This window comes from Phocoena sinus, chromosome 1 (assembly GCF_008692025.1).
Source record: "Phocoena sinus isolate mPhoSin1 chromosome 1, mPhoSin1.pri, whole genome shotgun sequence".
Classification (NCBI taxonomy): Eukaryota; Metazoa; Chordata; class Mammalia; order Artiodactyla; family Phocoenidae; genus Phocoena; species Phocoena sinus.
Window position 1 is genome coordinate 88,315,142 of NC_045763.1, and position 288,358 is coordinate 88,603,499.

At 38.1% G+C, this 288,358-nt stretch overlaps 1 protein-coding gene across 2 annotated transcripts; it reads right to left on the bottom strand.

The window, feature by feature from the left end:
• Positions 1 to 71,185: 71,185 nt before the first annotated feature.
• Positions 71,186 to 197,746, bottom strand: PLPPR5 (phospholipid phosphatase related 5). Of its 2 annotated transcripts, none has more exons than XM_032645784.1 (6): positions 197,413 to 197,746; positions 156,701 to 156,833; positions 150,613 to 150,863; positions 100,032 to 100,208; positions 90,657 to 90,776; positions 71,186 to 71,929 (listed from the first exon to the last, which is right to left on the bottom strand). In XM_032645784.1, exons 1-6 carry the CDS (start codon positions 197,647 to 197,649, stop codon positions 71,897 to 71,899), a joined length of 951 nt encoding a protein of 316 aa, XP_032501675.1. In that variant the 5' UTR covers positions 197,650 to 197,746; the 3' UTR covers positions 71,186 to 71,896. The 2 variants fall into 2 exon arrangements, with proteins under 2 accessions (XP_032501675.1, XP_032501685.1); XM_032645794.1 differs by having other exon boundaries at positions 71,244 to 71,929; positions 90,642 to 90,776; positions 197,413 to 197,664.
• Between the last annotated feature and the right edge of the window lie 90,612 nt (positions 197,747 to 288,358).

Consider the following 288,358-nt stretch of genomic DNA (forward strand, 5'->3'; position numbering starts at 1 on the left):
TTTCATAAAGTTTAAACGTGAATGGCAATTCTTCAGATATTTCTTAAAGTATATTGTTTCACTTTGGTAGATAAAGAAAAGAAAGTCAGGTATTAACCTGTAAATGGAACTTTCCACAAAATATTTTTAAGGTGATCTCCTTTTGGAGGAATAAGTATTAGGCAGACTATGAGGTACCAGGGTTTTCCCAGGCACAGAGAGGGAAGAGAGCTTGGCGGGCCTGGTGAATGCAGTTGGCTAGTGAATGCTCCACTATGGAGCATGGAGTGGGAGCACAGGTGATGCTAGAGATGTATCCTTCCTTACCTGATATGCAAATCTGTGGCTTTCTTCTGTCAAGTATTCTTACTGCATATCTGGGGTTTGAATTGGAAAGTTTTTGAAGATATTTAATGACCATTTACTAAGGTATGGCTATGTAAAATTCTAAGGAGGGCAGATAAGCAAAGAGGAAAGAGTTGGATCACAAAATGATAAAAGAAAAATTACAGGGATATATTTATTAGATTTAGGTACTAGTTTTTGAATCCTAAAATTTTTCATGAGATTTCAGACCATACGTGTTTAATTAACTTTTTTTCCTAGCAGATGTTCAAAGACAATTTTCACATACCAAACACTATAAGAAATGTCCAACCAAAAGGATACTGGAATGATAAATCTGACAGGTTTTTGGTGATGAATATAACAAATAAAATTTACATACTTAGATGCTTATTTTTGTTGCAAAAACCTTTGGAGAAAATATTTACACCACTATTGAAGTTCTCTAATACCATAAATGCCTATTAGTTGGCTTGTATCTACCACTGCCTGTCATCTCAGCTCAGCCTGTTCTATTCTAAAATCATTTTATGAAGTCTAAACACTGAATAGTGTTTAAATGAAAAGATGGAAAGGGAAGAAAGAAAGCTTTCATTTTGGGTTTCCCAAGGCCTTTTCCCCCCACATTCTAATATTTTCCTTACCTTTGGAGGTCTAGGAACTCAATGACATAATTATAGTTTCATTGGTCATAAAGACTAACTCACACTAACCAATAATTTAAGTAAACTGAATGGCTAATTCATTACTTAGACTAAGGGAATTTTCATTTCCAGCAACCAAAATAACCTTCTTCTACCCAAGTCAATGCCTCTGCAGTAACAGAGTCCAGAGTTATTAAACTGGCAATTGGAATGTTCCTTGGCAGGCACAGGATCAGAGAAAAGAGAAGTAGAACATTTTGAAGATGGTTTTACTGATTCATGATAAGGTCCCACGAACATTCCCTGCTTCACAACAGATTCTTCCTCTCCAATGAGTAAGAAATGTGTTTGTAAGATTTAATGCCACTTTTCTTTAGAAAGTGGTGGAGTAATACTTCCAAACTCATTTCTGATTTACATTTTTTTTGTGACCCTTGAGGATATCTCCACTTCTTTTGACACATCTTTTCTTTAGAATGATTTTTATCACCTAGACTTGGAAGTTACACAGTGTTACTTCCACAGTGTTCCATGGGTTGAGACAATCACAAAGGTCTGCCCATGTTCACTGGGAGGAGACATAGATCTCACAACTCAATGAGAGGAGCATCAAGATGACATTGTAAGAAGACCATGTGGGACAAGAGATACTGACGATGGTCATCTTTGCAAAATACAATCTGCCACAGTCTATTCTCTGGCCACAAGAATTCACATTGCTTCTGCAGGCAAAATATGTCTACCCCTGCCTCAAGATTTCCAAAGTTTCATCTCATTATAGCATTTGCTCAAAGTTCAGTATTTTGTCATTTAAATTCGGTTTGGTCTCCTCATGAGCATTTTCTCAAATACATCAACTTTAGTACAGTTCCTCTCGATCTAAAGACATGTAAACTAAAAGAGATAAATTATCTGTTCTTTAGCTCTCTGACCCCCAAACATAAAAGTCTGGCATACTAATAAGATAACTCCTTGAAAATGGTGGGATATGAAAAACGCACATTCAGGGGCTCATAGCAGTTCTGAAATCCAGTAGAACACATTTCACCAGTTCTTTGATTAGGGCTCAATCTTACTCTATGGGAGTTCTCAGTATCGCTTGGTTCTGTCCTGTGAGTTCTTCCTTTTCCCCAAGAAAAAGCCTGTGGTTTCAGTTGAGAAGTCTTCCCAGTCTGCTTCCTGCCTGTAAAATGCTGTAGGTGCAGTTTTCTTTTCATTTTGTACTGTCTCTGCCCCTTTCAGTCTATGATGGCAATGCTTGTGCCAAAACAGTTTTCTTAAAAATGTTGTGACTTTTCTATGAATCTTATTGGGGTTCACTCCCATAGACAAAAGCCACAAGTACAAGTATCTTTAAGACTGGTCCTTTTCTATCTTGGGCTTCCTGAAGGAAGCTAAATGACAAAATGCTTAATATTCATATAAACCCCAGTTTTTGGTGGAATCTGCAAGGCATTCTCTAAGATCTTTAAAGTGCTTTTATTTGTCTGGAAGTTTTTATAAGCCACTGTATTAGAACTTTATAAAGTCAAAAAAAGAGCTTCTAACCCCATCCAGGATTTGATCTTTGGTATGACACTTAATTTGAGAATCATTTGCCATCTGGAGAGACTAGAAATGAGAAATAGTTTTATTTTTGAGCTCAGCAAGTTCCGACTCCTTGATATTTAACAGTTTTCTCTTTAGCTCAACTTGTTCCTTTCATATTTTATCAAAGTCTAGTAAAAGAAGCCAGGTGGCAATTTTAATATTTTGCCTGGAAATCTCCTTAGTTATATCATTATTTTCATGAGATACATTTTCTGTTTTTTCACATTACAGCAGTCAATAGATTTGCCAAGCTTTCTGCCTTTACATAACGAGAAACCCATTTCTGTAGCTTCCAATAACATTTTTCTTATTTTTCTTTAAGCTGTCACTGATAGCCTTTGAGCTCTGCGATCTTTTACATATCTGTAACACTACCCTCAAGTCCCTTCCAGATTTCACTAACAGTCTTCTCAAGCTCCTTCCAGCTTCTACTCAGTACTGTATCCCTAAACCAATACCTCATATTTAGGTTTTTGTTATGACATCACTCATTTTCGGGTATCAAATTATGTATCAGGTGTCTATCATTATATAACAAATCACTCCAAATCATAGTGGCTTAAAACAATAACAATCATTTATTTTGTTCACAACCCTGTTATTTGGGCATGATTCTGTGGGGAGAGCTCATTTTTTCTCCATCCAGTGTCAAACAAGACAGCATGCTTGTGGCCTGGATGACCCATCTTCAGGATGGTTCACTCATTGGAATCTGTTGACTGGAGCTCAACCAAGACTTTTGGCCAGGGACCTTGATTCCTCTTCATGTGGTCTCTCCATGGGTTTCTTGGACTTCCTCACATCATGGTGGCTGAGTTCCAGGGTTGAGCATTCCAAGAAAACAAGGTGGAAATGCATGACATTCTTATGACCTAGCCTCCCAAGTCACATAGTGTCACTTCAGCTGAAGTCTACTGGTTGAGGAGTCTCAGGGTCATATTGCTTGAAGAGCATGTGAGAAGGGAAATATTGTTACAGTTAATCTCGGAAAAAACAGCCTGCTACAACTAGTATTGTTGAAAGAAGTGTTCCTATTTATGGGCCATTTGTGAGTTATTTTTTGCCTAGTTTTCAATCTTTATATTTGACTTATTGATTTATATATGTTCATTGTACATTGAGAATATTAGTGTCTATAATATCCATCGCCAGTATTTTTTCTCCAGAACATTCCTTTTTACGTTCCAATGGCTTTTTTTTTTTTTTTTTTGCAGTACATGGGCCTTTCACTGTTGTGGCCTCTCCTGTTGCGGAGCACAGGCTCCAGATGCGCAGGCTCAGCGGCCATAGCTCACGGGCCTAGCCGCTCCGTGGCATGTGCAATCTTCCCGGACCGGGGCACGAACCCGTGTCCCCCGCATCGGCAGGCGGACTCTCAACCACTGCGCCACCAGGGAAGCCCTCCAATGGCTTTTTTAAATGGACTACACATTTGTCGCCATCCCCAGCACCCATGCCAGAAGTGAGCTATGGCCGAGGTACATAGACATACCCAAGTCCTCTGGGCTCTCATTTGGTACACGTATGAAAATAAACAATAAAAGAAAGCAAAGAGGGCTTCCCTGGTGGTGCAGTGGTTGAGAATCCGCCTGTCAATGCAGGGGACACAGGTTCGTGCCCCGGTCCGGGAAGACCCCACATGCCGCGGAGCAGCTGGGCCCGTGAGCCATGGCCGCTGAGCCTGTGCGTCCGGAGCCTGTGCTCCGCAATGGGAGAGGCCACAACAGTGAGAGGCCCGCGTACCGCAAAAAGAAAAAAAAAAAAGAAAGCAAAGAATTTATGAAGTAAAAATAAGAACATTAAATTTTCCCTAGGTGTGTGCGGAACAATCTTATGCTAGTGAGATCTTTTAAGGGAAGAACTTCCAAGAGTAAGAAATTAAAATATATTTCATATATGCAAACATTGGACAGTGCCTGGCACATAGTAAGTGCTTGTTTAATGCTTGCTTAATGACTAGTTTGTTTTTATCAATGACAGACTTAGTTTGCATTCTCCCAAAAGCAATCCCTGAGAGAAGGATGTGGACATGTGTATTTTATTTGGGAAAAGATTTCAGCAACCAAAGAAAGGGTGGTGCTATGATTAGTTTACCAGTGTGGACAAATGGAACTCAATCCATCTGGGACTCTTTAACAGGCTATAAGAAACACACCTCAGAATAATCCCACCAAGAGGCAAGGATGCTGCAGCATCAGGCTATCAACTGTAGCTCCTGCGGGTTGAGTGTTAATCCTCGGAGCATTTACGTGTGACAGTTCCAGCCTTCCCTGAATGCAGGTGCTTGAGATAAGAAGCCGTTGACATGTATGGGAACTTCATGTCAAGGCACAGGTACCCTCTGTGGTAAGTGCAGGTATCCAGGTGGGGCTCTGGAAACATTTACTACAGTGATATATTGGATAAAGGGAAAAAGAAAATAAAAACTATAAAGATGGACTAACAGAAATGGAGCAAGGAAGAAAGGAAATCCATTTGTGGAGGAAAAATTAATCCTCCTACACCTCCTAAGAATGTTGTGAAACCAGTTACTTTGGGGGTCAAATAATATAATTGAGAACTTTAAATCAGTTTCATAATTTGTTATCTGAGATGAATGTGTTGAAGTGGTATATTTCTGAGTCAAAAGTAACAGACTTTGGCTGAGAGGTATTTGCTTAAAAGCTGCCTCTTTAAATGTATTAGAAAAGAGAATGCTGGTTTAATACAGAAAGAGAGGTATGAGAGTTCTAAAAAAAAAAATGAAAACCCAAAATCTAGCAGAAATTTTCTCTCTCTCTCTCTTCTCATTCCCCTTCCTTCCTTCCTTCCTTCCTTCTTTAGAATGTACAACTCAAAGAGAATATCGCTGAAAAATACGTATGACCAAACATAGACTTCTCTTCTATACCTTTGTCTTTACATTTTACATCATCCTGGAACCTCCAAAGGTAATGACATACTTGTGATTAATTGTTGCTTATCATTTAGTATCTATTTGGCCCTTAGAAACTATTCTCTCTTTACATTAACTGCAAGCTGCCACAGTCTGATTACCATTCAGTACTGATCTCCCAGTGTATGATAATAGAATTAACTTAACAAACATAAAGAGTAAAAATGAAATGTCAACTTTTATTACATACTTTTCTCCCATCTGCCAGAGTGATTTAAATGCCAGTTTTAAAAGTAAAGAGACAACCAGCCAGCCTTTCAGTGGGCCTTGCATATGGCTGCCCATGGCGTATAGCGCTTGGTGTTCTGCACGCCAGCCCAGGGCACTGCTGAGTCCGGCCTGGTGGTGGCATTGGATGGCACATGGCAGTAATCCTTTGTCCATCTGTGTCCTTTCTCTGCCTGGGATAAGACATTATGGTTGAACAGCTCTGTTTTGTCCTTCCTTTTCTGAAAGTTTCTCGAATTTTGAATCTTGGCCGTTGCATTGGCAAAAGTTCTGCTTTCCTCTTTCAAGAGAGATGCTGCATCTCTTCTTGCATTCCAGACTGCTGTCCTTTTTGATTGTGAGCCAACAATATGCATGACAATGTTTGGGGTTTTGTTGGTAACTAATGAAATATGGCAGCTTGTGAGATAGATTCTAGATGATATGAAGAGTTTAATCTTTCTAGATAAATCAAACAGCCTAATCCAGGATATTAGTAACTCACTCAGAATAAATTAGGTGCTTTATCTGTTCCACATTGCTTATCTATACTTACTTATTATAGTTTCCCTACTTACTTATTTTCTATAGTCCCATTAAAATGCAAGTTCTAAGAAAGAGAGAACTCTATATTCTGTGCAGGCATATTTTCAGCCTACCTGGTACATAATAGTTGCTCAATAAATACATTTTGAATAGTTGAGTGAATGTCATCTTGCTGCCTATTGAGTCCATCCATTTTAAAGTGTATTGAGTTACAGATGTAGAAAATAAACATATGGTTACCAGGGGGTAAGTGGGGGAGGCATAAATTGAAAGATTGGGATTGACATATATACAATACGATATATAAAATAGATAGCTAGTAAGGACCTACTGTATAGCACAGGGAACTCTACTCAATATTCTGTAATGGCCTATATGGGAAAAGAATCTAAAAAAGAGTGGATATATATATATGTATAACAGATCTACTTTGCTGGACACCTGAAACTAACACAACATTGTAAATCAACTACACCCCCAATACAAATTTTAAAAAAATCAAGTGTACTGAGTTAAGAATCAATAAAATTGGCAAGAACTGAGCCTGCCTTCTCAAGAGGATGTTACGTGGAATGGTAGCTACAAATTTACTTCAGAACAGTCCCTCCTTTGTCACTGTAGAACACAGTGAGTTAAAATAAATGTCAGAAGCACTAAATTATCTCATTTGCTGCTTCTGCCAGGTAATGCCCAAGTTAACCTGAGTTTGAGGCTGTGAAATACAAGGTCACATTGCTTAAGGTCCAAAATAAAAAAGGGAAAGTGGTCCAGCAATGGCAGAAATGTGGAAAGAGAAAAGATGCTGATTAGAAAAGCCAAAGTCAGGAGCCACAGACACTGGTGAAGGGATGATTGGAGGGGTATTTGGGACACTGAAGAAATTTACCAGTTCATCAAAGGAAGCAATGAGATGCAAGTTTAACTGCTTGGTTGTAGCAGTTTCCAAGAGAGGTGGCTGATATGTACCTCCTCACTGCCATTAGAAAGCAGTAACACAGGCCTTCCCAGGCAGCCTTGCTAGGGATCATTCCTCTTCTTAAAAATTCCTGCTTCTTCCAGAGTGATGCAGCTCTCTGTTGGAATCCTGGTCCAGTCATCTGTGAAATGCTCCAATCCCTTCTACAATGTTCCCAGTGTCCAAACACCAGCAGTGCTTATTTTTTTTAAGAGAACCAAATTCATCTTTGTATAGTTCTGATTGTTAAAAAATGTTCCTTTGTTTTAATATTTGTTTCTGTATGTTTTATCTTTGGTTTTAATTCTATTCCTTAGGAACTTGTTACTGCTTTACATGACTGGGTTCTCAAAATATTTACAAGCAGTCATTATTCCCCAGACTAGTCAGAGTAATTAACTCTAGCGGTCATTTCATATAAACCCTGAAATCTCAGTGGCTTAACACTGAGGCTTATTTCTTTCTCATGTGGGTCAAAATACCTTTCTGAACCTAGTAATTATGCTTTCTGGAACATGGGGCCTTCTGCATCACTTTGCCAAAGGAAAAGAGATTTGGAAGCAGTAAAGAAACCAAAGTGACACACGTCATTCAATCCACTGACCTGAATTAGTTGTGGCCATGACCTAACTGCAAGGGATGCTGGGAAATTTAGGAGAGCACAAGGATATTTGGTCAACTCTGTGTTATCTGCTACATGCTACTCCCAGTTTTTTAAACTTTTCAACTAGCTAAATTTCCCAGAGTCTTTAATTCTTTTCTTTTCTTTTTTTTTTTTCCTTTCAATTATTTCTTATAGGACAGAATTCGAAGTAACCTAATCACCCACAACCTCTAAGTTCAACCATATCATTCACCAGCTGTGCTACACTCTCTGTGTGGTAATTTTTTTCTGTCCACCATTGTATCCAGACACCTTTCCCACAGATATCTTCCACCTGTCCCATCTAGAACTCATCTCTACTAGGGTTTCTAACTCAGACAAAGGAATCACAACCAACCAGGTGATTTCAACCTACAAATGTTGCAAATAACTAAGCTTCCAATTTGGGTTTAAACAGGACACCTGGATAGATGTGTATTCATCTTTCTCTCAGCTAAAATGTGACCTTATTTTATACTTCATTTTATTTCTATCTGGAGTTCTAGGTATACAATAAACATTAATTTTTAAAAAGCAGGCACAGTGTAACATAGAAATAAAACAAAATTTGAAATCATCATAATTACCAAGCACATCTACTGTCTCTCAGATGATCTATCCAGTAATTCCCCAATCTTGCAACACTGCTTTGGAATATATTTACAGTTGACTGTCTTTACTTACCAGCAAGAGAAAAATAACAATAATATGGATTAAGTGAATGAAGGGGCCCCCAACAGTGATTTTGCTTGGAGGAAAATTTTCATGTGATTGTCTCTTTAAGCTCTAATCTAGCAAGAAAAAATATTCAAAATAATGAATTATTTTCATCCTTGGAAGATAGACTAAATGTGTACATATTTGAAAGTAAGTGAAGCACATTTGTTATAAGAAACACCGCAAATAGCACAGGTGTCTTTTTGACATGAATAGGGAAAGCAAACAAAGGTTTATTCTGATCCCCAGAGCTCAAGGTGGAAAGTGCCAACATCTAACGAGAAGATTGTTGACTCCACCTTTACTACAAATATGGAGCTTTTTTGCTCATAGTTGAAGTGTCAATATTGATATATTTGTAGGAGAATACCTGCTAAAATTGCAAAGCATAAATATGGCATGCAAACAAAGCAGCCTTTTTACACACATACCTGCAGATGAGGTACATTCACCATCTGCCTGAAGTGAAGCCACGTCGTGCTTGCATAGTTAGAGCTGATCACTCTGGCACAGAAATGAATATCTCAGTGGGAGCCAAGTACCACCACAGAGTTGAAATTCTTGTTAAATTAAGATTATCCAACCCCACTGAGGAGGATAATCCATTTACATATTTACACTCCAAGCTCTTAATTTTCCAGACAGGCCTTAGTAAGAAGGACAGAGTTTTGTACAAGAAAACAAGGAAATTAAACATTTATTGTATTCCTTTCTTTTTTCCACCTAAATTGTGTAATAAATAACAGAACGAAATGGTTACTAATATTCCTAACAGCCTTCAATTTCCAAAGAATTTCAATTTGAAAATTTAAGCTTCACGAGGACAAGCATCTGGACAGCTTTGGTCTTTGTTAGAGTCTTACCACATACAAAGAAAGTGTTCAGTAAATATTCACAGAGTGAATATATGAATGAATGGTTTTTGTTGATTCCACTTTACTTCTTGTCTCCTACAGACCTCTAGCACTCAATCGCTAGTTTTATGATACTTATATTCTAGTTAAGACTAGGTTTATAAGGCCAACATTATGTTTCATAATCAGTAGAATACTAGAAATTATTTTAATTTTGAAATATCTATAAGGTCACTTACAAAAGCCTACACATTTTTGTTTAGATAAATTTTTGATAATACTAAACTTTTCAAAGTGCCTCTGCATTTGATGTCTTAAGAAAACATGTTCAAGGAAAATGTTACTATTCTTTTGTTACTGATTCATGTTTTGTCTGTTGACAAAATAATAATCCAACATCATAATTCCAAACATGTATTCAAAATATTTCCGTAGATTTTTAAAGATTATAAAGAGAATTTAGCTAATAGGATCTCCTTTGATGTTCACAGGGCTCTGGCTTTCATTGCAATATTTACTTTTAGGAACTTGAGAAGACAGGAATGTGGCATCTGTAGTTATAGGTACTGACTGAAGAAAAGTTCCAATTCTGCACATACAACACAGCATTTTGAATTCTGTCTGCCTAAATGTTCATCATGCTGGCAGGTCTGCATCAGTGATTTGGTAGCTAATTGACATGAACTTTGTACCTTTCTTTGATTTAAGTATTAGAAAAGGAAATACAAATCTCTTAGCTATGAAAATAAAGAGTAGTCTTCTTTGAAAAGTTATACTTAACTGAAAATGGTAATCTAGGAGATTATTCAAGAACATGTAGAAGTGTATAGGATATAATGTTAAGGGAAACATATGTTATATAAAAATATAGATGCAAATAGATAAGGATTGGAAGCTAATGTGCAAGAATTAAAATAGCTAGTTAGGGCTCAGGGCTATAGGTAACTATTTTTCCTTTTACACAGTTATATTCAAAAGTGTTGCTGCATTATCATTTTTCTTTTTGAAAGGTAAGACAATACATTCTGGTATCATTATAGGACAAAAAGATTACTCTGGAAATGTTAACACACAGCCTGGGATTACTTTATAGGGATAGGTATGATGTCTTTGGAATTGCTACAGTATTCTGTGTTCTTAGTATAGGCCTTCAGTTCATACTACATTTATCTTCTTATTAAAAAACAAATATTCTTCATTCATGTTATGATAAACTATTAAATCCAGGAGTGTCTAATTTTTAACAGTTCTGAACAAAAATAAGCTATGGATTACAGATATTCCACTACCAGCCTGGAAAGCAATAGAGAGAAATAATTATTAACAAAAAGGAAAAAGAAATAGTCACACTCATATTTATTAGCCCAAGTAAATACTAAACGATGTTTGAAATTATGTTAAGAATTCATCCCTAAGTAATATTTTTCATTTTAAAACCTTACATTTTAAAATGTTTATACTCATGATATACTTATTAATTCGTTTCACAGACACAAATTATAATGTTTTGTGGTTATAAACCTTAAATTCATGTGATATAGTTTTCAATGCGTACCTACTGCTTATTTGCAAACAAGAAAAAAATTAATAATGGACACATGATTTATTCCATAAGTGGAATAAAACTGTTTTTCCTGAAATTGCATTCTTCTAAAATAGCATGAAATAGCTATAATGGGAAGTAAGTAAAAACTTTACATGTAAAGTGACATTGTTATTTTTTTCTGCTTTCTTATCCAGATGCAGATTTTTACCTTTAGGCAATAGTGTAGTCCTGCCATCATCCAGACTATGAGATTGCCCTGAATCTTCATTCTCAAGAAAATTTGCAAATTACCTTTATACCAAAATGATAAATTGTTCCCTCCATCCCAAATCACCAAAGAACATCATACATTAAAATTTCTATGTCAGTTATCAAATGAGGTGTATTATAACCTAATGGCTACACAAGGAATAGTGAGAAAGGACAATTGACTTTGATGTATGACTGCTTAACCTGGAGAAACTAGGTCCTACAAAGGAGAGCTCTTTTGTGAGAAACACACACATACATACACAGCCAGTAAGAAGGAAATGTTATTATTAAATACACAAGGGTGCCAAATCTGCTCATGTATACTAAGCATCAAAATAACATTCTGAGCATAAAAGATTTAGAAAGAAAAAATATTGTGGCTCTAGAATGAGCAGTCAATAATATGACAACTGTAAAAGGCTTACTTTGGAATTCAGAGATCAAAAAGGAGCTGTAGTCTTTGCAGCTCCATTAGGAATTAGACCCAAACTACTTCCTTTTTTATGACAGTATTCAACTGTGCACTTTAGATCTTCCCAACAGGAAGCCTAATGAGCCCTGTGGAGGCCACACTACCTGCCAAGAAAATAATCCATCCTCCAAAAGCCCCGGCAACAATATTCTTCAATGCTCAGAAAAAGTGCTGAAATGTCATTCAAAAGACTTTCTACAATCCTCCCTGGCAATCCTGAAGAATCTAATGAGTGAAAAGCCAAAGTACACCAAAGAATCATCATCTCCAAATTTAGAAGAAAAAAAAACCAAGTTACGTAAGTCAGAAAATTAATGACTGACTGTCAAAAAATGACCTTCTTAGAGTATCCAATGATGACTGTCACGGCTTCTCAAATTACCCAGCAGAAAGGCCCAGGAACTGAGGAGAAACCACAGAGCAGAGATTCACTGCCCTGCTAATGTGCAACCTGTCCCTAACATTTTTATTTCCATTTCATTTTGGAGATATATTTTAAGACTAATTCTTAGGCCAGTGAGCGAGCAAATCTGGTAACGAATGTTACAAAGGAAAGAATTGTCTTTCTTCTTTATTTTTCCTACCTTTCTCTTCCTTCTTTTTATATCTCTGATTGGTTGTTTCTTATTTTTCCCTCTCTCATAAAACATCAATATAACTTTTATTTTTATATTAAAAATAAATAGAATGCTCTCTGGGGCATTTATAAATCAATATTTCTGGAGCTTCCTCCTCTGTGTGGGACCTGCAAAGCATGGGATGGACCTAGAGCCACTTCCGTTTCTCCTCCAGTCTCTGCTCAACTTCCCCTCTTTAAATTAAAGTCTCCTCTTTGCTTAAAGAAAAAAAAAAAAGGAAATCAATTGTTTTTTAACCTGAGGTAGGTATTTTCCTGTAGATTGCTAGAAAAAAAATGGGCATGCCACCATGAGTAAGGCACCATATCTGCCCTCAAAGAGCTTGCATTATAGTACAGTAATGTACTATACAGACGAGTACAACTACAAATACATGCTAAGGATGCTAAATACAAATACAACAGCAAAGGCCTAAATAATACCTGAAGTGTATACCAAATTTAGTCTTGGAGAATTGAGGAATCTTTCTCGAGAAAATTAAACTGAGATCTGAAAAAGGAGCAGGAGTTGACCGCTGAATGTGCACTCTTTGATTCTACAGTAAAGAATTTAGAAGATCAAAGTTGTGATTTCAAATGACAATTCACTTAAGCTCCTTGTGTCTTGATTTTTCTCTTCTCTAAAACTAGTTTTGCCATCCTAATAGGATTATTGTGAGGATAAGGATGTCTGAGACCAACAAACTAAAAATGGGTACTCAGTGACAAAATGTTACTATATATTTTACTAATTATAAAAGCTTATATGGTGTAGTAGGCAACCATTAAGATGGCCCCAAAAGATTCCCACTTCCTGGTATTTACTCCCTCTTATCCTGAAGTATGGCCTGGATTAATTGACTCATTTGTAAAGATAGAATATGGCAGAAATGATGGGATGTCATTTCCAAAATCAAGTGATAAAAAGACTGGGACTTCTGTATTGGGGCTTGGCTCTCTTTCAGACCCCCACTTGAGTCCCTGACCTTGGGGGAAGCCAGCTGCCATGTGGTGAGGCAGCTCAATGAAGAGGTCCATGTGACAGGGAACGAAGCTCTGAAAATACCATGTAAGTGAGTTTGGAAATGGGTGTCCCCACCCATTTGAACCCACCCAGCTGAATCTTCAGAAGACACCTCAGCTCTGGCCAACAGCTATCTCCTCAGAGACCTTGAGTCAGATTCAACCTGCTAAACTGTGCCTGGTTTCCTGGCATTCTTGTAAAACACCTTGGGATTTCCAGTGAAATGCTGGAGAGGCCATGGGCTAGAAGAAAAGAACATGACCAGAATTAAGGGATTCATCATAGGATTAAAGGCAAAACTAAAATAGTTCCTCCTTAATAAAGTATAAAGTGAGCCTCCATTTGATCAAGGTAATCTGGCAATAATTTAACTGCATTCTCAGACAAATCTCAAAACTATTTGTTTAACAAATAGTTGTATAACCGAACTCACAAGCTTCACAAGTATCATCAACTACAGTGTCCAATCTAAAATTTTAGAAAATGTAAACATGGGGCTTCCCTGTGGCACAGTGGTTGAGAGTCCACCTGCTGATGCAGGGGACATGGGTTTGTGCCCCGGTCCGGGAAGATCCCACATGCCATGGAGCTGCTGGGCCCATGAGCCATGGCCGCTGAGCCTGCGCTTCCGGAGCCTGTGCTCCACAACGGGAGAGGCCACAACCGTGAGAGGCCCGCATACAGAAAAACAAAACAAAAAATGTAAACATAAAAAAAACCAGAAAAACAACACATAATTAAGACAAAGTCTGTCAATAGACATAAACCTATAGATGTTGAAATTAGCATACAGGGACTTTAAAATAACTATGATAAATGTCTTAAAGAATTTACCAAAAAAGCACAATTAGTGAAGAAATGGAAAATATCAGAAGAGACAGAGCTATGAAAAAAGAAGTAAAAGAAAATCTCAGGATTTAAAAAATCTAACATCTAAAGTTTTTAAAAATCCATTGGCTGGAATTAACAACACAATGAAAGAAAATGCAGACCAAAGTATCAGTAGACCTGTAGACAGATCAATATAAATCATTAAAGTGAAGACAGACAGAAAAAATATAGAAAAATGAAAGGAGCCTCAATGACCCGTGGACAGCATCAAGCTTCATCATGTACTTGTAGTCCAGAAAGAATGGACAGAAAGAAAAGAACAGGAAAAATAGTTGAAGTAGAAAATACTAGGTAACAAATGTACAAATTTGATTATTTAAAAAAAAATCTAAAAAATCAGGAAGCTGAGATAAATACAAAAATAAAGCTACATTTAAACACTTCAAAGTCAAATTGCTAAAAAGCAAAGAAAGAGAAAAAATTAAAAACAACCTGAAGGGGAAAAGGCTGAATTTTCATCAGAAGCAGTAGAGACTAGAAGACAATGAGATAATATCATTAAAAAGATGGGAATGAAAAAAAACCAAATCTGTCAACTTAGAATTCTATATCCAGTGAAAATGTATTTCAAAAACGAAGGCAAGGGCTTCCCTGGTGGCGCAGTGGTTGAGAGTCTGCCTGCCGATGCAGGGGACACGGGTTCATGCCCCAGTCTGGGAAGATCCCACATGCCGCAGAGCAGCTGGGCCCGTGAGTGAGCCATGGATGATGAGCCTGCGCTTCCGGAGCCTGTGCTTCGCAACAGGAGAGGCCACAGCAGTGAGAGGCCCGTGTACCGCAAAAAAAAAAAAAAAAAAAAACGAAGGCAAAATAACAAAAGCTATAAGAATTTGTCACTAGCAGACCCACAATACAACAAATGCCAAAGGAAATTCTTTAGACTGAAGCAAATGACACCAGGTGGAAATCTGGAGCCACAGGAATGAGTGGAGAGTACCAGAAGGGGTAAATTTGAAAGACTAATATTCTTTAGTTTTGTACATCTTTTAAAAGCAGTTAAATGCAAAAATAATAATACATTATGGGTTTATAACATATACAGATGTAAAATATGTGGTGAGAGTAGCACTAAAATGAGAGAGGTTAAAAGAAATTATACTCTTAAAGTTCTTACATTGTAAATGAACTGCTACAATATTAGGTTATAATATGTTAAGGATATCTACTGAAATCCTTAGAACAACCACTGAAAAAAAATGAGTATGGTTAAAAAGCCAATAGAGTGAAGAGAATAAAATGAAATTTACAAAGTCTATTTACAATAACAAAAAAGTCAGGAAAATAGGAAGAAAAAGAGAAGTGAGGGGACAAATAGAAAACAAATATCAGCAGTTTCTAAATATAAAGTCACATTGTATGGAAATGGAGCAAACACTTCACTTAATAAGCACAGATAATTAGACTGGATATAAAAGCAAGATCCAATTGTATAAAGTATTTACAGTAAAATAAGTGAATTTAACAAGGTCAGTATAAAATCAGTTAGAGTCTTGTACTTAGTACAAATGAATTATAAAATAAAATCAAGCAATGCATTTTCAACGCTACCAAAAAGTATAACTTATTAGGAATAAATTTAATTTAAAAATCTTCAAGATCTCTACAATGAAAACTACAAAACATTGCCAAGAGACATTAAAGAAAATTTAAATGAATGGAATAATACATTTATCATAACCATGGATTAGAAGACTTAATATGGTTAAGTTGTCAGTTATTCTTAAATTGATCTACAGATTCAATGCCAAACGCTTAAAATCAAAGCAGGATTTTTTAAAGAACAAACAGACTATGGGCTCCTAAAATTTGTATGAAAATGCATAGACCCTAAACCAAAACAATCTTAAAAATCAAAAATGAAGTTGGAGGACATATGCTCTTTGATTTCAAGACTTCCCATAAAAAGATAGTAATAACATCATTGTAGTATTAGTTTAATGATAAAATAAAACAAATAAGTATATAAGTAAATAAACAATTAAAATAATGAATGTGACAGCAAAGAGATTTCAGAAACAGACCCGCTCATATATGGTTATTTACAAAGGTGCCAAGGTAATTCATTGGGGAAGGATAGTCTTTACAACAAATATTGTTGGAACAACTAGATATAAATAAGGAAAAAATTGACCTTGACCCATATTTCACACCATCCACAAAAATTAATTGAGAATGTATCATATACCCAAACATAAAAGCAAAATCTATACAACTTCAAGAAGAGTATATTAGATAATTTGTTCATGACTTTGATGCAAAGATTTTTTATGCTCCAAAACTCACTAATTTGCTTTTATAAAATTAAAGACTTCTGCTCTATACAGTCACTATTTAGAAAATGAAAGATAGCCTTGAGATTGAGAGGAAATATTCTATCTGACATAGTGTCAGTATCCAGCATATATAAAGAACTTTTACAATTCAATAATAAAAAGACTAAGAAATCAACAAAGAGTGAATGAAAAACTTGAACAGAGCCTTTACAAAAATAAGTTATGGGAATGACAAATATACACGTGAAAACATGCTAAATATCATTACCCCTAAGGTAATGTAAATTAAAATGAAAATCAGATACAATACACACACATTAGAATGTCTAAAATAAAAATGATTGACAATAGCAGATGTTGGCAAATATGTGGAACAACTGAAACTCTCACACATCACTGGTGGTAGATAAAATAACACTACCACTTGAGAAAAAGTTTGGCCACTTCTTATAAAATTAAACAAACACCTACCTTATGAACTAGAAATTTCATTTCTAGATATTTTTCCAAGAGAAATCAAAACATGTCTACAAAAAATCAAGTATACAAATACTCATGGCAGTGCTATTCATAATATTAAAGAAACTAGAAACAATCCAAATAGCAATTTATAGAAAAATGGATAAACTGTGGTATATTCAAAACGTGTAATATAGCACACCAATAAAAAGGAATGAACTACTGGTACTCTCCACATTTTGGGTGAATGAATCTCAAAATATTGTGTTGATTGAATGAAGTCAGACACAAAAGGATTCTACAGGTGTGTGTCAGAAAATTCTATATGAGGTCTTACCAATCAAATGGAGGCAAGTAAGAATATAATGCTGAAATATTCAAGTGGTGTATTATAGATACATGGTCTTTAAACTGGGAGAGACCTTATCTTCAAGTCCTTTTTTCTTCTTCTCCTCCCCCTTCCCCTCTCCTTCCTCCTCCTTCTTCTTTTTATAATGAATGAAGACACTTAGAAAAGTAAAGGTTTTGATGACTTGGCCAAAGTCACTTAACCCATACTAAATAACTAAAAAAATTAGACACGTACTAAGTACTAAGCTCTGGTGATAAAAATTATGGGACTTCCCTGGTGTTCAGTGATTAAGACTCTGTGCTCCCACTGCAGCGGGCACAGGTTCAATCCCTGGTCAAGGAACTCAGACCCCACATGCCATGCAGAGTGGCCAGAATAAAAAAAGCAGTGGTTACATTTGAGGATGGGAGTGGCTTTACTGGAAAAGGGTAGGAAGGTATTATCTAGGGTGATGGAAATATTCTGCATCATGCTTGGGGGTAGTGATTACAAGCATATAATACATTTATTAAAACTCAGCAGAAAAAAAAAAACTCAACAGACTGCAGACTTAAAATTGTGTATTTCATTGTATGTAAATTATACCTCAATTTTAAAAAAAAAGAATCAAAACTGTGAACTTGTTGAAAATAAACATTTGTTTTTGTGTTAAAGAAAAGGTTGACCTATGAGGAGCTATTTACAATAAAATATTTCACTTGAAAAAAAAAGGTTGAAATTTGCAACATAATACTGTTAGTTAATCTCTGTGGAATTGTTTTATGCAATTTTTGTCCACTTTTTTCTGTATATCTTCTGTGTTCTCAATTCTTTTTTTAAAATAAAAGTGCATTTATTTTTATTATCAGCCAAAAATCATTAAATATTGTGAAAAACTTAGGAGTATTTATTAAAATTGTTTCTCTTGTGCAAAAGCTTGATTGGAATATCATAAATGCTAATGCTTATGAGTGTGAAAGAGTTAAGACTAGGAAAGACCAGAAATAAATCAAAGGATTAAAAAATACAAGTGTGCATTAATATATTTAGAAGGTACATATATGATCAGCTGGGACCTTGAATTTGCCAACGTGGAGACTAAAACCCATAGCTATAAAAAGCTATCATTAAATTATCTTCCAAGATCAAATGAGAGGATGAGTTGCAAGTAAAAATCTGGATAAAAATTCAGTGTTATTTTTTAACTGAGAATCATGAATCATGGCAGTTTATAAAAGATGTGTCCTGATTCTAGGTGAGAAGTGTATTAGCCAGACACTATCTGACATTTTCCCTCAGAGAATGAGGACATGGCAAGGGATATGTTCTGTTGACAACAACCAGTATTCAAAAATTCTGACCTTTGCTAATCAAAATTGAGTTCCACCTGAATTTGTGGACCTGGAAATCAATGAGAGCAAACGTTTCTCAGCTTCTAATTGGATCTCCTTGTAAGGAAATACCATCGGGTAAAACAAATATTTGGTGTAATTTATGTACAGGAGCAGTGTATTTTTACATGACTTGAGAAAAGCACATTATACTGAAAAGCCTCAGACATTTTAAAATACATAGGATTTTAGTAACACCATGCATACCAACTTGACAGTTTGTAACTGGGCTTTGTTCCCCTTTATAGCCACCTTTTTTCTTGTTGCTGTTGTTTGGTTTTGCTCAATGTGGTATACTCTCTGAGCCAGTATGGACTTCATAGACATGTGTCAGAAAATTCTAAATGAAATCTTGTCAACCAAACTGAGAGAAGTAAGAATAGAATGCTGAAATATTCAACTGATATATTATAGAATCATAAAGTATCCAAATCAGAAGGACGTTGTAAGTCTGTCTTCAAATCCAATCTTCTTACTTTTTCCAGTGAAGAGAAGTGAATGATTTGTCCAAAATCACATAGCCAGAGAACCAAGAGTAGAATCTTGGTCTCTGTGACACCCAGTTCAAATTCATTCAAGAAATAAAATAACAGTTAATTAAAAAACCTTGCCTTTTGGGAATGCCTTACAATTTAAAAAGCATTTTTAAAATTTATGTAACACTTTCAGGTAGAAGGGATATAATGATCTTATTTTATAGAGAAATTGAGGTTCAGATTCTTTCTAAATAAGTTCACTGGGAGATCCAGTGCATAGACTCAGGTTAATATTTAATTTGTCCACTTAATAATTAACATGGATGAGGCATCATGTTAGGTAAGTAGTTTCACCCCTTACTACATATCAGAATCACCTGAGAAGGTTTTAAATCTTACCCATACCCTGGCCACACCCCTCAAGAGTCAGATTTAGGATGGTAAACAATATTATTACAAAGGTCCTCAAATGATTCTATGTGGAACCAGATTGAGAGTCACCGTGCTATAAGAAAAAAAAGTATGTTTGTTTATTTGATAGATATTTATTGAATGCTTGTTATGTGCAAAGCATTCTTTTAATTGCTAAACATGCAATAGTGAATACCACAAAAATATCTGTCCTCATTGTATTTACATTCTGGTGATAGAGACAAATAAAAAACAAATAGAATATTGAAGATGGTGATAAATGAAATGGAAAACAAGCAAAAAAACAAAAGCAAAGGAGAGGAATAGGAAAGGAGATAGATATTGCTATTTTAAATAGAATAGAATTTAAGCAAATACCTGAAGGAGATGAGTTTGAGGAGAGAGGTGGGGAGGGAGATGCTATTTTTGAATGGAGCTTTCTGGAGAGAAAGAAAAGCAAATGCAAAAGCTTTGAGGCAAGAGTGTGCCTGCTGCACTCTAGGAACAGTAAGATGGCTGTGAAAGCTGATTTAGTGAGGGCAAAGGTGATAGGAGATGAGGTAGGAAGGGGGAACAGATCATGTAGGACTTGTAGGTCATTGTACAGAATTTGGATTTTATATAAGAAAGATGGAAATCCAATGGAGTATTTTGAGTAGGAGTGTGACAAGGTCTGATTTTCATTTTAAAAGGATTACTGTGTATAGAAAAGATGGTAAGGTGGCCAAGACAGAAACTGAAGGTCCAACAGAAGGCTTTACAGTGATCCAATTGAGAGATATTGTGATTTAGACCACAATTATAACAGTGAAGGCATTGAGAAATAATCGGATTCTGGATATATTTTGAAGTTAGAACAAACAGAATTGACACTTTGGACGTGTGGAATTAGATAACGTTATTAGCCCAGATGACTGCAAGTTTTTGGTCTGAAGGACTGGGATTTCAGAGCACCTAATAAGACTTCAAAACACATGAAACAAAATCTGATGAAACTGAAATGAGAAATAGACAAATCCACAATTACAGATGGAGACTTCTTAACAATAACTGATGAGCAAGTAGACTAAAAAATTCAGTGAGATTATAGAAGACTTGAGCAACAGGGCCCAATTAATATTTATAGAACATTATAGCAACAACTGCAGGAGACCAACTCTTTTCTAATGCACATAGACTATTCACCAAAATAGACCATAAAATAAGTATAAATAAGTTTCAATAGAACACCGTATGACCCAGCAATCCCACTACTGGGCATATACCCTGAGAAAACCATAATTCAAAAAGAGTCATGTACCACAGTGTTCATTGCAGCTCTATTTACAATAGCCAGGACATGGAAGCAACCTAGGTGTCTGACAGATGAATAGATAAAGAAGATGTGGCACATATGTACAATGGAATATTAGCCATAAAAAGAAATGAAATTGAGTTATTTGTAGTGAGGTGGATGGATCTAGAGTCTGTCATACAGAGTGAAGTAAGTCAGAAAGAGAAAACCAAATACCGTATGCTAACACATACATATGGAATCCAAAAAAAAAAAAAAAAACTGGTTCTGATGAACCTAAGGGCAGGATAGGAACAAAGACACAGACGTAGAGAATGGACTTGAGGACACGGGGAAGGGGAAGGGGAAGCTGGGACAAAGTGAGAGTAGCATTTACATACATACACTACCAAATGTAAAACAGATAGCTAGTGGGAAGCAGCCTCATAGCACAGGGAGATCAGCTCGGTGCTTTGTGACCACATAGAGGGGTGGGATAGGGAGGGTGGGAGGGAGATGCAAGAGGGAGGAGATATGGCGATATAGGTATATGTATAGCTGATTCACTTTGTTATAAAGCAGAAACTAACACACCATTGTAAAGCAATTATACTCCAATAAAGATGTTAAAAAAAAATTCAAGTGATTTAAATCTTAAACAGGCTGTGTTTTTTTTGACTTCCATAGAATTAAATTAAAATCAGTAATGGTAAGGCATCTAGAAAATCCCCTAAATATTTGGAAATTAAAGAACTAACATAAATAATTTATGGTTAACTACTATAACTTTCTCCATTAGAAATATGTACAAAATTTCTTATCAATATTAGAAATTAAATCCAACAATATTTATAAGAGGTAATACATTACAAAAAAGTGAGTTTTATTCCAGGAATGCAAGGTTAGATTACATTAAAAAACTTATTAGTGTATTTTACCATATTAACAGAACAAATGGGAAATACCTTATAATCATTTCAATAGATACAGAATAATAATTTTGAAAAATTCAACACCTATTCATGATTTTTAAAACATTCCCTGCAAGCTAGTGATAGAAAGAAATTTTCTTAATCTGGTAAAGGACATCTATGGAAACTCTACAACTAATATTATACTTAATGGAGAACTAGAAAATTATTTTCCCTCAAAATCAGGAAAATGCACTTTCATATACTGGGGGTCCTTAGCCAACAAAAAGCCTCGAAAAAGAAATACAACCATAAAGATTAAAAAGGAATCAGCAGTGCTATCTTTATTCACAGGCAGTATGATTGATTATATAGACAATCCTAAACTGTATTTTAGACACACACACATGCACACGTGCATACACATACCCAAACACACACACTGACTAGAACAAAAAGTGGAGTCAATTTACAAAAATACATTTTATTTCTATATACTAGCAGTAATTAATTAGAAAATGAAATGTAAAAACACCATCTGCAATAGTATCTAACAACAAAGAATACATAGGAATAATCTTAATGAAAGTAATGCAAATTTTATACACTGGAAACTACAAAACATTGCTGTGAGAAATTAAAGACTTAGATGGAAAGATATTGTGTTCACGGAATAAAAGACTTGATACTGTTTAGAAGGTCTCCCAGCTGATCCACTGATTCACTATAACTCCAAACAAAATCCCCAAATTATTCTTTATAGAATTTGAGATATTCTAAATTTTATATGAAAATAAATAGGACTTAGAGTAGCCAAAAGAATCTTGGAAAAGAATAAATTTGGAAGACTCAGGCTGTATGACTTTAAAAAGTTTACTGTAGATCTTAAGTAATTTTAAGTGATAAAACCTTGTCAGGTAAAACTTTTCTGGAGTGCCACACACTAATGTAATAACCAAGGTATCACCTCTACTGAGAAAACATACTATCTAGCTACAGTAAAACAGACGGTATGATTCCACTACAGAAGTTCTTGAACAGGCAAAATTAATCTATATGATAACAGAAATCAAAATAGTGTTTACCTATGGTGGGTAGGCTGTGACCAGAAGTGGGCAAAGGTAACTTCCTGGAGTGAAGTTACCATCACTCCAAGTTACCATCATCATTGGCCTCTTGTTATATGGATGTCTCATTTGTCATATCCTCATCAAATTTTATATATAAATCACTGTATATAAATTTTAACCCAGTTAAAATAAAAGATTAATATGAAGATCATAATTTAAAAGAATATATCTTTACATTTGTTGTCCAAAAAATATGCAGACAAATTAGGCAATAAATACATTTTGGTAAGTTATATATTATATATGTAATATATATTATATATTACTTTATTGATATTCGTGACAAGCAAAATCTTTTCATTCAAATTTCCAAAAGTTATATGAAGATTAAATCCAAGAAAGAAAAGCAGGGCATGATGAAAAAACTGTTAATATATCCCACCTATTGTCTTTATATCTTTGTAAATTGCCTTAAATCTTTTCAGGAAAAGATGTCTCTGGTTACAAATGCTACATAACAAACTACCCTAAAAATTTCTGTATTAAAACAACCATTTTCTTTTTGGTCATAATTTTGTGGGTCATGAATTTGAGGACGACTCATCTGGGCAGTTCTTGCTTGGGGTGTCTGATGTGGTTGCAGTTAGATCCGGGCTGGGATTGCAATCACCTGAGGGATTGCCTGGGCTTGATGTCCAATACGGCTCACTCATATGAAAGTGAATTGCTGACTATTTGCTGGGACCCCACCGGGCTGTCAGCCAGCGAGTCTACAGTGGCCTCTCCAGCATAGTGGTCTAAAGGTAATAGGACTTTTTATATGGCTGCTCAAATCTCCAAGCACGAGTGTACCAGTGAACATGACAGAAGCTGTGTTACCTTTTCTGATTCAGCCTTGGATGTCATGCAGAGTCACTTCTGCATTCTACTAGTTACAAATGAAGCACAATCTCACCCAGATTCAAGGAGAGATGACACAGAGCACAATCCTCCACAGGAGCTGTGTCAAAGAATTTCCATTCATTTTTTAAAAACAGCCACAGATGAAAAGCAAATAAATTAATAAAAAATTTTTTTGTTTTGTTTTGACACGAAGAGTTGAGATCTATTGAGATTCAGCACATTCTAACCTGAGTGGACAGTACTTTTGAGAGATTTAGATTTTATGTAGAAATTGAGATCATTGTTGTTTGTATTCATATAATCTCTCTTAATAGTTTTACCTAATCAATATCCCTATCAATTCAGTAGTAGGAGATGTGTGGTCAGGATTTGGAAGGAATTAACACAAATATGTCCTTTTTGATTCAACAACTTCTTAGGGATGGAGGTATAAATTACTTTTTAGTTCATTTATATAAGAGCAGGATTAAGTAAAAAACATAGAATTATTAAGCATTCTTAAGTTCAGAGGACTTGAGGGAGATTCTTTTCTATTCATTCATATATACACTCATGATGAATTCATTCATTAGTCACCTTTAATTCCTTTTTCTAGGGAGCAAGCAGTTGCCTAAACTGGAATGGCAAGACTCTAGTTCCATGAACTAGAAAGGGATATCAAGGCTCTTTTGCAGGAAAGAATCTAGCTCTGAGGCAGGGCTGGTGATCACTAAGGATGCCTATGATTGGACAAAGGGCCCAATCATTTAGTGCCTACCAGTCAAGCTTAAGAGAAAAAGCTGAGCAAATTTTATTTTTGGCTCTGCAAAAATCCATTTCATCTCATAACTGGACATGGGCTGAGTGCCAGTAGAGACGATGAATGCTACAGATATGTAGTTTTCATTCAATTTATTTGCTTCAGCCTCTTAAAACATGTTGAATTGGGAAAGGGGATGGGATCTATAAGCTTAGTCTTTATCTTGAAATTCACCACTGATTTAGGAATGAGGCCTGGGAAAATGCTTATTTAAGAGCTTTTGGATTCCTTCATTCATGCTGAATTTTGTAATAGAATAACAATTTAGTTGTTCAGTTCTCTTGGTTCTGACATAATGCATTCGGTAAATATAAAACCATATTACTCGAGCATGCAAAAAAAATTGATATCACCTCAGTTATTCTCAGAATAATTTTTTAAACAGGTCTCCTGATATAGTTATAAACTAATGGCTTATACACTGGAAATATGTAGGAAAATTGTTACTTTATGCTTGTGTGCAAAAATAAATGAGACGTCATATAAGCCAATCAATCAGCTCTGTAAAGCATCATCTGTTCTCAGTAATAAGTGGTTTCCTCTCAACATTAGGTTAATTTTACTTGCTCTGATCTAAAAAGTCTCTCTTGAATCCAAACCACAGAATGATATATGGGACTAGCGGCTATGTACAATAATATCATCTTGCTGCTCTGCCCACTTTTTAAGTTGTATTTCAGGTACCATATGCTTTCATTTATTTTTTTCTTTTTCTTTTTAAAATTTTTTTAAAGGAAAATAATATTTTTTAATTAACTGACCCTGAAGAAATGGATATTTATGAATTGCCTGACAAAGAATTCAAATTGTTTTTTTTAACATCTTTATTGGAGTATAATTGCTTTACAATGGTGTGTTAGTTTCTGCTTTATACCAAAGTGAATCAGTTATACATATACATACGTTCCCATATCTCTTCCCTCTTGCATCTTCCTCCCTCCCACCCTCCCTATCCCACCCCTCTAAGGTGGTCACAAAGCACCGAGCTAATCTCCTTCTGTTATGCAGCTGCTTCCCACTAGCTATCTATATTATGTTTGGTAGTGTATATATGTCCATGACACTCTCTCACATTGTCACAGCTTACCCTTCCCCCCCCACTTTCTCACAGCTTACCCTTCCCCCTCCCCATATCCTCAAGTCCATTCTCTAGTAGGTTTGTACCTTTACTCCCGTCTTGCCCCTAGGTTCTTCATGACCTTTTTTTTCCCTTAAATTCCATATATATGTCTTAGCGTATGGTATTTGTTTTTTTCTTTCTGACTTACTTCACTCTGTATGACAGATTCTAGGTCCATCCACCTCACTACAAATAACTCAATTTCGTTTCTTTTTATGGCTGAGTAATATTCCATTGTATATATGTGCCACATCTTCTTTATCCATTCATCTGTTGATGGACACTTGTTTCCATGTCTTGGCTATTGTAAATAGAACTGCAATGAACACTTTGATATATGACTCTTTTTGAGTTATGGTTTTCTCAGGGTATATACCCAGTAGTGGGATTGTTGGGTCGTATGGTAGTTCTATTTTTAGATTTTTAAGGAACCTCCATACTGTTCTCCATAGTGGCTGTATCAATTTACATTCCCACCAACAGTGCAAGAGTGTTCCCTTTTCTCCACACCCTCTCCAGCATTTATTGTTTGTAGATTATTTCAATGAATTTTTTTTTTGGGGGGTACGCAGGCCTCTCACTATTGTGGTCTCTACCGTTGCGGAGCACAGGCTCCAGACGCACAGGATCAGCAGCCATGGCTCATGGGCCCAGCCGCTCTGTGGCATGTGGGATCTTCCCAGACCGGGGCACGAACCTGTGTCTCCTGCATCAGCAGGCAGATTCCCAACCACTGCGCAACCAGGGAAGCCCATTTGTAGATTTTTTGACGATGGCCATTCTGACCAGTGTGAGATGATATCTCATTGTAGTTTTGATTTGCATTTCTCTAATGATTAATGATGTTGAACATTCTTTCATGTGTTTGTTGGCAATTTGTATATATTCTTTGGAGAAACGTCTATTTAGGTCTCCTGCCCATTTTTGGATTGGGCTGTTTTATTGATATTGAGCTGCATGAACTGCTTGTAAATTTTGGAGATTAATCCTTTGTCAGTTGCTTCATTTGCAAATATTTTCTCCCATTCTGAGGGTTGTCTTTTGGTCTTGTTTTTGGTATCCTTTGCTGTGAAAAAGCTTTTAAGTTTCATTAGGGCTCATTTGTTTATTTTTGTTTTTATTTCCATTTCTCTAGGAGGTGAATCAAAAAGGAGATTGCTGTGATTTATGTCATAGAGTGTTCTGCCTATGGTTTCCTCTAAGAGTTTAGAGTATCTGGCCTTACATTTAGGTCTTTAATTCATTTTGAGTTTATTTTTATGTATGGTGTTAGGGTGTGTTCTAATTTCATACCTTTACATGTACCTGTGCAGTTTTCCCAGCACCACTTATTGAAGAGGCTCTGTTTTCTCCATTGTATATTCCTGCCTCCTTTATCAAAGATAAGGTGACCATATATGTGTGGGTTTATCTCTGGGCTTTCTATCCTGTTCCATTGATCTATATTTCTGTTTTTGTGCCAACACCATACAGTCTTGATGACTGTAGCTTTGTAGTATAGTCTGAATTCAGGGAGCCTGATTCCTCCAGCTCCATTTTCTGTTCTCAACATTTCTTTGGCTATTCAGGGTCTTTTGTGTTTCCATACAAATTGTGAAATTTTTTGTTCTAGTTCTGTGAAAAATGCCAGTGGTAGTTTGATAGGGATTGCATTGATTCCGTAGATTGCTTTGGGTAGTAGAGTCATTTTCACAATGTTAATTCTTCCAATCCAAGAACATGGTATATCTCTCTATCTATCTGTATCATCTTTAATTTCTTTCATCAGTGTCTTATAATTTTCTGCATACAGGTCATTTGTCTCCTTAGGTAGGTTTATTCCTAGATATTTAATTCTTTTTGTTGCAATGGTAAATGGGAGTGTTTTCTTAATTTCCCTTTCAGATTTTTCATCATTAGTGTATAGGAATGCCAGAGATTTCTGTGCATTAACTTTGTATCCTGCTACTTTACCAAATTCGTTGATTAGCTCTAGTAGTTTTCTGATAACATCTTTAGGATTCTCTATGTATGGTAACATATCATCTGCAAACAGTGACAGCTTTACTTCTTCTTTTCCAATTGGATTCCTTTTATTTCTTTTTCTTCTCTGATTGCTGTGGCTATAACTTCCAAAACTATGTTGAATAAGAGTGGTGAGAGTGGGCAACCATGTCTTACTCCTGATCTTAGTGAAAATGGTTTCAGTTTTTCACCATTGAGGATGATGGCTGTGGGTTTGTCATATATGGCCTTTATTATGTTGAGGAAAGTTCCCTCTATGCCTACTTTCTCGAGGGTTTTTATCATTAATTGGTGTTGAATTCTGTCGAAAGCTTTCTCTGCATCTATTGAGATGATCATATGGTTTTTCTCCTTCAATTTGTTAATATAGTGTATCACATTGATTGATTTGAGTATATTGAAGAATTCTTGCATTCCTGGAATAAACCCCACTTGATCATGGTGTATGATCTTTTTCATGTGCTGTTGGATTCTGTTTGCTAGTATTTTGTTGAGGATTTTTACATCTATGTTCATCAGTGATATTGGCCTGTAGTTTTCTTTCTTTGTGACATCTTTGTCTGGGTTTGGTGTCAGGGTGATGGTGGCCTCATAGAATGAGTTTGGGAGTGTTCCTCCCTCTGCTATATTTTGGAAGAGTTTGAGAAGGATAGGTGTTAGCTCTTCTCTAAATGTTTGATAGAATTCACCTGTGAAGCCATCTGCTGCTGGGCTTTTGTTTGTTGGAAGATTCTTAATCACAGTTTCAATTTCAGTGCTTGTGATTGGTCTGTTCATATTTTCTATTTCTTCCTGGTTCAGTCTCGGCAGTTTGTGCATTTCTAAGAATTTGTCCATTTCTTCCATGTTGTCCAATTTATTGGCATAGAGTTTCTTGTAGTAATCTCTCATGATCCTTTGTATTTCTGCCGTGTCAGTTGTTACTTCTCCTTTTTCATTTCTAATTCTATTGTTTTGAGTCTTCTCCCTTTTTTTCTTGATGACTCTAGCTAATGGTTTATCAATTTTGCTTATCTTCTCAAAGAACCAGCTTTTAGTTTTATTGATCTTTGCTACTGTTTCCTTCATTTCTTTTTCCTTTATTTCAGATCTTATCTTTATGATTTCTTTCCTTCTGCTAACTTTAGGGTTTTTTTGTTCTCCTTTCTCTAATTGCTTTAGGTGCAAGGTTAGGTTGTTTATTTGAGATGTTTCCTATTTCTTAAGGTAGGATTGTATTGTTATAAACTTCCCTCTTAGAACTGCTTTTGCTGCATCCCATAGGTTTTGAGTCATCATGTCTCCATTTTCATTTGTTTGTCGGTGTTTTTTGATTTCCTCTTTGATTTCTTCAGTGTTCTCTTGGTTATTAAGTAGTGTATTGTTTAGCCTCCATGTGTTTGTATTTTTTACAGATCTTTTCCTGTAATTGATATCTAGTCTCATAGCTTTGTGGTTGGAAAAGATACTTGATATGATTTCAATTTTCTTAAATTTACCAAGGCTTGATTTGTGACCCAAGATAGGATCTATCCTGGTGAATGTTCTATGAGCACTTGAGAAGAATGTGTATTCTGTTGTTTTGAATGGAATGTCCTATAAATATCAACTAAGTCCAGCTTGTGTAATGTATCATTTAAAGCTTGTGTTTCCTTATTTATTTTCATTTTGGATGATCTGTCCATTGGTGAATGTGGGGTGTTAAAGTCCCCTACTATGATTGTGTTCCTGTTGATTTCCCCTTTTATGGCTGTTAGTATTTTCCTTATGTATTGAGGTGCTCCTATGTTGGGTGCATAAATATTTATAATTGTTATATCTTCTGCATGGATCAATCCCTTGATCATCAGGTAGTATCTTTCTTTGTCTCTTGTAATAGTCTTTATTTTAAAGTCTATTTTGTCTGATATGTGTATTGCTACTCCAGCTTCCTTTTGATTTCCATTTGCATGGAATATCTTTTTCCATCCCCTCACTTTCAGTCTTTATGTGTCCCTAGGTCTGAAGTGGGTCTCTTGTAGACAGCATATATATGAGTCTTGTTTTTGTATCCATTCAGCAAGTGTGTGTCTTTTGGTGGGAACATTTAATCTATTTACATTTAAGGTAATTATGGATATGTATATTCCTATTACCATTTTCTTATTTTGGGTTTGTTATTGTAGGTCTTTTCCTTCTCTTGTGTTTCCTGCCTAGAGAAGTTCCTTTAGCATTTTTTGTAAAGCTGGTTTGGTGGTGCTGAACTCTCTCAGCTTTGGTTGTCTGTAAAGGGTTTAATTTCTTCAACGTCAAATCTGAATGAGATCCTTGATGAGTAGAGTAATCTTGGTTGTACGTTTTTCTCCTTCATCACTTTAGATATGTCCTGCCAGTCCCTTCTGGCTTGCAGAGTTTCTGCTGAAAGATCAGCTGTTAACCTTATGGAGATTCCCTTGTGTGTTATTTGCTGTTTTTCCCTTGCTGTTTTTAATATGTTTTCTTTGTAATTAATTTTTGATAGTTTGATTAATATGTTTCTTGGTGTGTTTCTCCTTGGATTTATCCTGTGTAGGACTCTCTCTGCTTCCTGGATTTGATTAACTATTTCCTTTCCCATATTAGGGAAGTTTTCAATTATAATCTCTTCAAATATTTTCTCAGTCTCTTTCTTTTTCTCTTCTTCTTCTGGGATCCCTATAATTCGAATGTTGGTGCATTTAATGTTGTCCCAGAGGTCTCTGAGACTGTCCTCAGTTCTTTTCATTCTTTTTTCTTTATTCTGCTCTGCAGTAGTTATTTCCACTATTTTATCTTCCAGGTCACTTATCTGTTCTTCTACCTCAGTTATTCTGCTATTGATCCCTTCTAGAGAATTTTAAATTTCATTTATTGTGTTGTTCATCATTGTTTGTTTGCTCTTTAGTTCTTTGAGGTTCTTGTTAAACGTTTCTTTTATTTTCTCTATTCTATTTCCAAGATTTTGGATCATCTTTACGATCATTATTCTGAATTCTTTTTCAGGTAGACTGCCTATTTCCTCTTCACTTATTAGTTCTGGTGGGTTTTTACCTTGCTCCTTCACCTGCTCTGTGTTTTTCTGTGTTCTCCTTTCGCATGCTGCAGGTTCGTAGTTTCTGTTGTTTTTGGTGTCTGTCTCCAGTGGCTAAGTTTGGTTCACTGGGTTGTGTAGGCTTCCTGTTGGAGGGGACTAGTGCCTGTGTTGTGGTGGATGAGGCTGGATATTGTCTTTCTGGTGGGCAGGTCCACATCTGGTGGTGTGTTTTGGGGTTTCTGTGGACTTATTATGATTTTAGGCAGCCTCTCTGCTAATGGATGGGGCTGTATTCCTGTCTTGCTATTTGTTTGGCATAGGGTGTTCAGCACTGTAGCTTACTGGTTTTTGAGTGAAACTGGGTCTTGGCACTGAGATCAAGATCTCTGGGAGATTTTCGCTGTTTGATATTATGTGGAGCTGAGAGCTCTCTTGTGGACCAGTGTCTTGAGCTTAGCTCTCCCACCTCAGAGGCACATCCCTGATGCCTGGCTGGAGCACCAAGAGCCTTTCATCCACACAGTTTAGAATAAAAGGGAGAAAAAAATAGAAGGAAAGAAAGACAGACAGAAAGAAAGAAAGAAAGAAAGAAAGAAGATAGAATACAATAAAGTAAAATAACGTTATTAAAATAAAAAATAATTATTCAGAAAACAATTTTAAAAAGAAGAAAAACAAAAATGGACGGACAGAACCCTAGGACAAATGATGAAAGCAAAGCTATACAGACAAAATCACCCACAGAAGCATACACATACACACTCACAAAAAGAGAAAAAGGGGGGAAAATAATATATCTTGCTCCCAAAGTCCACCTCCTCAATTTGGGATGATTCATTGTCTATTCAGGTATTCCACAGATGCAGGGTACATCAAGTTGAATGTGGAGATTTAATCCACTGCTCCTGAGGCTGCTGGGAGAAATTTCCCTTTCTATTCTTTCTTCCCACAGCTCCCAGGGTTCAGCTTTGGATTTGGCCCCGCCTCTGCGTGTTGGTCGCCTGAGGGCGTCTGTTCTTCGCTCAGACACTACGAGGTTAAAGGAGCAGCTGATTCTGGGGCTCTGGCTCACTCAGGTCAGGGGGAGGGAGGGGTACGGGTGCGGGGCGAGCCTGTGGCGGCAGAGGCCAGTGTGACATTACAACAGCCTGAGGCACCGTGTGTTCTCCCGGGGAAGTTGTCCCTGGATCACTGGACCCTGGCGGTGGTAGGCTGCACAGCCTCCCAGGAGGGGAGGTGTGGATAGTGACCTGTGCTCGCACACGGGCTTTTTGGTGGCGACAGCAGCAGCCTTCGCGTCTCATGCCCGTCTTTGGGGTCCGCACTGATAGCCGCGGCTCGTGCCCGTCTCTTGAGCTCCTTTAAGCGGTGCTCTGAATCCCTTCTCCTCGCGCACCAGGAAACAAGAGGCAAGAAAAAGTCTCTTGTCTCTTCTCCAGGACTCCCTCCCGGCTAGCCGTGGTGCACTAACCCCTTCAGGCTGTGTTCACGCTGCCAGTCATCTCCCTGCGCTCTGACCAAAGCCCAAGCCTCTGCTCTCAGCCCCCGCCCGCCCCGGCGGGTGAGCGGACAAGCCTATAGGGCTGGTGAGTGCTGGTCGGCACTGGTCCTCTCTGCGGGAATCTCTCCGCTTTGCTCCCTGCACCCCTGTTGCTGCGCTCTCCTCCGTGACTCCAAAGCTTCCCCCCACCACCCCTCGTCTCTGCCAGTGAAGGGGCTTCCTAGTGTGTGGAAACATTTCCTCCTTCACAGCTCCCTCCCACTGGTGCAGGTCCCATCCCTATCATTTTGTCTCTGTTTTTAATTTTTTCTTTGGCCCTACCCAGGTACATGGAGAGTTTCTTGCCTTTTAGGAGGTCTGAGGTCTTCTGCCAGTGTTCAGTAGGTGTTCTATAGGAACAGTTCCACATGTAGATGTATTTCTGATGTATATGTGGGGAGGAAGTTGATCTCCGCATCTTACTCTTCTGCCATCTTGAAGCTCCTCACCATATGCTTTTAAAAGGCCCTGCTTTTGTGATTACTTTGCTACCAGTTGATTTTTCTTCTCTTCATTTCTGGTCCATAAATGTGGTGTCTCTGGAAAACCTCAGGTGGCTGGGACCAACCCTAGCATGAATGAGGTGCCACTTCCCTCTTTATGTCATTGAACTGGAAGGCTCAGCATTAGAATAATGAAATAAAGAGGCTCAGAATACTGGAGCGAAAAAAAGATAAGAGTAATTCAACTTAAAGCCTTTGTTTTACCTCTTAGGTCATGGAGGCCAAGAGTGCATACAGTTTTTTCTGAAGTCACACATCCTATGTCTCCAGATCATCAATCAATCCCTTTTCCATTGAACTCTTCTGTTATAAAATATTAAAGCAATTTGGAAAGTCAGTACTATGAAGTGTGATGACCATGAACTATTAGATTCATTTTTTGTATTACTTTTGGTTACTAAACCCCAGGAAGAAAATATTTTGAATATTTGGAACTCTTGGGATAAATTACCAGTTAAAGCTCTCATGATGGTGATAATAGCTTTTGTGTATTTTGTATCCCCTCAGACCTTAAGTTTTCCTCCTTGTCATTTAACCATCATGTCGATTTTCCCTGTTGATAAAAGGTCTTCTTTTCCCTGCCATGGATATGGTAGCCTTTCACTAAATGTCCAGGCCCATTTAGATAAGTTCCTGCTCTATTGCCTGAACCTGTATCTTCCTAAATACATAAGCCTTTAGTTGCATCAGAGACAAAGAGCATTAAACAAATTGGAATTATCTCTTTTGACCTAACAAATAGAAGAGCTAGCCATTTGATGCAACTTATAAAACATTGTCTCTAATAAGCAACTTTCTCATTTTAATTATTTTGATATGCTAATTCTCATGTATTACTAGCTACCTTTTTGTACTAAATTATAGGGCTCATATTTTTCTTTGATGAAATTTGATGGAATATTTAGATAGCTTTAGAACATACATATATTAAGGAGGCCTACCATTACCACACAGAAGTTTCATGTGTTCTTTGAGTATAATTTGACCCCTAGCCTTAATATTGCTCATAAAATTAGACATCCTTTTTAAAATCATTACTCAAAAAAATAAAATTTTAAAGAATACACGTGAGAAAACACTTCAGCTCTAACAAGTGTATGCCACACTGTGATTTCATCACTTGTTAAGGATATTTAAAAAGAAACAACTTTATATGTTAAATTATGTAATTTAAAAAATTTACTCATGAAATAAGAGTAAACTCTACCCTTCTGCTGTGACATAATTTTTAGTAAGATAAATGAATTATTTTCAAATTGAATCCAAATCTAAGTCCTCTAAGCAAAGCATTTTCTGTTGACTCCCTTTAATATGGAAGAGCTGGCTCACAGATAAATTAATGTCGGTTGGTGCACATTTCCCTTTGGATAACATTTTTTTTCCCATCCTGAGACCAGCCATAAGCCATTTGCTTGGGTTCATTAGTTCTTAGAAAATGCTGTAACAAACTGGAAGGTTTGTAATATATTGGCACACCATGCATTGCATCTCAATGAATGGCATTCTCAGCACTGGAATTTGGAGTCTCTTATTGTGCAACAAAGATATGTATAGTAGTACTGCTGACCTAGCTAGTTTTGGGAAAAGGTATTCTGAAAAGCTAAGTGCTGCTAACTGAATGCTACCTTTGTTTTAATGATCTTTATTCAGAAAGATAATGAAAACTCAGTCATACCTGGTAAGATCAGACCCAACACACATAGGGATTCATATGTATTATTGAAAAATGGTTGCACTGAGTAATTATATTCTGTCTCATTTATAGCCTCAAACTTCCGGGGTGAGCAGAAATAAATTATGTCAAAAATCTTCAACTATAAGCTTAAATTCTTTCTTTAGAATACCACTCTGGAATTCTATAATTTTTATCACATTCCTGAAATAGGGTTTAATAGTATCCCCCTCACTTTTATTTCTCTCTTGCCTCTACCACCAAGTAGGATTTTCTACTGTTGATTATACAAGAGACCGTGGATTTAAAAGTGGCTCAGAACTCCAGAGTTCTAATTAGAAGCCTTGAGAATAGCTGGTTTCACACCCAGACTATACTCTATATCTCTTCTCCATTCTGGGCTCACTCCATTCTGTCATTGTGTATAGCTATATGTCTGTGACAGATATAGCTAAGCTATATCTTCCATTTTCATAGCATGAGTTGTTGCTGGGAGTTTTACTGAGCCAGAGACTACATTTCCTAGATGTTTTGCAACCAGGTTAAATGATTTTCATCAGTGGAATGGGAACTGAAGTGGGAGGTCACTTTTAGACCCAGGTTTTTTTAAAAGCAGTTACGCCTTCTCCAATATCTCTCACATTCTCTCACTTTCCCCTTCTGCTGGCTGCAGGACGACAACACAGAAGTCCTAAGGGAATCCAGGACGACAGGCGAAGGAACCTGGTTCTCTGAATCACTGCATAAAGGAATGTCACATTTACCAAACAAGAACAGCCACCTTGGACTTTTGCATGAATAGGAAATGAACCTCTATTGAGGTTACTCATGGAAATTTGGTGATTTATTTTTTACAGCAGTGAACATTTCCTAACTATAATAGTTTTATATGCTTCTATGAATTTACAAAGAAGTAAAACTGGCTTGTTTATTTTTGAAACTTCTATTTCCAACTCCCACTCAGTGTCTAGCACAGAGTTTTCATATTCAATGAGTAGCAATGAAACTATCTCTTACTGAGTTCTTGCTATGTGGGCATCACTATGCCGAGAGATTTTCATTCATTATCATAATCATATTAACATCATATTACAAAACCATTACAAGGGAATATGAAAAAATGTAACCTCTCCATGGACACAGAGAAATCATAAAGCTTGCTCAAGGTCACACAGTAAAATTTTAAACCCATATATCTAATTTCAAAACATATTTTTTATACTAAACTTTATACTATACTAGACTATACTAAAGTATAGTATAAAATTTTATACTAAACTTTATACTATACTATACTAAATCTTTTCAAATTTCATTTATTGAGGGCTTTCTCTGGGCCATCTTTGTATTTTGCATGAATCATCTCATCTAACTCTCCAACAAGCATATGTGAAAGGTAATAACAGAAGAGGTAAGACTATTTTATAGCTTTTGTGCACTTAAGCATCTTTCAAGCACTTGCCCTGTGCACAGTTTTATGGTATGTGAAATCCAAAGAAAGTAAGTTTATTTACTATTTTACAGAGTGGTTAGATAGCCAAATGCTGATATAACCACAACTGAAGAATTTAAGCAAGTCACAGTGGAACTTTAAAATCAAGAAAGCCTGTAACTTGGATATGGAAGACTTAACTAGAAAGATATTTTATTAGTTTGCTAGGGCTTAAACAACTGGGTGGCTTAAATCTCAGAAACGTATTGTCTCACAGTCCTGGAGGCTATAAATCTGAGATTAAGGTGTCAGCATGGTTGGTTCCTTCTGAGGGTTGTGAGAGAGAATTGTTTCCATGCCTCTCACCCAGCTTCTATTCCTTGGCTGGCAATTTTGACATGCCTTGGCTTGTAGAAGCCTCACCTTAATCTTTGCCTTTATCTTCACATGGTGTTCTCCCTATGTGCATATCTATCTCCTAATTTCCTCTTTTTATAAGGACTTTAATCATATTGAATTAGAGCCCACCCTCATTTTAATTTGATTACTTTTCTAAAGACCCTATGTCCAAATAGGTCACATTCTGAAGCACTTGGAGTTAGGACTTCAACATACAGATCTTGGGAGGACACAATTCAAACCATAACAGATATTCATGCATTTACTTAATGAGCCCATGACCACTAAACATCTACGGGGTGCCAGGAACTGCTTTGTGGGGCTGGGGAGAGAGTAAGCAATAAACAAAACAGATAAGGTCCCTGCTCTAATGGCATGTGGTCTCACTTGTACCTGCCTAGTCCAAAGTTCCTTCTGCTGTATCCTACTGGACTCCTTATGAATTTTCTTGATAAATTATTTTAACATTTTAATCCCATATTTTAAGTAGCTAAAAGAATACATATATCTCCCATTTTTCATACCCTGTGCAATAAGTAAACACTTCAGCTGTATTTAATAAATGAATTTATTCCACCTGGGGATAAAATTTGGATGTTAGAAAAACTATTGATTGTTATTTTTATGTCCCCAGCACGACCTTCAGTGAATTATTTCTGGCTGTGTATTAAATGACATAACATACAACACTGTAAGCAAATTAATTGTTATTCAACATAACATTGCTTTGCATTAATTTTGCATTTCTAAGCTATTAAAATGCTTTATACACTCTAGGCCTATACTTCTGAAGTTAAGGAATTTGCAAAATGATATACCAACGGCCTTGTAAAACGTTTTTACCACATCTGCTCTTTCCAGTGCAGGGAAACTGGCAGGATTCAGGGAAGGAGATCCTCATGGACAAGAGCTAACAGGAATCAATGCACAGTCTGAAAAGATAAGTGTGGCTTAGGAGTTCTCCTAGAAGAAATTAGGCAACAGCCCTTTAAGATATGAAGTACACAATATAACATTTCCATATCAAGAACATCTGCCAATTTCTTGAGAAAAGAAAAATTAGAAAAAAGAAAGTCATCTTTCTACTCAGATGGCCACCTGGACCAGTGAGACTCAGAACGATTCTGTTGGCATCTGGGTAGCATCTACTGAGCGACAGGTGTGTTATCCAATGTGGGGGGTAGAGAAGTTCTGCAGAACTGGAACATTCTTGGAAACTGGTTCCCAGCTTGCATTTGTTCTTCTTTTTGGAACATCTTCCCCTACTCCCATCTTCATTTACCAGGCTAATTTTCTTAGCTGCGGCTGAAAATTTGAGTTACCACCTTTGAGAAATTCTCCTTGATGTCCCCAATTCCACATTAGTGTCTCATGCTCTCTGCCCCCCTGACACAGTACTTACCCCTATAACAGCCCCCACCAGTTTAAGGGTAAATGCCAACCCACTAATGTGTCTCTTCCACTACACAATGAACTTCCTGAGGCTAAGGATTACATCCTTTTCTCTGCTGTAGATCTGATGCCTGAAATTTAGAGATGCTCAACATGTATTTGTCAAAAGGAAAAGTTAGAATGATAAATATTATATCCAGTTCTTTTTCTAAGAACATATTGTTTAATTTAAGCTAGAAAAAACACAGCATAAAATGAAGAAGCATGTGGATACACAGTATTCATAATTAAATAAGGGATTTTCTGTTGCTGCTCTGTCATTTATAGTTGGATGATATTTGAGAAGTCAATCTTGCTGAAACTTAGCCTCTTCATGTATAAAAAAAAAATAGTCTCATCCACCTCCCAGTGGTGTTGTGAGGATCACCTGAGACATATACGTGAAGCATTTTGTAAAAGTATCAGGTTTGTTATTATTACTAAAAAAATCAGTGTCATAAGTCAGAGTGCATAAAGTCCACTTACGGAAAGAACAAGTACCCAAAGATCCTCAAATTTGCTTTATTGCCAGGAATGCTTTTGGTAAATTTTTCTCTGTATCATCGTCAACAAACGTTTATGGAACTTGTGCTGGAAACCTCATTTGCTTTCTGTGAAAGTGTGGGAGGACTGGCATCATCAAAAGCGTTTCTTAGTTAAATGATAAGTCATTTGAATTCCTTCATTTTGTGGATTGCAACCTTAGGAGTGCGTTTGTTCAGAGTAGAAGCTTGGTGTGCTTACACTAGGCTCAGAGAGGCTTTTGTAAGATAAAGTAGTGAAACCAACTATTGTTTTGACTTCTTTTTGTTTTTCATTCCCATGGCACAATATTAGTTTACTGTTTTAGTTTCCTCTTGCTGCTGTAACAAATTATCACCAATTTAGTGGCTTAAAACAACACAAATTTATACTCTTATAAATCTGGAGGGTCAGAAGAATAATATTAAAGTGTCACCAGGGCTGTGTTCCTTCTGAAGGTGTCACTGGGGAATCATTTTCCTTTTTCAGCTTCTAGAATCTGCTTGCATTCTTTGGATCATGGTCTCTTCCTTGTCACACTCCAACCTCTTGTTTCCACTGTCATTATCTCCTACATCTCATTTGACTCTCCCTCCTCTGCCTCATAAGCTCCCTTGTGATTATATTGGGCCCACTTGGATAACCCAGGATAAACCTCCTCATTTTAAGATTCTTAATTTAATCACATCTGTACTCTTTTTTTGTCATGTAAGGAAACAAATTCACAGGGTCTGGAGATTTGAACCTCTTTAGTCCAATGGACATCTTTGAGAGGCCATTCTGTTTACCATGATATCCAAAACCTTTTCTTTTTTTGAACTATTGCTTTTAGTAGCATTGGAGTCACTGTTTTCTGGGATTATAAGTGATGAATTTATAACTTGTATTAGGTATCTTGATCCGGTTGTATTAGATATCTTGATCAGGTTGTATTAGATAGCTCTAGTTGCTGTGTAACAAATAACTTCACAATTTGCTGCTTAGATTAACATAAACACACTACTATATATAAAACAGATAACCAATAAAGACATACTGTATAGTGCAGGGAACTATACACAATATTTTGAAATAACCTATAAGGGAAATGAATCTGAAAAAAATATATATATACATATGTGTAACTGAATCACTTTGCTGTACAACTGAAACTAGCACAACATTGTAAATCAACTATACTTCAACTAAAAAATTCCCCCAGACTTCCCTTGTGGTCCAGTGGTTAAGACTTCACCTTCCAATGCAGGCAGTGCGGGTTTGATCCTTGGTCAGGAAGCTAAGATCCCACATGCCTCATGGGCAAAAAAAACAAAACATAAAACAGAAGCAATATTGTAACAAATTCAATAAAGACTTTAAAAATGGTCCACATAAAACAAAAAAAGTCTTTAAAAAAAATTCCCGTTATTCCCCTCCTTTCGGGGAGAAGGTGTTTTTAGAGTACAAGCCCTTCCTTCCCCATTCCTTGATCAATGAATAAAGCTTCTGCTTGCATACAGAAAAACAATTGCTACTTAAAACAACAAGATGTGTTATCTCACACAGTTTCTATGGGTCAGGAATACAGTAGTGGCTTAGCTGCGTGGTCTGGCTCAGGTACTTTCTTAAGGTTTCAGATGTCCTCTGGTGCTGCAGCCATCTTCAGATTTCACTGGGCTGCAGCAGCTGCTTCCAAGGTCCCAAGGACACTCACAGACACAGATGGCAAGCTGGTGCTGGCTATTGGAGGCAGGCTTCAGTTCGCCACCAAATGGATTTCTAAATAGACTTGTTGAGTGTTCTGACATGGCAGTTGACTTCCCCTAGGGAGAGTAATCCAAGGAAGAGCAAGGTGAAAACCCGCAGTGTTTTATGAACTCCCTTTGGAAGCACACACTGTAAGTTCCGCACTGTCTAATTGGCCACCCAGGCCAGCCGTGAATCATTGTGGGAGGGGACTACACAAGGGCAGAAATACCAGGAGGGAAGGATCTTTGAGACCTTCTTGGAGCTTGGCTATCACGTAGGTGGTACCTATGTACTAAATAGGTGTACACAAGTGAATGTTCTCTTGCTGTGATTAAATGTTAACCACCTGTGAGACTGAAGTAGGTCTCTTTATTAAATCAGCTATATATATAGTCTCCCAAGATGAATCAAGAAAATGATGAGCTTTTTCTCAGACACCAGTAAGAGGTCGGGCATATAGCAGCATCAATGTTGGAATGCCAATATTGTGACTTGAATTTCAAGGATCTTATCTCTAATCCAAGCCACGTTAGAAAAGAAAATTTACTGTACAATCCACTACAAGTTATTTCACTTCATTTCATCAGATAAACGTTAGGAATCAATTCCTGACTGTTGTCTAATAGTCTAGCACGTTAACTCCTAAGAACAGTTTTCCTCTGCTGAAAAACCAATCTGAAAAGAAGAAATGTATGTAGAATTCTGAGAGAGATGAGCATCTGGCCATCGACAGTTTTTCTTCTTTAATATAGTCTTCTGACATTTTCCCAGCTTGAAAGTTTTACCTCTCAGAACACTCTTTGGTTGACTTCAGGATCTGCCACATCCCACTTAGTGTGCTACAGAGTATTAACAAATTACATGCTTTGCTTTTATATTTAGTGTTTTCTGACAGTATAGTTTTACTACCTTCTGCTTCTAACAGTAGCCAAATGAGCTTTAAACTATCTCATCATCTCTTCATTTATCTTCCTCCTCTAAAAGGCAGAGAGAAGGAGAAGTGAGGGGAATATGGGGAGGAAGGAGGAGAGAGAGAGAGAGAGAGAGAGAAAACGAAAGAGAGAAAAACCTCTGTCTCATCACGTGGAAACTAATTTTATCATCAATAGGCGTGAGATCTTCAACGTTGTCAGCGGTTTGGGGGTTGCTTGAGACTGCCAGAGATGCAGCAGTAACACTTTCTTGTAGCACCAAAGGAAGTGTCAAGATAGAGCAGACACTTCAGCAGCCAGAAAAGCAGATTTAGCGACAGCCACTCTCTCCTAGGCTATTTCTGGATAACAGGATAGTTCTGCCATTAAGAACAAATTTGAAACCAGAATCTCTTCTGAAGACAATTCTTTCCAGTGAGTCTCTTTTGGGGGCTGTCTTCTCTCCTGCGCCTGTAATACCTCAGGTACTAGAGGTGAGACAGGAATCCTGCTTGCTCCTACTGGTCCTTATGGACCCTTCTCTTTCCTCTCTAAACCAACAGAAAGCACCCAATGCAGCCCATCTACTAACCCCTCTGCCAAACCAACACCTCCTTATTCCTTGAAGAAGTTAGATCCGTGCTGACTGTCGCTCTCTCCAGCACTACTCCTGTCATAACAGTGGATGATTTCAATATTCACTTACACCATTTTTCCAAACCCCTAAAATCTCAGTTTAGCTGCCCTCCTCCAGTGATGACGTTTTTCTCCTAAACTATCTCATACACCATTTCCACTGCTAGTACCAATACTGAAATCCCTTCGTAACTTAAACCCAAGTATCCTGTCTCTTAGCTCTTCTGCTCACTCTTAGCTCTTCTGCTCACTCATACTATTGCTCTGATTACTGTTTCAATCCCACTCTCAGAGTTAAAATCCATTGATTCTACCACCTCTTTACTTATTCTTATGTCCTTCCTTCCTGAAATTCCATTGTCAATCAGTATAATCATTTCTTTGAAGATGCCTTTACCTTTTTTATATTTATTTGGCAAAACCCCAATCCTGGTTAAATCTAAATCTCTGCCTACCTTATCCCTGTACCTGCTCAGGTGAAAATATCTGGGGGAAAGCAAGTAACCACGATGACTGGTCTCACTTAAGCCCACAATCAATAACTTTAATTGGGCTTTTAACATTTCTCAACAGTAATACTATATTTTTTGCTCGATTAATTTTCCATTTCTCGTAAATGACTACTTTATACTTCTTCCTTCACACTTCTAATCTCTAACACCTTCCTCACCTCTCTGAAGAAGCAATCAGAAAAGGATCTGTCAAGTTCTTGCCATTTATATATGCTCTGTATTTCCTCATATTACAATAGAAGAATTGCTTGTGCTCTGAGGTAAGTCCAGCCTCTCTCATTTGTGCTAGATACCATCACCTTTTGCTCATTCAACCAATTCTCTCCTTTTATGTCCAAGTTGATAGTGATTTTCTTTTTATCAGATTTTCTTCATTGGTATACAAAAATGCTATCCTTTCTTCCTTCTTAAAAATTCATCTCTTAACCCAACTTCCCTTTCAGTCATTATTCTATTTTTTTTTTTTCTTGTCTGAGAAAAGCCCTACTGAAAATAGTTGTCTCTGCGCAGTGGTTTACTCTCTGTACTGAATTCACTTTAGTCAGGCTCACTCTAGTCAGGCTTTCACTCCCACCATTCCACTACAGCTAGTCTTCTCCAGGTCATCAGCTGACTTGCTTGTTCTAAACAAAGCGTCCATCTACAGCTCTCATCTTAACTTAACCTACACGTAGAAGTTGGTAGATTTGATCATTCTTTTCTCCTTGAAACACTTTCACTGGGTTTCCAGAGCATCAAAATCTTGCTTTGCCTGCTACCCCTCAGTTTCCTTTGATGACTCTTTCTTTCTCATCTCCCTGGCCACTTAATGTCGGAGAGCCTCAGGGATAAGTCTTACTCTGTAAGTATAGACTGTTGAATTTATTTCAGGTATAAATTATACATATAAATATATATAATCAGGTATATATAAAATGTATATCCCACCTCCAATCTCTCCCGTGAATAACAGACTCATATATCCAACAGTCTACAGCACATCTCTTGAATAGATAATAAATCTCTGTGGTCACAACTCAGTTCATACTATTTCTCCTCAAAACCTGTTTCTCTTTTAATTTTCTTCATTTTAGTTAATGGCAGCTCCATCTTTTTGCCAAAATTTTCAGATCAATCCTTCTTGACTTCTCTGTTTTTTTTTCAAACTTCATATTTACTTATCCGCAAATCCTATTGTGTGTAACTTCAATCATATTCAGAATCTGACCGATTCTGACACTCTATTACCACACTCATCTATGCCTTCATCTCTCACCTGGATAAATGTAATAACCACCAAACTGGTCTCCTTTTTTCTTTCCTTGCCCTCTCCCCCTTGTCTATTCTTCAGAGCAGAGGGACGCAAAATATTTTCTAATTTCATTACAACTTATTCTTTGATCCATAGGTTATTTAGAAGTGTGTTATTCAATTTTTATTTATTAGAAGATTTTCCACTTTTCTAAATTGATTTCTACTTTTAATTCCATTGTGTTAAAGAGACATGCTCTGTGTGAGCTCTATCTTTTAAATTTATTAAGACTCATTTTTACTGCCAAGCCTATGGTCTGTTTTAGTCAATGTCCCATGTACACTTGAAAGCAATGTAGTTTCTGCAGTTGTTCGGCATAGTGCACTACAAATGTTATTTAGGTAAAGCTGGTTAATAGTGTTCTTCTAATCTTCTATATGTTTACTGAATTTTGTGCCAGTTCCCACTATAAATTACTGAGGAAAAAGTATGAAAATATCCAAGTGTTATTTGTGGACTTACCTATTGTTTTTCTTTTCCTTTTTTCTCCATTTTTCCAAGCATTTTGAAAATGTGTTATTTGGTTAAATATATTTAAGTCATTATAACTTCCTAATGAATTGACACTTTTTGTCATTAAGAATTCTCCCTCTTTATCTCTGTTAAAAATCCGATCTTTGAACCATAAAGCACATCTGCTTTGTCTAATATCTATATAGCCACACTGCCTTTTTAAAAAATTAGTGTTTGCATGCTATATAATTTCCTGTCCTTTTTCTTTCAATGTATATGTGTCCTTATATTTAAAATAGATCCCTTGTAAATAGCATTTAGTTGGTTCTGGCAATCACTGTCTTTTAAATAGAGTGGTTTAGTCTGCTTAGGTTTATTGTAATTACTGATATGATTGTGCCTAAGCTTACTGTCTCGCTCTTTGCTTTGCATATGTTCCATATGTTCTTTGTTATTTTGAAGGGAAATTTAAAAAATAATTTTTGTTTTGTTTTGTTTTTGTTTTCTTTCTGCGGTACGCAGGCCTCTCACCGCTGTGGCCTCTCCCGTTGCGGAGCACAGGCTCCGGACGCGCAGGTCCAGCGGCCATGGCCCACAGGCCCAGCCGCTCCGCAGCATGTGGGGTCCTCCCGGACCGGGGCACAAACCCGTGTCCCCTGCATCGGCAGGCGGACTCCCAACCACTGCGCCACCAGGGAAGCCCCCAAAATAATTTTTTATATTTGCCCTCATATTTGTCACCTTCAGTGTTCTTCATTACTACAGGTCCAGACTTCTATCTGGAAACATTTCTCTTCAACCTGAGAACCTCCTTTGTACTTCTGTAGTGTGGGTTTCCCACTGTTGAACTTACTAAACACTTATTTGTCTGAAATGTCTTCGTTTTGCTTCATTTTGGATAGACATTTTGCTTCGTTTTGCTTCGTTTTGGATAGACATTTTTTATTGGACATATGATTCTGAATTAAAAGGATTTTCTTTCCTAAATGTTAAAAAAGTCATTACATGCTCTCTTGGCTTCCACTTCTTTCTAATGAGAAGAGAGCCATCATTTTTATTATTCTACTGCTAATGTGTGTTTTGCCCCTTACTGGTTTTAGGATTTTTCTCTTTGTCTTTGGTATGCTTCAATTTTCACTTTTATGTGCCTCAGTGTGGTCTTTATATTTATTCATTCTCTTGGAATTTGCTGAATTTTTTTCTTCTGTGGATTAATAATTTTAATCAAATTTGAAAAATGTTTGGTCACTATCTTTTCAAATATTTTGTAATTCGTTCCATTTTCTCTCTTCACTCTTGTATGCTAGTTGCATGTATCTTCAACTGTTTGACATTAGCTCAGGTGATAATGGAAACTTTGGCCTGCATTTTTTATTCTTTCATTTTTCTTCTCTGTATGTCAGATTAAATAACTCCTATGATCTGAATTTGAGATTACTAAAAATTTTTCTGCTTTTTTCAAGTCTGTTTAAGCATCTCAATAAATTATTTGTTTCAGACAGATTTTCTTTTCAGTCCTAAAATTTTCATTTGATCTTTTTCTAGAGTTTCAACTTTTTGCTAAAATTCTCCATCTGTTCATACCTTTTGTCCATATTTTCCACTAAATTATTTAACATGCTGATAATAGCTCTTTTAAGTCCCTCACTGCTAATTCCAGCCTTTGAATTATTTATGGGTCTTCTATCAGACAACTTTCTGTTGAGATAGGTCTCTTGTCTCATCTTCTTCCATATCTAGTAATTTTATTATATGCTGAACATTGTGAATGATAATTGGAGAGCTTCTGGATTACATCATTTTCCTCTAAAGAGGGGATTTCCTCCCGATGAATAGTTAAATTTTTGGCAGGTTACTTTGATCTCATTTGCTCTTGGTTTTAGCATGTTACAAGAGTAAGGATCTTAGGCTGCAGTTCTAACTCCTAAGGCACTGGCTTTCTAAATTCTCATCTGGATGCTCAAGTCATTCGTCGAGGTCTCTCCATGTGGCTGGGTGGGGATGCCAATATTTCCCCAGAACTGTGAGGACTTGGAAACCTCTGTCCACTTCTTAGTCCCCCAGCAGCTCTTTTTGGCCTATCCTCACATATTCATGTCCCACACATGCACAACTTAGAATTTAGCTAACAACATGAGGTGAATATTTATGCTAATTTCTCAGACTTATTTTCAGTCGTTTCCTCTCTCCAGGGTCCTGCCCTAACAATTCCAGATGTCTTAAAATCCCCAAAGTCTAACATTCATTTCTTTTACCCACTTACCTTTTCCTATATCCAGCCATATAGCTCCTTTTGCTTGTTTAATCTTCTGAGAAATAATTTGGAAATCTCTCCCAGGCAGAAAACCAGCATGAATGGAAAATTTACCTCATGAGCTTCCCTTCTGTCAAGGATCACAGCCTTGTACTGTCCATTTTTCAACATTTGAAAACAGTTACAATTTTTTTTTCTCCAGTATTAACAGTTTTTTATTACATAAGGGTAAGTCTAATACTAACTTCTCAGTCAGGAACTGAACCATAATTTTATTATTTTAAAACATTTTCAGCAGAGTATTTTCCCTATGGAAAAAAATTGAAATAGCACACACTTTTCAGTCTTAGGAAAATGTGCTGCAGATATTATGAATAATTAATACAGTGAAATCACGTTTTTAAGTGCTGATAGTGGTAGTAATGGTGGTGGTTGTGGTGGTGATGGCGTTGTGTGTTTTTAGAGGGTAAGTTCTAAAGTTGACATATAAGACAACTACTGCATTTACCCCAACTTATCACTGAAAACTACTTGGAACAGAGATTTACATACCACCTTTCAGAAAGTTCAACAGATAGATGGCCAGCTTCTTTGAGCACCAGGTGAAGAAGTTGGCTATATTAAAGCAAAACTTGTATCTTTAAGCACTAGATCACATTTAGTGCTTATACTAGGAGAAGAGACTGATGCTGACTAAAGAAACATCAGATCCACATATACTCTCTGTGGAATGTATTCTTTGAATGAAGCGGTAGACTTGGTTTTCTCCATCTTTTTTCCTATAGGATAGTAAATTGTATTCTCTCTCTCCTGTTTTCTGTCATTATCTCTGTCCCCCTCTCTCTATCTCTCAATCAAACACATGTCTAGTGGTATTTTTCACAAGTTTAATATGTGGATTGGTCTTCCCCATAATTTATGGCCAGAGGGCTGGATAGCTAAGTGGTTTATAACACAGAGCTACCTGTAGTTCCTCTATAGGGCTGATTAGTTTATTTTCATTGGTTGCCTGACCACAGACATCATTTTGACCATCATAGTTATAGTCAATTGGTTTTGCATGAGATCTGTAGAAAATCTATCATGACCAAAAGAATAATCCAATGCATGTATTATGTTAAAGGTCTTCACTTGTGGAAGATGTTGTGCCAGTCTATTAGCTATTTTGCATATTATGTCATTAATTCTTTCTGGTTGGCACAGCTAGCCATCTCTGTCTCAATTTGCCTTAAGTAATTGGAGAGGAAAATAACTAAAAAAATAAGAAGTAATTTGAGAATAATTTCTTCTGTCAATTCTTTTAAGTTTATCAGCATTAATTTTTTATATTTAGTAGCTAATGATGGTTATTCTTTTTTTTACAACTTTATTAACATAAAATTGAAGTATAAAACAAGTACATAGGTAGAATGTGTACAACTTGATACGTTTTAACATATGCATACCCTTGTGAAACCACCATCACAATAAAGTGAATGTATCCATCATATCCAAAAGTTTCCTCGTGTCCCTTTGATATCCATCCCTCATCATCTCCTATCCCCAAGAAACCACTGATTTACTTTCTGTCACTATAGATTAGTTTGCATTTTCTAGAAGTTTATATAAATGAAATAATAAAGTGTACTATTTCTACTTGGCTTCTTTCACTGAGCATAATGATTTTCTGATTTATTTATATTGCTGCATCTGTCAATAATTCTTTCCTTTTTTTAATTCCTGAGTTATTTTCCATTGTATGGCTCTACCACAATTTGTTTATTTAATTGCTGATAAACCTTTAGATTGTATCCAATTTTTGGCTATTACAAACAAAACTTCTATGAATATTCATGTACAAATACTGGAATGGACATACATTTTTATTTTTCTTGGGTAAATAGCTAGGAATGGAATTGCTGGGTGTATAGTGAATGCATTTTAACTTTTTTACAAAACTGCCAAGACCTGTACTGAAGTCATGGTGACATTTTATATTCTCAGCACTGATGAATGAGAGTTTTACTTACTCCACATACCCAGCAGCATATGATATGGTCAGACTTTTAATTATTTTATCATTTTAGCCATTTTAATGGGTGTGTAGTGGTATCTCATTGTGTTTTTAATTTGCATTTTAATAACACCTAATAAGACCTTTCTACCCATACTTATTTGCAATTCATATATATTCTTGTGTGAACTGCCTGTTCAAATCTTTTGCCCATATTTAATTGGTTTGTTTGTCTTTGTATTATATTGAACTCTAAGGCGTCCTTTTGTATTTTGCATGTAAGTCCTTTTTCTCAAATGTATGTTTCAAGTATTTTTTCTCAGTCCCTGGATTGTCCCTTCATTTTCTTAATGGCATCTTTCAAGCAGGGCAAAACAGTTGATTTGACTTACTTAAAATTACCTCGCTTATAAATGTTACATCTGGAATTTGAACTCAAGTCTTTTCATTTCCCCAATCCTAGCTCTTAGCCATTGTGCTATGTTGCTAAAGAGTATTGCAATAATTCATTTATTTAGATTGAAATATTTTAATGAATGGCCACAATTTTTTAGTGTCAGTTCTTGAGTAGTGGACCTATGTAAGTGAACAACACATGGTTCCTGTCCACCTTATGATCCCAGAAAAATGTGAGAAAAAACCCTCAAATTTAGAAATGTGTGTTGTATGCTGTATTAAAGGTATATAGCACAGACAAGGCAGGGATTTACTACCTGGGGTTGTAGAGAAAATTATCAAATAGAGCCGATGTTTGATCAGAGTCTGAAAGGTACAATGGGTCTGGAGAGCAGAATAGGATGATCAAGGATGTGCCATTTCCATACCATGTACACAGTGTGAACATGGCAAAGTCAGAGAGGGTTGAAAGCAAGTGGTCACTGCAGAATTGGGACCAAATGTTAGATTGTTTGTGAGAAAACCAAAAGATGACATTTTAAATATATATTAGGATCTGATAATATTGAATGCTCTGATGCATAGACTTATAGATAATTAGCTATGAATATTTATCTGATTATGGTAAAACCATGGTCTTAGAATATTTATTCAGGTAGCAGTGTGCATGATTGGAAACATGGGGATGAGACTGGAGTTCAGGAAACAGTTGGAAACCCATTGTAATGGAAAAAGCGAAACTAAACTGATAGGAATTGATTTGGTGAAGCGGAAGGGCTGAATTTATGAGTTAATTTTAATGTCTAATCAATAGTTCGGGTATGGAATATATAGCATGCTGTTTGAGTACAGAGAATGAACCAAATTAAACAGAATACATTAGATTACTAGCTAAGGAAAAGCCCTGAAGGAAAAAAAAAAAAACACTCCACACATTAGGCAATTGAGAATCATTATTATTTGATGATGTGACTGAGTTATATCAAATGCCAGCAACCTAGAAAGAAAGCAAGGAGATCTGTAATAAAGAATAAACATAGAAAACCCCAATTTAAAAAATTAATATATGACCCAGAAGAAAGACAAGGTTATTTTAATATTCAGTGCTGTCAATACTGCCTAAGGTGTTTACATGAGCTAGAAGAAAAGACTGTAATCTCTATTAATCAAGGGTGCCCGATGACACGTTGCTTGCTCCACACAGTCTGGTAGAATAACGTATCCGAACACAGATGGTCAAAGTCTTGGAGAGCCAAAGGCTGCCTGTGTCTAAGTGGAGTACCCAGAGAGAATCAATAGCTTAGAGTGTTGAACCAACTGCCAGCATGTTTCATTGGGTGCACAGACATACTTATGTAGCCCTAAAGTGGTTTATAAACTAAAATGAGCAATTTTCTCATAAAAATCCAGATTTCTGGCTTCTCTTGAAATATTAGAAGATCCAGAGGCTCAGGGTCAACAGCAACATTTGTCAGGAGCTGCATGTTGCAGCCACCAACCCTGTATCTGGGCATGCACCCGCATTTATACAATGTAAACATATTCACAGAAAGACCAGCGATCATTCATTTTTATTATCTCTCTGGCCTTGTGGGCATTTGAGTGTGCAGTCCCTGATTTAAGTTGCAAGTGAAGACTCAAGGGCTAGAGTATTTCATAACTGGATCCAATAAGACCCCTAAGGAAGGCTAAAGGAGTTGGGATTGTTCATTTTGAAAAAATATAATAAAATGTTTCCAGAAATATCTTCAGCATGAAGGCTGACACCTAGAAGGAGGCTCTCAATTGTATTAGATTAAATAGATTTTCTAATGAAGACCTATCTAAGGAAAAATTATCAAGTGGCCAAATTTTATTTTGAGTCAAAAAAGCCACCTTTCCCATTGTCCTTTTCTTTCTCTTCAGCATTGGAGTATATCACCAGATTCTTTGGTCTTCATTAACATCTTCTGTAAAATATGTGTGCATGTTTATATATTTATATTTATGAAACATCTTCTAAAATATTCTCAGTAGCTAAAGAGAATAGGATTTTACAACTATCTCTGGCTTTAACTACTAGGGTACTATCAAAGGTTTGGGTTTTAGATTCATTTATTCTTTCAGCAAATATTTATTTAGCTCCTGGGGATAAAGCAGGTTCAAGGTTCCTTCTTTCTTAGACCTTAAATTCTAGTGGGAAGACAGATAATAGATAAATAATAATAGTAAACAAATACATGATTTTGCATTTTGATAAGAGCTATGATGAATAAAAGCATTATTGGAATGGAAAGTGGCATGGCTGTGAAAGTCGCTATAGAAAGGCAGGTCAGGGAAGGACTCTCTGAAGAGTGACATTTGAATTAAAACCGAATTATGAGGAGTCAGCCTGGGGTTGTCATTTTCTGGACAGTAGACACAGAAAATGTAAAGGCAAGAAGGCTCTTGACGTGTTCTCGAGGCAGAGACAAGGCCAACAAGGAAGAGAGTGGCAGATGATTATGACTGAGGTGCATTTCTCCTGTCTGTAAGTTCTATGTGGTTCTAAATCACTTACTGTAAAATAGGGAAAATAACATCTCTTTCACTGGGTTGTATAAGGATTAAATATAATCATGGATAAAATATTAATCTGTTGGGGTCATTTCTGAAGGATTGTGGAACTTCCTAGGAGAAAGGAATAAGTAAACAAGCTTCATCCAGCAACCAACACCTTCTTCATAGAAGAGACAGGTTTCTGAGCACAGAGCAGGTGCACGTCAAATTCAGTCCCCTATCCAATTCATGTCTGACTACTGTGGAATATGTGGAATTAAGGTACTCTTTGGTGACAGGACAGGGTGAGCTGGAAGTAAAAAGTTATAAGTGCTATTTACTTTCATTTAAAACCCTTTAAGATATTGGAACACAAGCAAAAGTTTTTGGGGGTCCACATGAGAAAGTAAAAATCTAACACATCTTGAGAATTCTGTCTATTTCTATAGAGAACACAGCTGGCTTTAGTGCTTTAGCTTCAGTGGCAACACACCTCTCATGAGATGGCAATCCCCATGGAAAGAGTCGAAAAGTCGAGTGGATGAGATAGTTCCTGGAAGATGTGGCACTCCTTAGCAGAGGCTGCTGTAGTGCCTGGAAAATAAGTGGTGCCCAGAGGGAATGGTGGTAATAGGCTGAAGAAGCACAGGTGTCCATAGGGACATAGAGATGTCTGGTGATGCCAGAGCCACCTAAAGAGCAGTATGGTACCCAGAAGATGCTGTGGTGGCAATATCCAGCATTACTGCATGATGTTGTAGACAGACTATCCTGGCAAAAGAGGAAAGCAGAGAGACAGAGAAAAAAAAAGACAGAAGTGATATTGTGTAATAGAGTAACTGACTGGTAGCATGTGTGAAATACACTCTGAAGATTTACCGAGAAACTTGGGAGTTGGATAGCCAGGGACTGGTGATCTGAATGTAAGAACAAGAGACAGGAAAGTGTATATGTAACACTTAATACTGTGCCAGACATATAGTAAATATCCATATAGAGTTGCCAGATGAAATACAGGATGCCCAGTTAACTTAGAATCTCAGATGAACAGTGAATAATTTTTTAGTATAAGTGTGTCCCAAATATTGCATTGGGGATACTTATACTAAAAATTATCCATTGTCTGTCTCAGACTCAAAGGTAGCTGGGCATCTGTATTTTAGTTTGCCAAATCTGGCAACCTCATGCCCATAAAACTTCATTTGTTTTTATGGTGCCCTATAGCTTAATTAATTGCCCCTTACTATTTGGAAGCCATTTTCTGCAAACTTCCCAGCAGGTTTATTGTAGTTGGGTTTTAAATTATTTACTTAAAACACAGTGCCACCTAGCTGGGACTTGCTATTTAACTATTTCATACCCATTACATGTAAGTTTCATCCAAGCAGCCACAGTATGCGCTATGTCACAAGATTCAGTATATTTTATTACCTATTGGGAAGAACTCCTTTCATCTAATGGGCACTTTTTCTTGACATTTTTCCCTCTCTAATCAGGCTGCCAGCATCTCTTAAATACTTAAGATATACTCAAGCTGAGAGCTTAGTTTTGAAGGAACGAGGCAGTGAATTACCATTTGAGGTGGAAGAAGTCATTAGAGGGAAAAAGAATTTTGGCAGGGAGGGGGAACCGTGGTAAGGGACTCCAGGCAGGCTGGATTGTGAAGAAATTAAAAGAGGGACATGTGGTAGGAAGCTTAAAACTCAATTTAGTCTATCACTTATATACGGAATCTAAAAAAATGATACAAATAATTTGTTTACAAAACAGAAATAGACTCACAGATGTAGAAAAGAAACTTATGGTTACCAAAGGGAAAAGGGTCAGAAGGGGTAAATTAGGAGTTTGGGATTAACAGATACACACTACTATATATAAAATATATATAAACTAAAGAACAAGGACCTACTGTATAGCACATGGAACTATATTCAATATTTTGTAGTAATGTATAATGGAAAAGAATCTGAAAAAATATATGTATATATATATATATATATATCTGCATCACTTGGTTGTACACCTGAAACACTGTAAATCAACTATACTTCACTAAAAGAAAACCTTAATTTAGTCTCCTTCAGAATTTTGTCTATATTCAGCCCTGGCTATATTCAGGATATACTGAATATATATACAAATATATATATAAGTATATATAAATATATTAAAATATATAAATAAATATATATATATTTGTCTATATTCAGGATATACTGGCTTTGATACTCTGGCTCTAGAAACAAATTTTCCCCTTCCAGAGCAGACACAACATCATTAGAGTAAATCACAGTTCTCAGAGATCTTTTTTTTTTTTTTTTTTTGCGGTACGTGGGCCTCTCACTGTTGTGGCCTCTCCCGTTGCGGAGCACAGGCTCCAGACGCGCAGGCTCAGCGGCCATGGCTCACGGGCCCAGCCACTCCGCGGCATGTGGGATCTTCCCGGACCAGGGCACGAACCCGTGTCCCCTGCATCGGCAGGCGGACTCTCAACCACTGCGCCACCAGGGAAGCCCTCTCACAGATTCTTGTTCCTTTGGTTGGGGGGGAGACAGATCCCCCTGATTCCTAGCCCTGAGTGGATTGCTCCTTCCATGTTCACTCTAGGTTGCAGAGTTAAGCTGCTTCTGAAGCTGCATACAGTCTCAGGGAGAGCAAATTCAGCGACGGATTAGCAATACTTGCCATGAAAAATGGGAGTTTGGGAGATACGGAATGGCAAAATGGACCAGGAGTGATTTAGCATAATGCTACCTTTAGGAATGTTTTGGTTTGTTTGTTTAGGGCAGGAATAGCAAGAGCCAGGCAAGTTCCCAGGCCAATGTCCGGGACACTCTTGGTAGATCTTGGAGTGGGCTTATCACATGGAGAGGAGCAAATGGGAGTGAGAGCTGGCAGCCCAGGGCTGCGAGGAGCTGTGTTGAAATTTGGTTCCTTCTACAGCCTTGAGACGATCCCCCATTCCATGCCTAAGTCTCTAGGCTGGAGGGTTGGTTAACCCATCCACTGTTATCCGTGTAGGTGGATGGAAATCACACGAATATAGTCCTATTAAGGCGTGCTAGAAATAGAAGCCTCAAGGGGCCACAGGTGCCAAATAAGGCACATTTCCCTGCAATTCGCCCCTCAGCAATCGTGCCAGACATTGCTGATCGATCACTGGACTCTTTCCCACTGGAAGCCCGGAAGCAGCTTCACTATCAGTCTTAACTGAGCAACCCAGGCAGCAATTTTTAATATTGATTGGAAACTAATTTGACATTTCCGGTCAGAGACCAGATTCTGAGACAGCACAATTCCACTCTGCTATGGGACTAAAACAAAGATTGGGAAAGGGTGAAGGTCAAAGATAAGGATACAAGAAGTCAGGACACAGGTCATCTCCTGAGCTTCATGACTCTGCTCTCAGTGTGTCTCTAAGACCCTTGAAAATGGAGCACTTTGAACAAAGTGCCTAAAAGTGAAGACACTTTTGGTTCTTGGTTTTTGGTTTTGGTTCGTGTTATATTATGTGGTATTTTGATTTTGTCAGTTTGGGATTAGTTAATATTTAACTAGTAAAAAGGTCTTCCCCCTTCCAGGTGATGGCATTAGTTGAAAACCAAAAAAAAAAAGAGAAAATTTGAATAATTTCTGTACAACTATGCATGGTGTTTGAATGGTTTTCAAAATTCCTGCCATATAAATTGACTTTTTGTTTAGACTATTTTACTTCCGGGCTGTGGCATATATCTGACTTACATCACAGTTTATTTAATATCCTCTGCCTTTCACAGTCATCAGCAAGATTTTAAAGCAGATATTGATTTATGCGATGTAAATGCCAAGGCTTTTTATATTACCCTCTCCACCCTCCAAAGCTCCCCTCCTCTTGTCCCTGTACACCAGTTTCTGACTTGTTTTCACAAATGCTGACTATATTGACTCTGTAGAATGTGCTTCTTACACTGATAGGCAGACCTGATTGCTTAAAATGAGCACCGCATTGATCTCTTAAAAAAGGGGTACACGGGCTTCCCTGGTGGCGCAGTGGTTGAGAGACCCCCTGCCGATGCAGAGGACACGGGTTCGTGCCCCAGTCCGGGAGGATCCCACATGCTGTGGAGTGGCTGAGCCCGTGAGCCATGGCCGCTGAGCCTGCACGTCCGGAGCCTGTGTTCCGCAATGGGAGAGGCCACAACAGTGAGAGGCCCGCGTACCACACACACAAAAAAGGGGGACCACTTTTTGATCTACTTTTGTCAGGCTCTGTCTGCTTTTAGCCTAGTGGCTAAGAGCAGAGAATCTAACTTGGGTTTGAGTTTCAGTTTTATACCTTGTTATCTGTGTCACCTCGAGTAAGTTATTAACTATAAGTGTTATACTTTCCTTATATGTAAAATGAGGGATAATAATATTAATGATAAAGGTGATTTGTAGGGATCACATGGGCTTGTACATGCACAGTCCTGGCACATAGTGAGAGATCAATAAATGTTAGCATTTTTATGGTTATTATCTTCTCCATCCCCTCCTCAAAGATAGTTTAACCTTCTTATTCTCCCTCCAACCCCACCACCTATATTCTCTGCTCCTTTCCGTTCCCTAAAACCAATCTAGATCTAGACAAGAGATATTTAAGTGGATTCAACATAGACTTTTAGGAGTAGCGATCCACTCCTTCCTCCTTCCCCTCTTTCCCGCCTTTTCTCCCTTCCTCTCCCTTGCTTCTTTCTTTTCTTCCTTTCAAAAAACATTTCGTAAGGGTCTTTTAGGAACTATGTACTGTCATAGGTATAGAGGATAAATGATAACAAAAAGTTGTCTTCTCTTATGAGGAACCAATGAATTAACACTTCTGAAGCGCTTTAGGATAGCCTGACATATAGATGCTCTCTAAGCGTTTGTTAAATAAACCTAGGTTTCTGCTTCATCCCAATGTCTGATCTTAATCTTCTATTTCCACTGGTAATCAGACCCTTATTTGATCCTCATGTTTTCATGCCTGTTGTGATGACAAGTCTATTTTATACTCTGATCACATCAGGACTGAGGTTTGCCTTTATATTTTTCTTTGGAGGCAGGGCAGTGGGGAGGAGAAGAACGTCAGAGGCTCAGCCCCACTACCGCACCCAGCTCAGTGGTTTCTGAACCAATGCCCTGCTGGTAGATATATTCAATGGCAACTGCCTGTTGGATCTGCACTAGCAACTTGGACACTATTCTGTGCTCTTCAATATGTGTTGCTCCACTCTGGGCTCTTCTGAGACAGACTAACATACTGCATTACCTCTTGTTTTCTATTCCCCTGCTATTTTCAGGTATTGTATTATTACCTACCAGATTGGCCTTCCATTTAGGACCAGCACTGGCCACCATGCCTGCTACCTCCCAGCCCCATCCTTCAGTCAGATCTATCCCATTACAGCCCACCCAGTAGTTCTGATCTTTTAAAGAAGCATGAGGCTTATTTCTCTTCTGTATTCCTCTTTGTCATCAAATATCTCTAGCTCTTAATTAATATATAAACAATATTTATAAAGAGGCTGCCAAGTAGATGTTAGGCATATTTATGAAAAACTAGTAACAGCCAATAGATGAAGTTGAAGTCTTGATAGTAAAGAATGTGGACTTTCTCTGTGTCTGTCTCTGACTGTGACTTTCAGGTAGTTCGGCAAAAAGAAGATGCACTGACTAATCTTGACAACAGTTGTTTTTTTTTCAATAAGCATTATTTTAAAGTAAACTTTATTTCAAAATATTTAGGTTTATGGAAACTTTGTGAAGATGGTACAAGAGAATTCCTATATACCCACAGCCCGTTTTGCCTATTATTAGCATCTTACATTTCTATGGCACAATTTTCACAGTTAATGAACCAATAGTCTTTCATTATTAACTAAAGTCCATACTTTATTCTAATTTTCTCAGTTTTTACCTAATGTCCTTGTTCTGTTCTGGATCCCATCCAGGATATCATATTGCATTTACTTGTCGTATCTCCTTAGACTCCACTTGTCTGTGATTATTTTTCAGACTTGCCTCGTTCTGGATGATCTTGATAGCTTTGAGAGTACTGATCAGGTATTTTGTAGAATGTCTCTCAGTGGAGATTTGTTTGATATTTTTCTCATAGTTAGACTGGGTTTATGGGTTTTGGGAAGTTCATAGAGGTAAAGTGCCATTCTCATCACATTATATCAAGGATACATACTATAAACATGATTTATGACTATTGATATTAATTTTGATCACCTGGCTGAAGTAGTAATTGACAGGTTTCTTCACTGTGAAATCATTCCTTTTCCTCTCTTTACATACTGACTCTTTGGATGGAAGTCACCAAGCTCAGTCCCCACTTAAAGAGTAGGGAGTTATGTTCCATCTGCCTGAGAGCTAAGTATCTACCTAAATTATTAACACTTATGCTGCACAGATTTGTCTATTCTCTCCCATGTACTTATTCAATCATTTATTTATATAAACATGGGATCATTGGTGTTTATTTTGTACTTTGGGTTATAATCCTATGCTACTTTATTTATTTGATTGCACAAATTGTTCCAGCTTTGGTCACTGGGAGCTCTTTTAGTAGACCCCTGTTTTTCTTCAACACACCCCCATCATTCTGTGTGTGTGTGATCATTTCCTTTCTTTCCGGCACTACAAGATGATGTCCCAGGCTCATCTTTCCTGCCCCAGTCCTAGAATCAGCCATTTTTCTGAGATGCCCTGCTTCCTCTCACTGAAGAATGATATTGAAACCAAGATGTAGGCACTGAGTGTGCTTGTTGCTATTGGGGTGTCATTGCTTCTAGGCCAGTCTCTTTAGCTGCTGTGAAGTCAGAGGGAAGTTTAGATTAATTTGAGCCGTTGCAATGAAGACATGCATGGGTTATATGCCAGTTGGCAGTGGAGTGAATGGGAGATAAGAAATTTTCGGTAACAAGTAAAAAAATGGTAGAGGGAAAGTGGTAGCTTGAGGTGGAGCCTGGATGGTGACCATCCAAAGGATCCTGGGAATGTTTGTATCTAAAGGCAAGGATCCAATGACAATGAATGAAGAAATTCAAGACACAGGACAGGGCAGACAATTGATTAAGGAAGCTAGATTATTCTATCTGGAAAATATCAGTAAGGTAGCAATATTTTATCATGGTTTTCATCAATATTTTCCAGGGAAACACAACAGATTAAAAATGTCAAAAGCGGGACTTCCCTGGTGGCACAGTTGTTAAGAATTCGCCTGCCAATGCAGGGGGCACGGGTTCGAGCCCTGGTCCAGCAAGATCCCACATGCCATGGAGCAACTGAGCCCATGCGCCACAACTACCGAAGCCCGCACGCCTAGAGCCTGTGCTCCGCAACAAGAGAAGCCACCACAGTGAGAAGCCTGCGCACCACAACAAAGAGTAGCCCCTGCTCACCACAGCTACAGAAAGCCCACGTGCAACAATGAAGACCCAACACAACCAAAAGTAAATAAATAAATAAATTTATATAAAAAATGTTAGAAGCAATTACTCATAAACTATTGAATAATTGTTTCTACCTTCATTTTTTCTTCTTCTTTTTGGTAATCAACTTTAAGAGATATTTCAAATACATGAGATGGTAACATTTATATGGTACATTTTAGCTCCTCAGAGCACAGTCACATTATGTCTCCCATTTTACTCTCAGAACCATCCCATGAGATAGGATAAATATTATTCATCTCCTTTTGAGAGGCATGGACATATATACACTACCAAATGTAAGGTAGATAGCTAGTGGGAAGCAGCCACATAGCACAGGAATATCAGCTCTGGTGCTTTGTGACCACCTGGAGGGGTGGGATAGGGAGGGTGGGAGGGAGGGAGATGCAAGAGGGAAAAGGTATGGGAACATATGTATATGTATAACTGATTCACTTTGTTATAAAGCAGAAACTAACACCCCATTGTAAAGCAATTATACCCCAATAAAGATGTTAAAAAAATTATTCATCTCCTTTTTACAAATAAGTAAATTGAGGGATTGAGTTTAAGTAGCTAGCTCAAGGTCATTCTTTTAGCAGTGGAAATAAAACTAAAAGTTGGGTTTTTGTACTGTTCAGCTTGTATTCTTCCCACTGCTTACCCCAGAGTTTCTCAACCTGGGCACTAATGACATTTTGGGCCAGATAATTCTTTGTTGTGGGAGCTGTCCTGTACATAGTAGAATGTTAATCCATATCCCTGGTCTCTAGTCCCTGGATGCCAGTAGCACACTCCCCTCCCCCAAGTTGTGACCATTTCTCTAAACATTGTCAAACATTCTCTGGGGACAAAATTGACCTCCTGTTAGAGAACTACTGGCCTTAGTTAATAATCTGCTTTTAAGCAATAGACATTTCTTTCCCCCCCAAACTTCAACAATTAAGATCTCAAATATCTTAAAATTTAAAATCCACATTTTATTGTAATGTATTAAAAATAAGCTCTGGGTGATTGCATCATTCACCAAATTTAAGAATTATATTTGTTTAATATATAGGACATCATTTACAATAGTAATGTAATATAGAAATAATAAAAATGCTAATTTGAGGATTACAAATTAGGAAAGGATAACATTTGGTCAGATTAGAGCACATACGTGTTAGGATTTCATTCAAGATTAGATCCATGGAGTGCGGAGGCATTGTTCTCCATGGCCCTTTTAATTATAATTTTGAATTCATTATATAAGAGGGAAGAACAAATTACTTTACCCTTTGTATTCTATTGCTTTTGCTACAAGTTAATTGCTAAAGGGATGTGGCCTATAAGCTTAAATTATACATAATGGCCCATCTCTGGGAACACGGTCTCCAATGCAATGAATATTAAGCTAAAATACCTTTGTTTAGCTCACAGGAAGCCTCCTGACCAGGCTCACCTGTGAATGACAGCAGTAAGGAAGAAATTAACACATCCCTTCCAGAGTCTGACTGGAAGCAGAACTTTACCCCCTCCCCTTTTAGTATAATAGAAGCCTGAATTCTAACTCAGGGAAGATGGTTCTTTGGGACACTAGTCCACCATCTTCTTGGCCTGCTGGCTTTCCAAACGAAGTCTCTATTCCTTGTCCCAGCAACTCCTCTCTCGATTTATTGGCCTGTGGCACAGCAAGCAGTACAAGCCTGGACTCAGTAACAATTACATAAACAATACTACTGTGAAAGTGCTTGTTAAACATTTGATAAAGCTAACAAAGTGACTGAAATATATTTTTTAACTGCTAAGAATTTGCTCATTCTAGACTTCACTTTTCTCTGTTCTCTTTAATCTTATGCATTTACATATATGATTTTTACATCACAGTAATTACAGGGTATAATTTGCATCCTTTTTAACTTAAAATTATATCATAAACATTTTTCCTGTTGCTTACACAATGTGCATAATTATCATTTTAATGACTACATAATATTCTATATAGTTGCTAAGCCATAATCCATCTAAGCATTCCCCTATTGCTATATATTCAGGTTGTTTTTGATATCACAAATAATACTGCAAAAATCATCTTTGTGATTATTAAATTATATTACTTTTGGAGACAGATTCACAGGAATGAAATTATTGAGTCAGGGTTATGAGCATTTTAGTGGATCATGAAACATATTGCCAAATTGCTCTCCAAAGGGATTTACACTGCCAGCAGAAATATATGCTTGTATCAGTTATATTACATCCTTGCCAGAATTAGGCATTTTAATCTTTTTTTCTATGTTGTATAATTTAATAGGCACAAAATTCACTTTGTCCTCTGTTGTTGATGCTAATGATCTAGGGTGTTGGGGAAAGAAAAGAAACATTTTCTGGGTGCCTACAATTGCTATGCACCATGCTAGGAAATTTATACTCATTGCCTAAAATATTGACCCTAGCACTGTCTCCCCACTCCAGTGTTTCTCAATAGCCCTCATCTGCTTCACTTTCTTTTGTAACACTTATAAATATCTGAAATTATATTACACATTTACATTCTTCTTTATTTTACCAATTCCTCCAATAAAATGAAAACTCGCTGGACAGAGGGGTTTTGTCTTGTGTGTTATTATCTGGGATAGTACTTGACACACAGTAGAGTCTGTATAAACATTGTTGAATGAAAATATGAAAGGTTTAATTAATTAGTCTCAGTTCATAATCATGTCACTTCTATTGGCTTGCCATTAAGACTGTTTAGAGATATATGGTGCTGGCTTGTCCTTTCTAGATACACTCTGTTGCATTAAAATATGGTCAAGCATGGTCTGTCTGCTTTGGTCAATGAAAGGTGAGCAGAAGTAATGTATGTCTTAGTGGGGTAGACTGTTTAAGAGCCAGGCACACTCATCACTGTTTTTTTCTTCCCCTCTGCCAGAGTTAATGCCTAAGTTCCAAATAGTGTCTTCTCTGCCAGCCTAGGTCTCAAATTTAGGAGGGCTATGAAATAGATTAAAGCCTCCAAGTAATCCTTGGTAGATATACTGTGTAAACAGGAAATAAACAATAATTACTTTGGGCTGATATTTGAGGGCTGACTGTTACTGTAGTAAAATCTAGTGTAACCTAACTAATGCAGAGTTTAGTATGTATAAATAGTGTGGTCTGAATCACAGGGCTGGCAGTGGAGAGGCCAAGATTCAAACCTGGTTCTGCCTGTGTCTTTTCCACTATCCCAGAGTACTATAGATATTAAATAGGTGTATTATTTTGTTACGGCTGTGTACTACAAACTGGGTGGCATAAACAAGAACAATTTATTGTTTTACAGTTCTGGGGGCTAGAAATCTGAAATCAAGATGTCTGCAAAGTTGGTTCCTTCTGAAGGCTGTGAGGAAGAATTTGTTCCATTCCTCTCGCCAGCTTCTGTCTGTTTGCTGGCAGTTTTTGGAGTTCCCTGGCAAGCAGAAGCATCACCTCAGTCTCTGCTTTTATCTTGTTTTTCTTTTTATTGAAGTATAGTTGGTTTAGCTCTCTGCTTTCATCTTAACATAGCATTCTCCCTATGTGTGTTTGGCCGTTTCCAAATTTCCCCTTCCTATAAGGACACCAGTCTTATTGGATTGGGGATCCATTCTACTCCAGTTTGACCTCATCTTAACTAATGATATCTACAACTACTCTATTTCCAAATAAAGTCACATTCTGATATGCTTGGGGCTAGGACTTCAACATATTAATTTTAGGGGGACACAATTCAAAAATAAATACCGTGAGCTTATGTAAGGGTATAAATAGTGTATAACAATTCTATGACTACATCTAGATTAACCTGGATTGAAGATAATTTTCCTTGCTATTGCTTCTGATATCCTTACAATGTTCCTGGAAATCTGTTGAATTAGAAAGAGCCAGCAATAATGAAAAACAATGGGAGATGAGAAATTGCAATATTATCTTTGTAAAATATATATTGTCAAAGTGAACAGTGTTAGTCTCAATTGATGGTGGTCCAGCTGTTATGTCCATATGTCTTTAGCATTTCAAAATTAGGACCAAGTATTCAGAATAAATATAAAGGCATCTAAAATGGTAGGGATGTGATCCCAGATATTGTCACCATATGTATAATGAATTTCCCATTTAAAAAATACCAAGTCTATATCATTTGGCTTATCTGGTATAACATACAAGTTGATTTCCTAGCACAAAGCACCATATCACAGGTAAAGCAAGTTAGCCAAGAAAGCTTGAAATTTTCGTAGCATTGAAGTTTTACTTTCAGTCATTGCAATTTATGTTCTCAAAAGTTGAAATTTCATTTATAATAAAAATGTATTAATATTGAACCATATGCTAAAAGAATTTTCTAAGAGAGCAAACATAATGATCTGACATCTGAGTTCTTACAGATTATGACTTAGGATAACATCCAGAAATCTCATGTTATACTTCTTCACTTTTAGCAGTGAGAAAAAAAATACCCTAATTTAAGATGTACTTATCTACATCACATATATAATCATGGCCTCACTTTTGATGATTGGTGGCACAGCAAATAAGTCAGAGTAACAATAGTGAAAAAAGCCCTCACATTTTATTTCATAAGAGAGTTGAGTCCACTTTAGCCTAATGGACTTAATTTTACATATAATAGCACTATGATTATCTGTGTTCTGTTGGCATTCTTCAGTTCTTCTGTAGGACACAGCTGCAGGAGATGAAATTTTAAGGCAGTGGATAGCTGTTAGGACCTAAATTGTGTTCTGCCCAAAATTCATATGTTGAAACCCTAATCTCCAATGTGACTGTATTTGGAGATAGGATCTTTGGGGAGATAATTAAGGTTAAATGAGGTCATAAGAGTGGGGCCTAACCTGATAGAACTGATGTCTTTGTGAGAAGAGGAAGAGATATCAGATCTCCCTCTTTCCCTATGTGTGCACGAAGGGAAGGCCATATGAAGACACAGTGAGAAGGCAGCTGTCTACAACCCAGGAAGAGAGGCCTCACCAGACACCAGTCTTGCTGGCACCTTGATCTTGAACTTCCAGGCTCCAGAACTGTGAGAATATAAATTTCTGTGGTTTAAGCCACCCAGCCTGTGGTATTCTGTTATGGCAGCCTGAGATGACAATACAATAGCAGAATGAAAATGGGTGAGAAGGTTGCTAAGAGAGATAAATTCAAGAAATAATGAGAATTAACAGCAGAGTGCAGAGAAAGCCATAAGAAGGTGAATAGGAAAAAAATATCAAGAATCATAACTTCTTAACTTCTTTAGATCAAGGGAACAAAGTCCTCTACATAGCTCTTTATAACTCCCAAGAGCTTTACTTTATTAGAGCAACAAAAATGATTCATGTTCAAAAGGCTGGGTGGGAAAATGCTGGGTGGGTTAAATTACGTATGTGAGCTAGAATGTGCACAATATAATCTAGAAAAATTACCTAAATTATCAAGCTTGAGTTATTTGGAAAAAAAATCACTTTTCTTGGTCTCTCTTCTACACCTTCTACTGAGGAGTCTGAATAGCTGAGATAGCACTCTAATACAAATGCGTTTCTATCCACTGATGTGACCAGTATTTCTTAATTTGATCATATAAAAATAAGTGACTCCCTTTCCCATTGGATCTCTATAATCACAATAAAAAGAAATCTAAGGGGAAAGGGGGTGGGGGAGGGATAAATTAGGAGATTGCTATTAATTTATACACACTACCATATATAAAACATATAACCAACAAAGACCTACTTATAGCACAGGGAACTATACTCAATATTGTGTAATAACCTATAAGGGAAAAGATTCTGAAAAAGAATATATATGTATTTATATACACATATGTATATGCATAACTGAATCACTGTGCTGTACCCCTGAAACTAACACTATGTTGTAAATCAACTATACTTCAATAAGAAAAGTAAAAAAGTTAAAAAAAGAGACCTAATAATGAACAATTATGAGATTACAAAGTTCTTATGTATTAATAAAGTATAAATAACATTTCTTTTAAAAAGAAAACTTTGTGTTATATATATATTAGGGATTTTAGATATATCTCTTTCTCTGTGTTTATATACAGGTCTCTCTATATAGACAGTTGTAGCTATATGTGTGTGTGTATATATACACATAGACAGACAGATAGATAGATAGGCAGTCTTTGCACAGTAGTGTGGGACCATAAAACATAAAATGACCATGCAAACTGAACCAATGCAAAAAGATCTTAATAAACGATGGGGAATATTACAGTTAATCTGCTCCCTTTATTTCTTGGTCAAAACATTAAAAGCTCCCTTACTGTCAATTTTAAATATGTAGGGAAGTGAAAAAATTAGCAAAACTAATATTTATTTAGTACACTGTAATTTAAAATGATGGAAACATTTTGAATTAAATCTTTTATTTCTTTGTAAAAAATTTATCCATAGCAGCCTGAACAGTGCTTGCTGCTTTCTTCCTGTCATATAACTTACTGCATAGAGTGGTTATTTTCTCTCTACCTTGGCTAATTGTCATACTCCTTTCTAAGTTTACCAATAATTTATCCTTTGAACTTTCAATGTTGTGAAAATATCTCCAAGAGTTCCTTTAATGCGATGTTTTTGGTCAGAATCACTTCTCTGGGATACCTTCATTTTCATCACAATCTCATTCTTTATTTTTGTCAATAAACTCACTTTTACTCAATTTCTCTGGCTGCACTCAACATTCCCATGGTCAGCTATATCTTCTTTTATGCCATTTATGTTTGATTTGAATTTCCTTTTCAGCGTTATCACCTTTTCTTCTTTACTGCCCTTCTGTCTTTATTGGCCAGTTTCCCCTTTTAATTATGCATTTTTGAAAATGTCCCATGGATTTGTCACTGGGAGATAAGGGGTCAACACAACTGCATGCTTTGCTGTCTGTGTGTGAACAGAATAACACACGTGCAGTGAACACTGACAGACTTCAAAAAAGTGATATGATTGGTCACCGATCATTATGTGCAGGTGTTATTTACCTAGTAATTTATGAACTGAAGAGTTAGCAGAAACATGGTACTTTGTGCAAATACTCAGTTACACCACAGTAAATATAATTTGAACACTGTTGTTGGCGATGTGGTGTTATTTACTTGAACCATGTGTCTTATATAGTTTGGGCTGCTATAACAGAATACCGTAGACTGGGTAACAGCAGACCTGGTATCTGAGGTCTAGTTATTTCTCACTAGCCTAGAGGCTGTGAAGTCCAAGATCAAGGTGCCTGCAGACCTGGTATCTGAGGAGAGCCATCTTCCTGGTTTGTGGACAGTTGTCTTCTCATATCCGCACATGGTGGAGAGCAGCAAGAAACGGAGCAAGCTCTCTTATAAGGCCACTAACATCAAGAGGGCTCCACCCTTGTGATCTAATTACTTCCCGAAGTCTCCATCTCCAAATACCATCACGTTGGGGATTCAGGTTTTAATGTATGAATTTGGGGGGGGCATGAATATTAAGTCCATAGCACCATGGTAACAAGTTTTAAACATCAGAGTTGTACAAAGCAAGCGTGCGCACGCACACACACGCACACATGCAAGCACACAATTAATGTATCAGAACATGGTCTTATATTTCAATTAGTCTCTTTCTTTTTTTCGGGTTTTATTCTTTTGCTTCAATCTCTTCCCTACTCTTTTTGCTCAGATATTTTTTCTCCTTCTCTCTCTTTCTTATGTGCCTACAGGAGAAGAGCTAGGAAGGCTTTCTGGGAGAATCTAGGAGGGTTTCAGCAAGCTCCCCATGGCTCTCAGTTAAGTACCGGGTGGACAGTTCTCTAGTCAGTTTATTTCAAAGGCATTTTGGGGGTTTGGCTGGAGATTGGGGAGGTGCATTCTGGGTCAGATACAATGAGCTTGCTCTCTATTGTCATTTGTGAGTTTCTCATGCTTATCAGAATAAATCCGTGCTCAGCACATTGAGGAACTCAGTTCAGTTAGGCCCTGCTTGAACATTTTTAAGGTCTAGCTGCAGGAAGTCTATGGTAGATTGAATGCACAAATGGCCCTTGTTCTCCACCCATCTTTGTGTCCATCCCTCTGCAGTGTGCCTTTGCAGCTCCTCCCTCACTCCTTGGAAAATGGCTGGCCTTGGGACTTGCCTTGGCCCATCTCAACTGAATAAGATGAAATTGATAATGTGCCAGAGCCTTGCATGTTTCTGCTCTAACTTGGCCCCTATGTGAAGCAGCTTAGCTAGTCTGAAGGAGAGACCACGCAGAGAAAATTTCAGTTGTCCCAAGTGAAGCCATCCTAGATTAGCCTGCATCCAGATGATCCCCATACATTGGAGAACGTCCAGCCAAGATCAACAGAGCTGTCAACTTGGTCACGGATGCATGAATGAACCCAGCTCAGACTAGAAAAATGGCTCGGCTAAACCATAGATTTGTGAGAATAGTATTTGCTTATTATTATGGCATTTGACTTTTTTTAAAGCTCAGCAATAAATAGTACAGAGTCATTTATAGAGGCAAAGGTTTTTAAAATTAACTTTAGCTGTTGCTGTAATCTATAAAAATGTCTTTTGCTTAGTCCCAAGAGTAGGTAGCTGGTAAACTCCAAGCCAATTCTACCACCTTAACTTTAAACAGACCTCTTAGGGCACCATCAGTGTCAGAGCTGCTGATCTATCCAACCTGGAGGAGTAGGGACCATGTCTCTCTTTCTAACCACTGTTTAGTCGACACACTGCAAATTATCTGGTGTACAGAATATCTCTATAATATTTGCTGAATGAGTGAAGGCCTAAAGGCCTTTTTGAGTAAGAACAATATCTCTAGGGAAATCTGATTAATACTCAAAATGTATCAATATTTTGGAAAGGTTTTTCTTTTTCTTTTTTAAATATCAAATTTAAAATACACCTCTTTTCCTCAATTTTAAAATACACCTTTTTTAAATATCAATTTTAAAATGCACCTCTTGTTTTCCTCCTGGGAAGAAAAAAACTTTTTCCCCTTTTCTACAAGTGATAGTATTTCAGTGCAAAATGAAAATGGAAATGAATTTATAAATGCAGTAATATGAAGGTCAACAGGCCAAAGGATGGCGTAAGAATCACCCTCGTTAATATTGGCATCTTTGAGACGTAAACTTTCAGTTTTTGTCTGATTGTTGGAAGTGGTTTCATGCCCACTCATCTGTATTTCTTTTTGTCTGGAGGTCCTTGTGAGCAAGTCCACAGATTTGAAAATGGCAGTGTGAGTTTAGAATTTAGATCCTATAATCCATTCATGGCTCACAATCTTGGGGTGGTGAGAGCAAATTTAATTTTTACTACACCTTGATCATGTCCTGAGGCTCTATCAGACCAAGAACCAACTATGATCTAAAGTGAAGGAGACAGGAAAGAAGAATTTGAATACTTTTATTTTTACTTCTTGGGAGAGAATCATTCATTTAAAATCTGGAATAAATTTCCTTAATTGATATTTTTAAAGAATCATAACTCACAAAACTCATTAGAAAGACCATGCCTGCCAAATGTGAGATCAATGTTTGTAAGGTGTAAATAGAACCATTTGGTATATGTCCAGGGAAACTTTTTAGAGTATAAAATAAAAAGTTAATAAATGGTACCCTAGAGGCAGGAACAAGTGATACTGAGCATGGTCCCGTGGGGCTCCTAGGCACAAAACGTTTCTGTGTCCCCCGTTTCTTTGATGACAGGAAACAGCCTTCATTCAGCCTCCATGACCTTCCCTGAGTTCCAATGGGTAGATCCAAGCAGTTGTTAATTAGCGAAGGGAGGGGATGTGAGACCAGGGAGAAACAAACAGTCGAGCAGCCTTGGGGCAAGGTCCTGTTTCCCCATTAACGGATACACACAACAATATCTTTGAACTATTTTGCAGATACTGAAACCCCCTCCAGGTGGGAGAAGTTAAGGATTAACGATGGCATGCTGCACACAAGCATGTAGACCCCAGACCAGTTGGACCTGAAGGTTGATGATGCTGACTCCTACTTACCTACCCACGAACCCATTAGAAGAATATCCATGAGCTGATCACACCCGTTTTGAATAATTACTATAAAACTTCTCATTGGGCTTCCCTGGTAGTGCAGTGGTTGCGAGTCTGCCTGCCGATGCAGGGGACACGGGTTCGTGCCCTGGTCCAGGAAGATCCCACATGCTGCGGAGCAGCTGGGCTCGTGAGCCATGGCCGCTGAGCCTGCGCGGCCGGAGCCTGTGCTCCACAACGGGAGAGGCAACAACAGTGAGGGGCCCACGTACCGCAAAATAAAACAAAACAAACAAAACTTCTATCTTCTCCAAGGGGGGGCACATAATTTTTCGAGGCAGGAGCCCACTGTGTCCCCTTTGCCTGGCAAAGTAATAAAGCTACTCTTTTCTACTTCACCCAAAACTCTGTCTCCAAGATTTGATTCAGCAACTGTGTACAGAGAAGCCGAGCTTTCGGCATCACAAGGTCATTTACAACTAGTCTTTAGCATCTTGCTCATACATAGGCGGCAGATTATGTAGTAGATTGTGTACCTGCTCAGTATCCCATATTGTCTCCAGGGAGTTGTGATTTGTAAATAAGGAAGTTGGTGAGATCCCAGGATGGCCCATGGGATGCAGAGGGTCTTTTAGCTGCCCAAAGAACTGGTCCAATCTGAACCACTATGATTCCCTTCCAAACATTCTCCAGTCGCTCTGGCAATCTGACTTCCATCAGGATAGCCAGCATTCTTTATTCCTCTACCCCCAAGAAAGAATTAATACCTGGGGAAAAAAAATCAAACTTATTTTTTTTAATTTAGTTTTTAAATTTTATTTGAAAAATACAATACACAGCAGAGAATTATTTCCTCCCCTACTGCTCTTTCACAAAGGAAACTGTATGGTAAGTGGAACTGAGATATTTGGCTAGGATAGATCCTGAGAAAAGAGAGGCCCAGTTAGAAGTGGAATAGACAAAGTCTGTCAAAGAAGTTTCACCTCTCTTTTAACATAAAAGATCCTTTTAGATAATCTTAGGAATCAGATAAAACATGTGCAGAATTTCTGCCATGCAAACAGAGACTACTGAAATTTTCAGGCTGACCAATTTATACTGACCTGGGCCCCAAGTAACTAGAATAAAAAGATGTTTTTATCAGAAAGACATGTGTTTGCCTGCTTTCACTAGACTACCTATGTACATATTTACAAATGAATATTTTCTTAAATGAGTTTTATCATTATTCTCAGTAACAGCATCATGGTTAAGGGCTCTTTGCTGACTTTTTGCCTTATGCATGTGTATCCTTTTTATCTTTCTGAATTTCCCTCATGGCAGGATCATTCACTGCACAATCTTGGGTCCATGACATTTAAATATGACAGATGACCTTACTCTGATCCTGGTTTAAATGTGGATTTCTGAGGAATTTATAACTCCTGCATTCAGACCAGGTTTAACCAGGTACAAAGATACATTTATATATAATATATAGCTAAGGCTTCCAACAAGAAAAATGTGACTAATTGATTCCTTGAAGACTGATGCTAGAACCAAGAGAACAGATCTCTTTAAGTCTTACTTGTAATCCTGCCTCCTAAGATATTATGATCATTCCCTCCACTTTCATTGCCAGTAAGTGAATTCCCCATCACTGTTATTGCCTAAAAAGTCTTTAATGAGGGTCAAAGGCATTCCAAGCTTTTTTAGTGTTCTAAATTTCTACCGGAACTGAATTTTCTAGAGAAGTCTGAAAGGCAGAAACGTGAATTTTCTGTTTGTTTGTTTTTTTTTCTGGCCCTACTAAAAGTGCTTTAACTCCCATGGTGATGAAAAAGAGTAAGTAACATCTAATTTGGGAGTAATGGACAAGTCTTTGGTTATATTTGTTTTCTGATTTCTGTTAAAATCACAGAGAAAATTAAAAGTTTATTTCCTTTAGCTCTATCAAGGTTGGGAAGAATCTTCTCAGTCAATTAACCACTTCTCATATAAGACAAAGCTACTCTGCGTAGCTTTGAAAATCACAAAGTTATTGTTGAGCAGTACATTGCATGGTTTTCTCAGAGTCCAATTTATTTTCCTTATATTATGATTTTCATCCTAATTCCACATGCTCAGTGTAAGGGAAGTCCCTCAGGGCCTCTCCTGAGGGGTGGGGTTAGGGCATGGGGGTGAGGGTTGCAGGAGAGACATCTGATTTAGGTTTTGACTTTACAAAAGACCTCACATCTAGACTCTTGACGTTATTTTAAAATAGGATTATAAATTGGCTAGTATATTGTTGTGCTTTGAAAAGTGTTCGTTCTTAAAACACAAATGTTTAAAATACAGCATAACTTTTATAACTTTATTTTGGCATGTCTTCATTTTTTGAAGTGCAGATAGTTGCCCAGACTCCGTTGACCTCTGAAAGGCCTCGATGTGTCCAAAATGATATGGCAGCTGTGGCATATTTAAAAAGAATACTAGGGTCAGAAAATCTAAATTTAAACTTTAACTGCCTCTTACTAGTTGTATGGAATTGGGCACATTATTTAACCTGCGTTGTCTTTATTTTTCTCATCTGTAACACTAAAGCCAAACTCTTAATGTTTACCCAGGGTTACTGTGAAGATTAAATGAACTAATAAATGAAAATGTACTTTGTAAACTATAACGTACTACACATACGCAAAGTAAAATACATTAACTACATTTCTTACTTTTATATAATTTAAACTGCGCTGTCAGGGTGTGGTTCTTTGCTATTTAAATTATCTGGAAACTTGACTAGTAAGAGAATGGAGCCTTAGACCACTCTTGAGACAATTATCAGTGGAAAAATGCTCAATAAATAGGTATCATTGTTAAGGATTTAGTCACTTTGACTCTCCTAAACACTGCCTGAATTCAAAAACTACAAGTCAACAATTAAACCACAACTGTCGGGAACAAAAATCCAAATAAATAATTTTTAATTATGATACATTACTTATTACAGTAAAAATTGGCATTTTCCCCTTCAAAAGCAGAAGCACCAGTCTTAGAATTTATAGTATGAATGGTATTTTAAGTGAAATATAGCATAATATTATGTGCAAACATTATTTTAGTACAGAACATACTTTCTAAAAGTAAAGTAATTTCACACACTGAAATCTGTTAGAATGGAAATAAGTCATGCTGAATAATGAAATAAAAGCCCCCATGACTTTCAAAGTCCACTTCAAATGAAACATGGTGTGCTGCCGAATAGAAGATACATGAAAAATTAAAAAGCTTGACTAGCTCAAAATAGAGGGACTTCTTACACAAATACGACTCGCGTAGAGGTTTCTTTTCACATGGTCTCAGTGATTCTGTGAGAAACTGAAGTGAATGTTTTATTTCAGAATTAATTTTTGTTCATTGGTCATCATTTTTTATTGAACCTACTCTGTGTGAGGCTTTGTTATAGGTGCTGGGGAGACAGAGAAGAAAGACACAGTCCTGCCCTTGAGGAGCTCACAGTCTAGTGGGGGAAACAGATAAGTTGACACTGATTTTTAAATTATAAAAATGATTAGACAACTTGATAAACGTTTTCGTCATCAAACACACTCTGGGTGTTATGAATGGATGGTGAAAAGGGACGATGTCCAATGCAGTGAAAGACCATCTGCTTCAATATCATGTGACTTCTGCGAAGGCAGTGATGTGGTTCTGCAAAAAGAAAAGAATTACAAAGTCAGAGCCCTGGAAAAACTGGCTTTGTAAAAGATTCAGTGCTTTTACAAATAATCATTAGCCTCATATAAAACTGTAGCCCAGGTGTGTTTAAACTGCAAAAGCATACAGCATTATTCAAATGAGTTGTACATATTATTACATAAATTTGGCTGCTAATTATATATTTTATTCAATATTATTAATTAATCAAATAGAGTAAAATGTTATACCTGCCTTATTCAAAATTAACACTGAAATTTGGAGAGATAAAAATGGCAATGCCAGGCATGTTAATATTCTGTTCAGTGTTAATGGAATTTTAATGCTGCATGTTGAAGTTTCAGACTAATTGCTCCCTGTGAGACAGATGGCGTAGAAGGAGTGGTGAAATGTTCAGACTGAAATGGCATTTGCTAGTTGACAAAGATCTCCTTTAAACACTTCATTTTTGATGCATGAATCCAGACTACAGACTGCAATCTCTGTTGTTTACCTCAACCAGAAAATTCTTTAAGGAGGTTTAAAATTTTTTGTTGTTGTTGTTTGTTTAAGCAACTGAATTGTGTACAAAGGAACCCTGCGGAATGGCTAATATTTAAATGGTTTCAGACATGCAACAGGCCATACCATGGCTGCTGAAATACTGCAGTGGAAAATCGACATGACATAATTAATCATGCCACATATAGGTCATGTCAAGAGCTAACTTAAGTGACAGCCCCAACCAATAACAGCAGCATTATGGAAGGGTTTTACCATCGAATTACCTGTTTGGAATGTTTTTCATAGTAGCTTGGACTCTTTATAAGTCAAAGACATCCTAAATAGAATTTCACGTAATGAATACACGCCATGAGATTTCTTCCGTGTATGTGTAGCTCTTTTCAGGTTAAGGTGTTTTAAATAGCTGAAACATTTTCTGAATGTATGTGAATAAATTAAAATTCATTTTCACTGAATTGAGGCATATTAACTGCAACTAGAAGGAGATTACTAACCACAGCTTAAGGCATTATTTTCTAGGTGCGACCCACTTAAGCCTAGAGAAAAACAGTATCAGTAAGAATCAGTAGTGAGCAGAGCATGCAGACCCTTTTACTAACTGCTTGCCAAGACCTTAGATACTTTAATTGCCCATTTAAAAAAATGCATGATGAAAATGTTGGCAAATTCAACAGTTCATCTCTAAGTTTTCTTGAGTTTTCCTTCCAAAAGCACAAGCATGACTTTAGGACAAAAAATATTTGTCAGAGTTATATAATGCACTATGACTGAGTAAAAGCCGTAAGAACTGTGGAAACAGTACATCATAGTTTTATTTCCAGTGGCCCCATGGGGACTTGAAATCTGTGAACAATTTGATATACAGTGTTTCAGTACAAAACTGACAGGAGTGCACTCCTCTGGACAGGACCTAGCACATAGTAATTTCTGGAAAGATGTTAAGATATAAATTGAAGATTGATCAGTCAGCGGCAAATGGAGGGTAGGGAAAGGGTGAAGACGTGACAGTGAAAAGAAAGGAAAGGCGATTAAAACAAAGGAGAGGGCTTCCCTGGTGGCGCAGTGGTTGAGAGTCCACCTGCCGATGCAGGGGACACGGGTTCGTGCCCCGGTCTGGGAAGATCCCACATGCCGCGGAGCTGCTGGGCCCGTGAGCCATGGCCGCTGAGCCTGCGCGTCCGGAGCCTGTGCTCCGCAACGGGAGAGGCCACAACAGTGAGAGGCCCGCGTACCGCAAAAAAATAAAAAAATAAAAAAAAAATAAAATAAAAGCACGTTTTGGTGACCACTAGATCTTCCTTTCACTGCCCATAAATTCTGAATGATATTACCCCTTTCTTTATGCTAAGTCATTACCAGGTTAAACTTCAAGGGTAAACAGTTTGTTTCCAGACTGACTCCACTTTTAGAGCCCAGGGCTCTGGGGAAATGCCTGCTTTTTCCAATTAGTACCCTTTCACTTTCACATCACAATTAAGTTCTAATCTCTGAGTTGATTTTTCCTATTTGACTGGAATTAGAAGGGTTCTACTTGGGGCTAATCATTTAAAGATGGTCATTAGGTAAACAGAGGAAAATAAATAACAAAGTGACTATGCAAAAGGAAGAGAAAATAAAGGGGAAATTTAATAACAGTTTCCAAGTACATTAAAGGAGTATACAGAGAGCACAGGGGCCATCTGTTTATTAATTTCACTAAGAGCAAATAAACCCACACCACAGACTGAAAGGGATGGACCTTATATCTCAGTATGCTTTAAGAAATAAGATGAATTCTCGTCTAGCACAGGAGCAGTTTTTCCCTGAAAGAATCTTGAGAAAGGGCAAACTAATTACTTAAAGTCCTTACCATCTAGAAGACTCTATGATTCTATATTATAACAATTACATCCATGTAAATGCATGATTTGAAATATTCAAATGGTATAATTCCTATGCAGGAAGTTATGACATTGCTCACTTCATCAGCATTTTTCTCAGTAATATTTAAAAAAACAGAATTGCACTTAATATTTTCAGATCACCTGTCTTGAGGAATGGACTCCCTATGAGGAAAACTAGGTGACAAGGATTTTCCCCTTTTAACCCAGCTGAATTCTTAATATGCACTACTAAATCTTATTAGTAGATGATAGTGCAAACACTCAGCAGGCAAACCAAAAACTCATGCATAGAAGCTTAATTCAGAGTCACAAGAAGAAAGTGGTCATATAAGTCATCAGTGCAATTATACATACAGAGGATTAGAGTGGAGATAACAAAGCTTGTGTCCAAAGAGTTGAAGATTAGAATATGCTACATCCATTAGAAAGTGTTCATTCAAGTCCACAGCAAATCAGTGAGCAAAATACTGAATCCAGTCCTTGAGTGCAGAGGTCCCATGGAAAAACAAGCGCTTGTTTCTGAAAAGTAGTTTTGGATTCTTAAATTTGATATACTCTAAGTCTCTAGCATATCAATTTTTGAAGCCTTAAGTTCTATGTGAAAATTTCTGTTTTCCTATTTATTCTATACCCCCAGTTGTATAAATTATGCTTTGGAATTTTAAAAAGTTACTTAAAACAAAATTGTCATTTACTCATGACATGAAAATTTGGTGATGACTTGCCACCTGACAAGATCTGCCACCCGCCATTTCTCTTTGAGAAAACAGAGGGAGATGCAAAATGAGTACCTCAGGTAAGAAAACAAAAAATAGTCACTACTATTAAGGGCTATTTCATTGAAGAACGCTAATTTCCCATTAATGAGTGAAAAAAATCAGTGAAAAAACAAAATATATTTGAATAAATATATACAAAATTTTATATTGAATAAAAATAACAATAACAACCCAAACAACCTGGTATCTAAATCCCTTTTCGTTGTAATGGAAACCTGCACAAGAGGACACGGTTTCTGTATTTGCCTTAGCTTTGCAACCAACTCCAACACCAGTGCGCTCTAGCGCACATACGTTTATTGCCTTAATTGAAGGTGTTCACAGTGGCTGATTCCCGTTATCCAGCTGAAAAGCCTTGCAAGACAGCCTTTAAAGGACCTTCCCTGTGAAGTTTCTTCTTGACCATTCTCAATAGGTTGGATTTGGGACACCTACAAAATGTGTTTTATATATTATTTCAGTGTTTATTTAAATATTGACTGACTTACTTGGATAAAGTGCTAGTCTATTTAAAGTTCTATGCTGTTATATTGCTGCACCAAATGCTGAGGTTAAATGTTGTTCCAGTTCTGTTCTTTCTGGATGATTATAAACAGCTTTTGTTTTTTAACAGGAGGTTATCAGCAATCAGCTTTGATGCTAAACTTAAGGATAAAATGGGATCTGTGCATATGATGGCTAACTCAATGATTTGTGTACTCAGCTCTATTGGTAAGGAAGCTGGGTGGCACAGTGGACTCTGGAGTCAGGTAGTGTGAATGTCAAGTGTTTGAAGGTGGGCTCCGTACCAACTGAAATTTTCACAAGCAATTTAACCTTTCAGAGACTTAGCTTTCTCATTTGTGAAATGGAAATAATAATACCTATTTGAATAGATTTTTATTAAGATTAAATGAGATGATATGAACAAAGGTCCTTGTCTCTACTCAAACATATCATTATATCGATAGTTGTCTGTAAAAGCCAGAGAAACAAGATAAAAAAGTAAAACCCAAATGTTTCTGGTAAAATTGGTACAAATTCATTTGGTGGTAAAAAACAAACCTGAATAGCTGTGAGGCAATTTGTACTCTGTTATGCTGTGGAAATATCCATCTTTGATTACAAAGTGATGCCCAAGATTCTGCTTGTGTAACAGAATACACAGTACTTTCCCCTAAAATATAAAATATTTTAATCCTGAAAAACACCTAGCACTAATGATTTAGGATAAGGAATCATGGTCCTATAATAATCAACAATTATTACAGACACAGCCTACATTTTATCAGGGGAAGGTGGATGGATGTCATACTCCCAAATATTGGCTATCTTTATTTTGCATTTGCTTCCTCCTTCCTTCACTGTGTCTCTTGATGAAGGCAAAATGGGTAGGAGAAGAGAGAAGGAAGAAAAGCAGTAGCATATGAAGTGTGTGCTCTTAGACTCTGCTTTGTCACATTGTTTTCCTCCTGGTAGGTTGTGAACTTGGTGAGTATTTTAGAAAAGAGAAATGATGTTAGGTCCATATTAGAAGAAATTATTAGAGAACTTCAAACTTGAGACTACAAAACATTGTAAAGTTCATCTAAGCAATTTCTTGTTTTAAAAAGTTGGGGATGTGAAGACATAAAAAACGTGATAGAACCAGAGTTCTCTCAGGAAAGATGACTTTTGGGGAACTATTTCTTTTTTTTATAGTGGTTCTGTTTCAATTCAGAGTTTTATATTAGTTCAGAGTTTTGTTTCTTCGCAGGAATTTCCTTTTACACCAGTCTGAGAACCACTGCCAAAAGGTACAGAAAAGTGATTAGTTAGCAATGTGAGCACTGCCAGGTATATACAATCAATTCTTAAAATATTATTTATCTGGTAAAAAGAGCATTGCCTAAAAAAGCAGTAATCCTGAATGGTTCTCTAAAAAAAAAAAAAAAAATCTCTGTGTTTAAATACTTCTGGGAACAGCTGCACATTATTTCCCTTGCTTAGAACTTCACGGGGCATAAGGTACTGAGAAGATGTGTAATAAACTCTTGGGTTTCACTGTAACTCAATGTTTCCCAATGCACCGACATGAAACTCCAAGTAAGTCTATTAATACTAATGTGTTTATGGTCCTTAGTGGATGTGGGTATCCCTGGACTCTATCTAAAGTTTCTTAACTTCCCTAACTCTAATGACCTGTCTAACATACTTTTAGCCCATATTCACAACTATGTTCTCAACCATCAACCCAATGTACCTCCTGGCCTACCTCCCTCATACTACAAAGTTTCTTTGGCCATTTTAGAAATTTCCCAACCAATAATTGTGCATCTGCTCCAGCTCATCTTGCTTCTTTTCAATTCTATTTCTATTACATTCATTCTGGACCCCATTTGAACTCTCTTTAATGGCATCCTCAAGTCTCTTGACCCAGTGCTCTTACCTCACTTGCCAAATAAAACCTTGGTGCAAGCTCGTTCCTCTATTTGGAATATTTTTCTCTCCTTCTCCCATGGCCACCAGTCCTTCAGATCTCTACTTAGAGGATGTTGTAAGCATCGCTAAGTTTGGATGGGTCCCCGTTTATGTGCTCCTCTAGTATAGCTATCATCACCCTGTTCTGAATTTGCTTATAAAATTATTTATAAAATCTATAAAAGTACAGACTCATGAGACTGTAAACTCATGGGTCCTGGGAAAGGTACCATAGTGCTGCTTATTTGATATTTGTTACATGTTTCATATATTACAAACCTAGTAACAAATAAAATTTTACTATACATAACAAATGATGGTAAAAAAGGTAACTCACCCATAAATTGTACTCATGCCTTCTTTTACACTAGTATTTTAATCTAACTAATGGCTTCTTATTTAATTTCTCTTTAACTTTTTAAAAAAGCATTATATTTGCTAAATAAGCAGCCCAATGCTACTTGACAGAGAAGAATCAGAGGCTGTGGGTAATGAATCAAGTGCATGATAAGTTCTTGTATAACCAGGAGCTGATTAGAACTCTTTATTTAAAAACTTGCCTATTTTCAGAAAGAGGTACCAGTCAATAAAAATCTGGATGAGCTACATCAAGAGTAATTTCAGAACCATTCAAACCCATAAGGGCCATTAGGCATGACACAGATACTTCAGAAACATTTTGTAAAGGTAAAATATTGAATATATTTACCATACAAACCAACAATCCCATTCCTAGGTATTTATCCAAGAGACTGAAAAATATACATTTTCACAAAAACCTGTGCATGAATTTTTATATCAGCTTTATTCATAATTGGGAAAAACTGGAAACAGCCCAAATATCCTTCAATTGGTAAATGGATTTTAAAAAATGATGGTACATCCTATACAACAGAATACCACTCAGCAATAAAAAAGGAAAAAAAGAAAACAGGTAACAACATGAATGAATTTCAAATGCATTATGCAAGGTGAAAGAAGACTCAAAAGGCTACATACTATATGAATCCATTTATATGACATCCTGGAAAAGGTAAAACTATAGGAACAGAAAAAAGATAGTGGTTGCCAGGGGTTGGGGGCTAAAGGAGGGGTTGGCTACCATTTTAGGGTGATAGAAATGTTCTATAACTTGATTGTGGTTATGATTACATGATGGTAGGCATTTGTCAAAACTCATAAAACTATATGCTAAAAAGGGAATTTTATAGGATGTAAATTATGCCTTTAATAAACCCCAATTAATAAAAGGAGTATTAAGCCACTTTATGAATTAAGTCTAAGGGCCAAGTGATGACTAGAATCTGTCAGTTATTGAACTATTGTTTCAATATTTGTTTCAGTCACAAAAACGGAAATACAAAATAAGTGTACAGGAAGGTATTCAAAAGATGCAAATTAAAATGAGGTAATTCATTTATTTTTGACCTATAAGATTGGTGAAGATTGTTAAGAACAATATTCTCCGTTCTTGGTTTGATGTGAATCAAACCGAAAACCTTAAGAGTACTCATCCTCTTTTTTTCCAGCATTTCCACTTCTATAAATACATCTTAAATAAGTTATTAATTGAACTTACAAATATATCTATTTTAGAGATGTTTACCCTAGTATTTATAATTGTGGGAAATTGGAAGTGGAAGCAATCCTCTGCCTAACAAAGGTAATGATTAATTTATATGGATTAAAGCTTTTCAATGTAATTCTATATTGTAATTCTATGTGTACAGCACAGTGATTATGATCTGGAGCTCTGCAGTGATAAACATGGAATATAAATAAAAAATGGAAAAAACAGTTCTGTATTCCAATTTCAGAATGCAGGTTATGTGACCTTGGGCAAATTACTTAACCTCTTTAAGTCTCCTTCTCTGTAAAATCGGAATAACAAGCTACACTCAAATGATTTCTGTAAAAACTAAAATGGCATTTTATGTGTGATGTTCTTTGCGTAATTCTGGACACATATTAGGTTCTCACTGAAGATTAGCTTTTACAGTTATGCTTGATATGATGATATATTCATTGATCTGGAGCATACTCATGATATACTGTTACATGGGCAAAAGCTGGCTACAGAAGGGAGCATCCAGGGAGGTCCCGTACCACACACAAACTCAGACACATACTCATGGGGTCTCGAAGGCTATTTTAAGAAAATATGTCCAGTCATTACTGTGGTAGGATATGGATATTTCCTATTCATTACTATTTTGCTTACCCAGATTTTCAAATTTTAAATAATGTACATAAGTTACTTGTTGCTCCTTTAACAGAAACGACAAACAACAAAAACTAAATGTGGTTGTTTCATAAGACTGGGAATGGGGTCATTGTTTATTTTCCTAGTTTTAGTCAAATAAAACTGTATTTTCTCTACCAAAAATGTTCATAGTGTCATGGTGCTCTGGACTGATTTTGAAGGCTGCCATAGCTTCAAAAGCATCTCTAGGACAGTCTACCAAAAGGGAACCAATCTGAGAGAAGAGGGGGATGAATGGGTGGAAGAAGTTTTCCATGTGTAACTAACGATGTGTGCACTGAGAATGATTTTTTAAATCCATCATTGTCTTATTCTGTCCTTAACTAATGACTGCACGAATCATATAATTTAAAAATGCAGTCATCAACTCTATATTTATTCATAAAATGAGATGAGAGAGCTTGTTTATATTCAAAAGTAATGTACTGAAAAGACGCTTTTATAAAAGGCCTGCTAGATATGACTGAACAAAAAAATCTGGCTTTTATTCTTTGTATAGTATATTATGATTTATAAATAGTGTGGAAAAATAAATAATGAATATATGTAAGTACAAATAGGAAAAATGACATATGGCAAAGTAATATCAGTATATGCTAATTTTTCTAACCTAAAACGTTGATGCCTGGTTGGAATTTTTAAGCTTCCATTTTCAATTGCCTTTTTTAAGCAATATTGAATTTAACAAATGAGAACAGAGTACGGCATGTAAACATTGATTCACTTCAAATATTTTTCATAAGTGCTCAAAGCTTAGATTGAGAAAAAAGGCCTAAAATATAAAGATATTTTGTTCCACTAACTCTTCCAGTATCTGATCACTAATACAGTTGTTTTGACAGGTCCTATGTAACATTTACATTACAGCTCAGCAGCTCTGTTAAACAAAGATTTGCATTATAGAAAAGGAACTGAATCTTAAACAGATTGCCATTGTTATTCAAGCACAACATTTTGAAACCTCAAAAGAATTTATCACAGAGAGCACCACGTATAATCATATTCGTCTTGGCAAGAAACCACAGGATTGTTTTGCTGTTGCTATGACACTAATGTATGCAACATTTTATACTATAAGATTTTCTGCCACATGTGCTATGTATGACATAGACGATCTGTATACATTTTTAAATCCGTGAAACATACCTATAAGGGTATCCTATCCTGCAATAAAATGAAAATCCTATTAAGGGAATCATTATTGTTACAGGAGGGAATTAACTTGTGTTAAGCACCTACCATGTGCCAAGAAGTTCATTTGGGATCTGTTAAGCCCAACAATTACTCCATAAGAAAAACATTATTATATCAACCTTTTTGGAAAAGGAGAAGAGGAATAATTTGTCTAACCCCGCCCAGTTCTAATGTAGACAAACCAAGCTTCAGACTCAGGACTGCCAGCTGCAGAAGCTTGTCTCTCCAACCTCCACCCCCACCCCCACTCTGCCTAAATTTCAGCTCAGGCTTCACCTTGATTTCTGTGATTTTATAATCTGCAAAACAGTCAATGTAAATGTCAATGCATGGGCTTTCCTGGGTCACCGTGAATTCTCTTAGAATTTTCCTATCTATATAGTTTTCCTTCGCAGTTGCCATGGGAATTAAACAAAACATGGTAATTTCTATCTGTATTAGTACACATTCCTTATGCCATTTCTAGATTTTTCAAACTGTTATCACTGGTTACCACTTTCACTCAGGTGATGCTTCTGTTAATCAGGAAGTGCTTTCATACAACGAAGCTTCTTGGGTAGTACAGGTTAGTGGAAAGTCCCTGACCCGATGTACAAAGCTGTAATCTTGTAAATTATTCCTAGCATTACCTTCCCTTTCTTGTTGTTGGCAAGAGGGAATTACCTTTGGTTTAAATGATTAGGTCACATAAACCTAAGAAAAAATGATGCTTAGGCTTAGATGGAAAAAAAATATTTTTTCGCAAAAAGCATTGCCTATACCTGGCCCTATCCACTAAGTGAGTTCTCAAAGTGATCTCCAATGAGCCAGCCATAAGTGGCTACAGTGGCCTGTTCTATTTGCCTTAATAAAACTATGCAGATTATCAACTCCTCTCAGATTTATTGGAAATATTCCATTTTCTATCAAATCCCATCTATCCTTACATTTATTTTTAAATATTTTTGCTCCCTTGCTAGATAGTGAGTGTCCCTTTCTTTAGATCTGCTGTTTGGCACCAGTTAAAATTGATAATGCATAAGCACACATCACGTGTATGTGATTACCTATGCAAATCTGAACAGCAGCTTTCTGCCTTAGAGAGAGAACAAGCAGAGGGCAAGAGGGAAAAAACAAAAGCATTTAGTGTTTTATTTCTGGGATGAATGAAGCTTGACCCAGGAGGACCCCTGGAAGGAAGGAAGTCAAGGTGCTCCTTTTCTGTTAGTTAATGGCCAAGAGAAATGTCTGAAGAGAGGACAGGAAAACTCCAAAGATGGAAGGTCAGCAGGTTTCTTGAGGTGGGTAGGGTGGAGGGATAGTTTTCTTAGTGACACCCTGGTCAGCAGTTAGCCCTTTTTCACTGTAAAGTACTGGTATGGTTAGATAACCCCTGCATATAGACCGAATGCTTGTGTGCCCCCAAATTCATATGTTGAAACCTAATCCCCAACATGATATCAGGAAATGGGGCTTTTGGGAAGTGATTAGCTCATAAGGGCGGAGTCTTTTATGAATGGGATAAGTATTCTTATAAAGACCCTAGAGAACTCCCTCACCCCTGCTGCCATGTGAAGACACAGGGAGAAGATGGCCATCTATGAACCAGGAAGTGAGCCCTCACCAGAGACTGAATCTGCCAGTGCCTTGATCTTAGACATCCTAGCCTCCAGGATGGTGAGAAATAAGTTTCTGTTATTTATAAGCCACCAGTCTATAGTATTTTGTTATAGCAGCCTGAATAGAGTAATACAACTCCTCTGATCAGAATCAGCACCCCACCAAGAGAGACTTTGCCAAATGATGCCTGGTCAGTCAATATGGCACAACATGGCTGTATTGAGGTCTAGTCCATGTCATCTTTATCATTTATCTGGATTTTTACAACAGCCTCTCAGATTGGTTTTTGTTTGATTTTGTTTTGCTGCACTGTTGCTCTCCTTCAATTTATTCTCCATTCTGAACACGCCATTTCCTTCCTTACACTCCTTCATGGCTCCCCTTTGCTTACAGGGTAAGAAACAACTTCACAGTGTTGCGTAAAAGACCCTTCACAAATTTTCATCAAACATGACAGAGAGTACTTTTCCATATACTTCTTTTTCATTTGCATTTGATCTCTAATGATGTGCTTATTCATGAACTTTGCCCAGTTTTCAATTCGGATGTTTTATACATTACAGACATTAACCCATTGGCAAGTGTGTAGTTTACATCTTACACTTCGTCATTGGACTTTTAAAACTGTTTAAACTACTCTTGATAAATTTTATTTTAAAAAATGCTTGAACCTAAATTTTTCTAGTCAGTAACGCAAGAATGAAGCAGTAATATTGAGTCCCTCCTTTATAAAATCTACAAATTATCATACTTTGACAATTTTATTAGCATTATCTAAGATTTGTCTCATTTTGTCATTGCTGTATTAATTTATTTTGTTATAGATCTTCTCTCTAAATGAATTTTATAATTTTGCCCTGTTTCTGTCACTGCATTTACCACAGTCAATTCTAATTAAGTCTATATTTAAATGGTTTCCATTTTTCCTGCCAACTCATTCATAATATGACTCTTCTCAATTTGAGAGCTCTAGATATTGGTGTTTTGCTCAGTTAACTGGTAAATATCTTCTGGTACGAGCAAATATCTTCTTTCATGAGTAATATAGTTCCTGAATTCTTACGCATGTGGTGCTTTATGATTATCTTAACACTTAAATGACCTTTTGGGTGGGAATAGAATCCGTATGTCACCACCTTTTTCATGGAAACTCGGAAGACATTACTCCATTTTATTCTGGCATCTAATCCTATAGAGGGAGAAGTCTGAGACTAACATGCTGTTAGTCTTGGGTGGTATATTAGTTTTGTTGTATTAGTTTTCAGTAGGCACACTGTATTTTAACCTCAAAAGCTCAGTTGGCTTCCAACAACAAATGTGTGTATATACCTCCTCATACTACATGTTGGTGGTCAGGTTCTACGGATCTGCCCCAAGCTACAGGTTGGGTGTTGGTCTGCTTCCCATGACTTCCCATTCTGGGACTCAGGCTGTCAGAACAGCCCGTATCTGGAACACAGCCTTCTCCTGGAAGAAGGCTCAAGAGCAACAGGGTGGGCAGAAGCTCATGATGGCTCTACAAGTTTCTGGTTGATGGGTTATCTATCAGGTTCACTCACATGTTATTGATCAAGTCCAAAATAACTGGAGCAGGAAGGATACTCTGCATATGGAAGAGGGTAGTTAATAATTGGGAACAAAAATACCATCTACCACAATATTTATAGAATTCTTTCTTCAGTATTGAAATTTGAAAATTTCACTGAGAAATATCTAAATTCTGGTATATATTTTAATTTTCCCTTGTATCCTGTTAACCCTTGGAGCCTAAAGATTCAGATATTTATTTGGAAGGAAAGTTTACTTATAGTATTTCTCTGAATATTGCTATAGCTTCATTTGTCCTCTTTAGCATCTACAGTGATTCACATGTTACATTTCTGTGGTATATCCTTCATATCTATTATTTTTACTCAGATCAATTCTATTCTCTTGTTCTTGTACTATGAATTCTGAAACCTGTCCTTAACATAACTGATTTCACTCTCTCCATTGTGGATTTTGTTCTTTATGGTTTCTAGTATTGGTTTTAATCTTGCCATGACATTCTCTTCTTACATTAGTTTCCTAATTGTTCCAGCTATCTTTCATCTCTCATTTCACATATTTTCTTTAATTTCTTGACAGTAGAAAGCAGATATTATCTACAATGAATTTAATTATCTTGTAATCTTTTTTCCCTCAAAAACGTATTCTATCTCTTAAAATATGTCTCTCTTCTGTGTCATGAAATCATTTTAAAGGATTTAAGTAATTGTCCTGATTATTTATACTTGAATCAGAATAGATTTAGCTCAGTTTATCTTCCTAAACTGAGTGGGAGAAGATTCAAAGACCCCTGAACTGTTTTCTTGAATAGTCAGGGAATCCTTCACCTAGATCTTAAGCTGAAGAGCTGGAGAATGTAGTTTTATAATGTCATTTTGATGATTTACCAGCCTGACAGGAGTGGGAGAAGAAGCTGAGGCCATGGACATTTCCAGGAAGGTCACTTTATTTCTATATGAAACTATATAGAAGCTATAATGAAACTATTGCTATGGCTGCTGAAATATCAGGACTGCTATTCTGTTCAGCTTAAACTCTACTACAGGAAGATGACATAGTCCTTGGAGGCAGCTTATTTATTTTTATTTTTTTACCCATTTTATGGTACCCATTCAGTTCAGGAAAGGGTTCTTTCATCTGGCACGCGCCCATATTAATGAGAAGCCTGATCAGAGGAAAGCTTCTTGCCTGAAGGCTTTCTTTTGGTGTGTACTTGACTATCTGCTAACCCTGCTTCAACATGGTGTTGGTCCAAGGTGCTGAATTGTGCTCTAAATAAGTCTTCTGGTTCTCTTAAAGGTCATTCTTATCTCTTGTCCTCACTCTTTGAAATTTTGGAGGTATTACTGGGATCGTATAGGATTTTAGCCACTTCTGCAACATTGAACTTTACTGGCAAAGAAAAATTTCAATTGTCCTTTGGTGACATCCATCAAATTGGATCTATTTACACTATATCTAGTAGAAATGCCTATAATTTTACTCTATCTTGTTTTCTCTCTGTGACACAGCTATTAAGATATTAACTCCTACTTTGCTCTTGCTAATATAGGAGAGTAAAGCTAATGAATATGTAAATGTTTCCATCTTCATTTCCTAGAAGGAGAGGCAGACTTTTGGTTTTTGGACTCCCGAGAGTAATTAATGGTGTCTTTGTGTTTTTGGAGACCTCCTGAAGCCAGCACCCCCTGAAGATTCTGTTTGGGATGCATGGGCCCTTGAGGGCAGGAGCCAGAAAAGGATAAGTTTGAAAGGGAGGAGTGGTGCGACTTGGCTCCCTGGGGCCTTCGGTCAGTGGGATTTTGTGGCTCCTGCAAATGAGAGGCACCTACGCACAGCTTGTGTCAGGGCCCCAGGACAGATAGGACCTGAAATGGAGATGACTGCAGGTGTGCCAAGGACAGCTGGACCCTGGGCGTGATGCATAAAGGCATGTGAGCTACAACCAAGGTCTCCGTGCCCAATTTGGCAGAGAAAAATAAACCAAACACTCTCAAAAGTTTTGTGGGAGTCATAAGGAAGGGGCACAGGAATTTAAATTATTCCAGGGAAATTTTTCCAAGGGACTTTGCTCAGTCAGAACATATCAACAGTCAATACGAGGAAGCATGACCAAGACCTCCTCAGAGAGCAGCTGAAGAAAACTGAATAATTTTAAAACACTATATTTATTTTAGTTACACAATTTTTCATGAATATAGCCTCATTACAGGAAGATAAAGAGAAAATGAGAGAGAAAAGGAAGAAAGGAAGGAAGGAAGGGAGGGAGGGAGGGGAGGAAAGGGAGGAAGACAGAGACAGGAGAGAGAGAATCAGGTCCACTATGGCAGTTGCTCTCAGACTGGTGTCTGTAGGTACCCTGCCCCCTTCTCTCTCTCATCTATATGCTCTTTTCTTTCCTACTAGAGAGAAATATCTTGTGTGGTGTTTTGCACACCTGGCTTCATCATACACAGACACATTTTATACATATCAACTTACAAAAATTTTACAACATACTAGAAAACTTTCCACATCTTGATTTACCTCATCCATTTTAACTGTGGAATAATAATAATAATTATAATTCGTAATGATTAAGGGCTTCAAAGGTGCCAGACACTGCTCTAAAATGCTTGACTATTATCTTATTGAACTCTTACGACTATCATTCTATGAATCATTCTATGAAGGAGAAAACTGAGTCACAGAGCATTTAGGTAAGCTGCCCAAGATCAAAATTGTTCATAACTGCCAGCTAGTCTACCTCTAGAAACTGTAAGCAGAAGTACCACACTATAATGTACTGGATCCCATTGTAGGAATGTATCACAACTGATTTAATAATTCACTACAGATATACACTTAGATCTTTCATGATTTGATATTACAGACGGCTGTAATAAAGTTACTGATAACTTAAATAAGTGGGCATTGAGATATGATGGGCTACTTTCCACAGATGATTAATTCTTTTCATAAAACCAAATGTAATGAATGTTCAGATTTATTTAGCCTTCAGAAAAATCATGACTTTTCCTCAAACTGTGGTAATTAACTATATGACAAACTCCCTATAATTAAGGGGAAAATTGCTGGCATTTTATAAGCAAGAACGTTTGCATGCTGTAATTACTCTGTAGTGTACCATCTATCAAACATGTACTTTGAACATGAGGTTATATAAGTACATAACTTCCAAAAGAAACCCTTTGCCTTCTCCATGTAAAACTGACAACCAGAAAATGATAGTTTGGCATAATAATGCTAAAACACTAGGCCATGCCTGTGGACCACACTTTAACACTGGGCCTTCTTTCTCTCCTCAGAGGGCCAGCTTTAAGGATTTAATGTCATTCTCCAACTATCGGTTATTAAGATCAACTTACTGGGGAGCGATTTGCATTCACTTGTTTCCCACTGTGAACTATGATGAAAAGCAATATATTTACTCCAAACATTCCTTATCACAGAAAGAAGAGAAAGCTACTGTGGGCTTCCCTGAAGTGATGGTCTTCTTCCCTTTCTGGCTGATGAGCTCAAATACATGTCCTCTCACCCGCAGAGCTCCTGGCGGAAACTCCTGAGACCCACCCTCTTCCTGTGGTCTATGTGAGTGAGGGCAGCAGACCACAAACTGCGCAGACAGCGTTCTGCCTTGCAGACAGGGATGGAGAGAGCGGAGAGGGAAGTTGGAGCTCAGCGGGGTGAGCGTAAATGTGCTAGGTGTGTGAAGGGTAGAATCAAATTAGATTCCAATCATCTTTATTGCCTAACTACTGGAGTGAAGACAAGGCACATGAATTTGTCATAAACAAAAATATTAATGAAAGAAAGAAGTTAATAAACACGGATCTCTTGCAATCTATGGATTCTAATAGAATATTTTTGCTTTCACCATCTAACATCTTAAAAGTCACTATAAATAAAAATGAATTTGCATAAAATCAAGAACAGAAATATTTTAATAACTTAATATACATAATGATGTAATGGTATATAAGAATATCTGGCAATGCTAGTAGACCACTAAAGAACCGTTATGCAAATAAATATGTTAAAAAGCAGAAGACTGTGATTTTTGTTCAAGTTAATATATTGAGAGCTATATAAAATAAAGACTCTATTTTTTACCCTGACCATTTTCTTCAAAGTATGTTTAAGATCTCTTCCTAAATTCTACTGTTTTCTATATTTAATTTAAAATTAAACAAGATTGAATTTTATATGTATTATTCACTTATATATTTTATCACATAGGCATGTGTCTTGGATTACTATGTTGTATAATTTTTCTTTGCTGTTTATTAGTGATATGGACATTTGCAAACTGCTTAACTACTTGGAAGTTCAGTTTTCTTAACTGTATAATGAGGAAATTTATTATAAGAGGGCATCAACTAAACCACTGTAGAAAAAAGATGAAAACAATCCAATGACTCAAAGAGAAAAGAAATTTATTTGTTTTTCAGAACCATCTAGGGTACGTATGTGGACTGCTCCATGAGCTCATCCAGAACCTACGCTGTCAAGGAGAGGAGGTCGTCTTTAAAACTTAAAGACTATTCCAGTCATTTACCTTTTCCATTTGGCGAGAAGGAGTACAGAATGTCCAGGACAAGAGTTTTCAAAGAGATGACCCAGAGGTTGTTGCACCTACCCTTCTGCTCACATTGTATTGGTCTAAACTTGGTTGCATGGTCACACCTAACTGCAAGGGAAGCTGGGAAAAAGACTACAGCTGGGCAGCTGTGAGTGTAGCTAAAATTGGAGTGGGAAATTTCAGTAACTAAAAGGAAGAAGGGGAGAAGGAATACTGGTCAACTATTAGCAGTCTTTGCCACTAATAATACTCAGCTTTAAAAATTGTTGTAAAGAACAAAATTCTACTTGTAGAGCACAGAAGTGTTTTTGTGGAAGCAATCAGCATAGTATTTGACACATTCTGAATGATCACTAAATGCCCATTGCTATTTTATTACCATCATCATCATCATCATCATCTAGTGTCTCTATCCTCATCTAAATGCTTGAATTCCTTCTGCAGTATCATGGATAAGTGATTATTTAGCTATTCTTGAATCCCTATAGTAAAAAGAAATTTCATTGCTTTTAAGGTGGGAATTCTACTTTCAGAAAGTTGTTACTATTTACCAGACATTATTTATCTTTCTACACTTTCATTTCTTTCATCCTAATTGTGATCTCTGAGGCCCCACAGAACAAATCGCATCCCTCTGCCATACAGCAGCACTTCAGATATTTATGGGAAGATATTGCTTCTTTCTTGAGTTTTCTCTTCCTATAAACTAACCATTTTTGTTCCTTCCAGTCTCTTATAATCCACGATTTTGAGTCCACTCACCATCTTAGACACATCTATTTGCTCACTTAACAAATATTTATTGTCAACTTTTCTATTTTATCAATATTCACCTTTAAACCATGTTGCCAAGGGCAGTACACAGTACACCAAGTTGGTCTGAACAAAGCAAACCGTCAAACCCCTCATTCAGCATATCATTTTCCCTAAGTGGGACTTAAAACCATATTAACTTCTGGAAGACATATCATGCTGTTCACCCAAGTTGAATGGTAGACTTCTATACTCTCTGAGCCTTTTTCATTTGTGCACTTAACCTAGACATACCCTACCCTACAGGAACTTTTTTAAAAAGTCCAAATACAAAACACTTCCTTTATTTCTAGTTAATTGTTAGTTGTACCTTTGTTGTACTCTTCCAAGAATTTTTATTCTTTCATCCAATGTATTAATTATCCCTCACAGACTCAGACCATCTAAACCGCCAATTAGCATGTAACTGAACTCTTCATTTAAGATATTGATCAAAATCTGGACGTGGACAGGGCTGAGGAGAAGCCATTAGTAACCCTCTGAGCAGTCATTTAAAGTCTCAAGAAAAGTTATTGTTATCTACCTGCTTCTCTGTTCATTGCTATGCCCAATGAGGCCCTGACCTGCCATTCAAAGTGCTACCTAGTCAGGCTCCCTTCAGCCCAAGCTGACCCCCAGTTCCCCCCCTGAGCAGAAGAGCATGACTGGTGATTCCCTGCTGCCAGAACTTTATACACTGAGGTTCAACAAATATTTACCGAGTCCTGATTATGTGCCAGTTGTCACACTAAGCAGTTTCTCATATAAGTGAGGCATGGAAGAAATGGAATATATGCTATGAAAAAATGCTTATATTCTCAAGTAAAACTATTATTTTGCCCATGTATGGGACCACTGTACAACATTCCTATCTTGAAGCTATGGCAACTTACAGAACGCATCCCATGTACAGACTCAGCATTTAGCGTGAGGGATTTGAAGAAATATTTTCCACGTGATATGCATTTTTCTAAGATGTTGTATTCAGTGACTAAATTCTTGCTAAATACCACATTAGACTCTGAGCTTGTTTTAGTAAATCAAAAATGACTGTGTAGGAACTCTCAAGAGTAATTATTCATTTGCTCTAACAATCACATTTAGAATTTAAATTATGAATCACCTGTACAGATGTTACCTTTTCCAAAGGACTTTCTACTCGAGGAATGCTGATCATTGGCATCTGTGCCAGATTATCTGTGTGTATATGCTCATTTTCTGGTTGTCTTCCTTTGAAATTATTTACCACACACACGACCTAAAATTTTGGGAAAAAATACAGTTAAAGCAAAGCCATGCTCCTTATAACTATGACCCTTGTGGATAGCCTGATAAATCTAATCACAGTAATAAAGTATTGGAATTACTTAAATATTACATGTCTATAACTTTACATCCAGATTTATTTTGTGTAAATTTTAGTGGTTAATCCAGTGCAAGCATGTTCAAGAACATTCATCAATTAATATGTAGCTCAGTTAATAATGACAATTTTAGTATTCCAAAATTTTCATTAAATTAGCTTATAGTCAATGCTCAAATCAATCCAAAAATAAGATCATAACCCTATAAAAATTCATAGCAACCCAACCTTTCCTTATTGTGGCTAAAAATTCATAGCAAGCTAACCTTTCCTATCGTGGCTAATAAATGCTAATTATTTCCCATTGCTTTAAGATCATTACATTCATAATAAACCTTCTACAATTGGCACTTTCTAATTTAGTAGCATCCTTTAATTAATCTAATTTATTGTCTATTATTGTATCCCACATATATTTGGCATTTCGACAATAGCTTACTACTGCTACCACTGAAATAGAAGAACTTCTACATAAAGGAAACTGGCCCTTGTTTCAATTATGCCACTTATATCTCACTTATATCCCATAAGTGACAGAATTTGAATTAAACCAGAAGTTCTCATATTCTAGTGTGCATAAAATAAAGTTCTGGCACTTTTAAAAATGCACATTCCGAAGCCCTCTCCTAAAAATTCTGATTTCACAGATGAAGGATAAGGCCTAGGAGTTGCCACTTTTAAAAGGCATTCCTGGTCTTCCCTGGTGGCGCAGTGGTTGAGAGTCTGCCTGCCGATGCAGGGGACACGGGTTCGTTCCCCGGTCCGGGAAGATCCTACATGCCGCGGAGCGGCTGGGCCCCTGAGCCATGGCCGCTGAGCCTGCGCGTCCGGAGCCTGTGCTCCGCAACAGGAGAGGCCACAACAGTGAGAGGCCCGTGTACAGCCAAAAAAAAAAAAAAAAAAAAAAAAGGCATTCCTGAAGCTTCTGATGTAGGTGAGTCAAACTTTAAGAAATAGTGATTTATTCCTGTCTTACCCCTAGGTTCTTCATGACATTTTTTTTTCTTAAATTCCATATATATGTGCTAGCATATGGTATTTGTCTTTCTCTTTCTGACTAAGACAGGAATAAAGACACAGACCTACTAGAGAATGGACTTGAGGATGTGGGGAGGGGGAAGGGTAAGCTGTGACAAAGTGAGAGAGAGGCATGGACATATATACACTACCAAACGTAAGGTAGATGGCTAGTGGGAAGTGGCCAAATAGCACAGGGAGATCAGCTCGTGCTTTGTGACCACCTGGAGGGGTGGGATAGGGAGGGTGGGAGGGAGGGAGACGAAAGAGGGAAGAGATATGGGAACATATGTATATGTATAACTGATTCACTTTGTTATAAAGCAGAAACTAACACACCATTGTAAAGCAATTATACTCCAATAAAGATGTAAAAAAAAGAAGTAATAGTGATTTAAACAATTCAGGAAAATTATTTGTTATTATTTGCTTATATTGAACTAATGGGTAAGCTATTCTTGAGTCTTCTTTTTCTGGGTTTTATATTCTATAATCAAACCAAAATATAGAACTTACTTGCAGTTTATAACCTAACATTCATTTAAAAAAATAAATACTTAATATACAAGTATAAATTTACACTGTATATTTTTCACAAATCCTCCATTGGAAAGCCTTTCCTTTAGTAGGGCTCATTACTGAATATTTTCAAAGGCCAATTAGATCTTGGTTACTCTCCAGTTTTTAAATAAAATTTTCAAATCTACAAAATAACACATACTCTGAGACTTTATCTCAGAAAAAAAATTTCCTTGCGAATTGCTATATACTTATTATCCTTCCACTTCCTTGAATAATTACAGATCAGAAGCATAGATCAAAGCCTGATTATTTGATACCTCATCTTCATCACTGCCATCAAGATGTTTAAAGTAAGGGATGGCAAAGGCTTAGAGATGGGTACTTGATAATCCTATCAAATGTTGACCCTGCAAAGGACTAATAGATAGTGTTGTGCCTGTAATGGGCAGATAGTATATATTTTTGATTTTGCAGGCATACAATCTCTGCAGCAAGTACTCAGCTCTGCCATTTTGGCGTGAAAGCAGCCAGAGGCAATTCATATAGGAATAGGCATATCAGTGTCCCAATACAGCTTATCACACGGCTATATTTAAAATGGATAACCAACAAGGACTTACTGTATAGAACAGGGAACTCTGCTCAATAATCTGTAACAACCTAATTGGGAAAAGAATTTGAAAAAGAATAGATACATGCATATGTATAACTGAATCACTTTGCTGTACACCTGAAACTATCACAACATTGTTAATCAACTATACTCCAATATAAAATAAAAAGTTTAAAAAATATAAGCAGCAGGCCAAATTTTGCCTATGGGCTGTAGTTTGCCAACTGACTACTGCCAAGAGCACAAAGAATATAATCAAGAATTTTAGCCAACAACAACATAACAAACAGCAGTTTCATACCCATTTCATGACATATATACACACACATGCACACTTCCCTTTTCAGTAATATTATAAATTAATGGAAAATCGGCAGATGAAAAACTGCTACAAATTCTTCTGAATTAAAATTTGCTAAAATAACTATGTACATAGACAAAAGGAAGTCACTAGATGAAGAAACATTCATCTAGAGTTAATATGGGCTACTGAAATTAGTTTAATTGCTTTTAACGCTATTTAGGTTTGGAAAACTCTTTGAAAGGTATTATCAGTTATCTCTTTACCTTAATTGAGGGTCAGGACAACACCCCATTGAAGCAGCTAAGAATTCACATGTGAAATATTTAAATGCCTAACACAGAGTAGATATTCATTAAAGCATCTATTAACATAATGATTACTCTTCATTACTGTTATTATTTAAATCATAAGGAAGGAAATTACCAAATCTTCCCTAGAATCATATTCAAATATTTAGTAAGTCTTGTAACGTTCACAAGCATGAAACTGATATCCTATTAGAAAAATACTCAAAGAAAAGCAATTGATCTGTTTTTTTGATCCTGAGTCTGTAAGTTCTTGAACAGTCCTCTAGGTCTCAGTCTTCTCAATTTGAAAGTGAAGAGTTTGCAATAGATTAGCAAGTTAGCTCCATTTCTTTGTTTGGCAAAGGTATGAAAAATCCAACAAATGTTCAAAATAAAACCCAAGATGCGCCCATCTCCTGGCCCTACTCCAAAACTTGATCTTTTTCTGGACTCTCAGGGAAAGGCAATACCCCTCACATTCCCGTTCACCTAATGCAGTTGCACGAGGCTGAAAACTTGGACACCTCTTATACTCAACCATTCGCTCAATTTGCTCAATTTTCCTTCCTAAAGATTTTGATTTCTTATATCTACTTTGTTCTATCTCCGACACCGACTCCATCAACTAAGCAATCACCACGGCTTGCCTGAATTCCTACATGGCTTTCTAAAGTCTCCCTAAATCCAATCTTGCCTCCCTCTGATCCCTTCCTACAAAGAAATGAGAATGGTCTTTCCAAAATGCAAATTGTATCATGTCAACCTTCTTAAAACCACTTTGTGGGGCTTCCCTGGTGGCGCAGTGGTTGGGAGTCTGCCTGCCGATGCAGGGGACACGGGTTCGCATCCCGGTCTGGGAGGATCCCACGTGCTGCGGAGTGGCTGGGCCCGTGAGCCATGGCTGCTGGGCCTGCGCATCCGGAGCCTGTGCTCCACAACAGTGAGAGGCCCGTGTACCGCAAAAAAAAAAAAAAAAAAAAAAAAAAAAACCACTTTGTGGCTTGGCTTCTCATTTCTCTTCAAGTGTAAACTCTGGCCCACCTTTCAACCTTCCTTCTTGGTTATCTAAACACCTTCTGCTCCCTTTCACTGCCTTTTGCTCGGAATACTCATCTCCACTGTCTTTGGGCACCATATCTTACTCATCTGTGGTATCACCATCTCCCCTCCACTTCCTTACTAGTCTTCCTTGACCCCAGGCTGTTTTTGTTTGTTTGTTTGCTGGCAAGGACCTGTGACTCTTTTCATCCAAGCACCTATCTCTATATGAAATTATACATCTGTTAGCATAGTGTTTTGGTTGATGTGATTCTCTTTCAAGGTTGTCAGCTCCATGGTAGCAGACATGTTTTTTTTTCTGATCACTATTGTATTCTCAGTGCCACCGTGAATAAACAGATTAATGAATGAGCATGTATGTATCCAGCCTAGAAATTCTCAAATTTTCTAACGTTCCTGTACAATTTAAAGTGATTTTCTTTTGAAATATTCTATTTTTACATTAGTGGTTTCCATGAGTGTAATTCTACCCTCTCTTCCAAAAAATGACACTCCTAAGTCACCGTTACACATAGATTTTTGTTTCCTTTATCTGGTAGTGATAATAAATTAATCTGATCCATCTGTGATCATTTTCTCTCTTGCTTGTGGCAAATAAAACATCTCTGTTGTATGGGGCTACGTGCATGGGCTTTGGGGTCAAACAGGCCTGGGGCTTAATTCCGGGCTCTTTCATTTACTAACTTTGTGAGTCCAGGCAAGTTACTTAATATAACGAGACCTGTTTCTCTTATCTGAAAACTGAGGACAATAATAATTACACCTCAACATGTTGTTATGAGGATTAATTGAGTTAATATAGTAAAGAGTATTCAAATAGTTCCTATTTTTATTATTATGATATCACATATGTCAACCTGACAAGCTTTTGCTTTGGCTCAGTAAACTTGAACTTTTCTGCTGGACACTAATATGCATCTTTGTTGTAGGTGCTTTGAGGCACACATTTTTATAAAACAATATTAGTCAATCTACACCTATTGTTCAACTAGTATTTGCTTTGTATTTTCCTAAGCTTGGGGATTGTGTTCTCTAACTTTGAAGAAAAGGCACGTGAGATAAGAATAATAAATTTACTACAGAAGGTAATTACTTGTTAGACTGTAACAGGACTGACTTCAAGTGCAGTGGAAATTCAGGGAAAATGGGAGAACCATGTAATCAGGGACACTTCCTGGGGAAGCTGAGATTTGTCTAAGAAAAATCTCAAGTGCATAAAGGATTTGAATACAGTCATCAAAGGTGAAGACCATGATACCTAGAGCCTTCTCTGTACCACACACTCGACTGCCTTTATTATATATGTGATTTCCCTTAACCCTCAAAAGAGCTCTGGAAAGTAAATAAAACAGTTCATTCATTCATTCATCAAATATTTCCTGAGAACCTCCTATGTACCAGACCCAATACTGAGAATACACAGTGATGAAAACAAATAAACACCTTCTCTGTGAGTGGCTTACATTCCAGTGGGTTTGATAGCAAGAAACAAAACCAAAAATATTATATGTGGTATATTAAAAGTTGAATTACACAGTGGAGAAAAGTGAATAGGAAATGAGAAAAGGAGTCCTTGGGGAGGGGTAATCACTTTAAATACAGTTCAGGGGAGGCCTCACTATTTTAGGGATGATGAGGGGCTAAGTGACTTGTATGATGTCACACATCCAGCAAAAGTGGCAGAAAGAAAAAGTGGCAACAGAAGGATTCAACCTAGGTTTGTCTGACTCCCACTCCTGTTTTGCTCTCTAAACTATACAGAGGAGTGGGTGTTCCAGCTGAGGCAACGCACAGGCCGGACAGAGCCTGTCTGTGTAAGACAGGAAGAAAACTGACTGGATTCCAAGTGCAGGAGTTCCACTGCAACGAGGGAAACGTAAACTTGGCCGGGAAGAGTGAAGCCAGACTATGGAGGATCCCAGAAGTTCAATGGAAGTGTCTGATTTAATGCAGCAGGAAAGAGAGTTTGTTTGTTTTGCTTTGTTATTGGCAATGAATTACGGTATCATGTGTATGAAGCAGAATGTGAGGTATTTGGAGGAGAGTCTGAAGTGAGCAGGCAGCTAGGAACCCGTTGATATAATAGAGGTAAGAAGTTTTGATCTCTAAAATCGAGAGGCTATGGTCAGAACAGTGCAGAAATACAACATGGGAGAAAGACTCTGTGGTGGAAATGAACTGGAACTAGATCAATCACTGGGTGTGGGGGTGAAGGAGAAGAGTGGGTCAAAGGCAAACGCTAGACACCAGGTGTGGGTGATGGGGGATGTGAATGCCTTCAACCGACGTGCAGAGTCTTGGAGTAGGTTACTGTTAATTTTATTTTGGAATCATTTTAGTGATCTGCACACACTGAAGGATCACTGGAAACACCCCAGCATATTGTAAGCCAGAGCTGTAGTCGCTGCTTGAAATAAATATTCTACTTAGTTGCCCAAATGAGAAATCCGAGAATCATCATAGATTGCTGCCTGCTTCACCCTCGTCATCTCCAATGTTCCATCAAGCTCCAAAACATTCCACCTCCCAAATACCTCCCGATAGCCTCCCCTCTCTCTGTGCCCTCAGAGGCCCAATTTGTGCCATCTTATTTCCCTGGTTCTGCATAACTTGTCTCCTCTATCTTCACCTGGAATTTTATTTTCCAGAAAACATATTTACCCCAAAGCACAAATCTTATCAGAAAGTAAAAGGACTGACAGGAAACAAACTCTCACTTACAGAAATTACTTCAGTCATCCATGTGGCTATGCACTAAATATACACATCATTTTGTTTAACCTTTATAAATCCTTATAATGATCCTTTAAGGAGGCTGTTTATAGCCTCCTTTAAAGAGGAAGAAACTGAAGGTTGCTTAATGGCACAAACGGAGTAGATAAAGAAGCTGGGATTCAGATTCAACCAGGCTGTTTTTCTCTGTTTCAACTCACTTGGACCCTGACAGAGGCTCCCAAATCACCTACGTTTTTAAACAAGTCTATGTTATTGTCATAACATACAAGATCTTTCAGGGTATTCCCTTGTGTGCTCTTCCACTCCCCTTTCTCGTCACTCACGCTGGATGTCTGGTACCATTTCCGGGTGCCATGTTCTCTCAGATGCACATGGCTCCTTGGGCCTAGACTATAGGAGAGGCTTCATACATACTTATTTTATGAAGCATTTCATACTGCCTCTGTGCTCTGTGCTCTTTGCCCCTCATTCCTTATGCCCCAGGCTAGACCTACCTGCTTTACAAACCTTTCAAGTTTATAAATTATCTCCTCTTTTTGATTTGTCCCTAATCCCAACAGGGTAGATGTCTTGAGTATCTGTACCTCTACCATTACATTTACCCTCTATAGAACTCTTTGTGTCCATCTTGTTCCACCTGACCGCGATCTACTTGAGTACCTGGATTGTATCTTTTTCGTGTATTTATTCCCAGCACCAAGCACAGTGCCTGGACTAGAATAGGGTCTCGGTAAATGTTTGTTTCACGAAGGAAGAGAGGGAGGGAACGTTTGAGGGAATAGCCCGACTATTCCTCCCTGACCCCGGAAACAGATTCCCACAGCAGACAGGTCATGTTTATCTGAGCCTCCTTGCAGCCCCAGTTCTTGACACCTTGCCTGGCACCTGTAGGCACTCACATTCATAAACAGTTGGGAATGAACGTATAAAAGCTTATTTAGCCGTTACGTGGTTAAAGCGTTTTCACATGACCTTTTTATAAGGTCATTTTCCTGGGTGCATGGGAATGTCTGAAGGGGCCTGTGGAATGTTCTAAATATGTGCAGTAGGAGGGTCTTGAACCCAAGGGGTATCTAGAGCCCAACTCATCATTCACCACATGGTTCTCAGAAAAGGACGCGATAGGGAAGACACGAGGGCTCTAGATTTCACAACGCAGGGGGTCACGACATTCACTGGCAGTAAAGGGAAGATCGTAACAGCCACAGGAGGATAAGACGAAGCCTGATGAGATGCTAGCAAAGATGTTCTGGACTCGCAGAGCTGAAACGCAGTTACATCTGACAGCAGTGTTTTAAAACTTTGACTTTTGGTATGCTCTTTGCCCTGCCTATGATTATTTTCTTAGGATTTATGTAAGATGCTTTTTGTTTTGTTCTGTTTTATAAAAAGTTAACCTGTTTCAATTGTGATAAGTGACAGCAAGGGAAAGGTTTTGGCCCAAGCGTGGGTGGGCCCCAGTTTTCCTGAGGCTACAGGATATCTCTGGGAAACAGAGGGGGGTGAGACTAAGTCTCTCAGGACTTTGGACATCAGAGGGAGTGACATCAGCAAGAAAAGCAGCACAGGGTCTAGAGAGGGATCAGGGGATAGTCACCACTTTACCGCTGGAAGTTCTAGAAGAAATAACCTCCTAAAATGCCCGACACATAGATAGTGCCCAAAGCTTTGGTAGAAGAAAGGTTCACATAAGTTTTTGCTTACTGCTTATGAACTAGTGAAAATAAACTGAAGAAGGGAAGTTACTCTGGAGAAACAATTTAAATATAACTAAAATTAAAATAAAGTGTTTCTTATAATGTGTCAATGCAAAAATATGTTTTGATTTATACAGTAGTCTACACATTTTTTCCATTTGGGTAAAATATCCATACTTATAATGGATTGATTAATTCTCCAGCCAGACTGAATTTTCTATTTTCCAACAACTAAAACCTATAGACATATTCCAAGGGGATTTTATCATAAGAGTAGAGATGACTTCATCAGAAGTCACTACGTATGCTCTTCACTCCTTGCCAAAATCTGATTTGCGCGACGTTGTCTTGGAAACTATCCCTGGGTTTTTAGTCACTGCAGGGAACCAGTTCATCTCACAAGTGAGGTTCACCTGTTATCAGGTGCTGAGACTTGGCGGCTCACTAAGAGTACTGCGCAGAGGCACCAGGGCACTTTGGGATGGTCTACATACTCCAGGATGCAAAGTGCCATGAGGAAACTCTTAAAATATTCAAACAACCCAGTTTAAAAACCATCTGGGGAGGCATGAGTGTTTTTAGCCCCGTTCCATTTTACATGAAAATATTTTGTTCACCTTTAAATGTAGAATATATTGGGTTGGCCAAAAAGTTCGTTCAGGTTTCCCGTAAGATGTTACGAAAAACCCGAACGAACATTTTGGTCAACCCAATGTGTTTTCTTCACCCCCAAACCTGACTTTGGGCAGAATAAACGAGAGAGCAGGAAGAAACGAATGACTTAAAGCATAAATATTTCTATTTGCTATACCACCTTTTGACAACTAAACCCAGTGATTCACACCTGTATTTTCTAATAGGTGGTTATACACGTTGATTAAGAAACAAATTATATTTAAAGAAATTTGTACTTACCAGAAATACTGCTATAGATATTCCAACCAGAAAGCCTGCTATCACATCGGACCAATGATTTCGATATTCTGCTACTCTGTTGAGCCCAGTAAGAAAGGCCAAACACATTAAGCCCAGGCATAGAACGGGCTTAGCAAGTCTTGTTCCTTTGGCTTTGATTGTGTTGGTAATGTACATCTGAAATAGTAAATGAAAAACATGACTTTCCATGAATGTATTTCCTTGATATACACCTCACATATGTGTCTGTACATATATATATTTATTGACATAGATATGCCTATATAGTTCAAATAATTAACTGAAGTTTATGAATTTTTTGAAAGAATTTCTTAAAAGTAGAGTTTAAAAGTAGTGATTAGTTCATTTTACTTACCTTATATTGACTAATGGCCAATTCTTATGTACTAGTAATTATCTAAGATACTGAGTGCAGACATTCCAAGTGACTTTTTTATAACTTTTAATGTACTTATTCTTGTTTTATCTGAATTTACATTTTAGATCAATACTATTAGAAGGGGAAAACTGATGAATGAATGTTTTTAATGTTTACATTTTTGTATACCATATGGAGAGGATGCATACTTTATAAAAATTAGAAGTTGTGAGTATAGTTATAAAAAACAAAATGGAGTGGATTTCCACTAAACAGATACTACTTTGAAAAAAGAATTTAAAGTTCAATACAGTGCCAAGGTTTGCTTTTATGCTGTTACCTGAAATTGTGAAATTACTTTGTTTTAACCAAATTTTATCAACCAGCATTAGGACAACAAAAATAAATTAACGATGATGGGGGAAATGTATCAGCTAAAGCCAAAACAAAACAATTAGTAAACGCCTACATTTTTGGCATCTTCACATATCCTAATGAAGAACAATTAAGTGTCAGCTGATTGCACAGAATGAAATGCCTTCAAGTTGTGAGCCATCATGCTCAAAAAACCCAGTCTTTCCCCCAATCTGATTTATTCTATAGCTCAATTGCTCATAACTTAAACCATGTGTTCCTATATAAGTGAATCTGTTGACTGTGAAGGAAATGTGTCAGTTATTATTTCAAGTCACTAGTAAAGTAACTATTAAAGAGATGGCTTTGACAGTGCAATCAGTTTTTATGATATTAATGTCAGAATCTGATACTGATAATATAATCAGAAAAATACTTAGAAATGCATATAACCACTTGCCTATTGTCCTCAGTTGAATAAAAAATACATTTGCCTAAGAGATTAAACCAAAATCAGCACTTATGCTTTTAGTTCATGGCAGCCATTTTAGAATGCTATGAAATTCAGTAATTATCTTTTCTCTTTTTTTTTTTTTTTTCTGGGCAAGTTTGCAGCCCTGTTAGCTGCCAGTACACACTGTATGAATATTTAAACAGTTCATGTGATACAAGGCTTCTACCTAGCCAAGTTCTAGCTCTTTGCAATCTATCCCTGGTCCTGATACTCTACGGAAAAAAAAAGCTGGATTATCTCCATTTTGGGCCTATGACCTTCAGAGCTATGTCTGTGTATTCTAAGCCTGTGCTTGAAAGAGCTAAATAATCTCAGTTAAGAAGAATAAGTACACATGAGAGGGAAATAGGAGGAGATGAGAAAGAGAAAATGGTGCTTTTGCCATTCTGAGAGAATATATTAAAGAGTTTTGCCCACATGAGTAACAAGGCAAGAATATCACACCACTTCAGGTGTCCAGTGACGCACCTAATAGAGTAATTCCTTATTTGACTCGTGCATATAAACAGGGAGTGAAATTTGAGCTGCTTGTGGGATTTTCTGTAACACAGCTATGCGGCTGATTACTAACTTCTTACCTTTGCATTTCTTCACATCTGTCAGAACGCTAAAGACATCCTATCCTTATTAAAACAAAATGAACGTGAAATGATAACTGAATAGTATTAATACCGCTAATACTTATTATAGCTATGATTTAATGAGCGATGGCTGTTCAAGGCAATGTTCTAAGCATTTTACTTTACTTATTAAATCCTCAAAATAACCATATTAGTAAGAAATCATCATTACCTTCATTTTATAGATGAAAAAATTGACTCAAGACAAAGCTTACTATGAAGAATATACAACTTAACTATTGGGGGTGGCACTTTTGAGAAGGAGAGATGTCAATGGGAAGTAGGGGTAAAGCATTTGGTGCCTTTAACCTTCGTTTCTTTCTTGACTGATTTCTTGCCTAGAGAAAATGGCATAAGCTAAGTATCAGTGAATGCAAGAGAAATGAAATTAAAAATAAGGGAAAAAAGGCCACCATAGTACACAGCAGTGAGGCTATATCTATACTCTACTATTAGGAAAAAGTAGGAAGTAGTATATATGTGGTTTGTGTGGAAAATCTCCTACAGAATCTGTATGGCTTTGGAAAACATTTGCCTTCTCCTTCAACCCCAGAGGCCATAACAGATAGAGCTCAGCCCTAACTTATCCAAATTGTGTAGGCCTATAGTAATCTGTGACCTTGGGCTACAATCCTCTGAAGTGTCTCTTGAATTTGAGTTTATTCCTAAGATGCTCTATGACTTAAGCATTGTTTATAAAGGGTCCCAAGACACAGTCTGGCCACTATGCAAACTCATGAAAAGGCTTTTATATTAGGAATAGCCTGGGATTTGGCTCTTCCCCCACCAGATCCCCACTTAATGTCCAGAACCAGAATAGAAGATAATTGAATTTTAAGCGTTATGGGAGAAGGACGACATTTATTCAAATAATTTCAACTTTAAAGTGGGTCACTGTAGTGCTTTATAATGCACAGATTTTTCTGTACCATAATCAGTTGACATAGATGTCACAAAAGAAAAATTTGAGTTTGCACTTATATGTACTCAGAAACTTTTTGGTACTTATGAATGTAAGTGCCTTTTAACCAGTCTAATTGTGTTATCCTTACAGGAGGTCTATTATACCTAATTTGCAGAAGAGGAAATTATAGCATGAGAATCTATTAAGCAAGTTTGACACAGGACAGGAATTGATTATTTATGCTCTCTTGGTTTTTAATTCACTTATGAAACCATCTAGGTTAACCAGATGTCAAAATGTAGCTAAAATAAAACACAAACAGAAGGGTGTATAATCTGAGCAGGATGGTATCTGCTCAGTCCTCAAGGGTCAGTGAATGCTCACTACCTCATAGGCCAAGCCATTTAGCCATTATTAGGCAGTTCTTATTCGTCAATCCCATGAATATCTATTAGCCCCAAGATGCAGAAAGTTAAAACCAGTCATTTGCTACCTACTAACAGCGAGGTGTATATTCTTCTACACATTTTTTTCCTTGCTTATACAATATATACAATAATTGACACACATATAAAGGGGTTTTGCTTACTTGTTTGCTTTTAATAAAATATAATCTCAATGCCCATGTAGTAAAGTGAATGGACTCACTTGTGAGAATATTAATCTATCTCTTGGGTAAATGAGAAAGCACTGTACAATTTTAAAACAATACTATTATAAAATAAAAACACAAATGTTTGTGTTTGTTAATTACTTACTATACACCTGAAACTATTATTCAAAGAGGAGGCATCTAGGTTAGATCCAGAAGGATGAGTACGAGTTCCCGGCAAAGGGGAAATGGGGGTAAAAGGTGTCCTAGACCCAGGGAGAGCATCCGTAACCCTGCTATGCGCTCCCCAAGCACCTGCGTCGTCCTCTCCCAGAACACTTACCACAGTGTGTGGTTTATACTCATTTGGGTTGTTCCCTTCACTACAGTGAGGACACAGAAGGCAAATCTGGAGTCTGTACTGTAAGCCCTGAGGTTAGCACTTTGCCTGAAACACAGTAAGCATTCAAAAGACTTACTAGACTTACTAAATAAAAGAACGAATAAATGAAAAATGCAAAGGCACAAGAGAAAGAGTATGGAGTATTTTCTTCATAGCATTTGTCACTATTTAAAATCATGTTCCCCATTTCTGTGTAGGTATATCTGTTGCCTCCACGAGAATATTCCATTAGAATAAAACCTCTGTCCATTCACCATTCTACCTGAAATGCATAGAACTCCTTTTATGTAGTAGGTATTCAAAAATGTTGAATTAATGAATGCATGAATGGCATGCTTGGGGAAAAGTGAATTTTTGAACTCTTTTATTGTCAGAAAATACACATCGCTATCAGAAATTGTCTTGCATATGCATGTGTTTAGTTGCTATTGTCTTTCTCCTCCTTGTCTATCTCATATTGCCTGGATCAAAACCTGGTACAGGGTAGGCACCTGTGATAGAAAGAATATTAGCCCCCTAACAATGCCGAGGCTCTAATCCTAGGAACTTGTGAATATGTCACCAAATCACATGAGTCTTTAAAAGTGGATAACCTTCCCTAACTGTAGTCAGAGAGATCTGAAGATGCTTTGCTGCCGTCTTTGACGATGGAGAAAGGGAGCAACCAACCAAGGAATTCAGATAGCCTCTGGGAGCTGGAAAAGGCAGGGAATGAATTCTCCCTAGAGCCTCTTGAAGGGATGCAGCCAGGCTGAAACCTTGATTTTAGCCCAGTGAGACCATGCTGGACTTCAGATCTATGGAACTCTAGGATAATAACCTTGGGTTGTTTTAAGTCCCTAAGTTTGTGGTATTTTGTCATGGTGTCAAAAGAAAACTATGATAATCAATCAATATCTGCTTCATGCGTGAATGAATGAATGGACTGGAATTTGTAAAAATGATCCATCAGGGATAACTGTGGCATAGTGATTAGATTACCTGCTCTGGAACCAATGAGATTTGGGTTTGAGTCCTGGCTCTGTCACTTACTTAAGCAAGTTATTCAACCTATCTAAGCCTTGAACTCCTTATGTATAAAATGATTGGGTTGTTTTTTTTTTTTTTGATATTAAGCTGTATGAGCTGCTTGCGTATTTTGGAAGTTAGTCCCTTGTCTGTAGCATCGTTTGTAAATATTTTCTCCCATTCCTTAGGCTGTCTTTTCATTTTGTTTATGGTTTCCTTTGCTGTGCAAAAGCTTTTAAGTTTAATTAGGTCCCATTTGTTTATTTTGGTATTTATTTCCATCACTCTAGGAGACTGCTCCAAAAAAATATTGCTGTGATTTATGTCAAAGAGTGTTCTGCCTATGTTTTCCTCTAGGAGTTTTATAGTATCCAGTCTTACATTTAGGTCTTTAATCCATTTTGAGTTTGGTGTTAGAGAATGGTAGCCGTCCAGTTTTCCCAGCACTACGTATTGAAGAGACTGTCTTTCCTCCATTGTATATTCTTGCCTTCTTTGTCACAGATTAATTGACCATAATGTGTGGGTTTATTCGGATTGCACCCTATAGTCTTACTCATGAATCTACAATTCATAATCAGGTTAGGATGGATTCTTTAAACTGATTTCCAGGTTTTGACTACTTTGATTCATATATCCTAAGAAGCAATAGGTTTTTTTGGTTTTGTTTTTTAATAACCACATAGCATTACTACTGGTCATATTGTTTGTAGTCCTCACATGGACTGATGTCCCACCAAGTTCTTCTTATCTTGGATTCCTGGGATTATTTTTTAAAAATCAAATTTCTTAATTGTTTTCAAAATAGCATTCCACCTTGTTAAAACCCTTTTGACCTTTGAGGTTGACATCTATCAAATTAGTCCCCTTTCTCTCAGCTTCTTCTTAGCACCATACAGATCACCAATAACAAGGCAGTGTCAAGGGTAGAATTCCATGGCACTCCAATGGAGATTTATTTGCAAATTGGTACAGAGACATTGAACAAAATTTGGAGTGTACATTTATTAAGCCAGGTGTGCAGTGTCCTGAAAGTCTTATTATTATATCCATACTTATCCATGATCATAAATTTGCCAAACTGCAATGTAAATGTATTTGATAGGGTATGTAAGAGAATTGTGATGAGAGGTAATGCAGTGGTAGAAAGACCATGGACTTTGTACCAGATTTGTGTCCACATAATTCAGACCTTTCAGGGCTGTGTTGGGGAAGCACAATAAACAGTGGTATATTGAAGCCATAGATTTTATGTACTAAACCTAGATTGTATAGAGCATGCAGCTACTTTTTTTTCCCCTAACTGACCTAAACTTCATCATGGGCATCCATCCTGCACTGAAGAGGAACAGAATGAGGGAGAAAGAAAGTCTGCCACCTTCCCCTCCTATATGTTGGTGGTACCACCCTGTTTATACTATATCCTGTGTACTCTTTATTATTACCTTGTAATAAAATACACAGATCTTCAAATGTAAAGGTAGCTTTGGAATTTAGAAATTCCTGTTCTCTTTTGACAAAGAGAGATTTGACTACTGAAGCCAAACATTGTCTTCCTTTTCTAATTGGTACTGGCCCATCTCTCTTTTTCTTTTTCCAGTTTTACTGAGGTATAATTGACAAATTTAAAAAATCAATATACTTAAGGTATGCAACTTGCTGTTTTTATATATGTGTACATTGTGATCACCATAATCAAGCTAATTTAATGTAACCATTACCTCACATAGTTACCATTTTGTGTGTATGTGTACATTTAAGATCTACCTACTCTCTTAGCAAATTTCAAGTACACAATACAGTGTAGTTACATTGCTATACATTATATCTGTGTGGTATGTATAGATATAATACTATTCAGGATTAAAAAAGAAGGAAGTCCTGCCATTTGAGACAACACGGATCAACCTGCAGGACATTATGCTAAGTGAAATATGCCAGGCGAGGAAAGACAAATACTGCAAGATCTTGCTTATATGTGCAGTCTAAAATAGTCAACCCCATACAAGCAGAGAGTAGAGTGGGGGCTGCCAGAAGCTAGCGGACAGGGAAACGAGGAGATAGATGTTGGCCCTTCTCTTATGGCATGTCCTTCTCTGAGACACTGAATAACAGATGAGAAATCCTAGAGCTACGTTGCCCAATATGGTAGCTACTAGCTAGAGCTACTGAGCACTGGAAACATAGACAGTGGGAGCAAGGGACTGCATTTTTAATATTAGTTAATTTCAGTTTTTAAAACTGGTACTTGCTTTGATTATTAGAAAACTTTTAAATATGTTTGGAACAAACTGGGTATGTGTTTCTACTTTTACACTGTAAATTTTATGAAACCTAAATAGAGATCAAATACTTGAGATGGAAATGTAGTATCAGAACTGAGATGAATTGCAAAAGACAAATAGACACTGGATTTTGAAAACTTTGCAAAAAAGGGAATGCAAAATATCTCATTAATAATTTTTATATTGACACATATTGAAATGTTAAAATTTAGACATACTTGGTTAAATAAAATATATTTTAAAACTTGAACCTTTGTTTTAGCTTTTGAAATATATGACTTCGAAAATTAATAATCATATATGTGGTTCATTTTATATTTCTACTAGATATTGTAGACATAGACAAGAGCATATGATTCAAGGGAAATGAAAAATATATCAGTTAATATTCACAAATATTGTTCCTATTTCAGCATTTATTGCTATTTTATTATTTTTATTTATTGTATTGGTTGGAGTTGTGTACTGAACCTAAAACCATTTTTTAGGGCACTCGTGTTCTGTAAGACAATAGTTAGCTATATCTTTTAACTATATCTAACTTTTACATCTATTAATATATTACTATTTTAAGCAGCACATAAAGTAATAAAATGATTTTATGGAATTATCTTTAATTTTCAGAGTTAAACTATCACAGTCTATTTTTTCAGGTTCTGATTATTAACACAGCTTTTTTTTTTTTTTTTTTTTTTCGGTACGCGGGTCTCTCCCATTGTGGAGCATAGGCTCCGGACGCGCAGGCTCAGCGGCCATGGCTCACGGGCCCAGCTGCTCCACGGCATGTGGGATCTTCCCAGACCGGGGCACGAACCCGCGTCCGCTGCATCGGCAGGCGGACTCTCAACCACTGCGCCACCAGGGAAGCCCTAAAACAGCTTTTTAAAAAACATTTTGCTTCTAAAAGTTAATCAATTGTTTTGTATTTTATTGATATTTTATTTTTTTAACATCTTATTGGAGTATGATTGCTTTACAATGTTGTGTTAGTTTCTGCTGTATAACAAAGTGAATCAGCTAAACATATACATATATCCCCATATCCCCTCCATCTTGCATCTCCCTCCCACCCTCCCTATCCCACCCCTCTAGGTGGTCACAAAGCACTGAGCTGATCTCCCTGTGCTATGTAGCTGCTTCCCACTAGCTATCTATTTTACATTTGGTAGTGTATATAGGTCAATGCTACTTTCTCACTTTGTCACAGCTTACCCTTCCCCCTCCCTATGTCCTCAAGCCCATTCTCTATGTCTATGCCTTTATTCCTGTCCTGCCCCTAGGTTCATCAGAACCACTTTTTTTTTTGGTTCCATATATATGTGTTAGCATACAGTATTTGTTTTTCTTTTTCTGACTTATTCCACTCTGTATGACAGACTCTAGGTCCATCCAACTCACTACAAATAACTCAATTTCATTTCTTTTTATGGCTGAGTAATATTCCATTGTATATATGTGCCACATCTTTATCCATTCATCTGTCGGACATAAAGGTTGCTTCCATTTCCTGGCTATTGTAAATAGTGCTGCAATGAACATTGTGGTACATGACTCTTTTTGAATTATGGTTTTCTCAGGGTATATGCCCAGAAGTGGGATTGCTGGGTCTTATGGTAGTTCTATTTTTAGTTTTTTAAGGAACCTCCATACTGTTCTCCATAGTGGTTGTATAAATTTACCTTCCCAACAAACAGTGCAAGAGGGTTCCCTTTTCTCCACATCCTCTCCAGCATTTATTGTTTATAGATTTGTTGAAGATGGCCATTCTGACCAGTGTGAGGTGATACCTTATAGTAGTTTTGATTTGCATTTCTCTAATGATTAGTGATGTGGACCATCCTTTCATGTGTTTATTGGGAATCTGTATATCTTCTTTAGAGAAATGTCTATTTAGCTCTTCTGCCCATTTTTGGATTGGGTTGAATGTGTTTTTTGATATTGAGCTGAATGAGCTGCTTGTATATTGTCGAGATTAATCCTTTGTCACTTGCTTCATTTGCAAATATTTTCACCAATTCTGAGGGTTATCTTTTCACTTTGTTTATGGTTTCCTTTGCTGTGCAAAAGCTTTTAAGTTTCATTAGGTCCCATTTGTTTATTTTTGTTTTTATTTCCATTTCTCTAGGAGGTAGGTCAAAAAGGTTCTTGCTGTGATTTATGTCAAAGAGTATTCTTCCTATGTTTTCCTCTAAGAGTTTGATAGTGTCTGGCCTTACATTTAGGTCTTTAATCCATTTTGAGTTTATTTTGTGTATGGTGTTAGGGAATGTTCTAATTTCATTCTTTCACATGTAGCTGTGCAGTTTTCCCAGCACCACTTATTGAAGAGGCTGTCTTTTCTCCATTGTATATTCTTGCCTCCTTTATCAAAGATAAGGTGACCATACGTGCATGGGTTTATCTCTAGGCTTTCTATCCTGTTCTACTGATCTATATTTCTGTTTTTGTGCCAGTACCATAGTGTCTTGATTACTGTAGCTTTGTAGTATAGTCTGAAGTCTGGGAGCCGGACTCCTCCAGCTCTGTTTTTTTCTTTCTCAAGATTGCTTTGGTTATTCAGGGTCTTTTTTGTTTCCATACAAACTGTGAAATTTTTTGTTCTAGTTCTGTGAAAAATGCCAGTGGTAGTTTGATAGGGATTGCATTGAATCTGTAGGTTGCTTTGGGTAGTATAGTCATGTTCACAATCTTGATTCTTCCAATCCAAGAACATGGTATATCTCTCCATCTGTTTGTATCATCTTTAGTTTCTTTCATCAGTGTCTTATAGTTTTCTGCATACAGGACTTTGTCCCCTTAGGTAGGTTTATTCCTAGGCATTTTATTATTTTTGTTGCAATGGTAAATGGAAGTGTTTCCTTAATTTCTCTTTCAGATTTTTCAACATTAGTGTATAGGAATGCAAGAGATTTCTGTGCATTAATTTTGTATCCTGCTACTTTACCACATTCATTGATTAGCTCTAGTAGTTTTCTGGTAGTATCTTTAGGATTCTCTCTGTACAGTACATGTACATCTGCAAACAGTGACAGCCTTACTTCTTCTTTTCCAATTTGGATTCCTTTTATTTCTTTTTCTTCTCTGATTGCTGTGACTAAAACTTCCAAAACTATGTTGAATAACAGTGGTGAGAGTGGGCAACCTTGTCTTGTTCCTATCTCAGAGGAAATGGTTTCAGTTTTTCACCAGTAAGAACAATGTTGGCTGTGGGTTTGTCATATATGGCCTTTATTATGCTAATTCCCCTATGCCTACTTTCTGGAGAGTTTTTATCATAAATGGGTGTTGAAATTTGTCAAAAGATTTTTCTGCATCTATTGAGATGATCAGATGGTTTTTATGCTTCAATTTGTTAATATGGTGTATCACATTGATTGATTTGCGTATATTAAAGAATCCTTGCATTCCTGGGATAAACCCCACTTGATCATGGTGTATAAACCTTTAAGTGTGCTGTTGGATTCTGTTTGCTAGTATTTTGTTGAGGATTTTTGCATCTATGTTCATCAGTGATATTGGCCTGCAGTTTTCTCTTTTTGAGACATCTTTGGTTTTGGTATCAGGGTGATGATGGCCTCGTAGAATGAGTTTGGGAGTGTTCCTCCTTCTGCTATATTTTGGAAGAGATTGAGAAGGAGAGGTGCTAGCTCTTTTCTAAATGTTTGATAGAAATAGCCTGTGAAGCCGCCTTATCCTGGGCTTTTGTTTGTTGGAAGATTTTTAATCACAGTTTCAATTTCACTGCTTGTGATTGGTCTCTATATTTTCTATTTCTTCCTGGTTCAGTTGCAGAAGGTTGTGCTTTTCTAAGAACTTGTCCATTTCTTCCAGGCTGTCCATTTTATGGGCATATAGTTGCTTGTAGTCATCCTTCATGATTCTTTGTATTTCTGTAGGGTCAGTTGTTACTTCTCCTTTTTCATTTCTAATTCTGTTGATTTGAGTCTTCTCCCTTTTTTTCTTGATGAGTCTGGCTAGTGGTTTCTCAATTTTGTTTATCTTCTCAAAGAACCAGCTTTTAGTTTTATTGCTCTTTACTATTGTTTCCTTCATTTCTTTTTCATTTATTTCAGATCTGATCTTCATGATTTCTTTCCTTCTGCTAACTTTGGGGTTTCTGTGTTCTTCTTTCTCTAATTGCTTGAGGTGTAAGGTAAGGTTGTTTATTTGAGATTTTTCTTTTTTCTTGAGGTAGGATTGTATTGCTATAAACTTCCGTCTTAGAACTGCTTTTGCTGCATCCCATCGATTTTGGGTCATCTTGTGTTCATTGTCATTTGTGTCTAGGTATTTGATTCCCTCTTTGGTATCTTCAGTGATCTCTTGGTTATTCAGTAGCATACTGTTTAGCCTCCACGGGTTTATATTTTTTACAGTTTTTTGTTCCTCTAATTGATATCTAGTCTCATAGCGTTGTGGTCAGAAAAGATACTTGATATGATTTCAATTTTCTTAAATATACCAAGGCTTGATTTGTGGCCCAAGTTATGATCTATCCTGGAGAATGTTCCATGAGCACTTGAGAAGAAAGTGTATTCTGTTGTTTTTAGATGGGATGTCCTAAAAATATCAATTAAATCTATCTGGTCTATTGTGTCATTTAAAGCTTGTATTTCCTTATTTATGTTCATTTTGGATGATCTGTACATTGGTGAAAGTGGAGTGTTAAAGTACCCTACTATGATTGTGTTACTGTCAATTTTCCCTTTCATGGCTGTTAGCATTTGCCTTATGTATTGAGGTGCTCCTATGTTGGGTGCATAAATATTTACAATTATTGTATCTACTTCTTGGATTGATCCATTGATCATTATGTAGTGCCCTTCTTTGTCTCCTGTAATAGTCTTTACTTTAAAGTCTATTTTGTCTGATATGTGAATTGCTATTCCAGCTTTCTTTTGATTTCCATTTGCATGGAATATCTTTTTCCATCGCCTCACTTTCAGCTGTATTTGTCCCTAGGTCTGAAGTGGGTCTCTTGTAGACAACATATATACAGGTCTTGTTTTGTATCCATTCAGCCAGTCTATGTCTTTTGGTTGGAGCATTTAATCTATTCACATTTAAGGTAATTATCGATACATATGTTCCTACTACCATTTTCTTCACTGTTTTGGGTTTGTTATTGTAGGTCTTTTCCTTTTCTTGGGTTTCCTGCCTAGAAGTTCCTTTAGCATTTGTTGTAAAGCTGGTTTGGTGGTGCTGAATTCTCTTAGCTTTTGCTTATCTGTAAAGGTTTTAATTTCTCTGTCGAATATGAATGAGATCCTTGCTGGGTAGAGTAATCTTGGTTGTAGGTTTTTCCCTTTCATCACTTTAAATATGTCCTGCCACTCCCTTCTGGCTTGTAGAGTTTCTGCTGAAAGATCAGCTGTTAACCTTATGGGGATTCCCTTTTATGTTTTTTGTTGCTTTTCCCTTGCTGCTTTTAATATTTGTTCTTTGTATTTAATTTTTGATAGTTTGATTAATATGTGTCTTGGTGTGTTTCTCCTTGGATTTAACTGTATGGGACTCTCTGTGCTTCCTGGACTTGATTGACTATTTCTGTCCCATGTTAGGGAAATTTGCAACTATAATCTCTTGAAATATTTTCTCAGACCCTTTCTTTATCTCTCTTTCTTCTGGGACCCCTATAATTCGAATGTTGGTATGTTTAATGTTGTCCCAGAGGTCTCTAGACTGTCCTCAATTCTTTTCATTCTTTTTTCTTTATTCTGCTCTGCAGTAGTTATTTCCACTATTATATCTTCCAGGTCACTTATCTGTTCTTCTGCCTCAGTTATTCTGCTATTGATTCCTTCTAGAGAATTTTTAATTTCATTTATTGTGTTGTTCATCATTGTTTGTTTGCTCTTTAGTTCTTCTAGGTCCCTGTTAAATGTTTCTTGTATTTTCTCCATTCTGTTTCCATGATTTCGGGTCATCCTTACTATCATTACTCTGAATTCTTTTTCAGGTAGACTGTCTATTTCCTCTGCATTCGTTTGGTCTGGTGGGATTTTATCTTGCTCCTTCATCTACTGCATATTTTTCTGTCTTCTCATTTTGCTTAACTTACTGTGTTCGGGGTCTCCTTTTCTCAGGCTACAGGTCTGTAGTTCCCATGGTTTTTGTTGTCTGCCCCCAGTGGGTAAGGTTGGTTCAGTGGCTTGTGGAGGCTTCCTGGTGGAGGGCACTGGTGCCTGTGTTCTTGTGGGTGGGGTTGTATCTTGTCCTTCTGGTGGTGTGTTTTGGTGTGTCTGTGATCTTATTATGATTTTAGGCAGCCTCTCTGCTAATGGGTGGGGTTGTGTTCCTGTCTTGCTAGTTGTTTGGCACGGACCATCGAGCACTGGAGTTGCTGGCCTTTAGGTGGAGGTGGTCCTTAGCATTAAGATGGAGATCTCTGGGAGAGCTCTCGCCGATTGATATTACGTGGGGCCGGGAGGTCTCTGGCAGTCCAATGTCCTGAACTTGGCCTCTCCCACCTCAGAGGCTCAGGCCTGACACTAGGGTGGAGCACCAAGACCCTGTTGGCCACATGGGTCAGAAGAAAAGGGAGAAAAAAAAGAAAGAAAAATAAATAAATTAAATAAAATAATTAAAATTAAAAAAAAATTAAATTAGTAAAATAAAAAAGTAATTGTGGGGCTTCCCTGGTGGCGCAGTGGTTGAGAGTCTGCCTGACGATGCAGCGGACACGGGTTCGTGACCCGGTCCGGGAAGATCCCACATGCCGCAGAGCAGCTAGGCCCGTGAGCCATGGCCGCTGAGCCTGTGCGTCCGGAGCCTGTGCTCCGCAATGGGAGAGGTCACAACAGTGAGAGGCCCGCATACCACCAAAAAAAAAAAAAAAAGGAATTGTGGGGATTTAATCCGCTGCTCCTGAGTCTACATGGAGAGATTTCTCTTTCCCTTCTTTGTTCGCACAGCTCCTGGGGTTCAGCTTTGGTTTTGGCCCCACCTCTGTGTGTAGGCTGCCCTTAGGCTTCTGTTCCCACCCAGACAGGACGGCGTTAAAACAGTGGCTTATTAGGGGGCTCTGGCTCACTCATGCCAGGGGGAGGAAGGGGTACAGTAGTTATAACTGGTATGCGGGGCGAGCCTGCGGCAGCAGAGGCCAGCGTGAGTTTGCACCAGCCTGAGACGCGACGTGTGCTCTCCCAGGGAAGTTATCTCTGGATCACGGGACCCTGTAAGTGGCAGGCTGCACAGGCTCCTGGGAGGGGAGATGTGGATAGTGACCTGTGCTTGCACATAGGCTTCTTGGTGGCTGTAGCAGCAGCCTTAGCATCTCATGCCCGTTTCTTGTATCTGAGCTGATAGCCATGGCTCGCGCCTGTCTCTGGAGCTCACTTAGGTGATGCTCTGAATCCCCTCTCCTAGAGAACCCAGAAACAATGGTCTCTTGCTTCTTTGGCAGCTCCAGACTTTTTCCCGGACTCCCTCCCGGCTAGCTGTGGCGCAGTAGCTCCCTTCAGGCTGTGTTCACGCAGCCAACCCCAGTCCTCTCCCTGGGGTCTGACCTGCGAAGCCCAAGCCTCAGATCCCAGCCCCCATCTGTCCCAGCGGGTGAGCAGACAAGCCTCTGAGGCTAGTAAGTGCTGGTTGGCACCGAACCTCTGTGTGGGAATCTCTCCGCTTTGCCCTCTGCACCCCTGTCGCTGCACTCTCCTCTGTGGCTCCAAAGCATCCCCCCTGCCCACGCCCCGTTTCCACCAGTGGAGGGGCTTCCTAGTGGGCAGAAACTTTTCCTCCTTCACAGCTCCCTGCCAGAGGTGCATGTCCTGTCCCTATTCTTTTGTCTCCGTTTTTTCTTCTTCTTTTGTCCTACCCAGGTATGTGGGGATTTTCTTGCCTTTTGGGAAGTCTGAGGTCTTCTGCCAGCATTCAGTAGGTGTTCTGTAGGAGTTGTTCCACAAGTAGATGTATTTCTGATGTATTTGTGGGGAGGAAGGTGATCTCCACGTCTTACTCCTCCGTCAACTTGAAGGTCCCCCCGATACCTTTTAAATACTTGGTGGATTCCTTATTTAGTCAGTGTAAACCAGGAGGAAAAGCTGAACTTTAGGAGTTTAGTAACGTGGGCTAAAATGTCAGTCTACCACTGATTATTTCTGTGACCTTAGACAGATTACTTAACTTCTCTGAATCTTAGTTAGATCAGTTTTTAAATGAAAATGACAATAACAGTCTGTAGGATTTAGCACAGTTATCTTACAAGGAGTGTAAGTTTTATTACTGTCACAAGGCACCATGAAGATTTTTGTTTGCTCTGTGCCAGGAAAAAACCTAAAGGATTAAAATGATATATTTGGATTAAAACTACATTTGCTGGGAGAAATAATAAATTGAATCGCCTAACTTATGTGCATGGGAATAAAGGTCCTTAAACATGTTGCATTTGAAAAACCAAGGGTGGCCATCCATTTTCTTTACAATATACTTAATGGGTCCCTAACAAAAGATCACATAATCACAGACACAGAATTTAGCATGTAGTTGATGTCCCTGAATGGGTAACGCTAGGGAGTCACAAATGTGATGTAAATTAACAACAAGCTCAGTGTTCAGGACCAGCTGGTACACACAGTTAGGATCAGAATATGCTCAGTGACTCAGCTGCCCCCAGCACAATGGCCGACTGATGGTTTGGCTGTGAATAGCAACCCCTTCATCACTGACACATTTACTTTATCCTTGTAATGCAGCCGTGGCTGGTTTTACATGGAGACCATTTCTCTCCAGTATGACCCCCATGATAAATATATTGTACACACGGCACTTCGTCCATCAGCCAGAAGAACAAAAATTCCTTTACTTGACATTTTCTCTGTCATCTATAAAAACATTTCCATCATCTAACAGCTGTTTCCATTCACCAGATAAAATAGTAAGGTATATTTAGATAAAGATAGGCTTCTGTCTTATTTCTGATTGGGATACAAGAAAGCTATGTGACATGTGAGGAGTTACATGCAAGCAAAAGGAATTTGATTCCTGTGATTGTGAGAACTCCATCATCTCTAAGATTTAAAATTCTCTAACTGGTAAGTAAGAAAGTGAAATTAATATGTCAAAGACCAACCTAGAGACCTTTAAATACAACAAAACGTGCACTAGACTGTTAGATGAATTGAGGAATTAGTTTTGGTTTAACTTAAAGGCAAATGAAGAAAGTAGAACCTACTAAACTATTAAAATATGCAAATAAGAAATTTAAGTTTAATATCAGGGATAAGGGGCTTCCCTGGTGGCGCAGTGGTTGAGAGTCTGCCTGACGATGCAGGGGACACGGGTTTGTGCCCTGGTCCGGGAAGGTCCCACATGCCGCGGAGCGGCTAGGCCCATGAGCCATGGCCACTGAGCCTGCGTGTCTGGAGCCTGTGCTCCACAACGGGAGAGGCCACAACAGTGAGAGGCCCGCGTACCACAAAAAAGAAAAAGAAAAATAAAAAAATCAGGGATAAGAAGTTAGTGGTAAAAATGGTAAAAGCACATCTCAAATATCTCTGACAAATCCTCAAAACTGTTTAAATTTGTGGTTAAATCTTAGGACTCACAATGTTTCTCAGATTTTCTTTAGCTAAGGAAAGAAGCTATAATTAATGGATAAGTGATTATCCAAATACACAATCGCTGTATGATATGCACTATGTATAATAATCTATATATCATATGAATTATAAAAAATTAAAGACTAAGAACTGGAGTACAGATCTTGAGATACTCTCTTAAATTATACAATAATAGGAAAAGACTCATAAGACTTAAAAAGAAAATGTAATAATGCAATAAGGAAAAGAAATGTGTGAAGAGAAGGCATGCTCCCCTGGCCTCCCCCAACCCCACACAGAGTCTCATAGTTACTGGGAGTATATAATAAAAGACAGTATATATATGTTTGCAATTAGCAACAAAGTACTTTACCCATTTCACACAAATAATAAATATTAAATATAACAGTGTGAGATTTCAAGGGATATCTTAAAATCTGAGAGTGTGCTTTTAGGATATTGCTGACCTCATTGCTAACCCTCATCTGTGGCTAAATCACAGGGGGATAAGTTTTCCTCTATGGTCCCAAGGGTCTTAGGAGGTGCCTTTTTTTCCCCCATCTCATGTCTTGACACTTCTCTCCTCCCACCCCTCAATTTTCATTCAACTAAAAGCCGCCTAGGTTCATTTCCATTGTGCCCCCATCCGATCTCCAACTCTCACCTCACTCCTCCTCAAGAAGAAGGATTAAATGGACAGGATGAACCCTATGAGTGGCCTCTCTTCTCCCATGATCCCCACCAGCTTTCATCCCGTACCTCAAGAAGCTCTAGGCTTGGGGCACATGAGTGGCTAGATGTTAAAAGATCCCTCTCTCCTTGATGCCTGCTCTGCACCTCAAATCACATTCCCAGTCTCTGGTCCAGCTGTTGTGGTGAACTCATTCTCGTTTTGCTACTAGGCATTTTGTTCATAACAATTATGAAAAGACATCATTTTTGTATTGAAACAATGTATTTTTTTCTTCTTTGCTAGCTTATGAGGGATAGAAATATCCTTTCCTCTTTGTCACCTCAGTGGCTAACACGGTGTGTGGCTCACTCTCAATAACTAATTAATCACAATAAAAGTTAAGATCACCTGAATGCTTACTATTGTCAAGGACTGTACTACATGCAGTACTTGTGTCAATCATGTAATCCAAATAATTCCATGACTTTGGTACTTAAGAGCAGAGGTAACTAAGATACAGAAAGGTTAAGACTTAGGTTAAGGTTAAGTAGCCCGTGGACTTATGGTTAATAGTGATGAAGCAGGGCTCCAAATTCAAGCAGTTAGGTGCCAAGTCCATGCTCTGACCGCCACCATGCCATATGCAGTAGCCTCTACCTCTGTCTTGGAGGAGGGCATGGCTTGAGGGGTTCTTCAAGCAGAGGTGAGAGCATGCAAAAAGGAGAAACTGGAAGAACTGAAAATCAGTGTGTCAGACTGAAGGTTTGGTTGGTGGGGTGTGGGCGAGTGCTGGGAGGTGACCGCAGAGAGGGGAGTGGCGGGAAATCAGTCTGGAGCGACAGGGATCATGTTTCCAAAGGCTCTGTATGTTGATGGACCTAGAGGATATCATGCTTAGTGAAATAAGCCAGAGAAAGACAAATACTGTATGATATCTCTTATACGTGGAATCTAAAACATAAAACAAACAAATGTATATAGTGAGACAGAAACAGACTCACAGATACAGAAAACTAACTAGTGGTTACCAGTGGGGAGAGGGAAATGGGGAGGGGCAAGATAGGTATATGGGATTAAGAGATACAAATGACTATGTAATAAGCAACAAGGATATACTGTATAGCACAGGGAATTACAGCCATCATCTTATAATGACTTTTAATGGAGTATATAACCTGTAAAAATATTGAATCACTATGCTGTACCCCTGAAACTAAATATTATAAATCTACTACACTTCATTAAAAAAATTAGCATATGTTCGTTCACAACAACAAAGAAATAAAAATGGCTTTAAAAAGAAAAATAAACCACAAAAAAACACAAAGGCTTTGTGTGTCAGGTGAAGGAGTTTGGATTTTTATTAAAAGGAAAATGGAAAGCCATTAAAGGGACATCAGGAGATGATAGGACAAGATCTGAGTTTTAAAATATCACTTTGGCTGAAGGGGTTCTAGGTGTTGGACCGTCATAACCTGAACTGGAGTAATGGCTGTAATTAAGAACAGATTAATTAAATATTTAGGGAGTTGAACTGGTAAGATGTGGTGGTTAACTGGATGTGTGTGTGTGTGTGTGTGTGTGTGTGTGTACGTGCATTCATGTGGATGAGTGTGAACTGAGTGCAGGTCAGTGGGGGTAGAAAGTAAGGTGAATGAGGAGTAAAGCATAATTAGTCCCAGGCCTCAACAGAAGGTTCCAGTGAGGAAATCTATATTCCTACCTAAACACACAATTATGTTCACACATTCACCAAGAATCAAAACATTCTACCTGTTTCATCATGGAAACATTGTACTTCATGGTAGTCCTATAGCGTTATTAGTAATATCCATTAAGTATATAACATTAATGAGTTAAACAGGTTTTGAAGGCTGAGCTAGGTACCAAAACTCCATGTAAGACATGCTTGCCATCAGGTAAAGTTTCAACAAATAAGTTAAAATACCAGACTGGAACTCAAGGAGAGAGACAGCACCAGACATCAACCCTGACAGCACCTTAATCTTGGACTTATAGCCTGCAAACTGTGATAAAATCAGTTCCTGTTGTTTAAGCCACCCAGTCTGTGCAATTTTATTATGGCAGCCCTAGCAAATTAATAGAACCCTCCCCCTCCCAGCTACATCTAAGTATTAAGCACCATGAGATTAAGGGCTGAATGCCTTTGTCTTTGAATCCTTAGAACATCATAGGTGAGCAATATTTTTTTGATAAATTAATGAATACATAACAATCAACTGTTATTGTCAGTGTTTTGGAAATAAACCAACTAATAATTGTTTCATTGTTTAAATCTAAATTTCTTCTTTAAAATGTGGTACAAGTGCTGCAAATTCATATAAAAATATAGTGAATCAAGATTATTTTACTTTGAGCCCTTTTAGACATTTCTTGTCAGACACTAAGATAACTGATGGCATTGCATATTACTGAAAAACTGAATCTAGACCTGTGAGTTTAAAGGAAAAGACAAAGGTCACTGCTAAAGAAGAATCTTGGGAATTGTGTGACCATGAAGTCTATACAAGTCAACAGTGTGATAAAGCAAGCAAGCAGAGAAACCAACACAAATGAACAAAAACTACTGCCGTCTTAGTTTTATGCGCACTGGATCAGTTTGGAAGGTGCTTGTGTAAATATGAGATCTTTGACGTCCCTTAGTATTTATATTTGTAAAGCATTTTACAGTCATAGAATTATAGAATTGCAAAATAAGGAAGTTTACAGAAAATCCAGATGTTTCTAAATCATATTTCATGAATTCTTAGGAAATTCAAAGAGGGGCTTCTAGATCATTCATGAGGAAGTGTGATGAGAGGATTACATGGTTATATGTTACCAGGACTGGTTATTTAAATTGCAGGGTCCAGTGCAAAGTGAAAACGCGAGACCTCTTGTGGAAAAATCATTAGGAATGTCAAGAGCAGAGCATCAAAACCAACCACGGGGCCCTCCTGAGCATGGGCCCCCGTGTGACAGCACAGGTTACACACCCAATGAAACTGGCCCTGCATGTTATGATTTCCATTTTAGAGAGTCACTTGGAAAACTACGTGAAGAATAAATGGATTACAATGGGCAGGAGGAGAGGCTATTAGGAAAATTTTATTGGTAATCCAGGCATGCTACGATGAGGGCCTAAGCCATGTTTGTAGGTGGGATGAAGAGAAGTTTTTCATGCTGAAGTAATACCTCCAATGCCTGTTCAACTCTACTATTTAATTTTCCCTATTTTAATTATATTTGTAAATAACCCCAAAGCTATCATCTTAATACCATAGACCTTCATGAAATGAAAATACCCACTAAGAAAACTTTATGGAATAAAGAAAATGAATTACAGAATGAGTTTAAAAGACCCTGTGATTCTATGTTAAAAATGGCCCAAGTGAATTAGTGGGTGTCACCGTAAGTTAGTTAAACCTAATAGCTGTGAATATATGAGCACACTGGGGCCATTAAGAACACTTAAGTGTAAGAAGTATGCCTGATTTACGTGTAGTGGCTATCTTTAGCATTCTGGTAAGTGCACTGTGATTTCTGGCTCACCCTAAGAAACCAACCAGGCTGAAACACCGTATTATACCATTGGCACATGGGAGTCAAAACTACGCTCCTGGGAAACTACAGAGACATTAGCCACCCAGAACAAAGGGCCCCAGGTAAGGGACCTGGATGGAATTCTACACTGTCAGCACTCCAGGTGTGCACCTTAGTTTACTGGCTGTACCGGGGAGGAAGTGCAAGGGAGTGGCTCAGAAAATACACTTGGGGAGCATTCTGGATTCAGACTCTGGCTCCAGCATACACCGGCTGTGTGACTCTGGGCAAGTTATTAAATTTCTCTGAGTCTCAGTTTTTTCATCTTTAATTTGGGAATTATAATATATCCATGGCTTACAAGTGTGAGGACTGAACAAGCTAATCTATGGAAAGCACTTAGCATAGTACTGGCACACACAGTAAAAGCATGTCACTTATTATTCAGCTATTCACACAAATATGTTGGACCCCTTTTTAGGGAAAGTAAGAGTCAAAAGGGCCTTAAGTTTTAGGGCTTTTTTGAGTGTATAAGAAGAATTGTAAAGCTGACTGCTGAAGGGTCCAAGGGAGTGCTGTACCGGGTGCTGAGGCTGTGGTCATCACCAGTCACAGCTCAGCTGCGGACAGGGACCCTACCAGCCAGCATCCCTGTGAATCCAACTCAGCTGCTTTCACATCCCCAGGCAGTGACAAGTAACTAGGATCACTGAAGGGTGTAAAAAGGACCTCCCCACCCTCAGGATGTGCATGGACCCACTGCAGGCACCATGTCCAATTACGAGATTGATTAAAGGCTTACTCAGTTGAGATGAGAGTGACAAAGAGACTCCACGGGAGGGCCTTTGGGGGAAATATATAAACGCCAAGGTGTATGCCCTCTCTTGGCTCTAATAAAAGTGCCATAGAAAGTGTAAATAATTTATTTAAGAAATTAGGAGGAGCTTCAAGATGGCGGAAGAGTAAGACATGGAGATCACCTTCCTCCCCACAAATACATCAGAAATACATCTACATGTAGAACAACTCCTACAGAACACCTACTGAACGCTGGCAGAAGACCTCAGACCTCCCAAAAGGCAAGAAACTCCCCACGTACCTGGGTAGGGCAAAAGAAAAAAGAATAAACAGAGACAAAAGAATAGGGATGGGACCTGCACCTCTGGCAGGGAGCTGTGAAAGAGGAAAGGTCTCCACACACTAGGAAGCCACTTCGCGGGTGGAGACTGCAGGTGGTGGCAGGGGGAAGCTTCGGAGCCATGGAGGAGAGTGTAGAAACTGGGGTGCAGAGGGCAAAGCAGAGAGATTCCCGCACAGAGGATAGGTGCCGACCAGCACTCACCAGCCCGAGACGCTTGTCTGCTCACCCGCCGGGACGGGTTGGGGCTCGGAGCTGAGGCTCGGGCTTCGGAGGTCAGATTCCAGGGAGAGGACTGGGGTTGGCTGCGTGAACACACTCTGAAGGGGGCTAGTGCGCCATAGCTGGCCGGGAGAGAGCCCGGGAAAAGGTCTGTAACTGCCAAAGAAGCAAGAGGCTTTTTCTTGCCTCTTTGTTTCAGGGTGCATGAGGTGAGGGGATTAAGAGCTCTGCCTAAATGAGCTCCAGAGATGGGCACGAGCCATGGCTATCAGTGCAGACCCCAGAGATGGGCATGAGATGCTAGGGCTGCTGCTGTAGCCACCAAGAAGTCTGTGTGCAAGCACAGGTCACTACCCACACCTCCACTCCCAGGAGCCTGTGCAGGCCGCCACTGCCAGGGTCCAGTGGTCCAGGGACAACTTCCCCGGGGGAACACACAGAGCACCTCAGGCCGGTGCAACATCGTCCTGGCGTCTGCGGCCGCAGGCTTGCCCCTCATTCCGTACCCCTCCTCCCTCCGGCCTGAGTGAGCCAGAGACCCCAAATCAGCTGCTACTTTAACCCCATCCTGTCTGAGCCAAGAACAGATGTCCTCAGGGGACCTACAAGCAGAAGCGGAGCCAAATCCAAAGCTGAACCCCAGGAGTTGTGAGAACAAAGAAGAGAAAGGGAAATCTCTCCCAGCAGCCTCAGAAGCAGTGGATTAAATCTCCACAATCAACTTGATGTACCCTGCGTCTGTGGAATACATGAATAGACAACAAATCAACCCAAATTGAGGAGGTGAACTTTGGGAGCAACGATATATAATTTTTTTTTCCTTTTTCTCTTTTTGTGAGTTTGTATGCGTATGCTTCTGTGTGTGATTTTTGTCAGTATAGCTTTGCTTTTACCATTTGTCCTAGGTTTCTGTCTCTCTGTTTTTTGTTTTGTTTCCTTTTTGTTTTTTCTAAACTGTAGATTTTAGTGCTTATCATTGGTGGATTTGTTTTTTGATTTGGTTGCACTTCTTTCGTTTTTTTTAATACTTTTTAAATTTTTGTTTATTTTTAATAATTATTTTTTAATTTTAATAACTTATTCTATATTACTTTATTTTATTTTCCTTTTTGCTTTCTTTCTTTCTATCTTTCTCCCTTTTATTCTGAGCTGTGTGGATGACAGGGTCTTGGTGCTCCGGCCAGGCGTCAGGCCTGTGCCTGTGAGGTGGGAGAGCTGAGTTCAGGACATTGGTCCAACAGAGACGTCCCAGCCCCATGTAATATCAAACGGCAAAAATCTCCCAGAAATCTCCATCTCAACACCAAGACCCACTCCACTCAATGACCAACAAGCTACAGTGCTGGACACCCTATGCCAAACAACTAGCAAGACAGGAACACAACCCCAGCCATTAGCAGAGAGGCTGCCTAAAATCATAATAAATCCGAAAACACCCCAAAACACACCATCAGACGTGGACCTGCCCACCAGAAAGACAAGATCCAGCCTCATCCACCAGAACACAGGCACTAGTCCCCTCCACCAGGAATCCTACACAACCCACTGAACCAATCTTAGCCACTGGGGGACAGACACCAAAAAAAACAGAAACTACGAACCTGCAGCCTGAGAAAATGAGACCCCCAAACAGAGTAAGTTTAGCAAAATGAGAAGACAGAGAAACACATAGCAGATGAAGGAGCAAGGAAAAACCCACCAGACCTAACAAATGAAGAGGAAATAGGCAGGCTACCTGAAAAAGAATTCAGAATAATGATAGTAAAGATGATCCAACAACTTGGAAATAGAATGGAGAAAATATAAGAACTCTTTAACAAGGACCTAGAAGAAATAAAGAGCAAACAATGATGAACAGCACAATAAATGATATTGAAAATTCTCTAGAAGAGATCAATAGCAGAATAACTGAGGCAGAAGAACAGATAAGTGACCTGGAAGATAAAACAGTGGAAATAATAACTGCAGAGTAGAATGAAGAAAAAAGAATGAAAAGAATTGAGGAAAGTCTCAGAGACCTCTGGGACAACATTAAACATACCAACATTCGAATTATAGGGGTCCCAGAAGAAGAAGAGAAAAAGAAAGAGACTGAGAAAATATCTGAAGAGATTACAGTTGAAAACTTCCCATATATGGGAAAGGAAATAGTAATAAAGGCCAGGAAGCACAGAGAGTCGCATACAGGATAAATCCAAGGAGAAACATGCCAAGACATGTATTAATCAAACTATCAAAAATTAAATACAAAGAAAAAGTATTAAAAGCATCAAGGGTAAAGCAACAAATAACAAACAAGGGAATCCCCATAAGGTTAACAGCTGATCTCTCAGCAGAAACTCTGCAAGCCAGAAGGGAGTGACAGGACATATTTAAAGTGATGAAAGGGATAAACCTACAACCAAGATTACCCTACCCAGCAAGGATCTCATTCTTATTCGACAGAGAAATTAAAACATTTACAGACAAGCAAAAGCTAGGAGAATTCAGCACCACCAAACCAGCTTTACAACAAATGCTAAAGGAACTTCTCTAGGCAGGAAACCCAAGAGAAGGAAAAGACCTACAATAGAAAACCCAAAACAATTAAGAAAATGCTAAAAGGAACGTACATATCGATAACTACCTTAAATGTAAATGGATTAAATGCTCCAACCAAAAGATATAGACTGGCTGAACGGATACAAAAATAAGACCTGTATATATGCTGTATACAAGAGACCCACTTCAGACCTAGGGACACATACAGACTGAAAGTGAGGGGATGGAGAAAGACATTCCATGCAAATGGAAATCAAAAGAGAGTTGGAGTAGCAATTCTGATATCAGACAAAATAGACTTTAAGACAAAGACTATTACAAGAGACAAAGAAGGGCACTATATAATGATCAAGGGATCAATCTAAGAAGAAGATAAAACAACTGTAAATATTTATGCACCCAACATAGGAGCACCTCAATACATAAGGCAAATACTAACAGCCATAAAAGGGGAAATCAACAGTAACACAGTCATAGCAGGGGACTTTAACACCTCACTTTCACCAATGGACAGATCATCCAAAATGAAAATAAATAAGGAAACACAAGGTTTAAACAACACAATAGACCAGATAGACTTAGTTGATATTTATAGGACATCCCATCTAAAAATGACAGAATACACTTCCTTTCAAGTGCTCATGGAACATTCCGCAGGATAGATTATGACTTGGGCCACATATCAAGCCTTGGTAAATTTAAGAAAATTGAAATCATATAAAGTATATTTTCTGACCAAAACACTATGAGACTAGATATCAATTACAGGAAAAAAAGTACACAAACACATGGAGGTTAAACAACACAGTACTTAATAACGAAGAGATCACTGAAAAAATCAAAGAGGAAATCAAAAAATACCTACAAACAAATGACAATGAAAACATGACAACCCAAAACTTACGTGATGCAGCAAAAGAAGCTCTAAAACGGAAGTTTATAGCAATACAATCCTACCTTAACAAACAAGAAACAGCTCAAATAAACAACCTAACCTTACACCTAAAGCAATTAGAGAAAGAAGAACAAAAACCCCAAAGTTAGCAGAAGGAAAGAAATCATAAAGATCAGATCAGAAATAAATGAAAAAGAAATGAAGGGCACAATAGCAAAGATCAAGAAAACTAAAAGCTGGTTCTTTGAAAAGATAAACAAAATTGATAAATCATTAGCCAGACTCATCAAGAAAAAAAGGGAGAAGACTCAAATCAATAGAATTAGAAATGAAAAGGAGGATTAACAACTGACACTGCAGAAATACAAAGGATCATGAGAGATTACTACAAGCAACTATATGCCAATAAAGTGGACAACCTGGAAGAAATGGACAAATTCTTAGAAAAGCACAACCTTCTAAGACAGAACCAGGAAGAAACAGAAAATATAAACAGACCAATCACAAGCACTGAAGTTGAAACTGTGATTAAAAATCTTCCAACAAACAAAAGCTCAGGACCAGATGGCTTCACAGGCGAATTCTATCAAACATTTAGAGAAGAGCTCACACCTCTCCATCTCAAACACTTCCAAAATACAGCAGAGGGAGGAACACTCCCAAACTCATTCTACGAGGCCACCATCACCCTGATACCAAAACCAGACAAAGATGTCACAAGGAAAGAAAACTACAGGCTAATATCACTGATGAACACAGATGCAAAAATCCTCAACAAAATAGTAGCAAACAGAATCCAACAGCACATTAAATGGACCATACACGATGATCAAGTGGGGTTTATCCCAGGAATGCAAGGATCCTTCAATGTATGCAAATCAATCAATGTGACACACCATATTAACAAAGTGAAGAATATAAACCACATGACCATCTCAATAGATGCACAGAAAGCTTCCGACAAAATTCAACACCCATTTATGGTAAAAACCCTCCAGAAAGTAGGCATAGAGGGAACTTACCTCAACATAATAAAGGTCATATATGACATACCCACAGCCAACATCGTCCTCAATGGTGAAAAACTGAAACCATTTCCACGAAGATCAGGAACAAGACAAGGTTTCCCACTCTCACCACCATTATTCAATATAGTCTTGGAAATTTTAGCCATAGCAATCAGAGAAGAGAAAACAGTAAAAGGAATACAAATCAGAAAAGAAGAAATAAAGCTCTCACTGTTTGCAGATGACGTGATACTATACATAGAGAATCCTAAAGATGCTACCAGAAAACTACTAGAGCTAATCAATAAATGTGGTAAAGTAGCAGGATACAAAATTAATGCACAGAAATCTCTTTCATTCCTATACACTAATGATGAAAAATCTGAAAGAGAAATTAAAGAAACACTCCCATTTTCCATTGCAACAATAAGAATAAAATACCTAGGAATAAACTTACCTAAGGAGACAAAACACCTGTATGCAGAAAAGTATAAAACAGTGATGAAAGAAATTAAAGATGATATAAACAGATGGAGCGATATACCATGTTCTTGGATTGGAAGAATCAACATTGTGAAAACGACTATACTACACAAAGCAATCTCCAAATTGAATGCAATCTCTATCAAGCTACCACTGACATTTTTCACAGAACTAGAACAAGAAATTTCACAATTTGTATGGAAACACAAAAGACCCCGAATAGCCAAAGCAATCTTGGGAAAGAAAAACGGAGCTCGAGGAATCAGGCTCCCTGAATTCAGACTACACTACAAAGCTACAGTAATCAAGACAGTATGGTACTGGCACAAAAAAAGAACTGTAGGGCTTCCCTGGTGGTGCAGTGGTTGAGTCCGCCTGCCGATGCAGGGGACACGGGTTCGTGCCTCCGTCCGGGAAGATCCCACATGCCGCGGAGCAGCTGGGCCTGTGAGCCATGGCCGCTGAGCCTGCGTGTCCAGAGCCTGTGCTCCGCAATGGGAGAGGACACAACAGTTAGAGGCCCGCATACAGCAAAAAAAAAAAAAAAAAAAAAAACAGAACTGTAGACCATAGGAACTGGATAGAAAGCCCAGAGATAAACCCACGCACATATGGTCACCACTTTTTTCATAATGGAGGCAAGAATATACAATGGAGAAAAGACAGCCTCTTCAATAAGTGGTGCTGGGAAAACTGGACAGGTACATGTGAAAGAAGGAAATTAGAACACTCCCTAACACCATACACAAAAATAAACTCAAAATGGATTAAAGACCTAATGTAAGGTCAGACTCTTAGAGGAAAACATAGGCAGAACACTCTATGACATAAATCACAGCAAGATTCTTTTTGACCCACCTCCTAGAGAAATGGAAATTAAAGAAAAATTTAAAAATGGGACCTAATGAAACTTAAAAGCTTTTGCACAGCAAAGGAAACCATAAACAAGACGAAAAGACAACCCTCAGAATGGGCGAAAATATTTGCAAATGAAGCAACTGACAAAGGATTAATCTCCAAAATTAACAAGCTGTTCATGCAGCTCAATATCAAAAAAACAAACAACCCAATCCAAAAATGGGCAGAAGACCTAAATAGACATTTCTCCAAAGAAGATATACAGACTGCCAACAAACACATGAAGGAACGCTCAACATCGTTAATCATCAGGGAAATGCAAATCAAAACCACAATGAGGGGCTTCCCTGGTGGCGCAGTGGTTGAGAGTCCACCTGCTGATGCAGGGGTCATGGGTTCGTGCCCCGGTCCAGGAAGATCCTACATGCTGCAGAGCAGCTAGGCCCGTGAGCCATGGCCGCTGAGCCTGCACATCCGGAGCCTGTGCTCCGCAACGGGAGAGGCCACAGCAGTGAGAGGCCCTTGCACCGCAAAAAAAAAGAAAAACTACAATGAGATATCTCACACCAGTCAGAATGGCCATCATCAAAAAATCTACAAACAATAAATGCTGGAGAGGGTGTGGAGAAAAGGGAATCCTCTGGCACTGTTGGTGGGAATGTAAATTGATACAGCCACTATGGAGAACAGTATGGAGGCTCCTTAAATAACTAACAGTAGAACTACCATACGACCCAGCAATCCCACTACTGGGCATATACTGTGAGAAAACCATAATTCAAAGAGTCATGTACCACAATGTTCACTGCAGCTCTATTTACAATAGGTAGGACATGAAAGCATCCTAAGTGTCCATTGACAGATGAATGGATAAAGAAGATGTGGCACATATATACAATGGAATATTACTCAGCCATATAAAGAAACAAAATTGAGTTATTTGTGAGGTGAGGTGGATGGACCTAGAGTCTGTCTTACAAGACCTAGAGTCTTGTCTGAAGTAAGTCAGAAAGAGAAAAACAAATACAGTATGCTAACACATATATATGGAATCTAAAAAAAAAAAAAAAAGGTCATGAAGACCCTAGGGGCAGGATGGGAATAAAGACGCAGACCTAATAGAGAATGGACTTGAGGACATGGGGAGGGGGAAGGGTAAGCTGGGACTAAGTGAGAGAGTGGCATGGACATATATACACTACCAAATGTAAAATAGATAGCTACTGGGAAGCAGCAGCCTAGCACAGGGAGATCAGCCCAGTGCTTTGTGTCCATCTACAGGGGTGGGATAGGGAGGGTGGGAGGGAGGAAGACGCAAGAGGGAAGAGATATGGGGACATATGTATATGTATAGCTGATTCACTTTGTTATAAAGCAGAAACTAACACACCATTGTAAAGCAATTATACTCCAATAAAGATGTTAGAAAAAAGAGTCTGTACCAACAAATGAAATAAAAATTAAACTTAAAAAAAAAAAAGGAATTTGACCTGTCTATTCAGAAGAATCAATCCAGTGCTTTGTATAGGAACAACCTCTGAGTATCATTTTCTAGATCACTATAATTAGAGATTATAGATTTATTAGGGGGCAAGGGGAAAACATCTATTTAAACTTCGTAGTTAAAAATAATGAGCATTTAAGATAGGGTGTAGTTGTTTGAACCAATCAACATACGTTTCTAGTCTGTATTATACTCATGCTACTGCTGGCATTGTGGTGGCTATAAAGAAATGGTCTCTAACCTCAGTGAATTTATAATCTACTGGAGGCAGAAATACATAAATAATAAAACAACTGGGAGAACCTTTACCCTTTTTAAGTGTTGATTTACCAAGGCCTTCCCAGATCAGAACATGAGCAGTGGCATACTAAGGGCAGAGTGGGAACAGCAGTCTGCCCCAGGTGTAGGCAATAAAGGGAATACAATAATAAAACCAACTGTCTAACTGCTTTCTATAATTGCCAGGCAATTCTAAACAATGTCAGTGAATAGGGACTTCTGCCCCCCAGGATCTTTTGTTGGTTGTGGCAGATTGTATTCTTCAAAGATGGCTGCAACAGTCCCGCCATCCCCTTGCTCCCTTGCCATTCCCTCATTAAGTGGTGAAGTCAAATTCTCCTCCCTTTGAATCTGGGCAGTCTTATGACTCGCTTGTAAACAACAAAATGCAGCAGGTGTGACACTATGAACTCATAAAAGCCAATGAACTTCTGCTTTGTTCACTGGAACACTCGTGCTTGGAGTCTTGTAGGAAACCTGACCATCTGGGGCAGCCATGCTCTGAGGAAGCCAAGACCTATGGAAAAGTCATATATAAGTAGCCCTAGTCTTCAAGTCCTCCCAGCCCTGATGCAGCATCTGAATGAACAATCCTTCAGATGATTCCATGCCCTAGATATCAAGGCGCCCTTGGAGCCAGCCTTTGAGTCTTGTCAACTGAGGCCAAAAACATCATGTAGAAGAGACAAGACAGCCATGCTGCGTCTTTTTTAAATATCTGATCTACAGAATCTGTGAGCACAGTAAATTGTTTTATTCCAAGTCTGGGATGGTTTGTTAAGGAGCAATAGTAAGTGGAACATTGGTTTAAGCTGAAATAATTGATGCTGTTACTGATGAGTGTTTATATATATATATATATATATATATATATATATATATATATATGATCTTCAAATCAGCACATTTTGACTACATAATTTCTAATAAATATTGTATTGTACATGGAAGTTAATTTGAACTCCCAGCTATACTTTCGACTTCTGGCATGTGGACTCAGCCACACATACTCATCTGGAGAGTAAGTCTGTAAAGGTTGGGAACCATTCAAGCACACTTTGGTCATGGAGTGTCTCAAACCCCTACGGTGCCACATTTAAACAGTAGATTTGAGAGGGGAAAAAAATGAAGCTTAGTAACTGTAAAGATGAAGAAAAAGACCTTGAATTATTTTGATTCTGCCAATCTACGTGACTACTTGGAGTTTTTATGTTTAACTTAATGAAATGATGTAATGAAATAATAAGATACTTCAGCATAATAAAATCATAAAATAATGGAAAAGCAGAGAATGGTGTTTTTATTGGGTAAGTGCAAACTTTAGTTCATACATGAAACACTTTACCAAATTTTAATGCCTTTAAAATTAAAACATTCTTATTTGTTTATCTTAAACCTGAAAAAATGAATCAATAAAATAATGATTATTACTGTTATCATATAACTATTACTGAAAGTAATTTTTCCATTTAAAGGAAGGGATGCTAAAGAATGATGTGCTTTGGTGTCAAATAGGCTAGGTGTGCCACTGAAGACGGGTAGAGTAATTTCAATTAAAAAGACGTGACTAAACTTCAAAAAGGAGATCAACCTTGCTCTAGGTTATAAAGGTAAAGAGCGTGTTTCTTTTTACTACAAAATGTTTGAACCCCCTTCCTTACAGTACACCTCCCATATGGGAAGCACAGACTCTATCCCACCACTAAAGCCAACAAGAGCTGGACAGTGCCTTCCTCAAAGCCCCTGGCAAGCCAGCTGCTGGCACGTGACCCACACTCAGTCAATCAGATGTACCTGCAAGCCTGCAAGTGACACAGAGAAGCGGATAAAGTGAAATATTCATTCCACCAGGAGCAGCAGTGGAAGCCGTGCTCGTAGAGGCATGGCAAGAGGGTGGCAATGTGGTGAACGGGTCCTGTGGTCACAGCAGTGTATCCTCACCAAGCCCTTCTTGTGGTCAGATTCTGGCTGAGTTCTGGCTGCTCAGGTTCCATAGGTTCCTGCTCATTCCCTGAACCTAGTTTTTCAGCCGGTCCTTTCACCTCATTTGGGCTAAATCAGCCAGATTCACTTTCTATTATGTGTAGTAGAGAACTTTGGCTGATACATGAAAAGGTGACTAGAATTTTGATTAGGTGAACATGGAGGTAGGAGGTACTGCAGATACTGTAGGTTGAGAGAGAACAGCAAAAGTAAAAGTATTAAAGTGGAAAAAAATACTGTGGTCAGTAACTGCGGTGATGATCTAGTGTGAACTGAGTTCACGTGACCTGGGAACCGAGCTCATGAAAGAGGGTGTTATGAACTTAGGGAGGTGTCTTAGCTCAAGCTGCCATAATAAAATACCACAGACTGGATGACTTAAACAACATATTTATTTTCTCACAGCTCTGAAGGCTGGAAGTGTGAGATCAGGGACCAGTATGGTTGGGTTCTGCTGAGAGTATTCTTCCTGGTTTACAGAGAGCTGCCTTATTTTGGTGTCCTCACATGGCTGAGAGAGAGAGCAAGCTCTCTGATGTTTTTTCTTATAAAGGCACTAATCCCATCATAAGGACCTCATCTAAACCTAATTAACCCCCAAAGGTCCCACTTCCAAATGCCATCAATTGGAAGTCAGGGCTTCAATATATTAATATGAAGTTTGCAGGGGACACAATTCAGTCTATAGCAGAAGGGAAGACAGGACAAAGAGGCTCTCGTATATCACGTGTAGGAGTGTGACCCTTGAGGGGTTGGTGAGGGGAGACTATGAAAAGCTTTTGTGCAAAGACAGACTTGCTTACACTCATGCTTTAGGAGTGTTACTCTAGTGGCACAGGGTAAAATGGGATGGGGTAAGTGCAGAACTTTCTTAGGAAACTTTTTTGGGAGGCTCCTGCAATAGTCAAGGCAAGTGATTTAAAGGACCCATGTTCAAGCAGAAGTGTGGGGGGCAGGGTGGAGAAGAAGAGTCTGGATTTGAGAGATTTCACATGTGGAACCAACATAATTAATCAGACATCTGACGTGGGGGTATGGAAGTAGGAGGAGTTGAGGAAGACACAGGTTTCACTTGGGAGGGTAGGAATGCCAATAATCAAATCAGAAGATACAAAAGCAGTAGCTAGTTTGGAGCAATGGCAAGGTCATGATTTTCATTTTTGAAATGCTGAGTTTAAGGAGCCGATGAAACACAACATATTTATGTTCAAGTTAGGAATAAACTCTGGAGTTCAGGAGAGAGGATAGGGCCAGGGAAGGAGTTTGAGGGTTCACTTCAAAAGACTTGGAAATGGCGATGAATGAGATCACCCTTAGGAGGGATAACAGAGGGAAGAAAAGGAGGTCAAGAACAGAAACCTGGTAAATGCTGGTAGGTGGTTTTCTGACATTGCAGTAAAGCACTTAATGAGACAGAAAGCCAATTTGGAAAATATAATGTTCTCAAAGGTTAAAAAAAGAGAAAAGTTCAGATAGGAGGGGGTGATCAGGAGTCTCAGTGATGTTGAAATGGTCAGAAAGACAAGGATCTGAAGAGGCTTCTGATTAAGACCTCTGGTGGATGAAATCTGAAGAGTAGTTTAGGTAGAGTGTATGGAGGGGTGGAGAAGGACAAAACCCATATTGTAACTAGTTTAGAAGGTGAGGAAGTATAAACTAGTCTTTCTAGAAGCTTCTTTCAGAAATGGGATGGTAGTTCAAATTAATGGATGGTCTCTGTGTGATTGCTGGTTTTATTTTTTGGTGGTGGAAATTTTAGCATGTCTAAGGAAATCATATTTCCCTCCATTGTACATAGCTAATGGCACACATCCCTATATATAGAAAGAGGCCTGATTAATATGTTTGAGGAAGGAAAGGAAGCAGTAAATAAACTGTATGTAAAACGCTCGCACAGTGAGCGCTCACTAATAATTATTTTTATACTCTAAATTTCTATATTATTATAAAAGAATTTCTATTTGTTATTTGAAGTCCTTTGTTCTTCCAAGAGTTTCTTTAAATGGCGTAAACAAACGAAAGGCTCAAAGCAGACTGTGTTCATAGGAAAAGGTGATGTCTTTTGTAATACAGTGGAGGATGTGACAGGAAATCTGGATTTAAACTATATCGTCAGTTTAGGGGGAGCTTGATGACTGAAATTACGGTGTTATCATTTTTTTCCTATACATTAAGGCAATTCAAGTGCAAATATATTTGACACAGGGAGGATCACAGAAGATAATACGTCACACTACTAAGCCCTTATCTTATTAGATCCTCTCTGAGTTAGAACTAGATGAAAGCTGTGTGGCAGCCACAGAGGTAAGTTGCTCTGATTTCCCCTCAGAAAAGATCAAGCTCTTCTGCTGTTAGAGCAGTGAGCTGAGAATCTCCACCTGTAAAGCAATTGGATTCTCCACAGTGTCTGAAAAGAGGCCACAATCTTCCTGGCCAGACCCCCACCAGCGACTGAGGATGGCAGGGGACCTAAGGCTTGGCCATTTATGCCCAATGTGGGGCTCTTCTAATGGACCACCTCTGCTCAAGACTGGCTGAGACTCTCCCTATTCAACCTTGCTACTTTCCTCTAACTTTTGAAAGGACTGCCTCCCCTCCAAGCTGCCAATAAATCTTGTCCACTTCTTGGAGGATCCTAACTAATGGAGTTGGTACCAGGGCTGGTCTAAGAAAGCACGTGGTAAGACAGGGTTTGGGAACAAATCCTGGCCGGAAATAGGGACCCAATTCTATGTGGTGTGTGAGGCACAGACAGTCTGCCAGATAGCAATGCAATTGCTAAAAGCCATCAGTAGTGGCTTGGGAGAATGCTCCGGTAGGAGTAGGGTAAACAATTCATCCTGGTTTACACAAACTGTCCTGATTTTACCACTGAAAGTCTGAAGTCTGATAGTTGGTCACACTAGGTGGGAGGAAGATGCTAACCAGGCTGATGATCCAGGCAGTTGAGAAATCGGGGAAACGCTGCCTTCAGGGATAATAAAACTGGCCGACTCTTATTAAGTCGTGTTGGTGCCCTACAGAGAGAAAATGAAAAGCTGAGGGTAATTAACAAACAAATGAAAACTGAGTGTGTTGGCCAGAGAGCCTCTTTGGTAACTTAGAAAGAGGCTGTTTATTCTGCAGTGTGAGGGTAGAAAAAGCTGAAGGCCTAATTTATGACTTACTAGCTAAGAGTCAGGGGATCTTCAAAGATGACTGAGTGCTCAGCTAAGGCAGGTTTATTGTGCCAAGGTCAGGACCCTGGTTTGGAAAATCTAAGACCTTAACACAAAGGAAGGGGACATCTGGCTGGATGTGCCTGAAGACTTTGGTTCACGAAGACTCCTCTAAACCCTCGGAGCCTTCAGACGCGGCCCACCTCTACCTACAAAGTGCTGGTACTCCCCCAGTCCACCCATGCCAGGACGCATGATTGTGGCGGAATGAGAAGTCTCTGGCCCCCAGTGCACCAGGGGAGCCCTCATGATCTGCCCCCACCTCCGCTCCTGGATGCCAGGCAAATAACTAGGACTCAGTTGCCCAGGATGCGATGAACCTGATGAGAAGCAGATAGATTTCACCCCCAAAGAGCTGCAAGAATTAGCCAGTACACACTGGCTGGAGCCAGGACAGACCTACGGGGCTGGATTTTGAGGGGGCTTTATCAAGGAAGATGAAACCGAAACACGGTAAGGGAGTGTTTGTTGACACCAGGACACTTTCCCTGGGGATGTAGGATTTAACACTCTTGCAAGGCCCCAGGGGACAGTACAAGCACCTTGCTGGGCTGGCTCCTGAAAGCCTAGAGCAAATGGTTGCTTTCTCTTAATGAAGCTGACATGCCTGAACTGCCTTGGCAGTTGGTGGGGGAACAAATGAAAAGTCTCAGAGAAGTGGGTGTTGCTGGAATGGACATACAGCATGATCTCAAAGGCGCACCAGAGTATTGTGTACCATGGGAGGACCTAGGAGACAGCAATTCCTTGAGGCATCAGGAGTGTGCTAAGTGAGAGGGGCACCAGCGTGAGACAGAAGTTCAGTGGCGCTTCTCCGGTGCAGGCCAGGGTTGATGGTAGGAGAGCCTATCACAGAGCTGGGTTCCTTGATATCTACGCAGATGATGAGGAGCCTGACGAAAGAGAAGCCAATTAATCCTTACGGGTGCTTAACCATCAGAAGAGGGGTGGGGTGGGAGGGAGTGTCTAATTATCATAATAATGCAGAAGGCCTGAGTGACAGCCAAGCAGACTTGACCAGCAGCAAGTTTCAAAGATGATTTATAGCTCATAGCCTTCCCTAGGGGCAAAACAGATGGGGAGCCAATGAGACTACTTAATATATAATCACAAGAAAGCAAGAATGCAGAGCTGAGAGTGGATGCTGCAATAAAAACTTTTACTCCTTTGTGCAGTTACCAGACCTGAATCAAACTCACTGACTGAAGAGGCAGCTGGTCTCCAGAGGGAAGGACCTGCAAAACTATAGAAAGTATACATTGTAATGATTTTCCCAGCCCTGCCCCAAAAGGACCTGTGACCATTCATTCAGGTGACTACACTAGGGAAAAGAGAATATCCAGATATTTTGAGGACTATTGGACATAGGATCCCAATGGACATTGTTACCTGGACACCTGAATTAACATCATCATGGCCTCATGGTAGAGTAGGGTCACATAGGGACTAAATAAATGAGTCCAGGCCAAAGTCTGGCTCACAGTGGATTTACTAGGTCTGAGAGCACACCTAGTGGTCATTTTCCCCTGGGCTGTTGGAGTATTGGGTAATTCAATTGGAAGCTTATGAAACTATATTCTCCCAGTCCTGCCAAGATAATAAATAAAAAATAATATTGCATTAGGAAAGGGAAGATGGTAAAGATTTAATGCCACCGATTAGGATCTTAAGAATGCAGGGGTGGTAGGTCTCCTCATCTCCATTTAATTCACCAGTCTGGACAGATCCTGGAGAATGAATGTAGACTACTGAATCTTCAGCCAAGTAGTGGTGACCATTGATTTGTTAAATGTGTTCTTTTCTATCTCATTCAAGAAAGAGGATGAGAAACGGTTCACATTCACATGGAACGAGCAACTCCTTACATCACAGTTTATGTCAGTGTTATGTTAACTCTCCTACTCTTTGCCACATCATAGTCTGAAGTGAGGTGGACATTCTGAACATCTCACAGACCACCATACTGATCCTTACATCCAAGACATCATTCTGATCAGGCAAGATAAACAAGAGGTGGTTAGCACACTGGAGCCTTGGGAAGACACATTCCACGCTTATGAATACAGTTCTGGCCCATAACATCAAAGTAATATTGCCTACCACAGAGATCTAATCAGCATTAAGCATGGCCAGTGGTAGGTAGGTTATTACGTCGCCAATTATTGTACATTGTAAAGAAGTTAAAGATAACTTAGAAATTGTCATTTTAAAAGCAACTGAAGTTCTTTTAACATCTCAAACAATGTGCAGAACACAGATATTCAAAATTAAGGTTCATAAGAATAAAATACGTATTCGCTTAAAATCAAAGTACAATTAAAGTCCAGTAATAATGACCATTTGGGTAACTTTTAGTGTTTGAGCTACCCGGCTGCCTGGAAAATAGGACACAAGACAGGAAATTATGGAATGCATACTTTTTTGACAACCTTCCTAATTCATATTGTGGAACATTTCAATTAAAATCAACTAAGTAGTTTTCTTCACCTACTATATGTAAGGTACTGGACTCTGAAGATAACTCAGAATGTAGCTGCCTTCTGTTCACTGGGGCACATCTCAGGAGGTAGTGTGATATAAGAGACCAAATACTGGCTTTGGAGTCACACCGACCTGGGTCACAGTCCCAGCTCTAACAAAAACTAGCTGAATACCTTTAATCACGTTAATTAGCCTCTTGTATCCTCAGCTTTGTTACCTTTAAAATGAAGATAGCCAAACTCATTCCAGCCATTGTGAAGATTAAGGCATAGAGAGTGCTTAGTATGATGCTAGGCAGTTACTTTTTAACAAACGGAAGCTGGGGAACAGGAGGATGGAATACAGAAACAGTACGAAATACAAAAACTGGGCCCAGGGATTTGGCTCCATTGAGCCATAGCATCTAAGTAAGCTGGTGGTGGTGTATAAACCCTGAGGTGCACATCAGAGCATTGGCTGTAGGTCTAGGTCTGACTCCTATTCCTGTGCTTTAAGAGAAAACGCTTAGGGATCCCTCAGCTGCTTGAATCTATACATTTCATATCATCTGACTCTGGTGTCATCAGCACTAGGGCTTTCAATCTTAAGGAAACCAGCTGAATTTAAATCCCTATCGTTTCATGTCTGAGATTGACAACCTTAAAATATTCCCTAAGCTTTTAGCTTCTTTCCTTTTTAATTCCCTCTTTACTCTCTATCAGGCCATTTTAAACTTCAGGAGGAGTTGATATCAGTATGTACAGGCTGGATGCATTCTAAGTACTCAAAATATATTTAATGAAATTGAAGTAAATAAAATCATTCTAAAGAACTGCTTCTGTAACGTTATTTTACTCTGTATTGCTTATTAATTCAAGCATATGGCCTCAGATTGGTTTACAAGGTCTTTCTGATTTATTTATTCCTGCTAATCCTTAAACCTCACAATTCCCCCCCACAACACACACACACACCATATACTCCTAACGTGAGCTTCCCCACCTTAGTCCATCCTAATTGTGTCTGCTGTTTCTTGCTCCTGGCCTTTGCTCTCCCTGTCCCCTTACCTGGAATGCCTCTTCTTTACCTATTCAAATCATATTCATCTCCAAGACCCATTCCAAGTACCACTTACTTCTGAAGCTCTCCCCAAGGTGCTTGTCAGAAGTGATCTCTTCCCTCCTGGACACTCAGTGGCTCCCACTGTCATTACCTGCTACACTAACAATCATATTTCACTTAGAGCTTTATTATGTACCATCCTCAGGACAAACTTCTCCCGTAGGCACAGTGATACTTCTAGGGCCCATGATACTTCTAGGGACCCATGAAACTGTCTTAATATCTTTTAAAATCAGAAGGAAAAAGTGAATATTAAAGAAAATGTTGAATGTATATTATTTACAAATTTGTTTTTATAGTAACGAGGTCATTTTTTTTTAATGGCAGAAGGGGCCTATGAAGGCACATGTAAGTGCCTAGGGCCTACAAAAGTCATAATGCAGCCCAGGCTATCTTATATTATATTGCCCAATGATAGTTAAGTCCCCTTTTCCTAATTAGAATGTGCAAGTGCTGCCAGCAATCCCCAAGCTGGAGTTTGCTGACACCTAAGAAACCCCAGATGTATTAATGGAATGCCACGACATATTTTTCAATATTTCAACGAACCTAACAGAACAGTATATTTACCCATAACAAGCCCACACGCACTAACTAAAATGTCAGTAACTCTTTGCTTTTGGCTGGAACTATATTAAGTCAGGTGGCGACACTGGTGATCTCATGCTGCTGAGTGGTTCTGATATGTCGTGGAATGCACAGGAATTTTTGTGATGTGACCAGAAAACCAGATGCCACTACAAAGCCACAGGTCAATCACCGAATACCCAGATATAAGTGTCACTTACAGAAGCCAGGTAAAATTAAGGTGAAGAGGTAGAGTATCCATGTGTCTTTAACCATTTACTGCTTGTTATTTAATAATTGTATGTGTGCAGTTTTAATAACTATTGTGCAGTTTCAAAGCAGCATATTATAGTTTTATTATTATGGACCATTATTTAATATCTGGGCCTAAGCTGAGATGGGAAAGTGTTAATAGAAAACTTAAAGACATGGAGTTCATGGAGGAGTGGGGGGGAGGGGAAAGGTAAACTATAAAAGGGATCTATGGTAGTGAAAATACTGGAACCCCATGGGTACTTTGCCGATACCTTTCGTACCTTCCCCACCTGTTACCAATAACACATAGCTGAAGGCTGACAGCAGAACCGTCAGTCAGTCGGCTAATATCAGTGGTTGTGGCACAGGTAGTCAAGTAATAGCACAGCAGCCACATTATGAGTGGGTGCTCAGTAAATACTTTTTGATATATTATCTAGTAGAATAAAATTTGCTCATTTGAAATCTAGAGCACAGGGACCTTATACATTTCAGTGTTAAATTACTCCTGAGCAGAGAAGATTTAGAGGAATGGCTTTCTGAGGGCAGCCAGTGAAGACCAATTTGTGAAGGCAGCCCAGAGCTTTTCTTTTAACCCACCCCAATCCTTCTTCTCCAAACACAGTCCCCGACCAGTCAGTCTCATGGAGCCAACTGCTGCAAGTAATAGGCATGCTCCGCCAAATTCCTGTACCCGGGAATGAAGCCCTGCTCGTGCCCTGTGCAGAAGTAGGTAAAACATCACAAAAGGAGGGGTAGACACACCGGTGGGCTGTGTTTATTTAACTCTGGTCTTGGCAGCCTGCAAGCAGCCATTGCTGCACCTGGGACCTTGTGAGCTTATTATAAAAGATGGCCATGTGGGAAGTGACAGTAGGATGATACGAATGATCTGCCAACAACGAGGAGGAGGAAGAGAAGAAAATGATACTTTAGAGCTTTCCACTAATATTCTGGGAAAAGACTGTAGTAAATTGTTTAATGTCCACAAATTCCTCCTTTCCCAGCATATTCAGCTCTTTATAATCTGACTTTACTGTGCCTCCCATCCCTAGGTGGAGACTGTTTCTCCATCCCCATCAATCTGGGCTGGCCTTGTGATGTGCTTGGATCAAGAGAATACAGAGATGGGGATGTTGAACAAGTTTTGGAGCCTATGCCTCAAGATGCCTTACAGCTTGGACCTCTGCCCTTTTGGTAGGCTGCTCTAAGATTCTGTCAGGGAAAACAACCTGTGAGAAAGGCCTCTTGAGAATGACAGAGCCCAGCTATTGGGTCTGTCCCAGCTCAGTCCACCCCCAGCTGACTGGTCAGCTGAATGCGACCCACGAGAGAAGCAAAGAGGATTGACTACCAAGAAAACCACAGGTCGGCCTACAGAGTCCTGAGGATAATAAGTTCTTGTTTTGAGGTTAAGGGTGGTTTTTTTTTTTTTTTTTTTTTTTTGGTGGTACGCGGGCCTCTCACCGCTGTGGCCTCTCCCGTTGTGGAGCACAGGCTCTGGATGCACAGGCTCAGCGGCCATGGCTCACGGGCCCAGCCACTCCGCAGCATGTGGGATCTTCCCGGCCCGGGGCACAAACCCGTGTCCCCTGCATCGGCAGGCAGACTCCCAACCGCTGCGCCACCAGGGAAGCCCCCTAGGGGGTGGTTTTTTACGTGGCAACAGACAGTGGGAAAAGACTAATATTCAATAAATGTAGCTGACCCTTCCCTTTTTTAAAAAAGATTTTCAGAAAATCTAAGGCCAGAATTGGAAGTGACCTAAAGAGACCATTCTACGACTTTTTGTTTCAATGGTTTATGAGGTTAACTGGAAAGTCACCAAATATTATGTCTCATTCTCAACTCTGGAGTTCATTTGACTTTAATCAAACAAAGCTTTATCCATTTTATATGAAAAGAAATACCACACAGCTAAATTTAAATATTATTCTAATGCAACTTAACACTGAATTATAAATTTAATGGTTGAGGGTTAAATAACCTTTAGAATTTTTTCCTGGGAAACCGACAGCATTTGCAAAACTAGGCATAGGATTTTCTTTTTTCCTGAAAGTTCTCAGTAAAGCAAAAGAGAACAACTCTGTGATCAAATTATCTCCAAAGCCTTAATTAAAGTCAGATGCTAAGGGAGAGTTCAAGTTCCTTAATTTTATTTACTAATCCACAAAGAGAAGCAGCAGGAAAATATTCTTCAGTTCTTATTCACATAGTTCCTCCTAGGGCTCATTTATTTTTATTTATGTGTTTACATACATTTATAACACCTTCACCACATTAAACAAATCTCTCTCCCTAAATATAGCACTAAGCCTATTTCCACAGAGAATATTGAGTATATGGCTGTCTTCCCCTATTTACCTACACGTCAAAATTCTGGCAAGTGTTTCATGAGACTGTATTAATTTGAAACACCCCAACATTTCTCTTATATAGTTTCCCCAAGGTGTCTCCAGTGAAGCTGGGAAGAAATATATGTACAGGTTCAAACAGAACAGCAAATCCTGACTACTCCCTCCATCTGCAGTAGGAGTTATATTCAGAGTTGCCATGGCAGCCGCCCACACTTACACACACAAAGGGGTGGTGGAGAAGAGAGAAAAGCAGTTAGCAAAGAACAGAATCTATTGTTAAAAAGACAGCAGTACCCTTCAATGTAATTACAAGCAGGAATGCTGACTTTTAGTCTGAATCACTGTTTAACGATAGAAGAATTCCGAATGCTGGAGTGTTATTAATTTTTTTTTTCTCTAAACATATCTACCATCTGAACCTTTGGTTTTAACTTTATGTATGCTGAAATTATGTAGGACCAGGAGGGAACTCAGCTAACCACACACATATTAGGGCTAATAGGATTTAATGATTCCCTCTCTGGAACATTTAGAATCATTGTAGCCAGGAAAAAGTGTGGTTCTATGGATCCGGGCAAGTTACTTCACTTTCTGAGTGTCCTCATCTGTAAAATGTGCATAATAAGAGTATATACTTCATGAAGTTGTTATGAGGATTCAATAAATTAATACAAATAATCAGTTATTACAATAATAATAATGATAAATAAAGAACAAATTTTAAAACATATAAATAAGAACTAGTAATGTATTAAATAAATTAGTAAATGTAAAGCACTCATGCCTGGCATATAGCAAATGCTCAATAAATGTTTGCTAATAATAGTAATAATTATTATTAAAACATCTCCAAAGGTTTATTACAGATTAGAACAGTATGGCTTATAATTCAGAAGCAATTTAAATAAATGCCTTTAGGTAAGTTGCTAAAAAAAAAAAAAACAAGAAGTTGCTAAAACAAATGCCAGCAGACACACCATTTTGGCAGAATAAAAAGACCAAGTATCTCACTATACTAACACATTCACCACCATTGGCACACTCTGATTACACAGTAAAATCTAACATCTATATCAGTGCTAAGATAACCATGTCACAGTATTTGGGGTCAGAGAGTATTCTAAACTTTGTCTAAAGTCATTGGCTTGATCACATGTGTATATGCAGATACATTTACAACTCATACCCAGATACAAATACAAACATCAGATTTAGGTGTGATGACAATGATTGAAAAGTATTTTATGGCTCCTGATTCACTCAAGTTTTAAATCTTCATATTAAGGCTGAACGTTCCATATTCTAGGAGAGGTGGAACATGCAGTCAACCAATTTAGTGAATAGGAAAGAATACGCATGGCTTAGAAGATTTCATATGAAGTCTAGAAGCACCTTCAAGTGTGTAGCGGAAATCTGGAGACATTAGAGGAACACAGTTGGGAGCAGAGTGAGCGTAAGAAGGAAACTGTAACTGGAAAATTGTGCAGAAGTCAGAAGAGAAAATGGATAGGATGGGATTTGATCCTTAACTATAAAAATTTTCTTGATGGGATTTTTTTTAAAAGTCCAGGTAGTGAAAAGTAACAAAGAGGAGATTGGTTCAAGATGGCAGAGTAGAAGGACGTGCTCTCACTCCCTCTTGCTAGAGCACCGTAATCACAACTAACTGCTGAACAGTCATCGACAGGAAGACACTGGAACTCACCAAAAAAGATACCCCACATCCAAAGACAAAGGAGAAGCCACAGTGAGATGGCAGGAGAGGTGTAATCACAATAAAATCAAATCCCATAACCACTGGGTGGGCGACTCACAAACTGGAGAACACTTTTACCACAGAAGTCCACACACTGGAGTGAAGGTTCTGAGCCCACGTCAGGCTTCACAACCTGGGGGTCCGGCAACGGGAGGAGGAATTCCTAGAGAATCAGACCTTGAAGGCTACCGGGATTTGATTGCAGGACTTTGACAGGACTGGGGGAAACAGAGACTCCACTCTTGGAGGGCACACACAAAGTAGTGTGTGCATTGGGACCCAGGAGAAGAAGCAGTGACCCCATAGGAGACTGAACCAGACCTACCTTCCAGTGTTGGAAGGTCTCCTGCACAGGCCGGGGGGTGGCTGTGTAGCACCATGAGGACAAGGACACTGGCAGCAGAAGTTCTGGGAAGTACTCCTTGGCGTGAGCCCTCCCAGAGTCGGCCATTAGCCCCACCAAAGAGCAGGATAGGCTCCAGTGCTGGGCTGCCTCAGGCCAAACAACCAAAAGGGAGGGAACCCAGCCCCACCCATCAGCAGACAAGCAGATTAAAGTTTTACTTAGTTCTGCCCACCAGAGCAACACCCAGCTCTACCCACCACCAGTCCTTCCCATCAGGAAACTTGCACAAGCCTCTTAGATAGCCTCAATCCTGCAGCCTGTGGAACAAAAACCACATTCACAGAAAGATAGACAAGATGAAAAGGCAGAGGGCGATGTATCAGATGGAGGAACAAGATAAGATCTCAGAAAAACAACCAAATGAAGTGGAGATAGGCAACCTTCCAGAAAAACAATTCAGAATAATGATAGTGAAGATGATCCAGGACCTCAGAAAAAGAATGGAGACAAATATTGAGAAGATACAAAAAGTGTTTAACAAAGACCTAGAAGAATTAAAGAACAAACACCTAGAAGAATTAAAGAACAAAGAAACAGAGATGAACAATACAATAATTGAAATGAAAAACACACTAGAAGGAATCAATAGCAGAATAACTGACGCAGAAGAACAGATAAGTGACCTGGAAGACAGAATGGTGGAATTCACTGCTGTGGAACAGAATAAAGAAAAAATAATAAAAATAAATGAAGACAGCCTAAGAGACCGCTGAGACAACATTAAACGCAACAACATTTGCATTATAGGGGTCCCAGAAGGAGAAGACAGAGAGAAAGGACCCGAGAAAATATTTGACGAGATTATAGATGAAAACTTCCTTGACACGGGAAAGGAAATAGTTAGCCAAGTCCAGGAAGCACAGAGAGTCCCAGGCAGGATAAACCCAAGGAGAAATAGGCCAAGACACATAGTAATCTAACTGACAAAAATTAAAAAGAAAGAAAAATTATTGAAAGCAACAAGGGAAAAATGACAAATAACATACAAGGGAACTCCCATAAGGTTAACAGCTGATTTCTCAGCAGAAACTCTACAAGCCAGAAGGGAGTGGCAGGACATATTTAAAGTGATCGAAGGGAAAAACCTACAACCAAGATTACTCTACCCAGCAAGGATCTCATTCAGATTTGACGGAGAAATCAAAAGCTTTACCGACAAGCAAAAGCTAAGAGAATTCAGCACCACCAAATGAGCTCTCCAACAAATGCTAAAGGAACTTCTCTAAGTGGGAAACACAAGAGCAGAATAGGACCTACAAAAAAACCCAGAACAATTAAGAAAATGGTCATAGGAACATACATAGTGATAATTACCTTAAACGTGAATGGATTAAATGCTCCAACCAAAAGACACAGGCTGGCTGAATGAATACAGAAACTAAACCCATATATATGCTGTTTACAAGAGACCCACTTCAGACCTAGGGACACATACAGACTGAAAGTGAGGGGATGGAAAAAGATATTCCATGCAAATGGAAATCAAAAGACAGCTGGAGTAGCAATACTCATATCAGATAAAATAGACTTTAAAATAGAGAATGTTACAAGACACAAGGAAGGCCACTACATAATGATCAAGGGATCAATCCAAGAAGATATAACAATTATAAATATATATGCACCCAACATAGGAGAACCTCAATACATAAAGCAACTGCTAACAGCTCTAAAAGAGGAAATCAACAGTAACACAGTAATAGTGGGGGACTTTAACACCTCACTTACACCAATGGACAGATCATCGAAACAGAAAATTAATAAGGAAACACAAGCTATAAATGACACAATAGACCAGCTAGATTTAATTGATATTTATAGGACATTCCACCCAAAAAGAGCAGATTACACTTTCTTCATGGAACATTCTCCAGGATAGATCACATCTTGGGTCACAAATCAAACCGCACTAAATTTAAGAAAATTGAAATCATATCAATCATGTTTTCTGACCACAACACAATGAGATTAGAAATCAATTACAGGGAAAAAAAGTTAAAAAACACAAACACATGGAGACTAAACAATACGTTACTAAATAACCAAGAGATCACTGAAGAAATCAGAGGAAATCAAAAAATACCTAGAGACAAATTACAATGAAAACACGATGATCCAAAACCTATGGGATGCAGCAAAAGCAGTTCTAAGAGGGAAGTTTATAGTAATGCAAGCCTACCTCAAGAAACAAGAAAAATCTCAAATAAACAATCTAACCTTACACCTAAAGGAACTAGAGAATGAAGAACAAACAAAACCCAAAGTTAGCAGAAGGAAAGAAATCATAAATATCAGAGCAGAAATAAATGAAACGGAAACAAAGAAAACAATAGCAAAGATCAATAAACCTAAAAGCTGGTTCTTTGAGAAGATAAACAAAATTGAGAAACCATTAGCCAGATGCATCAAGAAAAAGAGGGAGAAGACTCAAACCAATAAAATTAGAAATGAAAAAGGAGAAGTTACAACACACACTGCAGAAATACAAACCACCCTGAGACTACTACAAGCGACTCTATGCCAATAAAATGGACAACCTGGAAGAAACAGACAAATTCTTAGAAAGGTATAACCTTCCAAGACTGAACCAGGAAGAAATAGAAAATATGAACAGACCAATCATAAGTAATGAAACTGAAACAGTGATTAAAAATCTTCCAACAAACAAAAGTCCAGGACCAGATGGCTTCACGGGTGAATTCTATTAAACATTTAGAGAAGAGCTAACACCCATCCTTCTCAAACTCTTCCATAAAACTGCAGAGGAAAGAACACTCCCAAACTCATTCTATGATGCCACCATCACCCTGATACCAAAACCAGACAAAGCTACTACAAAAGAAGAAAATTACAGACTAATATCACTGATGAATATAGATGCAAAAATCCTCAACAAAATACTAGCAAACAGAATCCAACAACACATAAAAGAATCATACACAATGATCAAGTGGGATTTATCCCAGGGATGCAAGGATTCTTCAATATACGCAAATCAATCAATGTGATACACCATATTACCAAATTGAAGAATGAAAACCATCTGATCATCTCAATAGATGCAGAAAAAGATTTTGACAAAATTCAACACCCATTTATGATAATAACTCTCCAGAAAGTGGGCAGAGAGGGAACCTACCTCAACATAATAAAGGCCATATATAACAAACCCACAGCAAACATCATTCTCAATGGTGAAAAACTGAAAGCATTTCCTCTAAGATCAGGAACAAGACAAGGATGTCTCACCACGATTATTCAACATAGCTTTGGAAGTCCTGGCCACGGCAATCAGAGAAGAAAAAACAATAAAAGGAATACAAATTAGAAAAGAAGAAGTAAAACTGTCACTGTTTGCAGATGACATGATACTATACATAGAGAACCCTAAAAATGCCACCAGAAAACTACTAGAGCTAATCAATGAATTTGGTAAAGCTGCAGGATACAAAATTAACGCACAGAAATATCTTGCTTTTCTATACACTAATAATGAAAAATCTGAAAGAGAAATTAAGGAAACACTCCCATTTACCACTGCAACAAAAATAATAAAATACCTAGGAATAAACCTACCTAGGGAGACAAAAGACCTGTATGCAGAAAACTATAAGACACTGATGAAAGAAATTAAAGATGATACCAACAGATGGAGAGATATACTATGTTCTTGGATTGGAAGAATCAATACTGTGAAAATGATTATACTACCCAAAGCAATCTACAGATTCAATGCAATCCCTATGAACTTACCAGTGGCATTTTTTACAGAAGTAGAATAGAAAGTCTTAAAATTTGTATGGAGACACAAAAGACCCCAAATAGCCAAAGCAGCCCTGAGGGAAAAAACAGAGGTGGAGGAATCAGACTTCCTGACTTGAGACTATACTACAAAGCTACAGTAATCAAGACAATATGGTACTGGCACAAAAATAGAAATATAGATCAGTGGAACCGGATAGAAAGTGCGGAGATGAACCCATGCACCTATGTCAACTAATCTATGACAAAGGAGGCAAGGATATACAATGGAGAAAAGACGGTCTCTTCAACAAGTGGTGCTGGGAAAACTAGACAGGTACATGTAAAAGAATGAACTTACAACACTCCCTCACACTATACACAAAAATAAACTCAAAATGGATTAGAGACCTAAATGTAAGACCAGACACTATAAAACTCTTGGAGGGAAACACAGGAAGAACACTCTTTGACATAAATCACAGCAATATCTTTTTTGATCCACCTCCTAAAGTAATAGAAATAAAAACAAAAATAAACAAATGGAACCTAATGATACTTAAAAGCTTTTTCACAGCAAAGGAAACCATAAACAAGACAAAAGACAATGCTCAGAATGTGAGAAAATATTTGCAAATGAATCAACAAAGGATTAATCTCCAAAATATATAAACAGCACATGCAGCTCAATATTAAGAAAACAAACAATCCAATCAAAAAATGGGCAGAAGACATAAATAGACATTTCTCCAAAGAGGACATACAGATGGCCAAGGAGCACATGAAAAGCTGTTCAACATCAATAATTATTAGAGAAGTGCCAATCAAAACTACAATGAGGTATCACCTCACACCAGTTAGAATGGGCATCATCAGAAAATCTACAAGCAACAAATGCTGGAGAGGGTGTGGAGAAAAGGGAACCCTCTTGCACTGTTGGAGGGAATGTAAGTTGATACAGCCACTATGGGGAACAGTATGGAAGTTCCTTAAAAAACTAAAAATACAATTACCATATGACCCAGCAATCCCACTACTGGGCATATACCCAGAGAAAACCATAATTCAAAAAGACACATGCACCCCAATGTTCCCTGCAGCACTATTTACAATAGCCCGGTCATGGAAGCAACCTAAATGCCCATCAACAGACGAATGGATAAAGACAATGTGGTACATATGTACAATGGAATATTAGCCATAAAACGGAATGAAAGTGGGTCATTTGTAGACACGTGGATGGATCTAGAGACTGTCATACGGAGTGAAGCAAGTCAGAAAGAGAAAAACAAATATCATATACTAATGCAGGACCTAGGAAAATGGTACAGATGAACCGGTTTGCAGGGCAGAAACAGAGACACAGATGTAGAGAACAAACGTATGGACACCAAGGGGGGAAAGCGGCGGGGGGTGGGCGTGGTGGTGGGATGAATTGGGAGATTGGGATTGACATGTATACACTGATGTGTATAAAATGGATGACTAATAAGAACCTGCTGTACATTAAAAAAAAAATTAAATTAAATTAAAAAAAAAAAAGTCCAGGTAGTGAGTGGTAGATTAGCTTGGATTAAAAACTTTTAAAATGTTAAAATGCACACACCCTGGGCTTCCCTGGTGGCACAGTGGCTGGGAGTCTGCCTGCCGATGCGGGGGACACGGGTTCGTGCCCCGGTCCAGGAGGATGCCACGTGCCGCGGAGCGGCTGGGCCCGTGAGCCATGGCTGCTGAGCCTGTGTGTCCGGAGCCTGTGCTCCGCAGTGGGAGAGGCCGCGGCAGTGGGAGGCCCGCGTACCGCAAAAACAAACAAACAACAAAAAAAAAAATGCACACACCCTTATGACCTCCAAAATTACCGTGCCATCGTGAATGTTATGTATGATGCCATAGTTCCTCTCTTAAATTGTCCTTTCTTTAGTAACCTTTATTTCCAATCTCAAGTAGAAGTATCACAGCAGATATTCTCTCTTTTAGAGATAAACTGACAAGATTGCATCAGGAGCGTTAGAAACATTTCCATAATCAAATAGCTCGTTGAAGGTAAAAATAATTCTGCGTTTTGTCAAGTAATCAGAAATTATCAAATTTGTTTTCAAATTGGTCCTGAGGTCTCATCAATGAGCTGAAATCAGAAGTAGTTATTGGCATTGTTGGACAGGAGAACTCCGAAAGGAAAAATTTTCTGCACTTTTTATTGTACCTATGGAAAAGCCTTCAAAGCACACTTTTGGGAGTTCAACCTTATAGCTGGCAAGGCACATTCTGGTGATAGAGGGAAAGACTGATGGATATAAATACTGGGGTCAAGAGCTGCCTGCCAAGGCTGCCCTTCTTTGTACTCCTGCCTGTCATTAATGCATTCAGCTTTGACCACTTACTTCCACCTAAATGTCCTAAGATAGCAGCACTTAGGGCCTGGCTCCTACCACTAAAATGATGACAAATACTCAAGAATAAAGAAAATATATATGATTTTTAAGGGCATTTTGGTTAGTTCTATGAGAAAATATTAAAACACTCATTGAGATATTAAGATGATATAGTTACCAATAACAAAAGAACTTTCTGGAAAAAGAGTGCCTCTTTCCCCACCTTCACCAGAGAACATTAGAACTTGAGTAGGTGGCTAAGAGGCCTGGGTAGTTCTCTTACTTGCACTATTACAAGTTTATGGCAACTGCTATAGGACAAATTTGTTTCCATTAAGCCCTATTTAATAATAAAGACAAACATATTCTCAAATGGAAATGCTAATGGCTATATTTTTTAATACAACCAAATACCCACACATAATCTCACGAGAGTCAACTGACTTAATTTTATTCACAGTACAAACAGCTATCATTAAAAATAAATTAAATGTCCTGCAGAAAGCTGTTACTGTGACTTCCATTATGGCAGGGAGAAATAATTTCTGCTTTGGGAGAATTACCAGAAAGACAAACTAAGAATGGTTTCTAATTCTTACTTACTGTCAGATACATAGCTGCATAGACACTGAGAGCCGCTTCTTTGGATGGAAATGTTTTCCTTGCTCTCATGATGAGATCCGGGTTGCCCGTGCAGGCCTCTTCCCCACTGATGAACTGCGTATACTGCTGACACCCAAGTGCCGTGTAGTTGGGTTTACACAGGGCGAGAAAATGTGGAGCCAGATTTCCTGTAACTACTTGTCCGGCATTTACAAAGATGTCTGTAGCAAACAGTCCAAACGTATAAATTCCTGAGGAAGAAAACACACCATTTTAACTTTTTGGTTTATTGTGGTTCAATTTACAATACACCAAGATGGAAATATTTTAGAAACTATAATATAGTTCCTACATACATACATATATATATATATATATATATATATATATATATATATATATACACAGTTCCTTCCATTTCACTCCCTCCAGCTCCTCCCTTTGCTTTCTGAAGTAGTGGGAGTGTTAAATTATTTAACATATTGAGCTGTCTACCACTGGCTACATTTTTATGCACGGCAGGTTTATAAGACATATGATAAAAGAAGAAAATATATTCTAAGGCTGTGTTTGGATAATGAGATTTTTTAAATGGAGATGTGTTTCCCTTGAGAGGGTTCAGTCTATCACCTTCTGCTAATGTTAGTAATCTTTATTTTTTCCCTATTTTTGAATTTTTTTTTTAATCTTACTAACATTAAGCAGAGCACTCATCTCCCTTTGATTATGCCTCTTAAGCTCATTCAAACTGATATTAACTCAGCTGGAGGTGCCAATTAGCAGCAAAATCCAATGCCATCAGTCTTCATTTAAATACCATGGAAAATCTTAAGTAAAGCAGAATGTTTTCAGATTAATCTCTATATCGCCATCAGAAACACATTTTTTAAAGTCATATAACAGCTAAGTCCCGCCTTATCTTTTATGGCTTGAGTTTCAATTTATCAAATTTGGGACAATTTAGTAAATAATAAAGCAATTAGATTATAATGTTTAAATTATCTTCACAGTAGTAAAATTTATTTACTTTGTTTACCTGAAGGTATAAAATTAAGTACATAAATTTTTCCCCTTTTGTAAGGAACACGCCAATTTACTCAAATACCAAAAATAGTTTCTAAATTCAATGTCATTGGTCATTATTGCCAAAACTTATCTTTCTACTTAGATAGGATAGGCAAAATAAATTCTTTGGCAGCATTGTCAACAAACTTACAGATACAATCTGCAAGGATGTGGTATTGATGTAAAGAAATCCGTTCTTTTATAATTTTGGGTAATAAAATCCATCAGGACATTTTAAAACTATGCCAAAATAATACTTCCCAAACAGTCGGCTCATTAAAAAGTCATAAAATTCTATTATGATAATTAGATGCTTTTTTTTCTTTGTCATATATTTCTGGAGTGTTTGTTTCCTAAGCCTTTATATAATTATTGGCAGTTGTGTTGCAACTCACCAGGATCAAATAATTTTCCAGGATTAGATACATGACTATCCTTTTCATTTTCCAAATATTATGTAACATTATGCAAGGTTCTTGCAACCAAACCTGCACATAGCAAAACTCTATGTGCATACAAACCACCATGAACCAAAGACCTTAGTTCTCTATTGAAAAAACTTACAAGGAAGCAATGAAAAGCTTTCTTTACATCTTACCAGTATTCCATGAGCCATACAAGTAAATGATACTTAAATCAGAAATCTGGCATAAGCAGAGAAATGGAAAAGAACAAAGCTCAATAAAATGTTACTGCATATACTATCTCTTTCCAAATCTCATGGTCTAGCATGGCAATATAAATGGCAAGTCTTCACCTCTTTTCTCTTGAAACCTAGGCTAAGAAGTACTCATTTTATTTAACCAAACCATTCTTTTTATCTGGTACAATAAGTTTTCCTGTTTAAAATACAGAGGAATGTGTGATAAGGATGTGGAAATGTCTCTTGATACTTGTAAAGTTCCCAAATGTGCTTTAGAATTAAAATAGTGCATCAGGCCCAAGGCCAATATTGAAGTTAACTACAAAGATACTTATTAAAGTGAGATCTCACGAGTGTATCCACTGTGCTGACCTCCAGAATAAAGTCGCTATGAAGAGTGATGTCTTATTATGCAGTAATGCTTTGCGCACAAGCTTCCATTTTATTATAACAAACTAGAAACATCCAAATCATGATAAACAAGGAAACAAGAAACAAACCAAGCACTCCTAAATATTTTATAAAATCATATAAGAAGTAAGAAACATGCAGAGACTTAAAAGCACACTTTACTGTGTGTCATTCAGGCGGACTTCGTTTTACTGAGGTTCGCTTTATTGGGCTTCGCAGAGAGTGCATTTTTTTTACAAATGGAAGGTTTGTGGCAACCCTGTGTTGAGCAACACTATTGGCACCATTTTTCCAATAACATTTGCTCACTCTGTGTGTCTATGTCACATTTCAGAAATTCTCCCAATATTTCAAAGTTTTTCATTATGATTATATTTGTTATTGGTGATCTGTGAACAGCGATCTTTGATGTTACTATGGTAATTGTTTTGGGGCAGCACAACTGCACCCATACAAGGCAGTGAATTTAACTGATAAATGTGTGTACACTGACTGCTCCACCAACCAGCCATTCCCCTATATTTCTCTCCCTCTCCTCAGGACCCCCTATTCCCTAAGACACAACATTATTGAAATTAGCCATTAAAAATCCTACAATAGCCTCTAAGTGTACGAGTGAAAGGAAGAGTCACACATCTCTTAATCAAAAGCTAGAAATGATGAAGCTTAGTTGAAAGCTGAGATAGGCTGAAAGCTAAGTCTCTTGTGCTAAACAGTCAGCCAAGTTGCAAACGCAAAGGAAAAGTTCTTAAAGGATGATAAGAAAGCGGAACAGCCTTACTGCTGATATGGAGCAAGTTTTAGTGGTCTGGATAGAAGATCAAACCAGCCATAATATTCCCTTAAACCAAAGCCTAATCCAGAGCAAGGCCCTAACTCTCTTCAATTCTATAAAAGTTGAGAGAGGTCTTCCCTGGTGGCACAGTGATTAAGAGTCCGCCTGCCGATGCATGGGACACGGGTTCGTGCCCTGGTCCGGGAGGATCCCACATGCCGCGGAGCGGCTGGGCCTGTGAGCCATGGCCGCTGAGCCTGTGCGTCCAGAGCCTGTGCTCCGCAACGGGAGAGGCCACAACAGTGAGAGGCCCACGTACCGCAAAAAAAAAAAAAAAAAAAAAAGTTAAGAGAGGTGAGGAAGCTACAGAAGAAAAGTTTGAAGCTAGCAGGGGATGATTCATGAGGTTTAAGGAAATAAGTCATCTCCATATCAGGAAAGTAGAAAGTGAAGCAGCAACTGTTGATATAGAAGTTGCAGCAAGCTATCCAGAAGATCTAGCTAAGATCATTACTGAAGGTATCTACACTAAACAACAAATTTTCAATGTAGACAAAACAACCTGCTATTGGAAGAGGATGCCATCAAGGACTTTCAGATCTAAGGAGAAGAAAATGCCTGGCTCTAAAGCTTCAAAAGACAGGCTGACTCTCTTCCTTGGGGCTTATGCAGCTGGTGATTTTAAGGTGAAGCCAGTGCTCACCTACTATTCTGTAAAGCCTAGGGCCCTTAAGAGTTATGCTAAATATACTCTGCCTTTTCTCAATAAATGGAACAGCAAAGCCTGGATGACAGCATTATCTGTTTACAACATGATTTACTAAATATTTTAAGACCACTGTTGAGACCTACTGCTCAGAAAAAAAAAATTCGTTTCAAAATATTACTGCTCATTGACAACGCACCTGGCCACCCAAGAGCTCTGATGGAGATGTACAATGAGATTAATGTTGTTTTCATGCCTGCTGACACAACATTCATTCTGCAGGTCATGAGGAGTAATTCAGATTTTCAAGTCTCACTATTTAAGAAATACATTTCATAAGTCTGTAGCTGCCATAGATAGGGGTTCCTCTGATGGATCTGGGCAAAGTTAACTGAAAACCTTCTGGAGAGGATTCACCATTCTAGATGCCATTAAGAACATTCATGATTCATGGGAAGAGGTCAAAATATTAACATTAAACAGGAGCTTGAAAAAAGGTGATTCAATCCTCATGGATGACTTGGAGGGGTTCAAGACTTCAGTGGAGGAGGTCACTGAAGATGTGGTAGAAATAGGAAAAGAATTAGAAATAGAAGTGAAGCTTGAAGATGTGACTGAATCACTGCAATCTCATGATAAAACTTGAATGGATGAGGATTTGCTTCTGTGGATGAGGAAAGAAAGTGGTTTCTTGAGATGGAATCTAATCCTGGTGAAGGTGCTGTGAAGACTGTTGAAATGACAACAAAGGATTTAGAATCTTTCATAAACTTAGTTGATAAAGCAGCAGCAAGGTTTGAGAGGATTGACTACCATTTCTAAAGAAGCTCTACCATGGGTAAAAAGCTATCAAACAGCATTGCATGCTACAAAGAAATCGTTCGTAAAAGGAAGACTCAATCACTGTGGCTAACTTCATTGTTGTCCTATTTTAAGAAGTTTCCACAGCCACCCCAACCTTCAGATGCTACCACCCTGATCAGTCAGCAGCCGTCAACGTTGAGGCAAGACCCTCCACCAGCAAAAAGATTACAACTCATTAAAGGCTCAGGTGATGATTAGCATTTTTTAGTGATTTTAATTTTTAAAAGTATTTTTAATTAAGGTATGTATTTTTTTAAGACATAATGCTATTGCACACTTAACAGACTACAATAGAGTGTACACGTAACTTCTATATGCACTGGGAAACCAAAAACTTCATGTGACTTGCTTTATTGCCATATTCGCTTTATCGTAGTGGTCTAGAACTGAGCTCAAATATCTTGGAGGTATGCCTGTATATTCTTTAGAAATATGTGCGTAAATGAATAAAAATATTTTACTTAAGTAGGCATAATATAATTTAACAATATTTAGGAAGGTTCAACTTCATCAAAATACTTTAGCTCTGAGTATATTATTGTTTATTTTGTTATTAAATGTTTCTCATGCAAAGATTAAATGGGTCAAGAACACAGTATTGATGCATGTGAAAAATATAACTTTAAAAGTTTCATATAAAAGCTATCCCTTCAACTGTATAAATGAGGGCTGTGGGGATGTATAAGTTGACGGCAATAAAATGAACAGTCTTAGATATGAAGACCTTTCGGCTCCAGAGAGATTTAAAGGCATGATGACATTTGATTAGTCTTTAGTGGGTTTATATATAGATTAGGTGAGCTATGCATATCTCCAAAGTCTTCATCTTGTTCCCATCAATATGAGAAATATATCGAAGGGTTACAGTATCCGTAATCTTAATACTGATCAGAATTTATCTTAAATGTTATTTAGTATATATAGATGCACTTTTTCTTATTTGATAAAGCCAGGAAATAATAATCTATATTAAGTTTTATTGTTTCAGTTAAAGAAAACCTGTCTTGGCCACGTGTCTTTTGAATTGAGATGATTTTCAGTAATTCGTCAATGTTCATATCATTAGTGCTAGAATTTGAGATTTAAAGGATCAGTAAATCTTGTCCCCTAATAAAATCACCAATTTTTGTAAAAAATGGTTTTTGTACCATTTTTTTGTAAAAAAAAAAAAAAACACCCCAGAAGTAGTTCATGGAGTGCTACTTATGATAATTAACAAATACAGCATTTCTTTTATTTGTCCAGCTATTTTGCTTGTCCTTCATGATGTTCGATAACCAACCTAGATTATCATTTCTAGCTAAGCGTTGTTTCTGAAATTTAATAAACATAGTAAATCATTTCTTTAAATTACGTAATTTTTAGTTTCTTTTAGAATTTAAATATCCAAGTTTGGTGGGATTTGTTTTTCTTAAAATAATATGGAAATGACACCACGAAATGGAGTTTTGCAAAACAGGAGAGAAAATAGTATGCAGTATTTATTTTTAAAAACCAAATTGAAACATTTCAAAGAAAATATAATCTAATATTCGAATACAGTTAATATGCTGGTCATTTTAAAGGTTGGCTTATACATAAACATTGTTTCAGCAACAATAAAAACAATTCAATGAACACATACCAAGAAATCGCACAGTTCTCCTCACCAGTGGGTTTATATAGCAACAGTCTCCAGTTAAAATAGTTTTCTCCTGGTTTTCAAAATCCCTTGTGGCCAGTTGTAGGCAAAACACAGCAGTTTCTCCAACTATTATCTTCCAAGGAAATAAAAGATTAAAGAACATTAGAATTTAACCAGTATAAATGTAGAATATCTTAATTTTTAAAAAATGCAAAAAGAGGACTTCCTTTGAGTGGTAATAATCTCAATATAAACCTGAACCATATTTGGGTAACCAGACCCTTTTTTTTTTTTTTTTTTTTTTTGTGGTACGTGGGTCTCTCCCGTTGCGGAGCACAGGCTCTGGACGCGCAGGCTCAGTGGCCATGGCTCACGGGCCCAGCCGCTCCGCGGCATGTGGGATCTTCCTGGACCGGGGCACGAACCCGTGTCCCCTGCATAGGCAGGCGGACTCCCAACCACTGCGCCACCAGGGAAGCCCCAGACCCTTTTATTATAACCTTATCCCTATATATATAAAACCCGTATTTCCCTCAATTCAAAAAGTATTAAACTGATAAATTATGAATAAAAACAGACTATAACAGTTTTGCTTTCTAAAAGACTTCATTAGAAGTGAAATATATGAAAGATCTTTGCTTTAAGGATGCACTCATTTTTTATCTGTAATTGAATTTCAAGTTTCATTTTTAAGTGATTATGTCTCATTTAAATTTGACTCTGCATATCAGAACAAATCTCAATGAAAATAATCTTGGGACTTCCCTGGTCGTCCAGCGGTTAAGACTCCACACTCCCAATGCAGCGGGCCCAGGTTCGATCCCTGGTCAAGGAACTAGATCCCACATGCTTCAACTAAGAGCCCGCAGGCTGCAACTAAAAGATCCCGCATGCCGCAACTAAAGATCCCGTACGCCGCAACGAAGACCCGGTGCAAACAAATAAAAAATAACTAACTAACTAAATAAATATTTTTTTAAAAAAAGAATGCTTTTATTTAAAAAAAAAAGAATCTTGAAAGGATCTAATATAAATATACTAATATAAAATTATATTAATACTTTTATAACAAGAAAATATAATCAAAATAGTATCATTATTCTATTCTGGGACATTATTAAGAATTGTAATCACTAATATATTCTTTATACTTTAGTATACATATGTCATTTTAATCGTCATAAAAACTACATGAAACAGAGAATATTATCATACCTCTTTGACAAGGGAAAAAAAAACAAGACTTGGAACTCAAATGAATTGTCAAAGGCCACAGAGCTAGTGAGGAGAAAAATTAGGTTCTGATACAGATTCTTTACTCAACTATGTGATTTATGAAAGGACCTGGCTACCTTCCACTGGTGTTTGTACCATTTCATTAGTTTTTATACATGGTCTTTAAAATCACCCATCAGGGTATTAGAACAAGTGTCATATGTCATAATACCATTTTACAGATGAGGAAATGAAAGCTTGAGGAGGTTAAATAATTTGCTCCCCATAAGGCCAGTCAGAAGCCAAGCAGAAATTTCTGACTCAGCCCTAGATCTTCTGACTCTATTTAACACCACAACCACACTAGAAATAAGATTATGAGAAAAGAAACTGGAGCCAATAGCATGTCTCCTAATTTGTCATTGTTTAGGTTAGTTTTTAGGTCATCTTATCAAGGTTAAATAACGCACTATATAGGGAGTCCCTGACATCCACTGGAGAAGTGATTTTGGGGTCTTTGTGAAAAGATATACCTACGATTACCAGATATTCAAAATTATGAGTGGGAGGTAGAGAAGGAGATCACAGGAGACTAATTTTATCCCAATATGTGCAACAGATTATGAGGCATCTCTTAATTTTTATCCTTCCTTCTACCTCCTTTTCCTCTACTATATTTCTTCTTCCCAGTATGTGAGGGTTCAAAGTTTAACCAAAGATGTTGAGCTGAATTACTTTAAAGGAATCTAGCCTTGCCTATCTGGTAAGGTGGAATTGAATTAGGAAAGGCTAGAGTCTATAGCTTTCCAAATCCTCCTGAACTTTTTAACTTTGGCAAAGTCGAGCAGGTCAGCATGAACAGGCACAACAGGTATTTTTTTATGGGTTCATCAGCTGCCACCAGGGTCCTAGGAGAAACTGACAAATAGACAAGCTGTGTGCCTGACACCTTCTTATCTCCCATTCTGAATCACTCTTTCCTTCCTCACCCTACCTTCCTCTCTGCTGCTCCTTGAAAGAAGTTACTTTCTGAGTTCTCAGTTCCAACTTTGTCCAGGTCTGTTTTACCCCAGAACGTTCCAAATTCTAACATTCTATCATCCACTTCACATCATGAGCTGACTGATGCCCCCCGATTCTGCCCTCTGAGCCTTCTCTTCCCCACAGCAGGTATCATGGGGTCTCCACTCCCGGGTTGGCTCCACCCCACAGTACACTGAACCCACAACTCAGTCTGTTAACACACTAAACCCCCTAGACTGTAGTAGATACCCAAGAATTCTTACTGAATGCATGAATGAGTCCCATCCTCAATAGATCAGAAGATCTTAGTCTGCCTCTGACCTTTTACCTGACACCTAATAACCACCTTTTTCTGCCTTGTTCTTGTGAGGAAGGCTCTACCCTCTACCCTAGTTCCTCTAAGCAGATCCTGTATGTTTAGTCTCTGACTTGGTTACCCTTTTACTTACCAGACTAAAAGCTGCTTTGTCCGGGATACTCTTCCCAGTTTTCCTAATGCTAACCTCTCGCTTGTCTGTATCCCTGCAAATTGCATGTTTTTGAGCTCCCTGTTTGTGTCTTGAGCATATCTGTCAAAACACTGTCTCAGTCAATATTATTTGGCTGCTACTAAAAGAATCCCACTCAAACTGGATTAAGAAGAATAGGGAATTTATTCTAAGGTTGGTGGGTTATCTCAGAACCTACTGTGAAAGGGCACAGGATTAGGTTGAGGGATGGAAATTTCTCAGGAGTCCAGGCAACGACTCTCTCAGTCTCATTCTTCTTCTCTGGAGTCGTGCTGTCTCTCATCTCAGCTTGTCTCTAAATGCCTGACTCATTCTTGTCTTTCTGCAGCCGCTTCTCCTGCCTCCTAGTGTACACAAGGGCTCCAGCAGTCTCCAAAAGCCCTGCTTCAACATGTCAGCTCAGTTCAAGGAAAATTCGACTAATTAGATTTACTGAACCCCGAATCAAAATTCCCAGAAGGTTCAGCTTGAGACAGGTGTCTCTTCGGTCCAATTAACCAAGGTTAAGAAGGTGTGATATGGTGTATGAAAACTGCCTGGTGGGTAGAAAGGTTAGTTCTCAAAAAAAGCGAGTTGCCGTGATGTCTACTTCAAACTCCCATCCATTATATCTTGCTGGACCTCCTCCGTGCTAGTTCTTGCCCTTCGATTAGCACTTTCTACCATGTTCTCTGGATACTGGCTTCTGTCTGCCTACCTGGACTTCATCTCATCAAATTCATGTGCCTAGGCCCTAGTGTCTGCTTTCCTTCAGTGGGTACGTCTGCTTCCCATGCTCTAGTTCTCCCTCCCTCACTGTAACATCTGTGGAACGCCTCATCCAAATCATATTCTTTCTTAACTTCCCTCATCCCAACTTCCTAAGTCAAAACTCCCATTGCTACACCTCTCAGATAAATTCAAGTAATGAAAATAACACAATTCTTATTACGACGAATACCTAGATGCCTCTGAGTTAAGGACACTGCACTGATGTTTAAGGAAGGGTTTATAATCTAGTTGGGCAGACACAAGGTGAGATAATTAATAATGGTGCAAGGCTGTAAATGCTGAGTTTTGACGGTTTGGGCAATAAGTGCCAGTAGAACATTTAGGAAGTGTCACTGAGTCACTGAGGCCATCTATGGTGGCCATGAAATGTGCCACTAGGATCTCCTGCTCTGGGCAGGCTTTTGGTCTGATGTTCCCAGTTGTCACTCCTCTGGATCAAATACTGAGTCCCTGCTGAGGCCACACTTCCTGTAGGCTCCTCCTGGCAATGGCTAGGCATGGTGGGGGGATTCAGGTGAGTCTATTCCTCTAAGATGAGGGATAAAGACTCCCCATGATTCTGGCCTTTCTTGGAGCTGTGCTGTACTCTGAGGTGCTTCCTACCCAATCCTCCTTCCTTCCCCGTCTCCTTCACAGGGGTCAGCCCTCCATCATAGTCTGAAGGTTCTCCTTGCCTTCTCTAGTTTACCACCCTGCAACTTTTAGCTTTTACAAGTGTTTCCCTTGATAAATATATGGTATATATCTAATCACATTTGGTACCTGCTTCTAGAAGAACACAAATTAACATGGCATCAAAGAAAGACAGGCGGTGATTCTTACTATGCTTCAAGGAAGGATAGTTCTTAGACAGATGTAGAGGATTTGGATGGAAGCCCTATGGGGAAGACAGTATTAGGAGAGGAAAGGAGATAGCCTTTCTCCTTGTAGCTCTCAACTTGACCTGAACATAAGGCTAAAGTGGACTGAGTTTGCCTTGGAGGTAGAGGCTCTGGTCAGTGAACTGCAGACCTAAATTCTATGTTCCCTGATTTTATCAGGTTCTTTTTCTCTTGACCTGTCAGAAGCCCTCCCTAGAGGATTTCATTCCTCCTAAGGCTTTATCAACCCCTGCTACTGTAACAAGTCCTAAATATTTCTCTCTCCCCTGAGCTCCAGATGCAGGTCTCCAACCACCTATCAAATAGCAACATCTCAACATGCTCAGACCTACATACTGAAGCCTCAAAGCCTTCCCATCCAAAGTGAATTCCAGTCTCCCACCCTAAACCTCCTGTCCAACTTGGACACACAGGCTAAAACTCTCACACCCTTACACACCGTGCTGAAACCTTCATTTCCCTCCTCTGCCTCTCTCTATCAACTGCTAACTTCTATTGCTCTTATATTTTAATATTCTTGTATTGCTCTTATATTCTCAGAACTCACCTCTGTGCTTGCATTTTCCCTGCTCAAATTGTGTGCAATCCAAACTTCCTGTTTACAATTTCCAGTGTGTCTTCATAGCCAATGGAGTAACAGGAATTGTTGTAAGAGACTGTTTACAGGTGAACCTAAACCCATCTTTTTCAGCTTCCCTTACAAGCCTCCAGACATGCTATGTTCTAGTCACAGCTAAACATTTTCATTCCCCAACATACCAGGCATTCCCATACATTCTGGCTTGTATACTTGGTCCACACTTATGATAGGCAATGGTAGGCAGTTCTGTTCTTAAGACATGATTTACATACTGCGTACTCTACTGCAACTCTACTCCTGGTACAACCCATCCCTCCCTCCCTCTCTGTGTTCCAAAAGCACTTTGTATATTTATTATGGTACTTTACGCATGCTTTTACAAGTATCAGTAACATCTGTCTCCTCCACTTAATTGAGAGCTTCTCTGAGACAGGGATTGTATAATGTTATCTTTATATTTCCATATTAAAACACAGTGATCGGCAATAAATATGAATGGCTGCATGAATGAATGAAATTAGCTCAATCTGCCCTGAATAGATAAGGACACCAACCCAGAGAGAAATAAAGAAGCCAAACATGGTTGTTACTGGCACAACCAGAATCTGAATCCAAATTTAGAGCTATTTTGACCACAGCCTTTACCTAGGAATGTGTAAGCTTTTCCTCTAATTTTTCCCAGGTTAAGCCAGGTCAGCCCCCTGATCCCCACTGTCGGTCCTCAATGCTCAGGTTACATCCTGGAGTTCCACCATACTCCTAGCATTTCTACGGTTTTAAGGGAAAGGTGCTGGGGCACAAAGCACTTTTATAACTCCTGGAATCTCCAGATATAAGAGAACTGAGTATAGAAAAAGACTTTCCTGATCCTTTTGACACACACACCAGTCTTCCCACAAAGACCAAGAAAGTTTCACACCACCCTTTTTAACTCTGCCGTTATTATTTTGAGGTTCTCTTTCCAGTAAAATTTCTTCATATTTCTACTGCAGGCATTAGGTTCTGACGTGTAACTGAGGACCTGGTGCTTTGGTCATTTCTCACCATTGTCAAGAAGGAGTTCTTAATCTGGAGTCATTGGCTGCCATTTTCAGTAGATTCCCAAAGCAGCCCTCGGGGAAAGATCATAATTGCTTGCTTTCTGTCCTGGGAGTGGGAGACAGGGAAACATGACAGGACAAGGGCATGGAAGCCATAGATGGAGATGCTAAAAGCTTTGTAGTTTTCCTTGATAAAATTCCCTTTCTCTGTGAACTTATAAAAATGGAAGCCGTTTCCAGAGAGAGTTGAGATGATGAACAGTGTTAACTGTGACCCACCAAGAGGAAGCACGGCCCCTCCTCCTGCCTGCCACAGGCTGCAGCAGGCTACAGAGAATGAGAAAGGAGTAGAACATCGGGAAGGACACCTGTGGCTCTGGCAGGGAGAATCAACCCGCTTCCCATGGGCCAGCAGTTCATTGGGGGTATTCCTCCCCCACCTCAGCAAAAGCTCCCCATTCACTGGGAAATAAAAGAAAAAAAAAAAAGAGACTCTACTGGTAGAGGGGGTGTAGGCTGGCACAGTAAGAACACAGCAGTCAACCCTTACTTCATTCCTTGCATCTGCCTTCCAGCTCCCCTCACCTGGGCTCACTAACCTCATCCCACCATCACGCCTCCCCTGCTAAGAGAGGGGAAGGGCCCTGTTCCCCCAGTTCCATTGGAAGCCCTCAAGCAACCTCCCTGGAAGGTTGCTATCATTCGTGGTCCATGACAATATTGGAATGTGATAAGATGCCCACCAAGGGCTCAGGAGCTGATAGTGAAGGGCTGTCACTGCTCCACAGAGCTGTGTCTGAGCAACTGTGCTGTTCCTTGAGTCACAGTCCCCTCCCCACTGCACCCTGACAGTCTACCTCCTTGGAGCAAACAGTTGTGCTCCTGAACCTCACCCAGCCTGTAAATGGAAGCCCTACAGTCCACTGACCAACCAAAATGAAGTACTATATGCTCCCTATGATACACCACCCTCTGAGTCACTCCATCATGCTTTACTGAACTCAGTGTTGACATTATGAAGCTGCTTGAACCCTACCTTGCTTATCGAGCTGGGCCTATACAGTCCCCCTTCCTAAATGACCCACCAATGCCTCCATCTCATCTTTGAACCCAGATCTGGTATCCAGTTCTGTTTCTTATCTTTTACTATGTTCGCCAGTGAGTAAAAAGCTCCACGTGGCTAATGAAAGCAACCTACAAAAATACAGGTATGAATCATAAATCACTAAGTATAAATTTCTCTGTTATGAGCACATAATGTTGCTCTCATACCTCAGCTTCCAGGAGCTGACCCTCTATTATCCCTACTTCTTCATGACAAAATACAGAAGTAAGTTTTTTCCAGGATGATAACATCATAGTAGACTTTCATCAAATGTCAAATTCCAAATAGCTTTAGTTTTCACCTATAAAAACCCTATTAGAAATTCCTCTCCCCTTCAACTGGTGGTCACTCAAACATATCCATGCTTCATTGGTTTGAAATTAGCACAGGAAAAATATTTCAGATTGTACTACAGCAGCAGAAGTCATGTAATCAGTGTGGTGGTACTGGGCATGTGTCTCACACATTTCAAATATATGTCAAATGATAATAACAACTTTAAATCATAAAATTTTAGTGATGGCACACAGTTAAGTTTTAAAATGTAGGAGGGTACTGGGTTTATATGTAAGTTCTTATCAACCACATTTTTCATTCTTGGTTATTATACAGACATATATAGAGACAGAGCTCATTTCCCATCTAGCCAAGGAAAGTTCTAAGCTATACTAAGAGGTAAAAAGCTACACTGGCTACTATCTCATTAATTTTGTGTCATGATACAGAGAAACAGGTTTCTTCTGTGTATATATGGATTTCACTCTCTCTAAGTAAGGCAGTTGTTAACTTCTTGGAACAGTTTCTGAGTGAAATTGAGGTTAGGAGAGAGGTGAATTAATTGAACTAAAATAGTAATATAGTTAGTGAAGAAGTAGTTGCACAATCCCTGCCAGCAATTCAGAAACTATGGCTGTGTCTTGCTATATAACCTGTTTATGTTTCATAATTTGACCACCAAAAACTTGTATCCTCACTTTCATACGATAAAGTAGCTGTGGGAAGTGGCTACCTAGCTTGGACCAACATTCCCTGCACACCCACCTCTAGGTGATTTACACCAAAGGACGAATTACCTATGGTAGTTTCAGACCAAAAAGGCAAAAAATCAGGTGACTTCTCCATGTTCTCTCCCTGCATCTGTTAACTGGACGCAGAGAGATTTCTGGGTCCCTCAGTTGTTGGTGCCACAAGACGGAAGGAGGTCCCTGAATCAGCAGCCCTGCGCTAGACTGTTACGTAAGTGAAAAACTCTAGTGTATGAAGCCAGTGAAATGTGGCAGTTTATTTGTTACAGCAGCTAGAACTTGCTAATTTACCTGTTTTTCATAAAAAGGGAGTAAGTCTCAGGCTCCGAGTACTCAGCAGAAAATAACTGGCTATAATAAAAGAACACTGGTTTTCACTGTATTTAATTTATGGTTACCCTCTATTTATCAAGTGATACTGGTGTTCCATTTACAGTAATAATACAAGTTTTCTTTTATAATAACTTGTTAGCAAAGTAGATTGATTTAAAGAAAAAATAAATGATAGTTGAGGGGATATGCAGCCATGATAGAAATCATGAAGGTAATTTACCCTGAGAGGTAAATTTGGGAAACATTTAACATATAATAAAAGCTAACTTAAAGCTTCTGCACAGCAAAAGAAACATTCAACAAAATGAAAATGCAACCTATGGAATGGGAGAAAATATATGCAAATCACGCATCTGATAAGGGGTTAATATTCAAAACATATAAAGAACTCATACATCTCAACAGCAAAAAAGTCAACCCAATTAAAAAGTAGGCAAAGGAACTGAATAGACAGTTTTCCAAAGAAGATTTACAAATGCCAACAGGTACATGAAAAGATGCTCCATATCACTAATTATCAGGGAATGTAAAGCAAAACCACAATGAGATATCATCTCACACTTGTGAGAATGGCTATCATCAAAAATATGAGATAGCAAGTGTATGAGAGGGTGTGGAGAAAAGGGAACCCTTGTGCACTGTTGGTGGAAATGCAAAGTGGCACAACTACTATGGAAAACAGTATGGAGGTTTCTCAAAAAATTAAAAATAGAACTACCATATAATCAGCAATCCCACTTCTGAGGGGTATTTATCCAAAGGAACTGAAATCAGGATATAGAAGTTAACCTGCACTCCTCTGTTCAGTGTGGCATTATTCACAATATCTAAGACATGGAAACAACCTTAGTGTCCAGTTATAGATGAACTGATAGAGAAGATGTGTTGTGTGTGTGTGTGTGTGTGTGTGTGTGTGTGTGTGTGTGTGTATACAGAATGGAGTTCAACCATGAGAAAGAAGGAAATCCTAGTTTGTGACACCTTTATGAACCCCGAGTGCATTATGCTAAGTGAAATAAATCAGAAAGAGGAAGACAAATACTGCATGGTATCACTTATATATGAAATCTAAAGAAAAGAAAAAAAGAAAGTCAAACTCATAGAAACAGAGAGTAGAATGGTGGTTTGGTTACCAGGGACTGGGAGGTTGGGGAAATGGAGAGATACTGGTCAAAGGGCACAAACTTCCAGTTATAAGATTAACATCTTCTGGGGGTCTAACGTACAGCATGGTGATTATTGCTAAAAAATACTGTATTATATACTTGAAGCGTGCTGAAAGAGTAGATCTTAAATATTCTCACCACACACACAAAAATGTGTAATCATGTGATGGGTTGGAGGTGTCAGCTAGGGCTATAGTGGTGATCATTTTGCAATACAAAATGTATCAAACCAACACGCTGTACACCTTAAACTTACACAATGTTCTATTTCAATTATATCTCAATAAAGGTGGGGGAAAAAAGATTTCAAAAACACATAGCATGTGTGACGTTTTAGGGACTATTCTCAGTGCTTTGCAAATATTTACCAATTTAATATTTAAAACAACCCTATGAGGTAGGCACTGTTATTGAAATCCAGTTACAGATGAAGAGGATGAAGCACAGAGAAAGTGTCCAGGATTGGATATAGAGTGAGGAACCAACCTCTCAACCCAAGACAGCCCACCTCCTGAGCCTATGCTCTTAATCTTTACATGTTAAGAGCAGTGGTTAAGATGTGGGTGTGTGACAACAAGGAGGCCCTAATACCTTAGGGAGAGGACAGATTTAGTGCAACAGTGGGACAAAGGTAGCTTAGATAGAAGGCTAGGAGGCCAAGAACTAGATTTGTTCCTGTGAAATAAGGTTTGTAGTCTTTAAAAAGAGACTCCTGTTAAAATGCAGATAGCAGGGGATAAGAGACACATGAAAGCTGTCAAACCACCCAATGGATGAGACAATCTTATTAAATCATTTTTAATTGCGAAACCAGAGGAAAGGGATATTTTTTTTTTTTTTTTTTGAGAGTGCTCGATGGGCGGTGATTCCCAGATACGGTCCCCACACAAGCAGCATCAGCAGCATCTGGGAACTTGATGGAAATGCAACTCAGGCCTCACCCCAGTCCTACTGACTCGGCAACTCTGGGCACGGGTTCCAGCCGTCAGTGTTTTAATAAGCCCTCAAGCTCTCTACATGCTATTTCAAGGAGTCTAAAACTCCTGATTACCACGTTTTAAATTTGTCAGGGACATTTTATAAAAGGGGTTTCTAGATATTTATTTGAACAAATATTAGGTACTTGTACTTTGCAAAGAGCTATTCTAGGCATTGTAGTGAAGGGTGGGATTGTAGAAGAGGTTAAATGAAGCCTAAAATAAAAAGAAATCCAATGCTCTCACTTTCCAGATGTTTTACATGAGACTTGGAGAGATGAAGCACCCTGACAGGTCACCTAATGCTCAGCACCCCAGCAGGTCATACTCATTCTCTGGCTCAGAGTCTACTCACCGCACTTCCCACTACGGCTGAAATGCAGGAGGACGTCGGAGAAACATCCAATTTCCCTGCCACTACGGTCACATACACAAGTAATACTAGCGAATGAACAAAGAAGGGGTGAGATAAGGAGTTAGTGCTGACCGAGGACTTGAGTATGCGAGTGAGCAAACACCCTTGCAGAAAGGGATCCAGTCTAAGCAGTGTGGTCAGTATTAACTCTCTAGGGCCTGAGGACCAGAGAGCAGAGGATGGAGAAATACTACCTGGAATATTTGCTCCAAGCCCGGGAAAGGCATGCCTGTGTCTCCAAGGCAGTACAGTGAATATGGGCTCGAGAACCTGACTGCCCGGAATTGAGTCCTGCCTTTACCTCTTCTTAGCTGAATGACCTTAGATAAGTCACGTAACTTCTCCTTGCCTCAGTGACTTCATCTATTAAAAAACAGATAATAGAAATAATGCATCATGGGCTGTGGTAAAGATTAAATGAGTTAACTGTTACAAAATTCTCAGAACAGGAGCTAGCACAGAGTAAGCACTCTGCACATTTTAGCTATCATTAGATGACCTTGAAGAATCTGTCCAGCTCAGATCTGTGATGGGTTAGTGTTTGTGGTAAGGGAATCTGGGATGCCTGGAATAGCATAATAAAGTGGTTTGATAAGTTGGAATAGTATGAAATTCCTGCCACTAACCTTGGGGTGCATAGGTGTGTTGTGTTGGGGGGTTGGGAGAGCAGCATGAGGACGCAGTAAAGGGAAACACAGTCTGCCTAACAAGGCACAGATTTACATGCTATGCTCATTCTTGTTTGTTTTTTTTTAATGACTAGACGCTTGTGAAAACCATTAAAAAAAACTTCCTTCCTATTTAAAATAATAGCTGCTAATTAAACTTTACATGATATCCATACTTTGCCCAACCATTCATATAAATGTAGCGAACATAAGCTATGAGAAAAATGAATTATAAGAGCACTGTAATATAAATTCATTCTGCATACTTGTAGTGTTTTTTAAAAATTTTAACATATAGGGTCAAATTCTGCATGTTCACAAATCTGTAGGCCATTACGGTTATAGTGTACCTGCCATTCCTCAAAAGAGCTAGCTTATAATAAAAACTAGTATACAAGTTATTAGCTTGCTTTCAAGCTCTTCTAAAATACATGTTTGAATTAATTTCCCCTGTTCTTATCAACAATAAAAAAGCAACATGAGAAAATTTATTCCTTGGGACCTGGAGATAGCAGAGTTTTTAGAAATGAGCCTTTGAAGCACAAGCAGTAATTAAATGTCCCTATGTCAGTGCTTCTAAAACTAAGTTCAACAGGTTGTAAAGTAATCTTTTTTTTCTTGTTTGTTTGGGTTTTTTTTTTAGGGAGGTTGGGAGGAGACTCCTAGATCAAAAAAAAATCAACTGAAAGCTGCAAACTCTAACCCCTCCTGGAGACTCACAGTGAACATTAGCACATCAAGATTCATAATTTCCAGCTACCCTATGATGGTATTATTCTACTGTCTCCATTTTATGGATGAGGACACTAAGGTGCAGAGAGGTTATCTGACTTATCCAAGGTCATTCAGGTAATAAGTCAGGAAGTCAGGACCCACTCAGCTCCATGCAGTCCAGTTCTGGAGTTCAACTTGACATTGTAAAGTTGTATTATCTTGCTTTATTTTAGGAAGAAAAGTCTGGTAGCTAAAGCTTTCTTGCCTGAACTTTCTGCATTTAAAAGTGCAATTTCCTCCCAATTAGCTTTCCTACATAACCCAAAGCATGACAATCTGTTAAAGAAAACTGTTAACTTTCCGAAATTGATTTGATCTTAGCAATTTATCTTCTAGGGACAATCCTGGTAGAGTTGTATCCCAGAAACACTAGGCAGAGTAAGTAAAAGCAAAGTCTTTTTTTTTTTTAAGAAGAGAAAAATTCACATTTAGGAAGGATTAGCTAGTATAGCTATTTATGATAATCGGATAAAAGAATTAGGGCTCTTTAGAAAAAGTAAAGCTGAGAAATGCTAACTTTATAAAGCAATGATGAACTCATTCACCACTTCCCTAGTTATTAGGAAGAGGAGAGAAGAATGTCTAAAACAAAAGAGACCAAGTAATAAGTCACACGAGAGAGAAAAATATTACTCTGAAAAATGACACAGGTGGGAAATAAAGAGGTTTTTAAGTAGTGTTTTGAGATGTATCTGTGTAGCAGAAAAGCACCCAGGGAAGGATAGTGGGATTTACCTGACCTTTTCAATCGATGGCTAAGAAAGAATGACATTTCTTCTCTATAGTACAGATGAATTATATGTTCCTTTACTGGACTTCCTTGGAATGCCTGCTGGCAACTGAATCTGGGGAGAAAAATCTCAGGACCTGAGCCAATGTAGTAACTCTTCATTACTGTCTTTAGTGGACAGTAATTTTTTTTTTTGCTAGTTCGAAGAATCTACACTGCTCTTTGGTTAAGATTTCTCCTGGACCAAAATACAAGTTTCTGTTGTACAACAGGACTGAATGATTAGTGGTCACCTTCAAGTGCCTTACCCGCATTAAGGGAATATGCATTCAACAGACTAAACTCTGATACTCTGAGTAACACTCTCCTTTCATGAAAATAGGCTTTTGAGGTGACAGCTCTGCCTGGGAAAGCAGAAATAGTATTCTCTGCAATTTCAAATTCATCATACAGATCTTTCCCTTGAGGGCATCTTCTTCTGGTTTTCTTGGCTTTCATTTCTCTCATCTTTAAATAGACTGCCAGGACAAATGTCTTTTAAGGCCATTCATTTTTACTGAAAAAAAAAAAAAAGACTAGACGTTTGAAGGACTTTATTTTTAAAATACTTTCTCAGGAAAAATAAATGTTGATTACGCAGGAAATGCTTCTACTTTACCAAGTCATTAAAAATTCTGATGAGAATGTACAAAGACTAGCATGATTGAAACCCAAAAATAAATGAATGAGATGAATCTTGGAACATAAGCTCATTTTGCAGTCTGGGCTCACTTGTACTTGGTATACGTGTAACTTTCCAGCTTATTGCTCCCAGCTTATTAGGAAAAGGTACAATTAGAACTTAAATGTGAAACCCTAACAGTTCTGATTCAACTGAATTTATTAAGCAAGCCAATGTAAGGTTTTCCAATATATAAGAGGAAATGCATTTTAGAAAACTGATTATTTATCCCAAATGCCCTTAATTTAAGCTTATGACACATACATATTTATTATATAAATTCATAAATACACCCTCTTTGTTGTCATCTTAAAAAGCGATATATAGCACTTACCATGGACCAGGTGCTGTTCTAAACACTTTACGTATATCAATTTGACATGGTCCTCACAACTACCCTACCCTACCCTAGGTATTATTATCCCTTTTTACAGATAAGGAAACTGTGGCACAAAAAGGTTTAGTAATTTTCCTAAGGTCTCATAGCTAATGGCAGACCTGAGATTCAAATCTAGGCAGTGTAACTCCAATTTTAGTATTATATTCATCATTAAAGATTTTTGCAGGAATGTAGTCAAAGTGCTTTATAAAATCCATATTAACCTACTTTATCACTCAATGTCAAACTTGACATTGTAATATTTTTTATTATTTAGCTTGATTTTAGGAAGAAAAGTCTAGCAAAGTTTTTCACCTGAACTTCAGCACTTATGAATACAATTTCCCTCAATTAGCTTTTCTGAATAAAGTACAAATACTGGAATCTGTTTTTTAAAAAAAAAAGCTAGATGAGGCTTACAGATAAGATGTTCTAATGAACAGTTAAGTGCATTCAAACGAAGAGTACAGTCTGTATGGGTAGGCAGAGTGCAGTGGGGCTGGGAATATTAATTTCTGCAATGTCTTCCCAGCCTCCTGCACCTTATTTTTAGAATCAGCCTGTTACCCCGAAATGTCATTTGAAGTACTGGTGATGGTGCAGTTTGGTGGGTTGTTCAGATAATATTAGCAGGAAGTTATTTTAAAAACTTTGAATAAAAATTATATATTCATATTATTTCTCAAAAGAATAATGACTATATATCTATTTGCAGGAGTTTAATAGAACAGTAGAAGCTTACAGGACTGATGTAAAAATGTTTCTATTCATTCAAGTTATTAAGGGAAAAAAAGTCTGACTTTGAAGTCCACTATCTCTTCCATACACAGCTTACTCAGTTTCTATGCTATTTTCCTACCACCATTCCCCGCTGAGATTCAGATTAACTTTGACATATATTTGAACATACATGCAAATAGGCTGCCCTTAGATAAGAATCCCTGACTTTTACACTTGGGAGGAATTCGATCTTATCCAGACCCTTTACCCTTCAGAAAACTTGTTCAAATATCCAAGCCAGGCATAATCTTAGATTCTGCCTCTCTCCTGAGTCCTACTGCAGGCTGTCAAAATATTTAGAGTCATTACATCTCAACACTTAACAAGAGGGTTTCTGAAAACATAAAATGCCAGCCCGAAGCCCTCTGGCACCAAGGTCCAGAATTCTGAGCAGCAATATCCAATGAAAGGTTTAGAAGCAGTTTTCCTCTGTTCTGTCCTTTGTTTCATTCAGAAATAAAACGAGTCTTTCTGATCCCTTTTATTGCATGGAATATTTTCAGGTTAATAGTGCTGGCTCCATCTCCTGTTGACCCAGAGGGTACTGGCTCCCTAGGGTCTCCTCACTGGGACCATCTGTGTGGCAGACTGGTGACAACACTTCAGAAGGTTGAACGAGCCCCCATTTACAGAGTACAGTACTAACTACTGTGCAAGGAACACAAGAACTGCTCCAAATTCTCTGGCTTCCACCACTGATTTACCCACAGAGGATCTTGGGAGGTGTTGGGCTTGAACAGACCCTGGGTGGAAAGAACAAGAGTCCTCTCGTGAGTATGAGAAGAGGATTCTCGTTCAGCAGCCTCTCTTTCCAACTCCTCTTGATGCTGCAGGACATTTCAAAATCATAATGTTTTGACCTATTGTTGATTACATTTCATAGTTGGCAGGCATTTTGAGAATTCTGCAATTCAGTGCCAAAAGGTAAATCTGTTAACAGAGAGTTGATATCCTATGAGTATTTGAATCCTATGAATATAGCGCTCAAATACTCAGAAAAACATTCCCTCAAAAAGCAACAGGAAATAATTCTACTTAATGAGCAGTTCTGAGCACAGTGTTCTGGCCAGCAGTTTTAGATAGCTATTAAAATCTCAATCAAGTTTTCTTTCAAAGTCTTAATTCTAATCTCTCCATATGAACTTAAGCAAAACAGTGTTGAAATGAACCTGCTATGTGCAGTACTGATCATTTTAAAGGTTTATTTAAGATCAGTATTTATAATTCATTACAGCATTAGAATATTCAAGTGAATTAAAATTCTTCATATCTTGAAATAAAACTAAAACCTTATTTAATAAACATTGATTGAACCCAAACTTATATGAAGCAGATACTGTTGCTTGCCTAACTAGTGGTAACTATCCCTCTTCCTCACAGAGCCTTGATTTTGCTCTGCTCAACCTTCCCTAATGGCCACGACCTTCAAGGGAATCAGGGCCACCTCAACCTCAGGGGATGAATGATTTGTCAAGTCCTGACAGCCTCATCTGTGACTAGTTTAGGCTGGGCATGTAATGAAATTCTGCCCAAGGAGGGATGAGGTGACTTCTGCTGGGAATGGGTGCTTCTGTAACAGGGATTCTTGCTTAGAGACTCACAGAAGAAATCTTCTTCTAGACATCATCACATTTGCATGTGATTTCTAGAACAAGGCTGGCCACTGGGCAATTGTGAGCGGAGGTAGCAAGATTAGAGTAGACGCATAGTATATCAGAATGGAAAGAGAAGAGAAACCTGGATCATTTTTTTAAAAAAATAATTCAATGATTTTTTAAAACCACTTATCTACAAATATTAATGTACGCCTCATAAATAAGCATTACCAAAATTATTTCATCCATGCAGTATGAACAATATACAATGAGAAACAGATTGATTACATTCAGGAATGCAGTGATAATAGTCTCGTAACACAATTTACTAAATTTAAATATTAAAACATACAATCATTTCCAAGGATGTTGAAAAAGCATTTAATAAAAGGAGTAACCTGGATTTTTTAATCCACTGTTCAGATACTAAATTAGTCATTTTTGAGCCATCCTAACTTGGCACCCTCTGTTATGTGATACAATAAATTTTCCTTATTGTTAAATGGTTAAGTCAGAGTTTTCTGTTATTTACAAATGAAAGTAATCTAATCAATACAAAGAATAAGGTCTTGAACTTGTAAGTTACTATGAAGGATTTAAAATATACAAATAACTACATTTAAAAACAAATAACTACAATACCATGTTGGCAAATGTAGGGGCTGAAAATAGGAAGGGAATACATTAAATTGGTGATGGTAGGGTGGAGAGTGAGAAAGTAAATCTCATGAAAGTTAGGTTTTTTTTTTTAATATGGCACATGGCTTAAAAGGATAGGGCTATGTTTACCACAAGCAAAGTTAAATAGAGTGCAGACTGAGGAATAAGACAGAGAGAAGGAACAGGAAAAAGAGCTTTATCGGTAGGGTGACCATATAATCTATCATTCAAATTACTACACTTGAGGGTGAAATGGGAGCTGAGTAATACTATTATCGAGACAATAGGAATAAAACGGGACTGATCCAGACAAACCAAGACATGTGGTTACCACAGTTACAGGGCAAAAGGAGAATATAAATAAAGTCTCAGAGGAGGGAAAGTATAGGATACCCTTGAGAAACAGTAAGTGGGCCAATCTGGCTGGAATGCAGACTAGATATGGGGGCCTAATGGGAGATTATCTTAGGACCATGATGTAAATGCCTTGAGATCTAAGTGAGAAGCTGGTACTTAATTTTGTTCACAGTCGGAGGCTATAACATTTCTGGGCAGGGGAGTAGTGCGATCAGACCTGTGCTTCAGGAAAATCAATCTGGAAGCAGAAGAGACTACAGAGAGGGGTGAAAAGCCAGGTTAAGTTAGCTGTTGCAGTAATCCTTCCAGGTAATGAGCCAGGCTTAGAGCAGTGGGGAAGCGAAGGGGCACATGCAAATCATGAGGAGAGGAGAGCAGAGGAAAGAAAACCTTAAGGGTACCATTTGAGATCACCTACGACTGGGGAGTGGGAAACAAAGAGAGGAGCAACAAAGGACACAGAGCAGGAGTGTCAGTGAGATGGAAGAAAATGATCACATCAAGGGAACCAGGAGAGGAGATAATGTCAGGGGGGTGGGGGTCCTTGATCAGCTGTGTCCGGTGTTGCAAAGAAGTGGAGGAATTTAACGTCCAAACAAGAAGGCTGGTGGCGGTGACCTCCAAGAAAGGGTTTGGTGGTGATGAAAGCAGAAAACTTTTTCACGTTGCCTTTGCCTTTCACAAAACCTTGTTAGCTGAATCAACAGAGCAATTCCCCAAACAGTCTAATCGTAAATGACCTGACAGTGGGTTCAATTTAAATAATGAAATCAATTTGGTGAGGAGTTGAAGGTGGGACTCTGAAATGGATGACAGTGTTTCATCCTAGCTCATTCTTAGCTCTGTACCTCCCCTCCCCCACCCTCTTCACAAAACCAGGGTCACTTGAGTATATTTCTTTCCCCTTTGTCCCCAAAGTTTAAGCTGAGCTCTCCCTGATCTCTGAAAACTCAGACTTCAGGCAGGAGAGAACTACACATCTATAGCACAGGCTCTGTGATTCAATATCAAGCCTCTACTGCTAACTGAGGTTGAACACTTCCGCCTATATTTGATAATGAGATTTATGCCTTGTTCCTGAAATGCAATTTCTACTTTGTGCCTGATTTTTGCTGGATGAGCCCAGTTCCTGAGTCTCTGCCTTGGTCACCTATTTAGCACCCCAGTGCCGCTGTGGATGAGACTTTCTGTCCTCCTCCGTCTTCCAAGCAGTGGAGTTCTTCTGCTTAACCCTACATGGTGGCTAAAGCCCTATTCTCTAACTTAGCAACAGGTTGTCCCCACACCCACCAGCTCCTAGATTCCTGGGAGATGTGTTCTGCCCAATACCAGAACACGCCACTACTCCCTATAGGTCTCCCTGATGCAGACTTTCCTACAATTCCTATCTTCTCTAAGTCCTCTTTCCATAGCTCATGTCCTGCTGCAAGACCAGATGCCCCGAGCACCCTTGGGGTAGTCTACCCTTCTGTGTCCATTCTTCAATTGTTCCCATGCCCCAGCTCTTCCACTGGGTCACAGAAGGGCTCTCTGCCTCACCTGTCCTGATACACGGCATTAGGTGTTTGTATCCAATCTCATCTTTGCAAAGAGCATCCTGGCAAGTGGGAACACTTGTAAATTGGCACTCTGCAATGTGCCCCTCCATTAACAAAAATCATGGCATGTGATTCATGTACTTGGAGATGTACAGGAACCAGTGAGAAGCTCCGATCCACACACACAGATGAACTGAACGCTGCAACAGTATATTTTTTGCCAGTATTTGCAGTATGAATAAAGTTGTCAACAATGAGATTTTGGTGGCAATACTTGTAAAAGTACCAATATAACCCAGTGTAATTTCAAATAGTATTCACTTCTTTTGATATCTATGCAGACTGATTCGATGGCTCTAATAATTGAGCACAAACATGAACATAAGCTTCTCTGGATAGGGGTATTTGCTTGGAGAAAGGATGGGCTGGAACCCAGGAACATTAACATAATTAGCACCTTCAAAAAAAGTAAAGGAAAACAGAAACACTTCCCCATTTCCAAGACATCTGGGCCCAAACTCTATCACACCAACAAAGATTAAGTAATATGTCCTCTTGAGGGTAGTGAAGGACATCATATGTTAATATTTGTAGTTTTTTTTACACAATTTTCCCACTACATTGTGAGAGCCTTTTCATTGTTTAACCTCCATGCCCAGCAGGTGGTCTGGCACTAAGTGTTGTATGAACGAATGAATGAAACAAAGAAAGAAAAGATACATATGACAGAACTGCAGTCTTTAGGGCACTTGCTGCCACCATGTGTGCTGATGATAAGAAAAAATCCTATTATTTAAAAAAAAGCAAGAATGTCTTAATGATGCCTTGAATAACCTTTCTCCACATACTTCACCATATACAAAGAACTGGCAAAAGGAAGAGGTGACTGGGGGAGAATCCACACACAGCAATGAATTTTTTCCTCCTACAGCAAGATTCATGGAAGGGAAATCTGTAATATGTCCAGATCCAAGTTTAAGATTCAGAAGTGTTTTAATATTTTCACATCTTTCTCTATTTCTTAACCTTGATGAAAAAGAGTATTTTATTTTAAAAAGTGTTTTAAAAATCATATTTGAAACAGTTACAGTAAACCAAGTCTTTGTTAATTTGAGAACACGTCTTTAAAAATCTACTCAGGTGTGTCTTCTGAAGCACAACTCAAAATGGTATGTATCGGGCTTCCCTGGTGGCGCAGTGGTTGAGAGTCCGCCTGCTGATACAGAGGACACGGGTTCGTGCTCAGGTCCGGGAAGATCCCACATGCCGCGGAGCGGTGGGCCCGTGAGCCATGGCCACTGAGCCTGCGCGTCCGGAGCCTGTGCTCCGTAACGGGAGAGACCACAACCGTGAGAGGCCCGCGTACCACAAAAAAAAAAAAAAAAAAAAAAGGTATATATCAATTCAAAAGTATCCCCTAAAAGCAGAGGAAGAATAGGCTAGGAAACCACTAAGTTTCTTTAAGATAACAAGAAAAAAATGTCCTGTCCAATACAGTTGTCAACAGCCCTGGGCACTTACTTGGCTATTAAGCACTCATAAGGTGGCTGGTCCAAACTGAGACGTGCTGTAAGTGTAAAACACACACTGAATTTCAAAGACTTAGTACAAAAAGCAATGGAAAATAACTTTTTAATAAATTTTTATATTGATTACCTGGTGAAATAATATTTTAGATATACAGGGTTAAGTAATACATATATTATTAAAATTAATTTCACCTGTTTTCTTTTTAATTTTTTTAATTAAAAAAGTGACTACTAGAAAATTGTAAAATATGGTTTGTATTGTATTTCTATTAGACATCACAGGGCTACATTCTATTTTTACATCCCCTGGTCCATCATAATTGCAGATGGCTCGGGAGGCCCTGGGTTTTCAGAGGAGCCAGAGCAGAGGGAAGAGCTGCCAGTGTATCGAGGATATAGATTTTTAGGCATTTACTTAGTGTGCACATCTGATTGATTAAGGCAGAAATATAAAACTAAATATGAGGAGAGCTTTTAGGAAACTTTTCATCATGTCTCTTTATTACAGTGTTTTGGTCTTCAAAAGATAAAGTGCTCTATGATAGACACTCTACCAAACAACTGAGCATACATTTGAGGATGGATTAAATAAATACACATGAAATTCTACTGTATTGGATGGTTATTTTAATCAACTGTCCTGACATTTCTCATGTTCCTGAATTAGATGCAGCTCTGACGTGTCAATCACATCTGAGGTCTAACCTGCAACAATCAATTCACCATCCATTATTCCTACATGGTCTAACTAAAACAACAAACAGATCAGAGAGGAATCAACTCACAAAATTTGTACCTTGTTGTTGTTTATTTTTTCCTATCTTCCTTCCTGAAAGCAATGTTATTATTGTTTCTATAGACATGTGCTAATGTATCTAGAATTTCTAACTTGGCTTTACTTGACTATGAATTTTTGCCAATCAACTAGGATTCTTAAGTAACCTTTTTATAGATACCATCTATTTAAATGCAGCAAACTCAATAAACGCTTCTAAGTGAACCAGCTCCTCCCCTTATCTAGTTCCTCATCTTGGCATTATTTAAGTATACCTTTTTCCTGGTATGTTTTTAATCCAGTTCCCCTATGAGTGGCTAATACATGTGGATATTTGCTAGGGAGCGATGGCTTATACTCTGGTCAGAAACTGGCCTCTTCCATAGAGGAGGCTCTTACAGAACATTCACATCATATATATTACATACTTAAACTACAGTAGACAGAGCTTTTGGAAAGTACCTATTAAATAAGCCAGTAACCAAAGATAACAAAGATGAAAAGGAGACAGTGGAATAGTAAGAATGTAACTCTCTCAAAATGCTCATGCAAAACTACCTCTGGTGTTATAGCTATGCTATAGATCATGAATGTAACTTTAGACAAAAGTTGTAAAATCTTTTGACAGTTCCAAACTTTTGTCTGCCAAAAGCCAAAGGAGAAAAGCAGGAATGAGTTTTAATTCCTCTAAGGTCTACAATGGTTGAGTCTCAACTACGATTCCTGACTCCTTTATTTATCTACTATCAGAACTTTGCCCAGTTCCTGGCACAGAGAAGGCAAAATATGAATGTTTGCTGAAAAAAGGAAGGAAGAAAGAGAGGAAAGGAGGAAGAGAGGGAGGAAGGAAGAGAGATATAGGAAGAATGAAAAGAAGCTTGGCTCAGTTGAATCACAAACTGAATACCTGCTACCTGAATGAATGATCTTAGCTATAACAATGGTAGGACCTCACTGAGACACTTGTGGACCTGACACCATAGCCATGCCCCGGTGTCAATGTTTCATCACCCATCCATCCACATATTCACATACAGACAATCTGTGTGGCTCAGAATTTATGCCTTTGCCAATACTTCAACATACTAAAAAATCTTTGTTCATATCACATACCCAGTAGCAAGACAGCTTCCTTCTTTATGTTACTATGAGAATCCACAAGCCCTCACATTTACATTTTTATCGTATCTACTTATCTGGGATCCTGCATCAATCAAGAATAATTTGGGAAAAGCAGAATTGACAAAAGGAGATATAAAAAGACAGTTAAACACAAAGAGATGATCCCAGATCATACTCTGGGAAGAGACTAATAACCCCCTTTTTTTTTCACCTCCATCCTATTTAATATTCTTCAGTTAAGCTGTTTTCTCCTAATTCAAAATACCCATGAGACATAAGTTCTGCTGGTTGTTTAGTTCAACTCAATATTGTCTTGATTCACTCACTGAATATGTTTACACCTTTAAACCCACCTCATCTTACTTTATAAGGGCTCCAATTTCAATAGGCATTTTAGCTGTCTGATTTTCATATGGAATTTTTACCCTATCCTCTAAACCTCTTTTCTCCATCAGTGATAGTTATCGTTGCATTTGGAATTGTTTCAATTGCACATAAATTACTGCTCTCTTCTCTTGGTTCTAACTCTCTCCTTCTACAAACTCCCTAATACAATCAAATGGACTAAATGAAAGAAGCTCACTCCCTCTTTTCAAAGCTCCCCCTGGAGCCCCTCAATACATCCCTTGCATGTCACTGGAGGGTGCTGGAAAAAGAATGGGTTTTGAGGGCTTCCCTGGTGGCGCAGTGGTTGAGAGTCCACCTGCCGATGCAGGGAACACGGGTTCGTGCCCCGGTCCGGGAAGATCCCACATGCCGCGGAGCGGCTGGGCCCGTGAGTCATGGCCGCTGAGCCTGCGCGGCGTCCGGAGCCTGTGCTCCACAACGGAAGAGGCCACAGCAGTGAGAGGCCCGCGTACCGCAAAAAAAAAAAAAAAAAAAAAAAAAGAATGGGTTTTGGAGCCAGGAAGATCTTCTAGTTTCAAATTGCTTAACTTCATGCAAGTTACTTAACATTTTTTGAGTCTCAGTTTCTTCTTTTGCAAAAGGGTGATAATACAAAATGATAGAACCTTTGAGAAAATTAACTTACACCCCCCACCACCAAATTAACATGTTCCAAGGCACTAGCTTCTGTACAATGAGCATGTGCTATAAGAAAACTGAGAGTCAATGAGGTTGGGTTACCGGCCCCACATTACACTGATTTAGTAGTAGATCCGGGATCCAAGCCCAGGTATGTCTAATCTAAATCTACCTCAATAAATACTAGTTCTCTTTCCCTTCCATCCAAATCCAAACAAGCATGTCCCTCACGGAGGCATCCTGTCCTTAATAGCTAAAATGCCCTGTTCTCAGAGAAGCCTTCTTTATAGCCTGAGTTCAAACTGATTATTCTCTTCACTGGGCTACCACAGTTCACTCGATATTCATTCAGACATCACACAGTGGCTGAATGCTTCCCAAGCCCCAGTTGCTCTTCTAGTAAAGGGATGAGTTTTTGAAACGTTAAGGTTATTTCTGCATGAGCCTGGATCCTTGACTAGATTGTGAACTTCCCGAGGTCAGGAAAGCCCTTCTCATTTATCCTCATACCAGCTGCCCTTTTCTTTACTTTCTGCAAAGCATCAGCTTGGTGCTTTGTGACCACATGGAGGGGTGGGATAGGGAGGGTGGGAGGGAGGGAGATGCAAGAGGGAAGAGATATGGGAACATATGTATATGTATAACTGATTCACTTTGTTATAAAGCAGAAACTAACACACAATTGTAAAGCAATTATACCCCAATAAAGATGTTTAAAAAAACCAAAAAACAAAGGTTTTTTAAACACACCAGGGACAGGTTCTAATCTAAACTCTGCCACTGTTTTGACTGCATGACTGTGAGAAAATATTAATTTTCTGAGCCTGGGTTTTATCACCTCTAAGTGATTAGACTATCCATGTCACATGATTGTTGTGAACCATTCTGTGAAGGATAGCGTTTTATGCAAATGTAAGGGGTGATGAGGTTGCTATTGTTGATGTCTCATTGTTACTATTTAATACGTGAATGCCAGAATCAATGTTCTGCAGATCACTTGTTCACTAGCAGCTGGAAGGTCTGAAGTTTGGTTCCATATCAAGGCTTTCTGAATTCTATTACCTCACATCTGCTGTTGAGCCTCGGCTCAGAATCAACTTCTGAGCCTCTGATCGCTGCCTGCTGGGAAGGGTTCCTGGTCTCCACTGCTGGAGATCCTAATTTGGGCTGCCAAGCCCCAGTGCCCCGGGCTGTGTGCCTGAGACCTTGTCTCAGCAGCCTGTTCTGTCCTTTGTCTCCTCTGGACTTGCCTATCCTGACCAGCCTGCCTTGTCTCGCACATGTGCCTTGCTCCACTTCACCACCTCTTTGCTTCCCTGGTGCTGCCCTGCTCTGTCCTACTTCTCAGCGTCCCAGTTCCAGAATGCCATCTTTTCGGTAAGCCTGGATCAGCACGGGTCTCTAATGACCAAGCGACCCTCTGTTAGAACTGCCTGCAAGAAGCCTGCCTGCCTACAATCCAAGCTGCCATCCTTGCCTTGACTATCTCAGTCCTAAATGTACCACCAGCTCCCCCAGCCTCTGTAGTCAAACCCATATCAGGCATCAGGGCTGCTTTAGATCCCTTTTCTTTTGGGGAAACAAAAACAAAAACAAACACACACACACACCAAAATCTTGTGGTCTTTCTGAACCTCCCATCTCTTTTGTCCTATGCCCAGCTTTTCCAGACTTGGCCAGCTTATACATTGCCAAAGCGCTGCTTTGTTCTCGCCATGCCATTAACCTGACTGCTTCTGCGTGCTTCCTTTGCAACCTTTAATGTGTTTCCTCTTTACAAATCCCTTTAAGTTCTCCCTTCCAAGCAGATGAAGCTGAGACACTAGCACACTCACCTCATAAAATTTATGCAAATCCAATTAATCCAATCAAAGCCTGTTTGTGTAAAAGCCTGTCTTATGTGCTCTTTAAAGTCATTCCCCATGAATGGAAATCTTAATTAGATGACTAAATTTAGAAGGATAGAGCATCTTGCAAGAAAACCAAGCACATTTAATCCTTAATGCCATAAACTGGAAAATCTGAGTTTCACCTACCAAGAATGAGACAGTTCCATTACACATAAATTTTAACCCGTGCTTTCTAAAAGAACTGCACGCTTATGTCCTCACATTTCTAGAGCAACATGTAGATGCATATTTTTCACTTTAGTAACCAATTTAAAATGAGAAGACTGAAGACATTTACTACACAGGTGAGCACACCTGTTATGTAATTTATAAAATGCAAGTCAAAATGACCTAATTATAGAAGCAAAACACAGCAATAGTAACAAAAATATCCTAACCAATTTAAATTTTAAATGTGCATACTAACATAAGCTTTCATAATTATACAAATATGGATGTTTTAGCATTGTCCATGTTGCAAATACTGATTTAAAATCATGTAATATATGTGTCAGGGGGGTTAACTTCTCAGTAGCTATCTAACAGTTTATTTCACAATGGTATGTTTATTTAAAACAAGGAAAATATAAGTACTCTGGAACACACTTGCCAGCCAAGACCCATGTGATGAATATTGCCGTAAAACTCTGAAAAGTATTCTAATGTTTCTCCTTTAGTTTACTAAATAAAAATCAGTCACAGAAATAAACTTACTTTGTAAGACAGGTGGATTTAGATGTCCCATTTTGCAGACAGATCAAGTGAGCCTAAGAGGTTAGACTGTGTATCACAGGTTTACCTCTTCAAGCAGATAAGGGAATCTGGACTTCAAACTCTGAATATTACTGTAATGTACTTTTTATTAAACATCCTTACGTTCTGAACCTAATTGCCTCTGTGTTAGACACCTTTCCATTCCAGACATTCTTGGAGTTTCTTCAAACAAGAAGGTTTCTCCAGCCTAAATGACTTTGTGTTTGTTCTTTGCTTGGAACACCCTTGCGTCACGTCCCTGACTAGCTAACATCACCTGCTCTCAGAACTCTCTTTCATTCCCTTCTTCGCTTTCCCTCACCCTAGCCCACTCACTGTCAGTTATCACGATTGGTATATTTTTAACTCTGCACACACATGGGACTGAGTTCCTTGAGGACAGGAATCCTTTCTTCCATTTGAATGTGTAGAATCGCTTACACACACCAAGCCTTGTCCGGGGAGGACTGGTAAATGTTTTCTCAAGAATACATGAAGAAATGAATTACTGAATACCAGGTCATTGTGCTTTAATGTGATTGTTGCGAGACCATTTCATGTGCACCCGTTTGATTCAGGGAGGAACTAATTTGCACTTGTTTGATATTTTGCTCTAATTGGGAAATCCTGAATTTCAATGAAAAGTATCCATAAACAGTAAAATCCTAATTTCATTTTCCTGGTTCCTCCTGAAGTTAATTGAAGTTGTAAGTGATTTGCCTGCCCCAGCAGCACTGAATCTTTCTTTACTTATTAATGTCATTCTCTAAAGCACCACTAATTTTTATCACTCTCCAAGGAAAGAAACTCTCCTCAAAAATAGTTCCATGTATTGAGTCAAATGTTTCAACTGTTAATCTATGGTTACTAATGAAAATGTATACAGTATGATTCAGAGACCCTGCGTGACAATAAAATAATGACTCATCTCATTTAGAAACCCTGCCAGCCATCTGAATTCTCCTTCAGAACACCAAAAAAGTTTTCCAATTTACCATACGTGCAAATTTCACACGTAAAATGTACTGGTGGTTTAATTTACAAAACAGAATGGAAGATGATATGCTCTTTAAATCAACCAAGTTGTTTTGAGAAAAGTAAAATAAAGTATTGAAATAAAGAAAATGTCACAGTTGATGAAGAAAGAACATGTGCTACATAAAAGCTTAAGTAGTGACAATTTAAGTTACAAAAGTATGTGCAACGGACAATTAAAGACATGGGGAAATGAAGTAGTGGTTACAGAAGCAAAACTTGATGATGTTAAAGATTCTTAAAACAAAATGATAGGTGTTTGAAATATTCTTCATATCAAGTAAATAAGATTTATTTTGAACTACATTCTACATAACTTTAAGTAAATGAAAAAAATGAAGTGAGTGTACATGGGGAAAATATTTGAAATCAGGGATCACTGGCAAATAAAGTAAAATATTAAAGATGGGTTTTGGAAAAATAATTTGGACTTTACGATTTAAGTATCTGTGAACGGGTAAAATTATAAATAATTTTAATTTATGCTTCTCTAATTCTCTTCTAAAATACACAAATAATTACTTATATCTGCTATTTGAAAGGCACTCTATTAGGTATTATGTGATGAGCAAGAGTCAAAGATATACGAGACATATTTGCTGTTCTATAAGCATTTATAATCTTCTGACGGCATAGTATTTAAATGTAATTAACTATAATGCGTAGCCATGCAGTATACTACATTGTACATGCTACACACAATTGAAGCATTTTAATAGTCATTTGATTCCAAGAGGGCAAATACAGTTACAAGAGGTTGCCTGGAGTTCTGTCTTAAGGACTGAAAGCCCAGATCAGTCTCAGCTGGTGAGAAAATGCCACCGTCTCTTAGCAACGTCTGTTGTGGCCATGGGAGCAGAACAGTGTACATCATCATACAGTACTTCTGCCTACTTGACGAAAAGTTTAAGCTACTCCCTTTACAGATGAGATAACTAACCACGGTGACTGGATATTGATCCCAAGGCTAATGTATCAAGAAAAAATTTTGTATGCAAAATTCCTGCTCTATTTGCGAGGGGTGAAAGTACACCTGAGACACATCATTCAGTGCTGGTGCCACACCTTAAAAACACAGGACATCCGAAGCAAAGTCAGATGTGAGTGGCCAAAAGGGTAAAATGGACTCAAATCCATGCTATGTCAAGATGAAGACTTTAAGTCTCAAGAAAGGAAGATTCAGAGAGAAACCATCTAGGTGGTTCCAGATGGCTTCAAAAGGTGAGAGAGACCACTGAGCAGAAGACAGGGAGACAGACTTTCATTGTAATATAGAGCATCCTAATAGTCAGACTTGTTTCATGCACAGAAAGAGCTGCTCCGGGGGCCAGTTTTCTGCCCTGGGTGAGGTTCAAACACTTTCAAACCAATTATCTAATGATACAGTGGCGGGAGAGCTACTTGACTTTCTCAAGGTCTCAAAGGTTGAAAGCAGCAGAGCAAGGAGGTCAGCTCAGGTCACCTGCCTGTGAGTCCAGTGAGTCACTGCTCCTTTTACTTATTTATTTTAATTTCAGATAATCATGAAACCTGCGAATACAAAATTTATTACCAATTCTCTGCATTCACTATTTCCATAAAAGAGTACATTATTGCTACTGATCCTTTTTTTTTTTTTTTTTTTTTTTGCGGTACGTGGGCCTCCCACTGCCGCGGCCTCTCCCACTGCGGAGCACAGGCTCCGGACGCGCAGGCTCAGCGGCCATGGCTCACGGGCCCAGCCGCTCCACGGCACGTGGGATCTTCCCGGACCGGGGCACGAACCTGTGTCCCCTGCATCAGCAGGTGAACTCTCAATCACTGCGCCACCAGGGAAGCCCTGATCCTTTTCTTTTGTCTTGCTTTCTCTCCAGCTCCCCATCTCACACCTGCAACAACTCCTGTTTTATGGAAAGTATATAAGGGGAAAGACTTATATTAAAAAAAAAAAAGGAGTTTATAGGAAAGATAGATTAATATTGACTAGACACATCAAGGAAAGAATTATGAAAGAGGTATGATTGAAGTTGCCCAGATTAAAGAATAGAGATCATTTAATAGATGGAAACAAACAGCAGAGAGAATTACAGAAAGCAGAGAGCTGCACTTTCTCAGGTCACTGCTGTCTCGCAGGAAATGGCACCACAAGATTGAACCAAGTTTTGAGAATGTCTCTAAGTTCCTTCAAAAAAAAGAGAAGACTTCAAAACATATAAATATATAATTGTCTATCCTTTTCTCTGAAATATATTTATACCAATAGTTTTTCCATGCCTCTAACTAGTTGCCAAACTTATGCCAAATTAGTATGCCAAATGTAATAACTATGTCTTGAATGCAGTAGATAGGCTATATATCAATTATATGTAGTGTGATAATTTTACTGTGTTACGTAAAAATCACATTAAAAGAACTTAAAGTCTGGGAGGTATGGATGGGAGATTGAAAGGCAGAGGAAGGCAAAATCGGTATTTCTTCACCACTTCCTTCCTCCCTCCTCAGGCAACACCTCTAACAAGAGCTCTCCTCCATACTTTTAGCTCCTGTGAAACACATCATCTTAGGTTCCAACTTCTGCCCCAAGCTCTGCTGACCCTATCTCCTTCCTTTGTCTCTCCAGCCCTGGCAGTTGTAGTAGTGGCTTTCTGCTATTGCATAAACTCTGGGTGGCCTCACCATTTCCTGTTCAGCTTCTCAACTTTCCCATCACCTGTGTAATCCACTCCCTAATTATATTCCCTCAGTTTTAAATTAAAAAAAAAAGAACTTAAAGGTCTGCGTATTAAAAATGGTTAGGTTTTCGTTATATCCACTTGTGGCAAGTTTCAAATGTAGTTTTACTTTTTGTCTGAAAGGATTTGATGTCAGCAACATAAAAGAAGGCATCATAGAACCAAGTGATTTGGGAATTAAATGCTCTTTTTCCTTATCTGTTACTAGGTCTTCACTATCACAGATTAACTGCTAATTGTAAATACAATATTCAGGAAAATGTTTTCAATCAGCACTATAGTGTCATAAGGAAAAAGCTATCATAATAATCACATCCTCTTCATCTCTATCTCCCAACTAATATTGCTATGCAGAACAATTTGCTGCAGGCGGCCTTAACCTCTCCAGGAGACGACAAAAAAATTGGTACTGGAGAAAAGAACCATCTCTGTGTTATTAAAAGCTCATATGGAGACATTCTGCCCAGGCATGTCACTTCCTTGCTGTGGGGTCATGGGCTAGTTGCTTAATCTTCCTGTGCCTCAGTGTTCTCATCTGTAAATTGAGATAACAATAGTGCCTACCTCCAATGCTGTGAGGATGAAATTAGTTAATATGTGTAATGTACAACAAGGACTGATGTATATATACCAAGTGCCCATATATGTCAGCAATTGGTGTAATTTCTCATTAGCCGCATGGCCTTGGGCAAGTCATTTAATCTCTCTGGCCATTCATTTGGAAATTAAGAGATGAAACTAAATGATCTCTAAGGCCTCTTTCATGACTAAAAAGTCCCAGCTACAAAGCAGCATAATCTCTCTCACAGTGGATTCACAAATCTTTTCCAAAAATGGAGTGGAAGAAAAAGCCTGACAGTGTGGCTTGAATAAAGTGTCTACTGGATTCCTCTATCTGTATTCTAGACTGAGCCCCAGGAAAAAGGAAAAGGAGACCCCCCAAGGAACCATGTGATGAAGCCAGCAAGAAGAAGAAACAAAGGTCTCTTTGTGAAAGACCAAAAGGGTTGTCACGTAGTTTTGACTAAGTCTCTTCATTCATTTTAGTAACTGAGTAAACCCCACACTGGAAAGGCACGTGTGAAGGAAGAGGTCATTGCCACCAACCAAAGATAGTGTTTTGTTTTTGACTGGAAATGTCAGGAGCTCATTTTAAATTACAAGATGAGGCCCCAGGTGCACTGCCTTTATCCAAGACTGCTCAATTTTTCTGTTTGGGAGAACATGGCATTCTGCTTTGATGAGATCTCTGGAAATACAAGATGCTTCTCAGTGTCAAGAGTGCTTCTGTGCACCCCAGTGTGAGAAAAAGCTAAATCTGAAATCTTGATTAAAAAATCTCGATAGAAAAGTACAGTTTCTGCTGGCACTACTGACAGCACCCTTTCAAAAAAGGGATCATTATGCTAGAAACACAATACACAATTTCCTCAACATAGCAGGGCTGGTTATATCAACACAAATCCTTAGAGAAGAAATGCCGTAAGTTATTTTGGTAATATGCAGATACGTCAGGACTACATTTGTATTTAATCGCCCCATGATTTCATGAGTGTTTTACTTCCTGACACTGCTTTGAAAGATTTGGAAAAGGGGAAGATCGGCTCTAATTCTGGTTTTGGGATTTGGAGCAAGTCAGGTAACTTCTGTAAGCCTTATTTTCAGGGTATGCTACACATGGAAGGTACTCAACAAATATTTGCTCAGGAAAAGAAAGAATGAGGAAGCGAGGGAGAGAGGAAGTCCGACAGTCACAAGCATTTTATCAGAAAGGTCACACTCCAAAGAGGTTGCTGTAAGTCTTTTTGCTATCATATGTTAATTAACAACTAAATTAGCATTGTAGGTATAAAATGATTTTTTACTGATGAAAGTTGTGACTTTTAGTTAGCATGGTAAGTGCTAAAATGGACTCTTAATTGGTGAAATTCAAGCTATTGGACTGGACTGACTAAAGTAGTTTGGAGATACTTCCTACCCTTGAATGATCAGGGTATAAGACTCCAGGGAGGCCTGTAACCCATATCCCAGTGACTTGTTCTCAATGGATAGGAAGGTTTCTGCTTGAAGCATGTCAGTCTGAGGACACAGAATCACACCTTGGCTATGCTGAACCTTTTATACAGGGTTTATACACTTAAAACGCATCAAAGGACAGAGAGCTGCCAGTTCATTAAACTTACAGAATAGGCTGTATGGAATATTTTGCCTATTTTAATGAATGGTTATTAAGTAACTGTGTGCTCAGCAGAATTTGGTCATTATAACTTCATCATCACAAACTTCGATTAGTCCCTGGATAATTTATTCACCAAAAATAACCAAAGAGTTGGGCATGATGAGTCAGATTACAAAACCCCGATTTTGAGATGCTCAAGTCTAGTGATAGAAACATGAATAAAATTAAATACAACATAAAGCACAATATAAGATTATTTTAATGCCATAATGTGCTAAAGCCACAAAGGAATCATAGTGGAGAATGCAGCTACCTCATATGGGAAAAGGGATCTACTTAGAGGCGTTGGTGCTAGGTCTGAAAGGATATAGCAGAATGTTTCAGAAATATTCTTTTTCCTGAGGGGAAGGGTGGGAGAGCACTATAAAGGTTAGAAGCAAGGGAGATAAAAGTGAGTTCATACAAAAAATTACAAATGTATTAAACACCAAAAACCCATACACACACACACGCTTCCACTCACACATGTTCTCTCAGTGAGAAACGTCCACCAAGACTGTCTGTAAAGTTTTAAATGCACCTGAACTGGAAAAAGAATCTCTAGGATTCTGTTTTTACCCAAAAAAATGGTGATTTTACTGACAGTGGTTCTCAAACTACATCTGTCATAATAAGACTAAAAAAGTAAGCAGCCAGCTGAGTGAAAACTGGCATTCTCAGAAATAGTTTAAATAGTACTGAATATAGAACTCCATTTCACATATTTTACAGTATTTCCCATCAAAACGATAGTCTTATGATTTTCCAAAGTCTGTTTAAAAGCTCTTCTTCTTCCTAGGTTAAGATCTCTGACATCAGAACTTGCCTCCTCGAACTGTATGGATGGGAATGCTGAGCTGGGAGAAGCAAGTTCTACTGGCTATTCCACTGGTTTTAGGAACCAATGAAGTTTTGTCTTTGAACACAGATTTTATATTATTTTTTAAATTTTTATTGGAGTATAGTTAATTTACAATGTTGTGTTAGTTTCAGGTGTGCAGCAAAGTTAATCAGCTATACATACACATATTAAACACAGATTTTAAATTCCCCTTTTCATGTCTGGTTGTAACTGAGCCTATACATTTACAAGCATAAAGACGCTGTAAAGAGCACAACGATACATAATCAATATGCTTAAACTCTGCTCTACCTTCTAGGAATGCCACCATTCAGGCTATGAATCAAATTAGTGGGCAATGGCAGTTAGCCAAGGGAGCATTGGATTTGAAGTAATAGATTCAGATCCTAGATGTGGCATTTACCCAGTGGAGGAATTGTGTAAGCTCCCTAGATGTGTTAGTTACCACACATAGTACCTGGAATAGTTAATATGAAGAGTAAATGGTTTACCACATCCATTCAACAGAAATGATTAAGGACACCTGATGTCCTTTTGCTGCGTAGCACCAATAAATGTTACTGGCATTTATGTTAAAAGAGCAGCTATCACTTAATGCATGCTTATGTTTAATTCTTAAAAGATAATGTTAAGTATCATCTCAATTTACAGACAAGAAAGCTGAGGCTTGGAGATATAATTTCATGCATAGTGTTTGAACTCTGGAAGGGCAGTGAATATGCCTCCCTCATTATACAAGTCAAGTAATAGCACTGTGCCTAGCACATAGTAGGTGCATTATCATCATTCCAAACTTTTACAAATAATGACTTTTGGGTACAGTACAAATTTAAAAATGAATATGATACAATGCACACTTAACAGATGGCATCAACACTCCTCCCTGGAAACATTATTTCTTTCAAATTACACAAATAAATGGGATGATTCTTTATAATAATCTTGACAGTAAGAGCTTATTGAAACATTCTGAAAAACAGCATTGAGTATTGGAGTAATAGTCTGTAATAATTAGTAAGGCCATTTCATACTGTTGTCTTTTTATTTTTGCTCTCCTTTCTACAAGAAAATAAGAAAAGAAGTATAAAACCTTTTTCCGTTTTCCTGCTCCACAGAGTAAGTGTATTCGGCTGGCAAAGCCATGCTATAAGCAGTCTAACCATCTCCAATGACCAAGCAGCTACACCCATGTAATCTGCTCACATTATGTTTTCCTCATATGCATGAAGTGACTTATTGTCTCCAAGGTGCATTTACATCCATTTGATTCTCAAGAACAGTTCCAAAAGGTAGGAAAGGCAGGAAGAAATAAGCCAACATTTTTCAGATAAGGTAACTGGTGCAGAGAAGCAACAGGGATGATGAGTGACAGGGGATAGAGGGGGAGAAGGGGAGAGGAAAAGGAAGAAGGGGCGTGGGAGGAGAAGAGGCAGAAGGGAGGGGGAGAGGCAGGGAAAAGGAAGGGAAAGGAAACACAAGCTGGTTTTCAGGTTCCTGGGCCTTTGCTTCCCCTTACCCCCATCACAATCTCCTAATCAGTATGCAGAGGGAAGGGGATAAATGAAAAAAGAGAGACCATCAAAGGAATGCAGGGAGGAGAAGGGAAAGAGGGAGGGTGAACATGAATGAATGAATATGAATGAGAATATCTAAGTAAAGCAAGGGCCTAAGAGACCTAAGGAGGAGTTTAAACAGATCCATAAATCCTCAAAAAGTACGTCTTAACTTTTAGGAATCTTAGGCATTTCTGACAATCCGATAAAGCCATGGAGGCTCTTACTAGAAAAATGCGTACATATACACACACATACATACATATGTACATACGGTATTTTGTAATACAATTTCAGTGTGTTCACTGCCCCCCCCCCACAAATCTAGTGCTAGGTCCCATTTTAAGAAACATGTCTTAGAAACAGAGGTCCTCTCAGCTCTCCGTGCACTGCAGTTTGCAGATCTAGAACCAGAGGGTGGCTCCACAGAAAAGCAGGTGCCTGAAGCATTGTGCTAATGTGTGCCACAGAGATAAGAAACGTGGCTGCAGATCAGAACAACAGAAATATCTCTGAATCCCTCCCACTGCCACCAACCTCTCCATAACATTTCAAGCTTAATAGGAAACAAAACAATTTCCTACACTACACATTGAAACCACTGTCTACACTAGAACACAAAGTTTCCCATCAAACCAGAAAAAAATGAAATTGAAGATAAAAGTTTTGAGAAAAATTTGACCCTTCTAGTATTGAATCCCTATGACTAAATATCTTTAAAGATTTGTTTAATGTGTAAGGATAAAGGTACATAACAAAAGAACTAAATGCACAGGCTCTAACGATTCTAGCACCGTCATTGTGGGACTCTGGACTGGTCATCTCACCTTTTTACATCCAAGTCTCCTTCATAAGTTTATTGTGAAGATTAATTATACTAATGGACTGAAAAAAATTAATACAAGTCTGACATCTAATCTCACTAAACATCCTATTTCTCATTTGTAAAGTGGGCTTAATGATAGTGCCTATGTTTAAAGACAGTACTATCGTGGTGAGCATTAAATGAAGTAACACATTAAATGTACATTACACAGCATCTGGTACATAGGAAATATTAGCTAGTGTTAGCCCGCTGAAGAAATGGAGGAGTCGTCAAAGGCAGAAATCACTGACTTGACTGGAAGAACAGAGTTCTAATTGAGTTTTAGTGTTCTTGCTATTCAGACTCCCCAATTTTTGTGGGTGATGGATTGAACTAGGTGGCTTCTATTCACCTCAAATATTTTATCAGCCCTGGAACCCACTAACAAAGGTATTTTGCTAGGTGCCTTAAATAGGTTGTCTTTTTTTTTTTTTTAATTTCATTTATTTATTTTTGGCTGTGTTGGGTCTTCGTTTCTGTGCGAGGGCTTTCTCTAGTTGTGGCGAGCGGGGGCCACTCTTCATCGCGGTGCGTGGGCCTCTCTCGTTGCGGAGCACAGGCTCCAGACACGCAGGCTCAGTAACTGTGGCTCACGGGCTTAGCTGCTCTGCGGCATGTGGGATCTTCCCAGACCAGGGCTCGAACCCGTGTCCCCTGCATTGGCGGGCAGATTCTTAACCACTGCGCCACTGGGGAAGCCCAAATAGGTTGTCTTGATGAATTATCCCAAACTTGGGAGGACTAACAGTAGCTAACACATATTCAGCTGGGCACTACTCTGATACTTAAATGTCAACTCATTTTATACTCATAGGATTCCAGGAGTGGACATGGGTGGAGATAGTAGTGGGCACCCAAGGCAAGGTTCAAGGAAGGAGAGGTCTATGGGAGAGCTTTAGGCTTTGATTTAACAAGATGGACCTCTGGATATAAGATGCCTTTCTGTCACCATCTACTTCCACCACATTTAGTGATGCAACATCCTTGGTATAGCAGCAGTAGCTCCATGCCTCAGTCTCGGAACCCAGAGGGAGCTTCCTGGGGATGCAGGCATAAACAATCAGAGATGCTCCCTAACCCTCAGTCCTGGTCTTCTCTGTCTTGATTCTGACTCTATGAAGAGGGATGGTCTAGCTTTGTCTCCTTCAAATCATCTGTGTTGCTCAGAGATCTAAGGTACAATAGGGGCTAGTGGCCACTGTATCCAAATCTGGGGGGCAGAAACCATTGTCATCACCAGGTCTTTTAATCAATGAAAAACAAAGATCACTAATTAAATTTATATCTGTAAATTCTGTAGGTAGTGCTTTGGTGAGTGCATACAGATCAAACTGAACAGTACCTGTTTTCAAAGAGCCCAAATTACAGGTGTTTTCTGAAAACACAATTAAAATAATAATATTTCACAACACAAAAAAGACTCGGGGATGAAGAGTGTAAAATTATCTTACACAGATATTTTAATAATAGAAGAGCCCTACACTACTGTCCCCAAAATGTCCTAAAACACCACCTATCAGACAAGTCCCTACTCAATTCCCAATAAATGGAGAAAAACTCAGCCTGACATTCCAGGACTCAGCAATGAGACCCTAGTCTTCCTCTTCTGCCATATACCCCTGCATTCCCCACACACCACTCTTAGAAACAAGACAGACCAATCACTGTTTCAAGAGTACAGACTGCATTTTCTGCTACCAAGCAGTCACTCATGTTCACACTGCTGCCTTCTGTGATGTCCTGACTCAAACTCCATTACAACCTCTCCTTCAAGTCACATCTCAAAAGCCACCCTTTTCTTCATGAAGCCTTTCTTCTCCTCTCCAAATAAAAATGATCTTGTCCTCTTTGAACCACCAGAGGTCTTTGCAGTATATATATACGTAAATATGTACATAAACACTTTTATTATGGTGATTTACATTATGACTTTTGGCATGATTACCTAATTTCCCAAATTACTGTAAACTCTTAAGGATTAGTGACCATGGTTTACTTCTGAAATTACCTTTATAACCACTACTCTGGCTGATATGGTGCTTGCAACACAGGAATTCAATAAGCATTTACTGAATTACTATTTTACTAATAGTGTTAATGAAATAGTGATCTCTTATGGAGTATCAACTATGGGCAAAGGATGATATTTATATATTATATCTCATTTAATATTCAAAATCCTGTGACTTAGAAAATTAAGGATTAAGGAGCTATAAATTAGTTGTTCAAGGTTACACAGCAAGCAGAATCCCCAACTCTTACCATAACAGCAGGATGCACTTTGAATCTGAATCCAAACTTGTCAGACTCCAAACATGTGCCCCAAGTCAACACTATATAAAAGTGATAAAATTTAAAGAATATTTTCCTTTTAATTTTTAGATAAATAAATTTGGCAAATTTGAAACAAAACCACAGATTGTGGCAGTGAGGAGAGCTACTTTTCAAAATTAACTTTAAGGATTAGAATGAGTTTTGAAGATTAAAAATATATATAATGAAGAATCTGTACCACTACAGTCCAAGAAATGTAAAAGATGGGGAAAGAGACCATTTGAGGCATTTATTTAGAAGAATGATTTATGAGTAAGCTGAATTTGCATATTGTAATAGAAAGGCACAGGTTTGGGAGCGTGACACAGTAGGGTTAAAATTCTGGGTGTAATGTTTTTAGGCTTGGTCCTCGGGCAAGTTACTTAACCTTCCTAAACCTCAGTTTTGCCAAGGGTAGGTGACAGTAATAATAACTGCTTTCATAGATAATGCAAGTATTAGATAGGTATAGGGTATATAACCCAACAAATGATGGGTGCTACTAACATTATTATTAATAATATTGTTTTCATGCAAAGTGACTGTGCTAAGCCAGTGTTCTTGAGAAGAATGCAAAAGCAGGGCTGCCATTACTGTTCCCAAACTTTCACATTATGAGAGTGTAATATTGGGAAGAGCAGAAGCAGAAGCAAAGGCCAGCAGCACAGCTAGCCTGAATATCCAACATTTCCTTCTCTTCAGACTGACTCCCAAATTCTCTCTCTTGTAACTAATGAACTGAAAATCGAAACATGGAAATCAAGTTGGATCCTCCCTTTTAAAATCTCTCAAGAATATTCTAGATCCCCACCCAAGCAGCCTTTCTCATCTTCTTTCAGAGAACATGTTTTTTGGAAGTAGGACAAGCAGTATGGCATTTGGCATCAGTCTCACAGACATCAAACACCACACCCACCATTTTTGTTTTCAGGTGCTTCTAGTTTATTATCTGATCCTCAGGGTCCTCAAATGTCAACTGGAGAGACTATCTCCTGGAAGGGATGCTCTGAGAAGTATATGTGGCCATGACTATTCAGTGCCCAGCACAAAGCAGGTGCTCAATAATGACTAATTAATTCCCTTTCCCCTCTGTGGTTCCCCCTAAGTGGAGAACAATCAAATTCTTTGGGAAACTATGTTATGTCTCTAAATGGCACCTGCCACCATGGATGGATGGTTAGGATCTGAAAAGTGCTATCTCATTTAAATAAGCCACAGAATTGTAATCACCAAGGGATGAGTTACAGACATTACTGATTATGGCTGTACCCAAACCAGTGTCCTGAAAGTGACAGGCTTTTTTCTTAAAAGAAAAAAAAAAAAAATCCTTGAAAAATCCCTGAGCTATTCAGTCTCCTATAAAACATGTGTCTGGAAACTCAACATCTGCAGAAAGCAAAAGGGCCCAAGAATGACCAATTTATTTTTTTCTCTTACAGCTTTCCAAATAGAGGAGAGAGAACACAAACATGAAGCTGGATTTGGGGTTTCTGATACATTTTAGCAAATTACAACTGAAAAAAAACAAAACATTTTCTGGTGCAAGGTCTAACACTTTTCAAAACAGTATTCTTGGAGCCGTATTTGACATCAACTATCACAGTACCTGTGATAAAGTTACTTTGAAGTTATCAACAAGTTCTTTGGTTTGTGGAATTCCATTATGTGTGTTAGGAACTTTTCATTATTTTGTAAATTATTAACTCATTTCCTCTAAAATCAAAGAAAACATGAATATCCAAACCTAACAGATAAAACATATTCTCAACATTCATTGTTGCAATTTACACATTCAACCGCTGGGAAAAAAAGTCCCTTTCCTTTCCCTCTTCATTTTTAATTTCTTATTAGTTATCTGCTGAGAGAGAGAGAGAGAGACAAGATGAGCTGTACCACAAGAAGGGAACCTCCAATACTTTGACAGTATTAAAGGAACCATAATAACTATTTTCTGAAAAACACCACCAATTCTCCTACCTATAACTTTGCACCACATTCACATACGTAAATTATTATACGATTATCATTCTAATAATTACATATGTATATCTGTGTATATATGTACGTGCATGTGCCCGTATAGATACACACACAATCCAAAAGGCATTCTCAGAAAAGCTCTATGAGAGAAGGACTTAAGCCGCCCAGGGAATGGAAGAGCGTTTAAATAAATCCTGTAATTTAGGCACAGCTCCTGCTTTTCAGCAAGCACTGCTACTGGAGCCTCTTCATTTAGGAGGGGTCTCATGTTCTTTTTTAGATATTTGTTCCCTGGTCAGCTTAGTCTAATTGGCACTTCCTTTCGAAAGGGAAGGAGGCGGTAAAAAGGGAATTTGCGCCCCGACTCTGGAAGCAGAAGTCCCTTCCACACCCCAGCAGTTGATCGCCGTCTCCCTCCCGCTGGCCCCGCTGCTGCTCGTCTTCCAGTCGCAATGTGAGAGGTGGCAGCCAGCGGAGCAAGGCCACAGCGTAGATGAAGTCAAGATTCATCCGGATAACTCACCTCCTCCCCAGCCCCGACTCCCACCCATTACCGTCTACAGCCCCCTTCCCTCCCATCCCCCTCCGTGTCACGCTAAGTTGCAGCCACCGCGGGGGGTAGCGGGGGTTTGGGGGCGGCAGGTGGGGAGAGTTGGGGGCTTCCTTCGGACCCATACCGACGCGCCCTAGAAGAATGTCCTCTGGGGAAGGGGCTGCCGTCAACTTGGAGGAACTTAGAAGGCAAAGGCTGCCGCGCCCCGACCTCAGCGGGGCCTCAACCCTGAAGGCGAGGGGCGGAAAAGGGCAGTCGGGGCGAGGGCGGGCACCCCCGGGCTTACCACGAGCACGGGGACCCCGGCGGCCAGCGAGTAGAGGAGCACGGGGGGCACGGCGCTGCTGTCCTCCGGGCCCGGGTAGGGCTTGCGGTAGGCGCTGTCGTGGCAGAAGAAGCCCTGCACGTTCACAGTGAACGTGTCCGTGTATTCGAAGTAGTACGCCAGCATCACCGTCCCTGCCATGATCACCATCTGGAAATAGAGCATGCTGCTGGTGAGCGCCGCGGGCAGCCGGGGCATGCACGCCTCCCGGGCCGGGCCGAGCCGAGCGGGCGGCGGACGGGCCCCCTCCCGGGTCCGCCGAGGCAGCTACCGGGGGCGCGGCGGCGGGGGCGGCGGGAAGACGAGGCGCGGGAGGCAGGATGGAGCCGCCAGAGGAAGAGGCGGAGGCAGGTCCGGGTTTCGAGGCACCGGCTGGCTGCGGAGGAGGTGGCTACCCCCGGACGAACCCCCGCTCCCCTCCCCGCCCCCTGCCCGCCGCAAGCACCGCCCGCCCGGGCGCGGGGTCGCGCGGGAGGGCGGGGAGTCCCGGGCGGCGGGTCGCGGCCAGGAGAGACACCGTTCGCTATGCAGCTGCGCGGGGCCGAGCCCCCAGGCCCGCCCGGAGGAGGGGCGGACCGGGCGGCGGCGGCTGGGACAGCGGCACCTGCACCCCTCGGAGGGCGGACGCAGTGGAGCAGGCGAAGCTCCTCACAGGGGTAAAAACCAAAAGGGGGGGAGGGGAGGCAGTAGAGAAGGAGCTTCTAGAAACTCCCTTCTGAGGCAGCAGCTGGGTGTTTTAGGAAACCCGCGCAACGCCTGGGAAAATGGTGCGCGGACGCGTCTTCGGAGCGCAACCCCGTAAAGCGCCAAGTGTCGATTCCGCGCAGCGACTTTCAGCCGGCGCCTCTTTGGATTCCTTAACCCCGTGCAGGACACACGCCCAGCGCGAGTTTCTAGGCGCAATGAGAAACATCATCCCAGAGGATTTTAGATTATGAGTTTTTTTGCTTCCCCCTCCAGCTTCCTAGGGCTTTGTATGTAAAAACAGAAATCGTAGCTCGGGAGTTCCCGAAGCATCATGTCTTGTACAACGGCCCCTTCCTCGTTCACGTAGTCTCCTCTGGCTCATCTTCTCAATTTCCCTTTATTAGCTGCTTGTGAGACGAGGCACTGCAGATTCCTGGGACCCAGCAGTGGCAGCCCCTAGGGAAGGGAAAAGGGCCTTTTGCCTCACCTCGCTATTCCCTGAGTTCCCAGGTACTGCCGGGATTCCCCAGGGGTCAAGTGAAAGGAGAGGGAGACAGAGGGCTCACACCACAGGCATACAAAACACACCCATACGTTGGGCAGGCACGCGTGTGCGTGGGTATGTAAGTAGCTGTGCAACTGCATGTATGTAAGGAGCCTGTTTCGTGATGCCATATGGGTCCCTGCCTGCAAGATTAGGCAGCCGACTGAGGGGGCTTAGGGAGGGGTGGAGCTTAGTGGAACCTGACACTGCTTACCTTTCACTCCGGAGAGCAGGTAGGAAGCCTGTATGCAAGGCGAGGGGATGAAAATACTCCTAGAGCCCTGCCCTTCTCATTACAACGTGGAATTACCTTAGGAGATTTGTAGGATATTCATGTTAATGGGTTGTAGCCTGATGATTTTTAGAGGTGGGCCTTTATCATCAGGAAAAAACACTTTTAAGCTAAAAAAGGCCTTTTAAATTTGGCAAGTGATTGGTGGTTTAGGGATGAGATAATAATGGCAGTGTGACTTTCTTTAATGTAGAATTATTTTACCCTCCATGTTATTACAGACATCATTTAATAACTAATTACTTAGTGCTTACCAGGAAAACAACACCGAAAAACCTAAGTAATAAGCAATTTGGGGCAGTGGGAGCAAACTGTTCCTAAATGGACAAGCAAGACTTATCATACGATGAAAATATAACTACTACAAAGATACATGGTCTAGTGCTACAGTCAGAAAATCATTCTAAGACTGTAAGGGTGTTTAAACTACAAATCTGGTTCTAAATCCTGTTTAATAGAATCTTTGGAAGAATGGTGTTAATTTAAAAGGATAGTTTTAAAATGTAACTTTGGATTAAGGAGAGTCTAATGAAGGTAATGTATTCAAACTGATGAAAACGTGCATTACTTTTGAAATTAAAATGCACTGTAATGCACTGTTCCGGTGTTATGTGTGCCCAGTACTGTTCGTGTAACAAAGCCGGGTCCTCGTCTGTTCTGTTCACTGCTCTGTCCCCAGCATGAGCAGTGTATGGTATACTGTAGATATTTAATCTTTGAATGAATTAAGGAACTTACTCCTCTAAGAACAACAGGGAAGTGTTTTCACGTATAAAATTTACATCAAGGTTAGGGAATCCCAATCTTTATGTCCCCAGATAAACCTAGCCTGTATACTTATTTGGCACACAGGGCAATGTTAGAGCAACGACTCTGGTACTGCCTCAGTTCAAATCTCAGCCCCGCCATTTACCAGTTCTGGGAACCTGGGCAAAATGCTTAACCTCTTCCTGCCTTGGTTTCATCACCGGTAAAATAGGGATGATACTCGTAACTACTTTACAAGTTGTTATGAGGATTATTGATGCTCATTTCATTATGTCTGGCACATTGTGTTTAAATTCTATAAAGTTTAACCTTTAGTCATACATGTATCTAGCCTGCCTTAACCCAGGTCATTCTAACACCCATCACCAGTCACTTCCTTCTCTTTTTATTGCTTACAAAATGATTCTGGGGCTTCCCTGGTGGCGCAGTGGTTGAGAGTCCGCCTGCCGATGCAGGGGACACGGGTTCATACCCCGGTCCGGGAAGATCCCACGTGCCGCGGAGCGGCTGGGCCTGTGAGCCATGGCCGCTGAGCCTGCGCGTCCGGAGCCTGTGCTCCGCAACGGGAGAGGCCACAACAGTGAGAGGCCCGCGTACCGCAAAGAAAAACAAAAACAAAAAATGATTCTGGGTGTATCCATATTTCTGTATATATTTTTCTGTAGATTTGTGCACATTCTGTCTTCTCTTTCAGATGGTATCCACCTCAAGACTAAGATATTATTTTCCTTCAGAATTCTCAATATCCCCATGATTTGTTCATTTCAGATGGTCAAAATGTGTTGTTGACCGACTCATGGTTGACTAACCATCCAATGCTGAAATTCAAGGTTAATAATCTTAACTCACATTATAAAGATACCAACATTAAATTAAACTTCCCTGAATATTTGAACAGCTTGGCTATACATAGAAATGGTGTGAGGTGGATGAAAGAGCATGAGCAGTATGCCTTTGGGCTGGTTACTTTACTTTCCTGAGCCTGAGCTTCTTTGGGGACAGAATGAACTAATTTTCTTACCTCTGGGCTTTGTACCAAGTAAGTACCAAAGAAGGTACTTATTTAGGGCGTTTCTTCATTTTATTTTCCTGTGAATCATGTAAGCTAATTCTTTTCCAAAATACGTTTTTCAACTTCAAAGAATCCTTTGGAACCCTGCCTCAATTCTTTTTTTTTTTTTTTTTTTTTTTTTTTGTGGTACGCGGGCCTCTCACTGTTGTGGCCTCTTCTGTTGCGGAGCACAGGCTCCGGACGCGCAGGCTCAGCGGCCATGGCTCACGGGCCCAGCCGCTCCGCGGCGTGTGGGATCCTCCCGGACCAGGGCATGAACCCGTGTCCCCTGCATCGGCAGGCAGACTCCCAACCACTGCGCCACCAGGGAAGCCCCTGCCTCAATTCTTAATGTAACTATCTGTTTCTAGATTTAAAAAAGCACTACTCATATTTAATCTTGCCCAAATTCTTAATTTAATTTAATTCTTAGGCATATCATTGTGCTTTCAAATGTATTGTAGCCATCAGTCTTTCTTAACAAAACACTGTCCTGTCCAAATTCTCCCCATGTCAGCTCCTACCAAAGTGAGTAATGTAGGTCAAAAGTGCAGTATTTATAACTCTTTTATTTTCCAACTTCCAGTGATTCATATTGCGTTTATCTGTGCATGACTTAACACCCACTCCATCCCACCATGTTTCTCCACCTATAAAACATGAATACTGGGACAGATCTTGGGGGAATCATTTATCAGTTCCAATACCTCCCATCTACCCACCCCAATACTCATGCTCCAGTAAGAACTAGTTAAGGTGCTAGACTGGCATAGAAAGATGTAGTCCTTGTCTGTATGGTTTATAACTTTTCTTCTATAGATAGAAGACAAATGTACAAAAAGGCAAGGTGGAGGGGACCTTTAGGTTGGTAGCAAGTGCAAAGACCATTTGAATAATCCTTGGGAAGCCAAGCATTGAATATTTGTGGATAGCTAGATGACTGAATGTATTCTTCTTCTTTAAATTTGAGAACCTAATGTGCCTGCTAAAACGGAACAGGAGACGGACCTGGCTCCTCAGGATTATGACCAGTTGGGTTCCGTACAACAAATCTATGAATACCGAGAGCCAGATTGAGATTCTCTGCTCAGGTTCAGGGCTTTGGACCTCATTAGTTTATAGACAGAATGTTTTTGGCAGAGATACCTGAGCATTTCCAAGGACCAAAGGAGATATGGAATTATAAACAATGGTTTCCATGTGTTTCAGGTAACTGAGAGGTAAACCCAGGCATTTTCCTGAAATTTTCTCATTCCATGTGCAAAAACAGAGATAAATAACATTACTTTCTATGCATAGCTGAGATGGTGAGATAAATAACGTTACTTTCAGTTCATAGATGAGATGGTAAGGTATGAATTTAGAAGGCTTTACATAAATGGACTAGGGAAGCTCTCCAAAAGAAGAATAGAGTCCTTCTTTTAAAAACAACAACAAAAATCCGTGTTCATAATGCTGAACCTGCACTAGAGATGTTTAAGGAGATTCACATGTGTGACAAGTTACAGGACTTTGTACTAATGAGGAACGTTAAATATTAACATATATTGGTAGAAGATCTCATGGGAATAGGTTTGGACAAAAAGGCTTTATATAGGCCAGATAGCTGTGTTCAGAATAAGTAATTCATTCTAATACATATTGAGCTGCAAAAGACAATATCTCAACAGATCTTTATTGACCTGGATCTAGAAAATGAACAATTGCACTAGTTTACTAACTTCCAAACAATTTGATATAGAGAACACCCCTGAAGCTTGAATAAGAAATAAGATGTAGGGCTGGTTAACTAAAGAAATGTTGTACTTAAACACATTCATACAAACTCAAAGAGACAATATCCTCCTACGAAAACTAAAGAGAGATAGGAGCATTTGGGATTACACCTTTGACCTCTTTATTTTGGGTGTCATAGCATACTGCATCCTCACAGGTTGATTTTCAGTGCTTGATTTAGGAGGTAACTGCTTTCTCAAGAAAACAGGAAAGAAAAACAGCTAGAATAGTAATTTGTATGTCTGCCTTTGAGGTTCCAGCTGTAATGGGATGTTTATCTCAAAGGCCAGATGCTTCTGACCTAAATAAGTGGTACTTATCTTCCTCTAGAACCACTAAGATATCTTTAAAGTGCCTTACTCTGTGACTGTATTACAGCTATTCTGTTCTTCTATATTTCCAGTATTTTAAATTTTCACTTTCAAAACAGTTATCACAAACGAAGCACATATTTTATTAGAAAACCTAGTTATATTTCACTGAAGGTATAGGTGTGAAATTGATTGACCAGGTAAAAGAACCCAAATTTATTAAATATTAAAGCAGGGAAAGAACAGAAAAATTTAACTAACATGCTATCTTTTAAAATTATTGTTATTATCCTATATTAAAATTAAAAATTTAAATTATTAAGTTAGCAAAAGTTAATTGGGACATGCTGCTACTACTTAAGCTGTGTGGCCGTGACAATCACTTAGCCTCTCTGAATCTAGTCTGCTCATCTGTAAAACTGGGTTAGTGAATCTTTACAAAGACATCGAATGACATATTTATAAAATGTTTCATAAATATTAAAGCACTGGACAAATCTACATTAGAACGCATTCTAATTAGGAGGAGAGAATACCTCATCTGAGTGGGTCCTGGATTTTCTCCCCAGCACTGAGTTTCAGTTCCCCAAAGCTCAGATTAATTGCTTCCTGCTCTGTTGCCATGTCTGTGAATATGGAATTGTTTACCATATGTTTCAGTGATAAAAAAAAATTATTTTGTTAAGTATAAATCTATGGATCCATAACATCAGGGGAAGTTTCAAAATATTCGATTTCCCTAAGAATACCTTTAAACAATTGTTAAGGATAAGAACATAAGAGTGTGTCAGCTAAGTATGATGGGTAAGCCTGAGGACTGGGGATTACAGAACTGACTTCATATCTTTACTCTGTAGATTCATAACTGAGGGACCTTGGCCCAAGTCATTTTAATTTCTGTAGTGTCCTAAAATGAGGATAATGTTGCCTACTTCACTAAGACATGATACAGAACCTTGGCCATTCACCACAATAAGTGATCATTACGGTTATTGTTACTCTTCTGGTATAATTAATCCTGCCACTGCTGGATCAGCAAAACTTTTATTGATCCATTTGGAACAGTGCCTGCATAAAATTCTGCTGAACTGTCTTTGTAACTTCATGTTACTTGAAGACACCTGAAAGTCGTCATGTGAGCTATGATAAATGAGAACCATCCTACTAAACAAAATCACAAATCCTGCTAACACTTTGAGAAACAGTTTCTTTAGCAGCGATATGGAGCATGTGGCGCCAACTATGCTGTTGACAGCTGCAGGTCCTTTGTCAAAGATACAGCTTGTGAATGCCAATCAGCGTTTGTTTGGTTGTTCTCCAATGTACTAGGTAATGATCGAAGCAGATACAACAGAAATTAGACACTCAGAATGGTTCCTTATGTTCACACACGGACCATGATCAACTATTAGCACTATTAGCTTAAAATCAGATGATTTTGGGGCTTCCCTGGTGGCGCAGTGGTTGAGCGTCCGCCTGCCGATGCAGGGGACATGGGTTCGTGCCCCGGTCCGCGAAGATCCCACATGCCGCGGAGCGGCTGGGCCCGTGAGCCGTGGCCGTTGAGTCTGCGCGTCCGGAGCCTGTGCTCTCCAACAGGAGAGGCCACAACAGTGAGAGGCCCGCGTACCGGAAAAAAAAAAAAAAAATCAGATGATTTTTGGAATGCTATTTTAGTGAGAGCACAAAGGCTTCTGGCATGATGAATTTCTGCCCTAAATTTCATCATTCTTGAGTGTGTTCATAAATTACTGAGCTTTTTCCACCTACAAGTTTACACCTATAAGCATGGAAAGTAATTTTTTGGTCAAGTAAAGAAATAATGTCTTACTTGCTGAATTGGAAGCTAGTAAGTAGCAGAAAAATTGCCATTAAAGTGTAAGTATTTATAGATTGCATCACTTTGAAGGAAAGTGGGGGAAGTATTTGGAAGAGAAACATCACTGTGCATATTGTTTTGTTACTCTTGTGATTATCACCCTTTGTTATTAAATCAGGTGTGATTAATCATATTTCATTATTTATCAATTAAGTTATTATAATCAATGCTTCAATGTGTAATGGGGCCTTTAATGTACTTGATAAGGATAAAATATTTTACCTTGTTTTCCACTTACTGATGACTTGCTTTAATACTTCTTTTGTCTCATACAGATCGCCAATAAAAATAGAAGAACATGAATAGTAAAATCTTAATTAACTTTAGAAAGGCTCATGAAATAGGGTATCCTGGGGAACTACTGCTTTTATTAATAGAAACCCTCTAACGTTCTTTGTCAGAACTCTTAAATTAGTAATCAAATTGTGCTGAATGTACTACATTTTTCTTTGATGATCTGACATAGGTGTCATTATTTTGAAGCTCAGCTCTTACTGTTTATTATTGTAGTGATTCTAGATGTAGGAGATTGATTTTTGTAAGTGCTGATGGTAGGATAAACTCTGGACATTTTGCAAAAAAAATGCCTGAAATATATTTTTATTTATTTGAAACCACAATACTATTTATTGAGTGACTACTGTATGCTAAAATAGTTCTAAGAATCTCTGATTCTTAAAACTACACTCCCCCCACTCCATTTACTGAAGAGAGATGACAACATCAGTCTTCCAAAAAGTAGTATGCAGAATACTACCACTTAATTGAGGGTCCCAGTCTATGTGGAGTCCAGTTTGAGTAAATCAGGTTTTTACTAATCAAGATACCTATTTGTAATTCTACAGGAGCATAAACATAAGCTGCTCTGACAGAACACAGAGTTTTCATTTTAGTGTTTAGTGGACCTGTAAATTAGACCATAGGCTTGAGGAGTAGATGCCCTATGTCCTTTTAATATTGGATAACAGCTTAGCTACTGAACCAGAGGTGAAAATTTTGGGAGGATTGGGAATTGATACCTATATCAGTCTGCCTGGGTGGCCATAACAAAATACCACAGACTGGGTGGCTTTAAAAAACAGAAATTTTTGTTTTTACATTTCTGGAGGCCGGAAGTTCAAGATCAAGGTGCCATCAGGGTTGGTTTTTTGTGAAACCTCTCTATCTGGTTTGTAGACAGTGCCTTCTCACTGTATCTTCATGTGGCCTTTCCTCTGCCCTCGCATGAAGAGGTAGCTCTAACTCTTCTCACAAAGACACCAATCCTAGCAGATTAGGGTCCCAGCCTTATGACCTCATTTAACCTTAGTTATCTCCCTTTTAGAGGCCCTAACTCCAAATACAGTCACATTGGAGGTTAGAGCTTCAACATATTAGTGGTGAGAGCGCATAATGCAGTCCGTAAGAGCATCCCACTGCTCTCCCAATTCAATATATTAGAATGCTTCATTAGGTTGAACCATATGAAATTGGCAACTGCAAGTGGATCAACCTATACAAGATCAACACAAATAAGCTTGATTGCTGAAATATCCAGGTGATTATTTCATAAATTGTAACGTTAGGAAAAAATAAGTCATATTTACTCACTGTTTAATGATGTCTGTGCCTCCCAGTCTGATGGATTTCCAGTTGAACTCTTTAAAGTTAAGTTTGAGACCAAGTAAATTTTTATTACCTCATTGTAAAAGTCAGAAAACATGAGTTAAAATTGATTCAATGGTACATAACTTTAACGATTTACTTGGCAATACAACTGCTCTGAAACCCTCCTCAACGTGATTTTCAGACGATAAATGTTGGTGTCTGAAGGACAGTCTTACTCAGTTGTACAGCCGGAAGTATAAAATGAATATAATGTGGGGAGTCTGGGCTAAGCACACACATATTTTTTACCTTTGGGTCAGAAATTTAATTGCTGCTTCTTGCTCATATTGATAAGGAAGCCAAATGCTACGCTCCAGGAATTGCAACAAATCAATTACTGACAGGTAATGGAGTCCAGTATCAAGTGAGATAAGAGTGCTTAGAAATCAGCTTCATCAGAGGGCTTTACCAATGCTCTCTGAATCACCCAAGCCTCCTTTGTATTTAAATATTGCCCCCTTCTCTCCACCTGGCTATGTATGACTGCATGATGAGGAGCAGATAAAATATGCATCTTGGGCTTCCCTGGTGGCACAGTGGTTGAGAGTCCGCCTGCCGATGCAGGGGACACGGGTTCGTGCCCCGGTCTGGGAAGATCCCACATGCCGCGGAGCGGCTGGGCCCATGAGCCATGGCCGCTGAGCCTGCACGTCCGGAGCCTGTGCTCCGCAACGGGAGAGGCCACAGCAGTGAGAGGCCCGCATACCGCAAAAAAAAAAAAAAAAAAAAAAAAATATATATATATATATATATATATATATATATATATATTCTGTTATATATCTCATCAGACTACATGGGCCCCCAGTTCTGCTGGTGCTGCTCAAAACAAGTTTACCAGATTCCAGTCCTCTAGAAAATTATTCCATAAGATAACCTTGTACTAGAAAAGCATGCAAACTAGTGGTATGCATTTGTTTAGAGACATGTTTATTAAGAATTTATGCTCTGCAAAGGTCTGTACAGGCATAGTAAGAATAGATTACCTCCCATCTGCTCACAAAACATTACAATAAGGTCAATATTATGACCTTATTGGATCCATTACAATAAGGTCAATATTATGAGTTTCCACACCTGAAAATCAGGAAGACAAAAATTTCTAAAAATATATACTATGCTACCTTAACTTAGTGGCAGATGGGAGGTAATACAGACACGTTTGACTATTTATTATGTGCCAGACACTTCACATGTTTCAATTGTATGTAGTTAATTCTAGAACCCTGCAATATTAAGTACCATTACCTCCCACTTTGCCAAATCTGAATCTCAGAGATACTTTCCTACTGGCCCATGATTAATAAGTAGCAGAACTGGTGTTTGAACCTAGATCTGGCCGGTTCCCAGGAAATTTCTATTGCATCATATTGACAGTTTTTAATATGTTGTACCAATTCTACAAATACCATTTATATTTAATATAAATATATTAAAAGATACACTTGAATAGATTAACAAGCTGTGGTATATCCATATTAAGGAATACTACACAACAATAGAAAGGAATAAAACTCCATAACTTGGGTGAACCTCAGAGGCTTTATGCTGAGTGAAGGAAGCCAGTTTCAAAAGGTTATATACTGTACAATTTGATTTTTATGTCATTCTGGAAAAGACACATCTACAGTGATAGAGTACCGATCAGTGGTTGCCACAGGCTAGGAGTGGATGTGTGGGTGACTGTAAAGAAATAACACAAGGGAGTTCTTTGGGTGATGGAGCTGTTCTGCATCCCAATTGTTGTGACAATGATCTGAAATATACATAGGTTATAATTCATTGAACTGTACACAAAACATCAATAAAAAATTAAAAAGGAAATATTTAAAGTGTGGAAAATTATAAGAAAGACATCATCATACTAATAAAACTTTTGATATCTTTATAGTTTTGTTCTTACACATAAAGGTGACATGTTTTGTGAGAGTTTTTAATCCCATACAGAAAGGTATAAATTATGACTTAGCTGTATTTGAAAGATGATAAAATATGATGTTTAGAAATAATGAAGACTGATATGTACCTGCAACAGTCTTTTGGAATATATATTCTTGTATATATATATATATACACATATATATGTCCTAAGGAATATTGTGAACATTTCAGACAAGAATTCAGCGTATTAATGTAAACATCCCATCCAATATCTGAGAAGAATATAGATAGGGTTCTTCTGCCAGAGTTCCTTCTTATGGTAGCAGCTGGCAGAAATAGGCACCCTGTCCCAATGATTAAGGAAAAGCATACGAATTCCCATGAAGAGCTAGAGAACTAGGAAAGAGACATTGGAAAAAAACACATTTGTGCCAACTGAGCCTAGAAAATGGAGTTGAAAGGAGGCTGGGGCTGGTGGAAGGAGAGAGCGCCAGAATTTAATCTGGTCATGTCAGAATTTCTCTGGCCACATCCACTGACCATGTCCATGTGCCACAACTAAATGTAACAGCTTAGTCAGGATTGACTTAGGAACTTGCATCACTGAAGGTTAGTGACAGAGGCTGGAGGAGAACTGGCCCTTTAAATGGTCCCTCTGTAGCTTCAAGAGGTTATTGAGCTTCCCCAAGATATCAGACATGTTATTAAATGAGTTAATGTATGAGAAAAGGGTGTACTATAAATTGTAGGGTACCACAGAAGTGTTACTTATTATTAACCTTAAAACTGGGAGACTGACTCAATGGAGTATATTAAGCTAGAGGAGGAACATCTGTAAGGTAACCAAGATACCAAATGCTCAGCCTTTGAAATTTTTAAATGTGCATTTCTGGTGGACACAATCCATATGTGCCTGTGCATTGTGCAAATATTCATACTGCACATTAATAAATACATATAAATGAGCTGAAAATTGTGAATTACTCAGTAAAACCACAGCAGCCCATCTTGATGAGATTACCCTTTCAGAAAAATGCATTAAAATGCAAATATGTTAAATAAATCAAATTTGGGAGGTCAAATTTTCTGGGAAAGTGCAGTCTGTTAGCAATATTGCATCTCTTCAGCATTTCCATCTGAATTGTACTAATGATGTGCAGACTGGGAGTGCAATGAAAGAAAAATTTCAAAGACTGTGGGCTTCAGCTTTAGCAGATGTTGTATGTTCTGATAACTGAATCAAAAGGAGACGGATAAAAACCTTTGTGTGCTCTTCTCAGCCCCGTGAGGGCTGAATCCATGGTTTACCCTTCTGTTATATCTCCACTGCCTAAAACATTTCCTAGCACCTGGTATGTACTTAATAAATAGTTGTTGAATGCATGGATGATAAATAAGGAGTAGAAGAGAGTGGTAGATGTACAAATTGAAGAGAAAGGATGAGTACAAGAGACATTTTGAAAGAAAAGCAACAGGAAGAAAGGAGACTCATGAATTAAAGATGATGCCAAAGTTTTTTGTCTGGATGACTGGGAGTGGTATTGCCATTGGCTATAATGGAGAAGAACATGGGGTAGAGGCGGGTGAGTAAGTTTCACATTGTAAAGTTAGGCATACATCAAACTCAGAGACAGAATTATCTACATAAAGATGATGATTAACATAAGAATGAAGAATACCTCACACTGTGTGTATATATAGTTCCGTATTTCCTTATGGAGAAACCTGCAGTAGAGTAACACTCATCATGTGTCTTAATCACTTCTCCCCAAGAGGGAGCAGTGATTTATCTGACTGGGAGTGCAGTGACATTCACTGGTTCACATTTTTCCACTGGGTAAATCTTATCTATTTAAAGCCTGAAAGATCTGGAGATTCATTTCCCCCTTTTTGTGGGAAGCAACAATTCTGCGTAAGTATGTCTGCCCTGCAGAGCCAATTTGTTTCCTTGAATAGATTCCTTCAAGCTCTGAGCTTAGGATAAGTGGAGAGACAAAGAATATTAGCATCCCTTTTTGGCCGTGGATCTATAGAAACAGTTAATATCCAATTGCTGATCTCCCATGTTCAGTTTTTCACTTGGTTCAAAATTATGCAGTAGAATCAAGTGATACTGTATATTATCCTCCTACAGGCCCAATATTCTGGAAAGTTTTAGAAAGAAAAGTATATGAGTAAAGAAAAATAGAGCAGCCAGTGCAACAGAGAATTAATGGTTGAAAATGTTTGAAGATATCAAGGATTTCCCAGTGTCAAGTAGATCTTGGAGGGAGAGTTCACAAAGGATGTGTGAGGAACACAGATCAAATCTGTCATGCAGATGTGGGGCATGAGGACCGAGTCTGAGCCACTAAATGCGGTGATTAGGTACCTGGTCACATGTACAATTTTATTCGACATGAAATGGTCAAGAGGAAGCCAGGATTCAGAAGGCAGTAAGGAAACAGAGGCATTGGGTCCAGATTATTTGTTCTTGTAGTTTAAGAATCAGTAATGTGAGGGGAATAGAATAGTGGCTGGAGGAGGTCACAAGGTAAAAACTTTTTTGTTCTGTTCTGTTTTCCCAAGAAAGGAACAATCAGTGCACACATTTGATGGCTGCGAACCAATAGAAGTATGAGTGAATAAGGAAGCCGGAGGGGAAGAGCTTGTTTTTGATTTTGAAAGAGACAGAAAAGAGTGAGAAGGTGAGATTGGCAATAGGGTCAGCCTTCATGGAGCCATCTTCCTTCACTGAGATGGATGGAAAACAAAACAGAATAGGGAAGTTGATGAGGTCCTCTACCAAGGGGAAGTTGAGAGAAAAGAGCCAGTGAGAAAATCTATCAATCAAAACATGATGTTCTCAAGAAGGTTGATGGCTCTCACTTTATGTAAAAACAAGCAAGATCTCTTCTTTAATTTAGCTCCGGTATCAAAGTCTCTTTTTTAGATTATAGAGTAAGTGAGAAGTGTACTAAAATAGAACACAGTAACCCAATTGAAAAAAGCAGAGGTTTAGAAGAATATATTTATATGAAGGGACCTGGACATCCCAATCTGGAAACCCATACTACCATGGGAACAAAGCTTAATCTTGAAGTCAAAAGGCAGACCTTAAGATTCCTGCATCCAAGAAACATGGCCCCCACTCCCTTGACTCTTTTTTATCCCACCAACACCCCTTTCTTCCCTTTCCCCTTGGGAAAAAATAGCAAGGACACAAACACTTTTATTTTTCTCTTTTATCAGCTAAAATATCTCATGAATATGACTCCTTTTTAATGAATCCTATATCAGAGCAGCTGAAGTTGTGTCAAACCTACTGATTGATCCAGTGCCATGTTTTGAGGTTGAACTAAGTCATGGGACACATTCAATCAGCCTAGCATGGGAAAAACAAAAAACAGAAAATTAACCCCATGAGGTTTTTCACATGGTCTAGCACTTGTTAGTGAAAATCAGTAATATGTTATGTGCCTCCCTCTTTTTATGAGAAAGATGAAAACATTTCAAAATGTGGAGTAAAGCAGTTTTGTATTAAACACAAAAGACAAAAGCAATGTGGTCCATGGCAAGATTGGTTACATATAAAATTATTATGTTGCAGTGATTTTCTTCAGGTAACTTGAAGCTGAGAAAAACAAGTTTACTAATTATCGATTTTCATTTGTTCCCTTTTAAAAAATGAGAACCAAGAGGAATAAGATAATTCAACAGTTTCCCTTGAATCAGCAAGTTTTTATCAATGGAAAATAAACTTTTTAACATGAAAGCATGAATAAAATGAGTTATAGAAAGGTGCTAGCTACTTTCAGGCTGTGATAATAAAAAGAAGTCCAACTTATGTCTTTTATTGTGCAAGGCATTGTACTAGCTGCCTAATTTTTTTGCATTATTATTAAGAAACATTTCAAACATTCAGAAAAGTTTATATATATAAAATTACAAAAGTTTGTGGATTTAAGTGTTTGATGTGTTTCAAACCATTAGGTTGTTAATCTTATTTATACTCCGGTTATCCTATTTTTGGCCAGACAGTGTCTTCAAAATGATTTCCTGGGTCTTTTGGATAGGTAGTTTCCTTGCTTTTGGTATGATAAGGTGTTCCAGAATCAACTTGTACATGTTTTCCCCCAGACCTAGAACCAGCTATTTTTCCAAAATAGTTTGGTGCCTGTTAGGGGAAAATGGTATTTACAGACCAAAATCTGATCACTAAGTGTTTGTCTATTGCTACCAGGTTGGTCTTCATTTCTAGGTCTTTTCAATGGATAGAGCTAACTTTTTCTTTTAGAGAAGACGCACCATGAGCTCATACTGACATTTCAATTCAAAGTCAGGAATACAAGATTTGTACTTAATCTCTTTGGTTTCATATCTGTACTTCTTTTTCCAGTTCTGAAATTCCTTCACTTACATAACCTCATGTACCTCACACTCAACAAATTCAGAATTAAAGCCATGACTGCCTCCCATCTTATCCACACCTGATTTCCCTTCTCATTCCCTATTCCAGTGAAAAGCAATGCTTTGCACCCATCAGGTATCACACTGGAACCTTGGAAGTTATTTCATTGTTTACTGTCTCTTGCACACATTAAGTCAGGTCCAAGTGCAATAGATTAGACCTGCTCTCTGAAATCCTCTCTCTCTTCCATTCCTTCAGCCACCATCTTAGCCTCATGGTTTCTTATCTGTTTCATGAAATAGACATGCCCTACCTCTCAATGTGTGCCTGTCAGATCTCTTCTCCACATTCCTTTCAGAATGAATCTCCCAACATGTGAACAAATCATGTCACTTCCTTGCTTAAATAAGAATCTTTAATGCCATCTCCTCTTGGTATGCTCTCCATCCCTCTACCATCTTTTAAGACTGCAGACCTCTGTATGCTATACAAGCCCTTCCTGGTCCCTCTTCTTTTACCTGTTTCTGCCCATGACACATGCTTCCATGTATGCCTACTGAATTATAACCCTTCAGCAGCCTTCCCTGATAACTGCCATGGGGATTAAGACCCTTGATGGGTGTCCACACAGTTTTTTATGTTTATCTCTTATTCCATTCATTTTACTTTCTATAGTTACTGATTTTGTGGTCTCATTTTTCTACTATATTCTGTGCTCCTTTAGGGCAGAGACTGTATAGTTAAGAACCAATCTTTTGTGTTAAACACATTTCGGCTTACATTCTAGCTTTGTCTTTTCCTAGCTGTGCAATTTGGGGCAAGTTAACCTCCTCTCTGAACCTTGGATTCCTCATCTGTAACCTTTATGTGGCTGTTGTGGGGATTAAATGAGGCAATGCCTGTCGAGTGTTTGATATAACTCCTAGCTCATTAGAGCTTTCAATAAATATGAGCAGTTACTACTATCATCTATGTCAATAGAGGATGAATGAAGGTAAAATAAGGACAAGGTTGGCCTCCAAGGGAGGCAGTCTCACCACCAAAGGCAGTACTGATGCGAGAAGAACAGGACTCAGGGGCCACTGGGGACAGAGGTTGCAGGTTCAGCAAGAGACTCCCCTAATTAGACCAGGAGTGACATCTAAACCAGACCCAAGAGGCAACTCTCAATTGAGGCTGTCAGGAGATAGCTGAGAAGCTAGGTACAGAAAAGTAGGACGCACAAGAGAACGTTCTCAGAAAAGTGCTTTCTATACAGCTCTTCTTGGTTGGGAGAGTTGAAGTTACATGGCTCCTTTAAGGAGCTGTGTTAAAAGTAGATGCCTGATATTAAAGGTGGAGTTTTGTCTCCCCAAAATGATATGTTGACATCCTAATCCCAAGTACCTAATTTAGAAATAGCATCTTTACAGAGGTAATCAAGTTAAGATGAAGTCATTAGAGTGGGCTTTAATCCAGTATGACTGGTATCCTTATAAAAAGGGGAAATTTGGACACAGAGAGACACGTGCAGGGGGAAGATGATGTAAAGACACCTGAGGAGAAGACAGCCATGTAACTGGAGTAATACATCCTCAAGCTAAACAATGAGTAATACATTCCTCAAGGCTTGCCATCAAACACCAGGTGCTAGAAGAGGCAAGGAAGGATTCTCCCCTGGATCCATCAGAGAGAGCACGGCCTTGCCAACACCTTGACTTCAGAGCTGTAGGCTCCAAAACTGTGAGACAATAAATTTCTATTGTTTCAAGTTACCTAGTTTTGGGTGCTTTGCTGCAGCAGTCCTACTAAGCAAATACATCTGATGATACAAAATAACAGCCAGGTCTTTTGAACTGTGCATTAGACACTGCTAAGCACTTTTCACGAGTTTTCACATTCAATCCTCACAGTTCTATGGATCGGGCACAACATGTCCATTTTATAAATGATCACACTGAGGTTTAGTGAGGTTAAGCAACTTACCTGAGATAAAGGGCAGAGCCTAAATCTGAACCTGCTCATACCTGCCTGAGAGCTCATGCTCTGATCACTACATAACCCTCCACCCCATGCATACAATAACACACTGGAGCTTTACAGTAAATACAGAGCGACACCTGAGTTCAAGGGTATTGTCATCTTAATAAAGGACAAGTGTCATCTGTGTCTGTATGCTATCTTCCTGCAGCTGTGGTACCATGGAAAAGAATAGAGTTAGATGGTCTGGGCTCAAGCCTAATTTTGATTAGAATAGATGTTTTGTTTGGGGCAGATATTTAACCTCTCAATTTCCTCTTATGCAAAAAAAAAGTCTCCTGACGCTCCAATTTCTCCTTTTATCTCTTTATAGTTATTTATTCATTTGTTCATTCAACAAATGTATCCTAAGCAACTACTATACACCAATGAACAAGGTGAGGCATTGGGATTCCAAAAGGGAAAAGACAGACTCTGCCTTTTAGAACTTCCAGTCCCCATTTCAGCACTTCTGTTACAGTATTGTGGTTTCTGTATATGTCAGTTATCCTGGGTGGACATTAGGATGAGTCAGATTTTTTTTTCACTATTTCCTCAATCTGTATAGAAATTAAGAGTATGATTTGGAAAAGACAGATCTGGGTTTGAATCTTGGATCCCCACATATTGTTTATGTGACATTTGGCAGATTACTCTCTACACTTAAATTTTCACATTTGTAAAATGAGAATAACAATACTTATATCATCATTTTGAGGATTAAATTAATAAGGTGTGCAAAGCAAATAGTTGAATGCTTGATAAATCAATAGGCTTAATGAATCTGGTATTATTAATCATTTGGTACATTTTCTGGAACATAACAAATACTCTAATGATTAATAAATTTATGAAATAAAATAATATAATGAAAGCATTTTATCAGGTTATAAAATGTAATGTATTTCCTGTAAAATCTGCATATGTACTTAATCATTCCATTACCACCTTTTTCCCAAAGGATAAAATTGGAAAATGGTTTGAAAGGCTGATAAATTTTAATTTTCTGGAAATATTGGTGACAAAAACAAACCGTCAATATTTGTTCCACAAGTCAGGAAAGGTAACTAAATATGAGTAGCTGGTGCATTGAGAGCTAACTTGTATGCAAGATAAATTCAGGGGTATCTCACTGACTTGAATCAGCTGCATAGTTAAAAATTAGTCTGACTCATAATTTCGACGGATTAACATAAATAACAACAATAAAAACAAAAGGATCAGATTGTTCGAAATAGGCATTGCTGTTTATTTACTTCTAACTTGACTATCTCTAAAAGTCTAAAATAAATCTGTCAAAGGCCAGCCTGAATGATAACCTCTTCCAGAAAGCATTTACAACCACTGGCCTAGAGTAAGCACCAATCTGTTTTTCTTTTATTCCTTTCACCATATACCACATTGAAGCAATTATTTGAGCATGGGTCTTATTCTTTTTGCTGTTGGACTCTATAGTCCTTGCAGGAAAAAATAAATCTATATGTCAGTACCTTCGCTTCTCATAGCACTTAATGTAGTGCTTTGCATAGAAGCAAAATCTGTTACAGGAATGAATTTAGAAAATCTGGAAATGAATACTTGAATGAATAAATTAATAGTTGCATTTCTGAGTCTTTATTCAGAAATACTTGTCATAAACATTACCAACATTTTGAAGGTATGATATTTCCAAAAATTTCCAAAAATTGGTTAATGTATTGCAGTGAGGCCTACATGCCACCATTCACTCACTCATTCTGTCAGCATTGTTTGTTGACTGCCGATTATACACTAGGTATTATACAAGGTAATGAAGATCTGTTCTTCACCTACCAAGAGAATGTTCTTTCTAAGGCAAAGTCTACTGTTTCACCACTATCTTTCAGAAACGTTGAAAAATTTTTAGCATGACACAAATGTATCTGCCTACATCTCTCAACTTATACTTTGCTTTGTGGACCCCTTGCCCTCATAAATCTATTCTCCAGCCTCGGAAGTCCTTGCAGTTTCTCACCATTATATAAACTCTCATGTCTGTGCTTGTCCAGACCTTTCTTATCCATTCTATAATAATCTCTATTCAGTATTTAAGACTCATCTCAAAGTCACCTACTCTTGGCAATCTACCTGGGCAAGCAGAGTCATCCTGACATCACTTTATGAAATTTCTCTTTACATCACTTATTTGTTTCTGTCATCACATTTAATGTAATCTGTCATTATTGTTGATTTACTAGTGACTCTTTTCTACTGGATTGTAATTTCCTTGATAGGAGGCTATATGTCTCACTTATTGCTATGTGCTCAGTACCAGGAAAATCAGAGGTACTCAATAAATACTCTATGAATGGGGGGGAAAAAAGCAAAGGACACTTTAAAACTAGTCATTTATTATAATTACCAAATTCTCCATTCTAATGATCATATGTTGCCTAAAATATGTTAATAATAATAGTACGTATACTTATGTAGTGGTTTATTCTTTCCAAAATGCTTTTGAACTGGTTTAAACTGAAAATTTATATTTAAAAAAAAAGTATATACACACATTGCTTATTCAGTTCAGGGTGAGCTAGTTTTAAGAGCACTTGTGATTTGTAATTTTCCTCCTTCCAGGCACCTGATGGGACAGCGCTCTCCATCCCCTTGAGGTTGGGCATAGACATGTGACATACTTTGGTCAAAGCATTGTGAAGGTAAGTTGAGCGGGCCGCTTCCAGCTGGAAGTCTTTGGAAGACACAGTTGTTTGCCATCGACATGAAACCATATTGGCTTGTACGCCCCACCCCACAAAGACAAAAAGGAACAGAGCTCACCACTGACCTGAGATGAATATGTTGCAGGAATAAGGAAGACAAAACAAACAAAAAAATCCAAACCTTTTGTCGCTGAAAGCCACTGAGATTTTAAAGGATTTTTTTTGGGGGGGAGGGGTGTAACCGCAACATATTTTAGTCTATCTTCAATAATACTCAGAGTATGTTCACATATGAGAATTACACAATTGTATTTTCCTATATAATTTACTCTCATTCCCAGTCATTATTTAATCTTCGGAAAGATTAAGAACAGTATTATAGTGTGATGATCATGCTGGTTCTGCCTGTATCTTTAGCAGGAATGCCTAGGGAAGGAAATTCAGACCATCAGCATCAAAATCATACATTTTGGTGAGAAAAGGAGAATAGCTGAGAGTGGTGAGGAAGAAGATAAGTGTGTTTGTTTTGGAAGAGGTTTACATCAGAAAAGAGTCGGTGCCTAAGGCCTCACTGGCTTGTTACTCATACTGTTGTATCTTTATCAGAAGATAGGGAGAAGGGGTAACTATATTAATACGTAATGCAATAAATCTGACTATCTTCAGATCAGAGGACACGTTATTTTCAACTATGGACTGCACAGCTTTCATTAGTGCCGTGGGGTCCAAAAGGGACAATTGGACGAGGACCCCTGCTCTCTGGGTTCCTTGGGAGATCTTTGGATCATGGATTTCAGAACTCTTTGAGTCAGGTTCAAAATTTATTCAAATTTGTTTCCCCAACATTTGCATGTAATTGGTGTACAAAATATTTTCTTGAAGATGTTAATTGGTTCAAGTGGACTCAAATTATTCACAAACAGATGTTCCAAGGAGAAGGGGAAAAAAGTAAGTTGACTAATTATTTATGTGTATGTACAGATTATATACTGGAGGCACACTTATCCACACAGACACACATAATTAAAATATCCCCAAAGTAAAAATATTAAGCTTGTCTTAAGACAAAAGAGAATGAAATAGAAGCAAATCAATGGCATTTTCGAGTTTTCATATCAAGTACCCAGTCTTGGAAAATTTGAATTCAGAGACCTTAATAGCTGGTCAAATTCTCGCACTGATTGAAAGCATTATATATATTCCCTTAAAGGGGACAAACAACAAACTAACTTCAACAAACTAACTTGTATCAACATTTGTTGTGTTTTAAACAACTATTATTTCATTCCATGCTTTGTGTGTACTTATGATACTAAAACTTTTCTGAGGTGTCATGGTACATGTTCCTTACTCTCTATAAAACTCAATATATCCCAATATGATTTTCTCATACAACTAAAGCATTCACTACAGGCATCCTTTAAATAGTAAAGCTCCTGAAGAATTTAAATGCTGACAGTTCATCAACTAATTGACAGAATCTTGAAGGGCAAAGAGAGGATGAAGGTGTTATGAAGGACTGCCAATTGCAAATCAATCAGAAATGCATATAAAATAGCTCTTCTAATGTGAGTCAATGTTATTAGATTTGCCCTTATTTGATTTGCATATAACTTTTCAGAAATTTACCTAATGAATAAAAGACACCTATGCGTAAAATTAATTCCAAAGTTTAGTGCTTGTATGCTCTGCCTCCAGGTTGCAAATTTCTCAAATTAATTTCTAAATTTGCTAAAACAAGTTTTTAACCAAATGAGAGTAACCTTTCTTTCACAAAATTAGTTGCATGAACACATGAAAACACTTATGCATTTCCAACCTCTGAAAATTCCTTTGCCACACCAGATCGTCCAGCTTCTATGCTGAAACTTTTCATATCTACCTTTCCTATTTTTCCCTGCTCTTCAGACCTACCTTTCCAACTCCAAACAGAGCACATTCACTAATCCTTAAACTCAATATAGAATGTATTCTTTCAAAATGAATTTATAGAACACCAACTTTGTAGGTACTGTGTTAAGTGTGGGAAGACAATACTAACCAAATAAAACTTTACTAATGTTAGATTCCAACCTAAAACTAATTCCAAACTACCCCCATTGAATAAAAACTCTTCAGTTGTTCCCATCACTTAAAAAATATTCTACGTTGTATTCTCTGGAATCATTATTTTTGTTTTATCTTATTCCTCATTATTTTATTTATTATTTATTTATTTATTCATTTATAATTGAAGTATAGTTGATTTACAATGTTGTTAGTTTCAAGTGTACAGCAAAGTGATTCAGTTATATATATTTTTTCAGATTATTTTCCCTTGCAGGTTATTGCAAAATATTACATATAGCTCCCTGTACTATACATTAGGTCCTTGTTGGTTATCTATTTTATATATAGTAGTGAATATAGGTCAATCCAAACTAATTTATCCCTCTCCCCTTTTCCGCTTTTGTGACCATAAATTTGTTTTCTATATTTGTAGGTCTATTTCTGTTTTGTAAATAAGTTCATTTGTATCATTGTTTTAGATTCCACATATAAGCCATATCATATGATATTTGTCTTTCTCTGTCTGCCTTACACACACACACACACACACACACATATATATATATATATATATATACACACACACACACCGTATCTTCTTTATACATTCATCTGTTGAGGGACACTTGGGTCTTGGCTATTGTAAATAGTGCTGCAGTGAACATTGCAGTGCATGTACCTTTTCAAATTATAGTTTTCTCCAGATATATGCCCAGGAGTAGGCATTCTTTATATTCAGTCTGCTCCTAAGGATCACTTTCTTCAGGATTTTTGCAATATTTACTCATTGATTTATCAAAAAAAATTTATTGAGCACATATCATGTGTCCAGCCCTGTTCTAGGCTGTGGAAATACAACACTGAAAAAACAAAACAAAACAAAAAAGATTACCTATTGTAGAGATGAGAGAGACAATAAATAAAAATAAAATGGTTAGGAAAGCTAAGAAAAAGCAGTGCGTGAAGAGGATTAGGGAGTATCACTGTGGATGGGTTAATTTTAATAATCAAGGAAGATCATCTGTTGCTCTTTATATAACATAGAGTATTCCTGGCCCCTTATCATCTCATGCTTTAATTAGTACAATCTGTGGTCTCCCTGACATCACATCTCAACTTTCTGTTCATCTTTTTTAATCTTTCCAGGCTATTCTTCAGAAGACACTGAGCGTAATTATCACATCACACTTTTTAAAAAATGACTTTCAATGAATTCTCTGCTGAACATATCAATTCCATGATTTTTATCATTGTCTGATCCTCCTTAAGTTATCTCAAGCAACTTCCAACTCTGCCCTGATGTCAACTTCCAAGTTTTATCACCTTTCTATATCCTAGGTTCATACAGTTCCCTGTCATGGAATTCTCTACCCTCTTCTTTTCAATATCTTTTCTTCCCTTCACTTAAGCTTCAACTCAAGGCTCACTTTTCTCTGGATGTTTTTCTGTCTAACCTAGCATTTGCAGATAGCCCTTTTCTCCAAAACTCTATAATAAGATGAGTGAAAACCAACAATTTAGTTCTTCATTCTATCCCAACTTATATCACTCTCTGATTATTGCATATTAGTCTCCAGTCCTCCTCTTCTCGTAGGGTTCTTAAAATTGACAAACAACAGTGCTCATCATGGGATATTTTGTCCTCTCAAAGCAGGCATAAAGTTTTCTCATTCTCTTTTATATATCCCTCATCGTTTACATCAAAGGCTCCATAAGAACAGTCTATTGATTGTATGTTTGTTGATTTTTTTTAAGACAGAAATACTGGAATCTCTTTCTTAGGTTTATGGGTCACTAACCTGCCTTTTCTAATTAAACCTTGAAGCTCTACTTGAAATATTCTACCCTGTGTCGATTGCATATATCATTATCTATCTCCAGTGAATAATATGGTTTCCCACATCAGAAGTTTCCACAAAATAATAAAGCTGCAAAAATGTAACCCCAGAGAACATTTACATTATTTATTTTTATTTGCTGTGGGAACTTCCTTTAATCCTAGAGTGCCTTCTATAATGTATAGTTGGTTTTAAATTATAGCACACTATAGTTTGTATCAAAATCTATCTATTACCTTCTTGTGCCCAAAATCCTGAAATAATTATTTTTAATTTTGTATGGAACATTTTGATGATATTTTGTCATCCTTGATACTCAATCTATTCTTTCCTGACACCCCAGCACGTGGTAAGGCTGTGGGACGCTATCTGCCTGTCACCCCTTCACTTTATGAGAAAGATGAGGCAAGTCCATCTTCATCTGGCCCAGCCTTCTGTAACCACAGAGACCAAAGAATCTAAACAAGGAGGTGCCCTCTAACTGGGTACATGTGTCATGTTTTATGTAACTAATCTGTTCTTGAGTGAATCCTCTTTGCCTAATTTTCAAGACGAACACAAATGAAAAGCTGTATTATTTTTATTGTTTTCTACTACTTCAGCCTAATAATATCACGTATAGCATATTTCACAGAAGCACACAGTTTAAATCTTTTTAGGGCTTTGCCTAGGGAGATGTTGTATGCTTCTTTTCCAAGTCCACTGCCAAAGCTTCAGAATCTCCCCTTTGTTCTGGGTAATATACACAGAAAGAGAAAAAACTGATCCTCTGCTTTACTTAGGTTAAATCCTGACAGGCATGATTTAAAAAATTCTTCCATTTTGTATGTCAGTATTTGTGCCCAACTTAATTTAATTATTGCATTTGAGTTTCAAAAAGGGAAAAAAATACAAATACTTACAAAGCATATCTTTGTTATTGCAAATCCTGTTTATTCTAATTCTATGTGAAGTGCACTGGTCTATACTATTTAAAAGAATGTGAGTGACCTATCTCAATCATGTCTAACCTGCATCAAGTATTTTGCCTAGAACATAAATCCTTGAAAGGTAAATGCCAAATGAATAAATAAATGAATGAATGAGTGCTAGTTTTGTTTAAATTTAATGTTTCTATATTAATGGCTTTTTAGATTGTTTTTTTCAAGTATATACCAGTCATTAATGACCATACTTGAAATCGGGGGAATATTTTGAAGCATTTTACCACTAGCAAACTTTAAATAAATTATGAGTTTTCAGGTAACGTATGTACATTTTGGAACCCAAGGCTATGTCTGGGTTAACAATAAAAGGAGCAAAGGTGATCAAACCATGAAATAATAAGTTGTCTTAATGTCCATATCAACTAAGCACTTAGATTTTTGTATCAATCAGACCAAGGTGAAATTTTTCACTTAGCAGGATAATTTTATGCCCATTAAAATAATTATCCTGATTTGGTCAAATTGAGTTAGTTCCTATATATACTTTCTACTACTTTACTTCTATTCTGCTTATGTAGCTTTACCTAGGATTCCCTTATCCCATCTCTCTGTACACAAATCCTATCTACCTTTAATAACAGTTTCAATGGTATTTCTTCTATGAAGGCTTTCAATAACTCTCAACTGAAATAACTATTTTCTTCATAAGATTTAACTCTTTGGTTATGATACTTAGCATAATGACTACTAATTTAAAATGCAGAAAGGCTGTTTCATTTCAATGTGTACTGACTGAATGGTCAAGGGTAGGTCACTATACCTTCATGTACCTCACTATACTGCTCTGACAAAGAGGAATACTAGTACTAGTAGCAGTACTAGTCTTTTTGTTTATTACATGATTTTCTTTTTACAGGCCCATAGAAAAACAACATTTCCCAACTTCTTTTGGATTTGCATTCAGGTCGTATAACTGCTTCTGATTAGGAAAATGTAAGCAGCAGAAATGACTTGTGTTGAAAAAATAAAACAAACTATTGAATAACCTAAAAGAAACAGACTCACAGATATAGAGAACAAACTAGTGGTTACCAGTGGGGAGAGGGAAGGAGTAGAGGCAAGTTAGAGGTAGGGGATTAATAGGTACAAACTACTATGTATAAAATAAATAAGCTGTCAATACAAGGATATATTGTACAGCACAGGGAATATAACCAATGTCTTATAATAACTATAAATGGAGTGCAGCCTTTGAAAATTGTGAATCACTATGTAGTACATCTGAAACTTGCTTAATATTGTATGGCAACTATACCACAATAAAAAAGAAAAGAAATGACTTGTGTTGAGATGGAGGGAGCTATCAACATTTGACCTCATTCTGTGCCTTCCCAAGTAGCCATGTGTTGAGGTGGAGGGAGTTGGATTGAGGTTTAGGACTGGTAACCGTGGTCAAAGATTTTACTGCCTCTGATCCATGCTTGAAGCAGAGCCCTTGCTGACCAACATGGCACTTTGCTTGAGTGAGAAATAAACTCTGGCGGAATATGTCACCAGAATTTCATGGTTAATTCATAATCATGAATAGCTTTCCTCACGTTGACATCTACTCTCTGCTACCTCACAGAGTAGCGGTGAGGATCCAGTGAAGAAGAACATTTTTCAAGCATATACTATATGCCAAGTATTACGCTAATTGTTTACCTATACGAATTAATGTAATAATATTGTAAAAATATTCTGGAAATTATAAATATTAATTATGTAAAAGGACTAATCCTTTGTTTAGGCACATGTCTTTCCCTTTTACTGATCTGTAGGTTCTTTAAGAATGTAATGGAATGTAACTTATTTATCAGAGGCAGTATTGAACAGTATTTAAGAATGTGGGCTTTAGGGCTTCCCTGGTGGCACAGTGGTTGAGAGTCCACCTGCCGATGCAGGGGACACGGGTTCGTGCCCCGGTCTGGGAAGATCCCACATGCCGCGGAGCAGCTAGGCCCGTGAGCCATGGCCACTGAGCCTGCGCGTCTGGAGCCTGTGCTCTGCAACGGGAGAGGCCACAACAGTGAGAGGCCCGCGTACCGCAAAAAAAACAAACAAACAATAAAAGAATGTGGGCTTTAGACTCAAATCTTATCCATACCACTTACTAGCTGCATGACTTTGTATAAGTTACCTAATATTTACGTGTCATGTTTACTTATCTGTCAAACACAATGAATAATACTACCTACCTCACTGAACTTTTGTGGGGCATGAACTACTTGATGTACATAAAGTGCTTAGAAAAATTAAGGCTTCAGAATATTTAACTGTTATTATTTTCCACTTGTTCTTCCCAGAATTCAGCAGTATTCTGGGAAAGTGAATAGATGATAAGGCAATGTTTTCTCATCTCTGCTGTAATGAATTTTCTTGGATTATAATATAACTTTACATATCACGCCTGTAGTCAAATTTACTACACTTTCTCTCCCACATCATTTTATATTCTGTGATTTTAGCTTAAATTTTTATACTAAGAATTTTCCTTTAAGAAATATATTTTTCATGCCATGTGGACGCATATATGGCATGCATTGACCTAAACAAAGATCCACATATGCCTGCTGAGTTGGTGGAGACTGAGAGAAGACTGCTCTCAGGCATCTATTTGCATAAGCTGATTTGAATAAGCCAGAGTTTGAGGCAACAGAAGTGGGCAGTGCGGTGTCCTTTTCCCAAAGCAATGCTACAACATAAATAAATCGTAGCCCTGTGGAGAGGAACGAGGCACAGACACAAGGAGATGCTTTCATGAGCGACATTGTGAGAATAAAGCACTCGCAGTGTTGAGTCAGATACGCCTTCACTTTTAATTCAGGAGCCCAACATTTATAGTTTGATTGCCAATTAATGCTTTGTTGATAAAATTGATGTTTCCACAAAGGCAAATTTACTCCTATACTATTAAAAATGTAAAGCACTACTGTATAATATTTATGGAATAATGATTTTATTTATGCTTTTTTAAGGAGCCAGTATTTAGTCTATAATTATAAATATCAGCTTGAACAAAGAGTATATATTTTTGTTGAATGATTCTTTCAATTCTATTGTGCTTTACAATTTTCAAAAGTTATATATATACATATGTTTTAATTTTATCTATAATTAAGCTTATTTGGCTTGAACATCTTGTGATAGAATCTGAACCCAATAATTTTGGTTTACCAAGTTAATCAAACAATTTATTCAGTTTTTCATCGATTCATTCAGTCAGTCAGTCAGTCATCAGTTATCTATTGAGCAACTACCACATGCTGGGCACTGTGCAAGGCCCTGGGTGTATACTGGAGAGCAATATAGATGTTGTTTCTGTTCCATGAAGTCTACAGTGTAATGAGAGACACATACAATCAACAAGTAAATATGTCATTGTGAATGCAAAAAGTATTACAGAGAAAATGAATAAAATTGTTTGACAGAGAATACAATGAGAACAATTACTTTACTTTGGGTGGTCAGGGAGAGCCTCTCTGAAGAAGAGTCATTTAAACTGAGACCTGAAAGTCAGAAGAATCCAGCCTTGCATGGTCTGGAAAAGAGCATTCTAGGTGGTTGGATGACCACCAGAAAAAGTTCCAGTGAAGTTAGTTATAAACACTGGATGGTAGGTAGGGAGAGAGAGAGTGGTATTAGCTGGGCTAAAGCATAAAGAACATTATAATTTATGGGAAGGAGATGAATTTTTTCCTAAATGCAATGGGAAGACATTGAAAGGTTTTACACAGATATGAATTGATTTGTGTTTAAAATAAATCACAGTGGCTGTTTATCAAAAAAGGTTTGAAAGCTGGAAGACCGTATGAAACCAGTTGCCATAAGCCAGAGAATTAGACCAGGGTTGTGACAATAAGTAGGGAGAGAAGTTCGTGGATTAGAGAGTTATTCAGAAGTAAAGTCAATAAGATTCAGTGATGGATTTAATATGGGGACAGAAAGCATAGAGAGGGAAAAGAGACGCCCAGGGTGATTTCCATGCATTGTGGAAATAGACATTGTGCCCCTGGGTGGATGGCATAACCCCACGCAGAGATGAACAAGGCAGGGAGAGGGACGCCAGTGAGGAAAGATTCTCTATGTAAAGTCCAGCTTCTTTCATGTCTGGATCTTCATACATTCACGTTGGAGTTTTAGCAGCATCATTTCCTGAACCGTAGCTAATTTGAAAGCAAGGGATGCACATCTAGAAAATTATAGAAAAGATCTTGTAAGGCAGAATTCTACTTTTTTTCTCATCAGTTTGTTCCAACCTTTATTATATGTGTAAGAATTAGAAATATAAAGGCCTCGGGGAGGGAATATGGGTGCATGAGTAGAAAGTCATAGAAAATTAGTGGCATAAAAATGATTAAATATGAAAAAAAAGTTAAAGCTTGGATTGTTTAAAAAATTTACGTCAATAAATAAAACATTTCAGTTCAAGTTTTCATGTACTTCATCAAGCTTTACTCTCTCCAGAAATATTTCTAAAAATAAAAATTTCAATATCTCACTGAGCGGAAACAGTGTGTTTTTCCAGCTTTTCATGCCCAATCATTTAGGCAACTCCATTATTTCATGGTATTTAAGTGTGCTTTCATTAATGAACGTAGAGGAAAGTAAAGGCAAATGGGAAAATAGTTCTTGTCAAGTAGTTAATTCAACTGCCATTTCTATAGATCCAGGTTTCAAAGGTGTATAAATGATGCTTACGTTTGAGCTGTTAACTTAATTAAATTTCCAACAAATAGCATAGTTTGGACTAAATGTTAGAAAAGCAAGTTCAAATGTAAAGTAACAGGGAGAGCCTTTATTTGGGGGTGTCAGGAATGAGGTTTGTGAATGGTAACTATGTTCAACAGTTTTAATCTCTTTAGATTCATTTCCAAATCTGTAAAATAAGGATAATATAACCCTAATCTCAGAATTGTTATAAGAGTTAAAACAAATAATGTCCGCAAAACACAGATGTATTGTTGACATCATTGGTTGCTCTGAAGAAGATATATTATGTATATGGACCAGAAGATACATATGTATTACATACAGTGCAAACAAGTTATAATAAATAACATAAAGGAAGATAAAACATGTGATATTACTATTTAGCCAACAAATATTTATTGAGAGCAGTTACTTGAAAGATACAGTCTGGATGCTGGAAATAGAGAAGTGGAAAAAAAAATCTCTCATGTAGATTATATTCTAGCAGGAAAAGCTGTTGCTCAACAAATACCTATGTAATATTTAGGTACTGATAAATGCTATGCAGAAAAATAATGCAGAGGGAGAAATGTAGAGACATAATACAGAGTGTTTAAGTGAGGCCTCTCTGTTAAGAAGTGGCATTGGAGCAGAGACTAAAGGAAGTGAGAGGCAAATGTGTGGGTATGTGGGGGGAGGAAAGCTTCTCAGGCGAGGGAACAGCAAGTACCAATGTCTGAGGCAGGAGTGTGCCCGGTGTGCTCAAGGATTTCCAAGTAGGACACTGTGGCTGGAGCAGAATGATTGAGATGAGGTGAGGTCAGAATGAGAAATTAGCAGCAAATGACATCATAGAGTTAGTGGAGGGCAAGATCATGGGAGCTTTGCCGACCATGCTGCAGATTTGAATTTAATTCTGAGTTTGATGCAAAATCCTTAGTGGGTTTTGGGCAGAAGAGTATCGTGATCTAACTAACTTATGTTTTAAGAGTATTACTCAGAGTGCAGGGGTGGGGACACTTATGGGAGCAGGAAGACTAGTTGGGAGGCTGAAGCGCTAGTTCAGGTGAGAAATGATGGTTCTTTAGAAGAGGGTGAAGGTGGTGAAAAGTTGTTGGAATTTGGATGTCTTTGGAAGGTAAAGCCAACTGATTTTCTGATGAATCTCTTGGATTCAAGAGAGAATAAAAGGACAAATGGAGAGTGTGAGGGTGGACAACTCATTTGAGGACTTTTGCTGTAAAGAGGGACAGAAAATTAGAGTAGTAGCTGGAAGGGGAAGTGGGGTGAAGAAAGGTTTTTTTTTCTTAACATGGAAGATATTGTAACTGTTTTTATGCTGATAAAAATTATCCAATAAAAGAGGATTAAAAATGGCAATGCAGGAGAGAAAGGATCAACTGCAGGAATAATGCCCTAGGGTGAGTGAGAGGAATGGAATTTTGTGCACAAAGGAAGAGTTTGTTCAGATATAGAGGTACCATTAGTTTACCATTGTCATGGAAATAAAGACTGATGGTATGAGTACAGATGCAAGTAAATTGGTAAATTTGGTAGGAAGAGCATGTGTTGCCCATATTTTCTCAATGACAAAAAAATCAAGGAAATCAAATGGGAGAAGGATGGGGTATTGGAGTTTTAAGAGAGAGAGAAAATGTGAAACCTTTACCTAAGAGACTAAGAAAGTTAATGAAGTGAGGAAATGTGATAGAATTGCTTGTAACTTGAGGTCAGTGTAGATGAATTTAAAATTATATCGATCAGCATTGCTGTCTTTCTTCTGACCAAGTTCAGATGCTTGGAGCAAGAGCAAAAGTCCGTTAATTGAATTTAATAAGGGTTGGGGGGTTCACAAGTAATTACACTGGAGAGATACTAATTCCAGATACTAGAGAAATCAAAGATGGTTTCTTGGCAGGAAACGGGTTTGAGGTGGATCCTGAGTTTATATAGGCTTTGAGTAGCCAAAATGTTTGAACGGTCTCTCCAAATAGAAGAAAATTATGGAAAAATAAGTCTTAAGTGGGTAAAGAATAACACAGATTATCAAATAATGGGGTCTTATTAGTCTGTATATTATGTAGAGCTATTTTAATGGAGTGGGGAGGGATAAGTGGTAGTGAAAAGGAGGGAAAGGGGAGAAAACTATACCTTCAGAAGGGACCAGGTTTTGGTGACCTTTGCCTGCTGTCTTATGTAACACACGAAAAAATCATGAACTTTGATGACAGAAACTCTTTTGGTTGTACCTCTTATACACCTATAACTCAAACGTTTTTCTGGGTTTGAAAAACCTGTGCCAAATTTAAGAACAAAACTAAAATTGACAAAGGCAAAAAAAAAATCTTTATCTGTTTGGGCAAGATTTTAATATATAGATTTCTCTGAAGGAAACAAAATAAATCAATGGAAAATAAGATTGATTTAGCAACCATATAATCAAAAATAAATTTCAGTGTGTTTGTTTTTCTTCTACTTCATTTTTGAAAATAAGTGCTTTCTTTACTTTCTCTATCTGATACTGTGGAGGACAGAAATAATATTAGCTTATGCCTTATAATAAATCAAAATTATATCATTATTCATCTCTCCTTGCCCCACCCCTCTACCCTCACCCTATTCCATTAAAGGAATTAAAGGGATATAGAAAGCAAAAGGTTCCCTCCTAAATTTTCAAAACTTGTCAAATTTATATCCCTAAGAGATTTAACAAAGGAAGAATACATTTGGTTTTGATTTATTAGGATCTATATTTCCTTTAAAAAGATGAATAATGCTCCCAAGTACAGAAGATGAGATGACCAGGATTGCACTGGGTGTCCTCAATTTTTTTTTTTTTGTTCTAAAATTTTATAACCATGGGTAATTAAATCAGCATAACCAATAGCTCATGAATAAGCCACCATCAATAGCTTCATTTTAATGTTCTTTGCATGACTTTTTTTTCTATTAGGTGCTTATAGTTCATAATTTTTTGCCATTAAGTTGTGAGAAAAAATGTAAATTGTATTTCTTTATAAATGATTTTCTCTAAAAATTTCTTCTAAATGGTGTGGAAAGAATGTCATGACTAAAACACACAAGAATTATTGCCCAAATATCATAGTGTCACCACTGTAACAGCATAGTAATATACAACTCATAAGGAATATACTTTGGTGCTTAAATGTTTGTCCTTTTGTATTTGTCCAGAGAAATCTAAGTTATACAATGTATATTTCATAAGTCAGGCACTATGTTGAACGTTTACATTGTTATTTAATTTGTACAACATCAATATATGGTGTTACTATTCAGTATATAGAATTTCTTCATATCTATGAAGAAATTCAGCCTCAGAGAAATAAAGTATTTTCCCAATATCGCATAAATTCTTAAGCAAATAGTTACATAGATAGGTAAAATAATGCCTATATGAGCTATTGCCAATTATGCAGCTCATAATGCTTACATGAGCTATTGCAAATTTAGGGAGAACAATTTAGGGAAAAAGAAATGATTACAAATATTGAAAAGATATAAACTGTGGCTAGATATTTACTGTTTACTTACAGAGTGTGTTATAAAATGACTTTCAACATCAGAAACTTAACCAGCTCAATGCCAGCATCCCTTTTAAATGGAAGAGTCTATAATCTCTGATGTTTGTATAATGATTTTGATTTTAGAATCTATTTTGACTGAGTAGAAGAAATTATCATATGAAAAGCTTGTCTTCCAGACATTTGTGCCCTCTATAGAAGTAGTAAAGGTAGGCACCGGGTGACAGCAATCTGTAGGAGGAAGACAATATAGTCAACTATAGATGGCATGACTAGAAATCTCCTTCTTAAGGAATTTGATGTGTTGATAGTGATTTGGGACTCTTTAAGGGTTTATCACTTGGAATATTGGCAAGAGTTCAAGTCAAAGGAGAGTCAACAGTCCTAAGATTATACATATGAAGTCCCAGAAACAGACCAGTATTCTAATGCTGTTTTAAAAGAAATCATTTCCATCACTTTTATTGATTCTGTGACACCAGGACTCATAAGTCTACATATTCTACATCTGTTAGATGAAGACAAGGGAGGCTATTCTGATGGAATTCCATTAGAAGGACTTTTTGTTATTAAGCTAGATTTTAAGACTGCTTGATTTAAATGCCCTCACACAGGAAATTAGGAATCAATTGATGTACTGAAGAATATTTATGACATAGAAGACATTATGCTTCTGAAATTTTTAATATGTTTTAATTTTTTAATTTACTTTATATTCCTTGAGTTTGCTTTGTCATTCTTTTTAAAGTTCTTGAGCTGAATTGCTAGTTTATATCTTCTTTAATAATGAAGAGATCCAAGACTAAAATTATATTTTCTCTGAGAAATGCTTTTTTCCATAATTTTTTAATTTATTAATTTTAGAAAATTTTAAACGTATACAGAAGTAAGACAGTGTAATAAACTCCCATGTGGGTCTATTACCCAGCTGCAAATATATCAACTGATGACCAGTCTTCCTTTATTTATAGGTCTTCAGCTAGATCTTTCACCATTGGATTATTTTGAAGAAAATCTTAGACATCATATCATTTCATCTATAAGTACCTCTAAAATATTAGCATTCTTATATAACTTGATATGTCTTTTAAGTATCTTATGCTCTACAAATCTCTCTCTCTCTCTCTCTCTCTCCATCTTTTTATTAAAGAAACCTGACTTTTTCTTCTATTATTCTATAGTTTCCCAAGACTGGATTTTGATGGTTATTTTCCTTAGGTATCATATTTTTTGTCCCTTATTTCCCTGTAAACTGGTCATTATCAGAGCAGATTTGATTTCAATCAAAGGTGGAATTATGTATAATACTTCCATCAAGAAACACATAATGTTGATTGTCTTTTTGTCATATTAGCAGCCATTGTTGATCATTGCCTGGATTGTTTACATTAGATTTGCATTAGGGTTGCAGAATAGTGATTTTCACTTTTATCATTCCTTTTACATTTATTAGCTTCAAAATTTCCATAAGGAGGGCTTCCCTGGTGGCGCAGTGGTTGAGAGTCCGCCTGCCGATGTAGGGGACACGGGTTCGTGCCCTGGTCCGGGAAAATCCCACATGTCGCAGAGCGGCTAGGCCCGTGAGCCATGGCCACTGAACCTATGCGTCCGGAGCCTCTGCTCCGCAACGGGAGAGGCCACAAAAGTGAGAGGCCGGCGTACCGCAAAAAAAAAAAAAATTTCCATAAGGAGAAATATTCACTCATCAATTATTTGTTTTTTTCTGAGCTGTAGATCTTATGTGAAGGACAAGATAAATAATTGATTACTTTCTTTTTTACATTTTTTTTTTTTTTTGCGGTACGCGGGCCTCTCACTGTTGTGGCCTCTCCCGCTGCGGAGCACAGGCTCCGGACGCGCAGGCTCAGCAGCCATGGCTCAAGGGCCCAGCCGCTCCGCGGCATGTGGGATCTTCCCGGACCGGGGCACGAACCCGTGTCCCCTACATCGGCAGGCGGACTCTCAACCACTGCGCCACCAGGGAAGCCCCTCTTTTTTACATTTTTCAAAACAGTGAGTTTGTTTCCTAGTACCTTCATAGTTATCCAAGGATTTGTTTTTTTTTTAATTTGCTTGGGTGGAGTGGGGAAAGCACTTACCCTTATGAACTCATAGATTTAAACATATTTGATGTATTTCAACCCAGAGCACATATTATTGTTTTTCAAGATACTCACCTTTGTCCAGTGGAAGTCTTTTCATGTTTGTTCTGGAGTCATTTTGACATGAACCCGGTATACCATGAAAACTTTCTTACTTTCTGTTATGAAAAATGTTCTGGACTCATATTGTACATGTGTACATTTCCTGACCCAGAACTGGAATCAGCCGTCTTCAGTGAGTTCTGGTTCCTTTTGGCAGAAAATAACATCCAGAGACCACAATCACAGCTCTGAGGTCATAGCTCATAAGCTTTAATAGAAGCTTCTTGTCATTATTTTCTAAATAGCTATAATTGCAACTTTAATTTCTTCTTTGACCTAAGGGATACATTTTAAAATTTTCTAAGTAGTCAAATGTTTTTGATAATTATCTCCTTACCCTTTGTGTTATTATTTTCTTGATCAAAGAAAATCATCTGTACAACTTTTGCTTTTTATAGTTTAATGAGTTTTTGCTGACCTAACATAATATTTGAAAATATTTCATCAGCTCCAGAAGAGAAAGTATTGTATCTTTTGTATGATGCTTAAGTTTATTATATGTCACTTAAACACACTTATATCTGTATTACTTAGATCCTGATACTTTGCAATTTGTCCACCTGGAAGGCTGTGTATTACGTAAGGACCTAAAATAAAAGGAACTCAGATAAGTTAGAAGTAAGTTTATTTCTCTCCTTTGTAATAGTCCAAGCATAAGCAATCAAGGCAAACATGCAGGTCCTTTCATCCTGCCGTTCTGCCATTTCTAGGAAGTTGTTCTCATCCACATGGAAGATGGCTCACCACCATGTTCACATCTCAGCCAGCTGGAAAGGGAATGGGGGCATAGGGGCAGATATACCTCTTCCTACTAAGGACATGACTTAGAAGCTACATACACAAATTCTGCTCACATCCTTTGGAACAGAATGTGGTACATAGCCACACTAAGATACAAGGGAGTCTGGGAAAAGGAATGCTTATTTTAGGTAGCTCTGTTAAAATACCCTTATTACAAAAGAAGATGAGAAATGATATTGGGTCAGGGGTGTCAATTAGCAGTTCTAGTATAGCCCGAAAGATGCTTTATCCTTGAAATCACAATTTCTCCAATATATGTATAGGTTTGGTCTCTTTCATTAATCCTGGCTTTTGAAGTATAATGTTTCCCTTTGATCTAGATATAGGCTTTATTTCTAATTAGGTAAAGTTTCTTCATTATATCTGGACTCTTCTGTCCTACATGTATGGTCATTTTCTTCAAGCCCACTCATTTCCTTAGGATCTAAATCTGTTTAGTTTGGATTACAAGCACATAAGTATATAATTACAAAGCACATGTTTCCTATTAGTGGAAGGATTTGAGCTGGATGATTACTATGGCTGAGAAGAGAATCTCTAATTTTTGGTGGAAACTTAGACGGATGACCTCTAAGATTCTTCTTAACTAGGAATCTCTGATACTATAAAATGTTCATAAGATGTTGAACTTATTTTCTCTTTTGTGCACCTCATACGAATCTTATGGACTCTATGAAACCAAAGTAAGATACGGGTATGTTATTTGTAGGGAAATATTTGCCTACATGGATCTTACCATCTTGAATGAGTTTCTTCCTTACTGAAGTTTTTATGAATCTCCTGAATCTTTATAAGCAGAGTCCCCTAGAGTCACCATTCTATCTCTTTCCCAAGGTGGTATCTCATGAACATATGACTGGGTGTCTCTTATTGCCAGGAGGTTTCAATAGGTACTTATTTATTCATATTTGGTTGCGTCCTTACTGTGTGCCAGACTCTATTGTAAAACAAAGGTGAAAAAGACTTGGATGTGCCCTCATGAATCTTATAGTCTAAATACCATGATATGGGCATATGATTAGAAAGTTTCTCTTGAAAATATTTTAGCTCTGTGTACATACATATATAATACATACAGCTGTGGACAGTAGAAAAAGGTTGATTCTCATAAAGTCTTTAAAGTTAGCTACCAGTGAAGTAAAAAGTCATATTTACATAGACCAGTGTTCATATCAGTTTAGCCTATTGAAAACGTGGAAACTCCTAAGATATCTTGAGCTACTGATTAAATAACTGAACAACTAATAAATCAGTCTAGAAATTTTGGGTGGAAATAAGACAGAGAAGTTTTTAAAGATTCCTTTATATTGACATAGAATTATAGAATCCTACAGGAGTCCAGTAGCCTAACACATATCTAATGCACACATGTATCACCAGATTTTTCCCTTTACTGTTTTGGGAAAAAAGTTATGTAACAGTACTAAAGTACTTTCATAAAATCAGAGGCCAGCTTTCAAACTGAGTGAAAGTATTAGTTCTATAAATCATGTGTTTGTATTTTTATAATATTTAAGTGATGATTTGCAAACCACTTTGTGAGGTTTAGTGCAAAAGAAATTTATTGAGACAAAATGTGCTAAATCTTAACGAAAAACTTAGTCAAGCACTCACAGTCCATGCCCAACGGGCATGCAACCTAATTAGACTGATTGGCCTAATGCAGTCCTAAGAATTCATCCTACATTAACCACTCAGTTAACCACATTTTAAAACTGGGCCAACAATGTTAAAATCTCATGGGGTTCATTATGCCTTAGTGCAAACTGGGCATCTCTAAAATCTCAAATGACTTGAGAAGATAAAGAGTACTGGCAACAAATTTACATTATAATGCTGACCCAGACAACTGCCAAAGGATATGTCTTTATAATGCTTGTTTGTATCAACCTCCCCAAGAGCCTCAATCAAATGTTTTTATAGCTACTTGTTGGTGGTAGATCTGCTTTATGAGCTGTGGCTTAAGATCATCTATCCTACATACCTCACTAAGCTAGGTCGATTTTTAAATGGAAAGTTACCAATGACTATGAAAAATATTTTTGACACAAGCTGGGAATATAAGGTTTGTATTATACCTGACATGTATACATACGTGTCTGCCACACTAAACAGGAAACATTAAAAGTAAGATGGAGAGATGTATCAGCTGGCACTGAGCCCTGGATCAAGAACTGTCTAAATAAGTCTACCTTGAAGAGAACACAGCTACAGAGAGCATCCCTCCTGCTCTCCTGGAGTCTTTAGGCAGAATGAAAGTCTTAGGTAAAACTCCTAAGGCACTTAACTCTTATGTGCCATGAAAAAGACCTGGAAGGTACCACATGTCCTCAGAGCGAAGTTGATGTGGAGATGTAGAAGTAGTTGGGCATCCAGCTACGGTACCTCCCAGAGGTTCCATAGAGGTCTGGCAGAGATTAAATGTACCATAGCCGAGCACAACCAAGTACAGAACCCTGCAGCCACACATAGGACATTTTAGCGCTTGTAAGTGAATGAGAGATTGAGTCAAGAGCGGAGGATCTCTGGGTCCTGATCAAACCAAAGAAGATGCAACAAATTCCCCAATCACAGACATTAGCACAGTATGCCAGCAGGGCATACAGGGACCTGTGTGCAGACCTGTCCCTCCCATCCTCTCAATCACCATGGGTTATGTAGCCCTTTACATCTTACAACTTGAGACCATCTTGGACATATCAGGGCAAGGACAGAGAATCTGGAAGATGGAGAATTTGCTTGAGTAAGACTATTATCTAAAAAAAAAGTTTAAGTTATTGGATCGATGTAAGTTACTGGATTAAACTAAATTATATTTTTCCTGCTCCCCAGCATTGTTGGAGAGGGTGGCAGGAAGGTGTTTTCAAAGAAAGATTACATCAGTTATCGGATGTAAGGCATATGTGGGTGTAAACTTGGGACTCATTTGCAACTATCTACACTGAGTGCACAATTAAGTAGTCATACCTTTGTTACCAATTGCCATGGTGGACTTTAGCCGTGTTAGGACAGTCAGGAGTCCTTGTTTGGGAGCACCCCTATGCAGTCTGCCTGTGCCCCGTGGCTTTGGTGGGAGAGCTGAATCTGAAGTGAGCAAGGGCTGTGTCTTCTCCTGGGATGCACTGGTAGCTGCTGCCTTGGTGAGAGGTAAGCCTGGCAAGTTGGAGGGACTAGAACCAAAGCCCTGTGAATTCTGGGGCTTTTCCCAGGATCAATGGCTGTTGCCTTGCTCTCAGAGGGTAAGGCTGGAGCCCAAGGGGCTGGAACAGGAGCCCTGAAGGAGTTGGGCTTCTCCTGGTAGCCATGGCAGTCTCTCTTTGGTTGGGGGCACATGTGGGGCCCAAGGTGCTGGAGCAGCTCTCCTGAGCTGGCTTCACTTTTCCTTGGTGCAAACGATGGTGGTCTCCACCTTAGCAGGGAGCAGTGTCGGAGCAAGATGGACGAGCAGGAAGCTGATGTGCCTTTGGAGGGTGTACTGGGGAGGTTTTGGAAGGCCAGCTGGAACATCAGGCAGCTTTCAATCTGCTGCCTCTGCACCGGGACTGGGAACAAGCTAGTCCATGCATGTGCTCTTCAAGAGTGGAGGTTCTGTTTCTTATAGCCCTCAGGTAAGCCCACTAGTTTTCAAACTAGTCATGGGGGCTCATCTTCCCAGTGTCAGACCCATGGCTGGGATGCCTAATATGGGGCTCGTATCTCTCTCACTTCTTAGGGAGGATCCCCAAGCCTGTGAAATCCCCCTTCTCTTCTGGGTCCCCGCTTACGGGTGTGGGTCCCAACTAGATTAATCCTCCTTCCACCCTACCAGACTCTGTGTGGTTCTTTCCTCATAAACTTGGTTGTAGAAGAGCTGTTCTACTAGTCTTCAGGTAATTCTCAGTGAGAGTTGCCATATATGTAATTGTAGCTTTGATGTGTTTGTGGGTTCCCTGAGTTGAGCTCAGGGTCTTCCTACTCTGCGATCTTGATCCCCCTCCACCAATGATATATTATTAAGGGAAAAAAATACATTCTAACACATTAGTGGGCACTAGTATATTGGATGCCCCACTTTATAATTTTAAGGTATGTGTGTTCACATGAACAGAAAAATCCCTGAGAGGTTCCCATGACAATGTTAACAGTCATGCCTCTTGGAAGTGGAGTAACCAGTGATTTTCATTTTCTTTTCCCTGTATAAGTATTATATAAAATATTTGCAATGACATGCTTTATATTTATACTTTTAAAAAACCAACCAAGCTATTTTTTAGGAAAAATATCCTTAAAGTTTATATATAACACTGTGAGTAAATGATCAAACACCATTATTATAAACCATACAAGGGGCATAATCACCACAAGTTACGTATTAATAGGCATGCTCTTCTTCCATTCTGTAAGACAGGGAGAAATACGATGTGAATGAATCAACAAGTTCTCCTTCCACTGTGATTGTGAGGAATCATATCCTTGGCTGAGGGTCCTGAATTGGACATTACTGGAGAACACAATTATTCCCTTTTTCCTTAACTCTGTAGAAGGAAGAAGATTTTGTAACATTCTTGAGAAAGGAGCAGCACTTACTGATTTTATTAATGAGAGTAACTTATATGAAATCACTTAGTCTCTACAGCAACTCAGTTAGGGACTTTGGACCCGTGACCACAAGAAAGCATTGCCTTTCTCCAGCACAGCAGTACGTATTTTCTGATACTATCTCTGACCCTTCATTTGCTCTTCTCTATTGGAGGAGAAGTGATTTAACTGGCTGGTGAGGTGAGGAACTTTTTTACGGATAGATGTATCCTATTTAAATGTGGATAGTAGGTAATTCACCTCTCTTCTCTCTCTCGTTTTCTCTCTCTCTTTTAGTTTAACCCTAATTTTGTAAACTTCAGGAGATATCTTCACCTCATGAATCCTTAAAATAGTCATTGGTAACTAGGAAATAAACATGCCTACCTTTAAACTCTTGGCTTAGGATCTGGCCCCCCATAAGTACTCAATGAAGGTTAGGTTGCTATAATTAATATTATGGTTGTTGCTTTAGAGAAGGAAAGACAGTCATTTAAGAAGTGAGTAAAATTTTAAAAGCTCAGCTGGTTCTCACTGAAAAAGCAGGGGAACAACAGAGAGAAATAGAACCCTGAAGGCAAATGGAAACCTGTGGGAAAAAGAGACAGCAGGAAGCAGTGTTTGGGATGCTTGGAAGAAACATAAGGGATTCAACTTCTACCAACTCTAACACTCCAGGAATGCAGAATTGGACAAAGTGCACACAGGAAAGATATGTTTATCCTCTGTTAATCCACAAAGGGCACAAACATTGGAAAAATCAATGGCAACTTTCAGTCAATAATATACTGAAGGAAAATCTCCAGCTGAGGCAAACATGAAGGTGAGGGAAAGATCCCACTAAGACACAGGATTCTTAGGCCCAAGGAATTCCAAAAGAAGAGGCTGCAACAGAAAATGACACGCTGCTAAAAATGCCTTTCGATATTTCTGAGGTTGAAGAAATCCAAACACAGAGCAGAAGATTGACATTGTGGAGAATGTGATGCAATGAACTCTGGAGTGTTGGCTCTTTTAAAATGTAGGGTACCCAGCTCTCAAGGAGGAGGGGAGGTGGTATCCCCAGGCGGCATACTCACTCCTCAGCATCCACATGCCAGAATCATGCTGGAAGAGTACGACTCAAGGGAGATATGGAAGTGAAAAGTTGTGAAATGAACATAAAGTGAAAGATGAAAGCTTCAAATAAGGCCTGGAGGCTGAAGAGGCTATCACAGCAAATTTGTAATTTTTGGAAAAGGTAGGAATATATGAAATGTGAGAAACAGTGTCATCATGAACCTCTTAATGGAAGCATTCTCATAACTGAATTTAAGTTCATGGTGTAAGGACTCAAAATAAACTGGCCTAGACTCTCAGGCATTCTGGCAAGACAAATCGAATCTACTCTATTTTTTTTTTTTTCCTGCTACGGTTCAGTGCTGACGGTTGCACTGTGACATGATATTATGTATGGGGATAACTGCTGTGGGAGGATTGAAATTATTTTGTCTCTTTCAAATTGTATGAGCGAAGGCTGCAGCTGAAATCATCTTACATGTCCTATAGACCCTGGATTCTTTGTCTGATAACACATCACACGTGAGTGTGAATTAAAATTGGAGTCATTAAATTTTGAAGTTGTTGGAGAGGCTACACCTATTCCCATAGGAAAAGGCCAGCCTGCTCCTAAAAGGACCCTGATTGCATGTGATTGAAATCCTTCTTGCTGAAAATAGAAAGAAAAACATTGAAGAGGCAAGATTTTGGACTTTTGATTTCCTGGAAGTTTCATTAACTTGAATCAGATTTTGCTTCTGGTCTTTCATTTCTCTCTAGGAATACAATACTGAGAAGAATTTCATGTTGTGCAAGTGTGTGATATAGTTTGAAGTTAAACTGTATTATTGGCGCTACTTTTGCTTTTATATGGACTTTTTGTATAGTTTCTAATAAGAAGCATTTGACAATGTAGTGGGGCATAATTTGAGGTTAGAACTTGAACAGGGAATGAGTTTTTGGCCATGAGTACATTGTACCCTGTGAGTTACATCAATCAATGGCTTATTCTAAGCTTTGTCAGAACTTTCTGAGTTCAAAAGCTGAACTGTTCACTATTGACCCAGAAGGAGGCCCAGAGGGGCAGTGGTGGGCCATGGGGCACCTCTAATACTCTGCTAATTCCTCCTCTGAAGAGGTATAGTCACAACCCTGGACGACCATAGGCTTGGTTATTAAACACACACAATTAAATAAGCACAAAGTTTGGGAGTATTGGGGAAGAGAACTCATTCCCTGACTTCCTTCTCCTTTTCTCCTTGGAGAGAGCATGGTACGTCACATATTCCACACATAGGAGCAGAGGTAAAATATCTGATTGGTGAGATCTAGGGGAGCTTAACATCTGTGAGCCACACTTACTGTGAGGCAGTGTCACTTTGTTGAAATACTGCTGCATTGTTAAGTAATCACCACCCCGCAATCCCAATCATCCACCAATTCACAAGTGCTGAGGGCCTGACCACCTTGCACTCCCACCCGTGTGGTCACCAAACTGAAAAGTGTCCTGGTGAGCCCAGCTTGCCCTCTGTTCTCTCTAACCTAGCGACTCTGCCTGTGAATGAGTGAATACTTCCGTGGGACCGAGGAGACTCGATTCAGGAGGGGCCACAGGAAGTGCCATTCTGGCCTCAGATCCAGACTGGGTTCTCAATCCCACTCTATCAATAAAATTGGTATCAATACTTAATTGTGTTCCTTATTTATCCCCTCAATTCTGTTTCTCAGTTAGCTAGAACCAGGAGGAAAGGACGGTGAGCAATTAATAACCAACAATTTTTACAACAAAAATATGTCCATTTTTATTGATATAATTTTATTGATATAGCTACTTCATGGATCTAAGAATAATTTTCAAAACTTAATCAAAGAGAGATAGGGAACTAAGAAAGAATAAAGAAACTAAGATTAAGACAAGATAAAGAACTGAAAAATGACAGAAATTTTATAATAAGCCCAACCAAACTGACAAATGATTTTTTCCATTTCTGGTTTCAGAGGGGGAGAAATAAACGCAGTCACTGAATATGTTTAAAATGTATAAATGGGTGCCTATATGGATGGGTGTTTAGAGTTTTGCAGGGGAAAATCTCAATTTTAGAGAAAAAATTTAAACTGTTATCCTATTGTAAATTATTAAATTATCCTCGCTCTGGCCTTGACCTACTCAATATAGGAAAATCCAACCTTTGCAAAATTTCTTCTCCTAGCATTGCATCACGTCCTTCCGTACTTCCAAGTCAACACACCTGGCCACAAATAAGTCGGAGATTCTCCAGGAAGTGTCTTACAAATTGTTAGGAAGAAAACCTAACATACAGCATCCGTGCTGCTCTGTTGACGCTGTATGCTCTATGTAATGCTCCACTGACGCAAAAGTCGCCATTCTCAAGAATGCAGAGGCGGATGATCACCACACAGCTACAGTGGTGGTGAGAGTCTTTCCTGCTGTTTTCCTGGGTTCCCAAGACCTCTGAGTGTCCACTCTGAGCCCTTAGTTACAACAAAGGTCTGTGTGGTCCATGAAAGGATGTGGGAGCAGTCTTACTTCCCTCTGAATATTTTTAAACCAATTTTTACTACAATGGTGGAAATTAATGTTGCCTGTGTCACGAAGTCTTACAGCATTTAGCCAAAGAAGTCTTTCTATTTTAATTTATAGGTCCTTGAAGCTAAGCCTAGAATGAAATCATGCATCAACCAAGACTTGTACTGAGTCCCTCCTCCTCTGATGACTAAAATCTTTGTTACTGGATCTAAGCCATTTGCCTGCTTTCTTCTTCTTTGGAATCAACTCTCTCTATATAGTTTCTAATCTCTTACTCACAGTTAGGCTTCTTTGAAGCCAACTCATCAATTCATCAGGCATGATCAGATATGCTTGAAGTTCAGCAATGAACACAGTTTATATTCTTTTCCAGAAAGCTTCTCAGTCACTAAGAAACTCTGGCAGATCTATTCTACAACTTATCTAACTATGCCTGAATCCCAGCATCGGGCAGCACAAAGGTAGTAGCTTAATGTGAGCTTCCTGCTACATGGTTTATAATTCTATAGAAACAGAACATAGAATCACGTAGCTTAAGGGGACTCAGGAGACAGCACCTCAATACCTCATTAACGGCTAGCAATATCACATGAAACATGTTTTTATATAGACACATATACATGGGAGTTAAATTGGTTTACTAGGAAATTCTTATTGCTCTTTATTTGCTGAGTCAATGGCTATTCCCACAAGTACAGCTGCAGGTCCAATAGCATAACCGTCAGCTGAACTAATTGGCCTTTTGACATAGTGCCGTGATTAGCAGTCTCAGAAACATTAATCACTTTGATTGGCCACTGTGTATAAGGACTGGTTTAATTCTTAAGCTGCTTTAGGAGAATGTTGGTCATAATTCTACCATATGTATGAAAATAGTCTTGAGTTTCTTTGGGTATTGAAGACTTCTCTTTTTCAAGCCATTTAAAAATAACTGTCATGGACTTAGAGGATATTATGCTTACTGAAATAAGCCAGACAGAAAGGCAAATACTGTATGTTATCACTTATATATGGAATCTAAAAAATAAAACAAGCTAGTGAATATAACAAAGCAAGAAACCAGCACAGATATAGAGAAAAAGCTAGTGGTTACCAGTGAGGAGAGGGCAAGGGGTAGGGGCAAGATAAGGGATAGGATATTAAGAGGTACAAACTGCTATGTATAAAATAAATAAGCTACAAGAATATATTGTACAGCATAAGGAATATAGCCAATGTTTTATAATAACTATAAATAGAGTATAATCTTTAAAAATTGTGAATTATTATGTTGTACACCTGAAACATATATTATTGTAAATCAACCATACCTCAATAAAAACATAATAAATTTTTTAAAAAAGTAGCTTCTAGGAAAAAAATAATGTCTTTCCATAACCTTTTTCTAAGTAAAATAACTTTTAAAATTTCTGGGAAATTAAGTTCATATATAAAATATAACTTCTTATCAAAGTGGAATAAGTACCTAAGTGTTGCTTTGGGATCCTAAGCTAGGTGAAAATGGATGGCAAAAGGGGAAACAAACACCACTGAGGGAGAAACAAGTAAAGTTTGGTCGAAGGGAAAAAGAGGATCACAAAGAGAATGGAGGATGAAAATTATTTAAATAAAATAACAATTGAAGATACAAGGGACTTTGAAACCATCTATTGATGAAATTCCTCTCATCAATCTGCAAAATAATGATTAGGGTCTATGGTTACTGTCAGACAATGTGAGATTGCTGAAAATTAAATATTTTTGTATTTCAATGATAAGAAGGCATATGAAGGTGTAAGTGTGAAAGCAAGTGCTCTCTTTCACTTGGCAGCATTATCAACTAAAGGAAAGGTATTTGACTTTGGAATGTGGTATCTGAACATAAAAGAAATGAAAAGAGAGTACAAGTCAAAGATTTAAGAAGAGATTTGGAAAATGAGCATGCAAAATAAATATATCAAATAAAATAGAAATTGATGCCTCTTACACCCACCAAAGTGGTTCAAAGGAAAATACATAAAATGCCAAGTAAAGGAATTGTCAGTAAGTGCTAATGGGAGTGTAAATCTGTGTAATTACTTTGGAAAACTGGTACTATCCTCTAAAGCCAAACATATGCATGTCTCCTAACTTAGCAATTCTACTCCATGTCTCCAAATATCACACACTAGAATGCTCATAGTCGCACTGCTAGTAATATTCCCAAATGTAGGAAAGTACTCACATGTTCACTGACAGGAAAATACTAAATTAACTTTGTTAGGTTCACATAATGGAATAATATGCAGCAGTGAAAATTAAACTACAACTGTATGCAACAATAGGAAAAACGAGAGTGAAAAGACACAAAAGAGTGTGTAGATTACAAAACAAAACAAAAAACACTTAACTATTTATGCTGTTAAAAGTCAGCATAGTGGTGCCCTTATAGGAGAGAGGGCGGTAATGACAGGAGGAGGAATGAGGGGGTCTAGGAACACCAGCGTGACCTCCAAACTATAATAAACCTCTTCTGTTCTTTCCTCTTTACCACGTTGCCATCACCTTTTGCCTAGACTATGAAGACAGCGTTATAACTGGTTTCCTTCTGTTCCTGCTTCCCTTTAAACTATTCTCCACGTCATGGCCAGAGTGATCTTTTAAAATAAAAATCTAATTACGTCACTCTCTTGTTTTAACCCCCTCCTGTGGCTTCTCCTCATCCTCAGAATAAATTCCCAATGTCCAGCAAGTACTGAATGGTCTTGAATGATCTGGTCTCTGCCTGCTTCCTCAACTTCATTGTTTATCATCAAAATGCCCTTCCATCTGCTCCCCAAACATACGTACTTTTTTCCTATCTTTTCACTAGTTATTTGCTCTGACTGAAATGCCCTTTCTTCCTGGACCTTCATATGCTGGGTTCCTTTATGGATTCATACCTCAATTCAAATCTTACCTCCTTGGAAAGACCATCTCTAATCCATTGGTTAAATGCAGCTCCATCCTGCCCCAGTCCACCAGCATATTTTTACTTTGTCTTATTTTTTTCACAGTATTTATCACTATCTGAAATCTTGTTAATTTCTGTTTTTCATATTTATTGTCTGTCTTCATTAATAAAATATGGAGTGCATAAAAGCTAAGACTCTGTCTTTTCATCTTGTCTACTGCTTTTCCTCAAGCTCTAAACACAGTGCCTGGCACAAAGGAGGTGCTCAGTAAATAACTGAAAGCCTTGAGGGGCTTCAGGGAGATGGGGCTGAAGGGGTAGAGCTCTCAGAGGTTGTCAGCTGCAGTTAGAGCAGAGAGACCCAGAGGAGACATGGTGCAACAGTGCTCACCAGGCCCAAGGAATGGTGGAACTGGGCGACTGGATTGCTCCCTTCCAATCTTTGATATATTTGCAAGATACAACCTTATGTGGTAGAAAAGGGGGATCATAAACTACTCAGAATACCTAGTTTTTTGTGTATAACTATCCTCAGTTGGACATAAATTGAAGACAAGATTCTGCCTCTTATTTATTCAAAAATATGTGTTAAGTACGTACTGTGTGCCAAGCAATGTAATACTGCTAAGTGTACCTTTAGGTATAAATAATGGAGTAATAACCTCTGTCCTCATGGTCCTTATGTCCTTGTTGGAGAAATGGGTACTAAACAAACATGAACCAAACTTACAATTCCAAAAACTATACCCTAGATGTCCTTCAATGGGTGACCGGATAAACAAACTGTAGTATGCCCATATCATGGAATGCTAGCCAGTGACATAAAGGAATGAACTATTGATATATAAAACAACCTGGATGACTCTTCAGGGAATTAGGCTGGGTGAAAAAACCCAATACTAATAAGTCACATACTGTATGATCTCATTTCTATGACATTCTTGAAATGACAAAATTATAGAAATGAAGAACAGATTAGTGGTTGCCACCTGTCAAAGATAGTGTTGGGGAAATGGAGGTGCTTGTAATATAAAGGGCAACTCGGGGAATCCTTGTGGTGATGAAACTGTTCTGTATCTTGACTATACTGATAGTAAAATCCTGGTTGTGATGTTGTACTGGAGCTTTCAAAGACGTTACATTTGGAGGAAACTAGGTGAAGGGTATTAGGCGTCTCTCGGTACTGTTTCTGACAATTGCATATAAACCTCCAATTCTATAAAACAAAAAGTTTAATGTTTTAAAGTAGGACTGGTGTAAAAAAAATACCGAACTCTCCTACAGAATATTCCAGAGTCCCAGAGTCCAAGAGAGATCATCTACTTAAGGTGTAGCACTGGTTCCTGAGTGCATAGCAGGGAAAGAATAGGTGGGAACAAGTGACATTTAGGGGAGAAGAGGATTGCACATGTTATGGATAAAGAAACTTATACGTGGATTTGGTACACATAAAATGGACAGAATGGGAAGCAAAAAAATATTTGGGGTACATTCTGAGAAAGCAAATATGCTATCATGTATGAATATTTGAAAAAGACAAAGTGACAAAGTGTCTTTTTGAAATGGGAGGCAATAGAAAGGAAAAGGATGAAAAAAATTTACTTACTGTGATTATATGAAATGTATTAGCTGAGGCTTAAAAGGTGAGGAGAAGTTAGCTAGGCTCTAAGGGGACAGAAATCAAGAGAGGACATGTTCAAGTTAGAAGTGTAGCATATGCAAAAGTTGGGGGCTGTGATTGTAGCGTGTATTTGAGGAAATGCTACTAACTGGGCTTGACTGAAGCTGAACATGAACTGTGTTTATAGAGGTTACAGTGGCTGCCAGGGCCAAGCCAGAACTGTCTTGTAAACCAAGCTAAGGAGTTGCATGTCTTTCTATCCTGAAAGTGATAGGGAATTACTGGAGAAATATAAGCCTGTTTGATGATTCCTATTCCCTACCCTCTCCCTTCCTGTTTATTTTCCTTCCTTCCTTCCTTCCTTCCTTCCTCCCCACCCTTCTTCCTTCATTTCCTACTCTTCAGCAATGCACAGAACTAGACAGGGAGAGTACAGAAATAGGATGGTGTCTGCTCTAAGGGCTTATAGTGTATTAGAAAAAAAATGCATTTGCAGTTAGCTTACTGTTAGCTTAAAAGCTTTTATTGAAGTAAAGTTGATTTACAATGTTATGTTAGTTTCAGGTGTATGGAATTTATATTTTGTTTATATTTGGTGACAGAAAAGGAAATGAAAATAAATTGTATTAAACCCTATAATATTCCAGCCTCTGTGTTTAACATTTTGCATGTATTATCTCATTTCATCCTCACTATTGCTATGTAAAGTAGGAAAATCATGTGCAAGCATATTAATATATTATATAAATGATTTTCATAATTAAAACTGGAATTTTGTCCTTGGAGTATTCAAAAACAGTCTAGACAGCCATCTGTTATGAGTACTCAAGTGAAACCCTGAGGGATGCTATAGCCCTTGGCTCAATGAATTTGTCAGCTTCTGTATATTTCCAAAAAAAAAATCTACACTTCTATAATCAGATGGAAGTAATGGTGAACTCTTGCACTCTTCTCAAAGGAGTTAAATGTGATAATTTTTTTGAAGGAAGAAACTAATGTTTTATCGTGTCTTCTCACTAAAGATGGCATGCAATTCTCCCTGGGGTGTTGGTGGCTATTCTCATACCAGGGCCAGCTTCCAACGGAATAATTTTATCTGACTTGCCTGAGATTCCTGGGGATTTCACCTGCTTAAGACATTCTTCCCTTCTGATTTCAGTAGTTGCAGAGTTGTGTTGGTCAGATTTATACTTAAGCTTAAATGATGAGGAAAATAATAGCTTAAAGAAATCCAAGGCCCTGTAAATGGCTGCTGGTGCCCCATGCATGGAATTCAGGAAGGAAAGAGTAGTGTCATCAAAAAAAAAAAAAAACCTTGAGCATTTCTGAGACACGGAAATATTCCCAGGTACACAAATATCATGTCTGCTTTCAGAGAACTGCTTCCTCAATGGGAAAATTTTGATTCATCTCACTACAAAATGTTTTACTAAATCAGGAATATCATCTTTATGCAATTCTATTAAATCTTGGTTTATGATTAGTTGGTTTTGACTGATGAAAGTCAGTACATCAGAAAATACATCACTAATATAGAGCAGTAGAAATAATTTTGGAATAAGTGTTCCACATCCCTCTGTTCTAGCATAACCTTTGCCTCTACTCAGCTATTTGATCTGAAGCAAGTAGGTAACTTCACCCCTGTGAGTCTCTGTTTCATTCTCTGAAAATGAGGGAATTAGAAATATGACTTTCAAATTGTGTTTGATGCCTCAGGAACCACTTGGTGCTCAGCTGATCCTGTTTTCTGACGTCTGAGACTCTCTAAGCGCTGAGTCTAGAGCCCACCTGTGAGCGGTCAAGTGCAAAGGCAAGTCTGAGTGGCAGTCCCGTTCGGCCTAATGGCTGGGTCATGACTGGAGAGGAGTCCATGCCAGACAATTCCTAATTTATAAAGAAGTCCCTCTAGATTGTGTGGGTTTCTGAAAATGAGATCAACCAACTGAAGCTCCTGAAGCCAACTGAAGAAAAAAAAAAGTTAAACAAAAGACTATCAAAGTGATGTCCATGCCTAGTGATGATAAAGGCAGAGACTTTTTTCTGTCATTCCATATACTGCCTCATTTGGAAAACTTCTCTAGAAACTACTTTGCTATGAGAGGATGAGAAGCCAGATCCTTTACATGTTTGTGAGATCACCTGATCTGAACACATGTTTCAGCCGGAATGGGCTGGTTCCTCAGAAAATCAAATATCATCTAAGCCAGAACTTTTGATCAAAAAATCTGAAGTACGATGCTACTCAATCTAATTTCTGTAAATCCTAAAATAGAATTTTAAAAGTCTAGCCAGATTCTGAGAGCAGTGAAATTATGCTGTAAGATACGAAAATGGCAGATACATGTCATTAGGCATTTGTCCACACCCATAGAATATACAACATTAGGAGTGAACCCTGATGTAGGCTGTGGACTTGGGGTGGTAATTATGTGGCAATGCAGACTCATCAATTGTTAACACCTGTACCACTCTAGCGCCAGATGTTGCTAGTGGGTGAAGCTGTGGGGTTGGAGGAGCAAGGAGTACATGGGAACTCTCCTACTTTCTTCTCGATTTGGCTGTGAACCTAAACCTGCTCTAAAAACTTGTTTGTTTCTTTGTTTGTTTATTGTCCAATCATGACTGCTTCTTTATTTGCCGGAAGGAAACTGTTTTCATTAACTGAAAAATTATTTATAGATTACCAACCATACATAGGATGGCAAGATCCAGGAAGGCAGGAGCAAATTCTCTCAGCATTGTTTCTATGTGTTAAGGACAGTGTCAGATGTAGAGAAAGCATGCAAGTGTTTAACTAAGTGGTGAATAAATAAATGCAGGTATATATGATTACAGGCACTGTGATAGGTGTTTGGGATACAATGGTGAACAAGATCTGCAAGTTCTCTGCCAACACTGTCCTTGTAGAACAGATAGGAGCAAGTCAGCTTTGGGTTGTGACCACCAACTTGAATGGGATCAGATTGTGTGTGTGCGTGTGCGTGTGTGTGTTCATGCACACACACACAATGTGGGGACAGAAAATCATATCTGGGACAAGAGTTAGGTTCCTAATTTTTCAGGAAGCAGCACAGATAAAGGGATGAGACACCATGAATTAAGGAAGGCTGGTGATAAGTTCAAAATATCGAGAGGAAATTGCTGAGATGAAGAATCAAGCTCTTATATCTAAGGCGGCTCGATTCCCTCCTCTTATCTCTTTGTGTTGGGACAGCTTATATTGCTGTCCTGGAAATAGGTAATCTCTGTCTAATGGTGCCAAAGGGAAGACTGTATCTGAATTAGTGCAGGTGACCATAAAACTGTCAGACTGGGCTTCCCTCGTGGTGCAGTGGTTGAGAATCTACCTGCCAATGCAGGGGACATGGGTTCGAGCCCTGGTCTGGGAAGGTCCCACATGCCGCGGAGCAGCTAAGCCCGTGCGCCACAGCTACTGAGCCTGCGTGTCTGGAGCCTGTGCTCCGCAACAAGAGAAGGCCGCGACAGTGAGAGGCCCACGCACCGCGATGAAGAGTGGCCCCTGCTCTCCGCAACTAGAGAAAGCCCTCGCACAGAAACGAAGACCCAACACAACCAAAAATAAATAAATAAATAATTAAATTTTAAAAAAAAAACACCAATGTCATTCCATTAAAAAAAAAAAACAAAAAACCTGTCAGACTGTTGTATCTGTGTGACAGCTTCCCAGGAGGTTGGTCTCAGAGACGTCAAATTCTAATTAAGCAGTGCACACCTATATAGTTCCACTTTTAACAACTTTAAGCACTTATGGCTCAGCTTAAGATTTCATTGCAAAATAATTCCAATTTTTTAAAGTTTGAAAACATTAGATTTGTTGTTTTGTTAGAATTGTTAGAATTCCAGCTCTAATAGGTCATCTAGCGCTAATAGATATTAGAAGAGAATCTCATTTCTTTTTTTGTTGTTTCACACAACTAAAACATTCTAGAATGTATTGACCTAACTTGTACCTTACTGGTAAGTTCAAACTCTAAACTTTACCTCGCTGTTCTCCACTATTTTTTCCTGTCAGTGATATTATTAGCTTTATTTTTGAGTTGGGGAAACTAAGACGAAGACTGACTCAGCTGGAAACAGACCAAGTGTCATACCCAGAAAGATTCCCAATTTGTACTAGTTTTAGAACTGCCAGACTCTTTGGAGACAGGAAATATGTCATTTTATTTAGAGAATCTCCACATTTCCTAGCACTGTGCTCTGAATTTAATTGACTTGAAGCAAGCACCAGATAACTCCATATTCTCAGAATGGAGTAAATAACATTTACCTGGACACTCATGATAAATGATGACAAAAGAATTGCTTAGCTGAATTTCTGTAAAAGCCACAAATACCAACCAAATAATAACTATAACTTAACAGATAATTTAAATTGTGCATGCTGCTCCAATTTAACATAAAGCCTCAAGAAAATTTATTAAGCAAGTGATACAAATATGAAATTAAAACTTCTGGAAAAAAATATAGAATTTAGGAATGAGGCCACCCAAGATATTTCCTAATGTTTGCAAGGATTCCAAGTTGACTGTCCAGTTATATTTGATCACTTACTTATTTAATCATTTGATCATTATTTAAATATATTATGTTTATTAAGTGGTTTTGTCACCAATTAATTTATGTAGTCAAACTCATACACAGACATTTTAGAGTTGGTTAGGTGCTAGGCTTACACTTCTCTCAGAGATTTTATGTTTGGGTCCAGCTCCAATGAAACAAATTGCTGCAATAGTAGGAAGGAAGTCAGAGTCTATACAACACTTTTCTACACTTACCCAACACCCAGCTCTGAACTGTTCCAGTTCATCCCTCTATTTAATACTGTGTGTCAGGCACTCTACCAGGCACTTGCCATATAGCCGTGAAAAAAAGTATGTTAGAATCTCTGCCTCCCATGAAGCTCACTTTAATGGGGGTGGGGAGTAGAACAAAAAAACAAACAACAAGATTGTATAATGTCAGATAGTAATAAGAATTATGAGGAGAAAATAAAGTAGAATAGGGGTCAAAGAGTGACAAGTGTGGTCGTTTAGAAAGAATAGCAAGTAAAGTCCTTTCTGTGGAGATGGTGTTGTAACAGAGATCCGAACTAAGTAAGTGGATGAGTTATGTGAGTGTCTGAGAAAGGAATCCTCAAGTCAGAGAGAACGGCAAGTGCAAAGGCCCTGAAATAGGAGCACTGCTGGCTTGGTAAAGGAACAGCAAAAAGGCCAGTGTGGCAAGATGGAAAGCAATAGGAAATGAAGTCAGAGATGTAGCCAAAAGCAAAAGAATGTAGATCTTTGTAAACCATGGTGAAGATTCTGGATTGTTTTCCCTAAGTCATGCTGAGATGCCATTAAAAGTTTTATCTAGAAGATAACCTGTGCATGTGGGAGATGGGTAGGATGGGCAGGAGACAAACCGGGGACCAGTTATTCAGCTCTGGAGTCATCTGTGGAGAAATAATGGTGACAATGTTGGAGTAGAGATGTGAGAATTGGTTGAATTTGGAATATATTGTTGTCATCATTAGAAACGATGACAAAACAGTTATGGTATCCATGTTTCTGAAGATGAATTTTCTACTTTTGGCTCCGACTTAAGTGAAGTTATGCCTTTTGTCAAAAGGTACAAAATTTATCAGCCCCATTGCTTCAGTGCAGCAGAAACCACAGCATATAACCTATATAGAGAGCTTATATAAAGGAGCAAATTTCAACAGGGAGACAGAAAAACCCTTTTTGAGGTTTATCAAGTAACAAAGCTAGCTAGCATCTACAGAGCAAAGTGGGGAGAAGCAAAACTTACCTAGTTTTATCACTCATAAAGGCTCTCACAAATCTGTTAGTCAGTGATCTTAGCTGCAACCAAGAGAAACCTATTCTGATTCATTTACACAGAAAAAGCACTTATTGAAAATATATTGGATTTTCCACAGAACTTTTGGTAAAGCTGGAGAAATAGACTTGTGCAGAAGCAAAGGAAGCTAGGCAGTAGCAAGAACCCTAGCCTGAATCCTATCACAGGGCAGGTCTAGTAAAGACACCACTGCTGCTGCCCCTGGTCGCTAGGTGCTACAGCATGCATTACAGCCACCACTGCCCTGAAGACCTGCACTGGACACTGGATGCTGCCACTGGAACTACTGACACAGCTGCTTTTGGAAACATACTATTTATACTGCTGCCACTATCACAATCTCCATATCTGCTTCTATCACAATCTTTATATCCACTTCTATCAGTCACTAGCTCCCGTCTGAATGCCTATAGTACTTGACTGTCTGAGCCTAGGTCAATTATATATACCCATGCTACAAGAGTCTGGCGTAATGAGCATCTAGTCACTTAGCCTTCTAAAATGGGAAACAGGCTCCATCTCCCATAAAGACCAAGACTTGTACACACAGCCTAGGGAGTTCACACAGCATAGGAAGTGGGAAATTCATACTGCACAGGAAAGGAGATCAGATACTAGGAAGACAAAAATATGGAAAAAAAATTCTATTATAAGAAGCAGCAAATACAGAAGCTGAGAACAAAAATTGTCTGCCAGAAGTAGTAAGGTATCTTATGCCAGAATATTTTATTCCAGTGCAAGTCTACATAGGAAAATGGTGACAGGGGTTACACACAAAAAAGCATAAAGAGAACCTAAAAGAAAAGAAATTCAGACTAAAAATAACTCCTTTAATTGAGGATTTTGATCAGTTCCTTAAGGAGGGATCAGATATTTGTATATGAATCCCTTTATCTTTTAAAATCCAGTCCAGGGCTGGCATGTGCATGGTACTTGAGACTTCAATTCACCTGCGAACCAGTGCAGACACTGGTAATCAAGAATCTTGTTCTTTCATGTTGAATCCAATTTTTACTTCAGCTTTCTTCTCACCGCAATGCTTCAGGCAGCCACTACCAATAGACTGGTGGTGAGGTGGTTGAAATTCATTTTCCATTCTATGTTAAAGTACCTATTTAGTAAAATGCTTATTTTTCCCCAAGAAAGTGGGTTTGATGTCATAGATATACATTGGGGTGACCCCAGCCGATAGCTACCATCGAGATTCTTATTGCTTTCAACAGTGTGCAGAAGTAGCTACGTAGCACTCTTTAGACAATTTTATTTATCTCTCCTTGTTGAAGAGATTGAGCTATCTTTTACACTAGCAAATGCTTCATTGTATTTTTATTAATTATTTGAAATCATAGTACTGTCCCAAATATAAGAACAGGAAGTCTTAGATTTCTTAATGTCTGTAGGGAATACCTCCATCCTCTATACAGTGTCCCACATTTATCTGTATGATACAGCTATAGATATAGACACATATTATATGTGTATGTGTATTTACATCATATTTCACATTTTGTTATTTATCGACTATGAGTTTTCCTTTTACTCCATCTTTTTGATAACCACTTCATTGTAAGAGATTAGCATTAGGAGAAAAATCTTTCCCCACAGATAACCTTTTACAAGTTGCTACCACCTCAAGATAACATGGAATGAATCTCTTTGAGTAAGAGCTCCGAAAGCCAAATACATTGACAGGTTGATAGAGTGCAACGTTTGTATTATCCACAAAAGGCAAACTCTGAACATGTTGATAAAATATCACAGTAGATTTAATGATCACTATGAAAAGTTGCAGAGAAATTCAAGGGGGAACTTTTTTATAACAGATCACTAGAATTTTCATGCTACCAATATGAAGGCAAGGTTGTTTGTTAACTAAGTACAGTTTATTAACTTGAAAAATGATTATCTTAAATCATAAATTGAGCAATAAAAAGTCAGCATTTTTTCAAACTCATTGATTGATAACAGTAGAACTTTATTTATCTTCTTCTTCTTTTTTTTTTTATAGTGTATAACCCTTGGTCACAGATGGCTGCCACACCTTCATTCATGTCATCTGCATTGAAGGCAAGAGTAATGGGGAAAAGTGATGGGCAAAAAGGTGCACACAAGATTAGTCTAGTTAATATTTTATTATGTGAGAATAGTTTTCTATGCCTCCCACCTGGTACCATATTTCTACATCATTAACCATAACTATGTTACATGGCTATCCATAGCTTCAAGGACACCAAGGCTAAGAAGTTGAGATTTTAGTTGGCACACTGCCACCCAAAAATAAATTAAAGGAGAACATGAGAACTTTAAAAGAAAGGTTTCTGAAAACACAAATAAGATACAGAACAATTCCAACATCCCAAAGATTTCCCACCTGCTGACCCTTTGTAGTCAGACCCTCCCTCATCCTACCTCCTTCAATGTCTGGTACCCAGCCTTTTTTTGAATGCCATATAAATGGAATCATACTGTATGGTATCTACTGAGACTGACTTACTCACTTAACACAATGTCTTTGAGACTTATCCATGTTATTGTATATGTCAATAGTTTTTATGGCTGAGTAGTATTCCACTGTATGGATTCAGGACACTTTATCAATTAAAGATCTGAAACAGAACTATCCCCCATGGTGATGGCCCTGTTCACAGTATCAAGCTGAGTGCTATGTAGTTCCTACAAAAGTTTTTTAATGGGAAATGATAAGGAGATGGACCATGTTTTGTTTCTCCATTCATCAATATTTATAAAGTTAAGTAACTTATTTAAATTTGTCTGATTAAAAAAAGACAAAGGAAGATTTTGCCTATAATAGCTAATATCTAAGTGGATAATCTCATCAATAGGTGGCATATTAATAAAATATATTTTTGCCTTTATCTAATCAGCTATTTGGATCAGTTTTCAGTTAAAAATAATGTATTTTATAGAAAAATGAATAAAGAAGCAAGGAACACAGATTTAAGTGATGAACATTATGATAATTTAGGCCTAGAATAATTATTGTCCTGAAACAATACTGATATATAATTAATGACATAATTCATTTTCATTCCATCTAAGGACATTCAAGACTGTGTATAGGTGTTTTCATGTAAATTGGCCTAGATTGATTTTCTTTACTCGAAAATTTTAAAATGCTAAAATACTCATATTTTAAAAGGCTTTTTGTGCTTTTTGAAATCATTTTTCAGTTTTATTAGGTAAAATTGATAAATTTGACTGCACATATACAATGTATTGCATATACATAAATACCTACCATATACTGCACATATTTTAAATATATAATTTGGTGAGTTTATTACCCACGAAACCATCACCATAATCAAGATAATGAAAAAATCCACGAGCTCAAAGTTTTCTCATGCCCTTTATGCATCACTTCTTCCCCTTGTCACTTCTCTCTCCCATGCTTAGGCAAGGGCTGATGTCCTATATATTATTTCACTATATATTATTTTTCATATTCTAGAAATATATATATAAATAAAATCATAAAGAATATAGCCTTTTTGGGGAGGTATGACTTCTTCCGCTTCTCATAACTGAGATTCACCTGTGTTGCTGCATTTATAGTTTATTATTGCTGAGGAACCTTAGGTTATATGGATATGCAACTACTTGTTTATCATTCACTTTCTCTCTCCCTCTCTCTCTCTCTCTCCCGCTCTTTTCTTACCAATACTCTGCTCCTAGACTCCCAACTTTATAACCTCAACTCAGGGAAAATCCTGGGCTCTGCTCCTCCTCCCTGATCTGTGGCCTGGAAACTCTCTCCGGCAATCACAGGACTACATTAATTGTTCCCCTGTCTCATGATCATTTCCCTGCACTGCCTAATATCTAATATCTGCAAACTGTTGTTTGATATATTATGTCTACTTCTTAAGTTTTTTCTGGTGGGAGTGTAAATACAGTTCTTGTCCTTCCATCTTAATCTGATGCTTGCTCAGGGCAAGCATTTTAAAAGAAATAGAATATGTATTTTTAAGGTAGTAAATACATCCCCAAATACTTCTAAAAGGACAAAATCCTTTTTTGGAAAAGAAATTGTTACATGGTAAAGCCTTTGACATATTTTCCTAATTTTTAAGGTTCCAGGTACAAATTTGGGGGTTCTCATTCAACTCATGTCTAGAGAACTAAATTGGGATTTCTGCTCCTTTGGAGCCAGTGATTACCAGAAATTAAGTTGCAGTATGAGGAGTGAGTACTTCTGACACTCAAACAACACATGAGTCAGAATAAAAGATATGTTTATATAAAATTGGCTTTATTACTGAAGAAATTTCCTTGCTAAATCTCAAAATAACCTATAGTTTATTTAGGTTTATTATTTTTTAATTAACAAAACTTAGTCTCAAATCCATGACGTGAACTGACAACTACAGAATACCAGAAGATAATTTACATATTTTAATTTGGTTAATTAGTGTATATCATTATTATTAACTACTGCCGTATATTGAATCAAACATTTCATTGAAACGGTATATTAATTATGCAAAGTACGTATTTTATTAAGTAATTAATATGTATTCACGACTGTATTTCATGCAAAAAATACATTAGAACACTATTCTAGGCATTGCTAGGACACACAATATTGGGGCAGGTGTTTCTATCATTAGCAAAGTAATACTAAATATTATTTGCAAATTATAGTATCCATGGGTTTTAACAATTACTATTGTTAGAAGTCCTACAGTGACTTTCTTAAAGGTACCCTGGGCTCAGATTTTCATAGAGGAATGGTTGAGAATAAAAGTCTGCTGAGGAAGCAGTAACACATTCAACACAATTAGGTTTGGACCCTGGGTATGCACCACTCCTGCTCAGTTTTCAGTCGGCTTTCAGTCTTTTCTTTTTATTGCTCCTCTTGTTGCTATAACTGACAATAAATCCTTCATCAGATGTGACTTTGTTTCCAGATCTTTAAATATCAGTTCACTTGCTCCTATCAAATCCTAGGTCTTAGTTAAAGCACTTTGGTTTTAAGCAATAGAACTCAAATCATACAAACTTAAGCCAAAAGGAAAATTAATTATTAAGATATAGATTTTTAAATGTAACCGATAAGCAGAAAGTGCAGCTTGCTTTCACAAAGAAATGGAATCAGAAACTGGAAAGCTACCAGAAAGCAAGGCCACTATATTCTCAGTCTTTCTTTCCTGGCATATCAAATTTCTCTGATTTGCTTTGGACATACTTGACCACGACTTCCATAATTCTTGGATATGCTTGTCCTCGATTCAGGCAATTTTCAGAGACTAATTTGTATCTCTTAAAAATCAATTCCAAATCTCCAATGTCATGAACTGACAGAATCACCTTGAATCAAATATCAACTGGTCAAAAGAGGAAATTACAGAAAGAAAGTATGGCTTCCTAGGCTCGTCACTATAGGTTCTGCTAGTTTAAATGACTTGACTGTGAGGTTATCACTTATATTAAATTGTACAGTCCTTGAGTGCAGGAATACTCAGTTTGGGATACTCAAAAAGGACTAGGATGTATAAACAGCACAATAGACCCTTGTAGAATAGATACACATTAACAACTTGTATTATTGAGAACAAATATGTACTAGGTGTAGTGCTAAATACATTATGTAAATGATTTATTTATTCCTAGCAACGATCCTGTGAACAATCCACTTGAATTATTTCCGTTTTACAGATGTGGCAACTGAGTCTCAGAGTAAAGTTAAAGTCACTTCCAAAACTTTCATTTTTATTAAGAGATAAATTTGAATCTAAGGATCTGACTCCAAAATATGATTATTCGCTAAACAAAACATTCTGCACCAAGTACTCCTAGGCTTCTCAGGAATCATAAGCATCTCAGCTGAGTGGACTTTCTCTCTATCACACTGCCAGTTCATCATCATTTTTATCAGTATTTAGTAGCCTCAGTTAAAGTACAGTTATTTTTTTTTCCTGCTTAAAAATGAGCCAAGGGGCTTCCCTGGTGGCGCAGTGGTTGAGAGTCCGCCTGCCGATGCAGGGGACAGGGGTTCGTGCCCCGGTCCGGGAAGATCCCACATGCCGCGGAGCGGCTGGGCCCGTGAGCCATGGCCGCTGGGCCTGCGCGTCCGGACCCTGTGCTCTGCAATGGAAGAGGCCACAACAGTGAGAGGCCCGCGTACCCCAAAAAAAAAAAAAAAAAAAAAAAAATGAGCCAAGTGAGAAAAAAGCAGCATCCATGAGAATGTATACCTACAGCTGCTTATACAGGGTTTGACAGATTACCTTTTTTTGGTGAAGCAGATTTTATAAGGTACACCATAATGCCTTTCACAGTATGAAGAAAAGCTTTTGTTTGGAAGGTGTTTTTTATAGTTGCTTTTAATTGACCAATTCTTATAGAGAGTTAAAAGGCCAACTCCTCTAAACCTTTCTTATTATTTCTGTAGAAAGTTGGCAGTCTCAACCATCAAACCATCTTGCAATGGATGTAAGAATCACAGCAGAGTGTTACTGAGTGAGGAGCTGTGACTGGATGGAAGGCCTGTGTCTGAAGTTGTCTCAGCACAAGACTCCATAGGAATGAAAAAGCAATAAGCCTGCTGGGGAAGATGTTTTGTGGGGTCCGAATGCTACCTGAAGGGAGTGAATGTAAATTACCAGGTTACCAAAGCAATCGAAATAGTCTGATGAGAAGAGTAGTGTGTACTGCAACAACACTGCTCTTTGTTCCTTTAGAAGTAACTTTTTAAAAAGGTGCTTCTCAAAAGATAAAAGGAAACATGAAAGGGAGAGGTGAAGAATCAGCAGGAGTCACAAAAATTTTTGAGAGCCAACTGAGTTTAAATGCGTCAGATGGAATATGAATGAGATAAATATCCCGTTATTCTATGGTAAATTAGAATAGAAAACATTATCTACTTTTCATGATGAATTTTTGAGATAGTATTCATTCTTGTTACCTAGTAAGTTGTGTAAATATAAGACAAATTCAAATACATAAAAGTAGTCTATTGGCAATGTTGCCCATTTCCTTATTTATTTTGCTTTCACATTCCTCTGTCCTGACAGTTTTGAAGGATTAAAGATATAAAAGGTTTCCCTGGCAGACTTATGGAGACAATTTTAGTTAAAGCTTAATTTTAAAGAGAAGATGGGGATTTAATATAAGCCATGAAATGAAATATTGACCTAAGTAGTTATTTGCCATTTTGGCATATATTTTTCCTTCCAAATAATTGTAATCTTTGACTTGCCATGGAAAGGTCTTATATCTGCCTGTACCCCTAGAACCAAACACAGTACCAGGCGTTAGTAGGTGTCCTGGTCATCTTCATTGTTGCTGTTGGGTGATTGTGGAGGTGATGATCATCCATTAATCTACAGTCTCCATGACATTTAGCTACAGTCATTTGCTCATTCCACAGATATAAATTATGTGGGGCTGATGAAACTTGGGCATAAGACTTGTTAAAGAAAAAAATTATTCACGATACTTGTTGAAGAGGGTAAGGAGGACGTTTTATTCAAGGGGGTTGTATCACAATAGGTATAGGAATCACTGCAATGGGAGGTTCTGGCTGAACCCATCCAACAGGATTCTTGCTGAAAGCAAGCCAGGGTGATCAGAGACCACTTGGGAGACAGTAGAGGATGAGGAACCTGCTTGTATATCGAGGGTGATCAGATATGGAGGATGGGGGAAACTGGTTAAAACTGAACAGTGCGGAGAAGAACACCAAGTAAAAAGTCAAGCCTAGCTGAAAAAGAGCTCAAGGGAACCTGAGTAGAGTTTGGTCAAGGAGAGAAACTTTGTCAGGTTCAAAAAATTAATATTATTTATCAACTTTATCCATGTTGAAACAGAAAGAAAGATGGATGTTTATCAAGTAAAAACTTATAAAAAATACATTTCTCAGTTCTCATTAGTCTGTGCTGTAATATTCAGATCACTACCACATGATAAATTCTAAATTCCAGAAAAGAAAAAAAAGCACATGGCATTTCATTCATAAGGACGTACAAAGTGTTAAGTAATTAATTAAAAAGTTGTTTTTGAAAGATGATGCTTTTCCAGAAAGAGCCAGAGGCTTGGTTATAAAATTGAAGAAAATAGGGCTTCCCTGGTGGTGCAATGGTTGAGAGTCCGCCTGCTGATGCAGGGGACACGGGTTCTTGCCCCAGTCCAGGAGGATCCCACATGCCGCGGAGCGGCTGGGCCCATGAGCCATGGCCGCTGAGCCTGCACGTCTGGAGCCTGTGCTCTGCAATGGGAGAGGCCACAACCGTGAGAGGCCTGCGTGCCGCCAAAAAAAAAAAAAAAAAAAAAATACTGAAGAAAATAAAGAGATAGTTCTCAAAATAGAGAATGAGTAAAATTTTAAGCAGAAAACACTCAGGGCTTATACAGAAAATATTTCTCACCACACAAATTACTTAAAACTTGTCCCCTAGGCCTGAACTTTTTGAGTTATGTTTAACTTCTCTCTTCCCTTTTCATATTTAATCATTGAGTGAATATTGATGCTTCTCTTAGAAACAACATCTTAGGTTGTCACTTCCTCTTCATACTCAATGCCACTTAATAGTTCAGAATTTTATCACCACAAAAGCCTGATTAATAAAATATCTTCCAGTGTGGTCTCCTTTCCTTCTCCAAGCCTTCGTTTTTAAAAAGAAAGCCATTTGGAAAACCACCACCAGTTTAATTTTTTAAAACTCACTTACTCATAAAGTTTCTTTCATTAAAAAAATCCATATTCATTCCTGTTGTCTTTCAGACTGGAAATGAAAATCCATTAAAGCTGGAGTTGCATAGTCTATCAAATTTTAAGATCCACTCTTCCCCAACAGGATTTTTTTTTGAAGTGTAGTTGATTTACAGTTATAGTTAGTTTCAGGTATATAGCAAAGTGATACATATATGCATATATATATATATATCACTATACATACAGTTCTCTGTGCTATATAGTAGGTCCTTGATGGTTATCTATTTTATATATAGTAGTGTGTATATGTTAATCCCCAATTCCTAATTTATCCCCTCCCTCCTTTCCCCTTTAATAACCATAAATTTGTTTTCTATGTCTATGGGTCTATTTCTGTTTTGTATGTAAGTTCATTTGTATCATATTTTTTTAGATTCCACATATAAGAGAAATATGATATTTGTCTTTCTCTGTCTGGCTTACTTCACTTAGTATGATAATCTCTAGGTCCATCCGTGTTGCTGCAAATGGCATTAATTCATTCTTTTTTATGGCTGAGTAATATTCCATTGTGTGTGTGTGTGTGCGTGTGTGTGTGTGTGTGTGTGTGTGTGTGTATACCACATCTTCTTTATCCATCCATTCGTTTGTTGATGGACACTTACGTTACTTCCATGTCTTGGCTATTGTAAATAGTGCTGTTATGAACATTAGGGTGCATGTATCTTTTTGAATTATGGTTTTCTCTGAGTATATGCCCAGGAGTGGGATTGCAAGATCATATGGTAGTTCTATTTTTAGTTTTTTAAGGAACCTCCATACTGTTCTCCATAGTGGCTGTAATAAACCACTTGGATTGTTGTTTGTTAAGCTAGAATGATCTTTCTTCTTCTCTTTCCAGAATAGTTACTATGCACCTTTAAGGAAGACCTTTTCATAAAGGCCTCACAGTCCACTTTCACACAATTTTCACATGTATCTGATCATATTTAAAGTATCATATTATAATTATAAACAACCTGCCCACTAGAGACTTTTATGTGTAAGAAATACAGTGACTTCTATATCTTGGGCATCTCAAAATTTTTCACCACGTTGGGTTGGGTAGAGTTTGAGTAGTACTTGTGCCCTAACACAGTTATCAATAAATATGACCTCTACATGAAAAATTTCCAATCAACTTTTTATGTCTTATTCTGATAAGAAATGGAAATTTGATTATTACTAACTATTGAGAAGAATATGGAAGAGAGAGGCCAGAAAAAAACACCAAGAATGAAAAGGAATTAAGAGCAAGCAAAGGCAATGCAGGAAGCAGAAGACAACTTCAAAGAAATCATTCTTTACAAAGAAAAAATGTATGAAGAAAATGAGACAAAAAAGGATGACTAAGACAGAGTTCAGTTCTTATAAATTAAATATTTTATAGCTTTTTTTTTTTACAAATTCTGTGAGAATGTTCAAAGATAATATCAAGGAAATCTCTCAGAAAATAAGATAAAGAGGTGAATAAAAAATCACAGAAATTTTATATATATATATATATAGATAGATAGATATATACAGTATGTATATATACTGCAGATTTGAACTGCATGGGCCCACTTATATGCAAATATTTTTCAAGAGTATTTCAGTACTACATGGTCCTGGTTGGTTGAATCCTCTCTCTCTCTCTCTCTCTCTCTCTCTCTCTCTCTATATATATATATATATATATATATTTATATTTATTTATATATTTTATTTAATTTTTACATAATTTAATATAAACATAACTCCTCTTTTTCTTCTTTTATCTACATGTGTGTATGATACCTCTTCTATCTCAAATATGTATGTTATTCAAGTCCAATAACCAAACCACAGGAACTCCTGATACAGAAAATAGAAAAAATGATGAGGAGGAAATCAATAAATGCAAGTAATTAGAAAAAAATATATGAACTGAAGGATATTTGTCTTTATAGTGGAAGGACCCTGCCCAAATGCCCAAACAGTAAATAAAAAATATACAAACTAAGGTACATGATTATATAATTTTGTAATACCAGTCAAAACAAGTTCCTTAAGGCTTCTTGAGATTCAGAATGTCATCTGAATTGAAGAGAAATTTGCAAGCTACAAGAGAGTGAAATAATACTTTATAAATTATGAATAGAATCATTTTAAACATAGAATCCTGTATCCAACCGATCTTTAAATCAGATGTCGATGTACAACAAAGACTAATATGTGTTTCCTATCTATCCTGAGGTAGGCAGAACAATAGATCCCCCAAAGATGTTCATGTCCTAATCCCTGGAACCTGTTAATGTGTTACCTTACATAGCAAAGGGAAACTAAGGTTGCAGATGAAGTAAAGTTGACTAATCAGCTAACCTTAAAATAGGGAGATTATCCAGATGGGCCCAGTGTAATCACAAAGGTCCTTAAAAGTAGAAGAAGGAGGCAGAAGAGGAGGTCAGAGTGATGCAGTGTGAGAACCCGCCATTGCTGGCTTTAAAATGGGGAGCCAAGGAGTGCAGGCAGCCGCTAGAAACTAGAACAAAGATTCACCCTCAGACCTCTAGAAAGGAATGCAACCCTGTCCATACCTGGTTTTAGCCCAGTGCCATCTGTAATATACAGACTGCAAGATAATACATTTGTATTGTTTTAAGCCACTACATTTGTAGTGATTTGTTACAGAAGCAATAGAAAACTAACTTTTTTGAGAATCTATTGGAAGATTTTCTCCACTAAAACAGGAGAAAAAACTAAGAACAGGAGACCTAGGATGCAGTGAACAGGCAATACAACACAGGAGATGGAAAGAAAGATAATCCCCAAGATGGTGGCAAAGGAAACCTCAAGACAACTGTTGTGGACGAGGCCTAGAGAGCAGATAGACCAGTTTCAAACAAGAGAATGAAAGGTACCTAGAGGGATTAAGAGGGAACAGTAACTAGTAGATTATCTGATAGCTTCGATCATGTAGAAAATTGTAGTAAGACATTTGTAATAGAGAGATTAAATTGTGTGTCAAGAGTTAATCAGAGATTTAAGGAAAACTAAGCAAATAAGATAACGAAGCCATTATTAACTCCAAGGAAAGTGAAGTTATAAAAGAAAGGAAATGAACCAATAGTCCATTACTTTAATAGAATCTAGAAAGCCACAATCATAATGAAAATGTTGTGTACAGATTTGTGCCAGAAACTCTGATACATCAGTTATAGTAGAATGGAATGGAGAGAAAGGAGTAGGGAATGTAAAAGATATAAAGTCTTCATTCCTTTAAAGGCAAGTCAATAGATGATGTTTAAAATTTATGAATCAAGACAGCAGTTTACACATATTATTTGGTGAAACAGATTAAAAAGTTACTTTGCGGGAGGGGGAGACACAGAATTAGTATACTGCGATTTTTTGTTATAACCATTTAATGCTTTTTAACCTTTTAAACTATGTGAATACGTTTATAGATAAAAAAATAAAATGAATTTTAAAAAGAAACTTTATGGTAAGTTATATGCTAAAATATTAACAGAATTATTTATGAGTGGCAACATTATAAGGAAAATTGAGGCTGCCTGGCATCAGCTGACCCCATCCTCATTCCCTGCTTTCTTTTTCCCCAGAGCACTTATCCACAACTGATTCTCTAAATATTCTACTCACTTATGTGTTACTTGTTTTCCCAGCTCATTGGAATGTGACACCCATGAGGAAAGAGATATTATCTATTTTTATCACCTCTGTATCCCCAGAGCTGAAAACAATGCTTGCTTCATATAAGGCATTCAGTAAACAGAAATGAATAAATGGAATTTAAAAAACTTTACTGTAATATCCATTTTTTAAAACTTCATATTTCTTAATTTAAAATCAGAAAGAAAATGAAAGTAATTTCTACTTTAAAGAAAAACTTTAAATGCTGTCTGGGAAGAAAATAGCGGGGTGAAGTGGTTGGTCAAGCAGGTAGAGGTGGTTTGGTCTCACTACTTTGAGAGACATCAAGGTAGCAGAAACAAAGCACATGGAGCATGAAAACTGCGTCCATGTCTGTGAAAGCACGGGAGTGGAGCTATCCAAAGGAGGGTCAAGGAAACCAGATCAGAGTATCTTTTTATATTCTGACTGTCCAATTAAATATTGGGTGATGAAATAGTGGAGAAGGAGGACCATGCCTGACTTTTTCTTCCTTAGCTATGAATAGTTAAGTAGACTAATGGATGCTATTCCAAACGTTTTTTAATCTAATCTCTAGTTTACTCAACTGAGGCACAAGTTAACATCACTTAAAGTAAATTGATAGACTAACAATCTCTGTTCATATATTAACATCAGTTAAAATAGTATTTAAAATTAACTTAAAAAAACTAGTCACCATTCCTGCCTTACTCCTTCCATCTCAACTATTAGCTGTCTATTTTCCTGGACTGACTCCACAGGTAATTTAGCAACTGTCCCCAACTCACCCTAAAGCATTTTTTCAGTTCTTAGAATCCTTCTAAAGAACATCCATTGCTCCCCAAACACCAGTACTGTTTCAGTTTCAAGAGCAACGTGATTAGGCATTAGAAGTTGTCATTTATCCTTCTGTGCTCCAGTTCTCATGCTCCACCTAATTTGGAAAACTTTAAATAGCGAAAAACTACGGTCTGTGCCTGCCATTGCCAGCCTTATTTAGCTACCCAGGAACTTCTACTTGTTTAACTTGTAGTCTGACTGAGTTAAATTCTTCCTATTGCCATCCATGCTATTTCTTTTCCAGATCATGAAAGAAAAATTGGTAGAAATAGCATGTTGTATATCTTTTACCCAACTGTAAAGAAAGCATTTGCTCTCATCCATTATTCATCAGTTTATTTATCTTTATGTAAATATTGCTGACACTAAGGCTAAAGTTCTCTGTCATAAATTCTAAACATAGTTACTTTCAGCTTACTTTGTGTATTTACTGGATATTTTTTTACAAAACCTAGTTTCTTAAAGGAGCTTTACCTCTTGTAGTTCTAGAGTTTTAAAGCACATTTTTAAATAATTGGAAAGTTTGAAACACTGAAAACCTGTTTGCCAGTTTATTTCATCATTTTCCTTCCTCTAATATCTTTATACCTTTGCCTCCCAAGACATATGATTGGCATGAATCATTTTTAGAAGGATAAGAGAAAACTGCATTGCAGTCATAAAAATAGGATGTTGACTCCAAGAAAGCAATTGTCATGTCTGAGCACTAAGCTATAATCTTATTAAAGCCGTCATTGCAAGAAGCACTTATCATTTAGTGTTTCTGGCTTAATTAATATTCATTATAACATGGAAGTAATATACATATAATAAAGATGAGGTCACTGTAAAATGTATTTGTGATATATCTAATGTTGTACATGTACTTAATAAAAAAGTAAATATATAGCAGTAATTTGGGCTGGCCAAACGGGTTTCAGTTGGGTGTCTCTTTTCCATCGTAGTTAATGCATTATGAGTATGTTTCTTATACACGCACAATCTAAAAAGGCCAATGTGAGTAATAGTTCATCCATATGGACATTAAATCTCCCATGAACTCTTTCATTGGCTGTGTGATGCAAAAATCTTGGAGATGTACCCTAACTTCCCATCAACCCAACTTCCTTATAATCCTTGATAAATATAATGAAAGAAGAGCATGAGATGGAAAAGAAGGTGAGTAAAGAAAAATGAGGTGGAGGAAGCCAAAATAAGTAAGTGGTGATGATGCGGACAGTGAGCAGAAGATCCTGAACTGCATGACATTAGCCTCAAGGCTTGCTGGCTAATTTAGGGTCAGCTAGAGCTATATTAATCAACTAAGTGAAGTCAACACATGGAGTTCCAGAACAAAGCTGACACGTCCTGGGATAAGGAATAGCTTGTGGAGGGAGGGATAGATATCAGAAAGTGGAGGTAGACAGAAGGAAATGCATTGATGGGGTAATGAAACTGTAACTCTAGATCTAGAAAGGCATTTGCACGTGACACAAATGTGGAACACATGTTCATAATCACCATGACCATGAAACATTTCAGATGAAAATACACCTGTGACATTACAGATTTCTATAGTTAAAGCTTCAGTGTCTACAGAGGAGGATACATAGAGTAACTTTTAAGGGGTAACATATTTCTTTTGATTAATACATATTCTAAGGTCGAATTTTCAGAATAATCTTACCTCTACAAAGATGAAGCAGGGGAAAATTGTGTAGCTCCTGAACTCTTGACTTTGATGATTTGGACACATGTTTGTCTGTTGGGATAAGGAGAAAGAAAAAATGATTTTGAAATCAGCTTGTTCATGGCTATATGCTCTGTTGGAAGCTCCATAAATTCTCATTACAAAGCTAACTTTGTCTTTAACAGGAACTGACATCTTGCATCCTGAGTTATTGTTTGGAATGTCAGAAACATCAATATTTTTTCACTTGTATTGCACATAGCATCGACAGGGATCCTTCTTTTTTAAATGCTACCTCTGGCTTGAGAGAGATCATCAAACATTTCCACTTCCACCCTGATGCAGGCATAACCAGGTATCTAACGTTAGAGTATATCTGTCCCAGAGATAGGCATTATGGCTATGGAAATAGTGCATTGAAGTTCACTGGGCACCATGGCCACACCTCCTACTGCAGCTCTGTGCCTGAAAGACACCCCCCTACCCAATTCTACCATAATATTAGACATTTATTTAGATGACCTCATGTCAGTAAACACTTGTCAATAACATGACAAGGTACCCCTGACCCAAGGAACATGATGAAGGAGGAAGATGTCCTGAACTTTGATCAGGAGCTCAAATTCCAAGAACATTCCCGATTATCCTCACCACTTGGCTTGGAAAATTTACAAAATAAAATATTCTCAATGTGAAAACCACCTGATTAGGTAAACATGAGTCAAACAGTGAAAATGTGTATACAGAATTATTAACTAGTGTATTTTGTTTATTATCCTTATGAGAAGGTATAAGTAAATAGTTTCAGTTCCTTCAGATAGTCAAGGAGGCAAAATCTTACAGAGTCAAAACCTTAGAGTCTAAATTAAATATTTATTTAGAATTACCACCAGAGAATGACATACAAAAATATGTGTGTGTAAACAACTCATTAAAGACAGAAGAAATATCTGAATTTCTATGTTCATCTGTAGATGAAGCTGAAATGGTGATAAAGTGTGACTTTTTTCCCTGTGTTGTGCTATCATGACCAGGCCCAAAAGGTGACGTCCCATATTCTAAGTTCAGATGCTGTTAGCAGTTGGGGTCTACCTCCTATTGAAGGAGCCAAACCATTCCAACCTCTTCCCCTCTCTCCCCATAGTTCAGTAGTTTTCAGTAGAATGCCTTACTTCAGGAGATATTTGGAAATTGTAAATGGGAATTAAGTCATTATAATGAGTTGGACCCTCTCTTGACCTTTAAAGGCAAGGACCAGGGATGCTACATGTTCTTCTGTACCCAGGACAGTTCTATACATAATGAAGAATTGTTCCTGCATTCTGCCCCACTTTCTAATGTCCCACTGGCTTACACTCATATAAAATATGTCAGTAGTAGCTTAGCTGTGATGGTAACAAATACAAGAAGTTATGCGACGATTTAAGAGAAGATTATTATGGATAGGGAAGTTTACATGGAATAAAGGCATTGTTTCACAATTACAAAAATTTTATTTACATGCAGCATCCTGTTCACCAAAGATTGCTTCCTGCTACACTTAGTTTATAAGGTTTTCATTGTATGGATTAAATTATTGGAGATTCATGACATGCAGTGATCTTACTGAATTTCATTAATATAATTTATTTTAAAATATTTTATTTTACTTCCATCTATCTATCATCCATCTCTCTCTATAGATAGATAAAATACATAGCTTAATTTTGAAGATAATGGTAAGGAATCTATGTGATAACAATTATATATTCTAATTATTTTTTTATGTGCACATGTTTTTCTTTTTTTATTTTTTTTTTTTTTTTTTTTTGTGGTACGCGGGCCTCTCACTGTTGTGGCCTCTCCCGTTGCGGGGCACAGGCTCTGGACGCGCAGGCTCAGCGGCCATGGCTCACGGGCCCAGCCGCTCCACAGCATGTGGGATCTTCGCGGACCGGGGCACGAACCCACGTCCCCTGTATTGGCAGGCGGACTCTCAACCACTACGCCACCAGGGAAGCCCTGTGCATATGTTTTTCAATTTTACTCTACACCTTCAGCACAGACTAGCCAAGAAATGGTAAGGCTGGGGACAAGGGGTCACTGAAAAGTAGCCTGCACACCCACTGTTTGACAGGGAAAGGATGTTTCATTTTCCCATGGGTGGAGCTGACACGAGAGAAGGGACCTGGGCTTTGGGCTTCCTTGCCAGCACCACACTCAAGAAAAGCACCTTGTCAGGCTAGGAAATCCAAGCAGCAAGACAGTGCAGGGAGGGACATCTTTGAGGGGGAGCTGAAGGCATGTGGAAGAGGGAGGAGGGGGTTCTGAGCTTTCTTGCAAAGAATCTTCAAAGAAGCCCTGGGAGAAAAGTCTGTGAATTAATTCTGCCACAAAAGACTAATCCAAATTGACAATGATGAAAAACAAATTATATGAGATCCCCAAAATTTAGGATGAGAATGAGACAAGGAGAGAGACAGAGAGAGATGCAGAAAAGAGAAGCAGATGGCTAGATGCCATGGTCTTGCTTCAGCTGCGGGTCACGTAGCCCTTAGATGTCTGCACGCTGCAAGCATTATCCCTTCCCTCTCTAAATATAAAATAATGTAACCTTTCATGAAATTTAATATGTACAGTGACTGAGTGATGAAAAAGGAAATGTGGTCTTTATTAAACTAGAGGGAAAATAATGATTAATTCAGCAATGGCATATTGCCAGCATCATTTTCAACCTTTTCCATCTTGGTATAAGTTGCCAGAATCTTCCTTCCAAAATGAAGATGTTATTCTTCAGCTCTTGGTGCCCTCTCTTGGAAACCAGGAGCAAAGGTAAGGACAAACTTTTGATAACTTTTAGATGCTAATTTGTCATACTCATCATAAAACCAATACATTTCAGTTAAATTTATTTGAAGTCTGTGCACGTTATCAATGATTTGGGATTTAAATAAAGTCAGACACTGAGTAGAACTATAATATGAAGCAACAGGTGAGCTAACCAGGAAGGAATGGCCTTTGTACACATGAACACAACGCTTTAGAATCAAAATGTTTTGATCTTCTAAATAAGCCAAGACAACTTTTCTGCTGGTATGTTCAGTTATGTTAAACTATTTTTCAGAAGTGTTTAATGTATTCTATTATATATGTACAAGACTAAGGCCCAAAATTTCCTGTTCGATCTCGAATTACTGTTTGAGAGCCACGGACTCTTTCTTGAGTGCTTCTTGGCACGCACGACATAGATGTAGTGTAGCAGGCTTAGAACATGTCCACAAATTCATTGAGGCTCCTCCTTGCAATAGGTGGAGCTTAATTTCCCTCCCCTGGACTTAGTGACTTGCCTCTAGTGAATGGAATAGAACAGAAGTGATGGCAGGTGACTTCAGAAATTTGGTCATAAAAAGCACTGTGTCCTCCTGTTGGCTGGCTTGCTCTTAGCTTGCTGAGTCTGGAGCCAGTTAGCTCCATACTGTGAGGAGAGGCCCACGTGGCAGGAACATTAGCCTCCTGCCAAAAGTCAGTGGGGAACTGAGGCCTTCTGCCAATAGCCATGTGAGTAAGGCATCTTGGAAATGGATCTTCCATCCTCAGCCAAACCTTCATGTAACTGCAGCTCCTGCCATGTGCTGACAGCAGCAATGAGAGTGATCCTGAGCCAGAGCTACCCAACTAAACCACTTCTGGATTCCCTGTCCCCAAAAGCTGTAACGTAATAACTGTGTGTTGTCTTGAGCCGCCAAACTTTGGGGTAATTTTTTACACACTAATAGATAATTACCACAAGTATTAACAGTGATACACGTGTGTATTAGATAACAACAGTGATCATGAGTGGTATGTTGTTTGTTTTGGGGGGGGATTGGGGGTTAGTTTCTTTGTAAAGATATATTATCTATCCTGGAGAAGGGAATACCTAACAGTAAACGTCAACTCATTTTAACTTCTCAGTGGAATAGAGTTATAAGAAGCTGTTCTTGGAAATGGTTATTTAGGTTTTGCTCATGATCCACTCACTTATTCACTTTTCAACAGACACATCGGCATGTCTTCTGCCCTGACCTTTCCACTTTGTTCCCAGATTGGTATCTTGAAGGGAACAACTGGCTGACAAACAGCTGGGTTTGGGATGGAGTCCAATGAGAGATGGAAGGGGGAGTAAATCTCAAGGGAAATAATTCAAGGGAGATGCATATAGGAAACTGGAAGTTTATGGTGTGTTTTTTCTTGATTGAATCGTAGGAAATTGCCACTTTTGTAGGTCAAAGCTCGTTGAATATTAGCAATTTCTTTTGGTTTAATATATCTTCTATGTATTTGGGGTTTTATACATAATATTAAAATATATAAATATTAATATATAAATTTACATATGTATCTTAAAAACCAATCCTCATTGATTTTATAGCATTTGAATAAAAATTAAATAGAGCACCCAAAACAAAAAGGAAGGAAAAAAAATTAAAAGACAATAAGGGAGGGCTTCCCTGGTAGCGCAGTGGTTAAGAATCCACCTGCCAATGCAGGGGACACGGGTTCGAGCCCTCGTCTGGGAAGATCCCACATGCCGTGGAGCAACTGGGCCCGTGACCCACAACTACTGAGCCTGCGCATCTGGAGCCTATGCTCCACAACGGGAGAGACCACGATAGTGAGAGGCCCGCGCACCGCGATGAAGAGTGGCCCTGGCTCAACGCAACTGGAGAAAGCTCTCGCGCAGAAACGAGGACCCAACACAGCCATAAATAAATAAATAAATAAATAAATTTATTTTAAAAAAAAAAAGACAAGAAGGGAAAAAGGAGGGAAGGGGGAAGGAAAGAATTTGGTTAGTTAATTCCTTGCAGGTGGTGTGGTCTGAGGACTGTGCTTGAGTCCTGGATTTGTCAGTCACTGTGTAACATTGTGCAAGCCATTTAGTCCTGTTGATCCTCAGTTTTTTCATCTATTTTATGAGTGTAGTAATAATACCTACCACACAAGTTTGTTTTGAAGATCAAATGAAATATCATGTGTATGAAGTGTATGAAGAAGACTTAATAAGTACTGTCCACTCAAAACAGTCTCAGGATATGGGACCTTGTACTACAGAGCTCAGCTCCTAATCAAACAGATGGATAGTAACCTCTGTCTGTGGAACTATAATTGGGATCTTTGTGATAGGAAAAAGAGGAGATTATATTTTCTAGGTGTTATGAGCAGTGTTTCTCCAACTTCCTATGTTGAAGTCCTAATCTCCAAGTACCTCAGAATGTGACTATCTTTGGAGATAGGTCCTTTAAGGAGGTAATTAAGTTAAAATAATGTCATTAGGGTAGAACCTCATACAATATGGCTGGTATTCTTATAAGAAAAGGAGATTAGGACACAGACACACACAGAAAGAACATGTGAAGACACAGGGAGAAGAATCGTTGCAAACACCTTAATCTCAGACTTCTAGGCTCCAGAGATGTGAGAAAATAAATTTCTGTCATATGAGCCACCCAGCTCTAGCAAGCTAATATACTAGGTAATAGCTACCAAGGTATTAGAGTGGGGTCTCATATGCTACTTTAAATTCAATCATTATTTAGCTATATATATTTGGGACTAACTGGTATCTAAGTAGCAGTTTTGGGGTAAGAAAAGATAATTAGACTTTTTTGGAAGGGATCTTAAGAACTGTTACTAGCTTTATAATCTTGGAAAAATTTTTATATTGCTATAAAACAGATTGAAAAGTTGAAAGAATTATTCAAATGTAATATATTTTGGAAGTTTTTTCCCCACTCAGGGGAAATTTAAACATTTTAATATACATGGAAAAAATCTACTCAATTTGAATATGACTTAACTATAGCAAATTTAAATTCTAGAATAATTTTCCTGGTAGGTGCAAATGGAATGCTAATTAATGTTAATATTAGTCTCAGAAAAACATAATTAGGAAGGTAAATCTGTTGTATTTTCTATCCCTGAAACCACATAACACATTCCATTAGAAATGATTTAAAGATAATCAAAAATTTTGCTTAACTTTGCTACATCTATTTATCATTAGTGCAAAAATTAAGAGGGGACTGGACATTATCGCTATTTTTGTAATATTATCGCGTCCTTAAAGTATGTAAATATCTGCAGAAAAATTCATATTTTTTTAAAGCAAAATTAATATAATTAAGTTTCACCAATGCTATTCTATTATTGCCAGAGATCCCCACAATATGATTCTACATTTTATTACCATTTATATATTGTTTTAATACCTTATTCTGTATTAATTGATTTACATTAATTGTCCCCTTGTGCCTCAAGCAGTGCATATATATGAACTCACCCTCTACAAGAAAATACTTCATTGATTATCAATTGCAGCTTCTATTGAAGAATTTCACAAAATGATATTAAAATCTTCCATAATGCCAAGAACCTTGTGTGCCCTAGGGTACTGTCATAATGGGTTGTGTATAATTTCAGGGACTATTTGGTTAGGTTATCTTTTCACCAACCCACAGTAATTTAACTGGTAGCTTACATGCATTTTCTTGAAGAAAGAGAGTGAGAGGAAAAAATCACATGAATATAAAAAAATCTCCTCTTTGTCAAGCTCTAATCTTTACTTTTAAATATTGAGGTTTGTGAGACTTTAAAATAATGGGTGAATATGGCAGCTTTCTGGAAGATGAGGGAGCAGCATGTAAAAAAATAAAAGCTACTGATTTCGTAGTGAGTCCCTGAATGTGTGTCTAAACTGACCATCCTACGAATAGGCAATTCCCTTGTTACCCCATCAGTTTTGAAATTGCTTTATTTAGGATACTTTTCAGATGTGTAATAGAGGACTAAAATCACAGTAGCTTAAAAAAACAAAAATGAATTTCCCACTTAAGTAATAGTCCCGGTGCACATGGTGTGGGGCAGATAAGGCAGCTGCATGGTGTTGAAGATCCAGGTTCCTTCTATCACGTTGCTCTGTCATCCAGGCATTTTCCTCATCTACATAGTCCAGTATGGCTCATTTCCACTATGTCTGCTTTCTAGGAAACAGGAAGGAGGAAAGGAGTAGAAGGAGGTGTCCTCTCCCACAGAGGAAATGTGCATATCAATTCAGTATTGACTAGAACACAATAAAAAGGCCACACCTAGGTGCTTAGGAATCTGGGAAATATGCCCTTCTGAAACTTCTATTTACATATGGAAGAAGTTGGGGGACCAGTCATCCCGGTCTGAATAAACAGATGAATTTTTTTTTTTTCTATGCAGAGCTTAATTCAGAATCTGCGAACCTGGGTTTTCAGCAAATACCATGTTGGAAACTCTAGCCATGTCTTTAGGCTTTGCATAAATTCAGTAGCCCAACCTAAAAAGTGGAATAGTGTTGGTAACGTCCAGCAGTATACAATGGGCACTTTACAGTGACTCAGAGAGTCTTACTGTACGTTTCAGAACTGTGGTTGAATATACATGCTGCCACAGCATTTTTTTTCTCAATAGGAACAGAAACTACGAGATAAACTTAGCTACGTCACTTTTTAAAGATAAAAAAAAGCACTGTATGTTATTACTGATCACTTCAGCTATCTTTTGAACTAAACTGGACAAGTCTTAGCTCTTCTAGCTATTTTAAGCAGTATACTAATCATAGCAGCCTGAATTTATATAGCATAGTTTTGCCATTATTAGAATGGTTCTAATTTCTATTTTATCAATTGAAAAAGTTGCTTTATTTTTTCTGAATATAAAAGTACTTCTCTTTATAAATACATGTAAAGAAGAAAGTGAAAATAATTCATAATCTTACAGTTTAAAGATAATTCTTATTAGCATTTTGGTATATATTCTTCCAGGTTTCTTCAAGTCATACAGACTATGAACTAATAAGTTTATCACACATTATCTTAAGCATGAATTATTTGGCATCTATGAAATTACTCAGAGTTCTAAGGGAAACTCTACCCAGATTACTTGGGATCCTCAAAACTTGGAGGTGCTCTGGCTTTCTTGTTTCTCTTCTTCTTATGTGCTATCAGTCTCATCCCTAACCATCATATGGTGGATGTCACCTTGGTTTGGGACGATTAAAACTTTTGTGATTTTGCTTACACATTTGTGATGAATTCCACACAGAAAATCTATGAAAAGCTTTGCTTTCCTCCAACATTCTGATTTTTTTTTTTTTTTTGTGGTACGCAGGCCTCTCACTGTTGTGGCCTCTCCCGTTGCGGAGCACAGGCTCCGGACGCGCAGGCTCAGCGACCATGGCTCACGGGCCCAGCCGCTCCGTGGCGTGTGGGATCCTCCCGGACCGGGGCACGAACCTGTGTCCCCTGCATCGGCAGGCGGACCCCCAACCACTGCGCCACCAGGGAAGCCCCAACATTCTGATTTTTACTTAACTGAGAATAGGTCTTGTGATGCAGCAACTCTTGATCTTTTCCCTTTTGATCTGAGCTCTTGGTGAGGGCGTGTTCATCTTCTGGCTGAGCTACAGTCCATGTATTATCTGTGTGGCTACATTCTCTCCAGTATACTCAAGTAAATGAGCGGAATTTTATTTCTCACCTATTAACAGTAAAGTCAATTGTTCATTAGGAACTCAGTTGAAAACATTGTCTTGAAGCTGATGCTTAGCTAAGTTAGTGTTATGATTTTATGCTCACTCTTGTGTAAGTTTCATTTCTCTAATATTATGAAACCCTTTCAATGAAGTATATATATCCTGTTGCCTTTTATCAGCCTTTGTTATTGAAAAACATGGTGTAATTTCATTTCTCACTTCTGTGTAGATAGTCAATTTTATTCTTTTCTCTTCTTGTAAACTTTTAGAATCTTCTCTCTGTTCCTGGTTTGAAAATCTTTAGGAGTATATGCCTAAGTGTGGGCCTTTTTCACTTATATTGTTCGACACTTAATCTTAGGACTTATTTTTTCCTTAACTTTGGTAAAAACTCATATTATTTCTTTGACTAATGTCTCTCCTATCTTTCCCTGGAAATACTTTTTAATGTATGTTTGACTTTATTTGATTTTCCATGTCTCATCACTCTCTTTTATATATTTTATACTTTTGTCTTTGTGCTTTACATTCTGGGAGTTTTATCATCTCATTTAGTAGTTTTGTACTGTAAAAACATCATATTGAGGCAACAAGATACATAAGTTACAATACCCCTTTTTGTCCACATAAATGCTTAAAATTATATGTAACTTTTACGAATAACATCAATTTGTCATCAACAAATTTTAAGTAATTACCTACCACAACTATTTAGTCTCACAATTAGAATTGGTCAAGGACCACTATCAGTGCTGAAAAATAATTGAGAATTTCACGAATGATTTCTAAGTAAATGTAAGTGACTGAAATAACTTTAAAGTACTACAAAACTTAAGATGAAATATGAACAACTTAAGTTCACAGTTGAGGTTATAAACTGCAGAACTGAAGCTCCAGGAAGGCAACTCATTGATTAAGAGGAAATTTTGATATGCTTCTCTGCAATACAGAAATAAAAAAGATTGGAGATAAAATAGATAATGTGGAATAGAAAATGGAGATGTACTACATATTATAGATTTTTTTAAAGGAGAAATAGATTAAACTTGAGGCCCCAAAGCTCTTTTTAGATGTAGGCATTCCCTGGAGCTGGTATAGAAGTAGGGTCAGTGTTGATACTTTTTGGAAGAAAGTCTAGCCAACCATTACTCTTTCTTTACACCTCCTTCCATTGCTTACTTACAGGATGTTTTTCAAACTCACAATTGGTGAGGTGTTGCAGGACTGGGGTCACTGCATCTGCCCGGTATAAGAAGGCCTGGGGAGGACAGCCTAGGACAGCTCACCTTAGATATGGGGGTCAGTGTTCTTTCTTTTCCCTCTAGTGTGTGTGTCCTGGATTCATTTTTCCTTCCTATTGTAGTGGTAAGATGCAAGACTTAGGTAAGGCAGAGGAGGCCATTGACTTGTTGGGGATCTATACTCTCAAAGGCAAAAAAATTAACTCTTTAGAAAACTAGAACTACATAGGAGTGAAGGGCCCAAATTTAAGACAGTAGGAGAGTGTTTTAAAGCGTCTCTTTGTCAATATCGTTCCTTATGAACACTGTGTCTCTCCTTCGTGAAACTGAAACTTGTATGGTGTAGTGGCTGTTTAAGCCCAATTGTGTTCCTTCAGGGTCCTGATTTCCTTTAAGAACTCTTTCTCTCTTAGTTAGCACCTATCATTTCCTTTGTAAGTGCTATTTAAAGATGGACTGAATAGGACAGACCATATCGGCATGAACAGGATGTGATATCTGATTGGTAAATTTTCACTAGAGACTGAGATTCTCTGGGAAGAGGGCAGATTTTCAGAGCCTTTTCACTGAAATGGTAGACCAAATTCTATAGGTGTAGAGTTTGGGGGCTTTTGAATTTGTGATTATTTTATTTAGTTTTCCCTTCAACTTAACTTTGTTTAAGAAAAAAATATATTCCTTAGGTAGCAAGAGTTTTGTTCTCCTTTACATGTTCATTTGGAAATTGATAAATTTTACCATTTCTTCCCTCTGGGTTTCTAATAGTCACAGCTATCGTCAGGGATTATTTAATATCCACCAAAGACCCTAAATTGGGAAATAAAGCATAATGTCCTCTCAGATGTCTCTCAGTCAAGCCTCACAGGCCACAGAGATTGGCTCTTTTGTCCTGCTAAATTCCAGAGATTGGGGCTTTTGAAGTTTTTAAACCAGAATCAATCTGAGAAATAAGAAAGGTGTACATCAGAGAGACAGTGGATATACCACATGAATCCTGAAAGATTAGTGCAACTATCATGCTCTGTTTGACCCCAAAGTCTTAGAAATTGATGAATTGATATGGGAAAGAATCTGAATCAAGAAAAACAGAAAAAAAAAAATCTTCAAGTAGCCAGTCTAGTGCCATCTACTTCTGCTTGGCACTAACTGCATGAAAATGTACAAGAGCTGAAAATGTACAACAAAAAGCTTCTAATTATTATGCCCATTTCACAAGTAAAGGGAGTGAATTTTAGAGTAACTCACCCAATGTCAAACAGCTAGTATTAGAGCTAGTATGCTGATAAAAAGGCCCGTGTACTTTTTACTACACCATCACATCTCCTAATTAAAATACAATGTGCTAAGTGTTAGGATGCATGTAGCCCACAGTACTGTGGTTTTGGTTTCAAATAGACTGAGGAGGGTAAGTTATGAAATAGATAGCAAGGTCAGTGACTTATAAGTTAAGCACTCAGAAAGTATTTTTGTTTCCTAGCGTACTGACTGCCATAAACAGAATGGCAAGAATAATATGTGAAATAAATAAATAAATAAATATATATATATATATGGTGTGATATTCAGCAAAGAAAATCATATAATCAAGAGGCTCTTAATGCCCAGTTTTAGAGAGTTGCATAAAGATACAGACGTCTGATGGAATATTTCCCTCCACAGATACAGGAAAGGAAGAGAGAAAGGATATAAAATGACTGCTGTGCCCGATGACACAGTATAGTTCTTAGTCTGGCCAGTATAGAGACTTTAAGGTTTGTTAGATATATATTTTTTTTTAATCATAGTCTCCCAGATTAAGCAGGAAACTGTAGAGGGGATGATGAGAGCCCAGCTGCTGCTTCCAGAGAACAAGGACCGATTTTGCCAGCATCTGGGAAACCTCATGTAATAGCTGATAGGTCAAGATCACAAATGGAGAAATTCACTCCTGCTTCCACTCCCACAGGATTTCAGTTCACTGAGGTTTTAACTTGTTACTGACCCAAATAAAATGTGCAAGAGACTCTTTTCTTATTCTTTCCTTTGATTTTTTTGGCTTTAATTTCCTGTCTTTCTTTTGTTTCTATGAATCATGTATTCACGATGAAATTGGAAGATATGAAAATTCACATCCCCCAAAATGTAATTATTCTGTTCATTAACAATCTCTTAATACGTAAAGGTTTACTTCATTTTCCTATTGGGGTAACCCATCTGGTTCTCCTGGTGAGGGAAAAGCAGTTTGAGCAAAATGACTTTGGTCTGAGTAAATGCAAACCATCCAGAGAAAACTCTAGCAAGGTTAAATGTAACTGACAGTGCAGCTTCCCTTTTTGATCTTTTCCCCACCCCCCAGTAATCCAATTCATTCTTCCAGGTGTGAATCCTAGCAATGACCTACCTATAGCTCTTTTCTGATATATAACAAGGAGGTGTTGATAAATTAATTTCCTTCCTTGAGACATAAACACTCTCAGTCATGGTCTGCTGTCCTTGATTGGGAAGAGTTTTCCTCCTCTTTTAATTTGTTACCCATTGTACTTCTTTTGCCCCTTAATTTAGTTTTCCTTTTATCAGAATCCATTATGTTTGCACAACTTCCACTTCATCTCCCATTCCCTTTTAAACAAACCCCTAAGTGCAAATAACCATGTTTGTTTCTGTAGAATGTAGTGGATACATTAATAGGGTTAAAAAAATTAATAGGTGAGCACATGACCTTTGATTTAGAAGTCTCCATAAGAACAATCCTTATAAGCACAGTCAATAAGTAAACATTCTGTAAATATTAGTTGAAAGAAATAAACAAGACATACAAAGACTTGCTTTTCTTATTCCTTTCTGCCCATCTGTGCTCTGTCTTCAAAACTTAACCCCTTCCAAATGCTATTCCGGCAAAACCCACACAGCTGTTTTTTACTGGACATCCCTTGATAGCCAACGTAATGGAGAAAGGATACATTAGTATTTATCAAGCACCTACCAATGTCAGGCATCATGCTAAGTAATTTTCACATGCTATCCTAAATCTTCACAAAGTTTCCCTTTTCAGAGATGACAAAATAGTGACTGAGAATGGTTAAGGTAAGATTTCCTCACTCTGTTAGAATGTAGAAAATCACAAGAGATTATTGCTCCCAGTGGACCAACTAAAAAGATGGATAGACTGCAAAAATTAGAGTTTATAATACCCCACAGAGAGGTGAGGTACACAAAAAAGTTAATGGAATTAAATTTCAAAGCTTTACAATGTCCTCCTATGTTGCCGGCTGTGTTCACCTTTGGAAACATGGTGGGAGAAAATGCATGCCCAACATAAATGGTGAGGTTGCAAAGTAAGGAGAAACTTTTAAAGGTCTCACAGAGGTTGATAAGGCAGATTAGAATATTGAGGACCTCCAGATGTAGAACAAGTCTGCACCCATCTGCAAATTCTTTTATGGGATCTTCACCAGCACACAGGGCAAAGGCTGGGAAAATAGCAGGAGAGCTGAAAGAAATCCCACAAAGTTCATGGAGGCTATAGCGTGTGCATGGCAGAGCTCACTAAGGGCTAAGAGAAGAAAAAGAGGTCAGATAGAGATCGCTGAAATTATGAAAGCTGGGAGTAGGGCTGGAGTGCAGTGAAAGCTTTCTGATGACCTAAAAAGCAGGACTGTAAATCCGTGAGACATCTCAAGATTTTTATTGGTGCTTAAATCCCAAGTCCTGCTTAAAGGAGAGTCCTAACTGGACTCTGAAATTATTTGGAACCAGTGGTGTTCTGAAATTAAACCAAACTTCAATCCCTTCTAGAATCAGTTCAACTATAAATTATAGGAAGGATCATGACCTTTAATGGGAATAAATATCATTTACTTCAGTATCCATTATTCTTTTATACCAATATCCAGAATACAAATTACAAGACAGGCAAAGAAGCACAAAAACATGACCTATCCTCAAAAGAAAGGCTGGTCAGGGACTTCCCTGGTGGTCCAGTGATTAAGACTCTGCACTTCCACTGCAGGGGGTGTGGGTTCGATCCCTGGTTGGGGAACTAAGATCCACATGCTACCATGGCATAACCAAAATTTTTTTTTTTTAATTTTAAAAAAGAAAAGATGGTCAATAAAAACAGACCCAAAAGTATTCCAGAGATTAGAATTAACAGACAAGAATTTTAAAATAACTTATAAACGTGTTAACATGTTTAGCAGAAAAGGTGGATAATGAGATAGGAAATTTTAGCAAAAAATTAACAGTGCAAAACTACAAATGACAATTCTAGAACTGAAAAATACAATATTAAAAATGAAAGTCATTTCATGTTCCTAAAAGCTGAAAGGACAATTCAAAAGAAAAGACCTGTGAACTGTAGAAATATCATGGGTTTTATACCTATCAGAAAGTTAAGGTACAAAAAAGTTAAATGAACTAATTTCAGAGCTCCAAAATCTCTTCCTAGAAAGGGAGGAATGCACTGCCACTCTCATCCTAGATAGGCCAAAAGTAAAACAGAATGGTTAATGTGTTTTCCAAAGGTGAGAGTTATTAAATAGAAACTCTGAGATTTTTATTCAGGTCATTCTGACACCAAAGCCTGGGCTCTTTCTATTATAAATCTCTGTATCTCAAAATTATACTCACATTCTTATTAGAGTGCTTTTATTCAGTTACTTCCTACCAGATGTCTCCTAATCTAGATAATAAAATGCCTGTGGGCAAGATCTGTGTCCTCTAAATCAGTTCCATCTTCTGTAATCCCAAATTGAAGTATCTGCATATAAACATTGCTACATACCTGATGTCAAAGCTAAATGAGGTCTGCACTAAAATCCAATTCCAATGGAGAGGTTGATAGAAAGATGCCAACACAGACACAGATGTTATTTAGAACCTTAGAGGTACACTTTAGCTGGATCTTCAACTAGTCTTATTGATCCTAGGCCTTTTCATTTTTGCCCCCAGACTTCAGTATTTCCTATTCTATTCTATGTCTTTGATGTGATTAAACAAGAATCTCAAAATCGAATGTCTTCTGAGAGGTCAACTAACTGCACCAAGAGGGGTAATCAGGCAATAGAGAGTAATGAGAAATGCAGAAATGCAAAGAGCTGTAAAGAGATGCCATGCCAAAATATATTCAAATTCAAATGTATTTGTAATAGTCTCCTGACCAAGATTTTAGCCAGATCTGTTCCTTATACTGCCAGTTTGCTGTACAGAATAGAGCACAGTGGTTAAAATCCACTGCACAGACAAAACTGTGCATTTGTAACTGGATTTCAAGTTCCAGCTCTGTCACTGCTGACTTTGGTAACATAGGCCTTGTCATTGACCACTGTTAGCCTTAGATCCCTTTTTAATCAATCGTAATAATAACAGTACCTACTTCATAGGTCATTAAAAAGATGAAATAATGAGGCGATATGTATAGATTGCTTTGAACAGTGTCTGATGCATAGTGAATTCTCAATAAATATTAGCTATTATTAGAACTAATAATCTTAACCAAGTTTTCCAAAGAGGGTGTACAATTAAGCTTTAAAATTGATTCGTAATGGGATCTATAAAGATTTATTTTAAATTAAATGTTTACTGCGAGGTTACTATTAAGATCTATGCTTGCAGTTATTCACACAAGCATAATGTATATGATCATATATTAAGTAGAATACATAATATATTAACAACAGCGACTTACTAATGACTCATGGTGGGTCCATTATTCAGTAATGGCATCTATCTTTTCTGTCAGGTTCATGGAGAGCCTGTAATTTCTATATTTTCAGAATTATTTTCCCTTCAGAAGGGTGCCACTCTAGATATATTCCACTGTCATTTAAAAAAAATTCTTGATGACTCTGCAGACACTTCTTTATTAAAAACAACTGTAAATATTCAATAAGGAAACGCTTAAATGCCATGATAATAAAATTTCTTCTGGAGTGACCATTGAAATGAAAATGAAGCAGGATTGTGGCTCATTTTACATGTTATTTTATCTATTTGTCATGTTAATAAGTTGCTGTTGACAGGGTAAACCTGTTGGCTGCTGTTTCTATTGCTAACAGCCTATTTATATGCACCATATAAATGCTTTATGGGTAGATTACTCATCATATTTTGACTTAGAGCAAAATAAAGATATTACTTTGCTGAAGGACATCTCCTGTGGTCACAGTTTTTTCATGACTTTTAAAATACGGAATTTAAATATTGAAAACATCATAAGACAATATTATTCCTTTTCCTGAAGTGTCTATTGATCTTTTGTATTTCTCCATACAATTTCTGTATGCAAAAGTTCAATTTGAACATTTGCTATGGTCTCATCACAATATGAATAATAATATTATTAACTTACAATAGGAAATAATATCAATTTATTCAATAGGTACTTATTAATGAGCTATTCTGTGCCACACCCTAAGGAGACAGTGTTAAACAAGACTGACATGGTTTCTGACCATGAAGCTTACTATCTAATGGGGAAGACACATATACACACTGCTATATATAAAATAGATAACTAATAAGGACCTGCTGTATAGCACAGGGAACTCTACTCAATACTCTGTAATGACCTATATAGGAAAAGAATCTAAAAAATGTGGATATATGTATGTGTATAACTGATTCATTTTGCTGTACAGCAGAAACTAACACAACATTGTAAATCACCTATACTCCAATAAAATTTTTTTTAAATGGAGTATGTAATGAATTACACAATAAAGTATTTATTTACTTTCCATTGTGATAAATATTAAGCAGAAGCAATTTGCATTTATTGCATTTATTCATTTATAACACATGTTGAAAACCAGGTTATATATCAGGAAATGTACAAGGTGAAGAAACAAGAATATCACAGTCCCTCTGTTAAGAAGCCTAACTTGGTGTTTCTAGGAACAGAGATAAATACATATACAGTAAAATGTAATGAGGGACACAGACCTATAGGTAGTAATACAGCAGCACAGAGGAGAGACTAAGACTCTACCTGGGCAGGTATATGTGCAGGCTTCCCAGAGGAGGTTACATTTAAGGTGAGTATGGAAGAATAAACAGAATATGGCAGACAGAGAAGGTGGGGAAAGATAATCTAAGTAAAAGATATAATTTTTTTTAAGGAAAAAGGCATTGATGTAAAAAAACCCGATATATTTGGAAAATGTCTTTGCTTCTATCACTTAACATATGTAGAAACTATTGTATGAAATGCAGAAGTAAAAATAAGTGGTCCTTGTCCTTTTGGAGCTCAAAACCTAGAAGTTGAAGAAAAAAGTACTAATAAGTAAATGGTATAAAATGTTTGATTATGGTATTAGAATTCTATGCCAAATCTATAATGTAATCTCAAAAAGAATACCACAAAATGATTTTTTTAATCTGGGAAAATTAACATATTAATATCTATTAAAACAATGTGGGGAAAAGAACGAGAGGAGAATAACCCTACTAAATATTTAAAAATACAATATTTAACACTTTTGTAATTTAACTAGCTTGAGAGTAGTGATTGAATGGATAATTGCAGGCCATGAATAAATGTAAATTTAGTAATTGAAGAAATGACACTTCAAGTCAGTAGGAGAAGGTGGTTTTTAAAATAAAAGAAGCTTGGAAAAAAGTTAATAGCCTTGGACCCTGACTCTGAGGATGAGTAATACATCTCCTCCATCCTTCTGACTGTTCCCTGACGCTCTAGCCTCTCAGCGCCTTCTCTCCATCAGTAGTGGGCTGGTGGGAACAACAGGGTTTAGCTCTGCCTGTTTCTCTCTCCTTTCTTCCTGGGATTGGCGTGTCTGTAGGAAGCTTGTCTCTGGTTTACTCTCAAGCGTGCAGTAAACTTGTAATTACTAAGTCCCTCCAGCAGGCATCCGTTGTCTGGGTTGGACCTTGTGACTGGAGGGATGAGGCTTTCAAATTTGGGGTGATGGGGGTGGTTGGTGTTTAGTGGTAGAAAACCTGTGGTCTCATAAATAAGCAGTGTTTTGGCGCACGGACAACAATCTGAAAGAGCAAAAAGGTCTGGCATGTAGCTTTAAAAAATTTAAACTTCTGGTGTAGGTAGAGTGGGGATCTTCAAGCTTTGCTCATGCTTGACTCAATGCTGACCAGGTGGGGTTTTGACCCAAGCAGGTGACACTGGTGTATATCACACCATATTTTTCCAGTGTCTCCATGGCTATTAACCGCTGCAATCTAAGCCAATAGCCCTGAGCTGGGAGACATTAAGCAGCTAAGCCAGGCAGGATTCTGACGTTGCTGGCTCACTGGAAGTTATATCAGGTTTGCCCATAAATGAGTAGCTTCTCTTATAGGAGGGTTTGCAGGCAAGTGGTCTTAACCAAAAGGCAGGGAGGGCTCTTAGGTCCTTGGCTGCTGCAGCTTGATCCTGAGGTTCCTGACAACAGCTTGGCCTGGCATCACAGGGGAGGCCGATGTGGGATTCAACAGTTTTGAGGCATTGGTAGGCAGCATTATATTTGCTACTTTTAATTACAAAACAGTTGATGTCCCTGTTAACTAGTGAATTTTTGGCTGTAACTGCCAGTGCTAGGCCTAGAGAGGTAGCGTTAGAAAATTGCTCCAAATCCCATTCTACATCCATGGCCCTGTGCATGGATGAATCTTAGATTAGTGTGACTGGTCCAGAGGCTCCAGAGTCACATCCTGCCATGTGGTCCCTGATCGGTCCCAAATTGTAATTATGCAAGCTCTAACCACAGCTTTAGTTTTCCCCAATCTAACTTTTATATAATCTAGTGAGGCATATGGCAGAGGTATTGGCCCTTCTCAGCCCTTAGGGACACGTGTTTCAAAAACATCCAGAGGGGATTTCTCCATTTGACCAAACGCAAAGATGAAGAGAAAACCCTCCTAAGAGATAATTTCGTATGTCTAAGAAAGTCCATGGCAAAAGTCAGCAGCCACAGCCAGATGGCAAAGGACTGCAAATACAGTGTGTAGATGGAACTCACACTCAATTCATCATGAAGCTCAGTGTTCAAAGGAAAAATGGAAGTTAAAGGATTTTACACATAGGAAAATTTTTTATTTTCCTGGAGACAAGAACTGCCAAGATTAACCTCTTTCTAGGAGATTTCTCCCAAATGACTTTTAGTTCACCTGTCATTGATTCTGGCCCACTAGTGTAGGATAAGGCTAAAATCAAGATTTTTGTTCATCCACCCTCCCCAACTTTATCCAGATCTCATTGAGACTCTGCTATTGCTGTGATCAAAGCTGAGTACAAAAGGGATCCTGTGTCATAATGCTGCCCTGAAGAGCTTCTTCAGGGACTGGAAACTCACTCACTTTTAAATCTTGAGGATATATTAGCACAGCTAGAAAATCTTTGGGCTTCTTTAGAGTAATATCAGTAACTCTTTAGTTACTTAATCACCCATTCCATTAAGGGACTGTCCTAGGATGCTTCTGCTGTGGGAACCGCAATTTCACCCAACACGGAAAACTTTCCCAGCTGAGCCTAAGCAGAATAAGACATTTTTGAGGATGGATCTGAGGCTTTTATTTCTTCGAACATTTTATTCATTAGACAAGAGAATTTGATACCAGCCTTGGATTCATGTTTAGACTTTAACTTTGGACTTAGAAGGAGATTTAAAGTTTCTCCCTGGGAATTTGGTAATTTGACCAGGTTCATAGCAGAAATTTTGCAGCCTCTCTAGGATGTTTTTAGTCATTATTGGAATATCTTAATTTTGTTGCTACATTGGACCAAAAAGGTAGTCATAATTTGAAGTAGTACATAAATAAAGAATAAACTTTTGGCTTTGAGCACAGCATTAACTTGGATTCAGTTTAATGAATATCCAGTAATGACTCATTTCAGAGTCTTCCTGGGTAAAATCTCTGCTGCCTACTAGAAGGATCTGGAGAGGGTCTGCATTTTAATTTGAAGCGGGTTGGCTTTATAAAGATGGATGTGTAAGGGAGGAGAAATATCTTTTCTCTCTACCCTTCTAAGTTCTTGGCAAGAGAAAAGTCTACAAATTTATTTAACATAAATTTTATGCAACAGGAAGGACTTCATAAGGAAATGAAGAAATCTGAGAATTTTTTTTAAACATTCTTATCTCTGTTTAGTACTCGCTTAATTTTAGAATAGCTTAGAGTTACAAAAAAGTTGCAAAGATCTGTACAGAGTGTACAGAGTGCTGTGGACCCCGACCCAATACCCCTATTTCCAACACGTTAGTACATTAGTACGACATGTTTATCCAACTAAGGAACCAAGATGGATACATTATTATTAACTAAAGTCCCCACTTTATTAGAATTTCCCTAGTTTTCCCCTAACATCCTTTTTCTGTCCCAGTCTCCTCTGGGCTGTGACATTTCTCAGACATCCCTGGGTTTTGATACCTTGAAAGTTTTGAGGAGGACTGGTCAGGTATTTTGTCCCTCAATTTTTTGTCTGTTGGTTTTCTGATGTTTTTCTTATGGAAACCTGAGAATTTTTTTGCTAGCTTTGATGAAGATTGGAGAGTCGTGGAAAAATGGGATAGGACAAAAAGAGGTATCAGTAAATGGGAAAACCGAGCAAGTCCTGTTCCTTCAGATTCCCCTCTGCATCCCTCCGTCTTTGGAGATGAGGATACTCCTTTCCTCTGGGCATAGGAAGGACACCTCTCACATGAGGATCTTATGACCTGCTTCAGAAAAAGGTAAAAAAATCCTCCCTGCACCTGCCATTTCTCAAATTTCTTCAGCTTGAAGTATTCAATATGCCGAGGTGCCATATGTTGGGGTAGCAATCCTGAACCCCGTTAGAAGCAAGACTTCCTGATAAGCTGCTGACTTCCCTGCTTAACAGTTAAGTCTGGTGTGTGTGTGTGTGTGTGTGTGTGTGTGTGTCGGGGGTATCTTTCATCTCTAATTTTCTAGTTAAGGAAGAAGGATTGTCCCTAAACATGAATAGCCTCTTGCTTCAACCCCTTGATTCCTCCCCACAAAGGTTAAACTGAGTTGACTGGTACTTTTTTCTCAATGTGGTGGATTTCAACTATCTTAAATTCTAAACTGAGATCCTTTGGTCTTTGTTCCCTCTGCCTCTTGCCCCACCCCCACCCCCACTGGATAAATGATCTGGGTACTAGTGCCCTGCTGCTCTGGAAACAGCATTTCCCTCGGGCAGGCTCTTCCAAAGACTAGATTGGGGAGAAGGAGTAGCAAAGACATTTGGGTCTCGTATTCTCCAAAAGTTTTCTCAGTAAGTCTTAGTAGTAAGGACAACTAGCTCTTATCATAATAATGCAACCTAACAAACACCCTCAAAATCAGTAGCATGAAACAACAGCCATTTAGTGTCTTGTTCACAGATCTGCAGGTAGGCTGGGCAAGGTGCGGTACTTTCTGTGTCACATTCTGGGGCCCAGACAGGAGGCGCAGTGAATACCTGGGGCATATCCTTCTCATACTGAAGATCAGAAGCTCCCAGAAATGCCAATGGGAGCGCTGTTGTCTATTAAGGACTAAGTTTGGAACTGGACCCTCTCACTCTTACCTATTGGACAAAACAAGTACCATGGCTAGGGCAACATCTGGGGGTCAAGGAAGTACCGTCCTCTACCTCCATAGAGGTCTTGGGTATGGGGAAGAAGTAATGGTCAAACAATAATATATGACACCCGGAAATATCAAGCTGTGTCACAGCTTCTGATGCAGCTAATGTGAACAATAGTTCACCAAGAGGCTTGCCTTTTACCTTTCCTCTTCCGTCCACAACCAATGTATAGAGCTCTTTTTTAAAAAGAGCCT

Bases quoted from the DNA above. Each gene is read 5' to 3' on its own strand.
- PLPPR5 (XM_032645794.1), bottom strand. From the start codon at position 197,649: ATGCCCCGGCTGCCCGCGGCGCTCACCAGCAGCATGCTCTATTTCCAG. The intron at 156,834-197,412 runs GTAAGCCCGGGG...TTTCCTTGGAAG, and splicing joins CCGGGGTCCCCGTGCTCGTG to ATAATAGTTGGAGAAACTGC. The intron at 150,864-156,700 runs GTATGTGTTCAT...TTTCTTCCTCAG, and splicing joins GAGAACTGTGCGATTTCTTG to GAATTTATACGTTTGGACTG.